The sequence below is a fragment of the Cetorhinus maximus genome, chromosome 4 (genome assembly GCF_964194155.1).
Source record: "Cetorhinus maximus chromosome 4, sCetMax3.hap1.1, whole genome shotgun sequence".
NCBI lineage: Eukaryota > Metazoa > Chordata > Chondrichthyes > Lamniformes > Cetorhinidae > Cetorhinus > Cetorhinus maximus.
The window spans coordinates 137,178,548-137,452,060 of NC_135882.1; the positions used below are offsets into that span (position 1 = coordinate 137,178,548).

The 273,513-nt window shown below is 43.5% G+C and overlaps 2 protein-coding genes across 2 annotated transcripts; both read right to left on the minus strand.

Moving 5' to 3' along the window:
* Positions 1–23,465: 23,465 nt before the first annotated feature.
* Positions 23,466–133,148, minus strand: ptpn23a (protein tyrosine phosphatase, non-receptor type 23, a). The gene is made up of 25 exons (XM_078540910.1): positions 133,039–133,148; positions 101,267–101,341; positions 98,529–98,656; positions 89,628–89,704; positions 88,277–88,326; positions 88,029–88,160; positions 85,447–85,527; positions 84,481–84,612; positions 83,527–83,574; positions 83,331–83,387; positions 77,011–77,069; positions 66,727–66,806; positions 66,198–66,312; positions 63,064–63,129; positions 60,618–60,763; positions 59,934–60,230; positions 56,217–56,371; positions 55,546–55,697; positions 49,666–49,845; positions 44,250–46,797; positions 40,089–40,273; positions 39,446–39,550; positions 35,630–35,768; positions 32,241–32,354; positions 23,466–29,898 (listed from the first exon to the last, which is right to left on the minus strand). The coding sequence occupies exons 1-25, from the start codon at positions 133,120–133,122 to the stop codon at positions 29,272–29,274; spliced, it is 5,832 nt and encodes a 1,943-aa protein (XP_078397036.1). The 5' UTR covers positions 133,123–133,148; the 3' UTR covers positions 23,466–29,271.
* A 21,305-nt stretch (positions 133,149–154,453) lies between these two features.
* LOC144680097 (chymotrypsin-like elastase family member 2A) lies at positions 154,454–200,568 on the minus strand. Its single transcript, XM_078541243.1, has 8 exons — positions 200,556–200,568; positions 196,817–196,893; positions 191,073–191,182; positions 182,046–182,171; positions 170,782–170,918; positions 159,182–159,327; positions 157,683–157,832; positions 154,454–154,585 (listed from the first exon to the last, which is right to left on the minus strand). The coding sequence occupies exons 1-8, from the start codon at positions 200,566–200,568 to the stop codon at positions 154,559–154,561; spliced, it is 786 nt and encodes a 261-aa protein (XP_078397369.1). The 3' UTR covers positions 154,454–154,558.
* Between the last annotated feature and the right edge of the window lie 72,945 nt (positions 200,569–273,513).

Consider the following 273,513-nt stretch of genomic DNA (forward strand, 5'->3'; position numbering starts at 1 on the left):
TAAAGAAAAATAGATAAATTAGTTGAAGGGTAGTGGTTAAATTTTGTCCTGATGAGAACTTAAAACAGCACTCTTTAGTCACCTACTGTGAGCTTAATTTAAAAATAAATCTATTTATTGCGCATTTTTTTGAAGGATATACTGTAATACAGGGTGTTGTACAGTCGAGTTAATGTCACTTATTTATGGGAATAACTATAAAAGGTGATGCTCAGTAATGGAAATTTGGTCCCATGTCACACTACTGATTGGATGTTGGTCAATGTCTTTTTCAGGGGTGGGGGGTACAAATATTATTTTCCTCCACAGTTTGTCTGGGTTGCTGCAGCGACCTGTGGCCATGAGCTCGAGGAGACCTACTCCTAGCTGGCCATTGGGACATCTTGCTTTCTAGTTATTCCTATCTGACTGACTCTTATGTTTCCCCTTAGCCTCCATCATTTCTTTTCCCCTCCTGTTTTTGCAATCTCCCTCTGTTTGCTCTCCAGTGTTTGTGTATTTCTCTTTATATATTACATATATACTTACTCATTTCTCTCATCTGTCTCTGTATCAGTTTCCTCTCTGCTTCTTTATCTCCATCTCTCTCTCCCATTTCCCCCCTCTCTGGTATTTTTCTCTCTTTATATCTACCTGTTTCTCTCCCCACTAATATATCTCCATATTTTCCTGCCTTTCTACCTTTGGCCCTCTAGCCTCTGCTTTGCACCTCACCACAGCAGTGCCAGTGAGATCAGAAACTCGGACCTAAATTGGGAAATTAAATCTGTGACCCCAAAATATTGCTGCGTTGAGCACATGCTTTTTCTAAATACAGACTCTTTTTATTCAAAGCAGAGATTGTTTAATATTTAAAAACAAAGTAATTGTGTGTAGAGTTTTTTTAAAATATGAAATGTACTTGTTTATTGTAATTAAGTTCTGGCTGAATTCTGTGCACACTGCCAGTGTTTGAAAACTTATATCTGAGAGGGATCTCAACAAGCCCTGGTCTCCCTTTGATTACGGACGAGATTTTTTTTAGGTTTCCATCATGATAGCTCTTTTGAACATAAATAAAATATCTCCTGACTTTTTTTGTAAATTTTTTTTAAAGTGTGAGAGGATATTAGAAAAACAAAATTAGAGAAATGTACAGAACCAAAGAACATTTCTTAATCTATCATTTTTTGCAACAAGCTTTAATAAAAAGAAATGCAAATATTATTATATTTTGTATTGCTGAAAAAAGATGTTGAAGCTTTTCGTCTTGCACTCATCAGGATACTTTGCAAGAATACCAATATATGGGGAAACAACAATTTATACTGTATGTGAATAGACAGTGTTGAATGGTTGGCAAGTGGATTCTTATTGATAAAGGCATTGCCATGGAGAATGCACCAGTGATGGTGACTGACCGTTAACTGCCAAAGCATTGTTTGAAATTTAAACCAGGCAGCTTGACTCTGATTGATTAAGGCATTGCCCTGAGGAATGAACCAGCGAATAGATGTCACTTATTTTGTTTAGCTGAAACAGGCGCAATGTGTGTACATGTTCTTTTTGTCTGCAAAGAACAGGGCCCTGTGTCTTAATAAATGTAGCTTCCAGTACACGTAAATGCACCACATTGCGAGCCTGACTGACAATCTTAAATTGGTTGTCAGTGTAATTCTTAGCACACGGAGGATTATTTAGCAAACATTGTCCAATCTTGGAATCACATCTAATGTGGGACACTGTGTTTAGAATTTAGCAAGCACAGGCTGGTTAGATACAGTCAGTACCTTGCCCGTTGCGAACAGTGGCCAAGATATGCTGTTTGATACAATCCGCCAGTCTTTGAGAGGTACGGCCTACATACCTAGCATCACACTGGCACTGAAATTCATATACCACATTTCTTATTTGTGTGGCAGGCAGAAAGTTTTTTTGGCTTGACGGTAACATCCTGTTAGTGGCAAATACCACTCGTATTGCTACTGCATAGAAGCAGCGTGAAACAGCTAGCTTCACCTCAAATTGCTCCAGTTTTTGAGATACCTTTTATTTCCAGGATAATCTGAGGTAGACTGGGCACTTTTCAGGGCCAAAAGTGATGGCCTTAGGCCCGTTCATGAGTTTGCGTGATATATAGCATGAAATGATCTGATCAGGGTAGCCATTATCCTGCAGGATGCCTTTGATGTGCCTTACTTCAGCATCAAACCTGCATGGTGAGCAAATGGCTCGGGCCCTATTTACAAAGTTGCCAACAAGTTTTATTTTGTTTTGATGCTAATATATATTGTTACGATCCAAGACCAGACCCTCAAACTTTGTTACGATCCTAGGCAAAACCCCAAAATTTGTTATGATCTGGTTAGGGATCAGTAACTTTTTTTTGGTAAAGTAGATGGAATTTGAAATCCAGGTTACATACTAAGAGCAAAGAGCCATAAGATTCCATGGTTTTAAACAAAAAGAGAAGAACTTTTACTACACTGAAATCAACAAAGCAAACAGTCAACACTATGGGGTGAAAAGCCATAAGTTTAGCAAGACTGGAGCCGGAAAATAGCTGAGAGTTCAACAAGAGCAGGGCCAGTGAAAAACTGGGAATTCAGCGAGAGCAGGGCCAGTGAAAAGCGTTAGTGTTCAGTGAGAGTGGAGCTGGTGAACAGCTGAGAGTTCAGCGAAAGCTGAATTGGTGGAAAACCCAGAGTTCAACGGGAGCAGAGCCAGTGAAGAGCTGAATTCAACGAGAGTGGGGCTATCTCCGTTACACAGTCTTTGGGTTCAGAGCCGTATGTGGAAGAAAATTTGAAGTGTGACCTCACAGGAAAGTCGTAAGTTCATTGAGTAGTGAGTATTGCTGCTTAGGGTCTGATTTTAAACAACTGAGAAATTAAAAATGATAACAATATTAAGTACTAATAATTAACAAGTGAGTAGCTGGTATCTTTTGTTTTTAAGATTTATTAATACTTGTAAGGTGTGTAAGGGCTTAGTAGGAATTGTCAGTATCAGTAAGGTTTATTAATAGTAATAAGGTTTATTAATAGCAGTAAGGTACATTAGTGCTGACAAGGTTTATTAGCAGTAGCAAGGCTAACTAATAAATAAGAAAATAGCAAGGCTGCTCCAAACTCTGGAATGCATATCCTGTGCTATGTGGGGACTCGAGTGCAGGGGTCCCCTACGTGCATCCCATTCTCCAACCAGCATTCAGTTCTGAATACTGATAAGAGTGATGGTTCATCAGCGGAGTGCATCTAGAGCCAGGTCCTTGGTACTACAGGTGACTCAGCGGTACAAGTGGATATAAGCAAGACCGGAAGAGCAATAGTGATGGGTGATTCGACACTTAGGAGAATAGGTAGGCATCTCTGCAGCCACAGGTGTGAAACCAGGATGGTGTGTTGCCTCCTTGTGCCAGGGTCAAGGATACCACTGAGTGGTGGCAGAGCACCTGAGAGGGGGTGCAGGTGGGGTAGGTGTACAGCCAGCATTCGTTGCCCATATTGGTACGAACAACATAGGCCAAAAAAGGGATGTAGTTCTGCAATCGGGATTTAGAGAGCTAGGTGGGAAATTAGCAAGCAGAACCTCAAAAGTAGTAATCTCCAGATTACTCCCAGTACCATGAGCAAGTGAGTATAGAAATAGAAGGATAAAGCAGATGAATGCATGGCTGGAAGGAGGGAGGGCTTTGGATTCTTATGACATTGAGACTTGCTCTGGAGGAGATGGGACAGGTACAGGCCAGATGGGTTGCACCTAAATAGAGCTGGAACTAAGTCCCTTGGGGAGGTCTAAACTAAATTGGCAGGGGTATGGGAACCAGGTGATAATATCAGAGAGGAATACCAAGATGCATAGAATACTGGGAGAGAAAGGTAGCATTAGAATAAGGAATAGGAAGTTAATAGGTGGGGTCAGAGTAAGGGAGAAAGTAATAAAGTCTAAATCAGGGTTCCAGTGCATGTATGTAAATGCACAGTGTGGTAAATAAGATTGGTGAGTTACATGCACAGAATGCCATGTGGAAATACAATGTTGTGGCTATAACAGAGACCTGGCTCAAAGAAGGACAGGACTGAGTGTTAAATATTCCTGGATACAAAGTTTTCAGGAAAGATAGGTAAGGAAGAAGCGTTAGTAACGCCTCATCTGGAGTACTGCGTCCAGTTCCAGGAAGGATGTGAAGGCATTGGGGATAGAACAGAGGAGATTCACAAGAATGATTCCAGGGATAAAGAACTGGATGTATGAGGATAGATTGGAGAGGTTGGGACAGTTTTTCTTGGAGGAAAGAAGGCTGAGAGGAGACTTGATAGAGGTATTCAAGATCCTGAGGGGTATGGACAGGGTAAATAGTGAGAAATTGTTCCCACTCAAGAGAGCGTCAAGAACTAGAGGGCACAGATTCAAAATAATTGGCAAAAGGGGTAAAAGTGATGTGAGGAAAACTTTTTCATCCAGATGGTGTTTGGAGTCTGGAACGAACTTCCTGAAAGGATGGTGGAGGCAGGTTCAATCGAGGTATTCAAAACGGAATTGGATTGCTATCTGAAAAGAATGAATGTGCAAGGTTACGGGGATAAGGCTGGAGAGTGGGACTAGGTAAAATGTTCTTTCAGAGAGCCAGTGCAGACTTGATGGACTGAATGGCCTCCTGCACTGTCAAGATTCTGGGAGAGGAGGCAGTATTGATTAAGGAGAGCATTGCAGTGCGGAGAGAGAGGATTCCCAGAGGGGTCAAGGACAGAATATTTGACTAGAGCTAAGGTACAGAAATTGTGCAATTACATTGCTCTGTGTTGTTAATAGGCCACCAACTAGTTGGAAGGATGTAGAGGAACAAGTTTGCAAGGAAATTACAGAGAGGTGCACAAATTATAAGGTAGTGATAATGGGGGACTTTAATTATCCAAATATAGACTGGGATAGTAGCAATGTAAAGGGCAGCAAAGGGCAAGGGTTCCTAGAGTATGTTCAAGAAAATTTTCAACGGCAGAATGTGTCCAGTCCAATGAGAAAGGTGGCACCTCTTGACCTGGTTCTTGGGAATGAGGTGGCCAAGTGGATCAAGTGTCAGTAGGAGAAGATTTGGGGACAGTGATCATGGTATCATAAGGTTTAGGCTGACTATGGAAATGGACAAGGAACAATCCAAAGTACGAATCATTAACTGGGAGAAAACCAACTTCAATGAGGTAAGAACAGATATGGAATAATGCAGGACAAAATTAATTTTCACATGGACAAATGTAGGTTAATTAAAGCAAGCCAGCATGGATTTCATAAGAGAAAATCACCTTTAACTAACTTGCTGGGATTTTTTGAGGAGGTAACAGAGAGGGCAATGCAGTTGACGTGGTGGACTTTCAAAAGGCGTTTGACACAGTGCCGCACAACAGTCTTGTGAGCAAAGTTCACAAAACTATATAGTTCATGGAATAAAAGGAACAGTGGCAACATGGATACAAAATTGACAGGAAACAGAAAGTAGTGGTTAATGGATGTTTTACAGACTGGAGGAAAGTTTGTAGTGAAATTCCCCTAGGGTCAGTGTTGGGACCCCTGCTCTTCCTGATATATGTTAATGACCCAGACCTTGGTGTACAGGGCACGATCTCAAAGTTTGTGGATGATACAAAACCTGAAAGCATTGTGAACCATGAGGAGGATAGTGTAGAACTTTAAAAGTACATAGACAAGTTCATGGAATGGGTGGACAAGTGGCAGATGAAGTTCAATGCAGAAAAGAGTGAGGTAGAAAGAACATGGAGAGACAAGTAAAGCGCACAATTCTAAAGTGGGTCCAGGAGCAGATGGACATAGGAAATAGGAGCAAGAGTAGGTCATTCGGCCCTTCGAGCCTGCTCCGCCATTCCATATGATCATGGCTGATCCTCTATCTCAACACCATACTCCCGCGTTCTCCCCATACCCCTTGATGCTTTGAGTCCATAAATCTATCTATTTCCTCCTTAAATATATTCAGTGATTTGGCCTCCATAGCCCTCTGTGGTAGAGAATTCCACAGGTTCACCATCCCGAGTGAAGAAGTTTCTCCTCATCTCAATCCTAAACGGTCTACCCTGTATCCTGAGACTGACCCCTTGTTCTAGACCCCCAGCCAGAGGAAACATCCCTGCATCCAGTATGTCCATCCAATCTGTCCATCCCTGTCAGAATTTTATACATGCGCACAAGTCAATGAAGGTGGCAGGACAGGTTGAAAGAGCAGTTAATGACACATACAACATTCTTGGCTTTATTAATAGGGACATGAGTACAAGGTTATATTGAACTCGTATAGGATGCTAGTTCAGCCACAGCTGGAGTATTGTGTCCAGTTCATTGTGCCACACTTCAGGAAGAGTGCGAAGGCATTGGAGAGAGTGCAAAAAAGATTCACAAGAATGACTCCAGGGATGATGAACATCATTATGAAGATAGATTGAAAAGGTTAGGATTGTTTTCCTCGAAAAAAAGAAGGCTGAGAAGAGATTTGATAGAGGCATTCCAAATCATGAGAGGTCTGGACGGAGTAGATAGGGAGAAACTGTTCCCACTCATGAAAGGATTGAGAATGAGAGGGCACTGGTTTAAAGTAATTGGTAAAAGAAGCAAAAGTGATGTGAGGAAAAACTGGAAAGCAAAATACTGCGGATGCTGGAAATCTGAAATAACAAAAAATGCTGGAAAACTCAGCAGGTCTGGCAGCATCTGTGGAGATAACAATAGAGTTAACATTTTGAGTCCACATGACTCTGCGGAGCTAAAGAGAAGTAGAAATGTGATGGATTTTATACTGCTTAAGAGGGGGTGGGGCAGGTGGAGCAAGATAGAAAGTCAGGGATAGGTGGGAGCTAAGGAGAGATTGACAAAGGTGTCATGGACATGACAAAGGGTATGTCAATGGTAGTGGTAAAGAGTAAAGAAGATGTTGATATTGGCATAAAGGTAAGAGCCAAGTGTTGGCGCTCTGTGAAAGCACGACATAGAAACCAATAACAGATGGCCCTGTTTGTGGGGTGCAAGGGGTTTGGGGAAAAGGGATTTTAAAAATGAATGAATAAATAATGAAAATAAAAATTGAAATAAAAAAAACCAATTGGATTAAAAAGGGGTAAAGAGGGAGGAGATAGTTAATGGTCTGAAGTTGTTGAACTCTAAGTTAAGTCCTGAAGACTGTAAAGTGCCTCCCTCCCTCCCAGAACCATGATAGGGTCCCCAATGTCCTCACTTTTCACCCCACCAGCCTTCGCATTCAAAGGCTCATCCTCCACCAACTCTAGCATGATGCCATCACCAAACACATAGCCCGCAACCAACCGCCACCCCCCCCCCCCCACCCCCCACCACCACCCCACCCCCATTTACCCTGGACCACTCCTCTATCACCCCCAACTCCTCATCCCCTTCCCACCTCACCTTCCAATGCAATCGCAGAAGGTGCTACACCTGCCCCTTTACCTCCTCCCTCCTCACCATCCAAGGCCTCAAAAACTCCTTTCAGGTGAAGCAGAGCTTCACTTGCATTTCCTTCAATTTGATTTACTGCATTCACTGCTCCCAATGCGATCTCCTCTACATTGGAGAGACTAAATGCAGACTGGGTGACAGCTTTGCGGAACACCTTCGCTCAGTCCGCCACCATGACCCAGACCTTCCTGTCGCTTGCCATTTCAACACACCATCTTGCTCTTAAGCCCACATGTCCATCCTTGGCCTGCTGCAGTGTTCCAATGAAGCCCAATGCAAACTGGAGGAACAGCACCTCATCTTCTGATTAGGCACTTTACAGCCTTCCGGACATAACATTAAGTGCAGTAACTTCAGACCATGAACTCTGTCCTCCATCTTTCCCCCTTTTCAGTCCTATTGTTTTTATGCCAATTTTCATTTATTTGTTTTTATCCTTCTTCCCTAGTGCAGAACGCCCACCATCACCACATGGCCATCTATCACTGTTCTCTACATTGTGTTCTTACAGAGCACTGGCCCTTGTTCTGCTATTAACACATTCTGCTATCCTACCTTTATGCCACTATCAGCACCTTCTTTAGTCTTCACCACTACCATTAACACTCCGTTTGACTGTGTCCATGACATCTTTGTCAATCTCTCCTTAGCTCCCACCTATCTTTGACCTTCTACCTTCCTCCACCTGCTCCACCCCCTCTTAAACAGTATAAAATCCATCACATTCCTACTTCTCTTTAGCTCTGAAGAAGAGTCATAAGGAGTCAAAATGTTAACTGCTTCTCTCTCCACAGATACTGCCAGACCTGCTGAGATTTTCCAGCATTTTTTGTTTTTAAGTGAGGAAAACTTTTCCACACAGGAAGTGGTTAGATCAGGAATGCACTGCCTGAGAGTGTGGTGGAGACAGGTTCAACTAAAGCATTCAAAAGGGAACTGGATCTGAAAAGAAAGAATGTGCAGAGTTACGGAGAGAAGGCAGGAGAATGGCAATAAATGAATTGCTCATTTGGGGAGCCGGTGCGGACACGATGGGCTGAATGGTCTCCTTCTGCATTGTAACATTTCTGTGATTCTATCTGAGTATACTCCTGTGAAGCATCTTGGCACATTTTCATACATTAAAGATGCTGTATAAATTCTATTCTTGTTCTTGTTATAGCCCCTTAGGGTATTGGCCAAGCAGGCTTAGAGCTGAATGGGAAGAATTCAGGTCCTCAGTGTAGAGCATTATCTCCCATGGCTGACTGGCTGAGCAGTAAAATCCAGATATGCTGCAGTCCTTACTGACCACTTTTGGATGACTGCAGATAGCTCTTATTCCCAATCAACTTTCTTGAGGGAAAACCATAGTATTATTAAATGCCCCAACAATTCTCAATCCTGCTTAACAATGGATTTTGAATTGATTCTTTTACTAAAGTAAAATACTGCAGGTTCTGGAAGACTGAAATAAACCAGAAAATATTGGGAATACACAGCAGTTCAGGTAGCATCTCTGGAGTGAGAAACAAATTTGACAGTTCGGATCAATAACCCTTTATCTTGGGGTTCCTTTACAGCCAATTACCCCAACTGAAACCAGTTTTATTTAATCTACAAAGGAGTCAGGCAGGATAATGGAGTCAAGACCAGAATCAGATCAGCCATGATCTTACTGAATGGCTGAGCAGGCTTGAGAGGCCATATGGTCTAAACCTCTGATATCTTATGTTCTGAACAATGTTCTTGGGAATTTATTCCTGTATCCCATGACAGGGAAGGAAAATCTAGGCTGCAAAATTAGGTCACGTTGCGCCCATGTTTCTAGCATTACGGGTGATTTTTGTATCCAAGGTGGAGTCCACAATATGCAAACACACTGGCTGTTCCAGACACATTTTAAGCAAGTCATCAGGGCACTGGAAGTATCCAGAGCAGGCAGATTGTGACATCAGTCTGATGTGATGAAAGCTCATTTGGCTCTGGCAGTGCCATTTTCAATCTCAACACTCCATCCAGCATCCTCCTGTAACCGTGCAGAGCTGAACATTAACTCAGCAGCAGGAAGGAACCCCCACCCACCTGTTGAAACTGGGATCATCAACTACTTTCAGATTAATTGCTAATAGAATTCCGCTGGCTATTGTTGAGTTACAAGTGTTTGGTGGTTTATGCTGCTACTTAAAGTTGATGAAGATTACAGGGATTGACACATGATTCTCACTTCTATGGTCCTGCTCACAACATTTGCTCTCAGCCATGGGTGCTGTAGTCTGTATCTTCCTTGGCTTACAGCATGACTGGGAAAATGAGGACGGACAACCTTGAGGAGGACAAGCTGCTCAAAGATGGAAGAGGAAGGAATGGGCTCTCAGCAGGAGGCCATTTCCACCCAGGGTCTTCAGAAAGCATTTCTCCTATTTTAACCTTTGCAAAGAACATTGCCGCTTCAGAGCAGGATGAGGACAGCATTACCATTGGCTGTTAGTGACTGTGCCCTTCGACTTATTCGTTTCTATTTCTATCATAGAAAGGGGGCATTCAGCCCATCATGCTTGTGCCAGCTCTTTGAAAGAGCAATGCAATTCAATTCAGAACAATTTCCCTACTCTATCCCTATAACCGTGAAGATTATTTCCTTCAAGTGCCCATCCAATTGATGTTTGAAATTATTGACCATCATGCCCACTTAGGTGTAGAGAGAGAGTTCCAGGTGATTCCCACTCGCTGCAAAAAAAATGCAGCATCACATCCCTCTACAACTTTTGCCCAAAACCTTATATCAGTGTTCCCTAATCCTTGTACAACCAACTAATGGGAAGAGCCTTTCTCTGTCTACCTTGACGAGCTTTGAGACCAAAGCAGTACAGTAAGGGAAATTTGTAATTTCATTAAAATGTCAGGGAGTCGGTAATTGATTTTAAGAGTGGCTGAAAAGGACCTTTAAGAGTGTGCATCAATTGTAAAGGGGCCTATTGTAATTTTCTTGAATAAAAAGAAATACATGTGACCTGGCAACCCTGTAAAAGTGGTACCAACAGAAAGGAATTCTGGGATTTCCAGATTTTAAATCGGATTTAGATCCAAATCTTGAGGAAGGAAACATCTGGGTATTTGTGCCAAAATTGGGAGCACTGTCCCACAGATTAGTCCAGCAACAACCTGACATAGCTATAGTCACCAAATCATACCTCACAGACAATGTACTAGACACCACCATCAGCATCCCTGGGCATGTCCTATCCCACTGGCAGGACAGACCCACCAGAGGTGGCGGCACTATAGTATACAGTCAAGAGGGGGGTCGCCCTGGGAGTCCTGAACATTGACTCCGACTCCATGAGGACTCATGGCATCAGGTCAAGCATGCAAACCTGGGCAAGGGAACCTCCTGCTGATTACCACCTACCCCGCTCCACCCACCCCCCCCCCCCCCCCCGCCCACCGCCCCCCCCCCCCCCCCCACCCGCTGCTGATGAATCAGTACTCCTCCACGTTGAACACCAATTAGAAGAAACACAGAGGATGGTAAGGGCACAGAATGCATTCTGAGTGGGGACTTCAATATCCATCACCAAGAATAGCTCGGTAGCACCACTACTGACCGGGCCCGCCGAGTCCTAAAGGACATAGCTGCTAGACTGGGTTGCGGCAGGTGGTGAGGGAACCAATGAGAGAAACAAAAACCTACTTGACCTTTTCCTCACCAATCTACCTGTCTCAGATGCATCTGTTGATGACAGTATTGGTAGGATTGACCACCGCACAGTCTTTTGGATAGATTTTGAATCAGCAGCAGCAGAATTGTATTCAATCACAATCTGTAACCTCATGGCCCAGCATATCCCTCATGCTACCATTGCCATCAAGCGGGGGGATCAATGCTAGTTCAAGGAAGAGTGAAGGAGGAGCATGCCAGCAGAAGTTCCAATGTCAGGAAGATATACTAATTCTCATAATGTTATTGGAATTTATTGTAAAATAGTGGTATCTGTGAACATATGTGATTAAAGGCAGCTGGTTTGAAGGCTTTGATGTAAAAATGGGGGGAAGTTTAGAATGTAAGGTGTAAAAGGACATTTGTTTTCAAAGGAGGGGTGAAACGTGTCAGCTAGCCAGGTAAAGTTTAGAAACAGTGTTTTTTTTTCCCAAAGAGTACTGGTGAAACTTAGTGCTATGAGAGATTTTTGTTTTCAAAAAAATAAAGTCCAAAGACATAGTGAAACAATGGGAATTTACATTCAAAGGGGAACATATGTATAAAGGCTATGTGTAAGAGTAGGTATTTTAAGATCTTACAAGTGTGAAAAGCCTTCAGCATCTATGCCTCAAGCTGCTGTCTTCAAAGAACTGAAGTTAAGAAAACTCACTTTGAATTCGACTGGTTCAGGTAATTGTGTCTCACTTTGCCTGGGTTTTTTAAAATGTGTCTTACTGTTGCCTTAACAAAAGTGTAACTGGGAGTCAGATTAAGTAGGGGATTTAGAAGTTATTACAGTAGCAATTTATAGATTTATGTATGAGCTTAAAATAATTTCTCTTATTAAATGTTTAATCTAGTTTTGTAAAAACCTATAAGACTCGGTGGTCTTATTACTATTGAATTCAAGGCACGCATCTCAAAATTTATACAAATTGAAAAACAAGTTGTTTAAAGTTTCACTTTGGAATTTGAACACTCAGCATTTACTATCAGCTATGCCATAACACCAGGCATACCTAAAACTAGGTATCAACCTGGTGAAGCTACAACACAGGACTACTTGCATTCCAAACAGCGGAAGCAGCATGCAATAGACAGAACTAAACAATCCCAAAACCAATGGATCAGCTCTGCAGTCCTGCTATGTCCATTCGTGAATGGTGGTGAGCAATTAAACAACTCACTGGAGGAGAAGGCTCCATGAATATCCCCATCCTCAATGATGGGGGAGCCCAGCACATCAGTGCAAATGACAAGACTGAAGCATTTGCAACAATCTTCAGCCAGAAATTTTGAGTGAATGATCCATCTTGGCTTCCTACTGACATCTCCAGCACCACAGATGCCAGTTTTCAGTCAATTTGATTCAATCCACATGATGTTAAGAAACAGCTGAAGGCACTGGATACTGCAAAGGCTATTGACTGACAACATTCAGTACTAGTACTGAAGACTTGTACTCCACAGCTTGTCCCGCCCCTAGCCAAGCTGTTGCAGTACAGCTACAACACCGGCATCTACCTGGCAATGTGGAAAATTGCCCAAGTATGTCCTGTCTACAAAAAAGAAAAATCTAACCAGGCCACTTACTGCCCCAAGTGCCAGGCAATGAACATCTCCAGCACAAGAGAACCTAACCATCTCCATTTGACATTCAACAGCATTATCGTCATTGAAATGCCCAACATAAAATACCATTGACCAGAAACTGAACTAGGCCAGCCACATAAATATAGCAGCAACAATAGCAGGTCAGAAGCTAGGAATTCTGTGGCGAGTAACTCACCTCCTGACTCCCCAAAGCCTGTCCACCATCTACAAGGCACAAATCACAAATGTGATGTAATATTTTTCATTTGCCTGATGAGCGCAGCTCCAATAACACCAAAGAAGCTCAACATCATTCAGGATAAAGCAGCCAGCTTGACTGGTACCCGATCCTATCTTCAACATTCACTCTCTCCACCACCGACGCACAGTAGCGGCAGTGTGTACCAACTATAAGATGCACTGCAGCAACTCACCAAGGCTCCTTCGACAGCAGCTTCCAAACCTGCAACTTCTACCACCTAGAAGGACAAGGACAGCAGGTGCATGGAAACACCACCACCTGCAAGTTTCCCTCCAAACCACACACCACACCGCCTTGGAATTATATCACCGTTCTTTCGTTGTTGTTGGGTCAAAAACCTGGAATCACATCTCCTACATTACAACAGGGGCTGCAACTGCTTCTGACACACCCTGTGGTCATAATAAGTGCTATATAAATGCAAGTCTTTCTTTTTATTTCTAACAGCACCGCAGCTGTACCTACTCCTCCTGGACTGCAGCAGTTCAAGAAGGAGGCTCACCATGACTTTCTCGAGGGCAATTTGGGATGAGCAAAAAATGCTGATCTTGCCAACAATGCTCATATCCCACAAACAATATATTTATAAATTGATAATGCACAGCATAACAGGCTTTTGAGTAAAATTAGATTTCATGGAATAAAAGGCGCAGTTAGCAACATGGATACAAATTAGCTGAGTGACAAACAGATTAGTGGTAAATGGTTGTTTTTCAGACTGGAGGAAGGGACACTAGGGTTCACCAGGAGCTGGCTTTAGGACCCTTGCTTTTCTGGAAATATATTAATGACCTAGGCTTGGGTGTACAGGGCACAATTTCAAAATTGATGAATGACACAAAACTTGGAAGTGTGAGGAACTGTGTTAAACTTCAAAAGGACATAGTCAGACTGGTGGAAAGGGCAGAAAAAGTGGCAGCAGAAATTTAATGAAGAAAAGCACGAAGTGATTAATTTTGTTGGAAGAGTGAGGAGAGGCAATATAAAATAAAAGGTACAATTCTAAAGGGGGTGCAGAACCTGAGGAACCTGGGGTTATTGAACATAAAGCATTGAAGGTGGCAGGGCAAGTTGAAAGTGTCGTTAAAAAAACATATAGGAAGCTGGGGAATTTACAGAAGTCGGGACTGCTCTCCTTGGAGTCGAGAAGGTTGAAAGGAGATTTAATAGAGGTGTTCAAAATTATGAGGGGTCGGACAGAGTAATTGGGGGGAAGGATCGAGAATCAGAGGACATCAAGGACATCAAGTTAAGGTGATTGGGAAAAGAAGCAACAGCGACATGAGGGAAAGCTATTTTTACACAGTGAGTGGTTAGGATCTTTAGGCAGATTAAATCGTGGCTTTCAAAAGAGAATTGAATAATTATCTTAAGAGAAAAATTTGTCGACCTGCAGGGAAAAGGCTGGGCAATGGGAGTAGGTGAGTTACTTTTGCAGAGAACTGGCACAGACACAATGGGCCGAATGGCCTCCTGTGCTGTAACCATTCTATGATTCAGGTCCATAATACTATATTTAACTTGCAGGTTAAAGATAGGAAGGTTAAAGATAAAGGCCTCTGTCTGGGAGTGTCATGTTGATCTGTTGCAGTGTTAATTTATGGGTAGCAACAGGGAGTATAACTTTATTTTCTACCTGTGATACCTCTGTCTATTACTCTTACTTTCTGGGCTGCTATGTTTCCAGTCACTTCCTTTGCCTTATTGAAAATTACTTATAAAACTGAAGCAAAGGGTAACATTTTTCATCTGCTGAGATAAGCACCCTCTTTTCCTATATGGGTAGATTTTTTGTTGGAAATTCCGAGGTAATTGTATAGGAGATCAGAAACTTTGAGATGCATAACTGCATGTGCTACAGCCAATAATTCGGCTTCTTGAGCAGACGTAGGTGCTAATTTTGTTTATCAGGATCATACATTTCACACCATTTTTCTTCATCTTTCATTTTACAGACCTGTCTACATGTATATCCATGTGTTACATAACACTCCTGACTTAGTTGGTCTCTCTGGGTGGGTTTGATTTTCCACCATACACTGATGTCTTTCACCTTGGTGCATCAAATTCTCCACTAAACTCAATGGATCAAGTTTATAGTGTATGTGGATATCCATTCTTGCAGTAATAGGGTCCACTGGTTCAATCAGACATTAAGGGTTGGATTTTCAGTATTGAGGCAGGTAGCTCCAGTTGGGAAATTTCCCGATTTGGCACACCCACTTCGGTTTAAAGCTCCCAGTAACTTGCAGTGTTTGCTCTGGGAGGATGGGGGCCTGTGTGGGACAGAGTCGGGCCTGCCCACCCTGCAAGCAGATCCTAGGCAACTCCAGGAACAGGTGAGTACTGAGGCTGGTTAGAAGGCTCTCCTTGGTTGTCTTCAATCATGACAGTTAAACAGACTTTATCCACCCTTCAAGAGTGTTTACGTACTCCATTAATTCATGATTCCTACACTGCAGATAAAGGCCCTTTCAAATATCAAAATAGGGTCTGTTTGTTTTCGAATAGACCTGCTCAGTTTGGGTTTCTCTCATTAGTGAATCATGCCCCATCCTCTTTCTCCCACCAGCAAAAATGGGGGCGGATTTTCTGTATCCAGGTCCCGCCTTCCATTTTTAAAGGTTTGCGGAGTCTTCCTGACTCTGCAAAAATCTGGCCCATAGCATTGAACCATCTTTTAGCTTTCCATCTATTGGTCAACAAACGTAGTGATGCCAATTCCACTATGTAGGTAAAGTGTTTAATGGCTCAAAGGTTGTTAATAGATGCTTTTCAGCCTGTGAAGCAATTGATCTCTAACGATGTGAGAATCCATGGCACATAGACAATTGATTTTCGCGTGGCCCTTTGTGTTAGGGCAGTTGGTTTTGTGCTTGCTGATTACTGTTTCTACGTAGAAAGGATTTTTAGGGGCAACTGGAAATAGGACGGATACTTTCTGTAAAACACATCCCAAAACATATCATATTGCTTTACCAAACATTGATAAAGGCAAATCCTGCACAGTCTTTACTTCTATTTCATCAATGCTCCTCCCTCACTTGTTAATATTTACTCTGAGAACGAATACCTGATCTTGTGCATTCATTTTTGGATTAACCTTTAAGCCTTCTCTGGTTAGCACTGCAATAGCTCTCTTAACAATCTCACATGATTTTCCACATCCAGTGTATGCAACAACAAGTTTTCTATATACTGTATAAAACATTCGGGCTGGCTAAATTGAATTATTACTTTAGCCATTTGTTGGTGGAAATTGGATGGATAATTATGGAATCCTGTGATAAGCAAATCCAAGTATGGAGGTGGTCTTGGAATTATAGAATCATACAAATTTACAGCACAAAAGGAGGCCATTTGGCCCATCGTGTCTGCACCAACTAACATGTAGCCATCTAGCCTAATCCCACTTTCCAGCTTTTGGTCTATAGCCTTTTAGGTTTGGCATTTCAAGAGCATGTCTAGCTACTTTTTAAATGTTATGAGGGTTTCTGCCTGTCCCACCTTTTCAGTGTGAACCCCAGATGCCCATCACCTTCTCCTCAAATACACTCTAAACCTCCTACCTAAATCTATGCCCCCTGGTTATGGACCCCTTAATGATGGGGAATAGGGCCTTCCTATTCACTCTATCTAGACCCCTCAATTTTATATATTTAAATTAGGTTGCCCCTCAGCCTCCTTGTTCCAAAGAAAACAGCCCTAGCCTATCCAATTTTTCCTCATAACTAAACAGCTCCAGGACAGGCACATCCTTGTAAATCTCCTCAGCATCCTCTCTAGTGCAATCACATCCTTCCTATAGTGTGGTGACCAGAATTGCATGCAGTACTCAAACTGTGGCCTCATTTGTGTTTTATACTGTTCCAACATAATCTCCCAGCTTTTATATCCTATGCCTTGGCTAATAAAGGCAAGTATCCCATATGCCTTCTTCTCCACTTTCAGGGATCTGTGAACATGCACTTCAAGGTCCATGTGTTCCTCTCCACTTTTCAGTATCCTACCATTTATTATGTATTCTGTTGCCTCATTAGCCTTCCCCAAATATATTACCTCACACATTTCCGGATTGAAATCCATTTGCCACTGTTCCACCTACCTGCCTAGCTTTTTTTTAATTCATTCATGGGATGGCATGGGCTAGGCCAGCATTTATTGCCCATCCCTAATTGCCCTTGTTCAGAGGGAACCACATTTCTGTGGGTCTGGAGTCACATGTCGGCCAGACCAGGTGAGAACAGCAGATTTCCTTCCCTAGGGGGTTAGTGAACCAGATGGGTTTTTATGACGATCGACAATGGGCTTCATGGTCATCATTAGACTTTTAATTCCAGATATTTATTGAATTCAAATTCCACCATCTGCTGTGGTGGGATTCGAAACCCAGGTCCCCAGAGCATTACCAGTCCAGTGATAATACCACTATGCCACTGCCTCCCTGTAGTCCTTCAGTCTACAGCTTTCTTCTTCATTAACAATCATACAGCCAATTTTTGTATCATCTGCAAACATCTTAATCATGCCCTCTACAATCATATTCAAATCCTTGATATATACCACAAAAAGCAAGGAACCTAGTACTGAGCACTGCAGATTCGCACTGGAAACAGCCTTCCAGTCTCGCAAACACCCATCAAACATGACTTCTTGCTTTCTATCTGGGCCAATTTTGGATTCACTTGCCACTTTCCCTTAGATCTCAAACTTTCAATTTTCTAACCAGTCTGCCATGAGACTTTATCAAAAGCCTTATGTTAATCCATATGTCATATCATCTGTACTCTGCCTGACAGCACATGCTAGGCTCATTGTCTGCTGATGGTTCATCCTGAGCCATTTTTATTGGCAGTTTTAATTCCCCCAATGGTGGTTTACCATTGCCTGCCAACCTCGGGGGCAGGACGAGGAGGCAAGTCCTAAGTCTATCTCAGCCAGGACAGGAATTGAATCTACGCTGTTGATGTTATGCTGAATTGCATGATAGCTATCTAGCCAACTGAGTTAACAGGCCCTAAAAAATCCATATGGATAGCATCAAATACACCACCTTCATGGAACCTCCTTGTTACCTCCTCAAAAAAATTCAATCATTTTAGTTAGACATGACCTTCCCTTAACAAATCCATGCTGTCTTTGATTACTCTGCCTTTCTAAATGAAGTTTTATCCAGTCCCCTGGAATTGTTTCTAATAATTTTTCCACCATTGGCCTAATGATCTAACCCTTTCTGCCTTGGTAAAAATGAGTACAATGTTAGCTGCCCTTCAATCTTCTAGAACCACATCCGTAGTCAGAGATGATTGGAAAATGATGGTCAGAGCCTCTGCTATTTATTTATTCTTTCATGGGATGTGGGTGTCGCTGGCAAAGCCTGCATTTGTTGCCCATCACTAATTGCCCTTGACCTAAACATTTCAGAGGGCAGTTAAGAGTCAACCTCATTGCTGTGGGTCTGGTTTCATATGGAGGCCAAACCAGGAAATGACAGCAGATTTCCTTCCCTAAAGATCATTAGTGAACCAGATGGGTCTTTATGACAATCGATGATAGTTTCATGGTCACCATTACTGAAACTAGCTTATATTTCAACTTTATTAACCGAATTTAAATTCCACCGGCTGCCATGGCAGGATTTGAACGCATGTCCCTAGGGTATTGGCCTGGGACTCTAGTCCAGTGATATTACCACAATTACACCATCTCCCCCTAAACTCGTCTTGCTTCCCTTAAACAGTTTTGTTTGGAATGTAAGGGCAATCTTATATTGGTGTTTCAGTTTAAAATGGAATGGACCAAAATCCATATGATATATTAAATACCGTGAGCACCATAGATTTGAGGTTTGGTTTTATGAACACCTCTGGTGCAGATGTCACCATTGAAACACATCAGGACATTATCTAGCTGTTGATAATAATGGTTAGTTGCCAGCAGCATCTAATTTTCTGACAGGCCAAATAGGTGAGTTTGTTGCTGATGGGCACAAAACACCTTGCTGGAGGAGAGAGTCAATAGCCTTTGTAATATTCATCATTTGCTTGTCGTGGGGAGAACTTTAATGGTTAGGATAGGGCGAGTCCTTTCATGTCAATGATTCTCTTCATTCTACTACAATTGTATTTCTGTTTAGCCGCCTCATTTTCTTTCACCACCTTTTGTATCTAATGGGGTAGATTGCAATATCCGGTCTAATCAAACCCTGTAACTTGGTGATCACTAATATTTCACAATCCTTATATTATTATGGGGTCCTCCATCTTTTGTCTCCTCAGATTGCCAAATAACACAATCTGTCACCTACTCACCAGTATATCTGCTCCTAACACTTGTTTATTTGATAGATTCGTACGTAGACACATCTACATACTCTCACTAAATCCTATCTTTAGATTCAACTCGTGTTTGGGTAAAACAATTCAATCTCAAGGGCTGTGTCCATGATGTAGGCTCTAGGACAGGGGTCCTACATGAAGAGCCTTTTTTAAAAAAATTGCATAAAAGAAAAACTACTGGGAGCCTCAAGATGAAAAAAATTAAAGGATGGAGTAAAGGCAAAAGCATACCTTAAGAGGAAAAAAATGTTTATCGTGAATCTAAAGGAACATTATACATTTATTTGATTGTGTAAAAAGTCATTAATTACTCTGACTTTCATTAGAATAATCACAGTTACTACTGAGTTTCATGTAATTTCAATCTTGTATATAGGTCTGGCAAAAATCCACTTTCTGCACCCCAGGATTAGGTAAAAATCATTATTTTTGTCTTTAAAGTTAAGTCTTGATGCTACTCAAATCTAAAATTGATCAGTGATCGGTAGGGGGTCACTGAATTCCCCACTATCAACATCCTGGGTGGGGGGGGTACCATTGATCAGAAACTGAACTGGACTAGCCATATAAATACTGTGGCTGCAAGAGCAGGTCAGAGGCTAGAAATAGTGTGATGAATAACTCGCCTTCTGACTCCCCAAAGCCTGTCCACCATCTGCAAGGTACAAGTCAGGACTGTGATGGAATACTCCCCACTTGCCTGGATGAGGGCAGCTCCCACAACACTCAAGAAGCTTGACACCACCCAGGACAAAGCAGCCCACTTGATTGGCACCACATCCACAAACATTCACTCCCTCCACCACCGATACACAGTAGCAGCAGTGTGTACCATGTACAAGGTACACTGCAGGAATTCACCAAGGCTCCTTTGACAGCACCTTCCAAGCCCATGACCATTACCATCTGGAAGGACAAGGGCAGCAGATAGATGGGAACACCACCACCTGGAAGTTCCCCTCCAAGTCAGTCACCATCCTGACTTGGAAATATATCGCCGTTCCTTCACTGTCGCTGGGTCAAAATCCTGGAACTCCCTAACAGCACTGTGGGTATACCTACACCGTATGGATTGCAGTGGTTTGAGAAGGCAGTTCACCACCCACCTTCTCAAGGGCAATTAGGGATGGGCAATAAATGCTGGCCCAGCCAGTGAAGCCCACATCCCATGAATGAATAATAGAAAAAAACATTCCCTTTCGGATTTATGAGCTTTTTTCCCCCCTGAAGAATCATAACAGCACATTTTCTTTAATTTCTAGGTGAGTATTTTGGCAAAGATTTTGAGCTTTGCTAACAATTGTAGGGCAGAATTTGATTTTTTGTTAACATGAAAGATTTCATCCCATTTCAGAGACACATGCAAGTTTTCGATTTGGTGGCAGAACAAAATTTAATCATTTCTGAGCTAAAGCTACTGTTTTCATCTTTGATAGTTCTCTGGGTCAATGTCCTTCAATCCTTTCTGTGATTGAATTCAATTTTTTAACAAACATGATACTTATAACCCTTTTTATCCCTGAAAATCCTGTTGTAACCAAACATTTTTTGACACTTTTTCAAAAATCAGAGGTATGTGTACATTAAAACATATCGAATACGTTTGTATTTTTGTTGCACCATGAGATATTGATTATTAAGGCTATCCAAGTGAAGCCTGAGTGTAGAAACTACATTTTTATTAAGCAAATGAATAACTTAATAAGGAAATTGTCTTGCCATCTGGTTCTTTGATTTATCATTTTCTTGACTTAATTTTTTTAAAGCTTTTTCTTGATAATGTGATCCAACTGGAAAAGGTTAGGAACTGGAATTGAGATGCTAGAGACCCACATACGGCTCCAGAACCTTGAATTGCCGGCCCCTGTTCTAAGGAATGGTGCACCTGGCTATGGTTCCCCTTAACCCCTGTGTTGAGATTGACATTTTACATTATCTGTTCCTTTCAGGACAGGAGTGTGAGACTACGAGTGAGGCAGGTGTGGGGATCCAGAAGGTAGCACAGGATAAGGCACAGCCCTTGTACTTGTCCAAGAAGTTTGAGGCTCATACAGTGTGTGGAAAGAACAGGGACTGCAGGGAGAATGAGCAAACTGACCACAGCACGTGGTACAGGGGGCTATTCAAGCGGGAGGAGTAAAAAGGAATGTGGGTGACATTATAGGTAGGGGGTCAGATACTATTCTCTGCAGCTGAGAGCAATGAGTCCTGAAGGCTATGTTGCCTGCCTGGTGCCAGGGTTAAGGACATCTCCTCAGGGCTGGATCCAGTTGTTGTGGTCCACGTGGGTACCAATGACATAGGTAGCACTAAGAGAGTATGAGCAGCTACAGACTAAATAAACAGAACCACAATCCTGAGCCACAAATTGGTGTAGGGTACGTTAGAGCAGAGGCACAAATGCATGGTTCGGTGATTGATGTGGGAGAAATGAGTTTCGATTCATGGGGAACTGTCCCCAGTACTGGGAAAAGAGAGCTGCTCACCAGTCAGTGCGATGGTGTGCTCCTCAAAGTGAGTGAGGGACTTAATGTGGTCCACTTGACCCCTGGTCTGGGACCTCTCCCTGCTGTTGTTAGCCAGCTTATCCAGCATGGAAACAGATGGAGAGAGTATGAGTAGGATACATGGCACTGCATGGAATGCAATGTGGTGAGCAGAGCCATGGATGGGATGAGGACAAATACTTGAGAGGATGTGAGCCTGATGCAGATGTGAGGGTGTGAGAGAGTTAGTGGTGTTATCCCTTGAGGTATGAGATCCCTATGGATGTGTGATGGGTTTGAGAGTGAGAGAGTTGAGAGTGACGAGAAGAGTGACTTACCCTGGTGGAACGGATGAGACCATTCATCCTCTTGCAGCACTGGGTGGCTGTCCTCTATTGCAGGGCATTGGCACTGACCACCGCTGCCAATGCCTCCCATGCTGGATTGGTGATCTTCCTTGTTGGCCTTTGCCCAGAGCAGGGATAGAGAACATCACTGCGAACTTTTAAATCTCTTAAACCAATTAAGAATGTGCAGTGCTACCCACATTCCAAGACTAGAAAACAGGCACCAGGAAACTGCCCAAAGCTATTCACCTGCACTCCGTTTTGGGTCAGAATACAAAAGAGGTCTGTTTAAAATAAATTTCACTGATGTTAAGATATTATGTTAGAACAACTGCCAGTTTATAACAAAATAACATTTGGCCATTTAGTTCATGAACTCTGCTATATCTAAACTTTGATCTTTTTATGTACTATGCCACCAGTGAAAGACTGAGGGAATGCTGCACTGCCAGGAGTACCATCTTTTAGATGAAACATTACACCTTCAGCTGGATGTAAAGATTACAAGGCACTATTTTGAAGCATCTTCACCCAACATTATTAAAACAGATTTCATTGCCGTCTGTGGGATCTTGCTGTGTACAAATTGGCTGCCTCATTTCCAATCTAATAGCGACTAGACTTAGCACTTCACTGGTTCTAAAGCACTTTGGTATGTCCTGAGATCATGAAAGGCATGATATAAAGCAAAGTTTTTCCCTCAACTCTGGTCATTTCTGCCACCTTTTGAAATTTTCCATTTGGGATAGACTGCAGGTTTTGTCTGGGACCCTTATTGGTCCATATGGCTCAGATTTACTCTTGTTAATAATTTGGTACAATGCTTAATGATTACTGCAGACCAACCTCTTAGACTTTTTTTGAATATCAGGGTAAAGGCATGAGATGACCACTACAAAGACAATAGGTGCCATATCAATTTAAACCTAAGAAATACATTCTTATAGCCGAATACATGGGCTAAGCAACTTTTTAAACCTTTTCCAGTTTGATCCCTGACCTATACTGAGTTAACTGCTCTCAGTAAGGCAATTATGAATGACAGCATTGAATTACCAGTATATATAAACCCAAACAATAACAGTTGGAAATGCCAATAATTTAGATATTAAGATGGCAGTTAGGCTGCAGTGCTCTCCAAGATTGCTAATTTTCAAATATGAAGAAACACCAGTTGGATAAATTACCAGAGTACCCAGTGTTCATTGCTGCGGGTCAGCAATCGTCAGAGACTTCTGTTTTGTGTGTGTTTGTGTGTGAGAGCGCATGTGCGTGTGGTTGAAATAACCAGACACAAGGTAATCAAATAATTATTTATAGCATTATTATATTACAGTGGAATGTACCATTGAAATTTAGTGTTTGTTATTGGATATTGTACACATGCAAAAGGTTGATCAGTCTCATTAAAGACCCAACAACCCCACCCACCCCCCAATCACAATATGCTAAACTAAGACAGTGAATCTCAAACTGCCATTCATCACTGTGCTGATAGCACAGAATTCCAGATTTTAAAAGGTAATGAGCAGGATTACTGTGTACAAAAGAACAAGGATTAAAGGAAAATGGTTAAGAACTGTAAACAAAGGAATGGAAACTCTCATTTTCAGAATAGCAGAACAATATTTTCAACAAACTAAAATTAAACCAATTAATAAAGACTCCTCATATAACTCGTTAGTAATTCTACGTGTAATGATACTGGACTTTCTTTGCGCAGAACTGAGGTGCATGGCTCATATGATACAAAGTTAACCAGGTCTAAAGGGCAATTTAAAAATAAGAGAGCTGACAGCTTGCAGTGCAGGTGCCACTTCAGATTCAGGGTTAGGGTGTGAGCTTACTTCGTCACACAACATTCATTCCAACCCAGAGACATGGAGTCCAAGCATTTGAGACTTTGCACCCAGAAACGACTTAAAAATTCACTGACGTCTAGCCAGACCAGACTAGCCAAGTCTCCCTGAACGTGGATCCAAGCCATTGAAATGAGGTCAGCAGTTAGCTCAAATTCACTCATCCAAGTTTGCCCCATTTTCTCCTGTTCCAACCTTGGGAATCAGCTCAAATTCCAATTGCTTGCCAACAAAATAATAGCATGTTTCAAGAAATATAAGCTCACAACAGATTTGCAAGTTTCTGTGGGTAAAGAGGGCGATATGTCAGGGACCTCCTATTATTGTGTCCTACATGCAGAGGCTAATTGAGGGCTAACAGGGGAAAGGAGGAGAGTAAACAGTCAGAATCAATTTCGGTCAGTCTGCAGTCTGGCAATCTTGGGACACAGATGGTTCCAGGATAGGTTCTAAACACAGTTGCAGGCAGCAGTGCAGGTTTCTTCTCCACATTCCTCCCAGTCTATTTTAGACAGCTGGAATTAGCATTTGTCTTTTGGCACAAACTGAGTTGGAAGAATTGTTATAGTCATATTGTAAAATCAGTTAGCACATATCAATTGTATCCAATATTTTCATATTCAATGTCATTGTAACACAGACTTGCTGATTAAAGAAGTGACAAATATACTCTCCCAATTGAAACCATCGGCAACATAGTGAAAGACCTTTATCTGGTGTGTGCCTTGAAATGAGGTGTTGCTGTTCCCATACAAATTCCCTATTTGAAAAATTTGACTTGAGCTATTAAATGCTGCACTAAAACACTTCTTGTGTGATACATCAAATTGTTCCTGCTCTACCATCAACAACTGACCTGTGTCCATTCTACAGTTACACAGTTGAAAATATTCTCTCCAGGTGCATCTCAAGTTTAGAAGGGCAAAATCTCTAATTGTCCTAAGGGCTTTTTCAGTTTAAGTGGACCCAGTGAGAACATCTTCACTCATCTCCACACACCCCCCTCCACCACTATCAGACTTTATTACAACACAACCGTGTATTCCAGATTGAACATATAAGGAATCTTGAGACATAACAGAAATTTTAGTTTGTAATTACTCACTTGCAGTTATCAAGTAAGTTCACCCATAGGATTACAATGTCTCTCAGCTCCCTTTACTGACTGAAACAAGGCAACAATGAAAACACATCAAAAACTGACTCATCGAGATTTTAGTGTCTACTGCGTCCCATTTGAGATCCAAATGTAGGCAATCTAATAAGGTAACTTTTCCATCTTCCTTGACTTCATATATAATATAAACTATTATTCAATCTGTTCCGTGATATATACTTTGTACCATCCTAGAATGGTTAATTCAGTTGTAAAGTTGGAAAAGCCAATTTAAGACACCATGGTCCTTTGCAGTCTGAGTAGTTTGACAGTTCTTTTAAAAAAACATGTCATAAGGCACTTCTGGAAATAAAAGTGCCATTTTACTGAAAATCTGGGCAAACTTGGTGCCTGAAACTTTTGACTTTTGTTTTTTTAATTACATAGGAAGGCTAGTTTATAAAAATCAAAAGTTCAAAGGGAGGGTAGGGGAGGGCAATGCACTATTGACTGAAGAGATAACTGAGGCCTGGGAATCTGGTCCTTCAATTCTAGGTCAATCAATCCTTTTGCCCTGACTCATGAGCTGGTCTTGGCCAGGAGGTTTAGAACAAGCCATTCTTGGCACAGGCTTACTGGTGGAAAAATATCAGGAATCAGAAAATCAATGATAATACCAGCAAGTTGAAATGGATACAAATCACTGGCATGGATCTAAACTTTCTGTAGCCCTGAGGCTCTTAGTATGGGCCAATGTGAGCAGAGGACAAAAAGCTCAGGCAGCCTTGATTTATAAAGAATTGCACCTTGTTGATGTACTGATTTAAATCTTTACAATTATATTTTCAATAGAAATAGGTCAAAAGATTAGTTGAAATTTATTGTACCTGCCTCATGCTCGAATTCTCTGCAGTTAGGGGTTGCTTATATTAAGGTTAAATGACTTCACATTATGTGCAACATGGCTAGTTTATCCACAGAAACTGCAGAAATAAAAATCAAAAACTTGCATATTCATGAAATCTGAAACAACAGAACCACTGCCAGTCAGCATCTGTACAGAGATCAGGGAATTTAATATTTCAGATGTGGATGCTTCTCTCTACATATGCTGGCAGACCTGCGAAAAGTTTCTAGCATTTTCTGTTATTGTTTCAGTATGTGTTGCATATAATTCATTGTAGATCAAACTCTTCAGGTCATTTTTGAGAGAGAGATGGTACAGAAATATGTTTTTCATTTCTAAATCAAATTCTACACAGATCTGGAGATGCGTGTACACCACTTGGTTATCAAGATTTTATTTCTGTAATGTTTTCTCCAAATCAAAAAGTATGCTATCTACATTTAAACGGGACAACGGCCAAAGATAAAAGTACTCAAATTATTACTCACTCCTCTTACACTTTTCACCTTTTATGAAACATTATTAACACACATCTAGTTTCTGTTTCAACGTGTGCACTGCAATTGCGAGGAAGTCTGGAGTACTGCTGTGTCTCTATTGGGAACAGTGACCACAAACAGAAACCCACCAATAAAGCAAAATGATAATCATCAAGGTAAAGCAATGTTATATGCAGCCAACATGTTCCTTCACTGGGACAGGATTCCTACAATTCCGACAGGGAAGTACAAGTTGGGATGGGGTGATGGATATTTCAGGAACAGAATGAGTGCTACACACAAACCTATGACAGAGGTTGAATTGAGACCCCAAAGGCTGCTCTCACTGTATTAAGTTTGGGATCGTGGGATCATGCGCAATAGCCCGAGGAAAAAAAAAATCAAGCTGTTGTAAACTTATTTGTTTTAAAGTCTATCAAAAAAGGAGAGTGAAAGCGGTGCTCACATACTAATATCTGCTGGACGGTTGAAGAAATAGCAAGAGGACTGAAAGTTAACTTGAAATACCAGAAAGGTCAAACAATTCTAATGTGTTTTATGGTCACTTGGTCAGAATAAAGATTTGGAGCCATTATTACTAGTCTGGTTTAATGTAATTGACATTGGTTTTAGTTTTGTATAAACCTCTAAATTCATTGATTGGGACAGGGAAAGCAGTTATGTACTAGCTCCAATGTCATCTGTTTCATAGCAATCAAATGCTAAGCAACTTAAGTCACATTTCCCCATCTCCTACAGGCCTCTTCCTCCCACCTTCCCAGCTGACATCCAACTTACAGTTCTAGTTATGTACGGAGCAACATACCAAGTTTCTAGCGAAATAACTCGGAAGTGTAAACCATTCAAGTGAATTACTGCAGACTTCCTAATGACACTCGATAGCGCATTTTAAAACGCCGACCACTGATCGCACTTTAAATTCATCAAGTTTGGTAGTTCAATACGCTGGAGGTTGTTTATTTTTCTAACAATAGAAATAAATGTGTTTCCAATGAGCAAGAAATTGCACTACATTTTAGCAGCATTCCATACCAACTACCAAACTTGGCATTGTAATGCATCTATCATATACTGCTGGGCTGAAAAAGAACAGAAGAGCAACAGGAGATGTTCATCAGTCAGTGAGCCTCTTTGCATGGGTGGAAGGGTTGATAAATGCTCAGCAACCCTTGGACCAGTGCTGTGCGCAAGTTTAGCAGTAGCACCATGGTGGGCCTCAGCCAGGCTCTGACATTGTTTAGTTTGCGTCCTGAGGTGCTTGAGTGAACTGTTGACAGAAGTGGAAAATTAAATTGGAAGTCAATCCAAGGCAATGGGAGTTGGTGCTGAAGCCACAAGAGATTCTTGGCAGCAACAAATATTGCTACTAAACAAAGATTATCTGAGGGCAGACTTCGTATCGACCTGGGTTTTGGAACAAGGCTGCACTTTCCAATGGTGTTGGAACAGATATATCACTGATCTAAGGAAAGGTAAGACAGTCCACTCATCTGGAAGAGCTGATCTCTTAGACTATCTACACAAAGTGAGCTGCTCAGCATGGATCATTCCCTAATATCGGAGGAAGTCCCCGATAGGCTTTCTCAAAACAACTCTGACTTATCACTAGTGGTGCACATGGAACTAAGCTAAAATCATTTCTGCCTTTGATCAGTTTCCCACTCTTGAAAAATGCCTTGACCTAGGGCAGACCTGATGACAGTAGGAAGCAGCAAAATTACTGAGCCAGTAACACGAGAGGTATGAAACTGCATGCCAAACTAGGAAACACCACTCCAGCAGAAACTGTCATACCCGACTGCCTCAGTTAAGTAGGCTGCAGACACTTGGTCTAGATTCAACACAGGAAAGATACAGATTGGGTGAGGTACTGTAGAATGGCCAGTAGCCATGGAACGTCAGCAGAGTATGGGGCAGTGCTTCAGGAAGAGTATTTGAGAAAACAAGAGGAAAATAAATGAAGTTGTGCCATTTAACAAAGCCCCTAAATAAAACCACTGAAAATCTACTGGGGAGCAGAGTCAACTTGTATTGCTGCCAAAACAACCTTTACAAGTAATGGGGAGGACATGAAGCATGAAAACTCAACATTTAAGATGCTCGAGGAGAAAAATTCTGCATCAACCAGGGCCAGTTCCAGGGGTAATGGGCAAAAATGTCAAAGTGTGCCTGGATTAGGATTAGAGGTTAAACACAGACCACACAAACTACAGGAATAAACACAGAATGGAACAACCTCCCAAGGTCAAAAAGGAGGACATGCGAGCTTTCCAGGCTATTACATTTTGATGTTTTTTTTTAATTCCTGTGTGGGATATCTGAAGCACATCCTGAGCAAGAGTCAGTCTCAACATACCAAAACTCCTCCTGTGTCAACAGGTAAACAAATGTTGACAGTTGGAAATAATATTTTGGCCCCGATCAGTGGGGGAAGGGATGGTTTAAATATACTCAAGCAAAGTAAGCATTAATTTACTACCATCTGCACCAATCCTAGGTTTGAAAGGAACTGGTAATTCTTAATCTTTGCACATTCCGGATTTGGTTATGATTCAAGACTGGGCACTGTTCTTTCCAGTTCACATGCAACTAGCTTGCAATTTTACTCTGTCGCTATCAGGCAGAATTCCAAATGAAGGCTGATCAGGCTTTATTATCGTGCCCTTCTTCAAAACAATGCATCCTCCAAATCCCAAAGATTCTGGTCCATTATCCTGGGAGAAGTTTATTTCAGATCAATTGATCATGTTTTGTTTAAAGTCCACAGTGGGTCCAGAAGGCTCAGGGGGTCTTCGCCGGTGTGAGTAGCCTGAAGGCCCTGGCCATCCTGGGGCTGCAAGAAGTTGTGTTTGCTGATTTTCTGCCTGTTCCGAGGGTTGGTGTCTAGGGTGAAGGCCTCTGCAGTCAAGGATGCCAAAAGATCCAGTGAGGTGGTCTTGCTGTCTATGCCCATAATGTGGTTGGTGGTGGCTGGCTGAGAAGTAGCTGGATGATTCCCTAGGCTCACTTTCATTTTATCCTCCTCTTGGGTTGAATCACAAATCTCTGAGCTCACGTTGTTTATTTCTGCGGCCAATGGTCGATTTGATGGTGTCATTTGTGATGGCGTAGTCAGTTCTGTCGCTGCACTGGTAACCTCAACCATGAGGTCCTGCTGTAGAAGATTATCTATAGGCAGTGGTAAGGTAGCAGTCTGAGAATCAGACCATAAAGCAAAACTGGGGTCAACTGAAGGCAAGGAGTTCAGTTTGCCATCTCCAATGGTCCCAGCAGATGTCTTAATGCTGAGCTTTGCAATGGTAGCCTGGATGGAGCTAATTGGCAAATCGCCTCCAAGTACTAAGTCCTGGGATTCCTGGCGGGTATAAACCTGCAGAACAGAAAAGAAACTTGAATGAACTCAAGTGAAAAGACTTAAAGAAAAATACTGTGGATGCTAGAAATCTGAAATAAAAACAAAGTTCTAGAGAAACTCAGGTCTGACAGCATCTGTGATGAGTGACAGAGAGTTAACGTTGAGTCCAATATGACTCTACTAAGCAGTTCCAAAGAAGAGTCATTTTGGACTTGAAACGTTAACTGTTTCTCTCTCCACACATGCTGCTAGACCTGCTGGAAAATTTCAGCACTTTCTGGATTTATTATATGAGAGAGAAAACAGCTCCCTTTCTAACCAAACAAATGCACTCTTCACGTAACATTGTGATTGTAAGATCTTTTCCCTATAGAAGCCCTGATGATCTACAGTGCCGGCCACGAAGTTAAGAATAGAGGGTAGGCAAATCAGGGAACAGTGATTCAGTGATACCAAATTTAGGTTTTAGAAACCTGCGGACATGGGGAGGAGAAGAGAGAAAGTAAGAAGTTTAACAGTTTTGAGGTTCAAGAAATGAATCAAAGTGCAGAAGGTAGTCCAACTTCAAGGAAGGAGAGTAGCATGTGTGTGAGGGAGATACTTTGGGGCGGGTGTGTTAGGGTGGTCACTCCTACTCACCCGCCCCAACCAAGTCGCTGTATAATAGCACTTCACTCAAAGCAGTAACATTCGCGCCACACAAGTGCCGGGCAATGACCATCTCCAACAAGAGAGAATCCAACCATCGCACCTTGATGTTCAATGGCATTACCATCACTAAATCCCCCACTATCAACATCTTCGGGATTACCATTGACCAGAAACTGAACTGGACTAGCCATATAAACACTGTGGCTACAAGAGCTGGTCAGAGGCTACGAATCTTGCAACGAGTAACTCACCTCCTGACTCCCAAAGCCTGTCCACCATCGACAAGGCACAAGTCAGGAGTGTGACAGAATACTCTCCACTTGCCTGGATGAGTGGAGCTCCCACAACACTCAAGAAGCTTGACACCATCCAGGACAAAGCAGCCAGATTGGTTGGCACACCATCCACAAACATTCACTCCCTCCACCACCAACGCACAGTAGCAGCAGTGTGTACCGTCTACAAGATGCACTGCAGGAATTCACCAAGGCTCCTTCGACAGCACCTTTCAAACCCACAACCACTACCATCTAGAAGGACAAGGGAAGCAGATAGATGGGAACACCACCACCTGGAAGTTCCCCTCCAAGTCACTCACCATCCTGACTTGGAAATATATCGCCGTTCCTTCACTGTTGCTGGGTCAAAATTCTGGAACTCCCTTCCTAACAGCACTGTGGGTGTACCTACACCACATGGACTGCAGCGGTTCAAGAAGGCAGCTCACCACCCCCTTCTCAAGGGCAACTAGGGATGGGCAATAAATGCTGGCCCAGCCAGCGAAGCCCAGATCCTGTGAATGAATAAAAAAGTCTTCACCACCCTTTAGCTGCTAGATTTCTGAGGCCTGAGAAATCCAGCCGGTCTCTATTAAATCTTCAATGCAAGTTAAATCAGAGGCTGCGAAGGTCATTAAAATACTTAAAAACAACCAACTCACCTGCTGGAAGCAGGTTGTTGCCTGCCCCTTGACTCACCTCCTTTATTCCTGAAGTGGATGGGGGTTGGAGAAAGGTTGGGATCAGGTTTCTGATTTTCAAAATGCTATCATTGATCTCACCCAAACTCATTTATTTTTAGGTGTTAAAATTTACTCCTCCACCATCTTGGTAACCTCCTTTAGTCCTAAACTGAGAACTCTGAACTCCTCCGATCCTGGGCTCTTGCACATCTCTGATTTTCATCGCTCCATATGGCCAGCCATGCCTGGTCCTATGCTCTGAAATCTCCTCACTAAACCTCTCTGCCAATATCTCCTTTCGACATTCCTTCAAACCTAGTTATCAAGCTTTCGGTCCCCTATCTCGATACCTTATGTAGTTTGGTGACAAAATATTTTTGATAACACTCCTGTGAAGCACCTGGGGATGTTTTACTACATTACCATTGGTGGCCAAGCTTTCAGTTATCTAGGCCCTGAGCTCTAGAATTCCCTTCCCTACATACTTTGTTAGCTACCTTTCATCCTTTAAGAGGCTCCTTAAAACCTACCTCTTTGGTCAAGCTTTTGGACATTTGACCTAACATCTATGTGACTCAATGTCATTCTTTAATTTATAATGTTTCTGGGAAGTGTCTTGGGATGTTTTATTACATTAAAGGCGCTAAGTAAATATGTTAAAGAGTGTTAATATGTAAATGCAAGTTGTTACTACAGTAGTTTCAATAATATCATGAAGCATTATAAATACATGTATGCTGTGTACCTTTTGAGATGAACTGCTGGGTGCTTTGCTGGAAAAGCTAGTGATAACTCCATGCCTCAGTAGAACCAGCTCCGCATGACTGAGGATGGCTTCATAGCAGAACTTCAAGTGTAACTAAAATGATAAACCACAATGTAGGTCATAAAAGCAGCTGTCTCCAAGGGTAGCGTTTCTTGTACATTTATACATTGACATCTCTCTCGCAAACCACACAAACCTACTGGAAAGTGTACTTCAACAAACCATACTGCATACAGTAAATTATCTAAGTACACAAGGTTTCTATGGAGCATAATATTTCCCTGCATGGTTGAGAGGCATAGTCAGCTTCCAAAGAGGACAATGAGCCTAATATTCCATTCCAGCAAAATGAATGTAGAAAACTAGTATAAAATGGCTTTAATGGGTAGAATTCAAGTGACCGTGGTGAGCTGGCACAGTGAACGTATGCAGACAATTTGATGGCATTGGGGCCGTAGCCAAAACCAATCCTGTCGTTGCCCAATATCTAATCATGCTTACATTCTAAAAGTATCTATTAGTTGGGGCATTGTTTAATTAAGTACTTTGATCACATGTAAATTGGGGACAGCTCAGACACTGGGGGGGCAGGGCAGGGTATGAGGGGTATGAGACTGAACAAAATCAAGAAATATTCTCAGTAAAGAAAAGCTGTGTGTCTTGGTTTTGACTTCACCAACCACCTTGGGTTCTATAAACAAGGGGCTTAGGAGGGAATAAAAGGGAAACATCAACACCTAACTTAGCCCACACTAGGGATCACCTGCCATGAACAGTGGTTTTCAGAAATAAAGAGTGTGAATCATCACTCTGTAAAAACAAGCTTAATTTCAGATTGTATAACACAACAGATAGAAATAAAGTTTCCTGATCAAAGGGCAATTTGGATGAGAAATTAATGATGTCATTTGCAGATGGGACATACACGAGGCAATATTTTTGACAAATAAACAATGCCTACACACATTCTACAAATTATCAAGTCAGATAAAAAAGAAAAAACAAATATAGTAGAATAAGATATTTTATCATGTTTGGTGTCACACTCTCAAATGAAACCCCTTAAAAAAAAATGACTGAGGCCTCAAGCTGATTTCTAGGAGATTGAGGTTGTAACAGCGTTTTAGTCATGATGTGACAGTGATATGTAGACGCCACAAGGTGGTGGGAGTGTTGGAAAATCAGAAAGAATCTTCACACTGGAGAAGTTTTGGGGCCTCCAGAGTTTGTAGTTACAGTATACTGTTAGGGCTACACCGGATTGGAAAATTCTTAATAGTGACATTTGCTGAAGTGGCCACATGTACATTTTCCCAAACAAGAACAAAAAGTGCTGAAAAAACTCAGTAGGTCCAACAGCATCTGTGGAGAAAAAAAAAGAGTTAACGTTTTGAATCCTTCTGACTTCTTCAGAGCTAAAGGGAAGTAAAATGTAATGAAATTTATACTGTTCAAAGGGGGGTGCAGCAGGTGAAGCTGGATAGAGGGCCAGTGATAGGTGGAGGCAAAGGAGAGATTGCCAGAGATGTCATGGACAAAAGGACAAAGGGGTGTTAATGATAGTGATACTGGCTAATGGAAGTGCTAGTGGTGGCATTAAGGTTGGAGAGCAGAATGTGCTAATGGCAGGACAAGGGTAAGCACTCTGGAAAGAACAACATGAACAAGTGACAAATGGCCCTGGTGGGGGGAGGGGATGGTGGTGGGAAAAAAGATGGATAATAGGGTAAAACAATGAATAAAAATGAATTTAAATAAAAAATAGAAATAAAAATAAGTGGATAAAAATAAAAATTAAAAAATAAGAAATGAGAATGAATATTGAAAAAAGGGGATATAAAGGGGTTGAGGATGGAGGAGAGAGTTCGTGGTCTGAAGTTGTTGAACTCAGATTTCCAGCATCCGTAATATTTTGCTTTTACATTTTCCCAAAGCTGGTTTACACATCGGAAATTCACCCAATTGGAGACTATTTTCTAACAAAATGGAGATCGGACACACTGCCTTTGAAACAAAATACAGCCGAGAGGTCAGGTGATCTTTCTCCTTTGCTGTCAATATACATGGAACTACACAAGGCCCTGGGAGATAGCCAGCATGTCCGGACTGGGAGATAGCCAGCATGTCCAGACAGGGCATTAAAATGCAAATAACCTTTCAGGATAGTTCACTGAGAGGGTATTAAAATGCAACAAGCCTTTCCTGTGGATTGATAGCTGCCATTATCCAAATAGTTACCGAAATTCATTCACTTCATGGACTTGCAGACTTCTTGGCTTCAGAGTGGAATGACAAAGAATGGGTGTGAAAAGAATTCCATACACAAGGATGTGTAAATGGGTGAAACCCGAACACCGTTGTAAGTCAATGGCCAAGGTGTCAGAGACCATTTAGGAGGACAATGAAAAACCGATACAATGGTCACCTGGCAGAAACCAGGCTGCTGATAAAGGACATTTAATAAGACATATTTTGGGAGCAGCAGGGAGAAGGAAAGAAAGAAGAGTTCCAGACCAACAAAGGAACAGGATCCTGCCTAAAATCCATCTGGAGGCAGAGAATCCAGACTGACCTTTACCTACCTATTTGTGGAACCAAACCAGGGGTTTTTGCTGCAGGGATCTGACCGCACCTTGACTGGAGTGAAACTGGAGAGAAATCTGCTACTGCAACAAGCAAGCAACTGTAAATCCGTCTTCATAAACCTCTAACCTGGATTTTGTCAGTAGACAAAAGCAGATCACAGGCCTGCAATGTTTCAAGTTTTCATTTCAAAAGGAGCAAGGGGTGCCAGTGAATATTTGGACTTTTATGACCTAAGTGCATGCTACCTCTTTTGTAATTGCCTTTTCTTATGTGTTTGTGTACATGTATGCCTGCTTCTGGGTGAGTGGGTGCTGTTGCGAATATACCAGGTGTTGAATAATAAATATGTATCCTTTTTTTCCCTACGAGAAAACCTGTTATTAGTTTGTTCTTAAGAATTACAGAACTCAGGGTCACACTTCCCTTTTAAAACACATGTGTCTTCGGTCAGTCAAGAGGTGGGAAAAGAGAGAACCATCCTACTGTCTCTCCTGTGTCCGTAACACTCAAAGAGCCAACTCCTTCAGAAAAGGAATGGGGAAACAAAAGAGAAATGAAGACGAAAGGTGTGGAGGCAAAATAAATAAATAGAGGAAGAGGACTTTATAAAAGGTCACAATCTAGACGTAGGTGTTTCACACTCTCCAATATGTAGCATTTTTTTAAAATTTGGATAATTAAGATGTTTTGGCATCTTATTGTTAGAAGCAACAGGGTGAAAGAATTTTGTATTCTCCCCTCAGGAAGTTTAAGTCACAGGAAAATGCTCCTCACTGTCTCACCTTGTCTTGAAGCATGTGCTTCCTCTGCTGCCTCATTTTCCGCACAATCTGAGACAGGTCAGGGATCCCGTTACCAGCCTCTACTTCCTGTACAGCTGCGTAGACAAGACAGAAAGCACCAGTTCTTCTAACTCCGGAGCTGGAAGAATCAGTATCAGACAACACTTATTTTTGGTGAGTCAGGTGTTCATAGACATGGAAAGTCAGCACTACATTTAAGGGTCTAAGAAAGCTTCGTCGAACTATAGGATCTTATTTGCCTCATGTGGAATACATTCAGTCTGTGGAGGGGGCCCAGACACAGGTCAAGCCAAGGTTGAGAGATCCTCCCATCCATTTCCAAAGTTGATATAAGGCCATAATCAAAAATGCATCAGAGTAACTTCAGCTAGGGCTATTATAGCTGTCGAGGCATTAGTTTGTCAGGTTAATTGGAGCCAAGTGGGAAGAATTCCAGCTATCAGGACAGGTCTAACTATCCAAGTTGTTTTGATTTTTATTTGTTCCTGGGGTGTGACCTGGAGTACGGTGGACCTCCAAATTTCAGGCAACGCCTCAAAACCTGTGCCACCATTTAATTATATCATGACTGACCTTCTTCCACATTTATTTTCCTTTGTTCCAAATTCCTTGATAACCCATACCAACAAAATAAAATGATCTTAGTCTTCAAAATTTCAATTGCTCAAGCATCCACAGCCTTTTGGCGAAGAGGTTTCCACTATTCTTTCGGTGAAAAAGTACTACCACATTTTACTTCTAAATGGCCCAGCTCTAACTTTAAGATTATGCCCTCATATTCTGGATTCCTCCACCATATGTAGATATGGAGCTACAACATTTGCCTGATCATGCATCCGTAAAGCCCTGGCTATTTACAGCAGTTTCATACAAATAAGTGACTTCCTAGGCTGCTTCAGAGAGTTAAGGGTCATTCATGTTGGTGTAGGGCTGGAGTAAGAATGGCAGTTTCCTGCCTTGAAGGACATTGACAAACCGATTGACCTTTTGATGAAAGCGTTGTCTTTTTGTTTTCAGATCTTTTAAAAAAATAAATTCAAATTCTGAGACTGTCACACGGAATTTTTAAGATCAAAATTATTAGCCCAGACCCTTGGAATGCTAGGTTTTGTAACATAGCCATTATACTGCTGCACACATTGACAGTGACATCGCCTTAACATAGTATCTATTATTGCTCTAGCAAACAGCCAACAAAGGCATTACAGTGTTGTAAATTCATTCGTAATATTCTTTCTTAAAAAACCTTTTTACTACAGCCCAATAAAAGTGTCAATCATCCACACTCTTTAAAATATCAATAGCTGAAACTGCAAGTACTTGAAATCTTTATCTTGTGTAAACAAACATTTTGCAATTGACAGAACAGATCAGAGAGCAAGACCTGTCAATCAGGCAATGTTTCCCCCAGGGCACAGCTGTTTCAACAGTCTAATGGATGGCTGGGCTCGCAACTAAACCTCGTTATGCATTCTTGGCCAACTACTTGATTGACAGCTCTTGCTCGCTGGTTTATTTGAAAGATTTTTCACACTTCCTATTGTCACGATAGGTTTCATTGGTTCTATATCTATACAGTGTATAGTAGGTGAATGGGCATCGAAGTGCCATTGCTTAGCATGGGGGGTTTGGAAGCCATGGGAGTGGAAAGGGGGGCATAGCTTGGCAAGGAGGGCATGGGTAAGACATTTTGAACTTACCTTTCAAAAAGGTTCCCTCATCCTGACTATGGTTCATGACACCTCTGAGGTGCCGTGAACAATTAGTCCTTTCAAAGCTGGCCTGACTCCTGAAAAATTGCCGAGGGCTAGAACGTGCCTATCCCCACAATGGCACCGGAGTGCAGGATGCGGACTTGTAATCTGCACCAGCCCACACCCTTAACCCACACTGGTGGAAACTGAAGGCACCAGGATCCTGGAATCGGGTCCCAGCTGCGATTTTTACACCTCCACGGAGTCTCCCCCGACTTCATGAAAATCCAGCCCATCAGTACGGTACTGAGGGAGTGTTCCACAGTCGGAGATTCTGTCTTTTGATTGAGATGTTAAACTGAGGCCCTCTGTCCTCTCAGACTGATGCAAAAGATCCCACAACACTAAGAAGCGGAGCAGGGGAGTTCTCCCCACTGCCCTGGCCAATATTTATCTGACCACCAAAATTCACGAATAGGTTATCTGATCATTATCTTGTTGGTATTTAGGACCTTGCTGTGCACAAATTCTTTTGTCGTTATATAGGAAACGTGGCAGTGGCTACAGTTCAAAAGTACTAAATTGTTTGTGAAGTGCCTTGGAACATTTTGAGGCCATGAAAGAACCTGCATAAATGGAAATTCTTTACTCTTCTTCCTTTATTGTTCTTCTGAATTCTTCACAATATTTTAACTCTAAATACACCATCCTCCATAATCTTGCTTCGCCTACATCCCAGCATGTTATAGAGTTATACAGCACAGAAACAGGCCCTCTGGCCCATCGTGTCCGTCCCGGCCATCAAGCACCTATCTATTCTAATCCCATTTTCCAACTCAAAAACTCATCATAATCTATCTCACTGAGCTTTTTCGTACTTGCACATGGGATCTAGGCATCATCATCAAGGCCTGGCTTGTTGCCCATTTCTAACTCTCCTTTAGAAGAAAGTTGATGGTCCATCTTCTTGAAGTGCTGCAGCCCATGTTTATGAACACCCACAATGCTAATAGGAGGAAGTTCTAGGGTTCTGACCCAGTGACTGAGGTAATTAGCCATGGTCCACATAGGACCATAGGCATCTCTCTCCATTATAAAGACAATTGGTTATATTTTGCTTGAGGGGCAATGGTCTGCAAGCGTGGGGCAAGGTGAGGTGCAGGCCTCCATGAACTACCACAGCCGGTAAAGGCATTGAATCTATCCTGATGATATTTTGTATCACACTTTAGCCACCTAGCCAATTGAGTTAACTGTCCCCCAGTGAAAGTGAAGGAATGGCAATAAACTTCCAAATTAGGACGGAGAGATATTTGGAAAGGAACTTGCAGGCGGTGGTGTTCCCATGCACCTGTTGCCCTTGTTCTTCTAGGTGGTAGGGGTCACAGTTTTGGAAGGTAGCTGTCAAAGGAGCCTTACCAAGTTGCTGGAGTATAAGTTGAAAGTTATACATACTGATGCCACAATGGTGGTGGTGTCTGGGGTGCCAATCAAGCTGGCTGCTTTGTCCTAGATGGTGTTAAGCTTCTCAAGTTGTTGGAGCAGCACTCATCCAGGCAAGTGGAGTGTATTCCATCATACTCCTGACTAGTGCCTTGTAGATGATAGACAGACTTGGGGGAGTCAGGAGTTGAGTTACTCATTGTAGAATTCCCACCCTCTAACCTGCCCTTACAGTCACAGCATTTATGTGGCTGATCCAGTTAAATTTCTGCCCAGTAGAGGTACATGTTGATTTTGGGAATTCAGTGACAGTAACATCTCAACATGGTAGAATTTCTTACTTTGCTTCAGACTTTCCTTCCTCTTACAAAAATCCAAGTCAGTCACCTAATCAGTAGTTCTGATTAACTGCATTCACTTCCTTTTTTTAACTTCTTTTGTGTGCCAGTCTATTTTTAAAGGGCAGGGAAATGGGATTAGCGTAATAGTTCTTTCAGAGAACCTGTACAGGACACACAGGCTGTATATGCTCCTTCTGTGCTACGAAACCCTAGGATTCATCTGGGTTTCTCAATTCAAAAAAATTAAGTTGAGGCATTTAAACACAATATTCCACACAATCATTCTCCATCTCTATGGGGTCAGGAAACAGGGTTACCTGCAATGGACAACAATGGGTGTATGAAGTGGACGCTGGTGTAGATAGTGTCCATGTACTTCCTGAATAAAACGCAGCAAGTTACTTTTACTGTCTGGCAAACCCCTATAGAGAAAATAAAAACATCATTTTGACTTACATTTCTACTTTAAATACAGATTTTACACAAAATATGCAGCATAAATGCAAAAAAGCAAGCCCTTAATAAGTTAACAATGCAGTGTAGCATGTTACAGCTCAAATTATTGCATCTCAAGGGGTGCAATGCAGGCGAAGCCTGGTTTCATGGATACAAGCAACCCTCCTGTATATTACCTAAATTCCAAGCCAAGATAGGGAGCATTGATAGTCCATTGACAGACTATACGGGTTTTAGCAGAGCCAAATCTGGCATCCCTAAGTGCACATTTTCAGGATCAAGAGCTGCTTGATTTTTCCAAGCATAGCTCAGGGCAGGAGGGGTGAAATGGACAATTGCAGCATAAAAAAATGCTGCTTCATCTAAGGTCAAGCAACTCATCACAGGCTGAGTGTCAAATTTGGGACTTTTCCAATCTGTATGATTTAGTGGCGTTAGCTCATTCTAGATATTTTAAACATTACATTAATGCATAGAGTACAAACAAACAAATAGCCAACTCACAGCTCAGGCCATGATGTAAACTGCAAGTGAATGATTGTTCGTTTCAGGCTCTGATCTCGATACTGTAGCCCAATCATTCGCTCCACATGAGTCTGTGTTATTTTCTGCGTTGTCAGGGTCAAGGTGATTGGCCCATGTACTATCTGTTGGCCTCGCTCTGTTGGGAAGTAACGGATTACCTTTTGCTGTAACGGGAAGAGATTGAATAATGGACAGTGAGATATGCTGCCCTGCTCAAAATAAATTTCTTTCACAAAATGGATCCTCCAGTAGTATTACTATTTTTCTAGCACTGTTACCCTGCAATTCCTTGTTGAGGGCCACAATCCGAAAAGTTTTGGCCATGGGTTTTTCTGAAAAATATTCCAAGGCATGGTATCTATAGATTGCAGAGATATAGATCTGGATCCAATTACCCACAGTAGGCTCCTGATTTCAATTATCCCATTATGGGTAGTTGCTGAGGAGACAGAAAAAAGGTAAAAGATCCGAAACCCTGATGATGGTGGTTCTTCTTTTGGTCGAACTGAGTGATTGGTGGGCCAATCAAAAGGGCAGTTAAGAGTTTAATCATGGTGTGAGACTAAGTCACATGTGAGTCAGACCAGTTTAAGACAGGTTGCCTTCTTTATTCTTTAGGAATTAACAAACTAATGGGTTTTGTAACCTTCTGGCAGCTTCATGGTCACTTTTACTGAGACAAACTGCTGGCTTTCTTACACTTTTCAACATCCACCTTAAGGGACTCAAACTGTCCTTTCAACTCTACTTCTGGCACTGAACCCCTGCTCAGACTTCAGACCACAACCCTACCCAGCAAAACTGTCTCCTCTGCTCTGCCTAAATGCATTGTTCTGCTGAAGGGTCATGAGGACTCGAAATGTAAACTCTTTTCTTCTCCGCCGATGCTGCCAGACCTGCTGAGTTTTTCCAGGTAATTCTGTTTTTGTTTTGGATTTCCAGCATCCGCAGTAGTTTTTTTTGTTTTTATTGCATTGTTTCCTTGCTGGGTAACAGTTCTGCAGGTTTTGGTTGCTCATGTGGCTATGCTTCATGTGAGCTCAGGACAGTGAAGGTCAAAAGCTATTTAATCACAGCATATCATATAGAAACATAGAAAATAGGATAGTAGTAGGCCATTTGGCCCTTCGAGCCTGCTCCGCCATTCATTATGTTCATGGCTGATCATCCAACTCAATAGTCTGCTCCCACTTTCTCCCCATATCCTTTGATCCCTTTCGCCCCAAGAGCTATATCTAACTCCTTCTTGAAAACATACAATGTTTTGGCCTCAACTACTTTCTGCGGTAGCGAATTCCACAGGCTCACCACTCTCAGTGAAAACATTTCTCCTCATCTCAGTCCTTAATGGTCTACCCTGTATCCTCAAACTGTGACCTCTGGTTCAGGATTCCCCCACCATCAGGAACATCCTTCCTGCATCTACCCTGTCTAGTCCTGTTAGAATTTTATAGTTTTCTATGAGATCCCACCTCATTCTTCTGAACTCCAGCGAATATAATCCTAACCGATTATGTCAGTCCCGCCATCCCAGGAATCAGTCTGATAAACCTTCGCTGCACTCCCTCTATAGCAAGAACATCCTTCCTCAGATAAGACGACCAAAACTGCACACAATATTCCAGGTGTAGTCTCACCAAGGCCCTGTATAATTGCAGCAAGACATCACTGCTCCTGTACTCGAATCCTCTGGCTATGAAGGCCAACATATCATTTGCCTTCTTTACCACCTGCTGCACCTGCATGCGTTCCTTCAGTGACTGGTGTACAAGGACACCCAGGTCTCGTTGCACATTCCCCTCTCTCAATTTATAGCCATTCAGATAATAATCTGCCTTCCTGTTTTTGCTACCAAAGTGGATAACCTCACATTTATCCACATTATACTGCATCTGCCATGCATTTGCCCACTCACTCAGCTTGTCTAAATCATACTGAAGCATCTCTGCATGCTCCTCACAGCTCACCCTCCTACCCAGCTTTGTGTCATCTGCAAATTTGGAGATATTACATTTGGTTCCCTCATGTAAATCATTAATATATATTGTGACTAGCTGGGGTCCCGGCACCGATCCCTGCGGTACCCCACTAGTCACTGCCTGCCATTTGGAAAAAGACCCGCTTATTCCTACTCTTTGATTCCTGTCTGCCAACCAGTTTTCTATCCACCTCAATACACTACCCCCAATCCCATGCGCTAAGCCTGATCCTCAGCCCACTCTGCATTTAGTTTTAGGAAGAGGCCACTACATTACAATCAGGAGTAGGAACTGGGATCTATTTCACCTTCCCTAACCCAAAGACACAACTGCCAATTTTAAAACCCATTAATACTAGCCTAGCTAAGATCAGCTAAGCCTTAGAGTGGGGATCAAACCTCTCAATTTTATTTGGTTCACATGACTTATCTATTCCTTAAACTGTAGAGTTAAAAGGTGAACCATCAATGTGCAGGACTCCACAGCACAACACTGCCCATGAGATACATTATTCAGAGTGGACACAAGGTTGGTTAATTTAAACAATATTACTGTCATACTAAAGCAGTGGAGGATGTTCTTCTGAAAATGCCATTAAGATAAAATCTTCACTAAGAGTGAAAGGAGTTTTGCTGTTCAACTAGCCAATACTGTATTGTTGGCAACAAATCTTGACAGTGTTGGCAAACACAAAGCAAATCAACCTTCTCATCCTGATTTGGCACAGCAGACAGCACTGCTCCCTTTTGTTCTTTCAGCAGAAGATGCAGGGAATGTCTATTGGGAAGCAAGGATCTCGCAGCCCTTCACATTCATAATTAAGCCTTTCATCAATGTAATAATAGTTTGGGAAAACCAGAGATAGCCCCCAATTCCAAGAGAACTTCCTGACAGCAGGGCGAGTATCTCTGATGTATCTTAACAAGCGGAAGGCAAAAACAACTGAATGAGAATGAAGTAACCCATTCCTAGATATGAGAAAAATATCTTTAATATTGGAATGTCAGCCGTGGCATTCTCGTCTCAAGTCACAAGATTCTGGGTTCAAAGTCCCTCTCCACAGCTTAAGCACAAAAATCAGGACAAGCACTCCAATACAGGAGGAGGGCTGTACTGCATGAGGTGCAGCCTTTCAGATGAGACATTAAACAGAGGCCCCATCTGCATGCTAGGGTGAATGTAAAAGATCCCTTGGATTTTGAAGAATAGCAGTGGATCAAGTCTACATCTCAAAAACACGTGATCTAGTCATTATAATATTGCTGCTTGAGAGAGTTTGCTGTGCGCAAATTGGCTGCTACATTTCCTACAGTACAATGATTGGATGTAAGGCACTTTGAGACATCTGGTGGTCATGAAGATGCATTCTTTATCTCTTGTTGATCAATGTTACTAAAAACAAAAATAGATATTTAGAAAAAGGCTAATCTGAACCAAACCTGCCCATAAAATTAGCTAGTTTGAAAGTAGCAGCGCTTAAGGAAGCAATGGATCACAGCCAAATGAAAACCTCACTGTACCTACCAGCTATGTTGTAATGAAGAATTTTGTAGCACAGGTGCATTGTTTATGTATTTACAGATTGTATTTAAAACCTGAGGGATTAAGCTACTTAAAAGATATGAAGAGACACCAAAAGAATTCAGTCATGAAAGCATATGGAAGGGATAATAAAGTGGCACCACAATGGTGTTCCAATTAAACCTTAGGATCTAAATGTGATTGGCTAAGGTACATGAGACTGCATGTCATTAGGTGCTGTTATGACAGGAGGCCAAGTTTAAACCCTGGGATTTCATCAACTAGGGGAAACGTTTAATAATTATTGCTGCAAGTTAAGATAGGTACTCGGGCAAATAAATTTGAGCACTTGCCTCAGGCAAATAACCAGAAAGATTACCTACCCCGGGTTGTCCTCAGTCTTTGAATTAAAGACGTCCTTCACAGGGTTTTGGGGCACAGTAGTATATGCCCACTGCAACAATATGGAGGATGGCTGAGGGTGAAGAAAAGTTAACATTGAGCCTCCGCAGGCTGGTGCTTACACTAGGTGTAAAAATGAAAATTGCTCCTTTCCCCAAACACTGGTGTTTTTCCTGAATGAACACACACTTAGTAATCTTAAGTATTTAATCAAATATTTAATGTCATCATAACATACCTTCTCTACTTCCTGTTCAGAGACAAGCATAACTATGAGTGACACTTTCTGCTCATAAATCATTAGCCAGAAGTCTGCTGCAGTTCCCACCAATGGAGCTTGCGTAGCTATGATTCTCGGACAGTAAGAGGACAAGTCCTCAATCATACTGGCATTGATGTAGTCATCTTTTCCTGACTGGATTATAATCCTATTTTTGTCATAAGGCATGATATCTTGATGACGATTTTTCATGGTGTAGCAGCGGGCAACTGCAATCGACAACTGCCTCACATCTTTTTCTTGGGCATCCTGCAAGTCCTTCCATTTGCAATCCATCTCAGTCAAGGTTCCATATGATGGCCTGTCCATGGAGTCAACAATAGTTTTAAAGCTTTCCAACTCAGTTAGCAACTTTTTCACATGCTCTGGTTTCTCATATGGATCTTTCTCTATGATTTGAATTCCCTTTGGTTTTTGCCCTTCCTTTGAGTCGACTTTGGTAGGCAAAAGAAGGGGCTGAGTCACAGTTGTCTGGGGCCCTCCATGCTGGCTGTCTGGACTGGATGACAGGAGATCAGTTGAAGAGTTTTGTCTCTGAAAAGGTACCTCTGAGACAGATTGGGTTGCTGCAGTTGCTCCAGGTGTGAGAGATGGTGGTGGTCTCTGCTGTAAGATAGTGGATCCAGGTATTGCAGTGGGCAATATTGCAGCAGGAAGAGTACCAACCTGCCCTTGTGAAGGCTGTGGAGAAGGAGCTGGTGGAGGTGGCATTGGAGATCCAGGTACAATAGCACTGGATTGTATTTGGCCAACAGCTGAACTTGGCACAGGCTGGACTGGGTGCACTGCAATATGACCTGTTGAGACAGGCTGAGGTGCTCCAATTTGATTTGGTAAAAGTGCAGGTTGTGGCCCAGCATGCAGATGAGGTGGTGTAGATGTGAATGGAATGGACGACACCCCTTGAGCTGAGGACCCAGGTAGCAATGTCATTGGTTGTGACTCTGTGGCAGATGGTAGTGTATGGCACTGTTGAGATTGTGGAACCATTGCAGCAGGAATGTTCTGTCCTGGCTGTTGAATGTTACTTGGAGTGGCTGGAAAAACAACATTGCCTGAATGAGCTGGAATTCCTGGTGCAGCCACTTTATCTTGAGCAGGATGCTGATACAGATGAGGTCTTAAATGCGGCTGCATCTGAGGCTGAGCCTGAAGCTGAGGCTGTACAGGAAGTGGGGCTGGGGAATGGGGTGGAATCTGTGCTGCATTTTGAGGTCTTGATTGACTCTGTAGCTGTGGTCTTGTCTGGGGAAAAAATTGAGTTTGATAAGGCTGTTGAGTATGCATTTGAGGCCTAATATGAAGTTCATGATTTGGATGCACCTGATTTGGATGCTGGAACATATGTTGTGGTCCCTGGGCAGGACCAGCAAATGATGGCAGCACATTAGTGAACTGGGATTGGGGTGGCTGGTTAAATGGCTGACCACCAGAATGATATGGATATTGACCGATTGCACTCACTGTAGGTCCAGGAGGAACTCCAATTCCACCTGGTAAAGGAACAATGGGCTGCTGTCTCATTCTTGCATCATAGATTGGCTGTCTATTCATCTGCCCACTCACTGATTGCGGATCTGGTGTAAAGCTAGAAATTGGAGTCTGTATACTGTCCACTGTGGTAGTTGAAGTGTTCGGTTGTGGAACAATATTTCCTCCTGGCATCTGACCGCAGAATTGTCCAGGGTAGGCAAGTGTAGGACCAACAGATGGAGGAGGTGTATGCAAACCAGTGTTAACAGGTACAGGCACAGTTGAGGAAACTTGTTGCCCCATTCCATAAGATGCAGCAGGACCAGCAGCACTGGTTGGATGACTCACTGAAGCGGGAATAGGCATGGAATTTGGCATGTGCTGTGGTGAAGTCCCTCTTGGAGGTAAATGACCAGGTGCAAACCGGGGCTGACCTGGAATGGGATCTCTAATCATGGTAACAGCAGGATAGGCAGGAGGAGGTGAAGAAGCAGAGATATGTCGAGGGAGTACTGGGCAGGATACAGATGGACCCAATCTGCGAGTAGGTAAACCAGATGTACCACTAACTGAAGGAGGCCCTGAATGGCTTATTCCCACGTAAGGGCCTTGAGCAATACCACCAGCTGAACCTGGTGGTGGAACTGCTCCCCCATGAAAATATGGATGTATGAGACGAGATGTCGAAGCAGGGTCTGGGAACTGTTGAACGTGAAACGGTGGTTGTAGTGGTGCACTGGTAGTTCGAGCAGCTAAGAAAGCCTCTGGTTCTGAATGCCTCATCCTCGGAAAGCCAGAAGGCTCCATGGGATACGATCCAATGCCATCTACAGACATTCCACATGTGTGCGCAGCTAAAGTGTTTGGTGGTAAGCTTTTCAATTCATTGGGAAGATCGTTAAAGGTAAATGCTGCGTTAAATGTTTGCATATCTGGGTCTTCGATACTTGATAAAGATTCACGGTCTGCATCAGAGGTTTTATGCAGTGGTTTTGGTGCAGTAGGCCTTGGTGGCGGCTTCTTTTTCAATTCCCTGAATAACATAAAGAACATTACATGATGCTTTACACCATTATAGCGAAAATTGTGCTTTTCCTAAGTAGATTATGTACATCCTCGTCATTAATCTGTCTTTCTTCACAGCAACCACAGAAACCACAAATCAAAAAATACTCCAACAAGAAATGTTAGCCTGGCCATACAGTGCAATTCTATGGAGTCACAAAGCCTTGTTTGTATAAGCCTTCCTTGCAACACTGCAGATATACCAAATGCAAAAGCCCATTCCACTTAAGTTGTCTCAGAAATTACAGGACAAGAAATTCCAACACTAGATATTAAAAGGGATGAGGAGAACAACAAATTGTGTATTCAGTAAAAGTAGAAAATATACAAATTTTACCATGGGGTAGAGTACCTGTAGGTATAGATTTTTATGGCCCAATTAAATGAAGCTCATGTACTGTATGGTGGGTGATTGCTACTGAAGTATCTGAATAGCAAATTGTTTGGAGAGACTTGAAGGAACTGTTCAGAGTAGGCTTTATTGAGGCAAGTTTTAAGGTATCTCTAGTCCTATCTGAAGTAATAACATTACAATGCCACTATGTGGTGCTGCAGACTTCAATGAGTGAAGACATTACAAAATCTTTTAATGAGTGGAATTAGTTTTGCTTATAATTTGCAAGACACTGCCTACCCTCATGAAGGAAATATTTTGGCAGTGATTAGGTTTCACAAGACCGGAATCAACCAAATATAGCCCCATTTCAATCCTCCTTTACATGAAATTTAAACAGGCAAATGGGTCCTTGGTTTAAAGTGGGCATTAAAATTAAAGGTGAAATGGTAGGGTTGGTATTCTTGAATATGGTATGAGAGATCAAACTTATGTGATCTATACTGAAAAGATATGACAACATATGACTCAGGAACTGATTGCCCATTTGTCGATCAGCAACAAGCAACAGAAATTGCTCTCATGGGTAGGCTGAAAGCTGATCAGTTAGCATTAGGAGTCAACATAGTATAGAATGAGAGGATTTTGCCCTATAAGCTTCCTTGATGCGTTTGAAGACATGTCAGATAGAGTATGCTACTTAAGACATTCAGGAAGCTTTGACAATGCTCTTCATGGGAAGCTTACAAATTAAGCCTAAGCCACAGCATGGAACAGGATAAAACATTGGTCAAAAATAAGGAAAATAAGTGCTTATGATATATATAATGTTTCATAATGTAGCAAAAAGTACATTTTTAACATTACATTTTAAACCAATTAAAAGAAAACATTTTTATTCAAAGCATGAATTAACATTTGTAAGATCAAAACATTAAGAATATTTAAAACTCAGAGATAGAGTCAGTGCACCAGAGGCATGAGCATTGAGAAGCGGAATGTTCTTTTTTCATCTTTTGTTTGTCTCTCGGTCTTAAAATTATGAGCTTAGTGTTTTAACAAATGGCATAACTAGCTCATTGTTGCACCAAGCCACCAATATCTACAGTAATCATTTAATTCTCAATGGATACTGGGTTACTCAAGTCTAGAGCAACATGGTTAATGCGCATTGAACAGTATGTGAGACTTTGCAACTGTCACAATAGTTTACACACTGTGGTTATGTAATTGTAAATAATTTCATGCTGACTATTATTAGCCTGTCTTTTGGATCTTTTCAGTGTAAGTGCCCGAGTGACATTCTCAAAAGATACCACAGAACTAAGAACACGAAAGGACAAACAAAACATTAACAGATCAGATTGATAAAGGTGAAAGGAGTGAGCCTTATTTAAGTATTTAGGGTAGTAAAGGGTATATAAAAGCTAGACCTGAAATACTACTTCAAATTAAACTGACAATAGAGCAAAGGGTCAAATTAGACACATGTAAATTTAGTTTGATGTCTGGAAGCTCTTCCTTATACAGGGGTTGATTAAAGGAACAACCAAATAGCATAATGGAGACAAAATTTCAAATTTTGTAAGAAACTGCAATGGAAGGATTGCATTGTTTGATAAAATATGAAGCATATTATTTCAAGAACAGAAAGGATGTCAAAAGATTGTTTGGGCTCTCAAAGCTTCTCTCTTTAATAAACTGTATTAACTTATCTGACTGAATTTTAAACATGCACAGTTTGGTGGCTTCTATCTGCAGATAACTCCAAACACTTCTCATTTTGTCATGGGACTAGTGTCTTTCTGGATAAAAAAGCTAAAATTACTCAAATGACCACTCATCTGCATTTATTCTGTGAAAGTGATTCTTTAAAGCTTAATGACATCTGTGGCTCAGTTGCTGGTACTCTCACCTCTGATTCAGAAGGCTGTGGGATCAAGCCCCACTTCAGAGACTTGAGTACATAATCCAGCCTGACACTTCAGTGCAATGTTGGAGTAGTACTATACTGTCAGAGATGCCCTTTATCAAATGAGGTTTTAAACTAAGGCCCCTAAGGAGGTGTACATAAAACGCCTTACAGTATTATTTGAAGAGAAAAGGAGTTCTCCCCAGATATATTATCTGGTTATTGTTTAATTTACTTATGCAAAACCAGCTGCCCTGCCCCTACAACAAAAAAATGGGCAATGTGTGCCTACACCAAAGCTGGCCGCTGTGTGCTGACACCAAAACATGGCTGTAAAGCACTTTAGGATGTGCTCAGGTCACAAAAAGCTGAAGAAAGTATTTCTACTTTAATTCGTTCTTTTCCAGGAACTTAAAAAATTGTGGGGTTTCTTAGTCTGATGGCTTTAAAAACATATGGTAGGCATGACGTAACCTCTTCTTCCTAATTAGCCTAGCCTAACTATGCTTTTCAAATCACCATGATGTCCCTGCAATTATGGGCCTTCACTCCTCAAATCAGTTTCTCAATTAAAAATAAAACAAACTTACTTTTCCATTATTAGTTGTCTTTGGTCTTCCTGAGATTTACAGATGTCTTTCATTTTATCTAACAGCCTTGTCACTTTGTTTTCTAGATCTGCATAGAACTCTTTTCCTTCCTGAGACTTCTTCATCAGGTCTTCATAAGCTTCATAAGATGCTACTAGCATCTGGATGGTAATGTTCCACCTATAGGGAAAGATAAAAGTGTCACTTTTGGGATAGAAGGAAAATCCCATTTCCCCAACTGGCACAGAATCTTAAGTGGAATCATCCAAATGTACAAAGTTCAGGAAACTGATTTTTTAAAAAAAATTAATTCATGGGATGTGGGCGCCGCTATCCAGGCCAACATTTTTATTGCCCATTCCTAACTGCCCTTGAGAAGGTGGTGGTGAGCTGCTTTCTTGAACCACTTCAGAACTTGCAGGAGTTCCTCAGGATAGTGTCCTAGGCTCAACCATCTTCAGTTACTTCATCAATGACATTCGCTGATGATTGCACAACGCTCAGCATCATTCGGAACTCCTCAGATACTGAAGCAGTCCATGTCCAAATGCAGCAAGACCTGGACAATATCCAGACTTGGGCTAAGAAGTGGCAAGTAACATCCACGCCACACAAGTGCCATGTGGTGTGGGTACACCCAGGGTGCTGTTAGGGAGGGAATTCCAGCGACAGTGAAGGGAGAGTGATATATTTCCAAGCCAGGATAGTGAGTGGCTTGGAGTGGGAACTTCCAGCTGGTGGTGCTACCATGTGTCTGCTTCCCTTGTTCTTCTACATGGTAGTGGTCGTGGGTTTGGAAGGTGCTGCCTAAGGAGCCTTCGTGAGCTCCTGCTGTGCATCCTGTAGATGGTACACACTGCATGCCACTGTGCGTTGGTGGTGGAGGGAGTGAATGTTTGTAGATAGGGTGTCAATCAAGCGGACTGCTTTGTCCTGGATGGTGTCAAGCTTCTTGAGTGTTGTGGAAGCTACACTCATCCAGCCAAGTGGAGAGCATTCTATCACACTCCTGACCTGTGCCTTGTAGATGGTGGACATGCTTTGGGAAGTCAGGTGGTGAGTTACTTGTTACACGATTTCAAGCCTCTGGCCTGCTCTTGTAGCCACAGTATTTATATGGCTAGTCCAGTTCAGTTTCTGGTCACTGGTACCCCCAGGAAGTTGATGGTAGGGGATTCAGTGATGGTAATGCCATTGAACCTCAAGGGGCGATGGTTAGATTCTCTCTTGTTGGAGATGGTCATTGCCTGGCACTTGTGTGGCGTGAATGTTACTTGCCACTTCTCAGCCCAAGTCTGGATATTGTTCAGGCCTTGCTGCATTTGGACATGGGCTGCTTCAGTATCTGAGGAGTTCCAAATGATACTGAGCATTATGCAATCATCAGTGAATGCCATTGATGAAGTAGCTGAAGATGGTTCAGCCTAGGACACTATCCTGAGGAACTCCTGCAGTGATACCCTGGAACTGAGATGATTGACCTCCAACAACCACAACCATCTTCCTTTGTGCTAGGTATGACTCTGACCAGCGGAGAGCTTTCCCCGATTCCCATTGGCTCCAGTTTTGCTAGGCCTCTCTGACGCCAAACTCAATCAAATGCTGTCCTGCTGTCAAGGCCAGTCACTCTCACCTCACCCTGGGAGTTCAGCTATTTTGTCCATGTTTGAACCAAAGTAGTAATGAGGTCAGGAGCTGAGTGAACCTGCTGGAGCATCAGTGAGGTCATTGCTGAGCAAGTGCCTCTTGATAGCACTGTTGATGACCTCTTCCATCACTTTACTGGTGATTGAGAGTAGTATGATGGGGTGGTAATTGGCCGGATTTGATTTGTCCTGTTTTGTGTACACAGGACATACCTGGGCAATTTTCCACATTGCCGGGTAGATGCCACTGTTGTAGCTATACTGAAACAGCTTGGCTAGGGGTGTGCCAAGTTCTGGAGCACAAGTCTTCAGTACTATTGCCAGAATATTGTCAGGGTCCATAGCCTTTGCAGTATCCAGTGCCTTCAGCCGTTTTTTGATATCACGTGGAGTGAATCGAATTGGCTGAAGAATGAAACTGAACAACGGATAAAAACAGGAAATGCCTGGAAAAACTCAAGTCAGGCGTCATCTGTGGAGAAACAGAAAGGTAACATTTCAGGTTGTCAACCTTTCAATAGTTCTGCCTGACCGGCTGAGTATTCCCAGCATTATGTTTTTATTTCAGATTACTAGCATCCACAGTATTTTGTTTTATAAGGATAACAGAGCACAACTTCAGGCTCAGTGCCAAAAGTTTTGGCCAAACTTCCAATTTGGGGGTTTATTTCCATAGTGGCTACAGTAGCAAAGTGGTTACGTTACTAGATCAGTAATCTAGAGGCCTGGCCTATTAATCCAGAGACACAAACTCAAATTGCACAATGGTGGCCAGGAAATTTAAATTGAGTTAATTAAATAAACCTTGAATAAAAAGTTAGTTTTCAGTAATGGGGACCATGAAACCACCAGATTGGCATAAAAGCCCATCTGGCTTAATAATATCCTTCAAGGAAGGAAATCTGCAATCTTTACATGGTCTGACTGACCTACATGTGACTGCAGAACCACAGCAACATGGTTGACTCTTAACTGCCCTGGGAAACGGCTGAGCAAGCCATTCGCTCCAGCGTCTCGAGGGCAATTAGGGATATGCAATAAATGCTGACCTTGATAGCAATCTCCACACCCTGTATGTCAATAAACAAAAACTCTGCAAATTACTAATGCTCAGCGAAGACAATGAATCAACCCAGCAGTTAATCAACTAATATCGGGCTTCATTCTTCCACCTTTGCCCTGTCTTTAAGGGAATGGTATACTGACTATTTTGAAATGCTAATTTTGGCTGCGTCCACACATATGCATGATACATTTCATACGGTTATCATTCTCCATTGAAATCAGTATCGAATAAAAACTTTTCAGCAAGTAACATTCAATAATATTTCTCAGAAGTACCACTCTCAGCCTTTGCAATAACAAAAAAAGGGCCTGGCCTTACCTATCCACTACATATGAAGAATTATTTAATGAAGTAATAAAGTAATTTTGTTTCTATGAAGCTATAAATATAAGATAGGTTCTCCATTTCTTTCACTTATCCTTTTATCAGGTTGGGCCTATACCCATTGGAGTTTAGAAGAATGAGAGGTGATTTTATTGAAATCCTGAGGGGACTTGACAGGGTAGATGCTGAAAGGATGTTTCTCCTGCTGGCGGAATTTAGAACTAGGGTACACAGCTTAAAAATTAGGGATCTCCTATTTAAGACTGAGGTAAGAAGATTTTTTTCTCTTGAGGGTCTTTAGTCTGTAGAATTCTCTGCCCCAGAGAGCAGTGGGGGCTGGGTCATTGAATATGTTCAATGCGAAGTTAGACAAGACAGTCAAAGGTTGTAGGGGGTAGACAGGAAAGTAGAGTTGCAGTCACAATCAGGTCATCCATGATCTTATCAAATGGTGGAACAATCTCAAGGGGCTGAATGGCCAACTCCTGGTCCTAATTTATACGTTCGTACGTATGTATGTTAACACAATAAATTCCTCAATTTTCTGCCAATGCCCCTTTATTATGGTTCACTTCTGTGATACTACCCAATCATAGTTCCATTCCTATCTGTCCCAATGGATTGAGTACACTTCCTCCCTTGCAGACCATTAAGGTGCAACAAGCTCAACAGCTCTTTATTTTCTTGCTGCCTAAATGCTGCCATTATAAATTCGGGTCTGCCATTCATATCTACTCTGGATCAGTGGAATCGCTCCCTTCAGTGGTCTGCCTGCCTGACTCCAGAAGTCGACTCCCACTGCCCTACTCATGCTAGTAGGGTAGTGGGACACGAACAGTGTAACAATGAAAGTCTCTTGTGAATTAAACCTGATTGTCAAGTTTTAGCGACAAGAGCATCCTTTAATCTCTCTGGAGGTAGAGCATAGTTTGATTTGGTTCATAAGTTGTTTTATTTCACAGAAACACACAGCTCACTGAGTATGCGAAGGCTATTTGCCAATCAATCAATCAGTTCAATTCCCATTCATATAAATTGTAAAAATAAAGAACATGCAAAAACTAGCTCTATTGGGTTCTTTGCTTTATGTAAGTGCAAGAACTCTCCACGATAAGGTTAGGGGCTCCGCAATTGCAAACAACTGTTAACTTATCTGGGCAGTGGATAAATTAAGGTGAGAGTTTCAATGATGCCGAGTGTTAGATCAGGGCATAGGCAGCTGAATTAGAACAAATCTGATCCTGAACTGAAACATTAATTTTGTTTCTCTCTCCACAGATGCTGTCTGACTTGAGTATTTCCAGCACTACATTATTTTAGATTCCTTGGCACACTGACTTTAAAAATCCTGTTCCATTGTCAGTTTTCTCCACTGATACTTAGCTCTGCAATTTGCCCAGTCCTACATATTGGTATCCACCCTCTACTAGTCTAGTTAGCGTCCTCCCTCCTAACGCAAATTTACCAACAGCAAAGCTTTTAGCAACCATGTGCATGAAGTTCGGAACTTCTTTCTTGAGCTCTACCATTTCTCGCCTCACCTTGAAATGTCTCCTTAAAGCCCATCTCTGACCTCTGTCATGAAGAGGTATTAATGTGTACAATGTTATTGGAAATTATTTTTAAATTGGACTTATAGTTGGGTCTGTGTCTGTGTGTGGCTTAATTGGATTAAAGACAGCTAGTTTGGGTGCTTTGATGTATAGTAATTTGAGATGTTAATTAGATAAACGGAAGGCTAGAAGGTAAAGAGAAAATTTGCATTTGCTGAATAAACCATTCAAAAGAAGGGAGTAAAATATTGCACCTAGCTAGGATTCATCAAAGAAGGGAGTAAAATCTTGCACCTAGCTAGGAGACACCAAGCAACGTGTTTGTTACTAATAAGACTGGTGCTACGAAAGGGGTTTTATTGTTAGAAAAGGTGGAGTTCAAAGACCTAGTGATACAATGAGAATTTACATTCAAAGGGAAGGCTAGGTATAAACAGAAAGGAGTTTTATACGTGCAGGTCAGAGGCATCTAAGATTTAACTAGCCTGTAAGCCAAATTGCAAGGGACCTCATATTGAATTTGTAAGGTTAAATGTGCTTTGCCTGGCGTTTGTTTAAAGTCTATGGGTCATTATTGCCTTGATGATTTACGTGGGAGTGATTAATTTGAGAATTTGCTTAAAAGTTATTCTGGTAGTAATTTGTAGGCATGTATATGGGTTTAATTTCTTGTTAAATTAATAAATGTTTAATTTAGTTTATATGAAAAACCTCTTGAGGCTTGGGTGGTTTCATTTTTGAATTCAGAGCTGCATCTCAAACAAACCAATTGAAAATATAGGTTATGATAGTTGTTCAAGTTTTCCTCTGGGATTTAAATAACTCAGTCTTTACCAACTGCTGTGTCATAACACCTCAATCTTGCACTGCGTCCCCCAGGCCCCATAATTTGCTGCTCAATGTCCTCTGATGTTCTGTAAAGCGCTGAGAGAAATTTCTTTCATGAAAGATGCTAAATGAATGCATTTATTAGCTTTCATATCCTATATGAAATAAACAATTAATGGGCTCAGCCGTTTATAGACAAGTTACAAAAGTTATTTTTGAAATTGTATTACTGTTTTCCTGGTAACTATACAGACTAAACTTCGGTTGGTAATTTACAATCTCTTTGGTTTCTCTTAATTGGTAGCTTTGTTTTCACTGATAAGCTCTCCAACTGTCAGCTGTAGTTCATAATCATTGCACCAACTGAGAATTACACATGGGACTTTCCTGACTTGTGGCATATTTTGCAAAAAAAATGTTTCAGTAAACATCAAACACACCTCTCCCTTGATCAGCTACTCACTTATGTTCTGCTTCAGCGAGAGCTTTCCTAACTGCAGCATACTTGACATTAGCATCTGTCAAGGCCTTCAAGATGTTTTCCTGGGCAGCAAGGTTTTGATCAATGTACACTTTTAGTTGATCGTATTTCTTCAGCTGTTCTTCAAAAAGTTTCTGCAATTACATAGTTTTTTTTTAAGAAAATTGTATAAGTTATACTGACATCATGATTATTATTTATTTGTCTTTCCTGATAACCAAAAGTAAATTATCTTCCAGCCGCAAATCAACTACCCTAAAATCAGTCTTCATACAACTGAAGATTTTAATTAAGCAGCAATCAGCTCTCTTAGGCAAGTCTTTGCTGAACTCGGAGCAAGGGCCAAGAGACTAAATGTGCAAAAGTATATAAACACAATTACAACAATAAGAAACACATGGTTAAACCTGTGGTAATGTTGTTAATATTTAGACTAAGCAGCCACTGTACTGTACAGCAAAACACAATTACAGTCCGTCTGGCTGGTCCTAGTTTTGGATCTGACATAAGCAGTTTGGTCAAAGGTTAGAGTGTAAGCTGCAGGATCCAGTTAGCACCAGCTGGACTTGTGAAGGCTGTTTACAACATTGTTTTTGAACTGTCTTGAACTTCTTTATTCATTACACATCAGTGTGGTGTAGTTGCTTATCAACCTTCATTTCTGAATGGTCTGTTGTCACTAGCGTTGTAGTGATGTCATCCTTCTGAATGGTATCTCTAAGCTGCTGTATGAGTGAGGAGCGCTGGTCTCTCATTTCCTCAACCTTCAACAGAATCCGCTTCATATTCTGGAGAATGCCTTTTTCCTCTGTAAAACATGGGGCCAAAAGCACTGTGCATTACTGTATAATTAAGATGAGGATACTGAAAACTATGCAAAGCCAGTGGTCAACTGCCAGCACTGCCAACTAACTAACTAACCAACTAACAAACAAACAAACAAACAAACAATGTGGCAAAAATTTAATGCAGGATTGAGAACAGTGCAAGACAAGCCAAAGGAATTCATAAAAACAGAAGATTGGAAACCTCTGATCTGGAGTAGCTTTACTGCTGATTGCTGAGCACTGCAGATGATATAAATAAAGAAGTGGAGAGAGATGAGGGCGAATAGTGTCTACAGGAAATACATTTGTCACAGATTTGCACTGGGGTGTTGATCTGGGCTGCATTAGAGTGCTTAAGTTGGAGTTTGGTGAGTGAGGGAGTTCAGTGAGGAGGAAAGAGCTTCCAGTAGCTGGCTCTTATTTTGCAACAGGGGAAGAAGCTGATTGGAGGCCAGGAGTTAGAAAGCTGCACGAGAGGGGTGACTTTTGGAAACACCCAAGAGTGACATCATCGAGCGGGACCAGGAGCCAGCGCGAGACAAGTGGAGGCCTTGGTAAGTAGGACCTAGTGGGTATTTCTACTGTTCAAACTTTAAAGTGAAAATTGGTCTTTAGTTCAGATTAAGTAGTGTTTAAAGTATAAGTAGTAAAGTAAGGTCCCTAGCATATATTTAATATTCTTCAAATGAGAGGAAGAAAAGCAAAGGGACTAATTTAAGCGTAAGTCATGGCTGGGCAGCTCAGCCACATAGAATGCTTTTCCTGTACGACGTGGGAAGTCAAGGCTACTTCCGGTGTCCAAGGCAACCACATGTATCGGAAGTGTCTCTATCTGCAGCTACTCGAAATCCGCGTTTTGGATCTGGAGCTGTGGCTGGAGTCACTGTGGGGCATCTGCAAGGCTGGGATCTTCGGGGATGTGTGTATAGTGAGATGGTAACATTGCAGGTAAAGAGTGCACAGGCAGAAGGGGAATGGGTGACTGCTAGTCAGAGCAAAAGCACTAGTGCAGGCAGATGGTGCAGGAGTCTCCTGGGTCTATTTCCCTGTCTAACAGATAACCCGTGCTGGATACTGCTGGGAGAGATGGTTTCACAGGGGAAAGCAACAAGGCTCTTCTGAAGATGAGTCATACAGACTCTAAACGTTGACTTTGTTTCTCTCTCCACGGATGCTGTCAGACCTGCTGAGTTTTTCCAGCATTTTCTGTTTTGATTTCAGATTTCCAGCATCCATAGCATTTTGCTTTTATCTTAGTCTAATATTTCCAAGTTTGCTGATGACACAAAACTAGGTAGGAATGTGAATGGTGAGGAGGGTGTAAAGAGGCTTGTAGGCGATTTAGACAAGTTGAATGTGTTTTTTTTATTAATTCACGGGATGTGGGCTTCGCTGGCTGGGCCAGCATTTATTGCCCATCTCTAGTTGCCCTTGAGGAAATGATGGTGAGCTGCCTTCTTGAACTGCTGCAGTCCACATGGTGTAGGTAAACCCACAGTGCTGTTAGGGAGTTCCAGGATTCTGACCCAGCGACAGTGAAGGAATGGCGGTATAGTTACAAGTCAGGATGGTGAGTGACTTGGAGGGGAATTTCCAGGTGGTGGTGTTCCCATCTATCTGCTGCCCTTGTCCTTCTAGGTGTTAGTGGTTGTGGGTTTGGAACATGCTGTCTAAGGAGCCTTGGTGAATTCCTGCAATGCATCTTGTAGATGGTACACACTGCTGCTACTGTGCGTCAGTGGTAGAGGGAGTGAATGTTTGTGGATGTGGTGCCAATCAAGCACACTGCTTTGTCCTGGACGGTGTCAAACTTCTTCAGTGTTGTAGGAGCTGCACAAATCCAGGCAAGTGAGGAGTATTCCATCACACTGCTGACTTGTGCCTTGTAGATGGTGGACAGGATTTAGGGAGTCAGGAGGTGAATTACTCGTTGCACGATTCCTAGCCTCTGACCTGCTCTGCTAGTCCAGTTCAGTTGCTGGTCAATGTTGATAGTGGGCGATTCAGTGATGGTAATGCCATTGAACTTCAAGGGGCGATGGTTTGATTCTCTCTTGTTGGAGATGGTCATTGCCTGACACTTGTGTGGCGGGAATATTACTTGACACTTGTCAGCCCAAGCCTGGATATTGTCCAGGTCTTGCTGCATTTGGAAATGGACTGCTTCATTATCTGAGGAGTCGCGAATGGTGCTGAACATTGTGCAATCATCAGCGAACATCCCCACTTCTGACCTTAGGATGGAAGGTCATGGATGAAGCAGCTGAAGATGGTTGGGCTGAGGAATGAGCGGGCAAATACATGGTAGATGCAGTATAACGTGGATAAGTCTGAAGTTGCCCACTTTGGTGGGAAAAACAGAATGGCAGAGTATTATTTAAGTGGTGATAGATTGGGAAATGTTAATGTACAAAGGGACCTCGGTATTGTTGCACACCAGTCACTGAAAGCAAGCATGTAGGTGCAGCAAACAATTAGGAAAGCAAATGGTATGTTAGCCTTCATTGCAAGAGGGTTTGAGTAGAGGAGCAAGGTTGTCTCACTGAAGCTATACAGGGCCTTGGTGAGACCACACCAGGAGTAGTGTGTGCTGTTTTTGTCTCCTTACCTAAAAGGATATACTTGCCATAGAGGGAGTGCAGCGAAGGTTCACCAGGCTGATTCCTAGGATGGCAGGATTGTCGTAAAAGGAGAGATTGGGTCGCCGAGGCCTGTATTCACGCGACTTTAGAAGAATGAGAAGGGATCTCATTGAAATGTATAAAATTCTGATAGGGCTGGACAGACAGGATGCTGGGATGATGCTCCCCCTGGCTGAATGGGTGTAGAACAAGAGGTCACAGTCTCAGGATACGGGGTAGGCCATTTAGGACTGAGATGAAGAGAAATTTCTTCACTCATAGGGTGGAGAACCTGTGGAATTCTCTACCACAGAAGGCTGTGCAGACCAAGTTACTGAATATATTTAGGAAGGAAATAGATAGATTCCTAGATACTAAAGGCGTCAAGGGGTATGGGGAGAGCGTGGGAATATGGCGTTGAGATAGAAGATCAGCCATGATCATATTGAATGGCAGAGCAGGCTCACGGGGCCAAATGGCCTGCTCCTATTTTCTACGTTTCTTTTGAGATTAGGTTGATAGGGAAGCACGTTTTCAAATTGTCTGGAAGCTACTTTACCTAAAAGTAAGCAAAGCTGGGTGAAATGTGTAGAATATCCCAATATATATATATCTTTCCCAGGGTTGAGAAGGGGGTTAGGGCATATGACATAGAAGGGATTCTATGTCCCTTGATACAGGAAGCAGACAAGGTCAAACATGTCTATGAAGTCCTGCAGTTGACTAGCCGACTAACACCCCAGTGAAAATGAGCACATAACGACTCTATGACTATAAGGTGAAGGGCAATTATGAACTATAAGGTGAAGGGCAAGTAAAACAATAACTCAGCAGGGTGACAGTGACTTCAAGGCACAGAATTGGCAAAAAAATATTTTACACAAAATATATACCCAAATAGATAGAAAATACACTTCAATACCATCAGAGACAGTGGGAGTTGGCAAAGCAGCACGAAGATCTTCCAAGGGTCCACTTAGCAGCCGTAAGTTACTGATGTGCAAATTCATTGCTTTGTGCAGCTCAGTATTGGTGAAGCTGGCTTTCTCATGTACTTCCATGTACTTAGACCATTCCTTGCTGAGTTCAGACGTTCCACTTGGTGCTGTCCTTTTTCCAGTGGCCTCTTGAAATTTCTGCTCTGTTAATTCATCCTGGTCTATAAGATCTTTAAACTCTCTCAGTGATGCTTCAACATCAGTGTATACTCCAGACAGAACTGGGGGGAATCAACCAGTTAATACAATGTCATCTTTTCCATCAATATGCACAGCACACTGAACTGCAGAGACCAGATAGCGTCCCTGGTAAAATTAACAATTTGGCTGAGTTGGCCATTCTCAGCTAGACAAAGTTGTCCAATAGAAATCGCTGACTAGCTATATATATGGCTGCAGTGACACTGTTTTAGTCACATGCACTCATTTTTTCAATAAAACTACACCATATATGCATATACACAAAATAGGTTACACCACAGAGTATTATATCATAGGAAATGCAAAATAAATCATGTGAACTTTGAGAAAATAGAAATTTCAACATCACTGAGATCCACTTAACATAGCATATCAGTGGAAGGGTTTACATTTGCATAGGAACATACCTTGCATAGATTGAACCAAACTTTTCACAGTATCTGGGCGGACACTCAGTGCTGCACACTTTTCCATTAGGACTGGCGGGATATGATTATATATGTCTAAGTTATCTATCGATTCTGGGTCAATCCTCAAAGAATCCATGAACTGCCTGTTATAAAAGGAAATAAAACAAATCAGATTTCAGATCAGTCAAAATTCTCTTCTGCCCATTAGACAATCTACTCAATTCATAATATTAAGATACGTACTATCAAAATATGTATGGAAGTGTTTGATAAGTGCAGTGAAATACAACGTAAGTAGACTGCAAACTCTTTACACAATGACTCATTTTAAGTAATGGAATTCACTTAGCTCCAAAAGGGATGAGTTAAAAGCATTTTGTAATTTTTTTAAATAAACTGCAAAACTGTAAGGCAAGCGACATCATCACTGCCTTAGACATTGATTCATCAAGGCCCATCAAGCCTGCATTGGCTCTTTTGAAGAGCAATCCTGTTAGTCCCACGCCCCCACTCTTTCCCTATATTCCTATAATTTTTTTCTCCTTCAACTATTTATCGAATCCCTTTACTTCCAATTCAAAGGTGATGGGAAATGCCTTAAAAATCACAAGATGGATTGGACGAAACCCTACTGATCTCTTTCTTCCAGAATACTAACTTGGACATTTTACCACTGCAGCTTTAACATCCTTCTAAATCAGCAGGCAGGGACACAGTTTAATATCTCACCTGTAAAAAGGCACCACAATGCACTTCACTGTTAGCCTAGATACCAGGACATGCCAAAGACTTGGTGTGGGGCTTCTCTGCAAGATATCTGTTCAACATCTGCTCAATGCCTTTCCAGAACTTCGAATGCAATTTATTAATTCACAGGGTATGGGCGTTGATGGCAAGGCCAGCATTTATTGCCCATCCCCAATTGCCTTTGAGAAGGCAGTGGTGAGCTGCATTTGTGGATACAGCTGAGTGGCTTGTTAGGCCATCTCAGACAGCAGTTAAATGCTAATCACATTGCCGTGGGTTTGTAGTTACACACAGGCCAGAATGGATAAGGACAGCAGAATTCCTTCCCTAAAAAACATTAGTGAAACAGATAGGTTTTTATGACAAGCCAGTAGTTACATGTCCGCCTCAGTGATGCTAGATTTTTATTCCAGATTATTTAATTGAATTTAAATTCCCAGCTACCATGCTGGGATTTTAATATCCCTGGATCATTAGTCTATGCTTCTGGATTACTAGCCCTGTAACGTAACCATTATGCTACCATACCCAATGCAAGCTTAGGGCAGGATTTTTCAGTTGACAGGGTTTCCTGCCCTGCCACCTGAATAGTTGGTGGGAATACATCCCCACTGAAAGAAGCAGCCCCACAGTCATTTAATACCCTGAGGAGTGTGTCACTTGGGCAGAAGTCCCGCCGCAGAGAGCAGCCGGCTAATCTGATTAGGCAGTGGCTCTGTAGTCCCAGAACCACCAGTGACCAGGACTGGACTACAAGCAGTCCCCAGGTTCTAAATCCAGGACTAAGTCAGTGTGGGGGCTCTCACAGCAAAGAGGGGAGTTGGGGGGCTGGCTGGGTGGGGTGGTGGTGGAAGGGGCGAGCGGCCGGGGGGGGGGGGGGTGTGGAGTTGGGGGGTGTCGCAGGATTTGGGTGTCTTGACGGAGAGCCAGGGCTGTGGGGGGGGCACCATGGTGCTTGATGTGGAAAAGGGCCCTTGGTAAATGACCACTTTCCAGCTGAGACCCAGCCAGGCTTCCCCTGAACTCCTCCCAACAGCCTCAAAATTGAGCCCAGGCAGGTAGCGACCTTTTAAGGCCTCAACTGGGGCGAGGGAATGCAGGTCACCCAAGGCCATGCCCGTCCCACGTAAAATTGCAGACAAGCCAGGGGCAAGTGCGAGAGCAGCAGGAAAATCCCTAACTGTAAACCGGCCTGTGGGGCACTGCAAAAAATTTTGCCTTACGTGTTTGAAGGCTCACAGGTACCAATCCTGTACCTTGTCACAATAAAGCAAATCACAGTATGCTGTGGCTCCAATTTGTCTCCCTCACCTTTAGTTGCTCCCACTTCCCCCCTTTCTCTTTAGTGTTCCAAAATTCCTCAATAGGCCAAAGGACAATGCCCATGTTTCTCTGCACTTGAAGCTAATGAACAAGGCTACTTTTGAACATTATTTATCAGTGAAAAACACAAACATTCTCCTGATTCCCAATGAAAATTTCATCCCTCCCCTTTCAGTGCATTCAGTGATGCATTTTCCGATGAGAAAGTGCTGGCCTTTTATCAGCGTTTAGCTTTAAAAACAGTTATAACTATGTTGCTTTTAGTGACATATTACAACTTCCCAAAACCCTCGGCACATTGAATTATGTTTTGAACTATACCAGCAATTATGTAAGTAAACACAATAGTTATCCATTTTGTCATAATACTTACTCTAATACTTCATTTTTACCATCTATGTTAGTCATCACTTCTCGTAATAATTTTGCCTTTTCTTCACTAGAAAAACAGAATGAAAAAAAGTGAGACATGACACAGGATGCAGCTTCAAAGATATAATGTTTGAAATATTAAATGGGCAACCCCTTATTTTGAAACAGCGACCCCGAGTTCTAGATTCTCCCACAAAAGGAAATATCCTTTCCACATTCACCCTGTCAAGTCCCCTTAGGATCTTGTATGTTTCAATCAAGTTGCCTCTTACTCTTCTAAACACCAGTGAACACAAGCCTAACCTGTCCAACCTTTCCTCATAAAATAGTCCCCCCTGTCCCCACTCCTTTCCAGGTATTAATCTAGTAAACCTTCACTGAACTGCTTCTAATGCATTTACACCTTTGCTTAAATAAGGAGACCAATACTGCACATAGTATTCCAGATGTGGTCTCACCAGTGCCCTGTATAACTGAAGCATAACCTCCTTACTCTTGTATTCAATTCCCCTCACAATAAACAATAACATTCTATTAGCTTTGCTAATTATTTGCTGCACCTGCATATTAACCTTTTGTGATTCATGCACTAGATCCCTCTGCATCTCAGACCTTTGAAATCTCTCACCGTTTACATTCAAATATATTTGTTCACAAAATTTCGGTTATACAATGATTTTAATTTGTAATTTAAAGAGAATAGGACATAAAGCATTTTTTTGGCACAATTTCAAGTCAAGTAACAGAATAAAGAGCAGACTGCATTGAAAACTTGAATTAATAAAAAGTAAACCACTGCAGAGCACTGCAGGTTAATCAGTATTGTGAAAGAGGACATAGAAAAAAAGGTTAACACCTCAGAGACCATTGCCAGACAAAACTTGAAACTCTGACTTGTCCTTTTCATGCCTAAATATACAAATGCTGATAAAAATGTGTTGATCGTTCTTTATCTTTCCATGAGGTAGAGGTTTATGTAGGGTGTCAGCCTCTCTTTGTTCTCCAATTACAAGATAACTGAATCTTGAATATATTTATATAAAATTTGTCATCAATTCCCTGGCAACTTATTCAACAGCTCTCGCTACATAAAATAGTTTTGCCAGGTTCCCCATCTATCTCAGATTCAATCTTCAACCTCTAGTATTTGATCCCTGTGTATCAGCTTTGTCAACTTCCTTCAACCTGCAAGCCTGTGATTTCCACCACCTAGAAGGAGCAGGGAAGTGGCTGCATGAGAACACTATCCCACCCAGAAGACAGGAAAGAAAATATATATCTACATCAGCCTGGCTACTCTATAAAATTATTATTTTGTTTAATTAGACAAAGGCTTTTCCCTGACTAACCATGACTCATCCCAGAGGAACTTCTAACCTTCAGAAACCAGCAGGGACCTAGTTATCTTTAAAGAGGCACTAATGCCCCTGTGACTGCAGAAAATCAAATTCCAAAGAGACCTTTCTGTTTTCTAAGCCAGAGCTGGCCAACAGAGGTGTTGTGTCTGTAAGGACAAAGGGACCCTGACTCCTCTATTAAACATTAAGATTCTAGACCTATGAAAATAGATCCTTCGTCCAACACCCAGGAGAACAAGTGGGAAGTATGTCACATGGCTTCCCTCACCTACTAGAGCCTGTAATATTGCCGTGTGGAACTGAACCCTGGCAGTCTACCATTTTACCATCCAACAGGTAGCAGCAGGAAGACCTCTGTTCAGATAAGTTGCCTGGCCCTCATCTACACGGTGAACTACTGGAACATTGGAACTTCTGTATCTGTACCTTCAAGACTAATTCACCTCTACATGCCTTCTCCCATCGTGGAAGTCCTCGCTTCTGGAAAGACAGATCACCCTGCAACAGTCAGCCTCCCATTGGACTTTTCATTCTGAGCTCTGGACTCTCAGATGGGGAGAAGGCAGGAGAATGGGGTTGAGAAACTTATCAGCCATGATTGAATGGCTGAGCAGACTCGATGGGCCGAATGGCCTAATTTCTGCTCCTATGTCTTATGGTCTCACATGAAACTCTAGCTTTTATTTTTATCATGGTCTTGCCCTATATCCCTTCCTTCTCCTTAGCCCTCTTTTATTGTATGAGTGCAAAAAGGGGCATGCGTTGTGAAACCCCTTCCCGCATTTTGTATGCGCGCGTGTGTATAAATTTTACCTTATCTTTAATGTGGGGTTATTAATAGACGGTTGGATCACTCCAAACTGAAGGGTTGGAGAAAACACACCACCGCTTATAAAGGGGGAAATCAGGAATCAAAAACACTTTTTTTAAAATCAGGGCTGGTTAAATTAATTCCCCCCTCCCGTCTATAACAACACAATCACCGCCAAGTCACATACTGTCCTGAGTTGGACATATACTGTTATTTCCTCACTGGCACTGGGTCAAAATCAAGGAATTCTCTAACAGCATGAAGGGAGCACCTTCACTGTATGGTCTTCAGCACTTCAAAGCGGTGGCTCGCCACCACCTTCTCATGAGCAACTGGGGATAGATAATAAACCGCTGCCTTGCCAGCAGCACTTGAATAAAACAAGTATTAAAAACTTCAATTTGGTCATCTCAAAGTCTTCTCTTCTCGAAAAAGAACAAGATCAAATTCGAGTATTGCTGAAAAAAAGAGACATGTCTAAGCTTTACGTCTTGCACTCATCAGGACACTCAAGAATACCAATATAAGGGAGAAAACAACAGCTTATATTGTATGTGAAGAGGGGGGTCAAGCTGCCTGGTTTAAATTTCAAACAAAGCTTGGCAGTTAACTGTCAGTCATCATCAGTGGTGCATTCTCCTTGGCAACGCCACTTGCCAACCAATCAGCACTCTCTTCACATACAGTATAAATTCTTGTTTCCCTCTCATATTGGTATTCTTGAGTGTCCTGATGAGTGCAATACACAAGTTCTGTACTACCAAAAGATCAAATTCCTAGAACTTCCATCATGACTTACCTACTGCATTTGCAAAGAAGTGCCTGTAACTAGCAAAATGGCCCTTTTTGAAAACAAGCAAAGAAATCCCTTGAGGTGGTGCGCTAACATTTAAAAAGGACTCATTTCAACGATTCTGTTTAATTTTCAGCAGTATAGCTCTAAGAAACTGCAATCCTCAGGCTCACCTGTACAGGGATGAGGCCTCATGAGCTTCCATAGGTACCAATTTTGCAAAAATGTCAGGACCAGTCACATTTGGATCAGTTGGGTTGACAGGAAGGGCTTTTACCAGAGATGCTCCTATTAAAATAGGTTAGCACAAGAGTTAAAATATCTGCACTTCCTTTCAGAAATAAAATTGTACTTAATGAACTTGAACATGCACAAAAATGCTCTACATTTTATTGTCCTTCTTTTAAATTAAGCAGCCTAGTTGAAGGGCCAAATCTCAGTGCTGGATGCCGTAAACTTGTATTGAGCAGGGGAGATGAGATTAGGAAATAGTGGACGGCAGGAAAAAGACTGAATGAAACAAGGGTTCCAGAGTTTTGAATTCTGCAAAGAATGAGTTAGGTTATGAATCAGTATTAGTTGTAGGATACATCTTGCATAGAGACTAACAATAAAGAATACAGTATTAGATTATCAAAAATTTGCTCAAAAAAATATTTTATTTGAATGCTAGTCAATGGAGCATAATCTTAGAAAACCTGCCTTTTACTGATGAGAGCGAATCTAGGGGCGGTACAGCTTCATGGTAGATGAAGTCATTGTCCTTCTTAGCAGCATTATACCTAAATGTAAGAAAGAAGGTCAGGTCTGTAGAATAATCATGACTTTTTTTTATTATGTTCTCCCATCTTTTTTCTCAACCAAACTCTAAAATTTGAGAAAGTTGCTCATAGTAATCTCCACAAGGATTGTTATACTTTTAATCTGGAACTGAACTATTGCCACCAGGAAATCTTCCACTGGCACAATAGGTAAACTCTGACATCACTTACAGGGCTTCTCATTGTGGCCCTGTCTGAACTGTTTCAGCTGATCTAAAACGAAACACAAAGGGGGTAAAATGATGCATCAGTTGTACAGAACACCTTGGTTGGACGCCATCTGAAGTACAGCTTTTAGTTTTCAGCACCACAGATAAATATTTATTGGCCTTGGAGGGGGTGTAATGCAGATTCACAAGAATGGTATCAAGGCTTAAAGAGTTAAAGTGTAAGGATAGGTTGCATTAGGCTTGTACTTGCTTCAAGCTTAGTTGGTTGAGGGCTGATCTAGTAGGGCTAATTATGGTGTGTGATGTTATTCTTCATTTATCGAGCGAAAACTATTGTGTGTGTGGTTCTCCTGGATGGCCAGAAACTACATTAGATCTCTGGAAGGATGTCTTCGCTGATGGTGGCGGTTCAAGGCTATTAATATGTGAGAATCTTCCCCATTGTGGACAGAAGGGATATGCCATTATGGTTCTCGCAAATTGATTTATAACACTTCTTGAAGAGTGAAACAATGATGAAATTGCTGGAATCGGGAGGTAGTACCTCTTTTCTCAGATTTTTGTAAAAAGATGTGAGAATTTGAGTGAGAGTTCATGACTACCAGCTTTTTAGGAAATGCTTTTTTGCAGGAGATATTGGTTGGACCACATTTTATTGCCCTTCGCCTGTTGGATAGCCTTTTGTAATTCAGCAAGTGCTGGCAACGTGCCCAAATTGATCTCTGGAAGTGTTGAGGGATTGTTTTGATGATTTTGCCCAATACTGTTGATCCCTGATTGAAAAGGTTCCAGTAGTGCTCCTTCCAACGGTTTCAGATGGTTGCATCATCTTTGAGAACAGCATTGCAGCCTTCAGCTCAGAGATGGGAGGGATCATTTGTTTTTGGTCCATAAATGGTCTTGGTGGCCTGGAAGAAGCTGTACACGTCGTGCCAGTCTGCATAGTGTTGGATTTCATTGGCCTTCTCTGCCCACCAACTATTTTTGATGATGTATCAGTTTCTGAGCTTCAGGTTTGAGTAGTATCCTTCACATGTGATGTAAGGTGATTTTGACATGTAATGAAGGCTTGGCATTTCCGAGTGAGAACTTTGCACATTTCTTTATCATTCTTACCAACCAGTTTAAAGGTTCAAACCCGATGATCTGGGTGATTGTCTAACAGCATCTGGAACAATGCAAAGAGCTCTACATGGCCTTCAGTGATCTGTCAAAGGCCTTTGACTAATTCAACTGTGAAGCAAGAACAGGAAGCACTCTGAAATCACCCAGGCTACCTTTGCCAACTGATTTGTCCCATCTGTGTGTAGATTACAATCACCCATGATTATCGCCATACCTTTCTCATCAGGCCCCATTATTTCTTCCTGTATATCCCATCCAACAGTGTAGTTAGTTTGGGGGCCTTTAATCCACTCCCACAAGTGACTTCTTACCTTTAGTATTTCTCATCTCTACCCAAACTGATTCTGCATCTCGATCTCCAGAACCAAGGTCATTTCCCTCTCTATTGTACCAATGTCATGATAATTAACAGAGTTTCCCTTCCACCGTTTCCTCGCTTCCTGTCTTTTCTAAATGTCAAGTACCCTTGAATATTCAGGTCCCAGTCTTTGTCATCCTGCAGCCATGTCTCAGTAATGGCTATCAGATCATACATATTTATTTCTATTTGCACGGTCAATTCATCCATTTTGTTACAACCGGTACGTGCATTCAGATACAGAGCCTTTAGTTCTGTCTTTTTATTACTTTTGTAACCTCTTGCCTTATCTGCTGATGCACTCTTGTTGTTTGTACAATCTGCCCCTTCCTGCCATGCCCTGATTATCATTTCCCTTGTTCTTACCTTGCTCTCTTGCCTCGTCTTCTCTGTTTAATTTATCACATGTTCCCAAACTTGATCTGTCATTAGAACACTTGTCCCAGCATGATTGAAGTGAAGACCGTCCCAACGGTACAGCTCCCACTTCCCCAATACTGGTGCCAGCTCCCATGAATCAAAACCTATTTCTCCCACACCATCTTTAAGACGTATTTAATTCTCTAAATTGATTTACCCTATGTCAATTTGCTCATGGCTCAGGTAACAATCCAGAGATTATTACCTTTGAGGTTCTGCTTTTAAAATTTAGCCCCTGGCTCCTCATACACCCTCAGTAGAACCTCTTTCCTAGTTCTACCTATGTCGTTGGTACCTATGTGAATCACGACCACTGGGTCTCCGCTTCCTCTCCAGCCCAGAAGAGATGTCCCAAACCCTGGCACCAGGCAGCCAACACAGCCGTCTGGACTCCTACTCTCGGCTGCGGTGAACTATGTCTATCCCCCTGACTATACTGTTCCCTACTACCACTACACTCCTATTAACTCCCCTCACTTGAATGGCTTCCTGTACCATGGTTAGTTTGCTCATCTAGTCTGCAGCCACCGCTTTCATCCAGACAGGTTGCAAGAACCTCAAACCTACTGGACAACTGCAAAGGCTGAGGCTCCTCCACTTCTACCTTCTGGGTCCTCATGCCTGCCTCACTTGCTCTCACACCTTCCTGTCCTTGTCCAAATCAGGAGACCCTAGCCTAAGGTATGTGACTGTCTCCTGGTATAAAGTGTCTAGGTAACTTTCCTCTTCCCTGATGTAACGCAGTGTCTGCAGCTCAGCCTCCAGCTCAATGACTCTGAACCGAAGCTCCTCAAGCCACAGATACTTACGGCAGAAATGTTTGCCTGGGTCACACCATCATCCAAAAAACTCCCACATTCTGCAGTCTCAACACATCACTTGCCCTGTCATCTTTGTGTGCTAATTAATTTTTATTAATTTATTAGTAAACATTGCAACTTCCAATAACCTTTACTACTGCTAGTAAACCTTACTACAACTAATAAAACCTTACAATTATTAATTAATTACACAATTTGAAAATAAATGAGCAAAATATTCACCAACCGATTACTTATCCATTTTCCTATGATGTCACACTTTGATTTCTCTCAGAACGCAACCAGTTCGCTCTGGAGCCACAGACTGGACTGGGTTAGATAGCTCTTCTAGGTGTTGCCAACTGCTTCTGGGTTCTCTTTTCACACACTCTTCTAGGTGCTGCCGACTGCCTCCTGGTCCTCTTTTTGCCTGCTTTTCTAGGTGCTGCTGACTGCCTCCAGTCCTCTTTTTGCCCAGTATTGTGGGCTTTAGATATTGCTGAACATTTCCCATATCTTGGCAGCTGCCTTTCTCAAAAGGTAACCATCGAAGAGGAGATTCAGTATAGAATCGGCTGTGCCAGCACAGCCTTCCAAAATTTGCGCAAACAAGTACTCGAAAAAATAAATCCCCATAACAGGACAAAGGCTTTAGGTCTACAGCACTGTTATCGCCACCAACCTTCTATGTGGCAGTGAGACTTGGGTCACCTACCAAAGACACCTCTAGTGTTGGGGAATTTCCACCAGAGGTATTTCCACAGGTTACTTAAAATCAAATGGGAATACAGGTGAACAAACGCCAGCATCCTCACTGAAGTCAATTCCTCTATCTCCGCAACCACAATCATGTGAAATCAGCTCCATGGAACTGGATCACGCAAGCCAATTAATCGGCTTTCACAGCAGGTCCTCTTGTCACAACTTGTATAGCACCCAATCTCAAGGAAGACAGGCAAAACATTTTAAGGGCACTTTGAAGGTCTCACTGAAAAGGGGACAAACTGACATGGGTACATGGGAGGAACTTACCACAAACTGTACCATGTGGCAGCACCTCATCCAGCAAACCACAACATAGTTGGAAACTGACCGCATAAACTCTGCTGCAGCGAAGCAACAAAAGCTGAAGGAGAGAACTCTAACTTGAGAATCCCACCTTCCTCAAGGCAACTCTTGCCCTCTCTGCCCAAAGACCTATGGTGTCAGGATTGACCTGACTCACCCAAGGTCACAGAAATCATGAAGCCTGGTAGACATCACCCTTGTTTCGAGGGACTGATGACAGCGACGTGATGGTATTGGAGTAGATATATTCAAAGGAGCTTTCAGCAGTTATTTCCAACCTGGAGTGATGCAAGGACTTTGATTTAAACTATCAGTGGCCACTTGTGACGAGACATAGACTCAAACCCCCTGCCTACTGAGATCGCGATCTTGGATATGATACTATGGGCAGCCAACCTGCAGATGCAAGGCTCTTCCTCATTAGGGGCAGGAGTGAGTCGTAGGGAACAGGATAAGAAGACTCCACTGGGCTGTTGCAGCATGCCCTCCATAGTCAAATAAATGGTAGAGAGACAGATAGACTGTAACCTGGGATCAGGGTCCCTACACTGTTCCCTTGGATTCACGAGATGCATTGTTCAGGTAAGTGCTTACTGACAAGGGAAAAATACAGGAGATGGGGAATGGAATCTATGCCATTTACAGAGTACATACCTTCAAAGTATGCTAAACAGAAAGCAGTGTGTGATAGGGTGTGTTTCTGAGCTCCTAACTGTGATCTTCAGCCTTCCATCTGAAGGCACATGCTAAAAGGAGGGTGCATCAGGAGGGGCACACAGAACATAATCACATGTCATCCTAGGGCAGTTCTGCACACCTCCTAGAAACCTGTTACAAATTTACTGGATGTCTTAAAAGGAGACAGACTAGGGTTGTGTATGAGCTATTGCAAGAATTAGGTTAAAAGTCATTCAAATAGATACACAAATTTTTTAAAAATAGGGCGGAGGGTTGGTAGCTGCAATGTGTTAGCACACTGCCCTTTCATTTTTGCGACCTGGATTCCAGTACCAGCTGCTGATGCCTGTAGGCGCAGCACAAAAGCTGTCTCTTAAGTTGGCGCTAATTGATTTTAAATTAGCAATTGCTTTCAGAAGCCATGTGAATGGCTGATACCCCAAATGAGAATGTCAGGCTAAAATGAAACAAAAACAGAAAATGCTGGAAAAACTCAGCAGGTCTGGCAGCATCTGTGGAGAGAGAAAAACAAAGTTAACATTTCGAGTCCGCATGACCCTTCTTCAGGCTAAAATGAATACTATTCTGAGATTGGAGTTAAGGCACATTGTTGGGTCAGAATAGCAGGGCCTACAGTCTGTAATCAACCATGGTATAACTGACCTAGGAGTGCACAAAACTGGGTGCTGGTTACTAAGAGAATGGGTATCTTGCTACCACTTGGAGAGCATGAGGCAATTAACATAAATGAATTAAGGGGAAATTAAACACAAGTGAGAAAGGAATAGAATGATATGGTTATAAGGCAAGATGAAGGATGGTCGGAAATAGCTTACATGGAGCATGGACACCAGCACAGACTTGGCGGGGCCTAACAGTTTGCTTCTGGGCCAAACTCTATGCAATTATGCTTAAAATGACAAAAATATTTGACATGGTAGATACAGCGAAACTGTTCGCCCTGGCAGAGAAGCTCTGAAAATTAAAAATTAGAGTTAGGTCATTCAGGAGTGGAATCACAAAGTACTCCGTATAAAGTCGTGGAAATTTCACCTCCAAAATGCTGCAGATGCTGCAGCAAGTGTAATTTTCAATACTAAAATCGATATTTTTATTAGGCAAGGATATGGGGTTAAGGTATAGATCAGCAATTATCAAATTGAATGGTAAAATAATTAAGAGGAGTTGAATGTCTACCCTTGTTCCTTTATAAGCTATGTTTGCAGAAGGGACACAATTGGCTTCCGTGTTTCTTGTTTATGGGAGAACGGGGACAGCTTGAGGAGGACAAAGAGGAAGAAAAAGGAGGAGGAACAGAAATAGGGGAGAGAAAAAAACACTCATCCAGGGGTCCCAGATGATTAACGGTCTTCTAAGAAAACAGAAAAAAAGCCAATTGGGCAAAATCATGAGAGTCATTTAAGGCACAGGAGGTGGTCATTTGACCCATCTAATTTATGCCAGCTCGCTGAAGAGCAATCCAGTTAATCCAATTCCCTTACTTGATCCCCTTAGCCCTGCAAGTAAATTGCCTTTTCTTTTGAAATCAATTTTCTTTTGAAATCATTGATTGTTTCTGTTTCCGCCACCATCGTGGACAGGGAGTTCCAAGTCATTACCATTTGCTGCGTTAAAACGTTCTTAATCAAATTCCACCTGCATCTCTTGCCCAAAGCCTTAAATCTGTGTCCCTCTAGTCCTTGCGTCATCAGCTAATGGGAACAATTTTCCCTTGTCTACCTTACCTAAGCTTGTCATAATTTTTCATACTTCTATCAAATCTCCCCTCAACATCAGGTCTGGCAGTGGACCCTTCTTCAGAGCTCTGCAGAGTTATACGGCCTCGAAGCGTTAACTCTGTTTCTTTCTCCACAGTTGCTGCCAGACCTGCTGAGTTTTTCCAGCATTTTCTGTTTTTATTTTGGGTTTCCAGCATCCATGGTATTTTACTTTCACCTCCCCTCAATATCCTTTGCTCCAAGGACAACCACCCTAGTTTTTCCAACCTAACCTTGTAACTAAAATCCCCAATCCTTGGAACCATTCTGGTAAATCTCCTCTGCACCCTCTCAAGGGCCCTCACATCCTTCCTAATGTATGGTGACCAGAAATGGATGCAAAACTCTAGTTGGGGCTTAACTAGAGTTCACATAGGTTCAGCGTAACTTCCCTGAATTTGTACTCAATGTCTCAATTTACGAAGCCCAAGATTCCATCCTTTGCTAGCCATTCTCTTAGTAGGTCCTGCCAACTTCAAAGAGTGATGCACATGCACCCCCAAGTCCAGCTGTTCCTGCACACCCTTTAGAACTGTGCCAATAAAGTCTATTCTGCCTTCCACTATGCCTTCCTCTGGCACCTCCCCCATATCTTGGGAACACTGGAAGTTTATGGCAACCCCTTCTGCTTTCTCCACCCCTACTTCCTTTAGCAACCCGAGATGCAAGCTATCCAGACGAGGTGACTTACCTACTCTTAAAGTATAGCCTACTTTTCCAGTACCTCCTCCCTCTCAATTTTCACCCTATCCATTGCCTCTACTAGCTCCGCTTCTACCAATATTTTATCAGATACCTCTTCCCTAGTAAACATTGATGCAAAGTACTCATGAAGTATTTTAACCTTGCCCTGCGCCACTAAGCAGATATCACCCTCTTTGCCCCTAATAGGATCCATTCCCCCTCTCATTACCTGCTTACTATTTACATGCTGGTACTAGAGGCTGACAGGTACCAATGGAACTGCACATATAGCAGGAGGTTGCACGGAATGCAACAGAAGTTTATAAAGAAAATCACTTTTGATCAAGACCCTTATTCTTTAGTTTGAAGTGCAATCCAAGATAATAGATGAGCATGGTCTTTTGGCTCATTCATCCAGAAAGAACTTACAGCCACCCAGTCTGCTTCTTAAATCATTTCAACACCTCCACCACTCTGCCCACTGGAGAACTCCCTGACAACAGTAATAGAACTGCAAGAATATCATGTTCCCAGATGAAATTAGAACGTTTTACATCAGACATTTATTACAAACTGATACGTTCCTTCAGGACACTGAAGTAAATCCCTTCCCAAGTTGTTAACAGAAAACACTTTAAAATTTGACAAAAAGGTGCAGTGGTCCACATTCCCACACCCAGACCTTTGTCTGGTTGTACCACACTTGTTGGATGACATCTGCTGTTCCAATTATCTGAAGAATTATCTTGCCTACTTCAACTAAAACATGTTATCTTATAAGCAGCAATGTAACACTCAACAACTACTATTTATAGCAACTTTAACGTAATAAAACAACCCAAAGTGCTTAATAGGGGCACTATAAAACAAAATATGACACCATAACAACTATGACAAAAGATGATATTAGGCCAAATGCCCAACAGCTTGGTTGAAGAGGTTGGCTTTAAGGAGCATCTTAAAGGAGGGCAGCAAGGTAGAGAGGCAGAGGGGTATAGGGAGGGAATTCCAGAGCTGAAAGCCCAGGCAGGTAAAGGCACAGCCACCAAAGGTGGAGCAATTGCACCTTTGTAATTGCTGTATAAAAGGGGAAGAACATTATGATAGAAACATTCAAGAAAATAGACAACAACCAGATCAAGCAGTGGTTTATAACACTGACCTTATACGTCTAAGGCCCAGAAGCAATTGTAGTCCAAATGATGAAATCAAAGATTTCTTTCTCTTTACCAACTGCAAGGATTCAATGCATAGTGTCTACCTCAACTCACAGCAAATACACGCCAAGATTGCCAATTTAGTCTTAAACTGTAAAGTAGCCTTGTTCAGCAAGGCATGAGAAAATGGGATTATAGGACTGTTATAGCTGCATGCAATTCTGAAGTTGGACTCTTTTGGGGCAGTGCAAAGAGTTAAAACTCTGTATCTGACCCATGACATGGAGGTCCACGATGCTGAAGCCACAAAAAGGAAAAAAAAACTTGCCACTCCCTTGCTGGTGTCTGCCACATTGTATAAAATTGATCCAAATATCTGTACATCTCATTTCAAAAGGAACTTACTTTCACAAAACGCAACTAAAAACCAACAACACGTTGAGTAAACAAAGCAATTTCATAAATCATGGTGAAACGGACAGACAAGGGCAGATGAAATTTAATGTAACGTAGTGTAAAGTGATTCTAAAGAAGCACAGGAACAAAGGGACCTGGGGGTATAACTGCACTAATCATTGAAGGTGGCAGGGCAGGTTGACAAAGCAGTTAATAATGCATATGACATCCTAGGCTTTATAAATAAGGACACAGAATTCAAAAAAAAGATATGATAACCCCAAATGAAATAAAGGTTAGCATCAACTAGAGTATTATGTCCAGTCTGGGCACCACACTTTAGCAAGGTTATGAAGAGACATTAAAGAGGGCACAGAAAAATTTCATGAGAATAGTTCCAGGGTTGAGGAACTTCAGTTACCTGGATAGATTGGAGAAGCTAGGGCTGTTCTCCGTGGGAGAGAGAAAATTAGGAGGAGGCCTGATAGAGGTGTTCAAAATCATGTGTCTGGACAGAATAGATAGGGGTAAACCGTTCCTGTTGGCAGAAGGATCGAGAACCAGAGGACACTGAATTAAGGTGATTGGCAAAAGAAGCAACAGCAAATGAAAAATTTTTTTTTTTTAAACACTGAGTGGTTAGGATCTGGAATACACTATGGTGGGAGTGTGGCAGAGGCAGGTTCAATCGCGATTTTCAAAAGGGAATTGGACGAGTATCAGAAAAGAAAAAAATTTGCAGGGCAAAAAACAAAGGCAGGAGGGGTGTGGCTAGGCGAGTTACTCTTGCAGGGAGCTCGCCAAATAGCCCCCTTCTGTGCTGTAACTATTCTATGATTCTATGGGCAGGATTTTTAGTTCGGCAGGCGCCTGCGATCAGCTGGCCCGGGAGCAGCTGGGGAACCGACCCGGGAACGCGAACAACTCCTGACCGTGATTTCACGTGATTGGCCAATTAACAGCAAGCCTGCTTGAACTGTGCACTTGAAAAGCTCAGCGCTGCTGGGGCGGGGGCAGGAGGAGGATGAGCGCCGAAGTAGGCACGGGCATGAGGGAGCATGGAATGAAAGCTCCCTGAAGGCAGGGAGCTGCCTTTGGAAACTGAAGGATTTAAATGCAATAAAAGCAGATTTTAAAATCTGGAAAAAATGCCCAAGCATCAGCATGAGTCACATGAACATATACAAGATGAAAATTCTGTCCATACATTTTTATTTTTTTTTTAAATTTAATAGCGGAAACCTCATCCCACTTGTGGATGAGGTTTCCTGAGAAATGCAAAGGCCACCTGGCCGATTAGTCCGCCTGCCAACGTAATGTTGGACGGGCAACAGAAAATCTTCAATAATTGCGCCGTTAATGGGCTTAATAGCCCTCTTAATTGTCGGTAGGTGCGCTTCCAAGTTTAGTGTGCGATGATGTCGGGACGCTTGCCTGCCACCATCACGCGCTATTTCATGCTTGAGCGGGTCAAAAGTGTGCCCACACACTGAGTGAAAAATTCTGCCCTCCATCTCTTTCAGTTACTTACTTTCCTCCAATTACATCCATAGTAAATCGCAGAGCTTCTTGAACAGTCTCAGGCTGACCCTAAAATACAAAATGGTGAGTCTACAATCTGCTTTGTACTGCATACTTTACACACAGGTAAAACAATTGGCAACTCCTTCCCCCTCTCATGATAGCTTAAGTGTACTTTCAGAGTTTTCACATTTACCCAAGTCTTTCTTCCTATTACCTCACACCAAGCAACATCCTAGTGAATCAATTCTCGCTAAATGCCTCAACATCCTCTATGACGCCTAATACTGTAACTGTGGTTTTAACATTTTCCACAGATTCACCATTACTTCTCAACTTTTACATTCCAGACATCTTGCCACAAGATCGATTAGTATTTTTTTAAATGGCCTTAAAGTGCTAATTTTGTCAGAAACTAGAAGCGAAAACTGCTCTGCTCTTCCACATCACCCAACCTCCTGTAAAGTATAATTATAGTATAACCTCTCTAGTCTGGAAATTCAAAGTCTGGAACATCAGCTGTCCAGAAATCTTTTGAGCAGGTTCGGGAAGCTCACGGACTATTTTAGTACAGTACATTGGAAGCAGAATCATATAAGATACAGTATTTGGATAAGTAAAACATTTTTTTTTACTGCCTTACAATGTTTTATCACTGTTTTGTGTTTCAGGTAAACAGTTATTTAATACAGAGAAGTGTTAAGTGAAACAGGAAATGTTGTTTGACAAATTTATTAGAGTTTTTTGAGGATGTAACAATAGGGTAGATAAAGGGGAACCGGGATTTCCAAAAGACATTCAATAAGGTGCCATACGAAAGGTTAATAGGCAAGATAAGGGCTCATACATTTGGAGGTAATATATTAACATGGATAGAAGATCAGTTAATGGACAGGAAGCAGAGAGTGGACATAAACAGGACATTTTGAAGTTGGTAGGCTGTGAATAGTGGAGTCCCGCAAGGATCGGAGCTGGGACCTCATTAATGACTTAGATGAAGAGGCAGACAGCATTGTAGCTAAGATTGCTGATGTTACAAAGCTAGGTGGAAAGGTAAGATGTTGGGAGGACACAGAAGTTGCAAAGAGATATAGACAGAATGCATTTAAGGCTGGGTAAACAGGTTTTTGGTGTCTCAAGGAATCAAGAGATATCAGATTCTTGATAAGCAAGGGAGAGGCTGGCAGCAGGGCCGGCAGAGACAGGAAGAGCTGGGTGCCCTGGTGCATGGATCACTAAAGGCTAATATGCAGGTATGACAAGCAATTAGGAAAGCTAATATAATTTTATCATTTATTGTGAGGGGAATTGAATACACAAGTGGGGAGGTTATGCTTCAGTTGAACACCACATTTGGACTACAGTGTACAGTATTGGTCTCCTTGGTTAAGGAAAGGTGTAACTGCGTTAGCAATTCAGAGAGGGCTTACTAGACTAATATCAGGAATGGGCAGGTTGTCTGACGAGGAAAGGTTGAACAGATTAGGTTTGTATCCACTGGAGTTTAGAAAAGTAAGAGGTAACTTGATCAAAACCTTTAAGATCCTGAGGGGTCTTGACAGAGTGGATGTGGAGAGGATGTTTTCTCTTGTGGAAGAACCTAGAACTAAGGGTCACAGTTAAAAAAATAAGGGGCCGCTCATTTAAGAAAGAGATGAGGAGAATTTTTTTCTCTCAGAGGGTTGTAAGTCTTTGGAACTCTCTCAAAAGGTGGTGGAAGCTGGGTCTTTGAATGTTTTTAAGGCAGAGGTAGACAGATTCATGATTAGCAAGGGAGTGAAATGTTATCAGGTGTAGGCGGGAGGTTACAATCAGATCAGCCATGATCTTATTGAATGGCAGAGCATGTTTGAAGGGTCGAGTAGCCTGCTGTATGTCCGTATGTTCATGCAACAGAGCGTGAGAGAGAGAGCGCGCTCTGAGCTGAAGAGGACCAAAACACCACTCTCGGACAAATTTTAACAGAGTTGAGCAGTGAGGCAAATTGCCATCTAAACCAATAATCACCCCCAGGTATCTGTTGCCATTTATAAAATTTTAAAACCGTCCTTAATCCCCTTGAAGAATACAGCTTTCTTAGATGCTATATGTTAAGTGTCAGATGGACCACCAGCTCAGTACAACAAAAAGTACCACTGGAACTAAAGAAACTGCCATCCCCTATCTCCACACACCTGAATATACAATCTGCAAAAAATTTAGGGACACTGAACATCAGTGAGTTTACAATTTCTTTTAAAAAGAAGAATTTTGATTAATCTACTCTACTCCCTCTTCTTTTTCATTTGCATCCTGATTGGTTACAATCACATTGAAGCTCAACAGGAGAAGGGGAGGGAGGGAAGACAATTACTAAACCTTAGTGCAAGGGAGATAAATTAACTTTTGTGTGTGTAATGTACTTCAGACTTATAATATTAATACAGCTTTATCACACCAGTGAGCTCATCCCCTAAGCAAATTCCTGCAATATTAATCATCTCATGAGCTAAACAAAAATATTCAGGGAAGCTATAAACCAAAGAGGAAGAACATAAGAACTAGGAGCAGGAGTAGGCAATTCAGCCCCTCGAGCGTGCCCCACCATTCAATACGATCATGGCTGATCTCATTTCGGCCTCAACGCCAATTTCCCGCCCTCTCCCCATAACCTTTCAACCCGTTACTAATTAAAAACCTGTCTATCTCCTCAAATTTATTCAGCATCCCGGCAACCACTGCAGTCTGAGGTAGTGAATTCCACAGATTCACAACCCTTTGAGAAAAGTAATTCCTCCTCACCTCTGATTTAAATCTACCATCCCTTAGCCTAAAACTATGGCCGCTCGTTCTAGAATGCCCCACTAGGTGAAACATCCGCTCCACGTCTACTTTGTCTATCCCCTTCAGCATCTTATATACCTCAATTGATGTAGGTATTGATATACCTCAAGATGCTGCCAGACCTGCTGAGTTTTTCCAGGTATTTTTGTTTTTGTTTTGGATTTCCAGCATCTGCAGTTTTTTGCTTTTATTTTAGAACTTTAGAGTTGATCAATGTTGAATGAGAGGAAGGTGTGACTGTGATTAAGGAAGGTATGGGGATCCAGGATGTGCTACATATGAACATACAAATTAGGAGCTGGAGTAGGCTATTCGGCCCCTCGAGCCTACTCTGCCATTCAATAAGATCACGGCTGATCTGACTGTGGCTTCAACTTCACATTCTGCCTATACCCGATAACCTTTGACTCCCTTGCTAGTCAAGAATCTATCTACCCCTGCCTTAAAAATATTTACTGACCCTACCTCCACCGCTCTCCAGGGATGAGAGTTCCAAAGATTCACAATCCTCAGAACAAATTTCTTCTCATCTCCACCTTAAATGAGACACGCTTATTTTTAAAATTGTGTCCCATGGTTCTAGTTGTGGTGATGAAGGAGCCTCAGGGGGCAGCAAAATCAGGGGATGGATACTGTTCACTGCAGCAGTGGCCAGGAGATCTGAAGGTTGTCTCATCTAAGGCCGAGAGTTAGCGACATCTTGTCCTGGCTGGAAATGAACTTGGAGTGGGAGGGGGAGGATCCAGTTGTCCCGGATAATAAATGACAACATAAGGACAGTATTGAAAAAGATCTTGGCTCAGAAGAACATTAAGTAACATCAGTATGAGTGGAGGTTAGGAATAACAAGGGTCAGAAAACACTGGTAATGGTAAGCTTATTGAGCCCCAGTACTAGTTATCCCATTTGATAGAGCATTAAGCAAAAACTATTTGGAGACTGTTTCAGGGGCAATGTAATAATCAGAAGGGGCTTTAGTCCTCATATAGACTGGCCAAATGAAATTGGCAAAGTTAGTCTAGAAGATAAGTTTGCAGAAAGCTTTTGTGATATTTTCCTAGAACAATACATCGTGGGAACTAACTAGGGATAAAGCTACTTTAGATCTAGTATTGTGCGATGAAGCAGGTTTAATTAGTAATCTCATAGTAAAGATCCTCTGGGGAAAAAGTGATTATAATACAATTGAATTACATATCAATTTAAAAGCGACATGCTCCAGTTTCAAAAAAGAATCTCAAACTTAAAGCATTTACATAGCTATGAGGGGAGAGAGGGTCAAGGTTGATTGGAAAAATAGGCTGAAAGGAATAGTGGTAAATAAACAGGGGAAACATTTGAAGAAAGAATACAAAGTGTTCAACAAAAACACATTCCAGTAAAAATTAAAATTCCACAAGAAAGATCCATCCATTGCTTATTTGTGAAGTTAAGGATAGCATTAGTTAAAAAAAGGTTTATAATGCTGCAATAAACAATAAACCTGACGACTGGCAGCACTTTAGAAACCAGTGAAGGGTGATTAAAAAATTTTTTAAAAGGGGAAAAATAGAATAAGCATAACCCAGTTAGAAATATGTATAAGTAGTAGAATAGGTGAAGGTAAAGGCAGAAGAAATCATGGGGAATGAAGAAATGGCAGCAATATTGAACAAATGTGCGCCTGTCTTCACAGTTGAAGACACAAATTACATATCAGAAATACAGGGTAGCCAAGGGGCTAACAACAATGAGGAACTTGAAGTAATTAGTATCAGCAGAGAAAAAGTATTGGAGAAATTTAAGGGACTGAAGCTGACAAATCCTCAGAGCCTGATGGCCTCCAACCTAGTGTTCTAAGAGAGCTGGCTGTAGAGATCATGGATGTACTGGTTATTATTTTCCAACATTCTCTAGATTCTAGAATGGTCCAAGCTGGTTGGAAGTTAGCAAATGTAATTCCGCTGTTCAAGAAAGAAGGGAGAGAGAAAACAGAACTACAGACCAGTTAGCCTGACATCAGTTGTGGGGAAAAGGCTGGAATCTATTATTAAGGAAGACTTAACAATACACTTAGAAAATCATAGTATGATCAGACAAAGTTAACATGGTTTTAGGAAAGGGAAATTGTTTGATAAATTTATCAGAGTTTTTTTTGAGGATGTAACCAGTAGGGTAGATAAAGGAGAATCAATAAATGTGGTATACCTGGATTTCCAAAAGGTATTCAATAAGGTGCCACACAAAAGATTAACAAGAAAAGATTTTATAGAATTGGGGGATAACACATTTGTATGGACAGGGGTTTGGTTGTTGTACAGGAGGCAGAGTGTTGAGATAAACAGGACATTTTCAAGTTGGCAGGTTGCCACTAGTGGAGTGCCACAAGATCAGTGCTGGAGCCTCAGCTATTTAAAATCTATATATCGATGGCTTAAGATGACGAGGCCAAGAGTAACACATCTGTTTGCTGATAATACAAAGCTACGTGAGAAAGTAGCCTGTGACGGGGTGCAAAGAGGCTGCAGAGAGATATAGGCACATTAAGTGAATGGGCAACAAGGTGGCAGATAGAATACAATGTGGGGAAGTGTGAGGTTATTCATTTGGTTCTAAGAACAGAAAAGCTGAATTTCTTTTTAAAAGGCATGAAACTTTAAATGATGTTCATAGAAATTTGAGTGCTCATGCAAGGAATACAGAAAATTAGCATGCAGGTACAGTAAGCAATTAAGAAGGCAAGTGGCATGTTGGCCCAAGGGGATTGGAGTTCAAAAACTAGGAAGAGTTGCTATAATTGTACAGGGCTTTAGTTAGACCACACCTGGAATATGTGCGCTGTTTTGGTCTCCACATATAAGGAAAGGTATACTTGCATTGGATGCAGTACAGCAAAGGTTTACTATATTGTTTCCTAGGATGAGAGGGCTGTCTTACTATGAGAGGCTAAGTAAATTGGGCCTATACTCTTGAGTTTAAAAGAATGTGAGGTACTGAAAGATACAAGATTCTTAAGAGGATTGACAGGGAGACACAGGTTGTTTCCCCTAGCTAGGGAATCCACAGACAGAGTCTCAGGATCAATCATTTGGGGTCAATCATTTAGGACTGAGATGGGGAGAAATATCTTCACTATTGTAAATCTTTGGAATTGTCTACCTCAAAGGGTTCTGGATGACAGATTATTGAGTACATTTAAGGCTGAGATGGACAGATTTCTGTTGTCTCAGGGAATCAAGGGATTTGGGGAGCAGGAGGGAAAGTGGGGTTGAGGTCAACGGTCAGCCCTGATAATACTGAAAGGCAGAGCAGCTCAACAGGCTTTATGGTCTACTCCTGCTCCAATTTCTTATGTTCTTATGAAAGCTTAATATTTGAGGTATGACCCTTCATTAGCACTTAAAAAGCATGCTAAATCATACTTATTGATAGTCAGTACATGTACTTTTCAAACATTCTTCAATAGCAAAATGTTATACTAAAGTGTTAGTCGCCTGACAAAAAGAAAATGAAGAAATCAAAACTTACCTTTGCATACTTGACTGCTTCGTTCAACTTGTCCAATGAGCTTTGAAAGTAAGCAAGCTGCAGTGATAGAAAATCCACATGTTTTCAACATCATACTACAGACCAGACAGAACAAATACATTCATTTCACTCCAACTACAGACTCACTTCACAAACTTCAAGGCAAAAAGAATGATGAAGAATATTTTCTACTTACTCTTTCCCCATACTTCTGTTGTTCTTCCGATTGCTTACCCATATGAAGCTGCAATAAAGTACAAAGAAAAGTCTTGAGACTGTCAAATGGCAGGAGGAGCTAGAAAACTCCAGCAACTAGGGAGAGGGAAGAATTGTCAGAACTGCTGTGAACCATAAAAAATTGAAATGCTAGTCACTGAAGTTGATGGCTTTTTAAAAAAACCAGGTACATTTTCAGATTCAGTGCCAAAGTGCATAGTGAATTTTTGCTAGAAGAAACTTTCACCTGTCCAACATCTAAGTTACTGTAGCCAGCATGGGAGTTCAACAGAAACCTGTGTCATTAAATTTTGGCACACTGGATATGCCACGTGCAAACTCCATGACTTCAGAAACAAACAAACACAGGTTCGGCTAGCGTTACAAAGGACAGAAAAATTCAGTAAGTAAGAGAACGGCACCAAAAATACCAATTCGTTCCTCTTCAAAGCACGATATCTTCTGGCCCCAAGTTAAGCTTGACCAGCTGAGTAGGCATGCAGAGACGAGTCTCGCATTTGTATATGTCACTTAAAAGAATCTATTTTCTCTTCACTTTCAACATACATTCTGCAGGAATTTGAAGGCACTCATTCAAAACAGTGCTTTGAGTTCAGCCAATTGCCTGGTGGTTAAAGCACTAATTGTTGTACTAATCCATTAAGATCAAAAAAAGATTCCAGTATGTAGATCTAAAAGTTGGCCAGGAACAAGATAGCCTTCATGACAGAATAGCTCAATATTGATTGCTCAGGCTCATTTTTCAAGCTGGTATTTCTGCAAAGTGCAGGGCAGTAGCCCTGTCTAAGAGGCAGGTCTTGCAAGAAAAAAAAAAGGAGAAAACCCAGGAGGTGAGGGTTGAACAGAAGAAAAGCTCATTGTTGGAGAATACCAGGAATTCAGAGTTTTACATTTTCCACATGATGCCACTTACATGTGCGACTGCAGCATAGTAATAAATCTTCATTTGTACCAGCTTCTTCCAGTCTTTCTGAAATTTCCCAATAAGTGAAGCAGTCTCTGAATTTTCCAGGGCACGACAAGCTTCCTTATAATAGTCAACCACCTGGCAACAATGCAAAACATAAATCTCTCAGCCCACATTGTCAAGAGGCAATTTTTTTCCTAACTTGTTAAATTTAAAACCAGTGAAATTTCATAAGAATAAAAACAAAAAAATTAGCAGAAAATGCAGCCAAGACTGTTATTTTTTCCCCTTCCTCCCTGAAGTCTGCACCAAAAGGTACTGAAGGTAGTTTGCAACCCAATAACTAAAAGCAAGCTGTGGACCTATGAAACTGGGAAAGGCGACAAGTTGAAAGATGAGTCAAAGGCATTTCCTCTTCATGTCTTTATTAAATCTCAAAATTAAAATAAAGTTACTCGCTCCACATATTATCAAGACATTATTATGAAGTAGTTGTTAAAAAGGTAAATCAGGAAACATAGTACATCCGGGGTGCATCAGTCAGAACAAGATATAACATATAGGTCACACGTGTAGGTTTGGTCATGTTTCCATAAAAATGATTGAAGTTTAGAAGGGGTCATCCCTTTGGCATCATGCCAAAGGTTGCAGGTGTCTTCATTATAAGGACTCAGTCTACTGAACTCAATTTGACTGGAGAAAAGACCAAGGTGACATGATATGGTCATTACAATAACAACTATAAGGTAGAAGCAGGCAATTTACTTGAGAAAGAATTACAAAAATTAACAAGTCTCAAACTGAATGTGGCAGAGACAGTTTTCACCACAACAGTTAAAAGAAAGGGTTTTGTGTTCTCCCCACTCTTGGAATAACGTAGAGTTTTACATTTTTCCTCATCTCAAATCTTTCATGAGAATACACACACCCTGTCTAATAAACCATACAATATTAATGCACATTGTTACATACCTGGGCACTGATTCTTGCTACTAGGAAACTTTTTCTATTGTCCAGCATAGATTTTTCCAGCAGACACTCCTGAGCTTGTCCCTAAAATAATGAGACAGCAGACAAGTGATATCAATGAAAAATATAGTATCTATTTTGACATAACCATTATGTGAGCCATTAATGACTAACCCATTTATTCAACTAAAAACAGTAATTTTACAGTTTGTCAATTGGGAATGCAGTTGATGAGGTGATTTATTTAATTAATGTTATGTCTCTTAAATAAGAATATGTACTGCATCAACGCAAGAGGTGCATTTTCAACTACACTTTTTTTTGCTTTGAACAGGGAAAGTCCTCTTGCCAAACTTACTGGTTGCCCGAGTTTCAGCATTAACACCTTCGAAGAAAACAAACCTCCATATCATTGTTTCAATAGGAAACCTCCAACTGAGGACCAACTATGTATGGTTTCCATCACTAAGGCTGCTTATTTTCATCTCCATAACAAATTACTCACCTTTGCCCCTCAATGCTTTCTACTTACAATTCTGGTGTTTTCATCACTCCAAATGTTGCAGTTTTCCCCAGCGGTATTACCTTACTCCCCTCTCCTCAGACACTGCCCACTTGTGCATTACTAGCTCCTTCACCAGACCACAGGTGGTCCCACATTCTTAAATTCCCTCTCTAGCTCTCCATGTACCTTCCTCCATTATAAACCACCTCTGTGATCCAAGCTTTTGGTCACCTTACACAATACCTCTTCCTTCGGCTCAGTGTATTTTTTTTGTTTGTACCCATGTGCTTTGGGACATGGTTAGGCACTGAAGACATTGTTTAAACACAAGTTATTTTTACCACCCACACACACTTTACTCTCCGTAATATGATCCACTGTCTCTTCTCCCTCTCACTAACACCACTGCTGGTATAGCCTTCAGACTACCATACCAGTACATTCTAGAATTCTTTTTCAATTCCTGTATCGACATTCTGAAAGTTTACCATTTTGATTGTTTTTGATCACATCAACTAATCCCTCTCTCCTTGCTGCTTAGTGGCCAGCAGTCTCTCTGTAAATAACTTTTTGAGGCATTTGACTGTGTGAAAGACACTTAAAACTGTGTTGATTTAAATGACAGCTGAGACAAATTTAAAATAAGACAGTTGTAGCTTTATTCCATTTAAAGGACTAAATTATTTTCAAATCCTGGCCAGACGTCCATCTAGAAATTGAAAAAAAATCCACTTCCTTAATCCGAAAGGAGGTATTTTTGCCAGTCCCCCAGCTAAAGCACTGTCCAGGGTTGCACTTGGAGAACTTACTCATCCTCATAAATAAAACCTAAATGGTCAAAGTGCAAAACCCTCTTAAACCTATGCCCCATTGCTGCAGGAACACCTCAATGAAAGTCAACTAATGGGATTAGTTAGTTTATTAACTCCTTCTCAGTGCTGACATTTGCAATAACAAATTCTCCTTTTTAATTTCAACAGCCACAGGTGTACACCATCCTAGTTCAATAGCTTAGCCACCTTCAGCTCCACTAATTTTTCCAGAATAAATTATTTTCTTCTGGTAATCTCTTCATAATTGAACATGGGCTGTTCAACGAAGATAAAGGAAGTTCATGATGAGGCAAGCCTACAGATGTAGGCATTACACAGGCTGTGATTTTACTGTACAAACACTTCATACCTTTGTGAGACAATTCTCTCCATATTGTCAAATATTTATTCTAAACATGTTGACACCTATTAAAATAGTAAACAGTGGAATGTCCAACACAATCAGCATTTTTGTGGTAATATTGCAGTTACTGGTTTGCTTATATTTATTGTTAAGTCCCAAACTTATACAATTGAGATACATACTTTATGTACAGCCTCATTACAATAATATATCAAACCCTATTTACACAACCATTATGGCTAGCTGCGTACTTAGCTCCTTTCCATCAACACATCTTGCCCTGGCACAAAATCTCTGCTTTTCTGCTGTGGCAAGGAGAATACAGGGTCAACAGACAGACAAAACATGATAACAACAGCTGCAAAATGCATAATCATCCAAGACCCTCTATGCATTGTATGAGACAAAAATCATCAAGTGTCATGTAACAGCACAATCGTGTGACACAAATTCACCAAAAATATTTACTTTTTAATGGTAATTCAATTTTCATCTCTCCGCAAAAGGCGATGATTCATTTGAGTTTCAACTACACCAGTTGCCCTCTGATACCTCCCATGAATAGCCATTCATTACAGGTCAGTACAAGCAGCAAAATTCAGCAGGTGATCTGCAACGGTGATCACAAACAAGGCAAAACTTCTGCCCTCACATGATGTCCACACACACACACACACACACACACATTCTAATACTGGGTAGCAATCGAGATCAGGAAATTGATCTCACTTTCTCTCTAACAGGGGTCAACTAAGATGAGCTAATGCAATGCAGACTAAGAAACAAACCTCCAACATCTGGAATGCATGGCTCAGTTACACATTGCATTACCTGTTGAGCAAAGGGGAGGTGGCAGAATGCACGTTTGCAAAACTTTGAACCTCATCTTGAGTTTTGTCCTTACCAGCATGAGGTTAATGTTAAGGTTGAGGATTTGGTGGCTCATGTCTACACTGTAAGAGTGGCTGAAATGATCCCGTAGGTAGGAGAAAGCTCCCGCTGAGCACTGAAAGTGTGTACAGGAAACCTTCATGCCCTGTAAGGAGGCAGAAATTCAGTTACGGGGCATATCTTCAAACAAAAAAAAACACCAAACGGCAAAATCAGTAAGAATAGCTCACTTTGCAGTTACTTGAATATATTATTACCTACCTCCTCAGTCACTCTGTTATCCACAGCTCCGAGCATTGAGTGAAGGGCCCCTGAGAGAATAACAAATCACCAATTCAATAATCTACTGATGCAAAGAAATGGCTTTGCAAGTACAATATGAAATGAATCCAGTTCGTCTCAATCCAGTTCTTAGTGCATATATGTGACCAAAGCATAAAACTCTTCTAATTCAGCATTATATAACAATCCCAGTCAGCACTCTCAAAATGACTTATGTTGGCATTTGAAAAGGGATGCATTAAGCCAAATGACAAAATGCAGTTAACTTTTCCCCAAAATGAAAGGTTTGAAATATAATTATGGAAATTAGCCCAAATCACTTGTATATACTTTGTAAGGTCCTAATTTCTTTTTAATTTTTAAAAAATCAGCATTAGTCATTTTTGGGTGTTCAACAAGGGTAAAGTATATAGAATTACTCAGGACATATGACCCAACCAGTCCATGCTAGCGTTTACATGTCACTCGAGCCTCCTCCCATCTTTTCTCATCTAGTAGATTACTAAGATTGGACATGATAACCTAATGTTTATGATACGAGATTACCAACCCACTGCTCATTTAGTATTCGGCTATAGCAGCAAAGTTACTGGACTAGTAATGAAAGGCCTGGACCAGTAATTTAACAATTGTCATTTCAAGTTCCCCATGACAATTGGTTTTAAAAGTAGTCCAATTTTTTTTTTGAAAAAGCTAGGACTAGTATTGACTATAAAGCTGTTTGATTGTCGTAAAACCCAAACAGCTTCATTAATGTCCCATAGGTCTAGCCTGTATGAGATTCTAGTCACATACATGATTGATTCTTAGCTACCCTTAAAAGTGGCCTTGTACAAGGGAAGGCGGTGGCATAGTGGTACTGTCACTGGACCCAGGGTGATGCTCTGAGGACCCGGGTTCAAATCCCACCATGACAAATATGGTGATACTTGAATTCAATGAACATCTGGAATTAAAAAGTCTAATGATGACCATGAAACCATTGCCAATTGTCCTGTAATCTGCCATCCTTGCCTGGCCTACATGTGACTCCAGATGCCCTCTGAACAAGGGCAATTAGGGATGGGCAATAAATGCTGGCCTAGCCAGTGACGCCCATGAATGAATGAATGTCCCACTCTCTGAAAGGCAACTGGGGATGGACAAGAAATCCCAGGCTTGCAGGTAATGTTAACATTCTAGAAATGAATTTATAAATACACACTCATTTAACAAGTGAAAATAGAGGTGAGAAAGTTACTGTTGTAAATGTTATTTAACACACTTTTTTCAGGAGAATAAAAGAGAATTTGCTGTACAAGCCTATAACTGAATAATTATAATTACTTACCCAGATTATATAGAATGCAGGCCTGTTCATAGCAGATCTCATCAACAGTTACTGTCTTGCCAGAAAAGATCTCCGTCCTGTAATTTTAGCAGACACATCAGGTTGTCACTTTACACATCTCATTAATGAAACCGAACAGATCACTCAGCATCGACTTAGGCACCGGAAATGACAATGACAAACTCAGCCCTGTTAACCTTGCAAAGTCCACCTTACGGACCTCTGAGGGCTTGAGCCAAAATTGAGAGAGCTGTCCCACAAGCTAGTCAGGCTAAAGCCTGACAAAAGTCAAACTTACAGAATCATAGTGCTCAGATAATGTTCCAGACACCATCATCACCATCTCTGGGTATGTCCTGTCCCATTGGCAGGACAGACCCAGCAGAGGGAGTGGCAGTGAAACACAGGCGGGAGGTAGTTGCCCTGGGAGTCCTCAACATTAACTCCAGACCCCAAGAAGTCTCATGGCATCAGGTCAAAAATGGGCAAGGAAACCTCCTGCTGTTTACCATGTACTATCGCCACTTAGCTCATGAATCAGTACTCAACTATGTTGAACACCACTTGGAGAAAGCACTGAGGGTAGCAAGTGCATAGAATGTACTTTGGGTGGGGGTCTTCAATGTCCATCACCAAGAGTGGCTCAGTAGCACCACTACTGGCCAAGCTGGCCGAGTACTAAAAGGCATAGCTGCTAGACTGAGTCTGCGGTGAGGGAACTAACAAGAGGGAAAAACATACTTGACTTCATCCTCACAAACCTTGCCTGCTGCAACTGCATCTGTCCATGACAATTAATAGGAGTGACCACCTCACAGCCATTATGGAGACGAAGTCCTGTCTTCACATTGAGCACAGCCTCCATCATGCTGTGTGACACTATCACTGTGCTAAATGGGATATATTTCGAACAGATCTCGCAACTCATGACTGAGCACCCATGAGGCGCTGTGGACCATTATCAGCAGCAGAATTGTACTCAACAACAATCTGTAACCTCATGGCCCGGCATATCCCCCACTCTACCATTACCACCAAGCTAGGGGATCAACCCTGGTTCAATGAAGAGTGCAGGAGGGCATGTGAGGAGCAGCACCAGGTATACCTAAAAACGAGGTGTCAACCTGGTGAAGCTACAACTCAGGGCTACCTGCTTACTAGGCCATTTAAGAGTCAACCACATTGCACCCCATCCACAAGCATTCACTCCCTCCACCACTGACACGCAATAGTAGTAGTGTGTAACATCTACAACATGCACTGCAGGAGCTCACCAAGGATTCTTAGCACCTTCCAACTCCATGACAGCTACCACCTAGAAGGACAAGGGCAGCAGATGCATGGGAACACTACCGCCTGGAAGTTCCCCAAGCCAAACACCATCCTGACTTGGAAATATATCGCCGTTCCTTCACTGTTGCTGTGTCAAAATCCTGGAACTCCCTCCATAACAGCACCTTGGGTGTACCTACACACATGGACTGCAGCGTTTAACGAAGGCAGCTCACCACCACCTTCTCAAGGGCAATTAGGGATGGGCAATAAATGCTGGCCTAGCCAGCAATGCCCACATCCCATGAGTGAATTTTTAAAATTTCATTGGGTTAATGCTGCACATCAGACTGAAGCTCAACATGAACTGAGCAGGCTTGAACAGGTCATGCTCAAGTTAATTAGTGTCCAATAAAATAGATTCGTCCAAACACTTCCACATATAATTATACAGTACTTCAACATCCATCATTAATGGCAATGTGGCATCTTACATGAGCATGTATGTAAGCTCGTCTCCAGATATTTCTTGCTTTGCTTTTGACTACACACCACCTGGTGTCTGACAGGGAAGCCTTAACCTAGGCCAGCTGGCAAGACCCATGAAAGCACCTCACCATATGTGCTTCCCTCTCCCATAAAGGGAGACGACTGGCCCTTGTTCAGGATCTCCCTCACTAGTACAGCACATACAGGTTAAGAGTTTTAAGCCTGATCAGCAAAATAAGGCAACTCTTAGAATGATCATACAAACTACTTAGAATGAATGATTATACAAACTACATGGAGACCAAAAGGATTCCAAAGTGGATCAATTTTGTGTGCCGTGTTAACTGATCCCAACAGAGCAGCAGTAGGTGCAAAAAGGAGAATCAGCACCTCAAGGCTAAGACTAATCAACCAGTGCTCCCTTTTATGAAGGCTACAGAAATAAGTGATCCTACAACCAACAGATCAGATTAAAACTCTGGAATCTTACCACATCCAGTTGTGAATGGTGGTGAACAATTAAACTAAAAAGAGGAGAGTCCAAGAACATTCCCATCCATAATGATGGTGGAGCCCAGCATATCAGTTCCAAAGACAAGGGTGAAGCATCTGCAACCATTTTCAGCCAGAAGTGGCAAGTGGATGATCCATCTAGCCTACCCCTGAAGTTCCCAGTTTTCAGCCAATTTGATTCGTTGCATGTGATATCAAGAAGTGACCGAGCACATGGATAAATAAAGCCTTTGCGCTCAGACAACATCCCAGCTGTAGTGCTGAACATATGCTTTACAGCTAGCTGCATTCTTAGCCAAGCTGTTCCAGAACAGCAAGAATACTGGCATCTGCTCAATTAAATGAATGGAAAATGGCCTGTCCAACAATAGGCAAACAAATTCAATCCAGCTAATTATCACCCCAATCTTCTCTCAATTATCAGAAAAGTAATGGAAGATATCATTCACGGTACTATCAAGCAGCACTAACTCATCAATGACCTGCTCATCAATGTTCAGGTTGGGTTCTGCCAGGACTATTCAACTCAAGGGGCGGAATTTTCCAAGCCCGCAGGCGGCGGGTGTGATAGGTGGCATGACCTACTTCATGACGGCGTGAAGGCAGGTTGTGATCATCCGCTCAGCCCGCCAATGGCAGGCCACGTTTCCCACCATCGGTCGGCGGGGAGCTAATTGTAATACATCAGTATATAATTAGAAGACCATTTGGCCAGGCTCTTGGAACCCTGTCGTGTCGCCCATCCACGTTGGCGGGAAAGCACGCCGACGTGTTTCACAACAGCACACAGGCAACGTGCACTTGGTGGCCTTCATTTTGAGGGAACTGGGGTGAGTGAGCAGCAGCGTTCTCCACAGCTCGCCTGTTGTTTACGAGCCTCAGGGACGCTGGTTGGGGGGTTTGGGGGTGCGTGCGGGACAGGGGGCAAATGATGCCTGGCTCCAGAGGCAACTGCTGACGAGAGCATGGTGTCCGGGGTTAAGTGCTGGCCAGCCTCAGAGGCGACTGTTGTTGGTGGTCAAGTGCTGCCCTGGCGCTGCATCCCACACACAGGTAATCGAGGTGGGGGGGGGCAGGGTAAGCGAGGGAAGTGGCCACACATTAGGGATAACTGTACAAACTGACAATACTTCTGCAACTGAGACAGATCAGGCACAGCCACAATGATATGATTGGGGTTAGGCTCCTGGCCAGCCCGCCCATGCAAGCAACTCGGAGGCACCAAAGGGCCACCAAGCACTCCATACCTTATTTCCCACCACCCCCCAAACCACACCCCCATCCCCCTGGCACAGGCTTCGAGTCTGCCACCACTTTATTGGGTCGTGGAGCAGCTGGACTGCACACGTTGTACAATCTCCTTGCCAACACTGGCCATGTAGCAGTCACCCCATCAGGATGCTGAAGGTGCGGTTCCAGTGCCTAGACTGGTCTGATGGAGCCTTCAACACAGTCTGCAGAGGATGTCACGCCTCGTCATCGTCTACTGTGTCCTTTACAGCCTGGCGCTGCAACGGGGAGAGGAACTGGCTGAGGAGGAGATGGAGGAGCTGCACGTCTCCTCCGATGAGGACGACGCTGACGGGGATGAGGGTGAGGGGGTCCTCGGTGGCGACGATGATGGGTGAGGCTCTCGCACTGGATAGACGAGGCAGGCACGCTCGGGAGGCCCTCATAGCTGCCAAATTTGTGGAGGATGAAGATGACATGAGGTGGTGTCCCCATAGGTCCTCATATCGCAGGTGTGAACGTTTGACTCCAGTCTGGCTTATGGCAGCTCCAATACCTGCTGTGAGAACGCTCCTGTCATGGAGATGCAGTGGAGGTCCTAACAGTCGCTCGATCGCAGGAGGATGATGACAACATGCAGTGAGAACATTCCATAGACCTTCACATAACCTCCGAGAATGTCTGACTCCTGTCTGGCCGAGGGCAGCTCGCTTGTGCTCCATGATCAGGGACATCTCAGAGACGCAGCCATGAAACTTTAGATGCATCTGATGCTGTGTCCACCTTCAGCACCGCAGCCCTTCAGGAGCTGGTGCACAGCATCACTGGTCACAGATGCCAGCCCCACCTTAAAGATGCCGAGAGCACACAGAGAATGAGAGAACTCTGTGGCACCTGCCCACTACAGTTTGGCAGCAATGACCAGTGCTGCTGCGGTGCAGGCATCAGTAATGTTTACAGGCAGTGAGAGGCTGGACCATCACTGTGGTCTGACAGCTGCATAGAGAACAGGGAAGAGGCCCTGGACTGAGACACCTGTCTTTTATCATGTGCAGAAAGGTTTCACGTTTCAGTGACAAGAACATTGCTCATCAGAACAAGTAGCCACAGGCAGGGTAACATTCTTAGGAATTTATTGACAATAATGAACAGTATGTACACACGATCAACACCCGTGCCCAATGTGTGCAACTACTTTTAACCAATTTTCCTAACCCTGCTGACTGTGATGCCCTGTCTGTGATAACTTTGGCGGGCATCCACTGGACGGCCCCAGCCTGCTTTCGAGATCCTGCTATGTGGCAGTGGCACCCTCCTCGGCCTGGGAAGCTGGAGGTCACAGGAAGGTGGGATTCAGATGGGCCTGTCACCCCCAGTCACCTCGGTGGATGGCCCCGGAATGTGCACCTGCTGATCCTCCTCCCTATGGATGCCCAGGACCACTGGCTGACTTTATGAGTGGAAGGGGTAGCTGGAGTGAGATCGAGCTGCCCAGCACCCCTCTCACGTACACACTGTTGCAGACCAACTATGGCATCAGCAATGGAGTTAAGCCCAATTAGCAGTGCAGGAATGACGTTCTGGACCAAGGTCTCCATGGCGGCCGCCATCCTGCCAGTGTTGACCTCGTTGTATTGCAATGCCAGCGCTATCACATCAGCCTGAAGATGGAAGGACTCCTCCATCGTGCTTTGGAATCTGAGAAGCGCAGCGGACATCTCTTCCTGATGCTCCCTAGCATGCCTTTGCAGCTGCAGCAAGTGTGACATGACCGAGTTCAGAGGCTCGTCATCTGATTTGGACTCAGCAAAGTTCTGGCCTCCAGCAGTCCCCCGAGTGTCAGAGGCCTTGGGAAGTCCCTGCCTCCACCTGTGGAATAGAAAGTGCGATGTGCTCACTAGGTTGTGATCCCAAGGCAACTCTGAAGCTAGTCCCACCGAGGTATGTCTCTCTGCGATGGTGGAAGGTGTGGGTGAGCACTATGATGGGGCTTCTGGGAGGGTGCCTTCAGATTCCTCTTCAGAGCTTGATTGGAGGCCCTGGGTGAGATGTGCCTGCAAAAGCAAGGGGAAATAATTAGTGCATAGCAGCGGCCTGTGAAAGACTCACGGCATGGTTTCTGATGGATGTTGCACTGCTAAATCCCTACTTGGTACAGCAGTGCCAACCTCGCCGTCAGCACATAACTGGTCCTGGTCATCGCTGGCCAGCTGGATGGCTTCATTTTCGAATTCTGTCAGAACTTTGATCTCCGGCATCCCTCCACCTGTCTGCGGCCTTTCCTTCCTGTTGTTGTCCTGCATGGATAGAGATGGGAAGTGTGTATCAGGATGCCTGTCAGGGCAGATGATAAGTATGCCAGGCCTGTAAGGGTGGTGAGTGATCCCATGGACAGGATGAGGACAATGACGGTGTGTGTAAAAGAGTGAATGATGATGTCCCTTGCACTGGCAGTGAGTGAGGGCCATGTGGATGTGTTATGGGTTTGTGAGTTGGGAGTGATGAAAAGAGTGACTTACCCCGGCGGAACGGAGGAGCTCATTCATCCTTTTGCAGCGCTGGGTGGTGTCCTCCTCTGCAGGGCACTTGCACAGACCGCTGCTGCCACTGCCTCCCAAGCTGGGTTGGTGGCTTTGCTGCCCATCCTGTGGCCAGGGCGGGTGTAGAGCACATCCCAACGGGCTTCCACGGCATCCAGCAGTCGCTCGAGGGACCCATCGTTCAAGCCGGGGGCTGCAGTCTTTTTGACTTTGCAGGCCGTGTCTCCCGGGCAGCAGTGGTGAGCTGGTGGCGTTGAGCGCTTTGCTGATGGCTGCCTTTTAAAGATAGCGGCCGACATAATGCAACAGCTGGGTGATGGCGGGTGGGTGAATGAGAGCCTGCTCGCCATGGAAACGGCGTGTTTCACGGGAGTGCATAAATAATGAAGTGGGCTAGGGAGAAACGGCGTGAAAACCCGCCATTTTCGCCGGTGGGTAGGATTCCATTTCACCCGCCCGCTACTGTACTTAGTACAATTCTGAGAAAATTCCATACAAGATCTTTTAACATGGACAAAAGATCTGAATTTCAGAGGCGAGATAAGAGTAACTGTCATTGACATCAAGGCAGCATTTGACTAGGTGTGGCATCAAGGAGCCCTTGCAAAATTAAAATCAATGGTAATAAGGAGTAAATTCACCACTGGTTAGAGTCATACATAGCACAAAAGAATCAAATCAACTCATCCCCAGAATATCACTGCAGGAATTCCTCAGCATAGTGTCCTAGGCCCAAGCAGTTTTAGCTGCTTCAACAACGATCTGCCGTCAATCATAAGGTCAGAAATGCTGAGGTTCGCTGACGATCACAGAATTCAGTTGCATTTGCAACTCCTCAGATAATGAAGCAGACCCTGCCTGCCTGTACCAAGACTTGGACATCAGGCTTGGATTACCTGGCACACAAAATTTGTGTCACACAAATGCCAGGCAAAGACCAGTTTCAACAAGAGAACTTAACCATCTTCCCTTGACTAAATTTCCCAGCAACAACACCTTAGGGTTACCATTGATCAGAAACTTAACTGGACAAGCCATACAAATACTGTGGCTACAAGATTAGGCCGGAGGCTGGGAATTCTGTGGCAAGTAACTCATCTCCCGACTCCCCAACACCTGTCTACCATCTAAAAGGTAAATTTCAGAAGTGTGATGGAATAATCCCCCATTTTCCTAAATGAGTGCAGCTCCAACAACACTCAAGAAGCTCGACACCGTCAAGGATAAAGCAGCCTGCACAATCAGCACTCCATCCACCACCTTAAACATTCATTCCCTCCACACCAGCACACAGTGACATCATTAATATCAACTACAAGCTGCACTGCAGCAACTCGGCAAGGCTCCTTCGACAGCACCTTTCAATAACGTGACCTCTATCACCTAGAAGGACAAGGGCAGATGATGCATGGACACATCAACACCTTCAAGTTCTCCTCCAAGCCACGCAGAATCCTGATTTGGAACTATATCATCGTTTCTTCACTGTTACTGGGTGAAAAACCTCAAACTCGCTCCCTAACAGCATTGCGGGGTGCAGCTACATCAGAGGAGCTTCAGCAGTACAAGACGGCAGCTCACCATCACCTTCTCTAGGGCAATTAAGAATGGGCAATACAAGTGTTGGCCTTGCCAGTGTACTCCACATCTAACAAAAATCAAACGAATAAAAAAAAAGTCTGTGCTGATAACTAATCTAAGGGCAGGGCAGTAAAAGTGCTAAAATTGGCTAAAGCATATTTGGGCTACAGAATTTTTAAAAAGTGAGCCCTTGCTGAAAAGTGGAAGTAGAGGACTGGACATGGCTATGAGAGTCTCCAGTCAACAAGCCTTGTGATAACCACTGCCTGACATTACAGAAGAAAATTGGCCTCTTAGATGATTTATAGTGGGCAGCTGACACTTAGGGAACTGTATCCCAGCATACAAAAACAAAAATTGCTGGAAAAATTCAGCAGGTCTGAAAGCATCTGTGGAGAGAAAGACAGAGTTAACGTTTCGAGTCTGTATGACTTCTTCAGAACTAAAAAGTAGAAATGTGGCGAAATACATACTGTTTAAGGGGGGGTGGGACAGGTGAAGCTGGATAGTGATAGGTGGAGGCAAAGGAGAGATTGCAAAAGGTGTCATAAACAAAAATTTGAACGGGCATTGATGGTGATGATATTGGCTAAAGGAGGTGCTAATGATGACATTAAGAGTAGAAAGCAGGATGAGCAAGTGACAGATGGCCCTACTGGGGGTGGGGTCAGGGGAGGGGACGGTGTGGGATAAAACAACGAATGGAAATAAATTTTAAAAATAATAAAAATAGGTGGGGAAAAATATATATATATGAAAATTTAAAAATAAATATTTGAGAAAGGGGGATCAAAAAGGGGTGAGGATGGAGGAGAGAGATCATGATCTGAAGTTGTTGAACTCAATGTTAAGTCTGGAAGGCTGTAAAGTGCCTAATCAAAAGATGAGGTGCTGTTCCTCCAGTTTGCTGGAGCTTCACTGGAACATTGCAGCAGGCCAAGGATGGACATGTGGGCATGACAGCAGGGTGGTGTGTTGAAATGGCAAGCGACAGGAAGGTCTGGGTTATATTTGCAGACAGACCGAAGGTGTTCCGCAAAGCGGTCACCCAGTCTGCGTTTGGTCTCTCCAATGTAGAGACCACCGCATTGGGAGCAGTGAATGCAGTAGACCAAATTGAGGGAAGTGTAAGTGAAGCGCTGCTGAATTTTTCTAGCAATTTTTGTTTTTGTTTCAGATTTCCAGCATCTGCAGTATTTTGCTTGTAGCCCAGCATAAGTCAGGAGAGGAGAAAACAGCAAGAAACAAAAATCCCGGGAGGAAATACTGTTCTTACCACGTGACCGGGACAGCTGCCTCTTCTCCTAACCCCATGGGAATGCGACTCTGCAAATAGTGAAGCTGTCCAAAATACTTCCTCAACGTGCTGCATCCTTCAAAGTCTCTTGTAACATTCACAGCGCTCTGCAACAGAATAACATTGTTTCGAATACAACCTGATTATTTTAAACAGAAATAAAACTTTGCTTTTACACAACATTTGTATTTCTTTTAACTCAAGTGGTACCAGAAACATTTCATCTTATTTCATATGTAAGGTTAAAATTACAATTTAACCTTTATTATTAAAATTAAAGGAGGTCAAGGGCCTGATTTTAATTCTATGGGTAAGTTTTGATGAATTAAAATCAAACCCAATTAATTCCTGGCCTCTTGCAGTTGTTCTTTCCTCATACAATGTTTTAAGAGCGAAGCCTGTCACCTATGCTTTACCCCGGCTTCCTTTGGTGCTGTCCTGTACTATGACATCTCACCTAGGATTCTCAGTCTCAGTGAAAAAAAAAAAGTACTTCAATTATAATTTGGGTTGTTCAAATTGATGAAGACATCACCACTGCTGATCCTCTCCCTATGATCTAACAAGAATAGAAGCTCGTGAAATCTCAACTGTACCAGCAAGCCATTCAAATTTTTAACAAATGAAGCTGAACTCAGACAACAGGTCTAGAAATTTATTTTACCCTGAACTTTATAACCTTAGAAAAGGAACAGAATACATGGTGAATTTTACTGTACATAATACTGGAAATCAGAAATTAGCACAAAGGATCTGTTCCACCACTTAAAGCTGCATATATAGCAAACACATGGAATTTAAATTTGCAGTATATTTGAGCTCTCCTGTCCTTAATGGTTTAAATTGGCTCTTGGTTTCTCAACAGCATAAATTTAAAATTCCATTCCTGTGCTTAAATACCTATATAAAACCTTGCTCTATCTCATTTCCAGCATCCTCTGGCTCAAGAGCCCCCACCAAACTCTCAGAACTCTGTTTCTCTGACTACCAACTCTTGTGCATCTCTCCTCCCTTTACTCCACCATTGGTCTTCAGTTGCTTAGGTCCCATGCTTTGCAACTCTCTGCCTAAATCCACAACCACTACCATCTACCAAGCTTTTAGTCAACCCTCCAAAATAGTTCCTTCTTTGCCACAGTAACCACTTTTATTTTAAACTGTGTCTCTCGAAATGTCCTGGGATTATTTTAATGTTATGAGCTGCTATAAAAATGCAAGTTATTTCATTTGACATCAAAAATTTCCTTAACTTATGATATACACTGACAACACCAAAAGAATGCAACTATTTCCAGTTCCCTGAAGTACTTAATAAAGAATGTGATTAATACAGCATCATATTACCTTGTTCTTAGTTAGCTGCACTGAAAAATGATAGCAACTATATTAAGTCTGAATACAGCTTGAGGAATGAAGTTAAGATTCAAGTGGACTGGAGTACATAACTACAGTCTGGTTTTACATAACTAAATACTTGCTGTTCCATTTTCATAATTTAATAGTTTTGGTGCCAGAATTACAATGCAAGTAATTTTGCCGCGAATTCAATATGGAACAGTCACCATATGTGGGGATTTTGTTACATTTTTGAAATTTCAAGTAATTGCTGGCTGTCACATAGCAGCCCAGAAAAGAAACACGACGTAAAATTAAAAATTCTGTGCTGCCTGGGAAATATATAACTGTCAGATTGGAAGCAATGATGGATTGAGTTTGGAGAAAATATACAAAACCGGAGGGTGTGAATTATCCCACAGTGGTCCTAAATTTGGTGCTGTCAAGAAAAGCCAAACAGCCTATGTCTGTGCTAAAATGTCTTAGTTTCCAGAGCAGTCACTAACTCTCTCAAGTGCTTCCAAGCACACCGCTTCACACAAGTTTAAAAATAATAAAGAAACTGAAATAATGTTACAATGCAGTTAAACAACAGATTCATATCAAGAAGTAGTGCTCTGATGATGACAGTATTCTGCTGATCTGGAACACAATCCGTATTGTGTAGCACTGCAGCTGAAAAACGCCACAGTATTTTCTACACTGTGATTCATGGTTTTGTTTCTGCCAGATTGATTGGGAAAGTAAATATGCGGTCAGTGTGTATAATATCCACTTCAGTGGCTTTTAACAGATGAATTCCATCAGAACTGCCTTTGAAACTCTTTCGAGTTATCAACAGTCACAGATTGCAACTCTTCGAGTACAATCACAGTTCTTGGTTTCCGGGAGTGGGACATGAACCCACAAACCTCTGATTCAAAGGCGAGGGTGCTATGAACTGAGCAACAGCTGACACCTCAGAACTGCCTTTGAAGGTGCTCTGGAAAAAAAAACTCTTTTAGGATGGGCTGCACCTGATGGAGGCAGTATTGCCACCTTGTTTACTGATTGGCAAAGATGTCTGGCAGCGTAACAGCGAATGAAAAATTGCAGTATACACACAAGCAGAATTTATTTTAATCTAATTGATTGCAGGTTACTAATATAGTTGAAAATATGATCACAGCATTCCACTTTTTCTACCTTTGGCAAGAAGGCCAAAGAAGTGCATTTGAGTTTCTACTGTACCATTAATGTGGATTAAACTAAAAGTATAGTCACATGGGCAGGAATGCAGAACGCAGAAACTGTATTGAGTAAACAAACATGGGGTTTTTGAGCTCCAACAGTCAAAAGCAGTACTCTAAAGCTCCAGCAGCAATCTGCTATTAGGCACCTACCTGTCTGAGCTGATCGAGTTTCTTCAGTTCCTCACTGTAGTTGTCAGGATTTTCACCATAATGCTTCAAAATGTACTAAGAAATAAGTGATAACATTTTTAGGGCACAACAAAATATTTCTTAATAACAATAATATCTTTGCTTCTTAATTCCAGCATAATGTTAGCTGTGGCACATAGAATTCCCCACTGCTCAGTATCTTAATTTTCTGAACCTCTTGTGTCATATCCGATAAGAATATAATTTACTACGCACATTACATTTAGAGCATATGTAAATAGGGTTATGAAAGATTGAGAATCTGGTTTCCAGGTCCATAAAACTGATTTTGTATGTTTCCTTTCCTATCTATTTGAATGCAGCAAAAAACATCTGTCATAGTTTCTCTTTGCTTCCCACACTACTAGTTCCATAATCCCGCCCCCCCCCCTCAAGAATCTACCTCTGGTCACACCTCTCCAGGTGTTAAGAAGCCAATAAAGTATTTTTTTTCAATGCAGTCACTTTTTCAAAATAGTGAAACACAACAGCCAGTTTCTGCTCAGCAGGATCCCACAAATAGCAATGAGGTAAATGACCAGGCAATCTATTTTAGGTATGGGCTTACTTGCTTTGGAACTCCCTAAGTCTTTCAATCTCTCTCCACCTTTGAAACCTCAACTCAAAGCTGATCAAATTATTGGTCAGTCCTAATATTTGCCTTCTAGCTCACTATTTATTTTTCACCCCTCCACTTGTGAAATGATGTTTCTTACATTGAAGACATCATATAAAATGGAAGCTGTTACTGCAATGCTGTGGACCAGTGTGCTGAAGAATCAGTGCACATGCCACAAAATGCTAGGTTGGTTGCCAGTTTCCATCCATGATCCAGACCACATTGTGAGGATCTGATCTCAGTTTTACCAGAATTCTAATGGAAGGCGAAAAGACTTGTAGCTTCTAAAAGTTATAGTGCAATTAACAAGCATATGGCCCATTCATTGCTTGCAATGGCGCCTCTATGCTATTTTAACAGGTAGACATTGGAAGACTGACATGCTAGATACTCAATATGCAATTGCTACAGCTTCTATAATTATGAAGCAAGGTTCCCTACTCCCATTACCTATTCCAAATTGGGTTTAACATGACAACGATGAACTTGAAGGACAACCATGTTTGTATTTTTCAAACCTTAGGATAAAGTGCATGAGTACTGGAAACCTGAAAAAAATGCTAACAATACTAGCAGGCCAGCTTACATCCAAAAGAAAATAATAATAATTTCAGCTTTATTCAACATTTTCTTTTATTTTTCCTCTTTAAGGTGAAGTAACTAACATTGTACTCCTAGAATGTTGTCTTTTTGCTAGTTACCAGTCTGTTTGAATCAGCAGGTCTCAGCCAATGCAACTAGCTTCAGCAATCTGTTGTCTCCAACTATTCTTGTTGAATATAGGTCGGAGGCTGAGAATTCTGAGGCAAATAACTCACTTCCTGACTCCCCAAAGGATGTTTACCATCTACAAAGCACAAGTCAGGAATGTCATGGAATACTCTTGACTTGTCTGGATGAGTGCAGCTCCAACAACACAAGTATCTCAACCCCATCCAGGTCAAAGCGGTCGGTTTGCCCAGCATTCCATCCACCAACTTAAACATTCACTCCCTCCACCACTGACGCACAGTGGCAGCAGTTTGTACCATCTACAAGATGCACTGCAGCAACTCACCAAGGCTCCTTCAACATCATCTTCCAAAGCCGCAACCTTTACCACCTAGAAGGACAAGGGCAGATGAATGGGAACACCACCACCTGCAAGTTCCCTTCCAAGCCACACCCCTATATCTATAACACCACTGGATCAAAACCCTGGAACTTCCTTTCTGACAGTGCTGTGGGTATACTTGTACCAGATGGGCTGCAACAGTTCAAGAAGGCTGCTCACTGTCACCTTCTCAAGGGCAATTAGAGATAAATTACAATTGCCAGCTTTCCCAAAGGTGTCCATATTCCACGAAAGAATTAAAAAAATACAAACAATGGGCTGGTCAATCTAACCAGCATTTTTGTGTGTATGGATAATTTGCCTGCATGTGGGCTATTTTCTGATTATTTTAAACTAGAAGTAATGGTAATCAAGCAGCATGACTTTGAGTCATATTATTAGCATTTCTAGCTGAGCCACACTGACAGATGCAGAATATCTTTTACATTAGGAAATGTTTAGCACATTTGTCCAACAGATCTCCTGAAGGTCCCCAACAGTAGTTTTAAATGGCAACCTAAGTTTCAGATACTTTGAAAGAAAACAGCAAAATATATAGCTAGTGACATTAGGCCATTAGTAAGTGAAACAAAATTTCGGGCTCCAGTAATCAAAGATGGTATACATTTGAAAAATAACCTGAAGAGAGAGCGAGAGAGTGTGTGTGTGTGTGTGTGGGCGCGCGCACACACGTGTGCATGCACACACACGTTGGTACGAGCATCTGTAAGTGCTTTTGCAATTAAATAGATTACAAACATTAATTATACTGAGAAATCTGCATTAAAATATCACATAAAAGGCAGCCTGATAACTATACACTTACAACACATCTGGGCTTTTGCCAAAAGGGTGGGGTGGTTTGTCAATCTCAGAATGACTTTGGAGGGGACAACTGAAAAAGATATAGGGAAAAAATGAAAATGAATTGAAGTGGAAACCTCTGCTTACAACACTCCAAACTACCTGTGTGTTGGTGTTGATTTAGCAGCATAATTAAGTGCGACAAATGGAAAGGCTCTCTCATGCCTGTAGAGAATTTGATTTGACCATCAGCATCAGGATGACAAATGTCATGGTCCAGGATGTTGCCAGACTACCATCTATCAGCATTGACAATGAGACGCTAGAGGTTGATAACTTCAAATATGTAGGTTCCACAATCACCAATCTGTCATTTGATGCTGAAATCATCAAGCTCATCACAAAAGCTGCAGCTGTTGTATCCAAGCTGAGTGAGAGAATGTGGAACAACAGCCTAAGAACACCAAACTATGAGTCCACCAAGCCTGCGTCTTCAGCAAACTCTTCTACAGTGGAGAGTCATGAAATATCTCCTTAAATGTGGGCCACTGTTTCTCTACTGTCTTACTTTGTAACCTATTTTCCCAGTCCACTTTAGCCAGCTCCCTCTTCATACCTTGTGATTTTCTTTGAGACACTAGTTTCAGACACAAATTTCTCAAACTGAATTCTATCATGTTATGATCACTCCTACCCAGAGGATTGTTTGCTATGAGGTCAATTATTAATCCTACCTCATTCTACATTATCAGGTCTAAAATAGCCTGTTCCCTGGTTGGTTCTAGAATGTTTAACAATACAGTCTCAAATACACTATGAACTAATCTTCCAGGCTACCTTTGCCAATTTGATTTGTCCTATCTGTATGAAGATTAAAACCCCCCATGATTATTGCAGTACATTTCTTAAAAAACCCCATTATTTCTTGATTTATACCTTGTCCTACAGTATAGCTATTGGGGGCCTATAACCGCTCTTACTAGTGTCTTCTTTCTTTTGCTATTTCTTATCTCCATCCAAGCTGATTCTACATTTTGATCCTCTGAACCAAGGTCATTTCTCAATACTATACTGATCTCATCAATGATTAACAGAACCACCCCACCTCCTCCTTTTATCCTGTCCTTCAAAATGCCAATTAGCCTTGAATATTCAGGTTCCAGCTATGGTCATTTTGCAACAATGCCTCTGTAATGACTATCATATCATACTCATTTATTTCTATTTGTGCTATCAATTTATTGATCTTGTTACAAATGCTGCGTGCATTCAGATAAAGAGTCTTTAATCCTGTCTTTTTACCATTTTCGCTCGTCTGATCTTATTCTTTGGTGCACTCTTATGATTGTATGCTCTGTTCCTGCCTATCACACCTTGGTGATCATTATTCACATCTCTAACCTGCACTACTGCCTAGTCCTTTCTCTTTAACTTTCTAAATCCCCCCTCACATGAACCATCACCTCACTATTTAGTTTAAAGCCATCCCTACGGCTCTAGTTATACAATTTGCCAGTACACTGGTCCCAATGTGGTTCAGGTGAAGGCCATCCCAATGGTACACAAAACTACGTTGACTCTGCCTGTTTACCTTGAACTCACCTAAGTGCCCTGCTATAGTTTCTTTAATAATAGCTTCTAAAATTTTCCCTATGACAGATGTTAAACTAACTGGCCTGTAGTTTCCCACTTTCTGTCTCCCTCCCTTTTTGAATAATGGAGTTACATTTGTTATCTTCCAATCTAATGGGACCTTCCCTGAACCTTGGGAGTTTCGGAAAATTAAAACCAAAGCACCAACTATCTCACTAGTCAGTTCTTTCAAGGCCCAAGGATGAAGTCCATCTGAACCCAGGCACTTGTCAGCCCGCAGCTCCAACAATTTACTCAGCACCACTTCTCTGGTGATTGTAATTTTTCTGAGTTCCTCCCTCCTTCCATTTCCTGATTTATAGCTGCTTCCAGGATGTTACTTGTATCCTCTATAGTGAAGACAGATGCAAAATACTTATTCAATTCATCTGCCATTTCCTTGTTTTCCATTATCAATTCTCCAGACTTTCTATAGGACCAACACTCACTTTGTTAACTTGTTTCTTTGTTAAATATTTACAGAAAATCTTACTATCTGCTTATATATATATGGCTAGCTTTCTCTCATACTCTAATTTTTCCCTCCTTATTAATCTTTTAGTCATCCTTTGCTGCTCCTTATATTCTGTCCAATCTCCTGACCTTCCACAATTATATGCTTTTTCTTTAAGTATGATACTATCTTTAACCTTTATAGTTAATCACAGATAGTGTGTCCATCCTTTGGACTTTTTCTTACTCGTTGGGATATATCTATTCAGTGTATTCTGAAATATCCCCTTAAATGTTTGCCATTGCATGTCTATTGACCTATCCCTTAACCTAATTTGCCAATTCACTTTAGCCAGCTCTGTTTTCATGCTCTCATAATCGCCCTTATTTAAGTTTAAAAACATAGTCTCGGACCTACTCCCCTCTCCCTCAAACTGAATGCAAAATTCAATCATATTAAATGGTGGCTACTACCTAAGGGCGCCTTCACTATAAGATCATTAATTAATCTCATCCCTTTGCACAATAACAGGCTCTAGTATAGCCTGGCTCCAGAACATGCTGTTCTCAGAAACGATCCCGGAAACATTCTATAAACTCATCTAGGCTACATTGCCCATCTGACTTTTCTAGTCCATATGTAGATTAAAATGTCCCATGATTATTGCTGTGTCCTTCTGACAAGCTCTCATTATTTCTCTTTATGCTCCACCCTACCATGTGCTTACTATTAGGGACCCTGTACATGACTCCCACAAGTCGTGCCTTTACCATTTCTCATCTCTACCCAAACCGTTTTCACATCCTGGTTTCCTGACTTAGGTCATCACTCTATTGTGCTAATACCATCATTAAATAACAGAGGCACCCCTCCACCTTTTCCTCACTTCCTGTCCTTCCTAAATGTTCTATACCCTTTAACATTCAGGTCCCAATCCATGTCCTCCTGCAACCATGTCTCTGTAATGGCTATCAAATCGTACTTATTTATTTCTTTGTGGCTTATTGGAAATGAGTCCCCAGATTGTAGACACTTATAAAAATTAACTGCAAGCAATTCGCCAGGATTCTTTATTTTTGTTCTGTCAATTGTAAGTTTCTTTCCCCTAAATACTTCTGTTTAAAGTGTGTGCTGACAAATATGTCAGGATACTGGCTTCCAAAGGTCCAACTGTGCAACACGGAGAACGACTTTGAACAGAGTGCTGGGAGTTGGGCGATTAAGGGAGTTCAGTGAGAAGGGGAAGCAGGTGCTCCTTTGCTTTTGCCTTTTCTAACTTTTTCACCCTGTAGGAATTGGTTCTTGCTCAACCACACAGGTAGAAGCTAGCTGTTTGGTATCTGCTAAACCATTAAGGTTGATTCTATTCCTAAGGTTTAAAAAGAATACAGTGGTGGCAAGGTTAATAATATATGAAAAAAATTAATTGAATAAAATAATTTCAATAGTTAATAAAGACACATTAAGGACGGCAGGACAGGCGATGTGTCACGGCTGCAGTACATGGGAGCTCCTGGATGCCAGTGTGATCCAAGGCAAACACATATATAGTAAGTGTTTGCGGCTCGAGTAGCTTCAGCTCAGAGTAATTCAGCTGGAGGCTGAGCTGCAGACACTGCAACACATCAGGGAGGGGGAAAGTTACCTGCATACTTTGTACCAGGAGACAGTCACAGCTGTTAGGACAGGGTCTCCTGATTTTGTCAGTGGTCAGGGACAGGAGTGTGAGACTGCGAATGAGGCAGGTAAGGGGACCCAAAGGACAGGAGCCTCAGCCTTTGCTTTTGTCCAACAGGTCTGGGATTCTTTCAGCTTGTTTGAATGCGAATGGGGGCGGCAGGATAAATGAGCTGACCGACCACGGCACCATTGTACAGGAAGCCATTCAAGTTGGAGGGGGTGGGGGCGAAGCAAAAAAAGAATGTTGTGATAATAGGGGACAGTATAGTGAGGGAGATTGACACTCTCCTCTACAGCAAAGAGCAAGAATCCAGAAAGCTGTGTTGCCTGCCCAGTGCCAGGATTCGGCACACGATCTGGGTTCAAAAGGAACTTACAGTGGGAAGGGGAGGATCAAGTGGTTGTGGACCAAGTACCAACAACATAGGTAGAACTAGAAAAGAAGTTCTGCATAGTCAGTATGAGGAGCTAGGCATCAAATTAAGCGGAACTCCACAGGTAATCTCTGGATTATTACCTGAGCCACGTGCAGCTAAGATTAGAGAAATTAATGCGTGGATCATTGACCGGTGTGGGAGGTGGTTTGTAGGACACCCTCAAAGTATTGGGGAAAATGAGATCTGTCTCATTGGGACGGTCTACACCTGAATTGTGCTGGTACTGATGTTCTATCGAGCCGCATAACTAGGGAAGCAGACAGCATTTTAAATTAAACAGTGGTGGCAAGGGATCAAATTTGGGAAGATGTAGTAAATCAAAGAGTAGAGGCAAGGTAAGAGAGAAAGATATTAATATGGAAAATGATAAACAGACTGTGACAGGAAGGGATAGAGGGTACAAAGCTAAGAGTACATAAGCAGGCAAGGCTAGAGGTTACAAAAACAATAAAAGGGCAGAACTAAAGGCTCTGTATCTGAATGCACGCAGCATTCATAACAAAACAGATGAACTGAGAGCGCGAATAGAAATAAATAAGTACGATCAGATAGCCATTACAAAGACATGGCTGTAGGATGACATTGAATGGGACCCGAAAATTGAAGTGTAGACGACATTTTTGAAGGGCAGGTGGCTCTATTAATTAATGATGGTATTAACACAATTAGAGAGGGATGACCTAAGTTCAGGAAACCAGGAGGTAGAAACGGTTTGGGCAGAGATGAGAAATGATAACGGCAAGATGTCACTTGTGGGAGTGGTGTACAGGTCTCCTGACAGTAACCACATGGTAAAGCAGAGTATAAAGGAAGAAATAATGGGACAGGTTCGGCGATAATCATGGGGGATTTTAATCTACCTATAGACTGCATAAATGGGATGGGAAAAGGTAGCCTAGATGAAATGTTCGTAGTGTGTTTTAGGGATGTTTCTTAGAACAGGTCGTTCTGGGGCCAACCAGAGAACAAGCTATACTAGACTTGGTATTGTGCAATGAGACAGGATTAATTAATGATCTCATAGTAAAGGCGCCCCTAAAGGCAATCATAATAATGACTGAATTTTACATTCAGTTTGAGGGAAAAGTGGATCCAAGACTAGTATTTTGAACTTAAATAGGAGCAATTATGAGGGCATGAAAGCAGAACTAGCTAAAGTGAACTGGCAAATGAGGCTAAGTGATAGTTCAATAGAGATACAATGGCAGACATTTAAAAGTATATTTCAGAATACTGAAAATAGATACATTCCAATGAAAGGGAATCCCAAGGTCTCCTATAAGCATATAAATAATAAAGTGTGGTTAAAAAAAATAGTAGGGCCGATTAGGGATAAAAAAGCAGACTTGCATGTGGAGGAAGGAGAAATAACGAAGGTATTAAACGAATAGTTTGCACCTTTCTTTACAAAGGAAGGAGATGCTACCTAGGCCAAGGTGAGAGAGGAGGTAACTGGTACACTGGAAGAATTTGCAATTGAGAAGCAGGTGGTGTTAGAAAGGCCATCTTTACTTAAAATAGATAGGGTACCAGGATCAGGTGAGATGAGGGAAGTGAGAGTGGAAATTGCAGAGGCACTATTGATAATCTTCCAGTCTTCTTTAGACACAGGGGTGGTGCCAGAGGACTGGAGAATTGCGAATTCTCTTACACTCTTGTTCAAAAAGGGGTGCAAGGATAAAGCCAGAAACTACAGATGAGTGAGTCTGACTTCGGTGGTAGGTAAACTTCTGGAAATTATACAAAAACCAAAATACCTGAAAAAACTTAGCAGGTCTGACAGCATCTGCGGAGAGGAACACAGTTAACGTTTCGAGTCCGTATGACTCTTCAACAGAACAGTTCTGTTGAAGAGTCATACGGACTCGAAACGTTAACCGTGTTCCTCTCCGCAGATGCTGTCAGACCTGCTGAGTTTTCCCAGGTATTTTGGTTTTTTTTTTGGATTTCCAGCATCCGCAGTTTTTTGCTTTTATCTTATTCTGGAAATTATAGTTCGGGACAAAATCAATAGTCACTTAGACAATTGCAGGATAATTAAGGAAAGCCAGCATGGATTCATTAAGGAAGAATCAAGTTTCACTAACTTGCTGGAGTTTTTGGAGTGGTAACAGAGGAGGTTGATAAGGGAAACGCTGTTGATGCAGTGTATATGGGTTTTAAAAAGGCATTTGATACCAATGCCACACAACAAACTTGAGGAAAATTCTAGCTCATGGAATAAAAGGGAAATTAGGCACTTGGATAAGAAATTGGCTGAGTGACCGAAAGAGAGTAGTGATAAATGGTTGTTTTTCAGATTGGAGGAAGATTTGTAGGCGTTCCCCAGGGATCATCAGTTTTCTTATGAATACTACGTGCATGCAGATACAGAGCCTTTAGTTCTGTCCTTTTATTGTTTTTGTAATCTCTAGCCTTGCCTGCTTATGTACTCTTAGCTTTGTACTCTCTATCCCTTCCTGTCATGGTCTGTTTATCATTTCCCATATTAATACCTTTCTCTCTTGCAGTTCCTGATATATATTAATGACTTAGACTATAGCGTTCAGGGCATGATTTCAAAATTTTCAGATGATACGAAGATTGGAAGCATTGTCAACTGATATGAGGACAGTCCTGAACTTCAAAAGGACATAGACATGTTGGTGGATTAAGCTGAAAAGTGGCAGATGAAGTTCAATGCAGAGGTGTGAAGTGATTCATTTTGGCAGGAAGTATATGGAGAGACAGTGTAAAATAAAGGAAGAAACTCTAAAGGAGGTGCAAGAACAGAGGGGCCTCGGTGTATGTGCACATGAGTCATTGAGGGTGGCAGGGCATGTTGAGAGAACAGTTAATAAAACATATAGTATCTTAGGCTTTATTGATAGCGGCATACAGTACAGAGTAAGGAGGTCATGGTCATGTTGAACTTGTATAAGACATTAGTTAGGCCTCATTTGGAGTACTGTGTCCAAATCTGGATGCCATACTTGAGGAAGGATGTGAAGGCATTGGAGAGAATACATAGGAGGTTCACAAGAATGATTCCAAGGCTAAAGAACTGTAGCTATGAGTATAGATTGGAGAGGTTGGTACTGTTTGCCTTGGAGAAAAGGCAGCTGAGAGGAGACTTGATACAGGTATTCAAGATGCTGAGGGGTATGCACAGGATAAATAGGGAGAAACTGTTCCCACAGAAGAGATAAAGAGCTAGAGGGCTTAATTAATTAATTCAAATTAATTGGCAAAAGCGATGTGAGAAAAAAAAATTTCACCCAGAGGACGGTTGGAGTCTGGTACAAACTTCCTGAAAGGCAGGTTCGATTGAGGTATTCAAAAGGGAATTGGATTGCTATTTGGAAAGGCAGAGGAGTGGGACTAGGTAGAATGGTCTTTCAGAGAGCCAGTGCAGACTTGATGTGCCGAATGGCCTCCTTCTGCACTGTAAAGATTGTGATTCTGTGAATTCCAAGGGGCAGATCCTCCATCCATGGTTAACCAAGAAAGTTAAAGATAGCATCAAACGTAAAGAAAAAACATATAATTTCACAAGGATGAGTGGCAGGTCAGAAGGCTGGATAGAATATAAAGAACAGCAAAGAAAGACTACAAGATTAATAAAGAGGGAAAATTTAGAGTATGAGAGAAAGCTAGCTAAAATATAACAGACAGTAGGAGTTTGTATAACTATTTAAATAAGGAAAGAGTTATTAAAGTGAGCATATGTCGTATAGAAAGTGAGTCTGGGGACTTAATAATGGAAATTAAGGAGATGGCAGATGAATTGAACAGGTATTTTGCATTGGTCTTCACCATAGAGAATACATGTAACATCCCAGGAATAGTTGTAAGTCAAGAATGGGAAGGGAGGGAGGAACTCAGGAAAACTACAACCACCAGAGGTGATACTGAGTAAATTGCTGGAGCTGCAGGCTGACAAATCCCTGGATCCTGATGGATTTCATCCTAGGGTCTCAAAATAAGTGGTTAATGAGATAGTTGTTGCACTGGTTTTAATTTTCCAAAATTCCCTAGATTCGGGGAAGGTTCCATTCGATTGGAAACAGCAAATGTAACTTCTTTATTCAAAAAAGGACACAGAAAGCAGAAGACTAGGGGTCAGTTACCTTAACATCTTTAATTGGTAAACTATAAGAAACTATTATTAAAGATGTTATGAGAGGGCACTTAGAAAAATAGAAAAATTCAAGGCAATTGGACAGAGTTAACATGGTTTTGTGAAAGGGAAATCATGTTTAACCAATTTATTGGAGTTCTTTGAAGGAGTCACGTGTGCTTTGGGTAAAGGGGAACCAGTGGATGTATTGTTCTTAGATTTCCAGAAGGCATTCTAAGGTGCCACATCAAAGGTTATTGCCAAAAATAAAGGCTCATGGTGTAGGGGGTAACATATTGGTATGGATAGAAGATTGGCTAGCTAACCGGAAACAGAGAGTAGGCTTAAATGGGTCCTCTTCTGGTTATCAGGACGTAATGAGTGGTTTACCACAATGATAGAAACATAGAAAAATAGCAGTAGGTCATTCGGCCCTTTGAGCCTGCTCTGCCATTCAATATCATCATGACTGATCCTCTATCTCAATGCCATATTCCCGCTCTCTCTCCGTGCCCCTTGATGCCTTCAGAGTCAAGAAATCTATTTCCTTCTTAAATATATTCAGTGACTTGACCTCTACAGCCTTCTGTGGTAGAGGATTCCACAGGTTTACTATCCTGAGTGAAGAAGTTTCTCCTCATCTCAGTCCTAAATGTTCTACCCCGTATCCTGTGATTGTGACCACTTGTTCTAGATCCCCCCCCCCACCCCCCGATTACTGCTGGGGCCTCAACTTTTTACAATTTATATAAAATGACTGGATGAAGGACTGAAAGTATGGATCCTAAATTTGCTGACGACAGAAAGATAGGTAGGAAAGTAAGCTGTGAAGAGGACATAAGGAGCCTACAAAGGGACATAGGTTAAGTGAGTGGGTAAAGATCTGGCAAATGGAGTATAATGTGGGAAAATGTAAAATTATCTAAGTGGTGAAAGATTATAGAGTTCTGAGATTCAAAGGGATTTGTGTGTCCTAGTGCATGAATCACAAAAGGCAAGTATGCAAGTACAGCAAGTAATTAGGAAAGCAAATAGAATATTATCATTTGTTGCATGGGGAATTGAATACAAAAGTAGGGAGGTTATGCTTCAGTTATACAGAGTGCTAGTGGGACCACATTTGGAGTATTATGCACAGTATTGGTCACCTTCCAATACTGGAAGGATGTAAATGCATTGGAAGTAGTTCAGAGAAGGTTTACGAGACTAGACAAGGAATGGACGGGTTGTCTTTTGAGGAAAGGCTGGACAGACTAGTCTTGTATCTGCTGGAGTTTAGAAGAGTAAGAGGCGATTTGATTGAAACAAAAGATCCTGAAGGGCTTTGACAGGATGGATGTGGAGAGGATATTTCCTAGAAATAAGGGAAATTTAGGGCCAATATAATAAAGTAACATAAATAATTCAAAGTAGAATAAAGTTAACGTAAGGGAAGTAGAGTTAAGACATGGCAGGGCAGCTCAGTCGAGTGGAATGCGTGTCCTGTAATATGTGCGAAGTCATGGACGCTACCAGTGTCCTAGACAACCACATGTGCAGGAAATGCTGCCAGCTGCAGAAACTTGAGCTCCAGGTTTCAGGGCTTGAGCAACGGCCAGAGTCATTGCGTCGCATCCGTGAGGCTGAGAGCTATGTGGACAGCACGTTCAGAGAGGTGGTCACACCACAGCTTAAGGGCCTGGAGACAGAGAGGGAATGGATGACCACCAGGCAGTCCAAGAGAAGTAGGCAGGTAGTGCAGGAATCCCCTGGGGTCCTGCTCACAAATCGGTTTTCCGTTTTGGAAGCTGGTGAGGGCGCTGGTTCTTCAAAGGAGTGCAGTCAGAGCCAAGTTTGTGGCACCACGAGTGGCTCGGCTGTACAGGTGGGGAAGAAGAAGAAAGAGCGAGCAATAGTGATAGGGGGTTCATTGGTTAGGGGAACAAGCAGGTACTTCTGTGGCCATAGATGTGACTCAAGGATGGTACATTGCCTCCCTGGTGCCAGGGTCAAGGATGTCACAGAGCAGCTGCAGAGCATTCTTCTGGGGAAGGATGAACTGCCAGAGGTCGTGGTCCACATTGGTAACAATGACTTAGGTAAAAGGAGGATGTGGTCCTGCAGTCAGAATTTAGGGAGCTAAGTAAAAAATTAGCAAGCAGGACCTCAAATGCAGTAATCTCCAGATTACTCCCAGTACCACGTGCCAGCAAGTACAGAAATAGGAGGATAAGGAATATGAGTGCTTGGCTGGAAAGATGGTGCAGGAGGGAGGGCTTTAGATTTCTGGGACACTGGAACTGGCTCTGGGGGAAGTGGCACCTGTACAGGGCTGATGGATTGCATCTGAATGGAGCTGGGACTGAGTTCCAGCATGGGGTGGGAACCAAGGGAAAATGAGGAATACCGGGGTGCACAAAATACAGGGAGGGACAGATAGCACTAGTATAGAGAATAGTAAGTTAATAGGTGAAGTTTGGATGAGGAAGAAAGTAACAAAATCTAAATCAGGGCTACTATGCATATATGTGAATGCACAGAGTACAGTAAATAAGATTGTAGAGTTACAGGCACAGATTGCCATGTGGAAATATGATGTTGTGGCGATAACAGAGACCTGGCTCAAGGAAGGACAGAACTGGGTGTTAAATATTCCTGGGTACAAGGTGTTCAAAAAAGATAGCATTAGTAAATTAGTAATTAGTATTAGTAACAAAATGGTGCTAGAGAAATTAAAGGCTGAAAAATCCCCAGGGCCTGATAATCTACATCCCAGAGTACTAAAGGAAGTGGCCTTGGAAATATTGGATGTATTGGTGGTCATCTTCCAAAATCCTATAGACTCTGAAGCAGTTCCTACAGATTGGAAGGTAGTAAATGTAGCCCCACTATTTAAAAAAGGAGGGAGAGAAAAAACAGAGAATTACAGACCAGTTAGCCTAATATCAGTAGTGGGGAAAATGCTAGAGTCTATTATAAAAGACGTGGTAACAGAACACTTGGAAAGCATTAACGGGATTAGACAAAATCAGCATGGATTTAAGAAAGGGAATTCATGCTTAAAACTGGAGTTTTTTGAGGATGTAACTAGTAGAATAGATAAGGGAGAGCCTGTGGATGTGGTGCATTTGCATTTCAAGGAGGCTTTTGATAAGGTCCCACATAAGACGCTATTGGGCAAAATTAAAGCACATGCGATTGGGGGTAATATACTGGCATGGATTGAGAATTTGTTGACAGACCAGGAACAGGGTGGGAATAAATGGGTCTTTTTCTGGATGGCAGGCGGTGACTAGTCCGCAAAGATCAGTGCTTGAGCCCTAGCTATTCGCTATGACTTGGATTAGGAAACCAAATGCAATATTTCCAAGTTTGCTGATGACACAAAACTGGGCAGGGTTGAGAATTGTGAGGAGGATGCAAGGAGGCTTCAGGGCAATTTAGACAAGTTGTGTCTGGGGGCAAACACATGGCAGATGTAGTATAACGTGGATAAATGAGGTTATATGTTTCGGTGTGAAAAACAGAAAGGCAGAGTATATGGGGAAATGCGGATGTACAAAGGGACCTGGGTGTCCTTGTACACCAGACAATGAAAGTAAACAGGCAGGTACAGCAAGGAATTAGGAAGGCAAATGGTATGTTGGCCTTCGTTGCAAGGGGATTTACGGTCAGAAGTAGGGATGTCTTACTACAGTTATACAAGGCCTTGGTGAGACCACATCTGGGGTATTGCGTGCAGTTTTGGTTTCCCTACCTAAGAAAGGATATACTTGCCATAGAGGGAGTGCAGCGAAGGTTCACTAGGCTGATACCGGGGATGGCCGGATTGTCGTATGAGGAGAGATTGGGTCGACTGGGCCTGTATTCACTAGAGTTTAGAAGAATGAGAGGGGATCTGATTGAAATGTATAAAATTCTAACAGTGCTAGACAGACTAGATGCAGGGAGGATGTTTTCCCTGGTTGGGGAGTCTAGAACCAGGGGCCACAATCTCAAGATATGGGGCAGGCCATTTAGGACTGAGATGAGGAAAATTTCTTCACTCAAGAGGGTGGTCAACTTGTGGAATTCTGTGCCACAGAAGGTTGTGGAGGCTGGGTCACTGAGTATATTCAAGAAAGAAATTGATATTTTTGGATAATAGGGGCATCAAGGGGTATGGAGAGAAAGTGGGAATATGGCATTGAGATAGAGGATCAACCATGATCATACTGAATTGCAGAGCAGGCTCGAAGGGCCGAATGGCCTACTCCTGCTCCTAGTTTCTATAGGAAAGGAAGGAAAGGAGGAGGGATGGTGGTATTGGTTAAGGAGAGCATTGCAGTGCTGGAGAAAGGGAATATCCTAGAGGGTTCAAGGACAGTATCAATTTGGCGAGAGCTAAGGAACAAAAAGGGTGCAATTACATTGCTCGGTGTAGTCTATAGACTGCCAACTAATGAGAAGGACTTAGAAGAACAAATCTGCAGGGAAATTACAGAAAGATGCAAGCATTATAGAGTAGTTATAATGGGTAACTTTAATTACCCGAATGTAGACTGGGACAGTGGTAGTGTAAAGGGTGGAGAGGGGCAAAAGTCCCTAGATAGTGTTCAGGAAAATTTTCTACAACAGCATGTATCCAATTCAACAAGAAAAGATGCACTGTTGGACCTGGTTCTTGGAAATGAGGTGAGCCAAGCAGATTCTGTGTCAGTGGGAGAACATTTAGGAGACAGTGATCATTGTATTGTACGTTTTAGGATAATGATAGAAAAGGATGATAGGCAATCCAAAGTAAGAATAATTGACTGGACGAGAGCCAACTTCGATGGGGCAAGAATAAAGCTGGGCCAGCTAGACTGGAGCGGAAGATTGGTGGGAAAAACTGTAGCTGAAAATTGGCTACCTTCAAAAAAAGAATTGGTTCAGGCACAGTCAAGGTATATTCCATCGAAAGGGAAAGGTAGGACAAACAAATCCTGGATGCAAAAGGAGATAGCTATTAAGACAAAAAAGAAAAAATGTGCTTATGACAGGTCTGAGGTAGAAAATATAATTGAGAACCAAGAAGAAGACAGAAGGTTCAGAGGGGAGGTGAAAAAGCATATTAGAGAAGCAAAAAGTGGTTATGAGAAGAGACTGGCAGCTAACATAAAGTGCTTTATAGGCATATAAATAGTAAAAAGTCAGTAAAAGGCAGAGTAGGGCTGATTAGGGACCTAAAAGGGAATTTTACACATGGGCGAAGGGGCCATGGCTGAGGTATTAAAAGAATACTTTGCCTCAGTGTTTACCAAGGAGGTAGATGCTACCTAGGCCATGGTGACAGACAAGGAAATTCTGTCACTAGAAGGGTTCAAAATTGATGAGGAGGAAGTGTTGAATAGACTGTCAGTACTTAAAGTTGACAAGGCACTGGGGCCGGATGAGATGCAACCAAGGATACTGAAGGAAGCGAGAGTAGAAATTGCAGGGGCCTTAATTTTTCAGTCTTCCCTAGACTGAAGGGGAGGTGCCAGCAGACTGGAGAATTGCAAACATTATGCCCTTGTTCAAAAAAAGGTTGTAAGGATAAGCCCAGCAATTACAGGCCAGTCAGTTTAACTTCAGCGGTGGGCAGGATTCTAGAAACAATTATTCGGGATAGAATTAGTAATCACGTGGAAAAATATGGGTTGGTAAGGAAGAGCCAGCATGGATTTCTAAAGGGAAATCATGTTTAACTAACTTGCTGACTTGCTGGAGTTTTTTTGGAAGAGGTGACAGAAAAGGTCGATGAGGGTAATGCTGTTGATGTGGTGTACATGGACTTTCAAAAGGCATTTGATACAGTGTCACACAACAGACTAATGAAAAAACTTATTGCTCATGGAATAAAATGGACAATAGCAACGTGGATACAAAATTGGCTGAAAAATAGGAAGCAGAGAGCAATGGTCAATGGATATTTTTCGGGCTGGAGGAAGGTTTGTAGTGGAGTTCTCCAGGGGTTGATATTGAGACCCTTGCTTTTCCTGATATATATTAACGATCTAGGTCTTAGTGTGCAGGTGACAATTTCAAAGTTTGCGGACGATACGAAGCTTTGGGAGTGTAGTAAACTGTGAGGAGGATAGTGTAGAACTTCAAAAGGACATAGAAAGTTGGTGGAGTGGGCAGATAGGCAGCAGATAAAGTTCAATGTGGAGAGGCGATGCATTTTAGTAGGGAGAACATGGACAGACAGTATAAAATAAGGGGCAAAATTTTGAAGGAGGTGCAGGAGCATAAAGGCCTGGGTGTTTATGTGCATAGATCATTGAAGGCGGCAGGACAGGTGGAGAGAGCAGTTAATAAAGCATATAGAATCTTGGGCTTTATTCATAGGGGCATAGAGTACAAAAGCAAGGAGGTTATGCTGAATTTATATAAGACACTCGTTAGGCTTCAACCGGAGTATTATATACAGTTCTGGGTGCCACATTATAGGAAGGATGTGAACACACTGGAGACAGTGAAGAACAGGTTTACAAGAATGGTCCCAGGGTTGAGAAACTTCAGTTATGAAGATAGATTGGAGGGGTTGGGATTGTTCTCCTTGGAGAGAAGGTGGTTAAGAGGAGATTTGATAGAGATGTTCAACATCATGAAGGGGCTGGACAGAGTAGATAGGGAGAAATTGTTCCTGCTCGTAAAAGGATCAAGAATGAGAGGTCACAGATTTAAAGTGATTGGCAAAAGAAGCAAATGTGACATTACAAAAAACTTTTTCACAGAACAAGTGGTTCGGGTCTGGAATGCACTGCCTGGAAGTGTGGTGGAGGCAGGTTCAATCGAGGCATTCAAGGGGGCATTAGATGATTATCTGAATAGAAACAACGTGCAGGGGTACAGGGAAAAGGCAGGTCAATGGCACTAGGTCATAGCGCTTAACTGGAGAGCCGGTGCAGACATGATGGGCCAAATGGCCTCCGCCTGTGCCATTAAAATTGAGATCTTTTCTTGTTTAATAAATGTTTTATGCTTTTGTTAAAAGTTCATTAGCTTGTTGTAATAGACCAATTCATTTCTTCCTTTATTTGGGATAAGAAAACACCCAGAATTCATAACGTTTTTCTACAAAGTCCCAAGTAAAGTGGTTTGGCGTTGCCAAATTTTTAGTTTTATCATTGGTCTGCTAATATCCGTAATATTTCTTTTTGGCTTCATTTGGACTCAGCTAGTTTAACATGGGTGCAATTGGAGGCAGCCTCCTGTCAAATTTCCAAGTTATATTCTCTATTTTTTTCACTACACTGCCCTTCACTTTCTTTTGGAGCAAGGTTTTGACTCAGACTTATCAGAAGATAGCTGAAGTCTATTCTCTCTCGTGTACATTCCTCATCTGTACGTGCAAGACATGGATTGCTACAATTTAAAATCTTACATTGTATCCATCTATCCAAGGTGAAGTTATCCAAGATTCATCCAAATCTTGATCCAACCTGTGATAAATGTCATAATGTACTGGTCATGTCCTAAATTGGCTTTGTTTTGGACAAAATTTTTTAGATCACTCACATATTTTCAGTGGCAACATTGACCCTTCTCCTATTACAGCACTCTTTGGAGTGGAACCAAATGGCACCCCTGTTACAAAAATTCAGACTGATGCACTTGTCTTTTCAACATTATTGGCTAGACGTATTATTCTATTAAATTAGAAAGTCTACGCCTCCTTCTTTTACTAATTGGATACATGATCTTGTGCAGAAACTTGAGAAAATAAAGTACGCTATAAGAGGCTCCACTGTTGGATCTTAGCAACCTTTCTTACGTTACTTGAAACTACAGCCCTCTACTTTCATATAACTGACCTTAATTAGGTTGTATGTATTATAACAGGTGAAACTGTATCAGACCTATGGTTGTTGTTGATTTTATTATTTATTTTTCGGGGGGTTGGGAGGTTTTTTTCTTCTCATTCCATCTTTTTCTTCTTCCTCCTACTTCTCTTTCTCTTCCAAATTTAAGTGTATTGAATTATTGCTGTACTGTAAGTTTTTTTGTACAGTTACTCATTATGGCTTGTTAAAATTAATTTAAAAAGAAAAAAAGTTCATTAGCTGACTCCGGTGACTGTTCAGTAGCCCCTCTCCATGTATACGGATGGAGTGTATACAGGATGGATTTCGGGACCAATACGTTGAGGAACTGACTAGAGAACAGACCATCCTAGATTGGGTGTTGTGTAATGTGAAAGGAATAATTGGCAATCTAGTTGTGCGAGGCTTGGGGATGAGCAACCATAATGAGATAGAATTCTTCATCAAGGTGGAGAGTGACATAGTTGATTCTGAGATAAGACCATAAGACACAGGAGCAGAAATTAGGCCATTCGGCCCATCGAGTCTACTTCGCCATTCAATCATGGCTGATAAGTTTCTCAACCCCATTCTCCCGCCTTCTCCCAATAACCTTTGATCCCCTTACCAATCAAGAACCTATCTATCTCGGTCTTAAATACACTCAATGACCTGGCCTCCACAGCCTTCTGTGGCAATGAATTCCATAGATTCACCACTCTCTGGCTAAAGAAGTTTCTCCTCATCTCTGTTCTAAAATGTCTTCCCTTTATTCTGAGGCTGTGCCCTCGGGCTCTCGTCTCTCCTACTAATGGAAACATCTTCCCCACGTGCACTCTATCCAGGCCTTTCAGTATTCTGCAAGTTTCAATCAGATCCCCCCTCATCCTTCTAAACTCCATCGAGAACAGGCCCAGAGTCCTCAAACGTTCCTCATATGTTAAGCATTTCATTCCTGGGATCGTTCTCGTGAACCTCCTCTGGACCCTCTCCAGGGCCAGAACATCCTTCCTGAGATACGGGGCCTAAAATTGCTCACAATATTCTAAATGTAGTCTGACCAGAGCCTTATAAAGCCTCAGCAGCACATCCCTGCTTTTATATTCTAGTCCTCTTGAAATAAATGCCAACATTGCATTTGCCTTCCTAACTACCGCGTCAACCTGCAAGTTAACCTTCAGAGAATCCTGGACTAGGACTCCCAAGTCCCTTTGCACTCCAGATTTCCAAATTCTCTCCCCATTTAGAAAATAGTCTATGCCTCTATTCTTCCTACCAAAGTGCATGACCTCACACTTCCCCACGTTGTATTCCATCTGCCACTTCTTTGCCCATTCTCCTAACCTGTCCAAATCCTTCTGCAGCCTCCCCGCCTCCTCAATACTAACTGTCCCTCCACCTATCTTTGTATCATCTGCAAACTTAGCCAGGATGCCCTCAGTTCCTTCATCTAGATCATTAATGTATAAAGTGAAAAGTTGTGGTCCCAACACTGACCCCTGCGGAACTCCACTAGTCACCGGCCGCCATCCTGAGAAGGACCCCCTTATCCCCATTCTCTGCCTCCTGCCAGACAGCCAATCTTCTATCCATGCTAGTACCTTGCCTCTAACACCATGGGCTCTTATCTTACTGAGCAGCCTCCTGTGCAGTACCTTGTCAAAGGCCTTCTGGAAGTCCAAGTAGATAACAACCATTGGCTCTCCTTTGTCTAACCTACTCGTCACCTCCTCAAAGAATTCTAACAGGTTTGTCAAGCATGACCTCCCCTTGATGAAACCATGCTGACTTTGCACTATTTTACCATGCACTTCCAAGTATTCTGAAATCTCATCCTTAATAATGGACTCTAAAATCTTACCAAGACCGAGGTCAGGCTAATCAGCCTGTAATTTCCCGCCTCTTGCCTCACTCCCTTCTTAAACAGGGGGGTTACATTAGCGATTTTCCAGTCCTCTGGGACCCTCCCTGACTCCAGTGATTCCTGAAAGATCACCACTAACGCCTCCACTATCTCTTCAGCTATCTCCTTCAGAACTCTGGGGTGTAATCCATCTGGTCCAGGTGATTTATCCACCTTCGGACCTTTCAGTTTTCCTAGCACCTTCTCCTTGGTAATGGCCACCATACTCACCTCTGCCCCCCGACTCTCTTGAACTTTGGGAATGTCACTCGTGTCTTCCACTGTGAAGACTGACGCAAAGTACCTTTTCAGTTCCTCCGCCATTTCTTTGTTCCCCACTACTACTTCTCCAGTGTCATTTTCAGCGGCCCAATGTCCACTTTTGCCTCTCTCTTACCCTTTATATATCTAAAAAAACTCTTGCAATCTTCTTTCATATTACTGGTTAGTTTACCCTCATATTTAATCTTCTCCCTCCTTATTTCTTTTTTATTTGTCCTCTGTTGGTCTTTGTAGGCTTCCCAATCCTCTGGTTTCCCACTGCTCTTCGCCGCATTGTATGCTTTCTCTTTAGCTTTTATGCTGTCCCTGGCTTCCCTTGTCAGCCATGGTTGCCTCGTCCTCCCTTTAGTATGCTTCTTCTTCCTAGGGACGAATTTTTGCTGTGGGGAGATTTGGGTTCTGAATCTTAATAAAGGAAACTACAAAGGTATGAGGCGCGAGTTGGCTATGATGGATTGGGAAACATTACTTAAAGGAATGATGGTGGATAGGCAATGGCAAACGTTCAAAGAACACATGGGTGAACTGCAACAATTGTTTATTCCTGTCTGACGCAAAAGTAAAATAGGAAAGGTGGCCAAACCATGGCTTACAAGGGAAATTAGAGATAGTATTAGATGCAAGGAAGAGGCATACAAATTGGCCAGAAAAAATAACAGACCTGAGGATTGGGAGCAGTTTAGAATTCAGCAGAGGAGGAATAAGGGATTGATTAAGAAGGGGAAAATAGAGTACGAGAGTAAGCTTGCAGGGAACATAAAAACTGACTGTAAAAGTTTCTATAGGTATGTGAAGAGAAAAACATTGGTGAAGACAAATGTAGGTCCCTTACAGTCAGAAACAGGGGAATTTATAATGGGGAACAAAGAAATGGCTGACCAACTAAATACATACTTTGGTTCTGTCTTCACAAAGGAGGACACTAATAACATACAAGAAATGTCGGGGAACACAGGGTTTAGTAAGAGGGAGGAACTGAAAGAAATCAGTATTAGTAGGGAAATGGTGTTGGAGAAATTGATGGGATTGAAGGCCGATAAATCCCCAAGTCCTAATCTACATCCCAGAGTACTTAAGTGGCCCTAGAAATAGTGGATGCATTGGTGGTCATCTTCTGAGATTCTATAAACTTTGCAACAGTTCCTACAGATTGGAGGGTAGCTAATGTAACCCCACTATTTAAAAAGAGAGATAGAGTGAAAACAGGGAATTACAGACCAGTCAGGCTGACGTCGGTAGTGGGGAAAATTCTAGAGTCCATTATAAAAGATTTAATAGCTGAGCACTTGGAAAGCAGTGGCAGAATCGGACAGGGTCAGCATGGATTTATGAAAGGGAAATCATGCTTGACAAATCTACAGGAATTTTTCGAGAATGTAACTAGTAGAGTTGATGAGGGAGAGCCAGTGGATGTAGTTTATTTGGACTTTCAGAAGGCTTTCTACAAAATCCCACATAAGAGATTAGCATGTAAAATTAAAGCGCATGGGATTGGGGGTAGTGTACTGAGACAGATAGAAAACTGGTTGGCAGACAGGAAATAAAGAGTAGGAATAATTGGGTCTTTTTCCGAATGGCAGGCAGTGACTAGTGGGGTAACGCAGGGATCGGTGCTGGGGCCCCAGATATTCACAATATATATTAATGATTTTGATGAGGGAACTAAATGTAATCTCTCCAAATTTGCAGATGACACAAAGCTGGGTGGGAGGGTGAGCTGTGAGGAGGTTGCAGAGATGCTTCAGTGTGATCTGGGCAAGCTGAGTGAGTGGGTAAACGCATGGCAGATGCAGTATAATATGGATAAATGTGAGGTTATCCACTTTGGCAGCAAAAACAGGAAGGCAGATTACCTGAATGGCTTTAAATTGAGAGAGGGGGATGTGCAACGAGACCTGGGTGTCCTTGTACACCAGTCGCTGAAGGTAAGCATGCAGGTGCAGCAGGCGTTAAAGGCAGCAAATGGTATGTTGGCCTTCATAGCGAGAGGATTTGAATACAGGAGCAGGGATGTTTTGCTGCAACTATACAGGGCCTTGGTGAGACCACACTTGGAATATTGTGTGCCGTTTTGGTCTCCTTATCTGAGGAAGGATGTTCTTGTTATAGAGGGAATGCAGCGAAGGTTTACCAGACTGATGCCTGGGATGGCTGGACTGACACTTGAGGAGAGATTGAGTCAGTTAGGATTATATTCGCTGGAGTTCAGAAAAATGAGGGGGGGATCTCTTGAAACCTATAAAATTCTAACAGGACTATACAGGGTAGATGCAGGAAGGATGTTCCCGATGGTGGGGGTGTCCAGTGCCAGAGGTCACACACAGTCTGAGGATACGGGATAGACCATTTAGTACTGAGATGAGGGGAAATTCCTTCATCCAGAATGGTGAGCCTGTGGAATTCGCTACCACAGAAAGTAGTTGAGGCCAAAACATTGTATGTTTTCAAGAAGGTGTTAGATATAGCTCTTGGGACGAAAGGGATCAAAGGATATGGGGAGAAAGCGGGAGCAGGCCATTGAGTTGGATGATCAGCCATGATCATAATGAATGGCGGAGCAGGCTCGAAAGGCCTAATGGCCTACTCTGGCTCCTATTTTCTATGTTTCTAAGTATCTAAACAAAATTAAAAGTTAGGATCCATCAAGCTGGGTTCCACCCTGGGATCAGGCGCGTCCAGTGGTAACCTCAGCTGGGGATCATAATACCATCAAAAAGCCTCCTCTAAGTGTCAGGTGATGGCAGCAGTCGGACCAGCCAAAATAACTACTCCAGATCCTCCAATCACAGGTTCCCTCTCTCCCACCCTTATGCTCCTCCAATCATAGATTCTGTCTTTTGAGGGGCAGCAAGAGTGGGAAAAGAGGGAACCTGTGATTGGAGGAACTGGAGCAGCATGGGACACAGAATTTGCGATTGGAGCAGCAACTCCTCACAGATTCGGTCTCTTCCACGTACAGGAAATTTTTTCTCATTCGTCACCCCCATCATTTATTTTTCATGGGTTTTTTGGGGGCTTTCGAGGGAGAATTCGTCCACTGCCCTGGGTATTTTGAATCCTGCTATGTGCTGAGCAACTGCTTAGTGCAACTGTTGCAAAGGCACAGCAGGAAAAGACCATCATCTGAGGCCTTTTAGCCATTAGTACATTGAGGGGCTGGAAACTGGATAAAACCCCTCAGGCTAGATGTCTGACATGTAACAGAAACATAGAAAATAGGAGTAGGCCATTTGGCCCTTCGAGCCTGCTCCGCCATTCATCAAGATCATGGCTGATCATCCAACTCAATAGCCTGCTCCCGCTTTCTCCCCACATCCTTTGATTCCTTTCGCCCCAAGAGCTATATCTAACTCCTTCTTGAAAACATACAATGTTTTGGCCTCAACTACTTTCAGTGGTAGCAAATTCCACAGGCTCACCACTCCCTGGGTGAAGTAATTTCTCCTCATCTCAGGAGATGAACCTTATAAATATTAATTGTGGTTATAAATGTAGTGAGTAACATACAGTATTGGAAGAAACTGATTTGATTTGCACCTTGACATGACCTGTCAAAGTTGATACTACATAACGGACTATTATAAATGTTATGCATAAAGTATATTTTTGGGAAGAAAAGCTCTTTGGTAAGCCAAAACAATAGCGACAGTGGGCTCAAATTTAACTCTGTGCACTTGATGGCTTTTGAATGAGTTAAAATCTCAGCCTGTATTCTGCATTCATTCTGACAAACTCCTGGGACAAATGACAATTCAGGAGCGAGACACTGGGGAGGGAGTTTGCTGCCTTTAAGGTGTCAAATACCAGTGACAGGAATACTGCACACAGGCCACCAACACCACCTTATTAAACTAAATCTGTTTTAAACCAGTTGGTGAAATAAGTGTACAGATGGAGGCAATTGCATAACAAAGATATGAAGTACCATTAGACTACTCCTCTGTGCTGTGACCATTATATGATTCTAAAGATCAGAAGAGGTTAAATCTGCATAAAATTACATTTTCATTCATGTGTTTAATATATTGTGGAGAAGTCTGTAGTTAGAAAAATCTAGCAGTAAAACACCCAAATCAGTCATTAAATTATTTTTTACGCTTGAATCCCTTATCAAGCATCAGCAGCCTACGATACTTTCATTAAACTCTCACTAGAGGCAGGGCAATAACAGGCAACAGGCTATTGGACTCTAGGGTGCAGGGAGTCACAGGAAGTAGGAAACAACCAAACAAATCCTTTCCTCTTCCAACACTAGCACACGTGCACTTGCGACAGAAATACGGCACAACCATCAGGGGCAAGATTCCTTCCCCTTTTTTTTCCTTTTTACCAACTACTTTCACTTAGATACACTTTTAACATGGTAAAAAGTCCATTATACTTCACAGAAGTGTTAAGCAAAATGTGACATGGGAGTCACACATGAGGATATTAGGACAGATGACCAAAAGCTTGCTCAAGGATGTAGGTTTTAAGTAGCTTCCCTTAAGGAGGAAAGAAAGGTTAAGAGGGAACCCACTGATGAAGAGAATTCCGGAACTTAGGGGCATGGCAGTGAAAACGCAGAGCTATTAAATAGCAGATGTACAAGAGGCCAGAAATGGAGAAGAGCAGAGATCTCAGAATCTCGGAGATTTATAGCAAGTTACAGAGATAGGGAAGGGCAAAACGATGAAGGAATTTGAAAACAAGGGTGGGAATTTTATAACTGAAGCTTTATTGGACTGGAAGCCAGTCAATGAGCACAGAGGTGGTGGGTGAATTTGGTCATGGGCAACAAGTTTTGGATGGCCTCAAGTTTATGAAAGGTAAAAGATGGATGCCCATCAAGGAGAGCATTGGAATTATCAAGTCTAAAGGTAACAAAGGCATGGTTTCAGCAGATGAGCTGAGGTAGGGAAAAGTCAAGTGATGTTATGGGGGTGGAAGTGGACAGTCTTGGTTACGGCACTAAAGTTCATCTCAGTGTCAAAAATGACATGAAGGTTGTAAAATCTGCTTCAGCCTTAGACAGTTCCCAGGGAGAGGGATGGAATCAGTGGTTAGGGAATGGACTTCTTGGTGGTCCTTGGCTCCAGGCTTCCCTCTATTTATGTGGATTAAATTTCTACTCATCCAGTACGGGATGTCATAAAGTCAGATGGACAATTTAGAGACAGTAGTGGGGTCAAGAGAGGTGCTGATGACATAGAGCTAGGGGTTTTCAGTGCACATGTAACCTGACTTTGCGATTTTGGATGATGTCACCAAGAAGCAGCATGTAGGTGAGAAATAGAAGGGAGCTATGGGTAAATCTGTGCAGGACATCAGGTAACAATGATTCAAATGTGACACGCAGTTCTGGGAAAGGTCTGCATGGGTCTGGGAGGCAACATGTTCAAAGGCAACGGAGAGGAAAAGGAGGTTGGAGATGGAATGGTAGTTTACAAGGACAGTAGAGCGAAGGGTGGGTTTTTTGAGAAGAGGAGTGTGACAGGAGGCTTGAATGTAGGGATAGCTGCACCTCAGCAGAGAGAACCATTGACAATATCGGTTAACATGTGGACCAGAAAGAGTGGTCCAAGAAGTTAAAGATAAGTGGCCAGCAGTTTGGTGGGAATAGAATCAAGGAAGCAGAAGGTGGGTCTCAGGGACAAGATGAACTCAGAAAGGTCACAAGGGGAGATCAGAAAGAAGCTACAGAAAGATGAAAGTTTGAGGCTCGAACAGGCCTCGTTGGAAATTTAGCCCAGTGGGCTTGGAAAGGAGGAAAGCAACAAAGCTAGCCGAACAGGTGGTCTTAGTCATAGTGATAAAGAAGCTCATGAGCTCCTCATATGCTGTGGGAGGTGAGACAGAAGAGAGGGGTTGAAGGCAATTTGCAATGAAGAGAAGTCAAGCATTTAAGGATAATCCAGGAATAGTGAGCAATTTTAGCAGCAGGCAAAGACCAATACTGCTTTTTGTGGTCCAGACAGGTCTGGTGATAAATGGATAAAGCAGTTCTCTGCCATAAGCATTCAAGTCTACATTCTTTGGACTTTAGGCAGTAAAGATGAAGGCCATACAGCGGCAGTAAAGGCAATTGGCTCTTTACCACGTTCTAGCCTACGTTAGTCAGGAGAGATTCAGTGTCACTGCTCATTTTCAAGCCCCTGGCCCAATTCTAACTAAAATACAAATCAGGCATACAATGTCTATAGTCTGGTTCCATTGACACAAGGGTATGTGTGTCTGCATGGAGATGGGGGGGAATCATGAAACAATGAAATATTCAGTAATTATCCAAAACCAAGTCTAATCTATAATAAGCTGTTAATTGGCAGTCTTTTAAGTGCCAATGCTTTTTTAACTCCTTAGTAATTGGATATACTGGAAATGCTACAGGACTGGCAACATCCATAAGGAGAGAAGACAGGTTTACACATTAGGTTACAGACCCCCTACCAGACAAGGCAGACCCTAGTTCTGACCAAGTTCTAAATTGTCATCTCAGATAAATTGAGAGAGATTGCAGAGATCTGAGGTTCAGAGGGATCTGGGTGTCCTCACGCAATGATCACAAAAGGCTAGTATGCAGGTACAGCAAGTAATTAGGAAAGCCAATAGAATGTTATCGTTTATTGCAAGAGGGATTGATTACAATTCAAATGTGACACGCAGTTCTGGGAAAGGTAGGCATGGGTCTGGGAGGCAACACGCTCAAAGACAATGAAGAGGAAAGGGGGGGTTGGAGATGGAGTGGTAGTTTACGAGGACAGAAGAGCGAAGGGTGGGTTTTTGAGGAGTATGACAGGAGACTTGAATGTAGTGAGAGCTGTACCTCAGCAGAGAGAACCATTACAATTTGTAATCAAGTAGGAGGTCATGCTTCAGTTATTCAGGCACTGGTGATACCAGTATAGTACAGTATTGGTCTCCTTATTTAAGGAAAAATTGAACTGCTTCTAACGCATTTACGAGAAGGTTTACTTGACTAATACTCAGAATGGGTAGGTTGTCTTATGAGGAAAGGTTGGACAGCTTAAGCTTGTGTCCACTGGAGTTTAGAAGAGTAAGAGGTGACTTGATTGAGATCTTTTAAGATCCTGAGGGGTCTTGACAGTGTAGATGTGGAGGGAATGATTCCTCTTGTGGGAGAATCTAGAACTAGGGGTCACTTTTTAAAAATAAGGGGTCGCTCATTTAAGACAAAATGAGAAGAAATTTTTTCTCTCAGAGGGTCATGAGGCTTTGGAACTCTCTTCCTCAAAAGGCAGTGGAAGCAGTCTTTGAATATTTTTAAGGCAGTGCTGGATAGATTATTGCTTAACAAGGGGGTGAAAGGTTATCAGGGGTAGGCAGGAATGTGGAGTATAGGTTACAATCAGTTCAGCCATGATCTTAATGAATGGCAGAGCAGGCTCAAGGGGCCAAGTGGCCTACTCCTGCTCCTAATTCTTATCTTCATATGTGACTAAATCTGTTATTAAAGTTAGCTTTGGGTATACACATGACCAAATTAATAGCTTAACTTCTCAAAATAGAGTTTATGGGTTGAGAACAAAATCAGCTTTAAATTCAACATTTCCTAACAAATTCACTCCAAATCCAAACCAAAATCTGGAATTTGGCAAGTAGAAAAATTACATTTGAGACTTATTGAAAATAAATAAGAAAACAAAATTAAACTAATTGAAAAGCACATTGTCCAAAATTTAACAACTGGAAAATATATATCTAAAATTATATATACATATAAAGAGAGAGAATATAGAATACAGATGTACAGAGGAGATATATATATATATATATATATATATATACACATTCTATGTATATAGCACCTTTATAAGAGTAAAACATCCCAAAGTACTTCACAGGAGTATTATGAAACCAAATTTGACATCGCTGGGTCAAAATCCTGGAACTCCCTTCCTAACAGCACTGTGGGCGCACCAACACTACATGGGCTGCAGTGGTTCAAGAAGGCAGCACACCACCGCCTTCTCAAGGGCAATTAGGGATGGGCAATAAATGCTGGCCCAGCCAGCGAAGCCCACATCCCATGAATGGATAAAAAACCAACCACATAAGATTATATTAGGGCAGATGAACAAAAGCTTGGTCAAATAGGTTTTGAGAAGCATCTTAAAGGAGGAAAGCAAGCTAGTGAGGCAGAGAGATTTAGGGAAGGAATTCTATAATTTATGGCCTTGTCAGCCGAAGGCATGGCCAATAATGTGAAGCAATTAAAATCAGGGATGCTCAAAGGCCAGAATTTGAAAAATTGCCTTCACAGCGCCTTTCACAGCCAATTCAGTATTTTTGAAGTGTAATCTCTGTTGCGGTGTGGGAAACCTGACAGCCAATTTGCACACAGCAAGCACCCACAACAGTAATGTGATCAAGGAATAAATATTCATCAGGACATCTGGGAGAACATCCCTGCTCTTCTTCAAAATACCATAGATCAAGTTGACTGTTGAAGCTTCGAAAAGTCCTTTCAAAAATAAGAGTCAACTTATACGCCGAGTGTTAAACGTATCAAGCCAAGCAGCAAAAGGAATGTAAATACTTGGACTCGTCTCCTTTGGGAGGCACTAAAAAATTGTGCACCACTCACTTGGAAAGATGGCAACGCCAAACTCAACACTTTTTGGGAGAGGAGGAATATTTTCAATATTTTATTTAATAAATCCAGTTTGTTCTGGCACCTTGCAATAGATATTTGTGCAGAAATAAAATTAAGTACTTTCCGCACGTCTATCTGCACCCAGCAAAGGAAACGAGAGATGAACCGAACATATATATAAAATTCTATGGTAAAATTCCAGCTTTTCCCTCCCTCTCTATTATAATCTGTCAGTAGAAAAACAACATATTGGACCATCAATCTGGAGCTTTGTCCATTGGGTTTTTTTTTTAAAACAGGTCACATAAAACAGTAAGAAAAATGTTAATAACTGGGAGGAAAAATTTAGCATATATTTTATTGTAAATTCACAACATGGCTTCAATAAATGATTACTTTTAAAGTTTTAGATTTTTTTTCATTTAACTATAAAGTTCAGCAATGTTTCCCCATGGTATGACTGAATTCATACAATTTAAGAGCATTTCAACATTTTTAAAACAAGAATGCTTTTGAAATTGGTATAATCCAGGTGGACTGAGGAAATTTCTTACCAGAAAAGGGGAGAAGGCTGAATTATATGCCACGTATAGGCCTAAACAAGCATTTTGGCACAGAGAAAGTGGGGTAGTCTTATACGAGGAGTTGACTTATATGCCATAATCAATGGTAGTGCCATAGTTGGACTCATACCTAGGGCAAAGGAAGAAGGCTGCAGTTGTTGGAAGGCAATCATCTCAGTCCAAGGACATCACTCCAGGAGTTCCTCAGGATAGTGTCCTAGGCCCAACCATCCTCAGCTACTTCATCAATGACCTTCCCTCCATCATAAGGTCAGAAGTGAGGGTGTTCGCCGATGATTGCACAATGTTCGGCACCATTCACAACTCCTCAAATACTGAAGCAGTCAGTGTCCGCATGCAACAAGACCTGGACAACATTCAGGCTTGGGCTATAAATGGCAAGTAACATTTGCACCACACAAGTGCCAGGCAATGACCATCTTCAACAAGAGAGAATCTAACCATCTCCCCATGACATTCACTGGCATTACCATCACGGAATCCACCAGCATTAACATTCCAGGGGTTACCAGTGACCAGAAATTGAACTAGACCAGCACTATAAATATTGTGACTACAAGAGCAGGTAAGACACCAGGAATTTTGAGGTGGGTATCTCACCTCCTGACTCCCCAAAGCCTGGCCACAATCTACAAGGCACGTCAGGAGTGTGATGGCATACTCTTCACTTGCCTGGACAAGTGCGGTGCCAACAACACTTGTGCAGCATGACACCATCCAGAATAAAGCAGTCCGCTTGATTGGTACCCATCCACCAATGCACATTAGCAGCAGTGTGTTCTATATATAAGATGCACTCAGCAACTCAACAAGGCTCCTCTGACAGCACCTTCAAACCCACAACTGCTACAACCTAAGACAAGGGCAGCAGACACATGGTAATACCACTGCTTGCAAGCTCCCCTCCAAGCCACACATCATATCCTGACTTGGAACTATATCACCATTCCTTCACTGCATCCTTCGCTGGATCACAATCCTGGAACTCTCTTCCCAACAGCAATGTGGCTGTACTTACACCACATGGACTGCAGCTGATCAAGAAGGCAGCTCACCACCACCAAATGTTGGCCTTGCCAGTGACACCTACATCCCATAAAAGAATTAAAACAAAAAAGATCCATTGAATCCAGAGAGGGCAGACCAGGCCTCAATTTAATGTCGCATCCAAAAGGCTACACCTCCCTTAGTACTGTACTGCAGCCTTGATTTTTCTGTTCAAGTCCTGGAGTGAGATTTGGACCAACACCCTTCTGACTCGGTGTTGCTACGAACTGAGCCACAGCTGACACACTAGCCATAGTGTGATGGTGTGGATGCGGTCTGAAGCCTATCACGGGTCGAGTATAACACTAAAGTTACAAATGGGCTGGTTCAGCCTCAGACAGCTGCCAGGAAGAGGGATGAAGTCAATGGCTACAGAATGATAGGGCGAAAAAAGGGACAACAAATCAATTTGTAAAACAAAAATTCTAAAACTTTAAAATGTCTGAAAGGTGGAACATACACATAGAAAAATGTGATTGTTTGTAAAATATCAAGAGTTGTGCTGAAGGGCAGCAACAGCGAAACAGGGCCTGAGTCAGGTTGTTGGGAGTCACTGGGATTCAGCAAAAATATTCTTGGAGGCCCGAGTGACACAAGCCTCCTCCCTCCCTGCCGACTTGAACTCCCTGGCCTTACTAGTGTTCAAAACAATGAGACTGAGATGGAGAATACCGAGTATGTTCTCGCCGTTCACCCCATTCTTCGTCGTTGTTATTTACCTGTCGGACGGCGCTGGCGAAAGGAAACTCCCCGGCTTCCTTCAAGTCGAGCCAGATCATCGGCATCCGCGGCACGGCCTCCATGTTGAGAGGGCGACCAGGACCAACCGGAAGTCGGGCTCCTACCAGCGAATGTGACATCATTGGGAAGCCGGCGGGCATTCTGGGACTTGTAGTTCAGCCCGAGGATTGCTGGAAGCTTCTGTCTCCACCACTTAAGGGAAGGGATTGCGACAAGTAACGAAATATTAAAATTGAATTTGAGTCATGCCGCTCGAACCCTCTCATAAATCAAAAGAAAAACTCCTAAAAATCAAGAGAATTGGCATAAAAATCATGAGTTGCAATTTCTCTTCAAATTTTTATTAATGGAATAATGCGGAGGCTGGAAATCTACAACAAATACAGAAAATGCTGGAAATACACAGCAGGTGATGGCAGAATCTGTGGAGAGGGAAACAAGAGTTAACATTTTCAGGTCTGTGACCATTCATGAGAACTGGCAAAAGTTAGAAAACTAATAGATTTAGAGCAAGCTCTCTTTTATTAACATTAGTGGTTTATTTAATCTCTAACAGGCCAGAGCTCTTTACAAAAAAATTATCACTGCATCTGAAAATGCTTACAAAATGCCAAAAAAAACCTACCTGACCTGACATCCCTGCACATGTTGAACTCCACTCTCTGACCACAGTAAAATGATACAGCACAAAAGCAGGCCATTCAACCCGTTGTGCCTGTGCCAGCCCTTTGGTATAGCAACCGAATTAGTCGCAGTCCCTATACTTTCCCCCATACCCCAACATTTTTTTTTATATGCATTCATGGACGTGGCTGGCTAGGACAGCATTTATTGCCCAATCCTAATTGCACTTATGAAGGTGGTGGTGAGCTACCATCTTGAACCGCTGCAGTCCATGTATTGTAGGTACACACACATTGATGTTAGGAAGGGAGTTCCAGGATTTTGACCCAGCGACAGTGAAGGAACAGTGACATAATTCCAAGTCAGGATGGTGAGGAACTTGGAGAGGAACTTGCAGGTGGTGGTTTCCCATGCATCTGCTGCCCTTGTCCTTCTAGGTGATAGGGATCGCAGGTTTCAAAGGTGCTGTCGAAGGAGCCTTGGTTACTTCCTGCAGTGCATCTTGTAGATGGTACACACTGCTGCTGCTGTGGCAGGGAGTGAATTTTTAAGGTGGTGGATGGGGTGCCATTCGAGTGGGTGGGTGCGGGGCAGAGTGGGAGTGGGTGGGGGAGAGAGGGGGTGGGTGGGTGGGGGAGAGAGGGGGTGGGTGGGTGGGGGGAGAGAGGGGGTGGGTGGGGGAGAGAGGGGGTGGGTGGGCGGGTGGGGGAGAGAGGGGGTGGGTGGGTGGGGGAGAGAGGGGATGGGTGGGTGGGGGAGAGAAGGAGTGGGTGGGGGACAGAGGGAGCAGGTGGGTGGGGAAGAAGGAGGGGGAGGGAGAGTGGGTGGGGGGAGAGGGAGTGGGCGGGTGGTGGGGGAGGGGGGAGACAGGGCAGGTGGGGGGGGAGAGGGAGTGGGCGGGTGGGTGGGGGGGAGAGGGTGTGGACGGGCGGTGGGGGAGAGTGGAGGAGCATGGGGGGAGTGTGAGGGAGCGGGCGTGAGAGGGTGGGGAGGGAGAAGGGGTGGGGTGGGGGGAGAGGGAGCGGGGGAGGGAGAAGGGGTGGGGCGGGGGGGAGAGGGAGCGGGCGAGGGAGAAGGGGAGGGAAAGGGGGCGGTCGGGGTGGGAAAGGGGGCGGGTGGGGAGGGAAAGGGGATGGGCGGGGGGGGGGTGGAGGGGGCGGGGGGGAAGAGGGAACAGGCGGTGGGGAGAGGGACCAGGTGGGTGGAGAGGGAGCGGGCTGGCGGGGGGGAGAGGGAGAGGGAGCGGGTGGGAGAGGGGGCAGGTGGGCGAGGGGAGAGTGAGCGAGTGGGTGGGCGGGTTGGGGGGCGAGGGACCCACAAGCTGAGTGGCCCTGGCAGAATCCAAATTAAGCGTCAATGAGCAAGTTATGCTGAGTAAGTGCTGTTTGATAGCACTGTCAATGACATCTTCCATCGCTTTGCTGATGATCAACAATTTGCTAATGGGATTGTAATTGACTGATTGGATTTGTCCTGCTTTTTGTGGACAGAACAAACCTGGGCAATTTTCCACGTTGCTGGGTAGATGTCAGTGTTGGAGCTGTGCTGGAACAGCTTCGCTAGGGGTGCTGCTAGTTCTGGAGTAAAAGTCTTCAGTATTATTGTCAAAATGTTGTCAGGGCCCTTAGCCTTTACAGTATCCAGTACCTTCAGCTGTTTCTTGATATTTATTACATGGAGTGAATCAAATTGGCTGAAACTAGCACCTGTGATGCTGAGGACCTCAGGAGGAGGCCAAGATGGATCATTTAGCTGGCATTTCTGGCTGAAGATGTTTCAACATGCTTCATCCTTTGCACTGAGGGTGTGGATATTTGGGGAGCCTCCTACTCCTGTTAGTTGTTTAATTGTTCACTGCCATTCACGACTGTATATGGTAGGACTGCAGAGCTTAGATCAACCATTGGTTGTGTGATCACTTAGCTCTGTCTATTGCATGCTGCTTCCACTGTTTGGCACCCTACACAACACGATGGAGGGTATCGTCAATGTGAAGGCAGCACTTCATCTCCACAAGGACTGTGCGGAGTTCACTCCTACCAATACTGTCATGGACAGATGCATCTGTGACTGTTAGATTGGTGAGGATGAGGTTAGGTAGGTTTTTCCCTCTTGTTGGTTCCCTCACCACCTGCCGCAGACCCTTTCTAGCAACAATGCCCATTTCGACTCAGCCAACCCGGTCAGTAGTGGCACTAACAAGCTACTCTTGGTGATGGACATTGAAGTACCCCGCCCAGAATTGTCACGACTCACTGGGGATAGTGTTCTGTAATATCAAGCTCCACTGTTCCCCGAGCCGCGAGAAATGTAAAAAAGTTTGATCAACCTACCAGATTGCCCCAATTCTACCTAACTATTTAATTTAGGTTAACAATACGAGCATCAGGTTTGTAAACGTAATAAGTAAATAACTGTTTGTTGAACAAACTGTTGTTAACCAGTGGCAAAAGAAAGAAATATGAACTGCTAATTTCTAACACTATAACTTAAACTCTACCCCCTTAAATTCCTGCAGGACACACAGAAACATGGATTTTAAGGATGAGATAAAAACAGTTCAATTCTGTACTCCAATTCTGGAGTACAGGATTCGATGAGTTGATTTTGATCGATGTCTTCCAAATTCTTTTCAGTTCTTGTTGATAACACGAGGTGGTCTTCCAGCACTTTCAGTATTTAGTTCACTGGTTGAACACTTGTCTTTTGATGTCTCTAACAGTGATTTCCCCCTTTTGCCTCTTGACAGGGGCCTTCAGAGAGAGAGCAGGTTATAGAGATATGAGAAGAAAAAGCCAGCTAGCTATTTTTGTATGATTACTGGAATCTTACACACACAGGAGAGAGAGGTTTTAGATCTTTTTCCTTTCAGGCTAGGAGCTATTCAGCTGCACTGTTCTTTACACAAACCCTGGTCACCTGGTCAGGAGCCAATTAAAATGCTGTTGTCAGGCAGCTTTCATGGTCCTGGACTCCTTTCTGGCACTATCCTGTCTTTCATGGCAGACTCTGTACCAGGGCTGCAACATTGTATATATATCTCATCCTGTTCCAGTGGATCTGTCTTTCGACCTGCAGCCATTGTAATTTTAAAATCCACATTCTAACCGAAAATAAAAAGATATGTTCTTTACAGAGTGCATTCTGTGCCCTTTTCACTCTCAGTGCTTCTTTCAACTGGCGTTCAACATGGAGGAGTACTGATTCATCAGCTGAGGGAGGGCGGGGAGTGGTGCAGTAGGTGGTAATCAGCAGGAGATTTTCTTGCACGTGTTTGACCTGATGCCATGAGAATTCATGGGGTCCGAAGTCAATTTTGAGGACCCCCAGGGCAACACCTTCCTGACTGTGTACCACTGTGCTGCCATCTCTGTTGGGTCTTTCCTGCCAATGGGACAGCACATACCCAGGGATGGTGATGGTGGTGTTTGGGACATTGTAAGGTATAACTATGTCAGGCTGTTGCTTGACTAATCTGTGGGACAGCTCTCCCAATTTTTGGCACAAGCCTCCAGATATTAGTAAGGAGAACTTTGCAGGGTCGACAGGGCTGGGTTTGTTATTCTTGTTTCTAGTGCCTAAGTCAATGCCCAATTTCATTCATTTTCAACATCGCTGTGGTTTGATACAAAGGCTTGCTATGCCTTTCAGAGGGCATTTAAGAGTAAACCACATTGCTGTGCGTGTGAAGTCACGTGTAGGCCAGACCAGGTGAGGACTATATGTGACTCCAGACCCAGAGCAGTGTACATGCTTCTAATGTCCTAAATGACATTAGAAAGTGCATTCAAGATATTATCATAATTCATGGTGGAGAAATGAATAAAAGAACATAACATAAGAAATAGGAACAGGGTAGACCATTTGGCCCCTCGAGCCTGCTGACCTTCTTGTGTTTCGATTTCCACATTGCCATCTAACCCTAATAACCTTTTGATTCCCTTGCCTAACAAGAATCTATTTACCCCTGCTTAAAGATATTCAGTGACCCCGCTTCCACCACCTTCTGAGGCAAAGTCACATAACCCTCTGAGAGAAAAAATTTCTCCTCATCTCTGTCTTAAAAGGGTGACCCTAATTTTAAAACAGTACCCCCTAGTTCTGGACTCCCCACAAGAGGAAAGATCCTTTCGACAACCACCTTGTCAAGGCCGTTCGGTATCTTGTATACTTCAATCAAATCACCCCTCAATCTTCTAAACTCCAGTGGAAACAAGCCCAATCTGTTCAACCTTTCCTCATAAGACAACCCATTCATTGCAGGTATCAATCTTGTGAACCTCCTTTGAACCGCCTCCAATGTAGTTATATCCTTCTTTCAATAAGGAGACCAAAACTGCACACAATATTCGAGGTGTGGTCTCACCAATGCTCTGTGTAACTGAAGCATAACATGCTTACCTTTATGTTCAATCCCTCTTGTAATAAAGGATAGCATTCCGTTAGCCTTCTTAATTACTTGCTGTACCTGCATACTAATTTTTTGTGACTCATGTACTAGAACACCTAGATCCCTCTGCACCTCAGAATTATGCAGCCGTTCTCCATTTAAGTAATACTCTGGTTTTTTGTTCTTCCTGCCAAAGTGAATAACTTCACATTTTCCCACATTAAACTCCATTTACCAGATCTTTGCCCTCTCACTCAACCTATCTATATCCATCTGCAACCTCCTCATGTCCTCTTCACAACATACTTTCCTACCTACCTTTGTGTCATCTGCAAATTTAGCTACCATGTCGTCACTCGCCTCATCTAAGTCATTGATGTAAATCATAAAAAGTTGAGGCCCCAGCACAAACCCCCGTGGGACTCCACTCGTCACATCCTGCCAATCTGAAAAAGACCCATTTATGCATATTTTCTGCTTTCTGCCGGCCACCCAATTTTCTATCCATGCTAATATGTTACCCCCTACACCATGCACTTTTATTTTCTGTAATAACCTTTGATATGGCACCTTATCTGATATAGCGCCTTCTGGAAATCCCCTTTACCCACTGCGCATGTTACTCCTTCAAAACACTCCAATAAATTGGTTAAACATGATTTTCTTTTCATAAAACCACACTGACTCTTTCCAATTGCCTTGAGCGCTTCTAAGTGCCCAACTATAACCACCTTAATGATCAATTCTAACAACTTACCCACAACAGACGTCTAGCTAACTGGCCTATAGTTTCCTGTTTTCTGCCTCTGCAGAAAGGATATGCTTAGATGAAATAAGCTGGGCTGAGGCTTATGTGGAGCATAAATGGTGGCATGGACCAATTGGATCCAGTAGTCTGTTTCTGTGCTGTAAACTCAATATAACTTGATATACTTCACTTCCATCTATCTTGAAGATCTAATGAGACTTGAGCACTTCATCCTGGCGCATGCTTGCACATCAGTGTGGAAAATATCCCCTAGAATTTCCTGCTGAAGGGCAGCAATTTTCTACCCTACCGCTCCTCCCTGGAGCAATTTTCTACCACTCCACACCCCGCCCCAGCTTTCTTCCCCCTTCCTTCCCAATCTCCCCCCTCCCTCTTTCCCATCTCCTCCCCCATCTTCCCCGTCTCCTCCCCCATCTTCCCCATCCCCTCCCCCTCTTTCCCATCCCCTCCCCCTCTTCTGCACTGGAGTGCTGCTTTGGACTGCAGTAGAGTGCTTAAGTTGGAGTTTGGTGACTCAGGGAACTTGAGGGTTAATCTCTATCTAAAGTCTAGTCTTTCTTTAATTTAGTAATTAAATAAAAGTTGCTATTTGGGTTGGAAGAAGGTGAGTTTTAGGCCAGCTTTAAAACAGGGTTTATACAGGCTCTGCTTGCAGCTACATCTAGTTAATTAGATAAGCCAGTTTTCAGAGGCTAGATTCAGAGAGTATAAAAACAGGCCATCTTACAGTGCTGACTTTGTCTGCACTGGGTTGCTGCTTTGGGCTGCAGTTGAGTGCTTAAGTTGGGGTTTGGTGACTGAGGGAGTTTGGTGAGGAGGGAATGAGGTGATCCTTTGAGTATGATAAGTACGTCCAGGTAAGTATTTACTACTTTTATCGCTCATAGTTTTTAAGATCTTATCTTGTTTGTAAGGGCTATATTCTGTAACAGCGAGGAGCAGGGAAGAAGGTCCCTAGAATAATTGATATTATTTGATATTAAGTATCTTCCAAAAGGTTTAATTTAATTTAAAGGGGTAAGTCATAGCAGGAGAGCTCAAAGCTGTGGTGTGCTCCTCCTGCTCTGTGTAGGAAGCCGGGAACGTTTCCAGTGCCCGGGGCCAGCATGTGTGCGGGAAGTGTCTCCAGCTGCAGCTCCTGGAAGCCCGGGTTTTGGAGCTGGAGTGGCTGCTGGGGACACTGTGGAGCATCTGCAAGGTGGAGAGTATTGTGGATAGCACATATAGAGAGGTGGTCACACCACAGGCTAAGAGTCCACAGGCAGGAAAGGAATGGGTGACCACCAGGCAGAGCAAGAGGACTAGGCAGGCAGTGCAGGAATCTCCTGTGGCTATTCCCCTGCAAAACAGATATACTGCTTTGGATACTGTTGAGGGGAATGGCCTCTCAGGGGAAAGCAGCAACAGCCAAATTGGTTGCACCATGGTTGGCTCTGCTGCACGGGGGAGGAGTAAAAAATGTGGAATGCAATAATTATAAGGGATTCAATTGTAAGGGGAATAGATAGACATTTCTATGGCCACAAATGAGACTCCAGGATGGTATGTTGCCTCCCTGGTGCTAAGGTCAAGGATGTCTCAGAGCGGCTCTGAGGACATTCTGAAGGGGGAGGGTGAACAGCCAGTGGTCGTGGTACTCATTGGTACAAATAACATAGGTAAAAAAAGGGATGAGGTCCTAAAAGCAGAATATAGGGAGTTAGGAAGTAAGTTGAAAAGTAGGACCTCAAAGGTAGTGATCTCAGGATTACTACCAGTGCCACGTGCTAGTCAGAGTAGAAATAGCAGGATATATCGAATGTATGTGGCTGAAGAGATGGTGTGAGGGGGAGGGTTTCAGACTCCTGGGACAATGGGACAGGTTCTGGGGGAGGTGGGACCAGTACAAACTGGACGGATTACACCTGGGCAGGACCGGGACTGATGTGCTAGGGGGAATATTTGCGAGAGTGGTTTAAGAGGGTTTAAACTAAAATGGCAGGGGGATGGGAACCTATGCAAGGAATCAGAGGACGGGGAATCAAGGACAAGAACAAAAGACAGAAAGGAGAATAAGAAAAGTGATAGGCAGAGAAATCAAGGGCAAGAATCAAGCAGGGCCTCAGTGAAAAATAGTGGGAACGAGACAAGTAATGTGAAAAAGACAAGCCTTAAGGCTTTCTGCCTTAATGCGAGGAGCATTAAAGTGGATGAATTAACCGCGCAAATAGATGTAAAAAAGTATGATATAGTCGGGATTAGGGAGAATTGGCTGCAGGGTGAGCAGGGATGGGAACTGAACATCCAGGGTATTCAGTATTTCAGAAGGACAGACAAAAAGGAAAAGGCGGTGGAGTTGCATTGCTGGTTAAAGAGGAAATTAACGCAATAGTGAGGAAAGATATTAGCTCCGACGATGTAGAATGTGTATGGGTAGAGCTGAGAAACACTAAGGGGCAAAAAACGTTAGTGGGGGTTGTATATAGTCCCCCAAACTGCAGTGGTGATGTTGGGAATGGTATTAAACAGGAAATTAGAGACGCATGCAATAAAGGAACATCTGTAATTATGAGTGACTTTAATCTGCATATAGATTGGGCAAATCAAGTTAGTAATGATACCGTAGAGGAAGAATTCCTGGATTGTATACGGGGTGGTTTTCTGGACCAATACGTTGAGGAACCAACTGGAGAACAGGCCATCCTAGACTGGATATCGTAACGAGAAAGGAATAATTGGCAATCTGGTTGTGTGAGGCCCCTTGGAGACGAGCGACCATAACATGATAGAATTCTTCATCCAGATGGAGAGTGACATAGTTGAATCTGAGACCAGGGTCCTGAATCTTAATAAAGGAAACTACGACGGTATGAGGCGCGAGTTGGCTATGATGGATTGGGAAACATTACTTAAATGGATGACGGTGGATAGGCAATGGCAAACATTCAAAGAACACATGGGTGACTTGCAACAATTGTTTATTCCTGTGTGGCGCAAAAGTAAAACAGGAAAGTTGGCCAAACCATGGCTTACCAGGGAAATTAGAGATAGTATTATACCCAAGGAAGAGGCATACAAATTGGACAGACAAGACAACAGACCTGAGGATTGGGAGCAGTTTAGAATTCAGCAAAGAAGGACCAAGGGATTGATTAAGAAGGGGAAAATAGAGCACGAGAGTAAACTTGTGGGGAAAATAACAACTGACTGTAAAAGTTTCTATAGGTATGTGAAGAGAAAAAGATTGGTGAAAACAAATGTTGAACCTTTACAGTCAGAAACAGGGGAATTTATAATGGGGAACAAAGAAATGGCTGACCAACTAAATACATACTTTGGTTCTGTCTTCACAAAGGAGGACACAAATAACATACCAGAAATGTTGGGGAACACAGGGTTTAGTGAGAGGGAGGCACTGAAAGAAATCAGTATCAGTAGGGAAATGGTGTTGGAGAAATTGATGGATAGAAAGCCGATAAATCCCCACGTCCTGATAATCTACATCCCAGAGTACTTAAGGAAGTGGCCCTAGAAATAGTGGATGCATTGATGGTCATCTTCCGAGAGTCTATAGACTCTGGAACAGTTCCTACAGATTGGAGGGTAGCTAATGTAACCCCACTATTTAAAAAGGGAGATAGAGTGAAAACAGGGAATTATATACCAGTCAGCCTGACGTCAGTAGTGGGGGAAATTCTAGAGTCCATTATAAAAGATTTAATAGCTGGACACGTGGAAAACAGTGGCAGAATCAGACAGAGTCAGCATGGATTTACAAAAGGGAAATCATGCTTGACAAACCTACTGGAATTATTCGAGGATGTAACTAGTAGAGTTGATGAGGGGGAGCCAGTGGATATGGTTTATTTGGATTTTCAGAAGGCTTTCGACAAAGTCTCACATAAGGGATTAGCATGCAAAAGTAAAGCGCATGGGATTGGGGGTAGTGTATTGAGATTGATAGAAAACTGGTTGGCAGGCAGTAAACAAAGAGTAGGAATAAACAGGTCTTTTTCCAGATGGCAGGCAGTGACTAGTGGGGTAGCACAGGGATTGGTGCTGGGACCCCAGCTATTCACAATATATATTAATGATTTAGACAAGGGAAGTAAATGTAATATCTTCAAATTTGAAGATGATACAAAGCTGGGTGGGAGGGTGAGCTGTGAGGAGGATGCAGAGATGCTTCTGTGTGATTTGGACAAGCTGAGTGAGTGGGCAAATGCATGGCAGATGCAGGATAATGTGGATAAATGTGAAGTTATCCACTTTAGTAGCAAAAACAGGAAGGCAGATTATTACCTGAATGGCTATAAATTGAGAGAGGGGGATGTGCAACGAGACCTGGGTGTCCTTGTACACCAGTCGCTGAAGGTAAGCATGCAAGTGCAGCAGGTGGCAAAGAAGACATGTTATGTTGGCCTTCATAGCGAGAGGATTCGAGTACAGGAGCAGCGATGTCTTGCTGCAATTATACAGGGCCTTGGTGAGACCACACCTGGAATACTGTGTGCAGTTTTGGTCTCCTTATCTGAGGAAGGATGTTCTTGCTATAGAAGGAGTGCAGCGAATGTTTACCAGACTGATTCCTGGGATGGCGGGACTGACATATGAGGCGAGATTGAGTCGGTTAGGATTATATTCACTGGAGTTCAGCAGAATGAGGGGGGGATCTCATAGAAACCTATAAAATTCCAACACAACTAGACAGGGTAGATGCAGAAAAGATGTTCCCGATGATGGGCGAATCCAAAACCAAGGGTCACAGTCTGAGGGTATGGGGTAGACCATTTAGGACTGAGATGAGGAGAAATTTCTTCACCCAGAGAGTGGTGAGCCTGTGGAATTCGCTACCTCAAAAAGTAGTTGAGGCCAAAACATTGTATGTTTTCAAGAAGGAGTTAGATCTAGCTCTTGGGGCAAAAGGAATCAAAGGATATGGGGAGAAAGCGGGAGCAGGGTATTGAGTTGGATGATCAGCCATGATCGTAATGGATGGCGGAGCAGGCTCGAAGGGCCGAATGGCCTACTCCTGCTCCTATTATTTTCTATGTTTCCTCCCCTCCCCTCTCCCTCTTCTCCCTCCTCCCCATTTCTTCACCCTCTCTCTTCATCCTTTCCCCCCCCCTCTCTCCTTCCCCCTTTCCCCCCTCCATTTTTCCATCTCTCTCCTCCCCCTGTCCTCTCCTTCTCTCCCCTCACCCCATCTCCTCCCCTCTTCCCCCAATCTTTCTCCTCTGACCCCTCCTCTCCCCCTTCCCCATCTCTCCCTCTCCTCCCCATCTCTCCCTCTCCTCCTTCTCTGCATCTCCTCCCCCTCCTCCCCTTCTCCCTCGGTTCCCCCTTCCCCTCCTTTCCTCTTCTGCCCCCTCTCCCTCCTGTACCCCACCCCCCTCCACACTGTACCCCCATCCCCTCTGTCCCTAAATTTAAAAAACATAATAATTTCAGATATTATTGAAGTAGTAATTCCCTTGTATTTTTCAGTGCAAGTTGTTGCACATTTGATGCCTTTGAGCACATTTGATGCCTTCCAGCTCCATTGATGCCTTCCAGCTCACGATGCCTTCCAGCTTACTTGATGCCTTCCAGCTTACTTGATGCCTTCCAGCTTACTTGATGCCTTCCAGCTCACTTGATGCCTTGAAGTGCACTTCATGTCTTTGAGCAAAATTAATGCCTTTGGGCGCTTAATTTTGATGCCTCTATGCACCTTTTGTCTTTGAGCACCTTTGATGCCTTTGATCGCATTTGATGTCAAAGATGGTACAGTGCTGCTGACTACATGAAAGACTCATTCCAAATTATAACATTTGATCATTTTTGAGCACGTTTGAATGCAAAAGTAATGCCAAAATGTTCAGGTAGGGAAGTGTGCATTAAAGATTACTTGTTAGATTACTACAGTTTTGATTTGCATTTTGGTCTTTCAAGTATATACAGTTATAATTTCAAAACCAACTTATTTTTCACTTGGGTTTTAATACTCTTTGTGAGAAGTCAAATCAACTCTTCTATAGTTTTTTTTCCCCCAATTTTCTCATTCCTTCACTGAAGGTGCTGATTCTTCTTAAGTCTGGTGCCATGGGTACTGGCAGTTCAGGATTTGCGCCTGGGTTTTTCAGGTGTATATTGGCATAATAATACACTGAAGAGTGCCTTTACCAACTAGAATGATTATAGGTATATAATCTATTTTTAAAATCTTGCCCTTGTGTGTGTATCTGTCAAGTTTTTATATTACAATTTCCTATTTATTTGTTCTCTTCTCAAAGGCAGGTCCTTAGTTGCTGTTCCATCCTGAGCCATTTCCATTTGGCAGTTTTTGTTTTCAGAAGTGGTTTGTCATTGTCTTCTACTCCCAGGGGCAGGGTGAGGAGATAGGTCCTAAATCTATCTGGAATAGGAATTGAACCTATGTTGTTGGCACTTCCTGAGCCACATTTCTAGCCAAATGAGCTAATCATGCCCACATAATTTCCTGTAGCTACACTTATAATGATATGAGGCTTGTAAAACTTTAGTTAAGTGAGGAGTTGAGAAAATCTAGGGTTGTTCATCTTAGAGCAGAGAAAGGTAAGGGTAGATTTAATGGAGGTGTTCAAAATCATTAAGGGTATTTATTATGTAAACAAGGAGGAACTGTTTCTGGTGGGAGAAGGATCGTTAACCAGAAGACAGAGATTTAAAGTAATTGGGAAAAGAACCAGAAGGTAGCAAATTTGTACACCCAGCAAAAACTTGATCTGTAATTCTGTTAGTGGACAGGAAATATCCAAGTATAACAGTAAGTCCCAAGATATGGATATCTGAAGGTCTCCACAAGCAATCTCGGTTTAACATTTTGAGATGGGCATCTCAGTGATTAGTTCTTTATGCACTTATGAAAATTAGAGTTGAAAAAACACCTCTGTTTCTTCCAGAGGTGAAACTAAACTTTAGATTTTTAGAAGAAGGATAATGAATGTAATAAAAAGTGAAGACTATGTGGTTGCAGGTTAGGGTTTTGTGTTTTAAAAAAATTGGAAATTAGGAACATGTTTCCTAACAGCTGTGGAGCAGATTACAGATGCACTTTTGAAATGTGCCATGAGGTTATTAAGTGCCAGCACTAGGAATGAGAGGTGAAGAGAGGTTACAGATCTCTGTGCTCCCCACAAGATGTGGTGTCTGTCTCTGAGATGCCTTTTGGTCTTTCCACAGTTTTTTTTCTTTTTACTGTTTTTCTCTCGGTGGTTCTTGCAATGCTGTATTGTAGATCAGCCTTTATATTGGCAAGACAAAAGTAAAATATTGATAATCTGAAATAAAAACAGAAAACTCTGGAAGTATTCTGCAGGTCAGGTAACATCTGTGGAGAGAGAAAAAGAGTGACACTGGACTTTGATGCCATTGTAAAGAAGAGTGAACAACTGCATTATTCACATTAAGCCGAGAGGGCGTGAAAAAGAGGGTACGTTTAATTGGTTTTGTTATTTTATTTAGTGCATCATTGTGATGGTTTAATGATCATAAAAATAAAGATTTTATGTTTAATTGTACCAAAATTTATCTTTGGTATAATTATTTGTTTCTTGAGAGTTTGTGGTTGGACCCCATACAACTTCTATACGCAGATGTGGCTCTTGGATCAAAATGTTTAACACCCCTGTCATGGCTGATCTCTGCCTCAACTCCATTTGCCCACTTTGAAGCGCTTACCTAGGAAAAAGCCCTCGTCCCAGATGCCTAGGTCCAGACCTTAGTATGGGAATTCCTATTTGACCTTGTAAGGGGTGAAATTTCAGTGTTCCTATTTATCATGGCACTTACGTTGGAGGAGCATTGTGGTGGGGGCCTTCCCTCTGCAATTATCCAATTCACCAGTTCATAACAAACCCATTGGAGGCTGGTAGACTGAGTGCGATGAGGCACATTGACTCCTTACCAAGAGACCAAAAGGCATAGAGTCTCAGAGGTGGTCGAGGGGTCCTCCACTTTGATGGAGATCAGATGCCAGAGTTTGTAGTATGGTGAGAGGGGCAAGATGTGCCCATGGTAACACCGGCACTTAGTCAGCACCTTGCACATGATGTCCCACACCAATAGTCCTGCAAACTCCACAGAGTCATTTGGAGTTGGAGGGCACCTGTGAATGTGATCACAGCATTACCTGAGCTTTCTCTTAAAGTATAAAACTATGGATATCACAGTCAACCAAAACAAATATAAAAATCAGCAAAGGAATACCTAGTTAGGAGCTCTAAAATAGAAAATAAATTTAGGATAGCAAGGAACAATCCCAAAACTCACCCTAATCCAAATCCTAACTTTAATCCTAATGTGAACACAGACCATAACCCAAAACCCTAATTCTCAAATACCCAAAATCAAACATCGGGATGATCCTGGACACCACAGGCCTGTAAGTTTGCTGTGAGTAAATTATTGAAATGAGTCCTGAAAAAAGGGACCATGAAGTAACTAGATTGATAAGGTATGATATAAAAGAGTCAGCTTTGGTCTATACTGGCATTTTTCCTGACACAATTACTGGAGTTCTCTGAAGAAAATTTCACAGATGTGAAATACTTCATTTTTAATAATGTCACGTAGACAATTAAAACACAAGGTAGGAGGGCAGGAAATAGGAGTCAGACTTCGGAGGTGGATTGAAAATCTGCTAAACTAGCCAAATGTGGTTGTGAGTATAAGTGTGTTGACGTGGTAAGGACATCTCTAGTAGAGAAATGATTTGAAAGTTGAAACAGAAATAAATCTGTGTGTAAAGGGATAAGAAATATAATCAGGAGTAGACAATCCAACCACAAATAGTGTGGAAAAAATCTAAGGGAGATTTAGATAGAAATTTGAGTGAGTAGACGATTGAGGGGTATTAGGTTTTGTGACAAGCAAGATTGATAGCTGATTCTTGCCTCATTCTATTCTTTCTTCTATTCCTATTTTGGAAGAAAGTGGCGAAAAATAATAAAAACAACTGTCCCTAAAAATTCTCCAGCTCTTAATGAAGTCTCAGCACTGACTCCCTACTTAATGCAATCCAGTGCTACCCAGATTTTGCCTCAGATATCTCTGCAGTGCAGATTCCAATCAAAGCCTAATCCATTCTGTCATACTTGACACCATTTTTACTGCCGATTGGATCATGACTGCTTTCCACAGTGTTAACTCGTAAGTGAATTCTACCTAAAGAAGAAACCTCTTGGTAAAATAAGCAAAAGCAACATGAGGAAAGACTTTTTCATGCAGCGGGTGGTTAAGGACTGGAATGCACTGCCTGAGTGTGTGGTGGAGGCAGATTCAATTGAAGCATTAAAAGGTAATTAGACTGATACCTGAAAAGGAAGAATGTGCAGGGATACAAGTAGAAAGCAGGAGAATGGCACAAAGTGAGTTTTTCATTCAGAGAGGTGGTGCAGGCACGATGGGCCGAATGGCCTCCTACTGCACTAGAATGATTCTGTGATTCTGTGGTTTTTTTCAATGAAAGAGTGGGGATTCACTACGATGCCATTTTATGCTCTAATGAGCATTGATTGGCATAAGGCGGGACTTCTGCCCTCACTTGGGAGGAAGTCCCGCATTGGAGAACTCTCCAGTCCCTCCAGGCACAGTGCTGCAGTGGCCAGAAAAGGCACTGAAAGGAGCTGCCTGGCACAAAGTCCCAGGACCCAGAGGACAAGGTAGGGGTCTCAGGGTAGGGAGGATAGGATGCCTAGGGGTTCGCCAGGGGAGCGATTGGGGCCTTGGAGGATAGACCAAGGGGAGGGGAGGGAGGTCCAAAGGACACCAGGTCTTAAGGAGAGAGAGCGACCCAGGCAGAAGGGGGCTTCTGATGGAGGCACCCCCTCTTCCCGCCCAAGACCCAACTATCTTTATTTCTGGCCTTCCCCCCCACCCCACCCTTAAGCTGTCATTCTGCCCACCAGCCTAAGAATTGAGGTTGAAGCTGGGTGGGAAACAGCCCTTAAGTGGCCACTTAAGGGCCTTAATTGGGGCAAGGGTGGGCTTCGTGTCTGAGACCTTGCGCACCCCTGTATAAAATCGCTCCAAGATAGGGGAGGGTGGGAACTGGGAGGGAATCCCATCCAGGCAATTTAACTCTCCCCACCTCAGAAACTGTCAGGGGGATGGGTTGCATAAATTCTGGCCTAAGACTTGTATAAATTTAAAATTGTACCATGGAATTTATCAAATCTAATGAACCTTTCTGTGTTTCGGAATGTACCTACATTTGGAGGTCTTGCCCAGTTGTATGTTAACAAAACTTTCTGAAACTGCATATTAGCTTTGTGTGTCATGCCCCAGTATATTATGAACTTTCAGGCAATACTTTTAAAACTGGACACACAAAGACTATTAAAATGGCTGCTTCAAATCATATGACCTTTGAGTTTCAGACAATCCTAAGTCTCAAGTGTCCCTTACAGCCAGAAACAGGGGGATTTATAATGGGGAACAAAGAAATGGCTGACCAACTAAATACATACTTTGGTTCCGTCTTCACAAAGGAGGACACAAATAACATACCAGAAATGTTGGGGAACACAGGGTTTAGTGAGAGGGAGGCACTGAAAAAAATCAGTATCAGTAGGGAAATGGTGTTGGAGAAATTGATGGGATTGAAGGCCGATATATCCCCAGGTCCTGATAATCTACATCCCAGAGTACTTAAGGAAGTGGCCCTAGAAATAGTGGATGCATTAGTGGTCATCTTCTGAGACTCTATAGACTTTGGAACAGTTCCTACAGATTGGAGGGTAGCTAATGTAACCCCACTATTTAAAAAGGGAGGTAGAGAGAAAACAGGGAACAATATACCAGTCAGCCTGACGTCAGTATTGGGGGAAATTCTAGAGTCCATTATGAAAGATTTAATAGCTGAGCACTTGGAAAAGAGTGGCAGAATCGGACAGAGTCAGCATGGATTTACGAAAGGGAAATTATGCTTGACAAATCTACTGGAATTTTTCGAGGATGTAACTAGTAGAGTTGATGATGTGGTTTATTTGGACTTTCAGAAGGCTTTCGACAAAGTCCCACGTAAGAAATTAGCATGTAAAATTAAAGCACATGGGATTGGGGGTAGTGTATTGAGATGGATAGAAAACTGGTTGGCAGGCAGGAAGCAAAGAGTAGGAATAAACGGGTCTTTTTTTGAATGGCAGGCAGGGACTAGTGGGGTACCGCAGGGATCGGTGCTGGGACCCCAGCTATTCACAATATATATTAATGATTTAGATGAGGGAAGTAAATGCAATATCTCCAAATTTGAAGATGACACAAAGCTGGGTGGGAGGGTGAGCTGTGAGGAGGATGCAGAGATGCTTCAGTGTGATCTGGACAAGCGGAGTGATTGGGCAAATGCATGGCAGATACAGGATAATGTGGATAAATATGAGGTTATCCATTTTGGTAGCAAAAACAGGAAGGCAAATTATTATCTGAATGGCTATAAATTGAGAGAGGGGAATGTGCAACGAGACCTGGGTATCCTCGTACACCAATCGTTGAAGGTAAGCATGCAGGTGCAGCAGGCGGTAAAGAAGGTAGATGGTATGTTGGCCTTCATAGCTAGAGGATTCGAGTACAGAAGCAGCGATGTCTTGCTGCAATTATACAGGGCCTTGGTGAGACCACACCTGGAATACTGTGTGCAGTTTTGGTCTCTTTATCTGAGGAAGGATGTTCTTGCTATAGAGGGAGGGCAGCGAAGGTTTACCAGATTGATTCCTGGGATGGCAGGACTAACACATGAGGAGGGATTGAGTCGGTTAGGATTATATTCGCTGGAGTTCAGAAGAATGAGGGGGGATCTCATAGAAACCTATAAAATTCTAACAGGACTAGACCGGGTAGATGCAGGAAGGATGTTCCCGATGTTGGGGGAGTCCAGAACCAGGGGTCACAGTCTGAGGATACGGGGCAGACCATTTAGGACTGAGATGAGGAGAAATTTCTTCACCCAGAGAGTGGTGAGCCTGTGGAATTCGTTACCACAGAAAGTAGTTGAGACCAAAACATTGTATGTTTTCAAGAAGGAGTTAGATATAGCTCTTGGGGCAAAAGGGATCAAAGGATATGGGGAGAAAGCGGGAGCAGGTTACTGAGTTGGATGATCAGCCATGATCGTAAAGAATGGCGGAGCAGGCTCGAAGGGCTGAATGGTTTACTCCTGCTCCTATTTTCTATGTTTCTATACCTAATTAAATATGGTCATTCACAGCCATTCTGAGAATTCACAGATCGCTTTGTTTAAGGATGGATCAAAAAAAAGGAGAAAAGGGTTCCAGCCGACCTGACTCTCTGTTTCGTCCTGGACAAAGGGGACATCGAAACTCAATGTGTGTAAGATGAATGTGAATGGATCCTATCAAACTTTGCATTTTAATAGTTTTCTCCATCCAACTAGCCTGGATGAATTGCCAAGTATCAAACACAGGATGATTGAATTCAACATGCACACCACCCTTTTGCTTGGGAAAAGGACTTCTTAAATGTTACAAGAGTTTCTGACTCAACCACCCTTTCAGGCAGTGAGTTCCAGACTCCCACCACCCTCTGGGTGAAAACATTTCTCCTCAACTCCCATCTTAGCTTTCTAGCTCTTACCTTAAACCTATGCCCCCTGGTTATTGACCTCTCTACTACTGGAAAAAGTGCCTTCCTATCCACCCTATCTATGCTGCTCATAATCTTTTACACCTCTATCAGGTCCCTTCTCAACCTTCACTGCTCCAAGAAAAACAACCCCAGCCTATCCAATCGTTCTTCATAGCTTAGACTCCCTAGCCCAGGAAGCATCCTGGTAAATCTCCTCTGCACCCTCTCCAGTGTAACTATAGATCTGCCATGGAAGAGACTAAGATTCTTATAAACTGTAACTGTATATTACCTTCATCTGTATCTGTTCTTTGTGTGTGTGAGAGTATGTGAGACGAGTTGGCTTAGTTGTAGGAGACAGAGGGTGATGACAGAAGGCTGCTTAAGTGACTGGAAGCCAGTGTCCAGTGGCATACTGCAGGGATCTGTGCTGGGTCCCCTATTATTCGTCATTTATATAAATGACATAGATGACTATGTGGGGGGGTAGGATTAGTAAGATTGCGGATGACACAAAGATTGGCCGGGTGGTTAACAGTTAGGTTGAGTGTCTTGGGCTACAGGAAGATATAGACGGGATGGTCAAATGGGCAGATAAGTGGCAGATGGAATTTAACCCTGAAAAATGTAAGGTGATACACTTTGGAAGGAGTATTTTGACAAGGAAGTATTCAATGAATGGCATGACACTAGGAAGTTCTGAGGAACAAAGGGACCTGGGCATGTGTGTCCATAGATCTCTGAAGGCGGAGGGGCATGTTAGTGGGGTGGTGAAAAAGGCATATGGGACACTTGCCTTTATCAATTGAGGCATAGATTACAAAAGTAGCGAGGTCATGTTGGAGTTGTATAGAACCTTGGTGAGGCTGGAGCACTGTGTGCTGTTTATTATAGGAAGGATGTGATTGCACTGGAGGGGCTGCAGAGGAGATTCACCAGGATATTGCTTGGGATGAAATATTTAAGTTATGAAGAGAGGTTGGATAGTCTTGGGTTGTTTATGTTGGAGCAGAGAAGACTGAGGGGGCGACCTGATCGAGGTGTACAAGATTATGAGGGGCATGGACAGGGTGGATAGGGAGCAGCTGTTCCCCTTAGTTGAAGGGTCAGTCACAAGGGGACACAAGTTCAAGATGAGGAGCAGGAGGTTTATGGGGGACGTGAGGAAAAACCTTTTTACCCAGAGGGTGGTGACGGTCTGGAATGCACTGCCTGGGAGGGTGGTGGAGGCGGGTTGCCTTACATCCTTTAAAAGTACCTGGATGAGCATTTGGCACGTCATAACATTCAAGGCTATGGGCCAAGTGCTGTTAAATGGGATTAGGTTGGTCGGTCAGGTGTTTCTCAAGTGTCGGTGCAGACTCGATGGGCCGAAGGGCCTCTTCTGCACTGTGTGATTCTGTGAGTGAGTGAAACCTGTCAGATTCAGAGTAAGGGTATAATAAATAACCTTCTTTACTTCACAAAAAGCTTGCAGCTGGAATTATTTAATTGGGATGCCTACTCTGAGAGTAAGAAAACAAACATCTCTTACATATTAATATACTGATCATAGGCAGTAACAGGAAACCCATAAATTCGGTCCTTGACTGGTGAAGCAATGCATTGGTGAATAATGGAATCTGTTATGATCCCATTACCCAATGTGTTTCCAATCTTAACCGTATAGCATGTCAGAGGCCAAAAAAAAATCCATGGAGACTGCTTTTGCAGGTATACTGAAAAAACATTATTAAGCTGAATTGGCATGGAAGAAATAGGATAAGAACCAAACACTATTTAGCCCCACCTTGGACTGGCATCAGAGGCAGGCAAAAACTAAAAATAACCCCACTTCAGGTATAGCCAAAACGTCTTATTAACAGCACTTAAGGCCAATTAAAGGAGGCCGTCCTGAATATTCCAATTGGCTTCCAGGTTCCTGATGGTGACAGGGGCTAGTTTAGGTGCCTGGAGATGGCCTCCTAGTGGCATGGAAGTGTGGGCAACGTTCAGCCTAGAGGCCCTCCCTGCCTGCTTGGGTGCTGCAGCAGCTTCAGGGTGCCCTTGTTGGGTAGCCCTGGCTGCAAAACCCATTACTTATTTTAAATTAAAAAAATTTTTACAGCGCACACTTACTTAGCTGCCACCACAGACTGCTGCTTCTTTCAAGCTGGAAGGCCCCTGATTGACCCTCCAGCTTTGAGAGCTCGACCTCTGGCCATTCATTGGCTGATCCGAGGAAAATCATAATAAGTGATTGTTTCCCACACAAAGCAAGCTCTTGACCCACATTTCAGCCTGATGGCAGGGTTCAGAAGTCCACATGGAAAATCCTGCCCTGCAAATGTACTGTTTGTCATTAAACTCAAACTGGTTCATTGTCTAACCTATATGTGACTCCAGTCCCACACCAATGCAATTGACTCTTAACTGCAGCATTGCAGTGGTTCAAGAGGAAGGCCCAGGGCAATTAGGTTTGGCCAAAACCCAAGAATGGATAAAAATAATATCATTGAAACAAGTGAATTTTTTCAGACATGATAATGGTTATTTTTCCATTTGAGAGGGTTTCTCTGATTGTTTAATGCCTGCTTGGGAACTTTGCATTTTGCTGCTTTTTTCAAAATCAAGTTTACTATTGTGACGTCCTGATTAAAACAGGATAGTAGAAAGATATGCATTGCAGAGTTGGGGGCTTTGCTGGTAGCCAGTAGTGTGACCCCCCCCCCGCCCTCTGTTTAAAGGGTAAAGTACTACACAGTGTGATAGTGAGGCACACAAAAGAACCTATGTTTGCCCTGCATTCTGCACTGCATTAGCTTTGTGCAGCTGGTGTCAGTAGGGGATTTATAATTTACCACAGTGACCCATGATTATAATTTAACCTGATATTGGGACACAGATGCCACAGCACTTGTGGGAAACTAGCTTCTCTACACAGCATTACTGGAGAGTTGGAGTAGAATCCTAAATGTTAGAATGTTTAAAATTCTGTTTATTATCATAAAAGATAATCACATGGTGGCAAAGGAAAACTAAAATGTGTGCAGTTTAAATCAGAGAAACCTATTTTTATTGACAGGTTTTGGTTAATACAGCAGGCAAATGTTTCTGCTTGACTTCACTCCATGGATAATACTTAGGAATCGTCTTAATTGCCAGCATTTTGTTCCATGGTCTGAAAAAAGGGAACAAATATAAAATTAATTATTACGACAACCTGTTTGTATTCCTGGTCTATAGAGAGTTAGCTATGTTCTACATCGGGATTGCAATCAGAATGCTACAATTACCAAGGCTGATAGGGAAGGGAAAAGTAAAATTCATTCAGGGCTCCTACTGCCTTTGTCTAGAAAGTGCCTCGATTGATGTTTAGTGAGGACACAATTGACTCAACTGTGATAACAAAACCAACAACATCTTATATTTGCATTTACTTACAGTAAAAGGTCCTAAGGTGCCTTACAGGAGTGCAAACAGGCAAAAATTGACACTGAAGCAAACAAGGAGACATTAGGACAGATTACCAAAAGCTCGGCCAAAGAAGTAGTTTTTAAAGACTATCTTAAGTGGGGAGAGAGGTGATGAGATGGTGAAGTTTAGGTAGAGAATTCCATAGCTTAGGGCCTAGACTATTGAAGACACGGCTGCCAATGGTAGGATAAAGGAAATAATGCAGATGTCAGAGTTGCACGAATGCAGAATTCTCAAAGGGTTTTATGACTGGAGGAGGTTGCAGAGATAAGGGGTTAAGGCCATGGAGAGATTGGAACACAAGGATGAGAATTTTAAAATCATGGGGATCTTGGACCAACAGACAATGTGGATAGCAAGCACTGGATTGCTGATTAGATAGAAATTGATGTGAGTTATGATAGACAAAATAGAGTTTTGGATGTGCTTAGATTTTTGGAGGGTGCAAGAGAGGAGCTTGAGATGATACCATTGATGGTTGAATAGGCTGATGACACTCATTGGCGATATTTTCCAGTTCTCTAGCGGCAGACATTGTCGCGAACGCAACGGGAAAATTTGGAGAACAGTAAGAAGTCAATTTTATGTAAAATGCCATGTAATAGTTTGGTTTGTAAAGGCTGCATGTAGCTGGTTGCACAAGTTTACAACGACTACAGCTGAAGGGCTGGTAGGCTGGGGTGACCATAAAAAGAAAAATAATCTGTGATGACTGTTAGGTAGGACAATGTGGCATCAGAAGTACATAAGGGCCAGATATGGTGAATGAATGTTCCATCACAAGGTCAGAAATGTGATGTTCACCAATGATTGCACAATGTTCAGTACCATTTACAACTCCTCAGTAATGAAGAAGTTCATGTCCATATGCAAGACCTGGACAACGTTCAGGCTTAGGCTGATAACTGGCAAGTAACATTCATACCACACATAGGCCAGGCAATGACCATTACTAAAAAGAGAGAATCTAACCATCTCTGCTTGACATTCAATGGCATTATCATCGTTGAATCTGCCACTATGAAGATCCTAGGGGTTACCATTAACCAAAAACAAAACTGGACTAGCTATATAAATACTATGGCTACAAAAGCATGTCAGAGGCTGGGAATTCTGAGGTAAGTAACTCACCTCCTGACCGCCCCCCCCCCCCCCCCCCCCCCCCCCACCCACCCCCTGCCAACGTCTGTCCATCATCTACAAGGCACAAGTCAAGAGTGTGATGGAATACTCTGCACTTACCTGGATGAGTGTGGCTCCAACACCATGCAAGAAGCTCAACAGCATCCAGGATAAAGCAGCCTGCTTGAACAGCACCCATCCATTAACTTAAACATTCACTCCACCACTGTGGCAGCAGTATGTACTATATGCAAGATGGACTGCAGCAACAAACTGAGGCTCCTTTGGTTTTTAAAACCCATGACCTCTCACACTGAGAAGGACAAAAGCAGCAGACGCATGGGAACACCACACCTGCAAGTTCTCTTCTAAGCCATAGACCATTCTGACCATCGTTCCTTCACTGTTATTGGATGAAAATCCTGGAACCCCCTTCCCAGCAGCACTTTGGATGTACCTGCACCAGAGGACTGCCGTGGTTCAAGAAGTTGGATCACCACCAACCTCCCATTGGCATTTACCCTCACATCCCATGTAAGAATAAAAAAATTGAAAATTTGATGATTGAATGTCATTTGCAGTTGACTAGCATTGCTCATTAATGCTGAATAGTCAAGGGTGACTGTGAGCCATAGTGTAAAGTGGACGATATAGATGCAGCTGCCCATTATGTTTCTCTCCCAATCTTCGTTCCCAGTGAAGGTACCCAGCAGCAAGTTCTGAAGCTGAACAGTGAGCACACTGCCTACCTGAAAATGGCCGCCTAATTTTCAATGGACCCAATTGAGAAGTTGAGGTGTTGGGAATGAGCAGCATAACATTTGAATCAAATATTGACAGTGGGAAGACACATGTGGGTAATGACAAAAAGGATTGAATGATGAGCATGACTTGCAACATCTAAGGCAAGTCTGGTTATGATGACTGATATGAAAACTTTAATAATTTAATATTGAAACTCTTGTGTTTAATAGTCGTGTTTTGTAAAAATTAATTCCTTTCTCCAGATGTCAATAAGATCAATATTTTGCCATAAAAAGAAACTCCAGCCATCTGGATTAGCTTATTATGCATTTGATGCAAAACAATGCTAACATTTATTTAAGTAAAATAAACTTGTAATAGTTCCTGACAGTGTAGATTCTTCAGTTATTCATGAAAAAAAAATCCTTTCCAAAGTTCCTTCAAGGCATCATTCCCTACCTTTCTGAGAGATCTTCAGCATCCCCACATGCTATCCACTCCTATATCACTTAGTTAACATTCTCACCATTTCATTCTGGAGGCAGATCTTTCTGTGATCATGCTCTCGTCCTTTAGAATTCTGTACCACAATTATTTTGCCTTACGATCTCCTTTCCTCTTAAAGTCAACTGATTACCCATCTTTTTGACCTCTTTTCTACTCTGCTCTGTAAAGAGCTCTGGGATATTTTCCTTTACATGAGGAGCCCAATAGGCTTAAATAATGGGGTTCTTGAATCAGAATGTGTTACAGCCTTTAGTCTACAAAGGAACAGGTAGTATAATAAAGAAGCAAAATGGATGCTGAAAATCTGAAATAAAAACAGAAAATGCTGGAAATACCCAGCAGGTCAGTCAGCATCTGTGGGAAGAGAAACAGAGTTAATGTTTTGGTTCAGTGACTTTTCAATGTGTAATATAAAAAAGAAGGCCTACCTGGTAAATCCAGTTGATATATGCTGATACCCGAGTAAAAACTGTAGGGTGCTTCTCCATAACACAGGAGACTGGTCCGAAGCTTACAATACCATGGACAACCCACCTTCCAGCATCGTTCTGACAGTTTAGGGGGCCACCAGAATCTCCCTGTGAACAAGAAAGTGCATCTGAGATAAGGCCACTTGGTTCATTCCTTCAATGAACCATGTAACATTAGTCACATTGTAGACTCTGTCCTACTCTGTAACCATAGAACCATAAAAAAGTTAAGATGTAGGAAGAGGCCATTCAACTTATCATCTCTGCACCGGACAATAAAAGAGAAAAAAGAAACTAGCCGCTTATTTTTAATTCCACTTCCCAGCACCTGGTCCATAGCCTTGCAGGTTACAGTGCTGCAGGTGCAGATCCAAGTACCTTTTAAATGAGTTGATCATTTCAGCCTCAACCACCAATTGAGGCAGTGAATTCCAGACGCCCACCACCCTCTGGGTGAAAAGGTTTTTCCCCATGTCCCCTCTAATCCTTCTACTAACTGCATTAAATTTTTGCCCCCTGATAATTAACCCCTCAGCTGGGAGAAACAGGTCTTTCCTGTCTACCCTATCTAGGTCCCTTATAATTTAGTACACCTCAGTTAGGTCACCCCTCAGCCTCCTCTGGAAAACAAGCCTATCAAACCTTTCCTCATAACTGCAATTTTCCAGCCCTGGCAACATTCTTGTAAATCTCCTCTGTATTCTTTCCAGAGCAATTATATCCTTCCTATAATGTGGTGATCAGAACTGTACACTAAATTCCAGCTGTGGCCTAACCAGCATTTTACACAGTTCCATCATTACATCCCTGCTTTTGTATTCAGTACCTCATCCAAAAAAGGAAAGCATTCCATATGCTTTCTTTATCACCTTATCTACCTGTCCTGCCATATTCAGTGCCATGTGGACATATGCTCCAAGGTCTCTCACTTCCTAACCCCTCTCAATATCTTCCTGTTTATTGAATATTCCCTTGCTATGTTTGTCCTCCCCAATGCATTACCTCACTTTTCTGGATTGAATTCCATTTTCCACTTTTCTGTCCACTCTACCAAACCATTCATATCTTTCTGGAGACAACAGCTATCGTCTTCACTATCAACTACACAGCCAATTTTTGTGCCTCCTTTAGGATTCAGTTGAATTTTCCCTTCCCCTGGACAGCTTCTCCTAGGTGAAATTGGTAAATTGTTGAATGGAGAAATGTGGACACAGATGTACAACCCACTATTGTGTGAAACAAGACCTGTCAATCTGTTGAGCCATTGGACAACGCAGTCCAAATGTAATTGGCTAATCAACCAAATGGGTCATTGTGGACACAGAAATATGTCCTATCAATCTACAATGCAAACTCTTGCCGTACCGACCCAAGGGCCCACTAGGCTGCACCTATTCATGTGGAATAAATGCAGAGTGTACATCATAACAACAATATAGATTAACAGAGATCATTACCTGACATGCAGACATCACACCATCACTCCCAGCACAGACCATGTTTTTGGTGACCAAGCCTGACCACCACTGTGGGGATGAACATGTAGCATAGTCCACCACCGGGAGCAGAGCTTGCTGCAGAGTGGGAGAGGGAAGACCGAAAGCTGAAAGAGCAACAGAACGTATTGGTGTTATTTAATCAATTTTTTGGGTTATTCTTCAAATTTTATGGTCCAGTTGTTCCCATCAGGCTTACACTATCTGTTTTGTGGTCCAGTGGCGCAATTGTGTACTTAATGGATTAAGTTACTTATGCCACGATTTCCTTTTTCTTTTGTGCTATTATGTTGTAGAATGGCGCAAGCTTACAGGTAAACCTGAGTTAATGCTCAGGCATACTTTGAAGATATAATGAAGAATATAGTGGCATCTAGTGGTAAAATGTCCATGCTGCAAATTTATTTTAATTCTACTGATATAGGCTTTCTGGCTACTTAAGGCAGCAAAGCACCTCTGAGGTGGCCAAGCTGGAGTCTTAAGCTGAAATGGCATTTAGCTCATGGTTAATGGAATCTACCATCTTCATAAAGGATCTGAAGCTCCAGCTGCTGTAAGACAAAGTGACAGGAGAAGACAGTGGACTCGTCTGCCCCTGCGAACAAAGGACACCCCTCTTTCACTGGACCTCCTTCATTAGGACCTCCATTGCGCTCTCTCACTCGGTCCCTGAGCCATCCTGAAGCAGGCCATTGCCTGTCAGCCTGCACACATCCATGCATCTTTGGGTGCATGGAGCCAACATATACTATTCCACAAACTTCGGGCTGTATTTTACATGTCCCCACTGGGCATATTTTGGACGGGGGTGGCATGTAAAGTAGGGCAGGTGCCCAACCCACTACCGACTCCCAAGCTCACCCTCATAACACTGGGGAGTGGGCAAGCACCAAAATCGACGGCCTGCCCACCATATTCAAATAAGTAACCAAGGGTCAATTAGGCTTGTTATCAAGCCAATTGACCCTGATAATATGCTGCCCATAAAATGTTCAGCGTGGGCAGCCAGGTAGGAACAGGCAGCCTGATTTTTTGACAAAGTTCCTCAAAGGGCAGGACAGAAGAGGGGTGTGGTTCAATCTTCAGGGGCTTCCCTTTGCCAATTGTGGGCGATCTCCCGTAGGATCCTTCCTACCTGCCTGCAGCCTTCCCAGTTAGGTGGAAGCCCACCCACAGCGCTTTATGGCTGCAGGGCGGGTCAGCGTGGAGCATGTCGGCTCCACGCCAGCTTTGCTTTCAGTAAAGTAAGGACACTGGGCAAAAGAGGCTGATAAAGTAAATTGACCACTTTCTGGAAAATTCTTATGTGGATTATACTGACAGAACTCTCTCCTGAGAGAACATGGAATGTTGCACCTGTCATGGCCTTCTTCAAGCAGAGACACTTGAAAGGGAGGTAGGAAAGATGCAAAAGACTGAAATTTAATCTCCTGTGGTTGTGGAGACAAAGACTGATTACCATGCCTCAGCAGTCATCTAAAATCCTTACTCTGTTGACTTATATCTCAGAATGTGTGAAATGGTTGGAGATGAAAGAAAATAGACTCTGGGTGCAAGACGTGGGGCGGAGTCTTCCGTGCCCGCTGGGGTCGGGTGTGTTTGGTGGCTTGAGCGGACAGTATGGCAAGAAGGGCAAAATTCGGTTTCACAATGTCATTAAACCAGTTTGTGATCGTCCACTCAACCCGTGGATGGTGGGCCCATTTCTCACCATCAGACATTGGGAACGTCTTTGTAATGCATCAGCATATCATTATAAGGCTAGCCTGCCAGATTCATTCCTCCCCCCCCACCCCCCAAAGCTGGATCATCCACTCACACGTGTTTCACAGCAGCATATAAAAGGCGTGCACTTGGTGGGCTGCACTTTGAGTGGAACTCGGAGGTGAGTTTATTTTTTATTCATTCACGGGATGTGGGCTTCGCTGGCTGGGCCAGCATTTGTTGCCCATCCCTAGTTGCCCTTGAGAAGGTGGTGGTGAGCTGCCTTCTTGCACCACTGCAGTCCATGTGATGTAGGTACACCCACAGTGCTGTTCGGAAGGGAGTTGCAAGATTTTGACCCAGCAACAGTGAAGGAATGGCGATATATTTCCATGTCAAGATGGTGAGTGATGTGGAAGGGAACTTCCAGGTAGTGATGTTCCCATGTATCTGCTGCCCTTGTCCTAGATGGTAGTGGTTGTGAGTTTGCAAGGTGCTGTTGAAGGAGCCTTGGTGAATTATTGTAGTGCATCTTGTAGACAGTACACTACTGTGCTTTGATGGTGGAGGGAGTGAATGTTTATGGATGTGGTGCCAGTCAAATGGGCTGTTTTGTTCTGGGCAGTGTCAAGCTTCCTAAGTGTTCTGGGATGAGCTGTACTCATCCAGGCAAGTAGGGAGTATTCCATCACACTCCTGACTTGTGCCTTGTGGACAGGAGATGAGTTACTCATCACACAACTCCTAGCCTCTGACCTGCTCTTGTAGCCACAGCATTTATACGGCTAGTCCTGTTCAGTTTCTGGTCAATGGTAACCCCCCAGGATGTTGATAGTGGGGGATTCAGTGATGGTAATGTCATTGAATGTCAAGAGCGATGGTTAGATTCTCTCTTTGGAGATGGTTATTGCCTGGCACTTGTGTGGCGCGAATGTTATTTGTCACTTGTCAGCCCAAGCCTGGATATTGTACAGGTCTTGCTGCATTTGGACATGGACTATTTCAGTATCTGAGAAGTCATGAATGGTGCTGAACATTGTGTAATCATCAGTGATCATCCCCACTTCTGACCTTATCACAGAATCACAGAGTGCAGAAGAGGCCCTTCGGCCCATCAAGTCTGCACCGACACGTGAGAAACACCTGACCTACCTACCTAATCCCATTTACCAGCACTTGGCCCATAGCTTTGAATGTTATGATGTGCCAAGTGTTCATCCAGGTACTTTTTAAAGGATGTGAGGCAACCCACCTCCACCACCCTCCCAGGCAGCGCATTCCAGACCATCAGCACCGTCTGGGTAAAAAGGTTTTTCCTCACATCCCCCCTAAACTTCCTGCCCCTCACCTTGAACTTGTGTCCCCTCGTGACTGACCCTTCAACTAAGGGGAACAGCTGCTCCCTATCCACCCTGTCCATGCCCCTCATAATCTTGTACACATCGATCAGGTAGCCCCTCAGTCTTCTCTGCTCCAACGAAAACAACCCAAGTCTATCCAACCTCCTTATGATGGAGGGAGGATCATTGATGAAGTATCTGAAGATGGTTGGGCCGAGGACATCGCCCTGTGGAACTCCTGCAGTGATGTCCTGGTGCTGAGATGACTGACCTCCAACAACCACAACCATCTTCCTTTGTGCTAGGTTTCCAGAAGGCATTTGATAAGGTGCCACATCAAAGATTATTACAGAAAATAAAAGCGAACGGTGTGGTGGGTAACATATTAGCATGGATAGAAGATTGGCTGGCTGGCAGAAAGCAGAGAGTATGCATAAATGGGTCTTTTTCTGATTGACAGGATGTGACGAGTGGCGTCCACAGGATTCTGTACTGGGGCTTCAACTTTTTATGATTTACATCAGTGACTTAGATGAGGGGAGTAAAGACATGGTAGCTAAATTTACAGATGACACAATGATAGGTAGGAAAGTATGTTGTGAAGAGGACATGAGGAGGTTGCAGATGGATATAGATAGGTTGAGTGAGAGGGCAAAGATCTGACAAATGGAGCTTAATGTGGAAAAATGTGAAGTCGTTCACTTTGGCAGGAAGAACAAATAAGCAGATTACTACTTAAATGGAGAACGGCTGCATAATTCTGAGGTGAGCAGAGGGATCTAGGTGTTCTAGTACATGAGTCACAAAAAGTTAGTATGCAGGTACAGCAAGTAATTAAGAAGGCTAATGGAACGCTATCCTTTATTACAAGAGGGATTGAACGTAAAAGGAAGGATGTTATGCTTCAGGTATACAGGGCATTGGTGAGACCACACCTCAAATATTCTGTGCAGTTTTGGTCTCCTTATTTAAGGAAGGATGTAAATGCATTGGAGGCAGTTCAAAGGAGGCTTACTAGATTGATGCATGCAATGAGTGGGCTGTCTTATGAGGAAAGGTTGGACAGGCTGGGCTTGGAGTTTAGAAGAGTGAGGGGTGATTTGATTGAAGTATACAAGATCCTGAACAGCCTTCACAAGGTGGATGTTGAAAGGATGTTTCCTCTAGTGGGCGAGTCCAGAACCAGGGGGCACTGTTTTAAAATTAGGGTCGCGTTTTAGAGATGAGGAGAATTTTTTTTCTCTCAAAGTTTTGTGCAACTTTGGAATTCTCTGCCTTAGAAGGTGGTGGGGATGAGGTCATTGAAGATTTTTAAGGCAGAGGTACATAGATTCTTGCTAGGCAAGGGAATCAAAGGTTAGCAGGGTTAGATGGCAATGTGGAAATTGAAACACAAGAAGATCAGCCATGACCTTATTGAATGGTGGAGCAGGCTCACTGGGCCGAATAGTCTACTCTTGTTCCTATTTCTTATGTTCTTATGACTCCAACCAGTGGAGAGTTTTCTCCTGACTCCCATTGACTCTAGTTTTGCTAGGGCTACTTGATGCCACACTCAGTCAAATGCAGCCTTGGTGTCAAGGGCAGTCACTCTCACCTCACCTCTGGAGTTCAGTTCCATTGTCCATGTTTGAACCAAAGCTGTAATGAGGTCAGGTGCCGAGTGGCTGTGGCGGAACCCAAACTGGGTGTCAGTGAGCAGGTTATTGCTAAATAAGTGCCACTTGATAGCACTGTTGATGACCTCTTCCATTACTTTACTGATGATCGAGAGTAGATTAATGGGGCGGTAATTGGCCGGTTTGGATTTGTCCTGCTTTTTGTTTTGTTACTTTTATAGGACATACCTGGGCAATTTTCCACACAGCCGGGTAGATGCCAATGTTGTAGCTGTACTGGGACAGCTTGGCTAGGGGCATGGCAAGTTCTGGAGCACAAGTCTTCAGTACTACTGCCAGAATATTGTCAGGGCTCATAGTCTTTGTACTATCTAGTGCATTCAGCTGTTTCTTGATATCACATGGAGTGAATTGTGTTGGCTGAAGACTGGCATCTGTGAAGCTGGGGAACTCTAGAGGAGGCTGAGATGGATCATCTACTTGACACTTCTGGCTGAAGATTGTAGCAAATGCTTCAGCCTTATCTTTTACACTGGTGTGCTGGGCTCCTCCATCATTGAGGATGGGGATATTTGTGGAGCCTCCTCCTTCAGTGAGTTGTTTAATTACCCATCCCCATTCACGACTCAATGTGGCAGAACTGCAGAGTTTAGATCTGATCCGTTGGTTGTGGAATTGCTTAGCTCTGTCTATCACTTGCTGTGTATGCTGTTTGGCACACAAGTAGTCCTGTGTTGTAGCTTCACCAGGTTGACACCTAATTTTTAGGTATGCCTGCTGCTGCTACTGTGGTGCTACTGAGACTGAGACACTCTTGGTGATGGACATTGAAGTCCCCCACCCAGACTACATTCTGCACCCTTACCAGACTCAGTGCTTTCTTCATGCCCTCCTGCACTCTTCATTGAACAAGGGTTGATCCCCTGCCTTAATGGTAATGGTAGAGTGGGGGATATGCCAGGTCATTAAGTTACAGATTGTGTTCGAGTACAATTCTGCTGCTGCTGATGGCCCACAGCGCGTTAAGGATGCTCAGTCTTGAGCTGTTAGATCTGTTTTAAATCTATCCCATTTAGCACGGTGGTAGTGCCACACAATGCGATGGAGGGTATCCTCAATGTGAAGGTGGGACTTCGTCTCCACAACGACTGTGCAGTGGTCACTCCTACTGATACTGTCATGGACAGATGCATCTATGGCAGGCAGATTGGTGAGGATGAGGTCAAGTATGTGTTTCCCTCTCGCTGGTTCCCTCACCACCTGCTGCAGACCTAGTCTAGCAGCTGCGTCCTTTTGGACTCGGCCAGCTCAGTCAGTAGTGGTGCTACTGAGACACTCTTGGTGATGGACATTGAAGTCCCCCACCCAGAGTACATTCTGCACCCTTACCAGACTCAGTGCTTTCTCCAAGTGGTGTTCAACATGGAGGAACCCCGATTCATCGGCTGAGGGAATGCGGTACATCATAATCTGCAGGAGATTTCCTTGCCCATGTTTGACCTGATGCCATGAGACTTCTGGACGACTGGGCATGTTCTATAATCTCTTTGCTAAAGCTGGCTACGGAGCAGTCACTGGTGGAAGCACTCACATCCCCTTGCAATGTCATCATTCGGGTTTGGACCAATCTCCCCCATGGTTTCGGCTCACAGTGCAGCCTTGCAGCGCGGGTAAGGAGAATCCCTGCACCTGAGCTGAGAGCACAGCATGCAGTCCAATGGGCAAAGCTGCCACCAATCGGTCAGGTGGAGTGGGGTGGACGAAGGTGGGGTTTCGGACAGCCATGCAGTGCATTGGTCTCTGGTCATCCAAATGATGGTCACCACTCTCCAGTGGAGACTTTGTAGGTTAAGGGGCTTTCAGACTTAACCAAGAGAAGTTCTTAGTACACCCATGCTAGCCCACGCATCTCTTTCTTTCATCTTGCAGGAGGAGTACATCAGAATCATGGAGCCTGGTGAACTAGCTGTATGCCTTGTGGCGTACAGAGAACGAAGACGATGAAGAAGAGAGTGACTGAGGCACCTGGCTGCGCAGAGGGAGGAGCAGCACCTTCTGGAAGAAGGGCGGCTGAGGCTCCCATACATGACGCCAAAGGGCCACAGCAAGCCGTCACTCGTCAGCGCCTGGCTAGGCCCAGGGTCTATAGACGCCGCCTTCATTCCTGCAGATGACTGAGAACCAGTGTTGCTGAAGACTGCGTATGTCTGGGCAACTGGTCGGTCACAACTGCCAGTTTCTGCAGGATTTGGCGCTATGTGGACATGGATGTCATCCACTGCCAGCGGCCATGAAAGTCCATAAAAGTGGTAGGGGCACTCAATTTCTACGCCAGTACCTCCTTTCAGGGCTCCACTGGTGACTTCTTTTGATATCACAAGCCTCCACCCACAAATGCATCCATGAGTTCACGAATGCCAACTTCGCGAGGGCACATTATTTTTGTGCATTTCGCCAGGGACCAGGAGAGCCAAGATGCAAGAGCGATTGGATTTGCCCAGATCTCGGATTTCCCACAGGTGCAGGGTGCCATCGACTGCACTCACATGACACTCAGGTCTCCGTCAGAACACATGGTCAACGATGTCAACTGCAAGGGATTTCATTCGCTGAATGTGCAGTTGGTATGCGACCACTGCAAACACATCCTGCAGGCCTGCGTACGGTTTCCAGGGACTGTGCATGACTCCTACTTTCTCAGTCAGTCACAGATCCCTGACGTCTTCAATGGTCCACAGAGGCTGCAGGGTTGGCTCCTCGGGGACAAGGGCTACCTGCAAAGGATGTGGCTGATGACACCCGTGTGGCAGCTTCAGACTGAAGCAGAGCGAAGGTATAACGAGGCTCATGCTGCAATTCGCAACTTGGTGGAGCAAACCATCGGGATGCTGAAAATGAGGTTCTGATGCCTGGACCAGTCTGGTGGAGCCCTGGAATATAGCCCATAGAGGGTGTCAGGCATCGTCGTTGCCTGCTGCACCTTTTACATCCTGGCGCTGCAATGGGGAGACTAGCTGGCTGTGGAGGGGTTGCAGGAGCTGAAGGTGTCCTCTGATGAGGAGGACGTCAATGGTGATGTGGATGAGGAGGTCCTCGAAGGCGATGATGACGGTGATGAGGCCATTGCACTGGCCAGACAAGTTAGGCATGCTTGGGAGGCCCTCATAGCTGATAGAGTTGTGAAGGACGAAGATGACATACATTGAGGAGATACCATTGCACACATTGCATCTATGAACGTTTGACTCCAGTCTGGCTTATGGCAGCGCACATACCCTCTGTGATAATACTCTTGTCATGGTGATGCAATGGAGGCCCAAATAGTTGCTTGATTGCAGAAGGATGATGACAACATGAAGTGAAGACACTCCATAGATCTTCACGTAGCCTCTAAGAATATCTGACTCCTATTTGGCCAAGGGCAGCTCACTTGTGCTCTGTGATCAAGGTCATATGATGGAGACGCAGCCATGAAACTTTAAAAGCATCTGATCTTTCGTCTGCCTTCAGCACCTGAGTCCTTCAGAAGCACAGCGTCACTGGTCACAGATGCTGAAGAGATGGGGGCCAGCCCCACCTTAAAGGTGCTGAGAGCACAGAGAGAATGATGGAACTCTGTGACACCTGCCCACAACATTCTGGCAGCAATGACAAGCAGCGTTGAGGTGCAGGCATCAGTAGTGTGTCCAGGGAGTGTGTGGCCGGACCATCACTTTGGTCTAAAGGCTGCACAGAGCACAGGGAAGAGGCCCTGAACTGAGACACCTGCCTTTATCTTGTGTAGAACAGTTTCACATCTGAGTGACATGAATACTGCTCATCAGAACAAGGAGCCATAGGCAGAGAGATATTCTTGGGACTCTGTTGACAATAGTGAACATTATGTACAAGTGATTAATACTTGTGCCCAGGCTGAGCAACTACATCATCTTAACCTTCCTAACCTTCCTGCTACATCTTGGTTCTCCCCGGACATCCACAGCGGAAGGGGAGGCAGCCTGCTGACTGCTACATCCTGTCTGTGATGACCTTGACGGGCATCCTCTGGGGGGCCAAGACCTGGAGGGCCCCAGCCTGCTTTCAGGGACCTGCTGTGTGGCAGTGACACCCTCCTCGAGCTGTGAAGCTGGAGCTGCTGGAGTCACAGGAAGAGGGGATTCGGATGGACTGGACACTCCCGGAATCACCTGGGTGGATTTCCCTGGGGTGGGCACCTGCTGATCCTCCTCCCTATGGGTGCCCAAGGGCCCCTGGCTGACTCCTTGGGGAGAAGGGGTAGCTGGAGTGAGATCGAGGTGCCCTGCACCCTTCTCACATACAGACAGTTGGACAGCAACTATGGCATCAGCGATGGAGTTCAGCCCGCGCAGCAGAGCAGGAGGGATGTCCTGGACCAATGACTCCATGGCGGCTGCCATCCTGCCAGTATTGACCACGGTGCATTGGCATGCCAGCACTATCACCTCAAGCCTGAAGGCAGATGGACTCCTCCATCATGCCTGGCAATCTGAGGAGCACAGCGGACATCCCTTCCTGAAGCTCCTGAGCTTGCCTTTGGAGCTGCAGCAACTGTGACATGACTGAGCCCAGAGGCTCGACATCTGATTTGGATTCAGCAAATTTCATTCCTCCAGCAATCCTCCTAGTGCCAGACAGCGCTGCCTGCTGTGGATCATAAAGTGCGATGTGCTCACCAGATTGTGAACCCGAGGCTGCTGTAAAGCTAGGTCCCATCGAGGTGTGTGTCTCTGTGCTGGTGGCAGGTGTGGGTGAGCACTGTGATGGGACTTCAAGGAGGATGCATTCAGATTCCTCTTCAGGGCTTGACTGGGGGCCCTTGGTCGTGGACTCTGTCGGCTGTTTGGCAGATGTGCCTGCAAAAGCAAGAAGAGATCATTAGAGCATGGCAGTGGCCTGTGTAACAGGACACATCACTCACAGCATGATTGTCTTATGGATGTTGTGCTGCTGGATCCTCACTTTGTAGAGCACCGCCGACCTCACCGTCAGCACAGGAACAGTCCAGATCCTCGCCAGCCAGCTGGATGGCTTTGTTTTCAAAGTCCATGAGGACCCTGGTTTCAGGCATTCCTCCACCGACCTCTCCCTCTTGTGCCAGCTTGTCCTGCATAAATAGAGATGTAGAGAGTGTAATCAGGACACCTGCCAGGCCAGATGATAAGTGTGCCTGGCATGTGTGGGTGCTAAGTGGTCCACAGATGGGATGAGGACAATGAAGGTGTGTATGAGAGAGTGACTGGTAATGTCCCTTGAACTGGCAGTGAGTGAGAGCCCTGTGGATGTGTGATGGGTTTGTGAGTGTGTGAGTTGAGAGTAATGAGAAGAGTGACTTACCCTGGCAGAATGTAGGAGATCATTCATCCTCTTGCGGCACTGGGTGGCTATCCTCTTTTGCAGGGGATTGGCGCTGACCACCGGTGCCGTTGCCTCCCGAGCCGGATTAGTGAGGTTGCTGCCATCCTGCGGCCAGAGCGGGGGTAGAGGACTTCATGGCGAGCCTCCACTGCATCCAAAAGGTGCTCAAGGGATGTATCATTGAACTTGGGGGCTGCAGTCTTTTTGCCTTTCAGGGCCATGTCTTCTTTGTAGCAGTTGACACTGGAAGCACTGAGAGGTGTGCGAGCAGCTAGACTTTAAATATGGCGCCCGTGATAAAGCGGCAAGTTGATGTTGTGGTGGGTGAACGAGTGCTCACCCACCATGGAAACTTCAGGTTTCCCGGGATTGCAAAATCAATGTGACGGTTTTGGGATGATATGGCATGAAAAGCTGTCATTGCGGCCACTAGGTAAAATGTCATTTCACCCGCCCACTACTGCACTTAGTGAATATCTGGGACGATTCCGCCCATGGTTTTTGTTTCCCCTGCAGGAATATGCAGGGAAAAATGGGTTAAAAAAGCTATCTGCAGAGCAGTGTAGTGTATGTTGGTGTGCTATGAGTGTGACAGCAAGAAGACCAATTAGTCACCCCTGCCATTGCAGGCCAAGTCTCTCTCTCTCTCTCTCTGTTGCTGGAGGCAAGGCTCAGCAGAAGCCACAATCAAAAAGGAAATGGGATAGCTTCTTCAGCCAACCTGCAGAACCAAGTGTCTCCAAACAAACTGCAAAACTGCTAAAGTCAACTCTACCGGAATCACCCAACTTATCAGCCGCAACGTATTGCCATCCATGCCTCATGGGCATACCAAAGACTGATTTGTATTATTTTTAGCTTTTATTTGGACTCTTAACTTTTCATTTCTGACCTGTGTGTATGTGTGTTGCATTTTATTATTTTTCTCAGGTTTTAGTAACTAATAAACTTACTCTTTCTTTGACTCAAGAAAGCCTGGTTAAATTGGATCCTTCTAAAAAATAAACACTTTTGGACTGGGAAAAGGTGTTCGCGGAGGAAGGGATCCATTTTAAATTAACTTTGTTGCGACCAACCGAGGGGGTTGAATAAAGGAGGGGAGCCAGCTCATTTCTCCTCACCCAAGAGCATAACAAAATTAGCGTCCCGTTCGGGAAGTTAACAAATTGGAGGACCTCACCCAGGGACCGGTCATAACATTACATAGAACTCTTTCATGACATTGCATAGAATCTGCAGTACAGGAACAGGGTATTCGGCCCATCTGGTCTATACTGGTGTTTATTCTCTACATAATAACTTCATCTCAGTCCAATTACTTCTGCCTGCCCTGCCTCCCTTATTCACCTATTCTCTTCCCCTTCAAGCCTCCCCTTAAATGCATCAATACTTTCCGTGCAAACATTTCATGTGGCAGAAATTTTCACATTCTCGCTGTTATCTATCTAAAGAAATTCCTCCTACATTCTTTATTTGAACTGCTGGTGGTTGCCTTATTTATGGCTCCATGTTATGGACTTACGTTCAGTTAATCCCCATCCAGTGATGTAACATGGATAGCCATTGGGTAAGATCTGATTGAAGGGTGGTAAGGTTGCTATCTCTATATCAGGTGTAGCATATGCAGGCTGTGCCAGTCGAAGTAGAGCAATGTCATTCCTAAAAGTCACAGGGTAGAAAGGAAATGCAGATTGGTAAAAGATTCCCAATCATTTCTGAGTTAGCTGACCTCAGGAGAAGTTACAATTAACCTCAGCACCGTCTGGCTGATTACAAGGACCACCTTAGTTTCCTTGGACATCAGCCCAGCTCTCCAACATCATTTTTATGACTCTAATGCCCACCCTGGAGCCCCACCCAACTCCCATTGCCCCCTAAATGGCACCTCATATTCCCCATCACCCTTCATGCCCCATCATACCCTTTATCCCCTCATATCCCCCATAGCACCCGTTTGCCACATACCCTCATGCTCCCTCCATTGCCCATCATACTCCCAAGCTTCCTTCATGCCCCCTCATATTCCCTATGCCCCTTCATATCCCCATTCCCCTCTATGCACCTTGATATTCCCCCCATTTATATTTTCTAGCCACTTACCCAGTATCCACTATGTACAGTCCTCAGAAGCCATGTAACAGCAATTGGAGATCTTTGAAATGGACATCACAGAATGGTTACAGCACAAAAGGAGGCCATTTGGCCCATTAATGCCTGTGCTGGCTCTCCAAAGGAGCAATTCATCTAGTGCTGCTCCCTGCCTTCTCCCTGTAGGCCTGGACATTCTTCCTTTTCAGATAGTAGCATAATATGTGGAGGTGGTGGCATAGTGGTATTGTCTAGTGGTGGACTAGTATTCTAAAGACTCAAGGTAATGATCTGGGGACCCAGGTTCAAGTCCCACAATAGCAGATAGTGAAATTTGAATTCAATAAAAATCTGGAATTGAAAGTCTGATAATGACCCTGAAATCATTGTCATAAAAACCCATCTGGTTCACTAATGTCCTACATATGACTCCAGACCTACAGCAATGTGGTTGACTCATAACTGCCCTCTGAACAAATTAGAGATGAGCAATAAGTGCTGGCCTAGCCAGCAACAGCCACATCCCATAAATAAAAAATTAAATACCTCAATTGAATCTGCCTCTACTATACTCTTAGGCAGTGTATTCCAGATCCTAACCACTTGCTGTGTGAAAAAGCTTTTCCTCATGTCACCATTGCTTCTTTTACCAATTACCTTAAATCTGCGCCTTCGTGTTCTCGATCCTCCCACCAGTGGAAACAGTTTTTCCCTATCCAATCTGTTCAGACCCCTCACAATTTTGAATACCTCTATCAAATCTCTTCTCAACCTACTATTCTCCAAGAAAAACAGTCCCAACTTCTCCAATCTATCCACATAGCTGAACTTGTTCATCCATGGGACCATTCTCATGAATCTCTTCTGCACTGTCTTCACATCCTTCCGAAAGTGTGGCGCCCAGAACTGGGCACAATATTCTAGTTGAGGATGAACCAGTGTTCTATATAAATTTAACATAACTTCCTTGCTTTTATACTCTATGCCCCTATTAATGAGCCTGGGATGCTGTATGCTTTATTAACTGCTCTCTCAACCAATCATGTGACCTTCACTGATTTAAGCACATATACACCCAAGTCCCTCTGCTCCTGCACCCCTTTTAGAATTGTACTCTTTATTTTAGGTTGTCTCTATCTGCTATTCCTACCAAAATGACGTGAAAAGAGCACACCTCTTACAATCTAATAGAGCTGTCACTCGTAAACACAACCATTCATAAACAAACTGCAGACCCAATGAAAAAGATTAAATCCCCTCAAGTGGATGCTTAGTTTTAAAAGCAACAAACATCTATTTGGTAACCATATTAGAGTAACTTCATACTTCCCCATATTATACTTTATCTGCCATCTCTTGACCTGTCTATATCACTTTGCAGTGCCTCTGTGTCCTCCCCACAGCTTATCATTTCACCTAGCTTTGTATCATCAACAAACTTAGATACATAACTCTCTGTCTCTTCATCTAAGTCACTAATATAGATTATAAATAGCTGAGGCCCCAGCACTTACCCTTGTGGCACTCAACTAGTCACAGCCTGCCAATTTGAACATGCCCCATTTATGCCCACTCTCTGCCTCCTGTCCGTTAACCAGTCCTCGATCCATGCTAATATATTCCTCCAACTCCATGAACCCTTATCTTGACCATTAACCTTTTGTAGTTGACTTTTTCAATTTTTTCATGGGGTGCGGGCGTCACTGGCTAGGCCATCCCTAATTGCCCTTGAGAAATTGGTGGTGAGCCGTCTTCTTGAACTGCTGCAGTCCATGTGGTGTAGGCACATCCACAGTGCTGTTAGGAAGGGAGTTCCAGGATTTTGACCCAGCAACAGTGAAGGAACTGTTAACACTTCCAGGGCACTTACTGCCTTGCTGGTGTCACTCATTTCCCAAGCACAGATAATAAAATAAAGTTTCAATATAAACAATACAGATTTTAAGATTAACCATTTTACTCCATGACAAATGTTTGGAATAATCTGATAGGTTAACAGTTGTGAGACAAACGCATTAGGGGAATTAAAATACAGCTTGATGCTATATAGAAGTTAGGATACTAGAGGGATAAACACACATCAAGTCAAAATCGCACATAAGGAGGCAAAATTCAGCAGTAGACATAATGGCCCAAAACTTCTGATCAAAGTCGGAAGCACTGGGTCTGACACATCAGACAGAAGACTAACCACTTACCTGCATATGTTGAAAAGTCTCCGACTTCTGATCCACGAAGCAGAAGAACTCCCTCAGAACAGGAATCCACGCGGAGAGCAGCAAAGAGAATCAGTGCAGAAGCCACACCCCCTTTTTATGGCATTAGCTGCCATAAGGTAAGTTTAAGTGTCCAGTTTGAATGTTAGTGAATGGGTGAGTGCATGAATGAATGAATAGGATGGGCGAAGTTAGTGGGTAAATGGGTAGGATGGTAGGTGGGTGAGGTAGTAGGGTGGCAGGTGGGTAGGGTAACAAGTGGTAGGGTGGCTGGTGGCTAGGGTACAGTGGGGTGAGGAACCAGGAATATAGGGTGGCAGGTGGGTAGGGTGGCAGGGTGTCAGGTGGCTGGGTTTTAGGCGGGTGAGGTGGTAGAGTGGTAGGTAGGTAGGGTGCCAGGTGGGTGAGGTGTTAGGGTGGCAGGTGGGTGAGGTGTTATGATGGTAGGCGGGTGAGTTGGCAGGTGGGTAGGGTGGCAGATGGATGAGGTGTTATGATAGGTGCATAGGGTGGCAGGTGGATGAGGTGGGTACGTGGATCAGTGGATAGGTGGTTTTGGGGGCACTCCGGTCATATCGGTGGGGGGTTGAGGGTTCGGGAGGAGTTGGGGTCGGGGCTAGTTGGATGGTAGGAGCTAGTCAGGTCGGGGGTCAGGGGAGTGTCGAGGGAGGTTTTTGGGAGGTGGGGGCTAGCCGGGCCAGCAGAATGGGGGGGTCAGGGGAGTGTCAGGGGATCGGGGGGGTATTCGGGAGGTGGGATCTAGTCAGGTCGTGTCACAGGGGAGTCGGGGGTCAGGGGGATGTCAGGGGATCGGCAAAGGATTTGGGAGGTGAGGGCTAGTCATGTCGGGCTGGTGGGTGGGTCAGTGAGTCATAGGGTGAAGGGAGAGTTGGGGGATGGGTGGTTGGGGTGGATCAGTTGTATTTAGACCAGGGGCAGAATTTTGCCCTTATCGGGCGGGTGCAGTGGACGGGTCCGGGAGCGGTCGTGAAGCCAAACGCTGCCCGCGATTGGGCCCTGACATGGCCAGCAAAACGTGCGCTGTAGCGCTTAGCGCTGTCAGGATGGGGGCAGGAGAAGCACGAGTGCAGAAGTGTGCGCATGCGCGGGGGTGCACACATTAAAAGCTTCCTGAGGCACAGAACTGCCTCAGGGAGCTGAAGAATTTTGAAAATAAAAAATGAAGAATTTAAAAATGTTAATAACATGTCCTCTCATGTGACTCTGTCACATGAACAGGGACATGTTAGAAATTAGTTTGAAAAAAATTTCTTTTTTAATCACTGATCGGAGCCTCATCCCGCCCATGAATGGACAACCAAAAATTTCATTTATTTAGAACCTTAATGGCCTTATTAGGCCTGCTAATTGTTGGCGGACACGCGTGGGAGTCAGCAGCGCACCCGCCGAATGAAATATCGCGTGAATGCATGATGACGTAAAGACACTCGCCCGACGTCATGGCGCATCATTTTACACTCGTTTGGGTCGGACACGCGCCTGCCCAACCAGCGCAATATTCTGCCCCAGGATTTTTCTGTCGAACATTCCCTAGGTAATTATTCAAGTAAGTAAGTTGAAACTGTCTGAAGTCTCCTACTCAGAGTCAGAGACATTCTTGGAGGGTCCTAGGGAGCAGGAGAAGTACCTTTCGGAAGTTCAAACTTCCCGGGAAATTCCCACGGAGACAGCACAGTGGGACTTCCTCGGATGCCATATGTCTGGTCTCTGATGATCCAGAGACAGGAAGATCTGGCCCAATATATGTGGAGTTTCAAAAGGCCTTTGATAGCAGATACATGACTAAGTTCAAAGTATGTCCAATCAGGGGACAAGGTGCAAAGTGGATAGCAAGCTAGCTGCAAAACCAAAAACAGGAAGTAGAGGTTAAAAATAGTTACTCACCCAAGCAAAAGGTGGGAGTGATGATCCACAAGGATCTGTGTTGGGGCCACATTTGTTAAGCATTTACAGAGGTCATGGTACATGTTGGTATCAATGATATAGGTAGAAAGAGGGATGAGGTCTTGCATTAACAATTCAGGGAGTTAGGCAGTAGACTAAAAAGCAGGACCTCTCAGGTTGTAATCTCTGGATTACTCCCAGTGCCACGTGCTAGCGAGCACAGAAATAGGAGAAAAGCACAGATGAATACGTGGCTTAAGAGTTGGTGCAGGAGGGAGGGTTTTAGATTCCTGGATAACTGGGACCGTTTCTGGGGAAGGTGGGACCTGTACAAGCGGGACGGCCTACATCTGAACCAGAGCAGGACTAACATCCTTGCAGGTGGGTTTGCTAGTGCTGTTGGGAGGAGTTTAAACTAATTCAGCAGGGGGAGGGGACACAGAATGTTAGCAGAATAGGGACACATCATAATACAGTAAAACAACCAAGTCAGAGGGAATACAGCTGCATTAAGTATCAAGGGAGTAAGGCAAGGCTGGATAACCTCTACTTTAATGCCAGGAGTATTACAGGTAAAACGGATGAGTTAAGGGTGAGGATTGACACATGGAATTGTGATATAGTAGCCATCACAGAGATGTGGTTGAGGGAGGGGCAGGATTGGCAGCTCAACATTCTGGGATATAGAATTTTCAGGCGAGACAGGGGAGGGGGTAAAAGAGGAGGAGGCATTGCATTATTAGTTAAGGAGTCAGTTACTGCAGTTAGGAGAGATGATATCTTGGAGGTGGCATCGAATAAAGCTTTGTGGGTAGAGCTTAGGAATAAAAATGGGTCAGCCACATTGTTAGGTGTTTATTATAGACTCCCAGACAGTCAGCGGGAAATTGAGGAGCAAATATGTGCACGATTTGCGGAGGTGTGTAAAAACAATAACAATAGGGTAATTATATTAGGTGATTTCAACTTTCCCAACATTAATTGGGATAGACTAGTGTTAAGGGCTTGGATGGAGTGGATTTCTTGAAATGTGTACAGGAGAACTTTTTAGGTCAATATGTAGAGGGTCCAACAGGTGACGGCGTAATGCTGGACCTAATTCTGGGGAATGAAGCCAGACAGGTGGCTGAGGTGGTGGTGGGGGAGCATTTTAGTGATAGTGACCACAACATGGTACAATTTAAGCTTGTTATGGACAAAGAAATAGACAAGTTGCAAAAAAATGCTTTGGATTGGGGGAGAGCGGATTTTAGTAAAATAAGGCAGAATCTGGCCAAGGTAGACTGGGAACAGCTACTTGTGGGGAAATCTGCAGAAGAGCAGTGGGGGGTGTTCAAAAAGGAAATGGGGAGGGTACAGGCTCAACATGTTCCCTCTAGGGTGATAGGAAGGAGTAACAAGCCCAGAGAACCATGGATGACCAGAGATATTCAGGATACAATGAGATATAAAAGAGAGGCTTTTAGCAGGTACGAGGGGAGCAAATCAGCGAAGGCATTAGTGGAGTACAGAAAGTGCAGGGTGGAGCTTAAGAAAGCAATTTGGAGAGCAAAGAGGTGATATGAGAAAGCTCTGGCTGGTAAAAGTAGGGAAAATCCCAAGATATTCTCTAAGTATATCAATGGGAAGAGGATAACCAGGGAAAGAGTAGGGCCCATTAGGGACCAAGGGAGCAATCTATGAGTGGAGCCAGAGGACATCGGTAGAGTGTTGAACAAATACCTCACATCCATCTTCACCCAAGAGAATGAGGGTGAAGGTATGGAACTCGGGGAGAGAGACTGCAAGGTTCTTGAGCAAATTGATATAGGGAGTGACAAGGTATTGGAGGTGTTGGCAGGCTTAAAAGTGGACAAATCTCCAGGTCCGGATGATTGTGTCCCTGATTGCTGAGGGAGGCAAGGGAGGAGATCGCTGGGGCTCTGACCCAAATTTTTAATTCCTCTCTGGCCAAGGGGGAGGTGCCAGAGGACTGGAGAACAGCTAATGTGGTTCTGCTATTTAAGAAAGGTTGTAGAGATAAGCCAGTGAACTACAGGCCAGTGAGTCTCATGTCAGTGGTAGGGAAACTATTGGAGAAAATTCTGAAGGAGAGAATCTATCTCCACTTAGAGGGGCAAGGTTTTATCAGGGATAGTCAGCATGGCTTTGTCAGAGGGAGGTCATGCCTAACAAGTTTGATTTAATTTTTTGAGGACGTGACCAGGTGTGTAGATGAGGGCAGTGCAGTTGATGTAGTTTATATGGATTTCAGCAAAGCCTTTGACAAGGTCCCACATGGGAGACTTATAAAGAAGGCAAATGCACATGGTATACAGGGTAATTTGATAAGGTGGATTCAAAATTAGCTTAATTGTAGAAGACAGAATGTGATGACAGAAGGCTGCTTTAGTGACTGGATGGAAGCCAGTGTCCAGTGGCATACTGCAGGGATCTCTGCTGGGTCCCCTATTGTTTGTCATTTATATAAATGACATAGATGACTATGTGGGGGATAGGATTAGTAAGTTTGCGGATGACACAAAGATTGGTCGGGTGGTTAGGTTGAGTGTCTTGGGCTATAGGAAGATATAGACGGGATGGTCAAATGGGCTGATAAGTGGCAGATGGAATTTAACCCTGAAAAGTGTGAGGTGATACACTTTGGAAGGAGTAATTTGACAAGGAAGTATTCAATGAATGGCATGACACTAGGAAGTTCTGAGGAACAAAGGGACCTTGGCGTGTGTATCCATAGATCTCTGAAGGTGGAGGGGCATGTTAGTGGGTTGGTGAAAAAGGCATATGGAACACTTGCCTTTATCAATCGAGGCATAGATTACAAAAGTAGGGAGGTCATGTTGGAGTTGTATAGAACCTTGGTGAGGCCACAGCTGGAGTACTGTGTGCAGTCCTGGTCGCCACATTATAGGAGGGATGTGATTGCACTGGAGGGGGTGCAGAGGAGATTCACCAGGATGTTGCCTGGCATGAAACATTTAAGTTATGAAGAGAGATTGGATAGGCTTGGGTTGTTTTAATTGGAGCAGAGAAGTTTGAAGGGCGACCTGATCGAGGTGTACAGGATTATGAGGCGCATGGACAAGGTGGATCGGGAGCAGCTGTTCCCCTTAGTTGAAGGGTCAGTCATGAGGGGACACAAGTTCAAGGTGAAGGGCAGGAGGTTTAGGGGGGATGTGAGGAAAAACTTTTTTACCCAGAGGGTGGTGACGGTCTGGAATGCGCTGCCTGGGAGGGTGGTGGAGGCGGGTTGCCTCATATCCTTTAAAAAGTACCTGGATGAGCACTTGGCACGTCATAACATTCAAGGCTATGGGCCAAGTGCTGGTAAATGGGATTAGGTAGGTGGTCAGGTGTTTCTCACGTGTCGGTGCAGACTCGATGGGCCGAAGGGCCTCTTCTGCACTGTGTGATTCTGTGATTCTGTGAAGGGCCTCTTAGTCCAGCTGTGGACTCTTCCCACACTGCCTCAGACCCCTCCCATGTAGATTCTTTTCCAGTTTCAATTTTAAACTGCTCAATAACTTCGGGGTTTCAAGATGGTGGTACTGCATTTTTAATTTGAGACCAGCTTTGACCCTCCCCCTGTCAATGTTCAGGTCACTCCAATCTTCCTGGAATCTTATGATGTCCAAGTAGAGCTCTCTCCGGTTATTCTCCAGACTCCCCCCGTAACCCTGGATCCCATTGTCATTATGGTGGACATTCCAGCGCTTGCCACATGTGGACCTCATCTATCTCCACCTTGAAGCTGTGTGCACAGTCACATACACAGGAGAGCTCCCCCCCCACCCCAGGAGAGCTTCAAATACCTCCCCCCACTTTATTACCCTTTCCCCGTGCTCAGACTGCAGATGCCTCCTCTAACCCTAACCGTTTGCAGCCCTGTACTGAGCCAGATAAACCCATTACCACTGACTGTAAGACAATGAACATGCCCTGCACACCGGGCTGTGCCATATCCCACATATCCCATATCTCCCTACAGCAGGACTACAATGTGCGTGCCATGCTTAGCGCTGTAACATGGCCCGCAAAGCGCCAGGACTGCCTTTAATCTCTCGCCCTGACTGTGAGGTGCATTAAGCCCCAGGACTGCCTTTAATCTCTCACTCCGACCTTTTGGCCCCAGACCAGGGACTGACTGTTTTTCAATGAGCTCTCCCATTACTTCATGACTGATCACAGCCCCCACCCCACCCCCACCCCACAATGAGTCTCTGCAACCCATCCTTCTCGTGCCACCTAACCCAAACCCCTCCTCCTATTCCGGAGCCTCCCATTCATATGGTTCCATTCCCATCCTCCCCCTTCTGTGTCTGTGTTCTGGTCTTCCACATCGGGCTGCAGCTTCTCCACCCTTGGTCTCCCCTCTGCCTGCCATTGTTCCCCCCACCCCCACTCTCCAACCCCACCATACCCCTTCGTCCATCATGTCGCTGCCATCCTTCACCCCCCTCCAACCCCACCATACCCCATTGTCCCCCATGTCTCTCTCATCCTTGCCCCCACCACCCACCCCCCTTCCCAATGCTGGTCCCTCTGCCTGATGCCCACAGTACACAGTAAGTGCGGTCCTCCCGGAGTACCAAGGCAACCAACCGTGAGCAGACCAACCCTACACCCCCATCAGTGTGGCGTCACACTGACATTACTGAGAAACCAGAGCAGTGCTGTTGCAGGTAGACTTTGGATGTTGCATTCACCTCGAAGTCCCAAGCGAAGTGAGGGTGGACAGCTGCACGCCACTTATATCTGATCGTAATTTAGATGGGTCCAATTTCCCACTGGCATGGCACGTAATTGGGAGGGAGAATGGGATTCCGGTAAGTAGCATTTTTAATAAGTATTCATGACATGGTAATGCATGCAAATGCTTTCCAGCCATGGATCGGGGGAAACCTGACCCGCCATCAGCCCACCATGAAAGTGATGAAGGGAAAATTCCAAATTGATTTCCCACCGGCGGAATTCCGACTTATGGCCTCTCTGAATTTTCTGCTCCCTCCCACCATGAAAACCACAGCTCACAGGACCGGAAAATTCTGTCCGATGTTTCCACTCATGGTGGAGATCAGAACTATGATCCATAAATGGCACCAGTAAATCCAGTAAGGAACCCTGGAGAAACTTCTATTGTTGTTCTTATATAGAACAAATTGTAGTCACTGTTGTATTGTAGGAAAAGCAACAGCTAAATTGTGTGCAGCAAGCTTCCACAAACAGGAATTAAATAAATGATCAGACCATCAGTTGAAGCTCCTCTTCAAACTGTGCCATGGGATCATTGACAGACTCCTGAGAGGATAGAACAGAGGGTGGAATCTTGTGCTCTCATTGGTGGCAAGCTTGGAGGTGGGAAGGGCATGTACTTAGGCGGGATGGTGGCATACCAGAACCCTGTTGCCTTCGTACCTCCACCTGAATTAAGTTCTGGGCAGGAAGGCCATGGTCAACCTACCTGCCCCACCGTCAGTTGAGGACCACTTAAGGGCCTCATCCCACTGCTGCTGGGATTAACCCAGCTACAGGTGGGCCTGTGGCCATGCAACATCTATGACAGCTGCAACTGCGGGCAGCTTGTCACCTCCGAGAGGGGAGAGTCCCTTGATCAAAAGCACTCATTGTCTGATCAAGAGACTGGTAACCGGGAAGTGGTGGCGGGGAGGGGTGTGGTTGTCAGTGGTGGGGGGGGATGTGGGGGGTTCTGCTGAGAGCCATGCACTGCTCTTGCTTCCTAACCCCCTGCATACATCTGCCACAACCTTCACCACATGAAACGCCATCTCCCCCACGTCACTTACCTTTGTCCTGGGTCGCTGTGCGATTCTGGGACTCTGGGGACTGTTCTGGCAGCAGCCACAACCTCCTCCATGGTGCTGCCAAGCTCAAGAGTTGCTAAACACTGATTGGCTGGCAGCTCTCGCTAGGCAAGACTTTCACCTTCAGGGACCTCCAGAGGAAGGCCTGCTGCTGGCTTTGCCACTGCCCGATTAGCATTTGGTTCAACGGACCTTATGGGAAAGAGGCAGCGCAGGCCTCTTGCCGGCCCTCCAGCTGACAGGTGAGACCTCTGAAGCCTCAACAAGATTCTGCCCAGAGTCACAGTTTAACATCTCATTCATAAGACAGCATTTCCCAATGACTGCACTGAAGTACCTGCCTGGATTGTGTGCTTAAGTGGGGCTAGTACCACAGTCTTCTGGATCAAAAGCAAGAGTGCTCTCCACTGAGCCAAGATATTACGCACTGATTACATGAATCTAAGCATTGGATGCAAGCCCGGTAGAATTTAAGGAGAAGGAAAGAGGAGGGAGTAAGTGGTCCACATTTTTAAAACCCTGGGAAAGAACAATTTGAACATAGATGAATCTTGGTTTCAACACTATGCAGGGGTGAGGAAGAGCCAATACAATGGTGTATTTGAAAAACTTTAGGAATAAAGGGAAAAAATCATCAGCAATCACCATCTTCATTACACTGGAGATAAATTTGAAAAAAGAAGTTATTTTGGATTGAGTTAATTAAAAATAGTTCAATGCAGACTGGTAAATTTTCAAATGCAGGACTGAGTTACCCATTTTCAAGGAAACTTGGATTCCAGTCAGGATGAGTTATGATCAATTGAACATGTCGCAAATATTCATTGCCTTTCTTCTCCAGATCGTGCTCTCCAAGAATAACAGCAAATCTTCCTGGGATGCTGAAAGAAAAAGAAAGAAAATCTTGCATTTCTTTAGTGCCTTCCATATGAACATATAAATTAAGAGCAGGAGTAAGAGCAGGAGTAGGCCCCTCAAGCCTGCTCTGCCATCCAATAAGATCACGGCTGATCTGATTGTAACCTACAGCCTATCCCCGATAACCTTTCAACCCCTTGTTAATCAAGAACATATCTAGCTCTGCCTTAAAAATATTCAAAGACCCTACTTCCACTGCCTTTTGAGGAAGTAAGTTCCAAAGACTTACGACCCTCTGAGAGAAAAAAATTCTCCTCATCGCTGATTTAAATGAGCAACCCCTTATTTTTAAACTGTGACTCCTAGATCCTCCCACACGAGGAAACATCCTCTCCACATCCACTCTGTCAAAACCCCTCAAGATTTTAAAGATTTTGATTAAGTCACACCTTACTCCAGTGGATACAAGCCTAACCAGTCCAATCTTTCCTCATAAGACAACCCATCCATTCCTAGTATTAGCCTAATAAACCTTTTTTGAACTATTTCTAATGCATTTACACCTTTCCTTAAATAAGGAGACCAGCACATACACAGTACTCCAGACGTGGTCTCACCAGTGCCCTGTAAAACTGAAGCACAACCTCCGTACTTTTGTATTCAATTCCCCTTGCAATAAACGATCACATTTTATTAGCTTTCCTAATTGCTTGCTGTAGCATACTAGCCTTTTGTGACTCATGCAAAAGGACACCCAGATCCCTCTGCAATCTCTCACCATTTAGATAAAATGCTTCTTTTAATTTTTCCTGCCAAAATGGACAATTTAACTTTTGTCAACATTATAATCTAGTCAATGAGAATCAGGGGAAAACTCTCCGCTGATTGGAGTCATACCTAGCATAAAGAGAGATGGTTGTTGTTGTTGGACGTCAGTCATCTCAGCTCCAGGACATCACTGCAGGAGTTCCTCAGGGTAGTGTCCTAGGCCCAACCATCTTCAGCTGCTTCATCAAAGACCTTCCTTCCATCATAAGGTCAGAATTGGGGATGTCCACTGATGACTGCACAATGTTCAACACTATTCACTACTCCTCAGATAGTGAAGCAGTCCATGTCCAAATGCAGCAAGACCTTGACAATATCCAGGCTTGGGCTGACAAGTGGCAAGTAACATGCGTGTCATACAAGTGTCAGGCAATGACCATCTCCAACAAGAGAGAATCGCCCCTTGATGTTCAATGGCATTACCATCATTGCATCCCCACTATCAACATCCTGGGGGTTACTGTTGACCAGAAACTGAACTGGACTAGCCATATAAATACTGTGGCTACAAGAGCAGGTCAGAAGCTAGGAATAGTGCGATGGGTAACTCATCTCCTGACTCCCCAAAGCCTGTCCACCATCTACAAGGTGTAAGTCAGGAGTGTGACGGAATACTCCCCACTTGCCTGGATGAGTGCAGCTCCCACAACACTCAAGAAGCTTGACAGCATCCAAGACAAAGCAGCCCGCTTGATTGGCACCACATCCACAAAAATTCACTCACTCCACCACAGAGACACAGTAGCAGCAGTGTGTATTATCTACAAGATGCACTGCAGGAATTTACCAGGGCTCCTTTGACAGCACCTTCCAAACCTAGGACCACTACCATCTAGAAGGACAAGGGCAGCACCACCTGGAAGTTCCCCTCCAAGCCACTAACCATCCTGACTTGGAAATATATCGCCATTCCTTCACTGTCACTGGGTGAAAATCCTGGAACTCCCTAACAGCACTGTGGGTGCACCTACAGCACATGGACGGCAGCTGTTCAAGAAGGCAGCTCACCACCACCTTCTCAAGGGCAAGTAGGGATGGGCAATAAATGCTGGCCCAGCCAGCAAAGCCCACATCCTATGAATGAATAAAAAAAAAAATGCCAGGTCTTTGCCCACTCACTTCACCTACCTATGTCACTTTGTAGCCTCCTTACATCATCTTCATTACTTACTTTCCTACCTACCTTTGTGTTGTCAGCAAATTTAGCAACCATACCATCTGTCCCTTCATCCAAGTCATTTATATGAATTGTAAAATGCTGAGGCCACTCAGTTCTATCAAACCACTAAAAAGTCAATCAAAAGAAATGAAACCGGACGGACTGCCCGGCATCAACCTAGATACCAGAAATGACAACAGGAAACCCAGCCCTGTCGACCCTGCAAAGTCCTCCTTACTAACATCTGGAGGCTTGTGCCAAAATTGGGAGAGCTGTCTCACAGACTAGTCAAGCAACAGCCTGCCATAGTCAGACTCACTAAATCACACCTTACAGATCATGTCCCAGATACCACCTGTCCCATCAGCAGGACAGACCCAGCAGAGGTGGTATACAGTCGGGGGGTAGTTGCCTTGGGAGTCCTCAACATCGACTCCAGACCTTGAAGTCTCATGGCATCAAGTCAAACATGGACAAGGAAACTTCCTGATTACCACGTACCACTGCCCCCCCCCCACCTCAGCTGTTGAATGTTGAATACTACTCTGAGGAAGCACTGAGGGTGGGAAGAGCGTAGCATGTACTCTGGGTGGGGGACTTCAATGTCCATCATCAAGAGTGGCTCAGTAGCACCACCACAGACCAAGCTGGCCATAGCCGCTAGACTGGGCCTGCGGCAGGTGGTGAGGGAACCAACAAGAAGGAAAAACAAACTTGACCTCATCCTCACCAACCTGCCTGTTGCAGATACATCTGTCCATGCCAGTATGGGTAGGAGTGACCACCGCACAATCCTTGTGGAGATGAAGTCCTGTCTTCACATTGAGGATACCCTCCATTGTCTTACGTAGTACTGCCACCGTATTAAATGGGATTGATTTCGAACAGATCTAGCAACTCAAGCCTGGGCATTCAAGACGCACCGTGGGCTATCAGCAGCAGCGTAATTGTTCTTAACCACAATCTGTAACCTCAAGGCCCGGCATATCCCCCACTCTACCATTACCACCAAGCCAGGAGATCAACCTTGGTTCAATGAAGAGTGCAGGAGGGCATGCCAGGAGCAGCACCAGGCATTACTAAAAATGAGGTGTCAACCTGGTGAAGCTACAACACAGGACTACCTGCATGCCAAACAGTATAAGCAGCTAGTGATAGACAGTGCTAAGCAATTCCACAACCAACAGATCACATATAAGCTCTGCTGTCCTGCCACATCCAGTTTGAATGGTGGTGGACAATTAAACAACTCACTGGAGGAGGAGGCTCCACAAATATCCCCATGCTCAATGATGGAGGAGCCCAGTACATTAGTGCAAAAGATAAGGCTGAACACTTGCAACAATCTTCATCCAGAAGTGCCGAGCAGATGATCCATCTTGGACTCCTCCGGAGGACCCAGCATCACAGATGCCACTCTTCAGCCAATTCGATTCACCCCACATGATATCAAGAAATGGCTGAAGGCACTGGGTACTGCAAGGGCTATGGGCCCTGACAATATTCCAGAAATAGTACTGAAGACGTGTACTCCAGAATTTGCCGTGCCCCTAGCCAAGCTGTTCCAGTACAGCTACAACACTGGCATATATCCGGCAATGTGGAAAACTGCCCAGGTATGTACAAAAAGCAGGACAAATTCAACCTGTCCAATTACCATCTCATCAGTCTACTCTCGCTCATCAGTAAAGTGATGGAAGGGGTCATCAACAGTGCTATCAAACTGCACTTGCTTAGCAATAACCTGCTCACTGACACTCAGTTTGGTTTCCACCAGAGTCACTCAGCTTCTGACCTCATTACAGCCTTGGTTCAAACATAGACTAAAGAACTGAACTCCAGAGATGAAGTGAGAGTGAATGCCCTTGACATCAAGGACTGCATTTGACCAAGTGTGGCATCAAGGAGCCCTAGCAAAACTGGAGTCAATGGGAATCAGTGGGAAAACTCTCCACTGGTTGGAGTCATACCTAGCACAAAGGAAGATGGTTGTGGTTGTTGGAGGTCAGTCATCTCAGCTCCAAGACCTCACTGCAGGAGTTCCTCGGGACAGTGTCTTAGGCCCAAACATCTTCCGCTGCTTCATCAATGACCTTCCTTCCATCATAAGGCCTGGAGTGGGGATGTTTGCTGATGATTGCACAATGTTCAGCACCATTCGCGACTCCTCAGATACCAAAGGAGTCCTTGCCCAAATGCAGCAAGACCTGGACAACACCCAGCCTTGGGCTGACAAGTGGCAAGTAACATTTGCACCATGCAACTTCCAGGCAATGACCATTTCCAACAAGAGAGAATCTAACCATTGTCCCTTGACACTCAATGGCATTACCATCGCTAAATCCCCCACTATCAACACCTTGAGGATTACCATTGACCAGAAACTGAACTAGACCAGCCATATAAATACTGTGGCTACAAGAGCAGGTCAGAGGCTAGGAGTCCTGCAATGAGCAACTCACCTCTTGACTCCCCAAAGCCTGTCCACCATCTACAAGGCACAAGTCAGGAGTGTGATGGAATACTCTCCACTTACCTGGATGAGTGCAGCTCCAACAACACTCAAGAAGCTTGACACCATCCAGAACAAAGCAGCCTGCTTGATTGGCACCCCTTCTACAAACATTCACCCCCTCAACCACTGACGGGCAGCAGCAACAGTGTGTACCATCTACAAGATTCACTGCAGAAACTCACCAAGGTTCCTTAGGCAGCACTTTCAAAACCTACGTCCACTACCATCTAGAAGGACAAAGGCAGCAGATACATTGGAACACCACCACCTGGAAGTTCCCCTCCAAGCCACTCACCATCCTGACTTGGAAACATATTGCCGTTCCTTCACTGTCGCTGGGCCAAAATCCTGGAACTCCTTTCCTAACAGCACTGTAGGTGTACCTACAGCACAGGGCCAGCAGCGGTTCAAGAAGGCAGCTCACCACCACCTTCTCAAGGGCAATAAATGTTGGCCTATCCAGCAATGCCCACAACCTGTAAATGAATTTAAAAAAGGCCCCAGCACTGATCCCTCCCAACCGGAAAAATACCCATTTATGGCTACTCTCTGTTCCCTGTTACCTAGCCAATCTTCTATCCATGCCAATATGTTACCCCCTATACCATAAGCTTTTATTTGCCACTTTTATTTCCCGAAGCAGACCCTCAATGGTGACCTTCCACCTTCCGTGAGCTGCTTTGTGGTGGAACCAAGTCCATGAGAATCTACCCAGCATGTGATGCATGTTCCTCCAGGGTCCCATTGCCGTCGGTGCCCAGCATCTTGTGCCCCTTGGATGTCCACTTTGTGAGCAAGGGCCTGACAGTAAGTCCCGACTTCTGCATGTCACACTTGTCAAGGTGCGTTCTGCACCGGCGTCTTTTCCCACTGATATGGGCGGTATATTTGATGTGGGATAATGATTCTGATGAGCAGGGCTTATAATGATATACAGATGTGTTAAAATGAAGTTCCCGACATGCAGCGGCAGGAAATATGGCCCGCCATTGACGGGCAGAGTGGACGATTGTACGATGTCGTGAAACCAATTTTTGGCCTTCCCGCCATATTGTCTGCTCACACCCAACATGACACCCGGCTCCAACGGGCATGGAAAATTCCGCCCTGTGTATTCTGAAATATCCCATTAAAAGCCTGCCACTGCATCTCTATGGACCTATCCCTTAACCTCATTTTCCAGTTCACTCTAGCTAGCTCTGCTTTCATACCCTCATAATTGCCCTTATTTAAGTTTAAAATGTTAGTCTTGGACCCGCTCTTCTCTCCCTCAAACTGAATGTAAAATTAAATCATATTATGGTCGCTGCTACCTAGAGTTGCCTTCACTATGAGGTTATCAATTAATCCCATTTTGTTGCACAGTACCAGGTCTAGTATAGCCTGTTCTGTAGTTGGCTTCAGAACATGCTATTCCAAGAAACTATCCTACAAACATTCTATGAACTCCTCATCTAGGCAACCTTTGCCCCTCTGGTTTTTCCAATCTACCTGTAGATTAAAATCCACTATGATTATAGCTGTACCTTTCTGACAAGCTCCCAGTATTGCTTCCTTTATGCTCTGTCCCACCATGTACTTTCAATTAGGGGGCCTGTACACTACTCCCACAAGTGACTTTTTGCCTTTATCGTTTCTCACCTCAACCCAAACTGCTTCTACATTTTGTTTTCCTGAACTTAGGTCATCCCCCTCTACTACACTAATACCATCATTAATTAACAGAGCCACCCCTCAACCTTTTCCTAGCTTCCTGTCCTTCCTAAATGTCACATACCCTTCAACATTCAGGGCCCAATCTATGTCATCCTGCAACCATGTCTCTGTAATAGCTATCAGATCATACTTATTTATTTCAGTTTGTGCTATCAGTTCATCTATTTTGTTTCAAATGCTATGTGCATTTAGATATAGAACCTTTAATTTTGTCCTTTTTATTATTTTTGTAATGTCTGGCCTTACCTGCTGACTTACTCCTAGATTTGTACCCTCTGTCCCTTCCTGTCACGTTCTGTTTATCATTTCCCACATTAGTACCTTGCCCTCTTGCCTTGTCTCTACTCTTTGGTTTACCACATCTTCCCAAATTTGATCCCTTGACCACTATTTAGATTAATGCCCTCTCCACTTCCCTAGTTATGCAGCTCGCTAGAAAATCAGTCCCAGTATGGCTCAGGTGTAGACCATCCCAACAGTACAGCCTCCACTTTCCCTTGTACTGGTGCCAGTGTCCCAGAACTTCTCCCACACCAGTTGTTAAGCCACGCATTCATTTCTCTGAGCTTATTTGCCCTATGCCAATTTGTACGTGGCTCAGGTAATAATCCAGAGATTATTACCTTTGAGGTTCTGCTTCTTAATTTGGTGCTGAGCTCCTCATACTGTCTGTGCAGAACTTCCTTCCATGTTCTGCCTATGTCGTTGGTACCTACATGGACCACAACAACTGGATCCTACCCCTCCCACTTTAAGTTCCTCTCCTGTCCTGAGCAAATGACTGAACCTTGGCATCAGGCAGGAAACACAGCTGTCTGCTCTCGATCTTTGCTACAAAAAATAGTGTCAATCCCCTTCACTATACTGTCCCCTATTACCTCTACATCTCTTTTTGCTCCCCCCACTTGAATGGCTACCTGTACCACAGTGCCATGGTCTATCAGCTCATCCATCTGCAGACCCTACTCCCATCCAAACAAGCTAAGAGAACCTCAAACCTGTTGGACAATTGCAGAGGCTGACACTCCTGCACTCATGGTCTCTGGGCCCCCTTACCTGTCTCACACGCAGTCACAGCTTCCTTTCCCTGGCTGCCTTCCAAATCAGAAGACCCTAGGGGTGTGACTGCCTCCTGGTACGAAGCATCCAGGTAACTCTCCCCCACCCTGTTGTGACACAGTATCCGCAGCTCAGCCCCCAGCTCAAAGATTCTGACCGAAGCTCCTCAATGCGCAGACATTTACTGCAGACGCGTTTGCCCTGCATCACACTGGCATCCAGGAGCTCCCACTGCTGCAGCCGTGACACCTCACCTGTCCTGCCATCTTTATGTGCTTTAATTAATTACTCAATTATTTTCTTTTCTGTATTTTATAAATCTTTCCACAAATTTTTGTACTATTTTGAACGTTAGGAATAGAATAGACTTATCCACTTACCAGATACTTACCAAACAGCTAGCTTCTTCCCCTGTAGTGGAACCTTTCACAACCTCAGGACTTCCCAGAGCACTTTATAGCCAATTAAGGACTTTGGATGTATAGTTACAGTTGTAACATAGGAAATGCAGCAAATACGAACAGCAATATGATAGTCACCAGATAAATCTGTTTTAGTGATATTGGTTGGGGGTTAAATATTAGCCAGCACACCAGGGAGAATTTTCTGGCACTTCTTTTAAATAGTACTATAGGATTTTTTACATAGAGAGCAGACAAGGTCTTGGATTAACATCTCACCTGATAAAAGGAAATAAAAATCCAAACTTAATTGCAAAATAATGTAGGGGACACTCACCTCTTTGAGACGGAACAGGGAGGCAGAGTTTCTGCTTACCTCTCAAACAGTACCCTAACCCCAACCCAATTTCCTGAGTCCAGCTTTATTTGGCAAGCAGGATAGGCTCCTGGCGAGTTTGCTACTGTGAAGAGCAATCACACCACTTGCTGCAGTGGGACTGCTGTTTCCAAAATGGAAAGGGACTTTAAAGGGCAAGGAAACCATAAAAACAAAACAGATTGCCAGAATTTGTAGGCTTTGACCAAAATCGTGGTCTAAAAAGCTAACTGCAAGTGTTATAAGTATCTGTATGACATAAGTCAAATTATCCTTAATTTTACAATGATTGTACTAGATAATACAATCCATGACAAGTTATTTCACCTTGATAAGGACAGTAGCACAGCCTGTGCTCAAAGGAAACTAAGTTCAAAACTAACAATATTTCAATGAGTGAGCGGTCAATCTTTTGAACTAACTCACTGGGAAGATAGTGGAAACTGGTAATATTGGTTCAAATGCAAATTGGATAGATTTATTTTAGAAAATAATTTTTTGTGATAAAATTTATAAGTAATTTGAGACATGACATGATGAGTGTAGCGATCTTGGGAGGAAAATACCTTCAGATCAATGGGTCCACCACTGGGCTTTTGGTTGCATCATGTTGGGTCTGCTGTAGAACCAATTGATAGAGATTGATGGCTATAATTAGTCAACTGTTCATCATCATTGTATCATGCGACTGCTAAAGCAATAGAAGGTAATTTTGATGGAGCTTGGTTGATCTTTGTCTAGCAGTTCACATGTTCCTATGTGTGTCTAATATGTCACATAGGTTATAATTCTGTTTTATATCACTATAAAGAAATGCGCTCAGTATCAAAGTGATTGTGCAAAGCGTCTGCTCCTAAACAATATACTTACTCAACGATGCAATGGCCAGCAGTCATGACCCACTTTGCAGAAATTAGGGATCCACCACACATATGTTGAAAGAAATCAGGGTCGTAGGCATAAGCAAACTGCAAAGATGCCTAAAAGCAAAAAAAACACACACTTACTTATTATTTTTACAGGTGCAAAATGGACTCAGAGGCGTGCGCTCTCAATAAGCACCAGAAATGTACCCCATAGTTTGAGGCCAGAGAGTTACAAGGATGGCTGCTGTGAAGTAGGAAATGGCATTCCAATCCAATAGCATTGGCCAACAGAAAAAAGAAAAGCAAAACAAATGTGGATATAGGAAACTGAGTACAGGAAATTCTAAAATAGGAACAGAAAATGTTGGAAATATTCAACAGGTCCTGTAGTAACTGTGGCGGGAGAAAGAGAGTTAATGTTTCAGGTCAATGACCTTTCTAACCAGTTCTGATGAAAGGTCGAGATGAAATGTTAACTCTGTTTCTCTCTCCACCAATACTGTCAGACATGCTGAGTGTTTCTAGCATTTTCTATCTTTACTTCAGATTTCCAGCACTCACAGTATTTTGTCCTTACCCTGACTAATTGGTGGCTTGCCTCCGTGAAGTGTGCAGTCTATCCAGTTCCCAGCCCAGCCCTGGAAAAATCTCCACAAGGGGGTAATGCCTCATGGAGCTGTCCTGATGTGGCTCCCTGCTATTTTCCTGGGGCTGGTAAAATCCAGCTCAATATTTCCAAGGACTGACAAATGGAAATTGAGCCGAATTCAGCTTTAGGCTTCAGTTAAATGTTGCTGGTGAGCTGCAGGTGCAAAACCGGTGCCCTCAATGCAGAACAGGTGAGATGGCTCCTACTCTGAACCAGATGGCATATTGGGCCTGGAAGGAGGGACATGGAGATGGGGGGGTATCAGAAGCTAACTCAAATACATTAGCAGCTTCTAGTGAACTGCAATTTTTTTTTGGTTCTGCTTAATCTAATAAAATAAAAACTGAAAATTTCCGGGACCTTTATTTCATGGCCTTCCTTTAAAGATCTCTGGTTAGGCTGCTTATGCCCTGTACAATTAACGAGAGCATACATGGCATAAGTTCAGTCCATTTGTGCTTGAATTTTGGTTTTGGTGTCCTACAATCAACAAAGACCAGAATATTATAGTGAATAGCAGATAGGGCAGAATTGTCCAGTCCTGTTGGCAGCGGGCGTCAAGGCAGGTGGGGGGGTGGGAGGAACTCGATGTGAGGGGCAGAAATCAGTTTGACGCCGATGTGAAATCACAGCGCATGGCTCCACCCCGAAGCATCTCTTGGAAGGTGAGAGGTCTCTGTTGGTGCTTCAGGTCTTGCTTTGGAACATCACTGTCTTGGCCATGGGCTGCTACAGTTGATCGGTGAAGTTGGGGGGAGAGGAAGGTCTAGCTGTGAGTGGGACAAGAAGGTGACTGGAGGGGTAAAGTTGGGAGGGGGGGAAACGAAAGTTTTGTAGAGGGGAGGGGTGAGGTTGGGAGTGGGGGTGGGCAAAGGTGTCGGTGGGGTGAGGTTTGGAGGGGGGAAGGATAGTGTCTGGGGGCAAGAGGGAGTACAGGGTGGGGGGATGGATGGCGTAAAGAGGATATTGCTGCAAGTGGGGTGGTAGGTGTAAGTGGGGAGGAAGGTGCAAGGGAGGGACTTCGGAGAGGGGAAGGTGTCCAGGAGGTGAAAGGAGTTCAGAGAGGGGAAGGTGTCCAGGAGGTGGAAGGAGTTCAGAGAGGGGAAGATGTCCAAGTGGAGGAGGGAGTTCGGAAGGGCAAAGGTGTCTGGGGGGAGGAGGGAGTTTGGAGAGGGGAAGGTGTCTGGAGGAGGAGGGAGTTATGGTGGAGGAGGGAGTAATGGGTGGATGTCCAGGTGAACGTGCAAGGGAGGGGTCTGTGGAATCAATGACTGCCTCCTGGGGAGGGTGAGCACTGTAGGAGGGAATGGCAAATGTGAGAGGGGGCAGAAGGAGCCGTAGGGTGGGAGGGTAGGGGTGCATTGGTAATGGTAGAAGGGACAGCGAAGATGGTTGGTGGAGACTCAGAGGCAGACACAGACCCTGGAGGTGGGAAGGAGGAGGTCGGGGAGGTCAATGTGGATGGGGGTAGGATTTTTAGGAAGGCAGGGAACATGCACATTCACCTGGACACCCTGAAATGACAAGGGTTTGGGTTGGTAGGTGACAGTGGGGAGGTGGAAGGTGATGTCAGGGGGTTCAACAGTGATAGGGGAAAGGACATGGGTGACTGGGGAAGGGGAAAGGATGGGGAGCTAATAATAATTGCAGAAATTGAAAGTGAGCGGAGCCTCGTGTTGGATGGGCACAGGTACAGCATGGGAGTGCAATCAGTGGGTGGGTGGAGATGCAGATCAGCTCAGATGGTTAACTGAAAGAGAACCCCAGCAGACAGCATTGAAAATGCTCGGGACAGTGAGATTAGTGTGATGGATGAAGGCTCCCCGTGCATGGGAGAGTGCTTGCACGGGCTCCAAAATGCCCTGCCAGGCACACACTTCTCCCTCCAGAATCACTCGTGGTCTGGCTGCGTGCAGCTGAACTCTTAGTGGGTGGGGGGCGCGGTGGAGGCCGAGGGGGTGGGGGGGGATGGGGGAGATGCAGTGGGAGGACTCGCGAAGCCTGTCAATGAAAGCTGAAAGACAACATTACACATTATTCAGTGAAAGTGAATATATTTTCAGATTATAAAGTGACAAAATGCGCTCACCCATGCAACCACTTGTGATCAAAAATTCTTAACGGGTGGAGACAGCCTTTGTAGTGGTTGGTCCTGTTGCCTCTGATGACTTCAGCATGTGTCCTCTGGAGAGCCGAGGACTTGAGGGCCCTGGGTGCTTTGGCTGTCCTCCTGTGGATCAGCTGCTCCCACTGCGGTGACAGAGGATGAGGTTGAGGGGGTCATAGACAAAGTGGGTTCAGAGGGAGCAGATAGCCTCTGAGATTCCTGAGTGGATGACCCAGGGGTGTCCAGCTGCTGCACCTCCTCCCTTTGGGTGTCCGAGGGCCCTGGCCTGATTCCTTGAGGGGAAGGAGCACATGGAGGGATGTTGAGGTGCCCTGTTTCCCTCTTGAGCTGCCACTGCAGGAACTCACCCATGGCTGCCGCAATGGATTGCAGGTCTGCGCGCATCTCCGTGTTCTGCTGTACCAGGGTCGCTATGGCGTCTGCCATCTTTCCCATGGAGACCTCTATGCACGCACATGTGGGCACCACTTCATCAGAGAACAGGTGGATGCACTCCTCCGACTCATGTGCCACTCTGAGGGTTTCCAAAAGCACTGCGTGATGTTTCCCTGCCTTCTGCTGACTCTCCACGATGATTTGGGAGGCCAAATCTAGAGGCTCGACATCTGACTCACACCTCACAGATGCCTCTTTCCCAGCAGTCCTCTGAGTGCTGGGGAGCTCAGCTGAACCTGCCTCCTCCTACTGCAGACATGTGCTCATGCAGTGACCACCAGATTGTGAACCTGAACCTGCTCTAGATCTAGGTCCCACCGAAGTGTGCATCTCTACATTGGTGCAGGGTGTGGGTAAGCACTGTGACTGATCTTCCAGGGTGCTTATTTCCAGCTCTTCAATGGAGGAGGTGCCCTCTTGGCTGGAGGTGAGGACATGGATAGAGCTGAGGGACTGGCTGGCTGAGGGTATCGGTTGCTTGATAGAGCTCCCTGTGAACCAAAGTAGAGATAATTAGTGCATGGCAGCAGAATTGTAAGCAGGTTAGAGAGTGCTCGCATTGAGAGAGGGATGATGTGGTGCAGGATCCTCGTGTGGTTGTTCACCACTGACCTCACTGTCTCTGCATGCACGGTCCACGTCCTCACCAGCCTACGCAATGACACATGCCTCAAAGTGAGTGAGGGGCCTAATATGGGCCCTCCATCCCCAGTCTGGGACCTCTCCCTGCTGTTGTGAGCCAGCTTCTCCTGCTGGATGAGAACAAATGGGGACAAATGGAGAGAGTGTGAGCAGGACACATGGCACTGTGTGGAACGTGTGTGTGGTGACCGGAGCCATGGACGGGATGAGGATGCCAGCCCCAGAGCATATGCACCTGATAGAGAAGTCTGGGGGTGTGAGAGTTAGTGGTGTTGTCCTTTGAGGTGTGAGATCCCTGTGGATGTGTGATGCATTTGTGAGTGTGTGAGTTGAGAGTGATGAGGTGGTTGATTTACCCTGGCGGAATGAATTATAGCATTCATCCTTTTCCTGCACTGGATGGCTGACCTCCTCTGTACTCCGGTGGTGCTGACCGCCACTGCCACCGCCTCCCAGGCTGGATTTTTGATCCTGGTTGATCGCCTGCATCCAAAGAGGAGTAGAGGACATCAGGGCAGCCTTATACTGCGTACAGCAGGCGCTCCAGAGAGGCATCACTGAATTTGGGGGCTGCTGTCTACTTTGCTTTCGGGGCCACCTGTGGCCAGGAGCAGTCCTGGCCTGAAGACATGAAGTAGGCTGTGCTCTGGTGTGCTTTAAATATGGCGCCCAGAGCGAGGAAGCGCTGAGGTCACGCCATGGCAGGCAAATCTGATCCCGCCCGCCAGTGATCTGGAGTGTTTCCCATGAATGCACTATTAATGAGGCTGGGAAGGAGACAATATGGCACAAAGTCCCGTCATTGCAACCAGCGGGTGAAACGTCTCTTTTCATGCCTGCTGCTGCACTTAGCACAAATCTGGAATGATTCTGCTCTATATTTCGTAATGAATAACAAATGCACAGTATAAGGTCATAAGAAATAGGAGCAGGAGTAGGAAATTTGGCCCCCTGAGCTTTCTCTGCCATTCAATAAAATTATGGCTGGCCTGATTGTGGCCTTAATTCTGCTTTCTTGCCTTTCTCCCATAACCCTTGACTCCTATGTCATTCAAAAATATGTCTAACTCAGCCTTGAATATATTCAATCACTGTTCTCTGGGGAAAAAAATTCCAAACTGTAACAACCCTCTGAGAGAAAGAATTCTTCCTCATCTCTGTATTAACTGGGAGACTCCTTACGTTTCAACTGTGTCCCTAGTTCTGGACTCCCCCCACAAGGGGAAGCATCCTCCTTGCATCCACCCTCTCAAGTCCTCTCAAATATTATATGTTTCAATAAGATCAACTCCCATTCTTCTAGACAGATGAGTATAGGCCCAACCTGCTCAACCTCTCTTCATAAGACATCCCTTCAACCCAGGAATCAGTGGTGTGAATCGTTTCTGAACTGCTTCCAATGCACCTATATCCTTCCTTAAGTAAGGGGACCAAAACTGTCCACAGTACTCCAGATGTGATCTTATTAAGGCCCTGTTTAGCTGAAGCAACACTTCCCTACTTTTATACTCCATTCCCCTTGCAATAAAACTGACATTCCATTTGCCTTCCCAATCACTTACTATAACTGCATACTAGCTTTTTTTGATTCATGCACCAAGACACCCAGATCCCTTTATACCACAAAATTCTGCTGTCTCTCTCCATTTAAATAATATACCGCTTTTTTATTCTTCCTGCCAAAGTGGACACACTCACATTTTCCTACATTATACTCCATCTGCCAAATTTTTGCCCACTCACCTAACCAGTCTATGTCCCTAACTTAATCTACCTATAATATATCATAGGGAATAGAAAACCCTGTATACTTTATACTCTTAAACTTCAAAGCTGGAACAGTGTTGCCGTGTTCTGACTGCCCAGTAGTGTGCTGCCAGTGAGGTCTCCTTACCTGCCATGGCCAGCTGTGTGGTTTTGCTTCCTCCCCAGAAATGACGCGTCCTGAGAGTGGGCTCGCAGCAACAGTCCCTACCACATAGAAAGAAAAAGACAAAACAGGGAAGAAACAACAAAAAAAACATTAACATTCAATACATAAATGACTGGCCACTCCTTTTCATTCATTTCAGTCAATGCATTCTAAGCTGACTGATTAGCAGAAGCAAAAAATTTGAAGTCATGGTCCATCCTTACTGAGAGAGAGAATCAAGAGCAGGTACTGGAACATGTTGAAATCTTAAATGAGCTCAGCTGTCAAGCAACTTCTCATAAATATATACACTTTGGCATGCCTCACAAGATAAACTCTGCTCCCATAAACATGATAACAACTATTCAAAGGGCAATATTTTATTAGGATACCGTGCCAAAATGTCTATGAAACTGACCAGGCCAATTGGAAATCATCAACTAAGTAAATGATTTGCCTGTCATGGCCCACAATATTGCCAATCATTCACCCGCACACTGCCAACAACCCCCACCGCACCATGCTATTGCATGAGACAGACAAATACCAACTCAACCCTTCTCACAATGCTAGCCTCCAGAGATGCAAAGGGCATCAGCAACACTGAAAAAAAGGCAGCTAAAGAAGTAGAAATCAATGCAAGTAATGGACAGTCCTTAAAATAATAATTTAATGCTCACTCCCCAGCACTTGCTATCACTAATATACATTCACCTGGATATTATCCTAAGTTATATATCGGACAAGTGATTTGTCATGACAAAAAATTATAGACATTTTGGGCATCTTGGGTGATAGCACAAATTGGCAACTTGCTTTACACCCCGGAATCACCTGTTTTGTGCCACCAGTCAAGACCAAATTCATTCCCTTTTTATAAAAACAAAGAATTGCGGATGCTGGAAATCCAAAACATAAACAAAAACAAAAATACCTGGAAAGACTCAGCAGGTCTGGCAGCATCGGCGGAGAGGAACACAGTTGACGTTTTGAGTCCTCATGACCCTTCAGCAGAACTAAGTAAAAATAGAAAAGGGGTGAAATATAAGCTGATTTAAGGGGGTGGGGGGGGGGCGGGGGGTGTTGGGACAAGAAGAGCTAGGTAGAGGGCCAGTGATAAGTGAAGATAACCAAAAAATATCACAGACAAAAGGACAAAGGTGTTGAAGGTGGTGATATTATCTAAAGGAGTGTGCTAATTAAGGGTAGAAAGCCGGACAAGCAAGGTACAGATAGCCCTAGTGGGGGTGGGGTGGGGTGAAGGAATCTAAAAAGGCTAAAAGGTAGAGATAAAACAATGGATGGAAATACATTTAAAAATAATAATGGAAATAGGTGGGAAAAGAAAAATCTATATAAATTATTAGAAAAAACAAAAAGGAGGGGGAAAAAAACAGAAAGGGGGTGGGGATGGAGGAGAGAGATCATGGTCTAAAATTGTTGAACTCAATATTCAGTCCGGAAGGCTGTAAAGTGCCTAGTCGGAAGATGAGGTGCTATTCCTGCAGTTTGCATTGAGCTTCACTGGAACAATGCAGCAAGCCAAGGACGGACATGTGGCCATGAGAGCAGGGTGGAGTGTTGAAATGGCAAGCGACAGGGATGTCTGGGTAATGCTTGCGGACAGACCGAAGGTGTTCTGCAAAGCGGTCACCCAGTCTGCGTTTGGTCTCTCCAATGTAGAGGAAACCGCATTGGGAGTAACGAATGCAGTAGATTAAGTTGAGGGAAGTGCAAGTGAAATGCTGCTTCACTTGAAAAGAGTGTTTGGGCCCTTGGACGGTGAGGAGAGGGGAAGTGAAGGGGCAGGTGTTGCATCTTCTGCGGTTGCATGGGAAGGTGCCGTGGGAGGGGTTTGAGGAGTAGGGGGTGATGGAGGAGTGGACCAGGGTGCTACGGAGGGAACGATCCCTACGGAATGCTGCCGGGGGGGTGAAGGGAAGATGTGTTTGGTGGTGGCATCATGCTGCAGTTGGCGGAAATGGCGGAGGATGATCCTTTGAATGCGGAGGCTGGTGGGGTGATAAATGAGGACAAGGGGGACCCTATCATGTTTCTGGGAGGGAGAGGAAGGTGTGAGGGCGGATGCACGGGAGATGGGCCAGAGATGGTTGAGGGCCCTGTCAACCACCATGGGTGGAAAACCTCGGTTAAGGAAGAAGCAGGACATGTCAGAGGAACTGCTTTTGAAAGTGGCATCATCAGAACAGATGCGACGGAGGCGAAGGAACTGAGAGAATGGGATGGAGCGGGGTGTGAGGAGCTGTAGTCGAGGTAGCTGTGGGAGTCGGTAGGCTTGTAATGGATATTGGTGGACAGTCTATCACCAGAAATTGAGATAGAGAGGTCAAGGAAGGGAAGGGAAGTATCAGAGATGGACCATGTGAAAATGATGGAGGGGTGGAAATTGGAAGCAAAATTAATAAATTTTTCCAGGTCCCGACGAGAGCATGAAGCAGAACCGAAGTAATCATCGAAGTACCGGAGAAAGAGTTGTGGGAGGGGGCCGGAGTAGGACTGAAGCAAGGAATGTTCCACATACCCGATAAAGAGACAGGCATAACTGGGGCCCATGCGGGTACCCATAGCCACACCTTTTATTTGGAGGAAGTGAGAGGAGTTTAAGGAGAAATTGTTCAGTGAGAGAACAAGTTCAGCCAGACGGAGGAGAGTAGCACTGGATGGGGATTGTTCAGGCCTCTGTTTGAGGAAGAAGTGGAGAGCCCTCAGACTATTCCAGTGGGGGATGGAGGTGTAGAGGGATTGGACGCCCATGGTGAAGAGGAGGCAGTTGGGGTCAGGGAACTGGAAATTGATGTAGGGTGTCAGAGGAATCACGGATGTAGGTAGGAAGGGACTGGACAAGGGGAGAGAGAAGGGAGTCAAGATAGCAAGAAATGAGTTCCGTGGGGCAGGAACAGGCTGACACGATTGGTCTGCCGGGACAGTCCTGTTTGTGGATTTTGGGTAGGAGGTAGAAGCGGGCGGTCCAAGGTTGGGCGACTATCAGGTTGGAAGCTGTGGAAGGAGGATCTCCAGAGGAGATGAGGTCAGTGACAGTCCTGGAAACAATGGCTTGATGTTTGATGGTGGGGTCATGGTCCAGGGGGAGTTGGAGCAAGAGTCTGCGAGTTGACGCTCAGCCTCTGCGAGGTAGAGGTCAGTGCGCCAGACAACAATAGCACCACCCTTGTCAGCAGGTTTGATGACAATGTCAGGGTTGAACCTGTATCTCATTGCTGTGGCAGAAAATTTAGCGGACAAATGCCTTAAATCAAGGTATTCATGAACTCAATGCCTAACACTAATACTGCAGTGTAGTGGCTATTTTACTGGCCAAGCTGTCCAAGGTCTGAACTAATAAGACAGAGCACATAAGGGTAATTTTGACATGAGACTGATGTGCTGAATGCATGATGTCAGTTCATCCACCTGTTAAATGCCTCTCCTGATTTTGGTTTCTATTGGCATTAGTGCAATTGATATCAGAAGAGGTGCTTAATGCATGGCTGAGCCAATACCACATATTTTACACTGTTACCTACAGACAAAGTTAACTCCACTATGAGTTCAGATCTCACTGTGGCAACTGAGAATTTGAATTCAGTTTTTAAAAAATCTAGAAATAAAAAACTGGCATCAGTAAGAGTGACCACAAGGCTGTTGGATTATTCTGAGTACACAATTGCTTTACAAATGTCCTTTAGGGAAGAAAACCTACCACCCTTACTCATTGTGGCCTTTATGTGGCTCCAGAATTGACACAATAATATGGTTGACCCTTACTTGCCCTTTGAAGTGGTCTAGCAAGATATTTAGTTGTATTAGATCACAACCAATGCTTCATGAAGAACCACTACCACCTTCACCGAGCAATTAGGAATGTCGGCCTCATCAGCAACAACAATTTCCTGAGAATAAATTAATGAACAAGCAGATGCTATCAGGGTAAACAGACATAAGTGACCGGACTTACGCCCCTGAGGCAGGTAGCTCAAGTCGGGAAATTTTCCAACTTGGCTGACCTGCCTCAATTTATGCTGATTTTCGCTCAGAGGAGGCTCTGTTGGGATAAACTCAGATCCGTCAACTTTGGAAGCAGATCATGGGCGACTACGGGGATGGGTGAATGCCAAGGCAGCCTGCCTCAGGTTCTCTTGGACTTTGTTCTAATTGTTATAGAAGCTGTTAGGCACTTACTCATCCCTCACACCCCCTCAGCTCCCACCCACTCCCCATGCCCCCTTCATGCCCAATGCCACCTCCATGCTGCCTTAAAACTTTCAAGGTCCCCTGCATGCCCTACATGTCCCCTCCATGCCAACTGATGCCCCCCACCTACTCCCATGCTCCCTCATACCCCATGCCACCTCCAAAGCCACTCACCCAGTATCCACTATGGCCACACCTCAGGAGCCATGTGGACATGAAAAAAAAACAATGAACTCTTGGGGCAGAATTTAGCCCTTATAGGGCAGGGGCAGGCAGGAGCAGTTATGAAGCTGATGCCATCCGTGATTGAGGCTGGAACGTGATTTCATGCTAGCGGGCCCAGCATGAAACACGAACAGCAGCGCTCAGCGCTGCCTGTGCGAAAGGGGGGAGGAGGGCGAGTATGAACTTCATGCATGCACGCGAATGCGTGCTTTAGAATCTCCCTGAAGCACAGAGCTGCCTCAGGGAGATGAAGAGTTTGCAAAAAACAATAAAGATGTGAAAAATGTTAAGAAACATGTCCCTTTATGTGACTCATTCACATGAGTAGGGACACGTTATAAATGTAATTTAAAAAAAATGTACTTTATTTTTATTTGATGTTGGAAACCACTTGGCCTTTTTGCTTGCCCGCCAACCATAAGGTTGCCGCGGGCAGCGAAAAATTTAACTTAATTGATACTGCAATGGTCTTCACAGGCCTTTTAATTGCTGGTGGGCATGCTGCCGATTCCCATGCTTGGCCACCGACCGAACAATCACACAACTGCGCGTTGACGTCGGGACACTCACCCAACGTCAACACGCGTCATTTCACACTCGAGTGGGTCGGGCATATATGATATATCTCTAATATGAGTTAATCAATAAATAGTTATTTTAGTTCCATTTGCAAATTTTCCCTCTGTGCTGCAGGCTCAGGGTGAACTATGGCTTCAATTAGTGCCACCTATGTATTTCACAGCATCAGTTTGGATGAACCAGGCCCTTCAGCTCATTTGTTCTCATTCTTCCTGGATACCGTCTATACTAACTCCCCAGCTTTTACATCTTATCAGACACATGGAACCTCAGGCTAACCTCTCATCCAAGGTCACAATCTCTGACAATGCAACAGTCCATTATTTATCCAGTAATATCCTGATGGGGCCTTGAAAACCAAAGTGCCTGACCAGGACTAAGCATTTGCTCAATGGTAGCAATTTCACCTCTGATTGTTAGCACTGAAAGATGTAAATTATCTCATGGTATTATCTGAAACACAGGGAAGATTCCCCTACTGTCCTGTCCAATGTTTATTCTTCAACCTGCATCACTAAAAGATTATCCAGTCAAATGTCATTGATAATTATGAGATTTCTTTGTGTACAAATTGGCTGTTGCATTTCCTACACCAGAGCAGTGAATAACTTCTCTGGCTGTAAAATACTTGGGGACATTCTGTGATTGTGAAAGGAGCATATGAATGCTTTCAAAGGCAGAAGTTTTACATATAGGCAAGCCATGGCTCAGTTGGTAGCGCTCTTGCCCCAAGTCAATTGGGTTCAGTTCCCATTCCAAGACTTGAGCACTGTCATGTTAATGAAGGAAAAAAAGCACTGAATTGTGTCCGGAAATATCAGACTTTAAAAATAAGACCTAAGTTTTTGAAAATGCACACAAGCTACTGGTTGGAATGATGCCAGGTGATTCTCTAAGAGGTAATGGAACCCCACTCTGTTGCCAGACAAGGTACTTCTAAGGACATCCAGAAATGAATTGTTCCCTCCGGTAGAGACAATGGGACATAATGGGAGATAAGTATCATCTCATCAAGAAATCCTGTGAGCAATGCCCAGACAGGTTTGTGAATTCGCTTCCCACTTGGAATATACAAAGAAGGGGTTAAAAGTGAGCTGAAGAGCTGCCTTGGTGTCTGTCTGTTGGTGGATGTTCTGAGAGAGCAAATGCTAGGAGTTTGACTCAGAAGTAACAGCCACACACAGTACCCCCGCAAATCGTCATTTTGCAGGTATCCCAATCTCTCTCTCTCTCTACTGGAGTCAACTCTACTGAAACCTCGAAACCGACAATTTATCTACTGAAGTCAGCACTACTGGAACCTCGAAAATGACCATTTGCCTATCGAATTCAATACTACTGGAATCCCAAATTGCAACGCTCAATCACCTACTACCCACGAGTCAAGGACTCTTCCATATACCTTTATTTCATATATTCACTTACTTCAAGCTATGTTCTTAAGTTTAACCTATATGACCGCATGTGTTTTATCCTTTCTTGCCTTTAGTAGTTAAAAAACTTACTCTTACCTTTAACTCAAGAAAGTCTAATCAAATTGGCTCCTTCAAAACCAGAAAAATGGGTCTGGGGAAAAGGTATTGCAGAAAGGGATCCTTTTTAGATTAAATATTGTTGTTAATATTGGGGGGTGGGGTGGCAGTGGCTGAATAAAGACAGGGAGCCAATTCATCCCTCCTCACCCGGGGTTGCCTCAGCCAGACTATGACAAATTGAGGGGTGTTGCCTGGATCAACAACCTTGGGGAATCTCATCTGGGGGTGGATTGTAACAGCACAAAAATTTAGGCTGACGCTCCAGTGCAGTACTGAGAAAGTTAGAGGGGCTGTTAGAGGGGCTATCTTTTGGATGAGATGCTAAACCAAGACCCAGTCTGCTCTCAGGCAGACATAAATAATCCTATATGCCATTGTTCTGAAGAAGAGCTGGAGAGTTATTGCCGGTGTCCTGGTCAATCCCTCAATTAATATAATAAAAACAGATTATCTGGCCATTATGACATTGCTGTGTGCAAATTCACTGCTACGTAACCCACATTATGGGCGGAATTGTCCCAGATTTGCACTAAGTGTGGTAACAGGCGGGGAAAGCAATGTTTCACCACCGACCACAATGGTGGCTTTTCACGCTGTATCGTCCCAACCCACCACATTAATTATGCATTCCCAGGATACATGCCATTTCGATGGCGGGCATGCTCCGATTCACCTGCCATGCTGTCACCTCACTGCTTCATCACACCAAGCACCACTTTTAAAGTACAGCTGCGCTGAGTGCTTCCAGTCAGGACTGCTGCAAAGAAGACATGACCCCAAAAGGCAAGAAGACTGCAGCCCTCGAGTGCCTTTTGGGCACCGTTGAGGCCTGCTGTGATACCCTCTACCCCCGTTTTGGCTGCAGGAGGGGCAGCAACATTACCACTCCGCCTTGGCAGTCGATGGCATTGGTGATCAGTGCCAATGCTGCACAGAAGAGGTTAGCCATTCAATGCAGATAAAGGATGAATGATCTTATTTGTGCTGCCAGGGTATGGCAACCATCTCATCATTATAAACTCACACACTCAAGCCCATCACACATTCACTGGCATCTCACTCACTGCCAGCTCAAGGGTCATCACCACCCATTCTCACACACATACCCTCACATGTCCATCTGGCCTCATTTCCTCTGGAGGCTGCCTTCTCAGCCCTCACCATCTTGAGGCCACTTGCACAGATCAACATGTGCCCCTACACACACCCTGGGATACCCCAACCACCTTCAGCTGCTTCACCTCCATCATAACGTTAGAAGTGTGGATATTTACTAATGATTGCACGGTGATCAGTATTTGCGACTCCTTATATAATAAAGCTGTCTGTGCAAGCATGCAACAAGGCCTGGACGACATTCAGGCTTGGGCTGATAAGTGGCAAGTAAAATTCATGCCACGCAAGTACCAGGTAATGACTATTTCCAAGAAGACAGAATCTAATTATCTCTCCATGAAGTTCAATAGCATTACCATCACTGAATCCCCCACTATCAACATCCTGAGGATACCATTGACCAGAAATTTAACTGGACCAACCATATAAATACTGTGGCTACAAGAGCAGGTCAGAGACTGGGAATTTTGCAGTGAGTAACTCATGTCCTGACTACCCAAAGTCTGTCCACCATCTAATGGCACTAGTCCGGAGTGTGATGGAATACTCTTCACTTGCCTTGATGAGTGCAGCTCCAACAACAGTCAAGAAGCTCAACACCATCCAGAACAAGGTTTGGCACCCCATCCAACATCAAACATTCACGCCCTTCACTGATGCACCGATACCATCTATGAGATGCACTGCAGAAACTCACCAAAACTCCTTCAAACACACAACGTTCATCACCTTCAGGGGCAAGAGTACAGATGCATAGGAATACCATCGTCTTCAATTTTCCCTCCAAATTACACACTATCCTGACTTGGAACTATGTAGCTGTTCCTCCATTGTCATTGAATCAAAACCCTGAAACTCCCTCCCTAATAGCACTGTGGCTGAACATAATGTCCAGAATAAAACAAAAACAGAATTACCTGGAAAAACTCAGCAAGTCTGGCAGCATCGGCGGATGCTGCCAGACTTGCTGAGTTTTTCCAGGTAATTCTGTTTTTGTTTTGTTTTGGATTTCCAGCATCTGCAGTAGCTTTTAGCTTTTTGTTTTTATTATTATAATGTCCAGAACTCTGTCCATGCTGAGATCTGCTATTATAGTACTAAGGAGGGATTGAACTTGTGACTTTCATGATCCATATGGCTTGGTAATACACCATTTACCCACCAAGTCATTACAGGAGGGGTAGGGTAAGTATTTGCTTACCTAGTTTATAACAAATTAATTTTAAAAAACAATTGAGTATGTAGCTCCTGTTCAAAATTAAAAATGCAAACTTCTTTGGTTGTGAGTAAGCTTTCAGAGTTCATTATATGGTGAGAGCTGAGAAAGGCTAGGTTTGCAAAGGGAACACGATTTTGGAAAGTATTAAAAATCCATATAAAATTGACTTTCCACCCAATTACGCTCTGAAGGAATAATGTTTTCTTTATGTGATAGTGTAAAACAAGTGATAGAGAATTAGCAGCCAGTTTTACATCTCTTGTGATTTTTATTTGCATTGATTTCCCAAACTCAGGATTTTCTAAAGCACTTTACATGAAGTACCTTTGAAATCTAGTTTCTGCTATAATGTAGAAAACACAGCAGCTTATTTTCACAGAAGATCCCACAAAAAGCAATGAAATAAGTGACAAGACCCATATATTTTACGTTTTGGTTGAGGCATAACTATTGACCATGACAGCAGGAGCACCCACCACTCTTCTTAAATAGTGCATGTGATCTTTTAAGCCACCTGAGGAAGCAGACAGGCCCCCTGTTTAATATACCTTCTGAAAGACGACACCTCAGACACTGTAGCACTCCCTCAGTATCACACAGGACTGCCGGTCTAAATTATGTACTCAACTCTAAAGTCAAGCATGACCACATGACCATCTGACTTAGAGATTATAGTGCTGCCACTAAGCCAAGACTCATAATTGGGTAAAGCTTCAGCAGATACCAGCAAATTCTGTTTAAAATGCATAGTAGGTAATTTGTGCAAGTGCACAACAGCATCCTAAACATGTTGAAAAACTCCCACGCTGTTGTTTACTTTTTATAATCTCATTCTTTTTAAAGTACATTGGTAATGACCACATCTTATCATTTTGACCACACAGCTGTAATAACAACAAAATATTTCTCACAACTATAATTTTTCATTCTTCGAACCAGTTATCAGATCACGTAAAAATTAACTCTATATAATCTGAAGATTTCTGTATTATTATCACCTCAAATTCAACAATGTAGCACATGGTGAGACTAGCCCTTCATGGTAAGTATGATGTATTGTGACTTTGTTTTTTAGGATTCTGAGAAAGCTGACTTTTTCTTAATTTGCCCTTGAGATGTGAGTGTCGCTGGAAAGGCCAGTATTTGTTTCCCAAGATGAATTTGATATGAGGACATCAGTTTCTCAAAGGTCATATTGCTTCTCCCTAATTCTTTCCCTAGTGATGATGGAGAACCCTACAGTGTGATTCTTGGTGAACACAGCCTAGATTAAGTTGATAGACATCGTGGTCACATCATCATGTATGAGGGCTGGAAAAAGAACATTCTTGCTGATGGATAATTTAACTCTCAGATTAAAGGATTATATTATCTATAATTTAAGCTTTCAAACACTTGTTCTTCTTTACAAGAGAGGGACATGTTTCCAGATAGCTGTATTACCTTGGTCTTTCCCAAGACATCTAAACCATGGAACTCGTTGGATGGAATATTATCAGCCATGCAATGGTAGCTTTGAAGATGTGAAGGAGATGAATTTGTGAGAGTTGGGTTGTCTACCTAAATTGTTCCTGCCTCTGAGTGAACTTTCCAGTGGCAGATTCAGAACTGCAATGGCTACCTGCTCAGCAGGCTGTGGTAGCCAATTATTGGCAATTAATTGCCAAATTGGGCTCAGAATGGTCATAGCACTGTTAGTTCCCAATGGTGGATGGGCACCCTGCTGAGGCTGAAGCCTGGAAGATGGCTTCAGACAGCCTACAAGTGGCAGGTTGGGGAGGGAGGGATGCCAGTGAGGCATTCATTAATCTGGTCCCCTCCCCCAATTTTCAAAAGGATGGCTTTGCAGCTATGACCACATTTATTTTTTTTACCGATTTTTAAAAAATTCTTCAGATGGTGCCTCCATCTTGCAATGCCCTCGCTATCTTGCTTCAGTTGTACAGGGCACTAGTGAGTCCACATTTGGAGTACTGTGTACAGTATTTGTCACCTTATTTAAGGAAGGATGTAAAGGTGTTGGAAGCAGTTTAGAGAAGGTTTACCAGATTAATACCTGGAATGGGTGGGTTGTCTTATGAGGAAAGATTGGACAGACTAGGCTTGTATCCGCTGGAGTTTAGAAGAGTAAGAGGCATCTTGATTGAAACATATGAGATCCTGAGGAGTCTTGACAGGGTGGATGAGGAGAGGATGTTTCCTCTTCTGCAAGAATCTAGAACTAGGGGTCACTGTTTAAAAATAAGGGGCCGCCCATTTAAAGCAGAGATGAGTAGAAATTCTTTCACTCAGAGGGTCATAGGTCTTTGGAACTCTCTTCCTGAAAAGTCGGTGGAAGCAGAGTCTTTGAATATTTTTAAGGCAGTGGTGGATAGATTCTTGGTAAGTAAGGGGGTGATAGGTTATCAGGGGCAGGTGGGATGCAGATTTCAGATTACTATTTCAGGTTTCAGCACCTTCCAAATCCACAACCACTACCACCTAGAAGGACAAGGGTAGCAGATAGATGGGAACACCATTAGCTGGAAGTTCCTCTCAAAGTCACTCACTGTCCTGACTTGGAAATATATCGCATTCCTTCACTGTCATTGGGTCAAAATCCTGGAACTCCCAAACAGCACTGTGGGCATACCTACACCACAAGGACTGCAGTGGTTCAAGAGGCAGCTCACCACCACCTTCTCAAGGGCAACTAGGGATGGGCATTAAATGTTGGCCCAGCCAGTGAAGCCCACACCCCGTGAACGAATGAAAAAAGGACCCGGAGACTTGTCAGCCCCCAGCTCCATCAGTTTGCTCAGTACTGCTTCCCTAGTGATTGTAATTTCACCAAGTTCCTCTCTCCCTTCCACCTCCTAATTTACAGCTATTACTGGAATGTTTTTTGTATCCTCTATAATGAAGACAGAAGCAAAATATTTGTTCATTTCATCCACCATTGCCTTATTATCTACTATTAATTCTCCATTGTCAGTCTCTAGAGGATAAACACTCACTTTACTTATGCTTTTCCTTTTTAAATACCTGTAGAAACTCTTGCTCTCTGGCTTTATATTTCTAGCTAGCTTCCTCTCATACTCTAATTTCTTTCTCCTGATTAACCTTTCAGTCGTTCTCTGCTGGTTTTTATATTCTGACCAATCATCTGACCTGCCACTCATCATTGCGCAGTTATATGTGTGATGCTGGATTTTAAAAAAAATGTTTTTTGGAAATATGGTGATATTCTGTAAAGTGTGTGTGTGTGTGTGTGTGTGTGTAAGACCATAAGACGTAGGAGCGGAAGCCGCCAATCGGCCCATCGAGTCTGCTCCGCCATTCAATGAGATCATGGCTGATCTGATAATCCTCAACTCCACTTTCCTGCCCTTTCCCCATAACCCTTGATTCCCTTACTGATTAAAAATCTGTCTATCCCAACCTTGAATATACTTAACGACACAGCCTCTACAGACCTCTGCGGTAAAGAATTCCACAGATTGACTACCTTTGAGAGAAGAAATTCCTCCACATTTCTATTTCAGATGGGCGTCCCCTTACTCTGAGATCATGCCCTCTAGTCCTAGACCACAGGGGGAAACAGCCTCTCAGTATTCACCCTGTCGAGCCCCCTAAGAATCTTATATGTTTCAATAAGGTTGCCTCTCATTCTTCTAAATTCCAATGAGTACAGACTCAACCTACTCAACCTCCCCTCATAAGAAAATCCCTCCATCCCCAGGATCAACCTTCTCTGGACTGCTTCCAATGCCAGTATATCTTTCCTTAGGTAGGGGGACCAAAACTGTTCAAAGTATTCCAGGTGTGGTCTAACTAGTGCCTTGTATAGTTTTAGCAAGACTTCCCTATTTTTATACTCCCATTCCCTTTGAAATAAAGGCCAAAATTCCATTGGTCTTCCCTATTACCTGTTGAACTTGTATGTTAGCTTTTTGGGATTCATGCACAAGAACTCCCAAATCCCTCTGTGCTGCAATCTTCTGCAGTCTTTCTCCATTTAAATAATATTCAGCTCCTCTATTCTTCCTGCCAAAGTGCATAACCTCACATTTTACCACTTTATATTCCATCTGCCAAGTTTTCGCCCACTTACTTAACCTGTCTATATCCCTCTGTAGACTCTTTGTGTCACCCTCATCACTTGCCTTCCCACCTATTTTTGTGTATCCACAAATTTGGTGATAGTACATTCACTTCCCTCACCTAAGTCATTAATATATATTGTAAATAATTGAGGCCCCAGCACTGATCCCTATGGCGCTTCACTAGTTGCAGGCTGCCATCCCGAAAATGCCTCTTTATCCCAACTCTCTGTCTTCTATTAGTTAGCCAATCCTCTATCCCTGCTAATATACTACCCCAACACTATGGGTTCTTATTATTAAGTAGCTTTATGTGTGGTACTTTATCGAAAGCCTTTTGGAAATCCAAATATATTACATCTACTGGTTCCCCTTTATCTATCCTGCTTGTTACCTCCTCAAAGAATTCTAATAAATTTTTTAGGCTTGATTTCCCCTTCATGAAGCCATGCTGACTCTACTTGATTAGATTATGTATTTCTAAATGCTTTGCTATTACATCCTATATGATGGACTCCAACATTTTCTCAATGACAGATGTTAAGCTAACTGGCCTTTAGTTACCTGTTTTTTGTCTCCCTTTTTGAATAAGGGTATTACATTGGCCATTCTCCAATCCTGTGGGACTTTTCCAGAATCTAATGATTCTTGGAAGATTACTACCAGTGTATCCACTATCTCTGTAGCTACTTCCTTTAATATCATAGGATGCAACCCATCAGGTCCAGGGGACTTATTGGGCTTTAGCCCCATTAGTTTCTCTAGCACTTTTTCCAGTGATAGTTATTGTATTTATTTCCTCCCCCCAGTTTTGCCCCTTGATTATTTAGTATTTTTGAAATGCTCTTAGTATCTTCTACCGTGAAGACTGAAGCAAAATATTCAACTCCTCTCCCATTTCCTAGCTCCCCATTATTGTTTCTCTAGCCTCATTCTCAAAGGGGCCTATGTTCACTTTGGTCTCTCTCTTCCTTTTTATATATTTAAAGAAGCTCTTACTGTCCATTTTTAAATTACTTGCTAGTTTACGCTCAAAGTTTATTTTCTCCCTCATTTTTTTGGTCATCTTTTGTTGGTTTTTAAAACTTTCCCAGTCCTCTGGCTTACCACTAACCTTTGCCACATCATATGTTTTTTTCTTTCAAGTTGATACTATCCTTAACTTCCTTGGTTAACCATGGCTGGTTTATCCCCTTCCTTGAATCCTCCTTTCTCACTGGAATGTATCTTTGCTGAGAGTCATGAACTATTTTCTTAAATGTCTGCCATTGTTCATCAACCATCTTTTCTGCTAAACTCCTTTCCCAGCCCACTCCAGCCAACTCTGCCCTCATTCCATTGTAATTACCCTTAAGTAAGTCTAGCATAGTTATTTCCAACCCAAGTTTCTTACTCTCAAACTGAATGCTAAATTCTACCATATTATGATCACTGTTTCTTGGGGACCCTTTACTCTGAGATCATTTATTAAACCTGCCTCATTACACATTACCAGATCCAAAATAGCCTGATCCCTGGTTGGATTCACAACATATAGTTCTAAGAAACTACTGAAAACACTCTATGAATTCTTGCTCGTGTCTATATCTGCCAATTTGATTTTCCCAATTTATATGAAGATTAGTCACCCATGATTAATGTGCAGCCTTGTTTACATGACCTTATTACCTCCTGATTTATTCTCTGTCCTACAGGATAGCTCCTGTCAGGGGACCTATAGAGTTCTTCCACCAGTGTCTTCTTTCCCTTGTTATTTCTTACCTCCCCCCATACGGATTCTACATCTTCCAACCCAAGATCCTTTCTTGCTATCGTACCTATTCCATCTCGTACTAACAAAGCTATCCCACCACCCTTTCCTTCCTGCCTGTCCTTTCGAAAAGTCACATACCCCTGAATATGTAGTTTCCAGCTTTGATCTCCTTGTAACCACATCTCCGTAATGGCTATAAGATCATACCCATTAACCTCTATTTGTGTCATTAATTCATTCATTTTGTTCTGAATACTACATGTATTTAAGTAAAGGACCATTAATTTTGCCTTTTTACCATTTTTTCCCCTTTTGACCCTATTTGCTTTTTTTTTTATGTTTGTACACTCTGTCCCTTCCTGTCACACTCTGGGTATCATTACCTAAATAGCTGCCCTGCCCTTTTGCTTTGTAAGCCTACGTATCCCCTTTCCAGAACCCTCCCCCACTTCTTTTTAGTTTAAAGCCCTCTCTACAGCCCTAGATATTTGGTTCGCCAGGACACTGGTCCCAGCACGGTTCAAGTAAAGCCCATCCCACTGGAACATTTCCCTTCTACCCCAGTACTGGTGCTAGTGTCCCATGAACTGAAACCCATTCCTCCCACACCAATCTCTGAACCATGCATTTAACTCCTTGACTTTATTTACCCTATGCCAGTTTGCCCGTGGCCGAGGTAGCAATCCCGAGATTATTACCTTGGAGGTTCTGCTTTTTAATTTAGCTCCTAACTGTTCAAATTCTTTCAGCAGAACCTCCTTTCTAGTCCTATCAATGTCATTGATGTACCAACATGGACGACAACAGCTGGATCCCTCCCCTCCCACTCCAAGTTCATCTCTAGCCCTGAGGAGATGTCCTTAACCCTGGCACTGGGCAGGCAACGCCGCCTTAGGGACTCATGCCCATGGCTGCGGAGAACAGTATCTATCCGCCTAATTATACTGTCCCCTACCACTACTACGCTCCCATTTGCTCCCCCCACTTGAATGGCTCCCTATACAATGTTGCCATGGTTAGTTCGCACATCCTCCCTGCAGTCCCCGGTCTCATCTACACAGCTTGCAAGAACCTTGTAATTAGACAGGTGCAGGAGCCGAGACTCCTCAAACACTCTCCCCAGGGTCCCCAAACCTGCTTCTCCTGCAGTCACACCCTCCTGTCCCTGATCACAGACCAAATTTGAATTACCTAATCTGAGGGGTGTGATCGCCTCCTGGAGCAAAGTGTCCAGGTAGCTTTCCCCCTCCCTGATGTGGCACAATGTCTGCAGTTCGGATTCCAGCTCCTTAACTCGGATCCAAAGTTCCTCGAGCTGCAAACACTTGGTACAGATGTGTTCGCTCTGGATCACCTTGGTGTCCAGCAGCTCCCACATGCAGCAGCAGCAGCGCATCACCCATCCTGCCATCGCTATCATATTTTATTCAATTTATTAATTAATTACTCTAGTATCCCCACTCTCCACACTTTATTATAATTATTTTTTTTATGCATGCCAGTATCGATCTTATTCTAAACAAGCTATCTTTAAGAAAAAGAGAGAAAAAAGACCTAAGAGATCTAAATGCAAACAAAGACCTTACTTTTACTTTAAAGACTAGAAATACTCACCAATCCTACTCACCAATCAGCTTCTCTCCACGCTCTTTTCCCTTTTGCTCTCTTTAAAAGTCTCATACTATTCTCTCGCTTGCTCACTGTTGAAGGCCCTGCTCCTCTTGCAATCGCTCCCTGTAAGTGATCACCATAAGACCATAAGACAGAGGAGCAGAAATTAGGCCAATCGGCCCATCGAGTCTGCTCCGCCATTCAATCATGGCTGATAGGTTTCTCAACTCCATTCTCCCGCCTTCTCCCCGTAACCTTTGATCCCCTTACCAATCAAGAACAAACCACACTGCTTCTCTCACACTCTCTCTGTTAATGACCCCGCTGTTTCTCTCACACTGTCTCACTATAAATGACCACACTGTTTCTCTCACTGTAAATAATCACACTGTTTCTTTCACACTATCTTGCTGTAAATGGCCATGCTGGTTCACTCACACCCTCTCACTGTAAATGACCAAGCTGTTTCTCTCACACTCTCGCCCTCTAAATGACCAAGCTGTTTCTCTCAAACTCTCTCCCTGTAAATAACCATGCTGTTTCTCTCACACTCTCTCCCTGTCAGTGACCCCACTGTTTCTCTCACACTCTCTCATCTGTGTGTGTGTCCATGATTGATTAAACTGGGGGGAGGTTATTAAAGACAGCTTGTCTGTGGGAACTGAGAGATGAAAGATAAAGGATCTAGATGCATGCATTTGTAATGAGAGGCTATGGTGAAGTTAGAATTACAAGTAAATAAGTTGGGTTTTAACATTTGCATTATGAGGTAAGTAGGGTCTTGACTTTTCAGCTGTTAAAGTTCAAAGTGGAGTTTAGAAATGACAAGGGACTTTTACAACTTATAAATGTTTCATAAGTAAACAACGGAAAGTTATTATATTTTATTTGACCTGAAAGTGGAGGTAATAGGAAAACATGAAAGATTTTTATATTTTGGGAAAGTTGAGTTCAGAGAGGTGCTTAGGACAATGGAATCTAAGATGAAAGAAGAAAATGATATTTAAGGAAAGATGTTGAGCTAAGCTGTATGGCTGTGTGGGGGAGATGTCCTGAGACCAGATCTGTGCTGGAAAAAGTTGTAAAAGTTGTGAATTTGAAGCAGCCATTGAGTTTTCAGGCCAGAGAAGTCATTCTTTTCAGAAAGCAATCTGTTTCTGAACCTTTCTGTTGGATTTCCACAGCAGAGTGGAAGAGAGTTAGAAGTCTTGTGGTATATCTTTTACTAAAGTGACAGCAGGTTTTGCCTTGGATAATATTACTGGATTAGTATAGTTAAAAATCTATAATGGAGCTGTTGCCAAGTAGTTTACTTGCGTGTTCTGACCAAGTAGGTTTTTTTGAGGGGGATGTTTTGTAAAACTGCTTTAATTGTATAACTTTAATCCTGTTTGCTTAATTTTAATTTTCTTCATGTTAATAAATCTTTCAATTTAAAAATCCTACAAGTCTTACCGGGATTCTATGCTTCTGGGATCAGTAGCTTTTCCCTTGTTTTCAAAGTACAAAATAAAAGATTATGATCAGTAAGACAAGTTTCCCTCTGGGATTTGGCTTGATCAGCAAAAAACATTGGCTATGGTCGTAACATATGCTTTTTACTTAATTTTAATGTTTTCCTTAACTTCTTTAATTAACCACAGATAGAAATTTTTCTTTACTGTAGGAATATACTTATTCTGAGTATTCCAAAATATCCCCTTAAATGTCTGCCACTGCTTCTCTATTGATCTATCCTCTAGCCTAGTATTTCAGTTCATCTCAGCTAGCTCAGCTTTCATACCCACATAGATGTTCTTATATAAGTTTAAAATACTAGTCTTAGACCTACTCTTCTCCCTTTCAAACTGGATGTAAAGTTCAATCATGTTGTGGTTGCTGCTACCTAAGAGTGCTTTACTCTGAGGTCATTAATTATTCCTGTCACATTACACAATATCAAGTCTAATATAACCCGCTCTCTGGTTGGTTCCAGAATGTGCTGCTCTAAGGAACTACCTCAAAAACATTCTATGAACTCTTCATCCAGGCTACTACTGCCAATCAGATTTTTCCAGTTTATATGTAGATTAAAATCACCCATGATTATTGCTGACCCTTTATCACAACACTCAATATTTCTTCTTGTATACTATGTCCTACATTGTACTACTAGGGGGCCTTTAGACCACTCCCACTAGTGACTTCTTTCCCCTACTAGTCCTCATCTCCACCCAAAGCGATTCCACATCCTGATCTCCTGAACCAAGTTCATCGCTAACTATTGCATGCCATCCTAGATCAACTGTACTACCCCTCCACCTTTACCTAGCTTGCTATTCTTCTTGAATATCATATACCCCTCAATATTCAGGGCCCAATCCTTGTCATCCTGCAGCCATATATCCGTAATGGCTATCAGATCATATTTATTTACTTCAATGTGCGCTATCAATTTATTTACTTTGTTGTGAATGCTATGCGCATTCAGATACAAAGCCTTTAGTTTTGCCTTTTGTTATCTTTGTAACATCTAGTCTTGACTGTTGGTGTATTCTTAGGTCTTTTTCTCTCTGTCCCTTCCTGCCATTCTTTGACCCTCATTTCCCATATTACTATTTTGATTTCCTGCCTCGACTCTACCCCTTGAGTTGCTAGTTCTACCCAAGCTTGATCCCTCACATCCCTTTGTTTAGCTTAAAGCCCTCCCTACTTTCCTAATTATACGGTTCACTAAAACACTTGTCTCAGCAGAGTTCAGGTGTAGACCGTCCCAACTGTACAGCCTCCACTTTCCCTAGTACTGATGCCAGTGCCCCACGAACTAGAACCTACTTCTCCCACAGCAGTCTTTGAACCACGCATTAATTTCCCTAATTTTGTTTGCCCTATGCTTATTTGCACGCAGCTCATGTAATAATCCAGAAGTTACCTTTGAGGTTCTACTTCTTAATTTGGTGCCTAGCTCTTCATACTGACTATGCAGAACCTCTTTCATTGTCCTGCCTATGTCTTTGGTACCTACATGGACCATGACAACTGGATCCTTCCCTTCCCACTGCAACTTCCTCTCCAGCCCTGAGCAGATGTCCTGAACCCTGGCACCAGGCTGGCAACACAGCCTTCTGGACTCTAACTCTTTGCTGCAGAGAACAATGTCAATCCCCCTCACTATACTCTCTACTACTACTACATTCCTGTTTGCTCCCCCTGCTTGAGTGGCTTCCTGTACCATGGTGCCATGGCCAGCCTGCTCATCCACCTTGCAGACCTCATTTTCGTCCACAGGTAGTAAACACCTCAAACCTGTTTGACAATTGCAAAGTCTGAAGCTCCTCCATTACTGTCTGCTTGGTCCCTTTACCTGCCTCACTCACCATCACATCTTCCTGTCTCTAACTGCTGACCAAAACAGATGACTCTATTCTAAGAAGTGTGACTGTCTTCTGGAACAAAGGGGAGAATTTTCTCCCCTTGGGGGAGGTTGTGCGGGCACAGGCAGGCACGTAGCTGATCGGCGCCTCCGATCGGCTGGGCGCTGCCAATTTACATGGGCAGGCCAATTAAGACGCTCCCAGCATGACAGTTACCTGGAAGCGCTGAGCGCTCCCTGTGCGGGCAGGGGGCAGGGGGGTTGCCTGAGTCAGGGAGTGTGCTCTTTCACGCATGCGCGCGAAAAAACGCAGAAATCTCCCTGAAGCAAAGAGCTGCCTCAGGGAGATTAGTTGAAGTTCTGAAAATTTTAGTAAAGAAAAGAAAAATTAAGACATGTCCCCTCATGTGAAAGTGAACGTTTTTAAAAACTTTCATAAAACTTTAAATACCTTCATGAAACCTCATCCCAATGATGGATGAGGTTCCATGATAAATACAAAGGCCGCCTGGGTTCTTCGCCTGCCCGCCAACCTTCAGGTTGGACGGGCAGCTCCGTTAAGTGTTTTAGTTGATATCTAACTGGCCTTAATAGGCCTTTGACAGTTCGGCGGGCACACAGCCGACTCGGGTGCGCACCCACCAAACTAAAGATCTGAATGACGCACGGTGGCATCGGGATGCATGCCCGATGTCACCATGCGTCACTTTACGCATCGGCGAGTGGGCCCCGCCGCCGCTCACTGACTCTAAAATTCTGGCCAAAGTGTCCAGGTATTTCTCCACCTCCCTTAGGTTGTACAGTGTCTGCAGTTTGGCTTCCAGGTCAATAATCCTGATCCAGAATTCCTCTACCAGCTTACACTTCCTGCAAATGTGTTTGTCATGGATCACTTTGGTGTTCAAAAGCATCCACATTCTACAGCTGCAACATAACATCTGTCCTGCCATTGTTACTTATATTATTTAGTTAACTTAATTTAATTACTTTTTTAATTAACTTATGATAACTCCTATGTATACTACACCTCTTTTCCCCCGTGCACTGAATTCCCACGTGAACCTAATTTGCTACTCACTTGGTCTCCATCTCACTCAGGCATAGTCTCCTGTCTCCACGCGTGCCCCTTTCTGATCTGAAAAATCCTGGCCGATGTATTTACATATTCAACATTAACCCTTTATACTACATCTCCCCCCAAGTCTCTGACTAAATGAATACTATTTACATTATTCTTCATCTCCCCCCAATGTCTCTTACTTTATCCCTGGTCCACAGAGATAAACATTATGATGATTTCACCAATCTCCCCGACCTTGTTCGATCTCTCTCATAGGATTTAGATTCTCCCTATTCTCTCTTGGGCTCTGTTGAATCTTCAGAGACTATTGGTTTTCTGTTCGGGTTATCTTCCTGATCATATGGATAGTTAGTCCATTCAATTGATGGTCTACTTGTTGACATGAGCACGCTTCTATTTCATCTTATATCCCATTCTGTCTCCACAAGATAAGATCTTGGACTTTGTGTCTTTTCCAGTACTTGGCCCTCTCTATTCTGATCTCTAATCCAGGCTGAGTCACTTGGTTGGAGTTCTGGTGACTCCTGCACTCTATGGTAGTAGTTGTAATTCTTTGTCTGCTTTGCACGATACTCATCCTCCTTCTCCCTTACCCTCTCGATGTCAGAGACTTTCAGACATGGTGGGCAGAATCTTCTGGCTGGCATGCGAGTGGCGGAGTCCGCACGCCAGCGCTTAAAATGTTGCGCGCGCGTCCCGATGTCAGCACGCGGCATCGCGATATTTTGGTCGGCAGGCGCGCTATGCACTGGGACGCGCACCCGCCATTAATTAAAGGCCTTGTTAAGGCCATTAACTCTCCAATCGACCAGGATTTTGAGGGGCCCGTGTGAACTTTGGGTTGGCGCACGGGCCCAACGGGCAGGCGGGTAAGTGATTTTTTTGCAAACCTTATCCAGTGGCAGGATGAGGTTTGATATTGGGTTTAAAACCTTTTAATAAAGTGTTTGTGTTCTTCACTAACATGTTCCATCTCGTGTGACATTTTCACATGAGGGGAACATGTTAATGATTTTTTAATTTTGTTATTTTTAGAGTTTCACAGAGTTTCAGTGATCTCCCTGAGGCAGCACTTTGCCTCAGGGAGGTGTGCGCACTTTTGCATGCATGTATGAAAGAGCACACTCTGGCAGTTGGGGAATCCTCCCCTGCCCGCACAGGAAGCGCATAGCGCTTCCCGTCGAGCAACACGCCAATTAAGGCCTGCCCACTTAAAATGGCGGCGGGGCCCGTTTCGGCGGGAGCGATTGGCTGCCCACCTGCCGCCGAGTCGGTTGGGCCCGCCTGCCCATCAAGGGCAAAATTCTGCCCGATATAAATGTATGTAGAAGATCAGGAAGTTGTGTGCATAATCTTCTTCCCATCAGTAGATCTGATTGAGCTAATCATCATTCTTTTTCAACAAAGCTTGACCATTCTTACTCCTCTCTCAGCCTCATTATTTGCTTGTGGGTACCTGGGCAAACTAGTTGCGTGAACAAGTCCATAGTCTTCTGTAAATTTCTTGAAACCTTCATTCGCAAACTGTGGACCGTTGTCTGATATGACAAGATTTGGAATGCTATGTATAGCAACAATTCTTGTAGTGAATTAATGATTGCTTTTGATGATTCCATGAAAATATTTAACCTCAATCCATCTGGAATAATAGTCAACAGCTATGAGGAATGCCTTCCCCTTAAGCTCGAAATGGTCCATTACAAGATGTTCTCAGGGTCTGGATGGAAATGATGAAACCATCAAAGATTCCTCCTGCTCTTGGCAATGGAATGCACAGGTGATGCCACTTGAAACATGTCACAGAATCACAGAATCACACAGTGCAGAAGAGGCCCTTCGGACCATTGAGTCTGCACCGACACGTGAGAAACACCTGACCTACCTACCTAATCCCATTTACCAGCACTTGGCCCATAGTCTTGAATGTTATGACGTGCCAAGTGCTCATCCAGGTACTTTTTAAAGGATGTCCTCTAGTGAGTTTGAAATTCCTGGCCACCAAACTGAATTTCTTGCCCTAGCACAAAACTTTGTAATGCCTAGGTGTCCATGGTGCATTTCTTAAAGAATTTTGAGTCTGAAGACTCTTGGTATGACCAACGTCTCATTGTATATTAATATGTTGTCCACAATACTGCTCAAAGTACTGTTTTAGGATGATATTGTTTAGAGCATATTCTGGCCATCCATTTTTGCAGTATTCTCGGATGTTAGCACATTCTTCATCTGTTTTCTGCACCTGGTGAATTTTGTTTAGCTTATGTGAGGTTGCTGGCAAGAATTTTGTTATGAGTGAGCTGTACGACTCTACCTCCTCAACAAGATTTATGTCCTCCTGTTCTGTCTTCCCAACAGGACTGCGTGACAATGCATCTGCTGTGATTTGCTGGTTGCCTTGTACATATTTGAATGGTACCAGGGAAATCTTTTGTCTGGTTTATTCTTGGTTTTCCAATTCATCTCCTTTAAAGAGAAGTTGTAAATCCATGTAAGCTTTCTGGCTTAACAGTGAGCATATTGATTATGAATCACATACAAGGTTTCTGTGATTCCTCTTCCTTTTTGCTGGAGTTTTGCAGTCAACTGTCACTTGACTTTCAGCTGAATGCCTCCTGGAGTGTGGAGTCTTATGGTTGATGTCAGGAGTTTTAACCACTTCTCTGTATCTGCCAGAATTGGAGCTCCTGCTCCACAGTTTAACTTGAAGTTTGTTTTATGTCTGTTGACTGTGATATCTGCACACCAAAAGTTTGCATTTTCTCCCGTGCCTTCTCCCAAGAATGGTATTTTTGGTTCTTTTTCTTCTTTAATTTCTTGGATGTCTTAAATTTCCTGAATGGTACATGATCTTGGCTGTTTTTCTTTTAATTGTTTGGTTAAAAGATGTTTGCTGTGACAAACTGTTTTAAAATGGCCTCTTTTCTTGCAGGAATGGCACTCCGCATTTTTGGAAGGGCAATCTTCACGCCAATGCAGCCTTTTCCAACCGCAACGAGAACACTGAATAATGGTGGCTACTGTGACCTCCTTTTTTTTTTCTCTGTTTGGGGTTAGGTGCACTGCAATTTTTTTCATGCTATGAACTGGACTGTATCGGCTGGCTTTCTCTACTAGATTTCTTTTTTGCCTCAAATAAAACATTTGTTTTGCTCTCTTTCTTCTGCCTGCCTTGCTATCTATACTACCTTCGATAGGGTCAAGTCTCCCCATGACAGCAAAAAATCAGAGACACCCACAACAATGCAATCCCTAGTTAATTCATCCTTTGGGGCTCTGTATTCACAATTTTTTGCTAATTGATATAGCTCATTAATAAAGGAATCTATGTTCTCTCCCGGTCTTTGCTCGTTCTACATTTGTGTTTTTCTGAAGATTAAAGTAAGTATCGAAGGCTTTAATAACTTCTACATATGATACAGTGTCTTTGTTTACTCCCTGTCTGATCATTATGTCAGCTGCACTGCTGCCTACAGTGTATAGTAAGGCACTGACTTACTCCTTGCTAGCCTTTTCTGTCAGTCCTTATACTGCTCTGTACCTGGTAAACCTGCGACACCAGTTCTGCCAGATCTCGGCTTGATTTGGGCCTTCCAAGTGGTTGAAGCACTCTTTTAAAGACTTTTTCGATCTCTTCCTTTTACTGTTGCTTCATTTGGAGTATGGTTGAAGATTTTTCCACTCTGTCCTTGTTCTTCAGTTGTTCCCCTCGCTGCTTCTTCCAGTTGCTGGGCTCTTCACTGGTTGCTCCTTTCATTGTTTTTAACTATTGCCACCACCTGGTATTGTTGGTTTTGGTCTGGTATATGGTAGTTGTGGTCCTGGACTTAGAGATAAGACTGGAGGCAATACTGTTAGCAAACTCTATTTTTTATTGGACATTATGCCAACTATTTACATGGTAGACTCTACACAAGGCTCTACAGAGAATTATCTCTCTTTATGCTTTGTTATCATGTGATCTTACATCTCTGATGATGTAGACTAAACATTTACATATTCAATATTAACCTTTTATACTACAAGTACATCAAAATGGAGGCACCCTCTCTCCAACTTTTTCAAAGTTTAAATAAAAAATGGCCTTTGTAGCTGGACTAGCACAGTTGAGCGGGGCCCCTATACAGAGTGGCCTGTGGTTGCTGCCATACCCAGGTAAGCAGAAAGAGCCTCTAATGCTGTCTAGACTGTTGGCAATCCAAACCCACCCCCACCCCCCCAAAACCTCCTGTCTGCTACTGGGAAATTACATCCAGGTGGCTAAACCATCCTTGGGCCTCCTTCAATTGCCTTTAAGTGACCCATAACAAACTGAATTGGTTACCCACTGCACCCTCATCCTGTCTCCAGGAAATTGACCTAGTGGTGGGATTGAGCCAGGAAACTGACATGCCAGCCAGGGGTGCTGTTTTTAGCCTATAGGGGCTAGAATCCTATCCATCCTGTCTTTTCTCCTACTCTTTTTAACTCAATGTACTGCCATTGGCCCGTTACCTAGTGTCCTGACTTCATTTTAATGAATATTCTCTCTATCAGGCCAGAGCTCCCCACATTCATTTTTTCCATTCATAAGGAATGCTGGATATGGTAAGAGAAAGGAAATGCAATGACAACAACTTGTATTTATATAGCACCTTTCGTGTTATAAAATGACCCAAAGTGCTTCACAAGAGCGTTATAAAGCAGAATTTGATACCATAGTTTTAGGGCAGATGACCGAAAGCTTGGCCAAAGAGGTAGGTTTTAAAGGGTGTCTTCAAGGAGGAAAAGGAAGGTGGAGAGGTGGAAAGGTTTAGGGCAAGAATTCCAGAGCTTCAGGCCTGGCCAGCTGGAGATACAGCCACCAATGGTGGGTCAATTAAAATCGGGGATGTTCAAGATGCAAGACTAGAAGAGCGTAGATATCTCAAAGTGTTGTGGGGCTGGAGGAGATTACAGAGTTAGGGAGGGGAAAGACCGTGGAAGAATTTAAAAATAAGGATGAAAATTTTAAAATGGAGGCGTTGCTTAAGCGGGGAGTTGATGTAGGTCAGAGCATGGAAGTGATGGGTGAATGGGACTTGATGCGAGTAAGGAAAAGGGCAGTAGCATTTTGGATGGCCTCAGGAGTGTATTGTAATAGTAAAATCTGCAGATAACAGAGGGATGAGGGTTTGAACAGAAAATGAGCTGAGGCAGGAATGGAGTCTGGCGATGTTAAGGGCGTGGAAATAGTGATGGCATGGATATGCAGTTGGAAGCTAATCTTGGGGTCAAGTATGAGGTTGTGAACAGTCTTGTTTAGCCTCAAACAGTTGTCAGGAAGAGAGAAAGAGTCAGTGGCTAGGGTGTTTGTAATGGTGACCGAAGACAATTGTTTCCATCTTCCAAATATTTAATAGGAGGAAATCTCTGCTCATCCAGTATGGCGTGTTGGACAAGCAGTCTGACAATTTAGAGACAGTGGAGTAGAGAGAATAGTATCAATTCAGCTGAGTTCTTCCTATTCTTCCAGAATACCAGCCTACTGTTCTCCCATTACAGCACACAGTTGTGTTTTAAATGAGTTCAGTGTTCTGGACTAAACTACCCACCCTCACTAGCAATTTGAGCCATTGTTCGCTCTCTCTATATAAAAAAGTACGTTCTGACATTATTACAAACATCCATGGATAATGAAACACAACATGATGGGACTAATTATAATTTTATGCAATGGTGTAATACAAACAATATTGAATTAGTTGGCCACTGCACATCATCCCTGACTCTCCTTTTCATAATGAAATCAATGCAAGGAAATTTGGAACTGGCATAACACAAGCAGCCGACCCAATTTCACCCAATTTCCATGATCACGAATAGTTAAAATTACTCTCAGTAATGCTGTTTTGCATCCTACTAATGCAACTGGGGTCACTCTGTGCAAATAAAATATTAGAGTTGCATTATAGTACAGGCAAGTACAACTTTTTTTTTACTCGTTCATGTGATGTGGGTGTCGCTGGCTAGGCCAGCATTTATTGCCTATCCCTAATTGCCTTTGTTCAGAGGGCATTTTAAGAATCAACCACATTGCTGTGGGTCTGGAGTCACATGTAGGTAAGACCTGGTAAGGACGGCACATTTCCTTCCCTAAGTCATATCATATATTCTCTCACTACCGTACAGTTACCTTTGCCAAAGCTCTATCAGTCCTAAAGGAAAGGGTGACATAAGGAAACTCAATCGTGAAAGATGAAGGGCTAAGGGGAAAAGCAGAGAGGCCGAGGCCGTTTACAAAAATATCCTTAATAGTTATCCATCAAATCAGATTTTTTTTTTTTGGTCGGGCAGTTGGTCAGAAGAGTGCAGGAGGGCATGCCAGGAGCAGCATCAGGCATACCTAAAAATGAGGTGTCAACCTGGTGAAGCTATAACACAAGACTACTTACATGCAAAACAGCAGAAACAGCATGCAATAGTGCAATAGACAGAGCTAAGCGATCCTACAATCGCCAGATCATACCTAAGCTCTGCAGTCCTGCCACATCAGTCATGAATGGTGTTAGGCAATTAAACAACTAACCAGAGGAGGATGTTCCACAAATATAACCATCCTCAATGATGGGAGAGCCAAGCACATCAGTGCAAAAGACAAGGTTGAAACATTTCTAATCATCTTCAACCAGAAATACCAAATAGATGCTCCATCTCAGCCTCTTCCTGAGGTCCCCAGCATCATAGCTGCCAGTCTTTAGCCAATTCGACTCACTCCACATGATATCAAGAAATAGCTGAAGGCAGTGGATACTGCAAAGGCTATGGGCCCTGACAATATGCCAGCAATAGTACTGAAGACTTGTTCTCCAGAACTAGCCCTGCCCTAGTCAAGCTCTCCCAGTGCAGCTACAAAACTGGCATCTACCCAACAATGTGAAAAATTGCCCAGGTAAGTCCTATCCAGAAAAATCAGGAAAATAAAACCTGGCTAATCACTGCCCCATCAGTCTACTCTCAAGCATCGGCAAACTGATGAAATGTGTCATCACCATAACTAATTAAGTGGCACTTTCACAGTAATAACCTTGACAAAAGAGCTGTACTCAAGAGGTGAGGTGAGAGGGACTGCTCTTGAGATGTGGGACTGCTCACTGAACGTGGCATCAAGGAACCCTAGCAAAACTGAAGTCAGAATTAGTGAGGGCGGAGGGACAGTTCACTGGTTTGAATCATACTTAGCACAAAGGAAGATGGTTATGGTTGTTGGAAGCCAATCATCTCAGCGCCAGGACGTGAGTTCCTCAGGGCGGTGTCCTTGGCCAAACAATCTTCAGCTGCTTCATCAATGACCTTCACTCCATCACAAGGTCAGAAGTGGGGATGTTCGCTGATGATTGTGCCATGTTTAGTACCATTTGCGACTCCTCAGATACTAAAGCAACCTGTTTCCATATGCAGCAAGGCCCGGTCAACATTTAGGCTTGGGCTGATAAATGCCAAGCAACATTCGCACCACACAATTGCCAGGCATCCAGCAAGAGAGAATTTAACCATCTTCCCTTAACATTCACTGGCATTACCATCGCTGAATCCCCTGCTATCAACATCCTGGGGGATTACCATTGGCCAGAAACTGGACTGGACTAGACATATAAATACTGTGGCTACAACAGTAGGTCAGAGGTTGGGAATTCGGTGAAGTGTAGCTCACTTCCTGACTCCCCAAAGCCTGTTTACCATCTGCAAGACAGAAGTGTGATGGAATACTCTCCACTTGCTTGGATGAGTGCAGCTCCAACAACACTCAAAAAGCTTGACACCATCCAGAAAAAAAACAACCCCCTTGATTGGTACCCCACCCGCCACCTTAGACATTCACTCCCTCTACCACACACTCTCTCTACCACGCACAGTGGCAACAGTGGGTCTACAAGATGCACTACAGCAACTCGCCAAGGCTCCTTTGATAGCACCTTCCAAACTTGTGATTTTTACAACCTAGGACAAGGGCAACAGATGCATGGGAATACCACCACTTGCAAGTTCCCCTCCAAGCCATACACCATCCTAAATTGGAACTATATTACCGTTCCTCCGCTGTGGCTGTGTCAAAATCCTGGAACACCCTCGCTAACAGCACTGTGGGTGTTCCTACACCACATGGATTGCAGTGGTTCAAAAAAGCAGCTCACTACCATGTTCTCAAGGGCAATTAGGGATGGGAAACAAATGGAGGCCTAGCCAGTGATGCCCACGTCTTGTAAAAGAACACAAAAAGTCATTGATTTGTATAGTTTTTCAGCTCTTAACGTTGCTAAGTAGCCCTTCCCTAGTTTCAAGTGTCAATGTGGGTCTTCCATAACCAAAGTAGTTTTTATTTTGTGGAATTTCCCAATAATATTTAGGTTATGTCCATTATAGTGATATATTGCACTACCTTTTACCGTGTTAATCAAAGTAGTTCTTGGTTTTCAATTGTTCTAATGTCGTTCAAGTTATATCTGAAAATCCCCAGTTGCTTTATCTGCAGAAGGAGCAACATATATCCTCCAAGTAACCCAAAATAGGGGCCAGGATTTTTCAGTCAGCATGCGGGGGCAGGCCCAACACTCCGGTGCGTAAAATGACGAGCGATAATGTTGGGTGTGCGTGCCGACGTCATCGTGCTGTCTTGCGATGTTTTGCTCGGCAGGCGCGCCTAACTGTTGGCGGGCAGGCGAAAAGGCCAAACGGCTTTTACGTTTTTTAGGAAACCTCATCCATGAGTGGGATGAGGTTTCCTAAAGCTTTAACAAATTGAATTAAAAAAGTTTCTGAAAACTCAAAACATGTCCCATCTCATATGACACAGTCACATGACGGGACATGTTTCATTAAATTTTAATTCCGTTTATTTATTTATTTCAAAAGCGCTTCAATCTCCCTGAGGTAGCTCCGTGCCTGTGCGCATGTGCGAAAGAGCGCTGGCCCCGACGCTCCCTCCTCCCCCCACCCGCACAGGTAGTGCTGAGTGTTACCACTCACGTACTAGGCTGGGTGGGCCTTAATTGTTGCACCCACGTAAAATGGCGGTGTGGAGCTGATCACGGGCGGCAGTCAGCTCTGTGACCGCCCCCACCCGCTCCTGCCGAGCCCGCCCAACGAGGGAAAAATTCAGGCCAAGGTATTTTGAAAATTAGGCTGGGATTTTCCGTCCCCATTCACAGCGGATGTCATGGTGGGTGGGAGTGGAAAATATTGCTAAAAGGTAAAAAATTGGTTTTACCTTAACGTGAAACCAGTTTGTGATCGTCTGCTCCACCCATCATTGGCAGGCTGCATTTCACACTGTGGCACATTGGGAATGTCATTTAATATATTTCCATTTCATTATAAGCCTTGCTTGCTGGAATCATCCCCCAATGCTGGATCATCAGACCGCGTCGGCATGTAATTCAAACGCCTTATTTCACATCGGTACATGAGCTACGTGAACCTGCCGACCTGTACTTCGCTCATCACTTCGAGCTTGGTTCACCTGCCTTGCATTGCGCAGTGCTTGTAGGAATTAGTACCAGGCTTTGCAGGCAGCACCACATTGCTTTCAGGGAATAGTCACAGGGAAGTCTCTACCTACCAGAGCTGTGGTAAAGCTGGGGTGGCTTTTAATGGGCTGCAGAGCTAGGGCTCCTCTGGGGGAGGGGGCAGCTGGCCTCAGGTAGGAGAAGCGGTTGCAGAGCCAGGCCTATACTGCGGGTTATGAGTGGAGAAGGTTACACTCAGACACCTGACTGGGGGGAGGGTGCGGGGAGCGGTATATGTTGAACAGTGTAAGTGGCTTCAAGGTGGGGATGGGTGAGGTCCACACGGGCCATAGACACACCCACTTCAAAATGTTCAGGGGCGAACAAACAGACATGCACCAGAAGCACAACGGGATCAAGAAATACAGGGGGTGGGTGAGAGATCTGTGAGGCCAAAGGGTGTTTGCTGAAGTTGGGTTTGTGACTATTTGTTGGGACAGAAGGGAATGAGAACTCATTGATAATTTTAACACATTTGCCACTTGGTACAAGAAGTAGAACAGTAATCCAGTCAACATTGACATTCTTCACAGTGATGAGCACAAAAGGCTAACATACCAAAAAAAGACAATAAGATACAAATACAGGGCAATAGGCAAGAGTTAGTCTACAGTACATTTCAGTTGGTATGCAAGACATGGTTGGCCGTGCAATCAGATTTGTCATATCCATTTGAATAGCCTATTACCTTATTGCATGTAACTTATGTAATTACACATTCACTACTGATAACCTGGTGATTTTACATCTTTGTGCCATACGCTAGAATATAAGTTAATGGTAGGCCTCTCAAAGTTTTATTTTGGGTAGGACAGAAGTCATTGATTATAAATCAACATTTATCTTCCTATGGACCTAATGCTTGATTAAATTTCACCTGCACTCTGGAGGTGAGATATTGCAGCTGTTATCAGCCGTAGATATGGTCTGTTGGAAACTGAGTTAAAACATCCAAACTCATTTCAATTGCACACAATCACAATGCAAAGAGTGAAGATTTGTATTTCCATTATTCTGGACTGTTTACAAACTACCAAAGGTGAAGGAAACAGTGCTAGCCACACCCTATTTTGCCAACTATTTATTTACAATTAATTGAAAACTAATTTTGGAACATTATCTAAATTTGGATTTGATTAGCATTCAATTCTACTTTCATTTGCAACTCCTCAGATAATGAAACCAGCATGCAGCAAGATCTGGACAACATTCAGATTTGGGCTTACTTGGACAAGTAACATTCATGCCACACTAATGCTGGGCAATGACCATTCCAACAAGAGAAAACCTAACCATCTCCATTTGACATTTAACAAACCACCAGCGATCCGGTGTGTTTCCCTTGAATGCATAAGTAATGAGACGGGAAGCGGATGATACGGCATGAAAACCCACCATTGTGGCCAGTGGGAAAAATGCTGGTTTTCTCTCCCGCTCCCACACTTAGTGCAATGCGAGGAAAGTCTCATCCACAATCTTGGCAGGCTATCTTAATCTTGGCAGTGATAGTGGATGCACCGGTAGTAATCTTCCAAGAATCCTTAGATTCCAGGAAAGTCCCAGAGGATTGGAAAACTCCCTTACTCATAAAGGGAGGGAGACAAAAAACAGGTAACTATAGGCCAGTTAGCTTAACATCTGTCATTGGGAAAATGTTGGAGTCTGTTACACTGTCACATGAGGGGACATGTCTTAAAAAATTTTTTTTTCTTTATTAAAATTTTTAAAAATCAAACTAACCTCCCTGAGGCAGCTCTGTGCCTTAATTGACCCGCCCACACAAAATGGCGGCGCCCAGCCGAACACGGGCAGAGATCGGCTGTGCATCCGCCCGCACCCGCACCTACCCAACCCCCCCGACAGGGAGAAAATTCTCCCCTCGGTGTTGGGGGTAGTATATTAACATGGATAGAGGACTGTCTAACTAATAGAAGACAGAGAGTTGGGATACAGGGGGCATTTTCAGGATGGCAACCTATAACTAGTGGAGCGCCACAGGGATCAGTGCTGGGGCCTCAATTATTTACAATATATATTAATGACTTAGATGATTGAAGTGAATATAGTATCACCAAATTTGTGGATGACACAAAAATAGGTGGGAAGGCAAGTGGTGAGGATGACACAAAGAGTCCACAGAGGGAGAAAGACAGGTTAAGTGAGTGGGCAAAATCATGGCAGACGGAATACAATGTGGGGAAGTGTGAGGTTATGCATTTTGGCAGGAAGAATAGAGGAGCTGAATATTATTTAAATGGAGAAAGACTGAAGTAAGCTGCAGCACAAAGGGGTTTGGGGGCCCTCGTGCATGAATCCCAAAAAGCTGGCATACAAGTTCAGCAGGTAATAGGTAAGGTAAGTGGAATGTTGGCCTTTATTTCAAAGGGAATGGAGTATAAAAATAGGGAAGTCTTGCTAAAACTATACCAGACCACACCTAGAATACTGTTAACAGTTTTGGTCCCCTTATCTAAGGAAAGATATACTGGCATTGGAGGCAGTCCAGAGAAGGTTCACTAGGTTGATCCCAGAGATAGAGGGATTTTCTTATGAGGAGAGGTTGAGTAGGTTGGGCCTGTACTCATTGGAGTTTAAGAATGAGAGGCAACCTCATTGAAACATATAAGATTCTTAGGGGGCTTGACAGGGTAGATGCTAAGAGGTTGTTTCCTTTTGTGGGAGAGTCCAGGACCAGAGGGCATAACCTCAGAGTAAAGGGCACCTATTTAAAACAGAGATGAGGAGGAATTTCTTCTCTCAGAGGGTAGATAACCTGTGGAATTCTTTACCGCAGAGGGCTGTAGAGGTTGGGTTGTTAAGTATATTCAAGACTAAGATAGATAGATTTTTAATCAGTAAGGGAATCATGGGTTATGGGGAAAAGGCAAGAAAGTGGAGTTGAGGATTATCAGATCAGCCATGATCTCATTGAATGGTGGAGCAGACTCGATGGGCCAAATGTCCTACTTCTGCTCTTACCTCTTATGGTCTATAGGGAAGTTCAGAGATTATGCAGAGAACAATAATGTCCCTTATCCATCACAACTTATTTTTGATCTGAAGATATTTAAGACATTCTCCTAGGTGTTTGCATTTCAGAGGAAGTCTAGATACATTTCTCTTGCTCCTTAAAGATAGGTTGTATGTGGATATCAGGAGCATCTGAACCATAATGTGAAAAGCATGGAATTAGAAAGGGCCTTCAGTTCACCCAGACATGGTGCACAATATGCTCCGCTTTTTTTTTTAATCATTCACAGGATGTGGACTTCGCTGGCTGGGCCAGCATTTAGTGACCATCCCTAGTTGACACTAAATCTGTTCTATCACCGCCCGTGTGGAGGCATGACTCCTATTATAAAGCTACTCTGCCTCTGTTCTTGGGTGGCAGAGAGGCGTCATAAGCCACCTTTTCAATGGATCATCCTTGTCACCCAGTAGCCATCCATCAGCTGAGCTGGAGCAGTGAAGAGCCTTGGCACCTGGGAGTGTCTGAGGATGCACTCTGGATGCGGGGGAACCCAGCAATCACTGCAAATCCTCTGGCTTGCTCAGCCTGGCTGGCCTCGTCTGTATGTAAATGAATAAATGCCATTACCTGCATGAACAGAGCATCAGTCACCAGCTTGACGTAACTATGGGCAGCTAATTGGGACACTCCTCAAAGATCCCCCAATAACCCTTGGAAAGAGCCACAAGCATAGAAGTTGAGGGCCACTGTAACCTTCAAAGCCACTGGCATGGAGTGTCCACCCACATCGGTGGAGGTGATCTCAGGCCCAATCATCTTACAAATGGAGGCCACAGTCTTCCTGGAGAGGCAGATCCTCCTTCAGCATTGCACCTCTGACATGTTGAGGAAGCTGCATCGCTGCCTGTAAACCCTGGCAGCAGCATAGTGGCGTCTTCTGTGGCCCCTTCTGCCTTGGACTACCTGCTGGCCCTGTGCCCCTTATACCTGCGCCTTTCCTACCACAGGTCGTTCCCCTGGAAACTGCATAGGGACACATGGGGAAACATTTTACCCCGTCAGGGGGGAAGTGCGGAAGCGGCTGTGGGCATACGGCCTTACGATTGGCACCCCCGCTCGGGGTGGGGGCCGGGCCACCATTTTGCGTGGGCCAATTAAAGCCCGCCCAGCGTGATGTCTGCCAGGAAGCGCTATGCGCTCCCTGTGCGGGCAGGGGGGGATTCCCTCAGCCGGGAGTGCGCTGTTTCGCACATGCGCACGAAAGAGCACACAGATCTCCCTGAGGCGAGGTGCTGCCTCAGGGAGATCATCTCTGATTTGAAACTTTAAATAAAGGTATGTAAAAAATTTCCCTGCCATATCACTGCATGTGACACTGTCACATAAGTTGGGACATGTCCATAACTTTTATTCAAACTTTTAATGAAAATTTAAATACACTCATGAAACCTCATCCCACCCGTAAATGAGGTTTCATGCTTTTGCTGAGGCCCGTCTGGGCTCCTGGTCTGCCCATCAACCTTAAGGTTGGACGGGCAGGTCCATCAATCAGGTTAATTACTTTTTTAATGGCCTTAATAGGCCGTTGACAGTTCGGCGGACGAGCAGCCGTTTTGGCTGCGCGCCCGCCGAACTGAAACTCTAAATGACTCAGGGTGACGTCAGGACGCACACCCAACATATCCCTGCCCCCGCTCGCTGACCAGAGGATGTTGCCCATGGTCTCCTCTCCCTTCTGCTCCTCTCTTCCTCCTGAGAGGAGGTGCCACCGGTGGAGAGCACAGTCCCCATTACTAGGGTTACAGAAGGCTGTCTGGTGCCTGAAAAGGTCCACACAGTCAAAATCCTCCAAGGGCCTTGGAGACATCAATGAGTCATGAAATTAAGCCTAGAAATGCTAAGACTGAAGCTCAGATCAGAGCTGAATGTGTCAAGTTCAAATAAGCAACCAGCAGCAAACTATCTTCTAAACTCAAAAACAAAAAACTGTGGATGCTGGAAATCCAAAACAAAAACAGAAATACCTGGAAAAACTCAGCAGGTCTGGCAGCATCGGCGGAGAAGAACAAAGTTGACGTTTCGAGTCCTCATGACCCTTCAACAGAACTAAGTAAAAATAGGAGAGGGGTGAAATATAAGCTGGTTTAAGGTGGGGGGGGGGTGGGTGGGGGGAGAGAAGTGGGGAGGGGGGGTGGTTGTAGGGACAAGCAAGCAGTGATAGGAGCAGATAATCAAAAGATGTCACAGACAAAGAACAAAGGTGTTGAAGGTGGTGATATTATCTAAAAGAATGTGCTAATTAAGAATGGATGGCAGGACACGCAAGGTACAGATAGCTCTAGTGAGGGTGGGGTGAAATAAGACTAAAAGGGCATAAAAGGTATAGATTTAAAGATAATGGAAATAGGTGGGAAAAGAAAAATCTATATAAATTATTGGAAAAAACAAAAGGGAGGGGGAAGAAATGGAAAAGGGGTGGGGATGGAGGAGGGAGTTCAAGATCTAAAGTTGTTATATAGATTTTTCTTTTCCCACCTATTTCCATTATCTTTAAATCTATACCTTTTATGCCCTTTTAGTCTTATTTCACCCCACCCCCACTAGAGCTATCTGTACCTTGCGTGTCCTGCCATCCATTCTTAATTAGCACATTTTTTTAGATAATATCACCACCTTCAACACCTTTGTTCTTTTGTCTGTGACATCTTTTGATTATTTGCTCCTATCACTGCTTGCTTGTCCCTACAACCACCCCCCCTTCTCTCCCCTCACCCCCCCCCCACCTTAAACCCCTCTCCTATTTTTACTTAGTTCTGTTGAAGGGTCGTGAGGACTCGAAACGTCAACTTTGTTCTTCTCCGCCGATGCTGTCAGACCTGCTGAGTTTTTCCAGGTATTTCTGTTTTTGTTTTTATCTTCTAAACTCCTCACTACTCACAATGCTAATACTGCAGACCCTTTTTATCCCACCCTTGGATGAGATTTCGGTAAAAGTGGGCTGCCTGCCTGCCTATTTTGCCCATGCGGCTAGCGGGAAATTGCACGGGCAACATAAAATCAGGATCAATTGCCTTTTTAATGGCCTTAAGTGGCCCTTTAGTTGTTAGCGGGCGCAGCTCTGACACTTGCACGCTCCCACCGATCTGAAGATTGCTCATGTGCGGGATGACGTCGGGACACTTGCCTGACGTCATCTTGTGCTATTTGACGTCTGTTCGCATGCCCGCCCATGACGTGTACAATTCTGGCCCAGGAATACTACACCTATTGGTTCCCCTCTATCTACCCAACTAGTTACATCCTTAAAAAACTCTAATACATTTGACAAACAGAATTTCCCTTTACAGAATCACAGAATTTTAGCAGCACAGACGGAGGCCGCTTGACTCATTGTGTCTGCACTGGCTCTCCAAAGAGCATTATGACCTAGTACAGTGTTGACTGGTTATAATCATACTATGCTTCCCTAAGTGCATTGTCAAGACTTCCTTAATAATAGATTCCAGCATTTTCCCAACAACTGATGTTAGACTAACTGGCCTGTGGTTCCCTGTTTTCCCCCTCCCTTCTTTCTTGAAAAGTGGTGTAACATTTCCCAACTTTCAATCTAGTGGAACCATTCCAGAATCTAAGGAATTTTAGAAAATCATAGCTAGCACATCCACTCTCTCTATCTATACCAAAGGTCGTTCTGCAGTCTTTAAGGACAGCTGGCATGTTTACATTTAAATTCACTTCATTCGCCCCAACTGGAGACTCAGTTCTATTCTCAGGCCTTTCTAACTGAAATATTAGGCCTTTGTGTGCAACTTTGGAACATACAGACCTAAGAAATGTTGATGTGCGCTGGCAACAAAAGTGGGTAAAGCATTATGCATGGAAAGTTTATGGGTCAGAACAGCTTAGAGATAGTGTAAAAGAAATGAGATCATGATTACAAAGGGTAAATAGATCAGAAGGAGTAAAGCTGAGCTCAGTTGGCGGTAATGCATTATGCTTAAAAGATAGCACTTTATGTAACCCCAGATGTTGGTCATGAGTATGTTCAGGAATTTAACCCTTAATAAACCTTCAAGTGTTTGACTTCATGTGAATTTATTCTTGGCATACGGGCACAAGACTGCTATCTTTGTCTGTAATAGTATAAAAAAAATCATATTCCTAACAAAGACTCACATAGCAATGGTCACTACACCTCAAAATAATTCACTGCACATGAACTTCTTTGAAAAGTCTGAGCGATACAGGGTAGTTTTTCTCGTTTACCATCTCAGCTTTTGGCACTGCCTGGAAGGAGCATAAATAGGAAATTCTTGTGAAGGGGGATTTCACACATACCTGGATTTTCCCTTCACTTAAATCAATGGAAAGAAAATCCAGTGGGGTCAATAAGGAACACACAATCCTTCCCATAAGATTTTCCTTTCTGTATTTCATTTTGCATTTCTGTGGTAAATACTAAAATCAACCCAATATTAATGCAAAACTTATCTTGTCTGAATACTCCATAAATCGTTAACTGTATAAAATTCAAAATATCCATCAATTAATTTATCACTACTCAACCACCACTATTTAACCTCCAGGCAAACATCCCTTAACTCAGCAGCAAGTAGTGGCTAGTATATTATGGATCATCTTAATGGTTATGGAACTATGCCTAGTCTAAGAGGGCAAGTCTAAGGAGGACCTCCTTGTCTATCCAGTGCTAATTATTCTGTGTCCTTTCTCTCATTGCAGGAACAATATTACTTTGCTTTTATCTGCTAGAGTGAGTTAGTGGAAACCAATAAATGCAGATTGCTAATCTTACATCAGCTGATTGAATCCTTCCTGATAATTTTCCCTATTATATCCCTTTCCCTGAAGGAGACACAAGAAAATGAGCCCTTATCCCCATTTGGTAGCAACTCTTCTGGGAGATTGATGCCTTACCATAAAACCTCACAGAGTCAGAGAAATTGGCCAATCATCTGACCATGCCATGTATTATATAAACTCTACTCTGGGGAGTATCCACTCTGAGCCAATTTCATTGCTCTTTCCCTGTAACCACTTTTATTCCTCACTTTATTACTCATATTATGAAGTTTCCATCTCTTCCTGGCAGGTTACATCTTTCAGACCCACTGTGTAGATGTGCAGGTGATAAAATGTCACAGCCCAGAGCTTGTTGTTTAGAGGATAATACTACATATTGAGCTAGCACCAGTGCTTTGAAATGTTTTCCTTGCACCTATCGTGTAGGTTTCAGGGAGATTCTAGTGGGTCTCTGAAATGCAACATCAATGGTGTTCAGCAAGTCTATGGCGTTGTTAGATATAGCCCATTGACATGCAACATGTACCACAAATCCAGTTTTTACACATATCTCACCCTTCATTGACTGGATTAATCAGGTATGTTTCCTTGTATTTTCATATTCATACTCAAAGAGTACGTAAGAGTGAATAATATTGTATCTCATAGTAGGTGTGGTAATCTGAGGTGCAATACACCTTTAAGAGAATGTGAGCAGATTTACCACGTGACTGTATTACCCAATTGCTGTGTAGCGCAGGCTAAATGTTAATCAGTAGTTTAGAATAGGGTCTGGTTGGGGAAGCACACATTGTGTTAGTGCTCTGTTACTTGTGTAACTAAACAGCATGTGCTTCATCTTATATTGGTCTCTGCGTCTGCAGTACATTGTTTGCCAACTCACTAGATCGGCAACCGTGTTAGCGAGCAAAGCGACCCGACAGAAGGAACATAACAACTGACGATGAGGCAAAACACGACCAGCCGACGACGCCAAGGAAAGCCACAAAAATTCCAAAAAAAAGAGAATCAGCTGTGCCTTGCAGGCCAATTGTATGTACAGCCCTCATCATAGTCGTCAAAGTTATCCCCCTCCAGTATGCCACAGTTTGGCTGTATCAAACCGTTTGATCAGACCACTGATGACTGGTCACATTATACCGAATGCCTCGCATTCTTTTTGATCAATGACATATTGCAGGAGGAGAAGAGGTGGGCAACCTTCTAACCGATATGTGGCAGTAAAACATACAGACTAATTCGTAGTCTAACGGCACCCAACGTCCCAGATTCCAAGAGCTTTGATGAGTTGGTAAATCTTGTGAAAGGCCACTTTCAGCCGAAATCCTCAGTAGCAACGCAGCATTTTAAATTTAATTCGAGATGTCGCGCCCCTGGAGATACAGTCGCTTGCTATGTAGCAGCCTTGAAACAACTGACAGAGCACTGTGAGTTCGGGACATCAATTAACGACATGTTAAGAGACCAGTTAGTATGTGGGATTAACGAAGACGCCATTCAAAAAGGTTGTTGTCGGAAATTTAGACTTCAGCAAGGCTCTGGAGTTGACGCTCGTAATGGAAAGCACAGTCAGGGATTCAGAAGCAATCAAGGGAGCACAAAATAGTGCCGTCCATCACATTGGGAGGGAAGCACCAGTTAGAAATGGTGGGGAAGCACAGGGCTCTGTGGAAAGACAGGAAACAACCACCATTAACAGACCAGCAAAAAGCAATGGTTTAACAGAGGAAACCCACATTAGTAATGGCAGAAATGAAACCAGGCAGCCTGCAAATGAATGACAATTTAAAAGAATCAAGTGTTTCTATTGCTATCATAATTGGGCACATTATGCGATATTGTAAAGACGGATTGAGACAAAATTTTAAACGATAAAGGTAGAAATCGTGAAATCCACATAATGGAGGAACCAGAAGAAACAGAGTCAGATATTTACTCACTACACAACTTAAAAATGGGTAAAACAGCCAATCTATGTGACAAATGAAGTCAACAGAAAACCCATTCGAATGGAGGTGGATACAGGGGCATCCACGACAGTTATAGGGGAACATACGTTCAAATATCTGAATGGAGGGCGCCACTCACTAAACCTGGAAAATTCAGATGCAAAATTAAAGGCGTATGCTGGTGAAGACATACAAGTAAGAGGTATATGCAAGGTTCCAGTACAATATGGAAGCCAGTCTGTTAATTCACCCCTGATAGTAAGCTAAAATCCACATGGTTCCCCAGGTAACCCTCAAATACTTGAAGGTGAGGCCAGTCCTCTGTGCATCACAAGTTAAAGTTGATGTTGAATTAGACAGGCTGGAAAGGTTGGGAGTCTTACAACCTGTACAATTTTCCGAATGGGCAGCATCCATAGTTCCAGGACTAAAGCCTGATAAGGCAATACCCCCAATTGCCTCGGCACACATCCAAAGGTGAGCACTGATTCTAGCTGCTTACGAATATACTTTTATCCACTGGCCAAGGATCCAGATTGCAAATGCCGATGCACTGAGCTGATTACCTCTAAAAGGCAGCAATGTTTACATCCCCATTCCTCAAGAACTTGTCTTGTTATTAAACTTTCTGGATTCATCACCAGTATATGCCAAACAAATCAGAGAATGGACAGACCACGATCCAGTTTTGTTTTATGTCAGGGAACAAGTCTTGCAGGGATGGCCTAACAAGCCAAAGTCGGACGAAATGAAGCCCTATTTTAATAGGAGATACGAGCTCACCTGCCAGGATGGCATCTTGCTGTAGGGAGCGAGAGTCATTGTGCCTCTGAGAGGAAGACAACCATTATTGACCGAATTGCATAGTGCTCACCCCAGCATCTCAAGAATGAAAATGTTGGTGCACAGCTACTTATGGTGGCAGGGATGGACACAGAAATCAAAAACTTGGACAAGAACTGCATGCAATGTCAACACATGCAGAAATTGCCCTCTTCTGCTGCGCTGCATCCTTGGGAATGCCCAGGAAGGCCATGGGTCTGCCTCCATGTTGACTATGTGGGGCTTTTTTTGGGCACAATGTTCCTCTTGATTATAGATGCTCAATTGAAGTGGATGGATGTATACGAGGTGAGATCACCCACATCTGCCGCCACTATAGACAAGTTGCGTCAGAGTTTTACGATACATGGGTTACCAGAGATAATAGTGTCTGATAATGAAACAGCATTCACCAGCGGGGAATTCCAAAGATTTACAATTCTTAATGGCATAACACATGTTAAGGTCTTGCCGTACTACCCTGGTTTGGCTGAGAGGGCCCAAATGACTATCAGGTGAAGTTAGTGCAGTGACAGGACCTCTTTCCTATCACATATCGGTCGAAGGTTGGATAATTAGGAGACACCAATTAAGGCCCGCCCAGAGTGAAACTAACAACCAAGAATTGAAATGAAAAATAACAATATGCGCGATGGCAGCTCGTTTTATATTATTTCATGATGCTTGGGTCTTTATCAAGAATGAAATGCTAATAGGTACGGCTAAGAGTACATTTTCTTCTGTCCTGTTCTCGATCGCTGGTGATTGTAGATCTGTCACTAGTGGTTACTGACCTGTCCTAGTACAAGTGCAAAGGGTAAACTGGGAGATCAATTGTGTTTGATGCTGCATTTGCTGTATTTTTCAGCAAGCGGATATTTTGCAATTGCTGCAGGACTGTGGCTTGACAGCAATTCTGGGACTGCTATTTCTTAAAGCACCATTCCAAGGGTGGTTTATCTGCTACCTTGACACACAGGAAGAATAAAGTACATCCAGACCCACCAGATGGTTAATGTTAATGAGAAATATGAACAGAAATGCTTCAATGGAAAAAATAATAATTTGGGGTGTATTATGGGCTGCCGATTCATTATCACCTATTTCACAATACAGCCAAAAACCAATTTTATCCCTTTTTTGTCAATTTACTTACTTCTTAAACAACAGCCTGACATTAACTAACCATGACCTGATTTACTGCATTTTCTCTCCATGTCCATCTTTAGTGATGTCCTGCACTGTGTATCGTGATTCCTTTTCCTGGTTTCACAATTTCAAAAAATTGTATCCCTCATGACAACTAAAATACTTACGAATTTCTAATCTATCAATTTCATTTCAATTTTGCTTTTCTGCTCTTACAGCTCCAGTCTGAGTTCAGTCCCAGTTATGTTATTTGAATTACCTTATCAAGTCATGACTTCATTACAGGAGTAAGTGGGTCTTTTCCTAGAATTTCTTATGTTCTTACCTAAATTAGTTGGTTGTAAATCTGCCTTGGAGCTCACCTCTGTGAAGCCATGAAAGCCATTTTTCATTGTACATCTTTGTTGTATAACTGGCACATTAATGGCTCTCAGAGCAACACTGCAAGTCCTAATGTAATGTATTCTCTTCCTTTTTCAGACTATTGATGGTCCCAACTAAACTAACCATTGGCGATTGTACCTCCTGGCTACTATCAGTAAAATTAATAAACCATTCCAGAACATTCTTTGCTCTCTTGCAGCAGAAAAAAAATCATTCAACAGGATATTGTTTGGTTTAACAAAAGTTCAGTATTTGCTGATTACATAAAGCACATGAATTGATTATTGGAATACTAAGATCAGCTTTGTCTTTTTATTGAATAGCCTTCTGAATTTTAATTAATTTCTTTTTTTTCTTATTCACTACTATTTTGCCACTGAAAGATTTTCATATATGTGGTGCTCAGTACATTTCAGAAACACCTCAAGACATTTCACATCAAATGGATTATTTTTAAGTTCAGTGACTGCAATTATGTTACATAGAAAACCGTGGCAGCCATATGTTGCACACATTAGACAGCACAGAATTAACTAATTGGTTCATCTTTATAGTGGTATTGATTGAATTTTGGCTAGGACATTCTCTTCTTCACAGTCCCTTCATTAAAGTAACATTCCCATCCTTGTTTCTCTACTCTGCTTCTGAAGAGACTGACTCATCTAGAGTAATGGTTCCATGGACAAAGGAGTTCTCTGGTATCTCTGCTATATAATGACTAATCATGGGCAAGTCTATGCAGCAACTCAAGGCAGAATATTGAATCACCCATCATTCGGATTTTCCAACAGGGATCACAGGACACCAATAACAAGCAGCAAACTAAAATCAGTGTAAAAAATCCAAGGAAAGAGCTGAACTTACACCCTGGGCTGGATTTTACATTCCCCTGCCAGCAGGTTTGGAGGAAGGGTTGTACATAAAACCCAGTGGATGGTCTTCCCATCACCTGCCCACAGCAGAGGGAGGCATGCCAATGGGAAGCCCAGAAGCTTTAGCTGTGCAGTCTGGTGTTGGGCCAGGAGAGGTGGACATCCTTAGGGATCTCTGGGCCCATCAGAAGCACCTCACCAAGGTCATGCCCTCATTTTAAACCTGACCTTGGCCTCTTGAACCCAGCCTCACACCACCCCCCCCTCCCCCCCCCCTCCCCCCACCCCGCCCCCCCCCCCCCCCCCCCTCACTCCATCACCTGGACCCCCAACCCCACACTTACCTAGACTCTTCAGCATGGTGGAACTGCCTATAGTCCCAGCACTGGCCACTGCTCCTGGGGGACACTGCTGGGACTACAGAACTGCCTGCTAATCGGATTAACCCACAGCTCACTAAAGCAGGACTTCCTCCCAAGACAGGGGAGAATGTTTGCCTTCAAGCAATTAATGCCGCTCCCAGTGTTAAATTGCTCTGGGGCAGCTGTTGGGATCATGGTGGTTTCTCCCCCACCAATTTTTTAGCCGGAGAGGGAGGGGGAATGGACGGGGCGGGTCTGTGATACACTGTAAAATTCAGACCCATAGGCTTCTCTCCTGTAAGTATGATGATTAAAGTTTCTATTCATTCAATCATCATTTATGCCCATCAGGCATAGTGTGTTTAAGATACAACTGGAAACACTTACCCTTTATTTACTCTAACAAAACCACTCATGGTTTTGAACACCTCTATCAAACTTCTTCCTAATGAGTTTTAATTGAATGAATATCTGATAAAGAGTTCTTTACAACAAGCCAAAGTTTAAAGTATCACAAGGGCAAAGAACTGCAGATGCTGGAAATCTGAAATAAAAACCAGAATGTGCTGGAAATAGTCTGCAGGTCTGGCAGCATCAGTGAAGAGGGAAACAAAGTTAACACTTCAGGTCGGTGATGAAGAGGCTCCATTCAAAAAGCAAATAATTCTCTATTGTTTAATTCTGCCACAAAAGAGCTGAATATCCACCAAGGAGTTCTCAGATTTATACACCCAGTGTGGAGCCTCGCTCAATGGAAGCTTGGATCAGAAGATTCATGTTGCAATGTTACCATCATACCTCAAACCAGCACTTGAGTCAAGCGAAGCTGCCTACTGGCCTTGTGGGATATATGAATTAACTTTAAGGGACTAGAAGTTATAAGGATAAAGATAAGTAAAAGTGAATAAATATTCCATGGAGCATAACCACAAGAGAAAAATAGGTGAGCATGAACCATTTGGCTTATCTTTAGTTCATCCATCCAAATGTTCAAAATTTACAATTCTCCAATAATAACACTAAATTATTTCTAAACAATTGCATGGTTTTCAACTCCACTGCCTTACCCAGAGGTCAATTTCACATGTAGATCACTTTTGTACAAAGAAGTTCTTAATAGCTGTCATAAATTTCCTGTTTACTGGTTTTAGCCTATACCCCCTTGCCCTACTCTGCTAGTTCACTTTGAAGTAGTGCTCTGTTTTTACCATTCACAATTTCAGATACGTTTAGGAGCTCCTTTTAGGTTGCCTCCCATTAAATGTTCCATCCCATGGTCTGATCATTTTAGCATGCTTTGTCCTACAATGGTTTGGACTGTCGTGTGGGGTGAATTCAGGTTAGAATCAGCATAGAATTTATCATGGTTGTGTTGTTAGGGGGTTAGAGAATTCCTGTTCTCTTTTATATTATCAGTCTATTGAAAATACATATTTCTGGATAATAAAGATATCAAGGGTTTTGGGGATAGTGCTGGAAAATGACATTGAGTTGGAAGATTGGACATGATCTAGTTAAATGGCAAAGCAGGCTCAAAGGACTGAATGGTTTGCTCTTGCTCCTATTTCTTATGTTCCTAAGCAGACACAGGTGGAATTATTATAATGATAACAGAATTGAACCAAAAAAAGCTGTACATGTAACAATGAGAAAAAATGTAGCATTTTAGCAGCGGACATCTCATAATTATAACTTGATAGAATTGGATGAAACATAATATCAAATAAAAAGTTAATATTTCTCCACTTCTGGTTAACAGGAAAGAAGAAAATTATACTGTAACGATCCAGTTAGGACTGTTAACATTTAAAAAGAAAACCAACTACCTGATTTTAACCAATAGAGCTCCACCACGTAATTTCACTTTTTTTTAACAAAACAAACTTTATTGTATAAAAAGGAATTAAATAAACAAGCACCATTAACTTAACAACACTGTATGCCACAGGCCTTTGGAGAATTTTCCTCAGCTCCAGCTATTCTCGGAGGTAAAACTTTCATCTACTCTCTCTTGACTGTGGGTGCTCAGTCCCTTGTTCTGGTTACTTTTCAATGCTTCCAAGCTACTCTGCTGGTTACTTTCTTTTGCAATAAGACGTGTGAGGCCCACTGTAGGTTCTTCCACTAGCTTCAAACTGGGGAATCTTCCAACAGCTGAGTTAAGCCTCACCTGCCTTCCACGTGGTCAATAATGAAGTTAGTGTTTTACTCTGCTAACAGTGCAAGTCTGCATAACTGTCATTTATTTTGGCTAGCCTCTCTCAATGAGCTGCAAACAACATTAGGTCCAAATTGCAACTAAATTTTCTAGCAAACACCCAGATAAATTTAAAGCAGAGACCCTTCCTAAACTCCACCATGCTCCATGATGAAGAATTCTGCTCATACTCCTGCTCCTATTTCTTGTGTTCTACGCTTTCACCAAACTGGTAGGGGGGTGGTGGTGTAGTTGTAATGTCACTGAGCTAGTAATCCATGAGGCACAGGCTAATACTCTGTGGACATGGGTTCAAATCACATCATGACAGCTGGGGGGATTCAAATCCAATTAATAAATCTGGAATATAAAGCTAGTTTTAGTGATGGTGACCATGAAGCTTTCATCGATTGTTGTAAAAACCTTAGTTTGCTAGTGTCCTTTAGGAAAGGAAATTTGGCATTCTTACCTGCTCTGGCCTACATGTCATGATGCTATTAATGTATATAATATTATTGGAAAATATTTTTCTTTTAAAATAGAGGTTTAGCCTGTGGGTGTGTCTTAATTAGATTAAAGCCAGCCAGTCTGGGTGCTTTAATGTGTACTAGTTTTGAAAAGTAAGAGAGGTAGAGTGCATTTGCATTTTTTGAATAGTGCATTCAAGAAGTGGGGTGAAATCTGGCACCTAGTGAGCAGAGACCAAGCAATATGTTTATATTACTAATAAAATTGGTACTATGAAAGGGGTTTTATTGTTAGAAGAGGTTGGTGATACAATGAGAATTTATATTCAATGAGATGTGCTAGGTATAACTTCAGCAGTTTTGTGTGTGCAGAACAGAGGCAATGTAAGATCAAAGTAGCTGTAAGCCTACAGGAACCAAAGTGAAAGGAACCTCATTTTGAATTTGTAAGGTGAAAATACTTTGCCTGGTGTCTGATTAAGTCTATGGGTTGCTGTTGCCTTAATGGAGGTTAGTCTGGGAATTTGTTAAAAGTTATGGTAGTAGTAATTTGTAGCCATTTGTAGTGTATTTTTTTAATGTGTTGTAACTTAATAAAATGTTTCATTTAGTTTAATATAAACTGATAGTCTGATTCCTGAACTTAGAGTTACATCTCAAACATGCCACTTAAAAATATAGGTTATGACAGTTGTTTAAAGTTTCCCTTTGGGATTTTTAAATAACTCAGCTTTACCAAAAGGCTGTCTCATAATATTACATGTGACTCCAGATCCACAGCAATGTGGTTGACTCTGAAATGGCCTAGAAAGCCAGTTCACTTCAGCTGCTTCATCAATGATCTTCCTCCCATCATAAAGTCAGAAGTGGGGATGTTCACTGATCATTGCACAATATTCAGCATTATTTGCGACTCCTCAGATACTAAAGCAGTCCATGTGCAAATGCAGCAAGACCTGGACAATAACCAGGGTTGGGTTGACAACTGGCAAGTAACATTTGCACCACACAAGTGCCAAGCAATGACCATGTCCAACAAAAGAGAATCTAACCATCGCCCCTTGACATTCAATGGCATTACCATCACTGAATCCCCCACTATCAACATCCTGAGGGATGTTTATTATATACCCTGCCCATACCTCTCAGGATCTTGAATACCTCTATCAAATGGGGAGGCAATGGCGTAGTGGTATTATCGCTGACCTAGTGATCCAAAGACCCAAGGTAATGCTCTGGGGATCTGGGTTTGAATCCTGCCATGGCAGATGGTGGCATTTGAGTTCAATAAAAAAAAACCTGGAATTAAAAGTCTAATAAATAATTTATATAGATTTTTCTTTTCCCACCTACTTCCATTATTTTTTAATGTATTTCCATCCATTGTTTTATCTCTACCTTTTAGCCTTTTTTGATTCCTTCACCCCACCCCACCCCCACTAGGGCTATCTGTACCTTGCTTGTCCTGCTTTCTACCCTTAATTAGCACATTCCTTAGATAATATCACCACCTTCAACACCTCTTTGTCCTTTTGTCTGTGACATCTTTTGGTTATCTCCACCTATCACTGGCCCTCTATCCAGCTCTACTTGTCCCACCCCCCCTTAAACGAGCTTATATTTCACCTCTCTTCTAATTTTACTTAGTTCTGTTGAAGGGTCATTCGGACTTGAAATGTTAACTGTGCTCCTCTCCGCAGATGCTGCCAGACCTGCTGAGTTTTTCCAGGTATTTTTGTGTTTGTTTTGTATCTGATTCACTAATGCCCTTAGGAAGTCTGCTGTCCTTACCTGGTCTGGCCTACATATGACTCCAGACCCACAGCAAAATGGTTTACACTTAAATGCCCTCTGAACAAGGGCAATTAGGGATGGGCAATAAATGCTTGTCTAGCCAGCAACACCCACATCCCATGAAAGAATTTTTAAAAAATCTCCTCTCAATCTTCTGCTCTTCAATGGTCCCAACCTCTCCAATCTACCCTCCTAGCTACAGTTCTTTATCCTTGGAATCTCCTCTGTACTCTCTCCAATGCCTTCACATCCTTCCTCAAGTATGGCACCCAGAACTGGATACAGTACTCCAGATAAGGCCTAAGGTCTTATACAAGTTCAGCATGACTTCCTTACTCTGGTACTCAATGCCCCTATTAATAAAGCCTAAGATACTATATGCTTTATTAATTGCTCTCTCAACATGCCCTGCCATCCTCAGGTCCCTCTGTTCCTGCACCTCATTTAGAGTTTCTCCCTTTATTTTATACTGTCTCACCATATTCTACCTGCCAAAATGAATCACCTCACACTTCTCTGCATTGAACTTCATCTGCCACTTGTCTACCCAATCCACAAACATGTCTATGTCCTTTTGAAGTTCAAAACTATCCTCATCACAATTGAGAATGTTTCCAATCTTCGCTTTATCTGTAAATTTTGAAATGATGCCCTGCACACCATAGTCTTGATCATTAATATATATCAGGAAGAGCAAGAGCCCCAACACTGACCCAAATCCACTACAAACTTCCACCAATCTAAAAAACAACTATTTATCACTACTCTCTGTTTCCTGTCACTCAGCTAATTACTTATCCAAGTGCTTACCTCCCCTTTTATTCCGAGCTAGAATTTTGCTCACAAGTCTATTGTGTGGCACTGTATCAAAATGCCTTTTGAAAATCCATTTATACCACAGCATTGCCTTTACCAACCTTTTCTGCTACCTCCTCAAAAAACTCCAACAAGTTAGTTAAACATGATTTTCCCTTAATGAATCCATGCTGGCTTTCCTTAATTAGCCTGCACTTGTCTAAGTGATTATTGATTTTGCCCCGAACTATAGTTTCCAGAAGTCTCTCTACCACTGAAGTCAAACAGACTGGTCTGTAGTTCCTTGATATACCTTGACAATGCCTGCAACACTGTTTCTTTGAGGGTGGCCCATTGCTCAGCCACTGTCTTCCCTGCCAACATTTGATTCCAACTTACTCAACTCAGATGTATTCTCATCCCATCTGGATTGTCCTTGTCCTTTTCCGTGGCCAACCTAAACCTTATGATACAATGGTCACTGTCCCCTAAATGCTCACCCACTGATATTTGATCAACTTGGGCCAATTCATTCCTGGAACCAGGACCAACAGTACTTGCCCTCTCATTGGACTGGAAACATACTGCTGCAGAAAATTATCTTGAGCACATTCCAGGAATTAATGGCCCTCTTGTCCCCTTGCACTATTCAAATCCCATTCTATATTTGGATAATTGAGGTCCCTCATTATAATTACCCTATAAATCTTGCACCTCTCTGTAATTTCTTCACAAATTTGTTTCTCTATATCCCTTCCACTGTTTGGTGGTCTGTATACTACACCGATTAATGTTACTGCACCTTTTTCATTCCTTACCTCTAACCAGAGAGATTCCATCCTTGACCCTTCTGGAACATCCTCTCTCTCCGGTGCTATAATGCCATCTTTAATCAATACTGCCACTCCCCCTACCCTACCCCCCAACCTTTTCTTCCTTTACTGTCTCCCCTAAACACCTTGTACCCAAGAATATTTAACACCCAGTCCTGTCCTTCTTTGAGCCAGGTCCCTGTTATAGCAATAATATCATAATTCCATTTGTCAATCTGTGCCTGTAGTTCACCAATCTTATTAACCACACTCCATACATTCACATAAATGCACATTAAGCCTGATTTAGGCTTTTTTTACTTTCCACCTTATTCTGTCCCCATCTAATGACTTACTATTGCCTTCTCAAATTCTATCAAATTTTCCAAGCATTCTATTAACCTTGATCCTACTCTCTGATATATCCTCCTTATCAGTTAATATTTCTCAACTTCCACTGCCAATTTTTCTCCTCTCCACTCTGAATTTTCCCTCAGATTCCCATCCTCCTGCCAATCTAGTTTAAACTCTCCCCAACATCACTAGTAAACCTCCCCATGAGGGCATTAGTCCCAATCCTAGTAAGCTGTAACCTGTCCTTCTTGTACAGATCCCACCTGCCTCAGAACTGGTCCCAATTCCTCAGAAATCTAAAGCCCTCCCTCCTAATCCATTTCTCCAGCCGTGCATTGAACTGCTCAATCTTCCTATTCTTATGCCCACTAGCACGTGCAACAGGAAATAATCCTGAGATTACTGCTCTTGAGGTCCTGCTTTTTAATTCCCTTTCTGACTTTGTAAAATCTGCTTTCAGACCTGACCCCTTTTCCTACCTATGTCATTGGTCCCAATGTGGACCGTGACCACTGGCTGCTCTCCCTTCCCCAAAAGAATGTCTGTGATATCCTGACCCTGGCACCAGGGAGGCAATTAACCATCCTGGAGTCACATCTATGGCTGCAGAAACACCTCTGCTCCCCTATCTATGGAATACTTATCTCTATAGCACTCCCGCTCTTCCTCCTCCCCTCGTGTGCAGCTGAGCCACCCGTGCTGCCACGAATTTGGCTCTTGCTACAGCCCTCTGAGGAACCATCTCGCTCACCGGTATCCCAAATGGAAAAGAGGTTAGAGAGCAAGATAGCCTCCAGGGATCCCTGCACTACCTGCCTGTTCATCTTAGATGCTCTGACGGTCATCCATTCCCTCTCTGTCTGTGCACTTCTTAACTGCGGCATGACCACCTCTCTAAATGTGCTAGCCATGCAATCCTCAGCCTTGTGGATGCACCACAAGTTCCGCAACCTGGAGCTCACCACCACCTTTTCAAGGGCAGCTAGAGATGGGCAATAAATGCTGGCCCAGCCTGCGAAGCTGACATCCCATGAATGAATAAAAAAAAGTTTCTGCAGCTGGTGACACTTCCTGCAGATGTAGCCATTGAAGGCACTTTATGCTTGCATGAGTTCCCATATTCCACAGGATGCATATTCCAAACAGCCAAGCCACACTGACATAGCTCAAATTTTATATGAAGTGTTTACTACAGAATAGTGTAATATAAAACTCACTTGTCGCTCACCAATCATTGTGTCTGTGCCGAGTCCAAAAAGGCCTATACTTACCAACCAATCAATTAACGGGACTGCTGTGATGTCACTTTTAGATTTAATCTGTTACCTCCCAGCTCTCTCTCTCTCCTATACTTTATGGGCTCTCTCTCTCCGAACTTCTGCTGCTTTATGGGCTTCCCCAATAGCAAAGTAACAGCTAACTACTGAAGGCTGAGGAAAGGCTCATCAAACTCCTTCATTCACCAAACTCCAACTTAAGCACTCTAATGCACCCAGAGTAGAAATCCAGTGCAGACAATCTGTGAGTATGTATCTATAAGATGAGACATTGTAGGGGCTGGTGAGTAGCAAACTTATAGCTGTCATTAAAAAACATTACTTGAAGCAAACCTTAACATTCTCCCGGAACATATAATAAACCTAAGTGAGTTACAGCTTTGGTCATGTTTTAAAAACAGTTTTGTGGTATTGATTGTAATACATGTCAAATCTTGGATAGCCAGGCAGAGAAGGATAGAACATTGAAGTCAAGTCCTTATTCACTTATAAGCTTCTATTTGCAGAGATTCACATTATATACTGAACATCAGCCCAACACCTCTTTCAGCCTGCTCCTATATATATATATATGAGCATGAATGAGTCACCAATTAATACACTGAACCTGAGTACAATTAACAGCCAAGAAATTGGCTGAGTGACAGGAAACAGAGAGTAATGATAAATGGTTGTTTTTCATATTGTAGGAAGATTTGTAGTGGAGTTCCTCAGGGGTCAGTTTGGGACCCTTGCCCTTCCTGATATACATTAATGACCTAGACCATGGTGTGCAGGGCATGATTTCAAAATTTGCAGATGATGCAAAATTGGAAATGTCATCAGCTGTGATGAGGATAGTCTTGAAATTCTAAAGGGCATAGACATGTTGGTGGATTGGACGGACAAGTGGCAGATGAAGTTCAATGCAGAGAAGTGTGAGGTGATTCATTTTGGCAGGAAGAATTTGGTGAGACAATATAAAATAAAGGGGGAGACTCTAAAGGAGGTGCAGGTGTATAGGTCATTGAAGATGGCAGGGCATGTTAAGAGAGCCGTTAATAAAGTATATGGTATCTTAGATTTTATGAATAGGGGTATTGAGTACAAGAGTAAGCAGGGCATGTTGAACTTGTATAAGACAATAGTTAGGCCTCATCTTGGGCACTGCATCCAGTTTTGGGCGCCATACTTAAGGAAGGATGTGCAGGCATTGGCGAGAAGACAGAGGAGATTCACAAGAATGATTCCAAGGATAAAGAACTGTAGCTATGAGAATAGATGGAGAGTTTGGGACTGTTCACCTTGGAGAAAAGGCAGCCGAGAGGAGACTTTATTAAGCAATTCAAGATCCTGAGGGGTATGGACAGGGTAAATAGTGAGAAACTGTTCCCACTCAAGAGAGCATCAAGAACTAAAGGGCACAGATTCAAAATAATTGGCAAAATGAGTAAAAGTGATGTGAGGAAATTTTTTTTCATTAAGGGGATGGTTGGAGTCTGGAAATGTGTCATGAAAATATAATAATTTTCATAATGTTATTGGGATTTATTGTCAAGTAGGAATAGTAGGGTCTGGATAGTCTGTTTGTGTGTGTGTGTTTGACTTAATTGAATTAAAGACAACGGTCTGAAGGCTTTGATGTATCACAAGACAAGATAGGTTTGAAATGCTAAACCTGGCTGAAGTTTTAGAATGTGAGGTGTAAAGGGAACTTTGCATTTTTAGATAAGCCAGAGTAGTTTGAATTTCAAAAAAGAGGGTGAAATGTTACACTTAGCCAGAAGAAGCTGAACAGTGTGTTTATTATTCCCAAAGCTTACTGGTAAAATTGGTACTATGAAAGATTTTTATTAATAGAAAGTTAAAGTTGCAAAGACATATGGCGACAATGGGATTTACATTAAAAAGGAAGAAACATGTATAACGGAGATGAGGTTACGTGTAAGAAGAAAGCATTCTAAGATCTAATAAGTGTGAAAAGCCTCCAGCTTCTATGTACCAAGCTGCTGCCTATAGGAACCAAAGTTAAGACAATTTACTGTGGATATCCCTGTCCAGAGTATTGTGTGCTTTGCCTGGATCTGTTAAAATTTATTTTGTTTTTACTGTTGCCTTAATGGTGGTGTAACTGGGAGTCAGATTATCATAGTAGTAATTTGTAGACCTATGTATGTGCTTAAAATTATTTATTTTATTAATAAATGTTTAATTTAGTTTTGCGAAAAAAGCCGTCAGACTCAGTGGATGTATTACGACTGAATTCAAGGCGCACATCTCGAAATAAAATGCAAATTGCAAAACAGTTGTGGCAGTTGTTTCATGTTTTCTTTTGGAATTTGAGCAGCTTAGCATTTACCATCCGTTGTGCCATAACAAATGAAATTCCTGAAAGGGTGGTGGAGACAGGTTCACTCGAGGTATTCAAAAGGGAATTGGATTGCTACCTGAAAGAAATAATGTGCAAGGTTACAGGGATAAAGCAGGGGAGTGGGACTAGGTGGAATGCTCTTTCAGAGAGCCAGTGCAGGCTCGGTGGGCTGAATGGCCTCCTTCTGCACTGTAAAGATTCTGTGAAATGGTGGTGTTTGGACCTTTAAAACTGAGACTGATAGATTTTTGTTTGTTAAGGGTATCAAGGTATGGCCCATAGATGGTAAAATGCAATTGAAGTGTTGCCATCATATGATTGAATGGCACAACAGGCCCAAGGAGCTAACTGACCTCCTCCAGTTGCTAATGTTTGTGTGAGGTTCAATTTGACATGGTCTAGAAAAATAAAAGGGAATAAAAGTGACCATAATTTCTAAATTCATCATGCCCAAAACTGAATGCAATATTCCAGATGTGGTCTGACAAAGGATCTATGCAATTGAAGGCCCTTTTTATTTCAATGCTTTTTGAGGTAAATGACTCAAGCATTTATCATCAGAACATAGAAACATAGAAACTAGGAGCAGGAGTAGGCCATTCGGCCCTTCGAGCCTGTTCCGCCATTCATAATGATCATGGCTGACCATCCAACTCAATACCCTGCTCCCGCTTACTCCCCATACCCTTTGATCCCTTTCACCCCAAGAGCTATATCTAACTCCTTCTTGAAAACATACAATGTTTTGGTCTCAACTAATTTCTGTAGTAACGAATTCCATAGGCTCACCACTTTCTGGGTAAAGAAATTTCTCCTTATCTCAGTCCTAAATGGCCTATCCCATATCCTCAGACTCAGATGGTTCTGGACTCCCCCACCATCAGGAACATCCTTCCTGCATCCACCCTGTCTAGTCCTGTTAGAATTTTATAGGTTTCCATGAGATCCCCCTCATTCTTCTGAACTCCAGCGAATATAACCCTAATCCACTCAATCTCTCCTCATATGTCAGTCCCGCCATCCCAGGAATCAGTCAGGTAAACCTTCGATGCACTCCCTCTATAGCAAGTACATCCTTCCTTAGATAAGGAGACCAAAACCGCACAGAATATTCCAGGTGTGGTCTCACCAAGGCCCTGTACAATTGCAGCAAGACATCCCTGTTCCTGTACTTGAATCCTCTCGCTGTGAAGGCCAACATACCATTTGCCTTCTTTACCACCTGCTGCACCTACATACTTACCTTCAGCGACTGGTGTACAAGGTCACCCAGGTCTCGTTGCACATTCCCCTCTCTCAATTTATAGCAATTCAGATACTAATCTGCCTTCTTGTTTTTGCTACCAAAATGGATAACCTCACATTTATCCACATTATCCTGCACCTGCCATGCATTTGCCCACTCACTCAGCTTGTCCAAATCACACTGAAGCATCTCTGCATCCTCCTCACAGCTCACCCTCCCACCCAGCTTTGTGGCATATGCAAATTTGGAGATATTATATTTAATTCCCTCATCTAAATCATTAATATATATTGTGAATAACTGGGGTCCCAGCACCAATCCCTGCGGCACCCCACTAGTCACTGCCTGCCATTTGGTAAAAGACCCGTTTATTCCTCCTCTTTGTTTCCTGTCTGCTAACCAATTTTCTATCCATCTCAATACACTACCTTCAATCCCATGCGCTTTAATTTTACACACCAATCTCTTATGTGGGACTTTGTCGAAAGCCTTCTGAAAGTCCAAATAAACCACATCCACTGGTTACATCCTCAAAAAGTTCCAGTAGATTTGTCAAGCATGATTTCCATTTCATAAATCCAAGCTGACTCTGTCTGATTCTGCCACTGTTTTCCACATGCTCAGCTATTAAATCTTTTATAATGGACTCTAGAATTTTCCCCACTACCGACGTCAGGCTGACTGGTCTATAATTCCCTGTTTTCTCTCTGCCTCCCTTTTTAAATAGTGGGGTTACATTAGCTACCCTTCAATCTGTAGGAACTGTTGCAGAGTCTATAGAATCTCGGAAGATGACCACCAATGCATCCACTATTTCTAGGGCCACTTCCTTAAGTACTCTGGGATGTAGACTATCAGGCCCCGGGGATTTATTAGCTTCCAATCCCATCAATTTCCCCTAACACCATTTCCCTACTAATGCTGATTTCTTTCAGTTCCTCCCTCTTACTAAACCCTGTGTTCCCCGACATTTCTTGTATGTTATTAGTGTCCTCCTTTGTGAAGACAGAACCAAAGTATGTATTTAGTTGGTCAGCCATTTCTTTGTTCCCCATTATAAATTCCCCTGTTTCTGACTGTAAGGACTTACATTTGTCTTCACCAATCTTTTTCTTTTCACATACCTATAGAAACTTTTACAGTCAATTTTTATGTTCCCTGCAAGCTTACTCTCGTACTCTATTTTCCCCTTCTTAATCAATCCCTTACTCCTCCTTTGCTGAATTCTTAACTGCTCCCAATCCTCAGGTCTGTTGTTTTTTCTGGCCAATTTGTATGCCTCTTCCTTGCATCTAATACTATCTCTAATTTCCCTTGTAAGCCATGGTTTGACCACCTTTCCTGTTTTACTTTTGCGCCAAACAGGAATAAACAATTGTTGCAGTTCACCCATGCGCTCTTTGAATGTTTGCCATTGCCTATCCACCATCATCCCTTTAAGTAATGTTTCCCAATCCATCATAACCAGGAGGCAAGAAAAGTGGAAAGGAGAATAAAAACTTATTGACCTCTCATACAGACATACCTGGCTTTGTCTGGCCTTCCTTAAATTTAGTGTGCAACTTTGAGCAGCCTTCAAATACATGCAGGTGCAGTTTTTTTCCCCATTACACAGGAGAGGGAGGTATTGTGAGCATTGCGCCGATAAACAAATGGAAAAGTACCAAGTAGGGTGCTGGATTCTTATAGACAAAATAGGTGGGTAATACAGTGTTTTGGAACCATTTGTGGGCTTGGGAAATCTCCTAATTTCAATATTCTAGCCTCTTTTTTTCTTCTTAATGTTGAGGTGCCCTCTGCTAAAATCTCTGCTTTGGCCCAGAAATTTAAATTGCTATAGTGAGGGGGAAAAATTATTGATGCTAAACCAATGAAATGTTGAATTCTACAAAATAATTATTTGGGGGTGCACACCTCTAAACTTTGTGCATTTTTTTTCTGTTCCTACAGTTAACAGAAGAAGCATAACAAGAAATGCTAAATTTCTCTTTACAATTATGAAATAATCTAATAGAAGTGGGTGGGTTGCCTCTGCACGTATGGTATTTACAATGCATGAAAGTTCAATGGTTGAAGGATGCCTCCATGGGCTTATTGTGCTCAGGCTAACAGATACCCATGCTTTTGTCGCCTTTGGAAGTGAATCAGTGAGTAAAGGTTATCTGGGATAAAAAACAGAAAATGGGCAGGTCAGGCAGCATATGTGGAGAGAGAAAAACATAATTAATTCTTCAGATCAATTTTTATCAGAACTGGGAGATGATCTGATAAAATATGTAAAACAAAAACAAAATTACCTGGAAAAACTCAGCAGGTCTGGCAGCATCGGCGGAGAAGAAAAGAGTTGACGTTTTGAGTCCTCATGACCCTTCAGCAGAACTGAGTGAAGTTAGGAGAGGGGTGAAATATAAGCTGGTTTAAGGTGGGGGGAGGTGGGGGGGTGGGGGGAGAGAAGTTGCGGTGGGGGTGTTGTAGGGACAAGCAAGCAGTGATACAGATGATCAAAAGATGTTACAGACAAAGGAACAGGGAGGTGTTAAATGTGGTGATATTATTTAAGAGAATGTGCTAATTAAGGATGGATGGCAGGACACTCAAAGTACAGCTCTAGTGGGGGTGGGGTGGAAAGACTGACAGGGTATTATAGTTATAGATTTAAAAATAATGGAAATAGGTGGGAAAAGAAAAATCTATATAAATTATTGGAAAAAACAAAAGGGAGGGGGAAGCAACGGAAATGGGGGTGGGGATGGGGGATGGAGTTTAAGATCTAAAGTTGTTGAATTCAATATTCAGCCCGGAAGACTGTAAAGTGCCTAGTCGGAAGATGAGGTGCTGTTCCTCCAGTTTGCGTTGAGCTTCACTGGAACAATGCAGCAAGCCAAGGACAGACATGTGGGCAAGAGAGCAGGGTGGAGTGTTAAAATGGCAAGCGACAGGGAGGTTTGGGTCTTTCTTGCGGACAGACCGCAGGTGTTCTGCAAAGCGGTCGCCCTGTTTGCGTTTGGTCTCTCCAATGTAGAGGAGACCGCATTGGGAGCAACGAATGCAGTAGACTAAGTTAGGGGAAATGCAAATGAAATGCTGCTTCACTTGAAAGGAGTGTTTGGGCCCTTGGACGGTGAGGAGAGAGGAAGTGAAGGGGCAGGTGTTGCATCTTCTGCGTGGGCATGGGGAGGTGCCATAGGTGGGGGTTGAGGAGTAGGGGGTGATGGAGGAGTGGACCAGGGTGTCCCGGAGGGAACGATCCCTACGGAATGCCGCCAGGGGGGGTGAAGGGAAGATGTGTTTGGTGGTGGCATCATGCTGGAGCTGGCGGAAATGGCGGAGGATGATCCTTTGAATGCGGAGGCTGGTGGGGTGATAAGTGAGGACAAGGGGGACTCTATCATGTTTCTGGGAGGGAGGAGAAGGCGTGAGGGTGGATGCGCGGGAGATGGGCCGGACACGGTTGAGGGCCCTGTCAACGACCATGGTGGAAAACCTCGGTTAAGGAAGAGGGAGGACATGTCAGAGGAACTGTTTTTGAAGGTAATATCATCAGAACAGAAGCGACGGAGGCAAAGGAACTGAGAGAATGAGATGGAGTCCTTACAGGAAGCGGGGTGTGAGGAGCTGTAGTCGAGGTAGCTGTGGGAGTCGGTAGGCTTGTAATGGATATTGGTGGACAGTCTATCATCAGAAATTGAGACAGAGAGGTCAAGGAAGGGAAGGGAAGTGTCAGAGATGGACCATGTGAAAATGATGGAGGGGTGGAGATTGGAAGCAAAATTAATAAATTTTTCCAGGTCCCGACGAGAGCATGAAGCCGCACCGAAGTAATCATCAATGTACCGGAGAAAGAGTTGTGGGAGGGGGCCGGAGTAGGACTGGAACAAGGAATGTTCCACATACCAGCTTATATTTCACCCCTCTCCTAACTTCACTCAGTTCTGCTGAAGGGTCATGAGGACTCGAAACGTCAACTCTTTTCTTCTCCGCCGATGCTGCCAGACCTGCTGAGTTTTTCCAGGTAATTTTGTTTTTGTTTTGGATTTCCAGCATCCGTAGTAGTTTTTTGTTTTTATCTCTGTGATAAAATATGTAGGTAGATTATGTCAGTGTATATTTGCTTCTGGAGAAAGTAGAGCTGGTGCTACAGATGGTGTTGGTCAGTGCTGGTTGCCATTAATTTGGTTGCTTTCCATTGACCTCTAAGAGAGAAGCAGGGAAATTGGAGGCAAAATTTGAGGAATGCAAAAAGAGTTGCAATTTTATTGTCTACCAGCTGATGGCACTACTGGACTTGAAGAATCCACATTTTTCAAAATGTTTCTTTGAATTGTGTGCAGTGTACAATCACTATGTTGTATGCACAGAATGAAAGTTTAAGTGCAGTTGAGGGAGGCTGTTTGTCCCACCTAACTCATTCTTTTGAAGTACATAGGAATTGCTAGATGAATGAAGATAAAGGTCCATCTAGTTTGTTTTCTACTATTTTGGTACTCACATGATACAACTGTAAGAGAGTTGTTGACTAATCATAGCAATCAATCTGTATCAATTACTCTACAACAGACACAGATATGACATGAGGTAAACAAACACCACTGGTGGAGAGCTTTGAGAATCATAGGTTCAAATTTATCTGTCCCTCCCAAGGATGTTCCACTTACCACACGTCATGCCTTAAATTACTCATAGTGTATTGCAAAATATTATTTTCAAAACCAAATCCATCTAATTTGCATTTGCGTGCATCAATATTAATTGCTTCCACTAGATGTCTCATTTGTTTCCCATTTCAGTGTCAGCTGTGGTTTAAATGGTAGCACTCTTGCCTTAGAGTTACAAAGTTTTAATCCCACTTCAGGGCTTGAGCATGAAAATCAAGGCTGAGACTCCAGTGCAATGTTTGAGGTGACATCTTTGGGAAGAGATGTTAAAGGAAGGCCCCATCTGTCTCTCTGGGGGGCAGTTAAAGATCCCACAGCACTAGTTTAAAGAGCATGGGAGTTACCTGTAAAGCCCTTGGTAAGAAAGACTCAAAGGGCTGCACATGCTGTTAAAACAAGGCTGTTTATTTTCTGACTCTCTCTGCTGGCACCTTGAACATGCTCCTTCAGACAAATACTGAGGCCTCAAATGAACAATAGAGACAATACACTATATTATCTCTACATATTCCTACCATACAATTGTAACTATACATCAAAAGTACTTCATTGGCTGTAAAAAGTGCTTTATCTCAAAGTCTGGTGGTCATGAAAATTGCTATATAAATGCAAGTCTTTATAGATTTATATGTTCCCCGAACTCATGTTTCCATAGTGCAGAATTTTACCCTTGGCGGGGGCACTCGGTGGGGGCGGGCACGAAGATGACTGCCACCCTCTATCGCCAGTGCATCGTAATTTTACGCGGGCGGGGCAATTAAGGCCCGCCCAGCATGAGACGTGGCCTGTGAATGAGCGCAAAGAGGCAGGCGGGAGTGGGGGCTTAATGTCTGCTGGGAGGCCGATTCAAATGTGACCTCGGCAGCCCCTGGAAGGCTGCCACTGAAGGATGCGGAAATCCTGTGAATGGAGACCATAGTGGGGGACACGGCAGGCGGGAGGGCAGATCGGCGGGGTAGTCGGCCCCACGTTTCTCAGATGAGTGCCTCGATAGCCTCCCGGAGGAGGAGGCCCTCCACCGCACCAAAAAGGCCTGGGAGGAGATGGCATCCCAGGGCCAGCAGCCACAACGTGGTGAGGTGCACATGGGTGCAGTGCCAGAAGTGCTTTAAAGATCTGCTGTGATTGGGAAGGGTGAGTACCGTGTTGGCATGGGTCACTTTGCAGAACAGTTAAGAGCTGCCCATCCCCCTGTGGGCCTCAGAGGTGTTACAGTGTGAGTGGCAAATGTCAGTGAGGCAGGATCTGGGAAAGTGGGTGAGCCCTGGCTGCTTGGACTGAGTGTCTTGCGGCTCCAGGGTCACGAATCGGCTGAATCCTTCGAGGTGTTCCTCAGGTGGGGTTGGCCAGGCTGCAATGGTGCTGCAGGTAGAGGGTACACTAATCAATGCTCCTCTATCCTTTCAGAATAAAACATTCCATAACAATGCTGAGAGGTCGTGGACTTGTGGGGAACCCCCACACTTCCTAATCCTCAGTCGATATGAGCAGGAGGCCCTGGAGCTGGAGAGGCACAAGCACCTTGGTCAAGCAGCCCCAGTGAGGTTGGGGTGCTGGAGGGAAATAGGAGTGCAATGCACTGAGGTCAGAATGTTGGTTTTTTCAAACATTCCAGTACAGTCTTCATATTGATGTGAACCTCGAACCTGGAATCCCCATTGATAATGGAAAGACGAGGGCACCATGATGCAGATTTTTGTCTCATTAGGATGCTAGGCATGCACACCGACACTCTAACGTGTTAAACTAATGACATGTCCTTCTTCTCCCCTTTAGGCTCACCAGCTTCATTAGAACCATAGAACCATAGAACACTACAGCACAGAAAAATAGGCCATTCAGACCTTCTAGTCTGTGCCGAAATATTATTCCGCTAGTCCCATTGACCGGCACCTAGTCCATAACCCTCCACACCTCTCCCATCCATGTATCTATTCAATTTAAAACTTAAGAGTGAGTCCGCAATTACCACGTCAGATGGCAGCTCGTTCCACACTCCCACCACTCTCTGAGTGAAGAAATTCCCCCTAATGTTCACCCTAAACCTTTCCCCTTTCACCCTAAAGCCATGTCCTCTTGTGTATACCTCTCCTAATCTAAGTGGAAAGAGCCTACTCGCTTTTACTCTGTCTATACCCCTCATAATTTTGTAAACTTCTATCAAATCTCCCCTCATTCTTCTACGCTCCAAGGAACAAAGTCCTAACCTGTTTAATCTTTCCCTGTAACTCAACTCCTGAAGACCCGGCAACATCCTAGTAAATCTTCTCTGCACTCTTTCAATCTTACTGATATCTTTCCTGTAGTTAGGCGACCAGAACTGCACACAATACTCCAAAGTTGGCCTCACCAATGTCTTATACAACCTCACCATAACATCCCAACTCCTATACTCAATACTTTGATTTATGAAGGCCAGTATGCCAAAAGCTTTCTTTACAACCCTGTCTACCTGTGACGCCACTTTCAGGGAATTATGTATCTGAACTCCCAGATCCCTTTGTTCCTCCGCACTCCTCAGTGCCCTACCACTTACTGTGTATGCCCTACCTTGGTTTGTCCTTCCAAAATGCAACACCTCACACTTTTCTGCATTAAATTCCATCTGCCATTTTCTGGCCCATTTTTCCAGTTGGTCCAGATCCCTCTGCAAGCTTTGAAAGCCTTCCTCGCTGTCCACAACGCCTCCAATCTTAGTGTCATCAGCAAACTTGCTGATCCAATTTACCACATTATCATCCAAATCATTGATATAGACAACAAACAACAATGGTCCCAGCACAGATCCCTGAGGCACACCACTAGTCACAGGCCTCCAGTCTGAGAAGCAATCATCCACTACCACTCTCTGTCTTCTCCCACACAGCCAATTTTGAATCCAGTTTACAACCACTCCATGGATACCAAGTGTTTGAACCTTCTGAACTAACCTCCCATGTGGGACCTTGTCAAAGGCCTTACTAAAGTTCATATAGACAACATCCACAGCCTTTCCTTCATCTACTTTCTTGGTAACCTCCTCGAAAAACTCTACAAGGTTTGTTAAACGCGACCAACCACGCACAAAGCCATGCTGACTATCCTTAATCAGCCCTTGGCTGTCCAAATAATTGTATATCTGATCTCTCAGAACACCTTCCAATAATTTACCTGCTACTGACGTCAGGCTCACTGGCCTGTAATTACCTGGTTTACTTTTGGAGCCTTTTTTAAACAATGGAACAACATGAGCTACCCTCCAATCCTCCGGCACCTCACCCGTGTCTAAGGACATTTTAAATATTTCTGCCAGGGCCCCTGCAATTTCTACACTAGTCTCCCTCAAGGTCCGAGGGCATATCATGTCAGGCCCGGGGGATTTATCTACCTTTATTCGCTGTAAGGCAGCAAGCACCTCCTCCTTTTTAATCTCTATATGTTCCATGACACTACTGCTTGTTTCCCTTCCTTCCTTATACACTATGCCAGTTTCCTGAGTAAATACTGATGCAAAAAAACTGTTTAAGATCTCCCCCATCTCGTGAGGCTCCACACATAGGCGACCACTCTGATCTTCAAGGGGACCAATTGTGTCCCTTACTATCCATTTACTCTTAATATACTTGTAGAAACCCTTCAGGTTTACCTTCACATTGTCTGCCAAAGCAACCTCATGTCTTCTTTTTGCCTTCCTGATTTCCTTCTTTAGTATTTTCTTACATTTTCTATACTCTACAAGTACCTTATTTGCTCCTTGTTGCCTATACCTGCTATACACCTCTCCCTTCTTAACCAGATTGGCAATATCCCTTGAAAACCAAGGTTCTCTATGCCTGTTAACTTTGCCTTTAATCCTGACAGGAACATGCAAACTCTGCACTCTCAAAATTTCGCCTTTGAATGCCTTCCACTTACTGAACACATCCTTGCCAGAAAACAACTTATCCCAATCCACTCATCCTAGGTCCTTTCTCATTTCCACAAAATTGGCCTTTCTCCAATTTAGAATCTCAACTTGAGGACCAGACCTATCCTTATCCATAATTAGCTTAAAACTAATGACATTGTGGTCACTGGACCCAAAATGTTCACCTACACATACTTCTGTCACCTGACCTGTCTGGTTCCCTAATAGGAGATCAAATATTGCATCCTCTCTCGTTGGTACCTCTATATATTGATTTAGAAAACTTTCCTGAACACATTTGACAAACTCCAAGCCATCCAGTCCTTTTACAGTATGGGAGTCCCAGTCAATAGGTGGAAAGTTAAAATCTCCTACTATCACAACTTTCTGTTTCTTACATCGGTCTGCTATCTCTCTACAGATTTGCTCCTCCAATTCTCTTTGACTATTGGGCGATCTATAATACAATCCTATTAGTGTGGTCACACCTTTCCTGTTCCTCAGCTCCACCCATATGGCCTCTGTAGATGAGTCCTCCGGGCTGTCCTGTCTATGCACAGCTGTGATATTTTCCCTGACTAGTAATGCCACTCCTCCCCCTTTCATCCCTCCCCCTCTATCACGTCTGAAGCAACGGAACCCCGGAACATTGAGCTGCCAGTCCTGCCCCTCCTGCAACCAAGTCTCACTAATAGCAATAATGTCATAATCCCACGTGCCAATACACTCCCTAAACTCATCTGCCTTTCCGACAATACTCCTTGCATTGAAATAGATGCACCTGAGAACATTTCTATTACGTACAGACCTTTGATTTCTGTCTATACATGCATTCCTCGCTTGACCTTTATCCTCCTCCACCTCACTATCTGCTCTAACACTCTGGTTCCCCTCCCCCCTGCAAATCTAATTTAAACACCCCGGAGCAGCACTAGCAAACCTACCCGCAAGGATGTTAGTTCCCCTCCAGTTCAGGTGCAAACCGTCCCGTCGGAACAGGTCCCACCTTCCCTGGAACAGAGCCCAATTGTCCAGAAACATGAAGCCCTCCCTCCTGCACCATCTCCTTAGCCACGTATTTAGCTGCATTATCTTTCTATTTCTAGCCTCACTAGCACGTGGCACGGGTAGCACTCCTGAGTTCGCAACCCTGGAGGTCCTGTCCTTCAACTTTGCACCTAACTCTCTTTGCAGGACCTCCTCCTCCTTCCTATCCACATCTTTGGTACCTACATGGACCACGACATCTGGCTTCTCACCCTCCCTCCTGAGAATACTGAGAACTCGATCCGAGATATTGCGGACCCTGGCACCAGGGAGGCAACAGACCATCCGGGATTCTCGATCTCTCCCACAGAACCTCTTATCTCTCCCCTAACTATCGAATCCCCTATCACTACTGCTCTCCTCTTTTCCCTCCCTCCTTTCTGAGCTGAGGGTCCAGTCTCGGTGCCAGAGACGCGACCACTACAACTTGTCCCTGGTAGGTCGTCCCCACCAACAGTATCCAAAACAGTATACCTATTGTTGATGGGAACGGCCACAGGAGTGCTCTGCTCTTTCTGTCTATTCCCCTTCCCTCTTCTGACATACACCCAGCTACTTGCCTCCTGACTTTTAGGGGTGACTGTCTCCCTGAAACTCCTGTCTATTACTGCCTCTGCCTCCCGTATGATCTGAAGTCCATCCAGCTCCAGCTCCAGTTCCCTAACTCGGTTTGTCAGGAGCTGCAGCTGGATGCACCTTTTGCAGGTGTAGTCATCAGGGACAATTGTGCTGTCCCAGACTTCCCACATGCTGCATTCGGAGCACTCGACTGCCCCAACTGCTGCCTCCATTACCTACTCCTAATTTACTTAAAGGAACTTACTTGGCCTTACCTCACTGGAAGCAAACTCGTCCTCAGCCTCTGCTCGCCGAAGCGTCTCGAGCCAAAGCCTCAAAGCTCCACTCCTTCACTGGGCCGCTCACACGCTGGCCGCTCCTCTTCAGCTTCCCCTCCTTTTATTTTCAATCTCCCAATCACCTCTCCTCTCGCGCTGTTTTCAATCTCTCGACTGCCTCTCCTCTCGCGCTGTTTTCAATCTCCTGACTGCCTCTCCTCTCGCACTGTTTTCAATTTCCCGACTGCCTCTCCTCTCGCGCTGTTTTCAATCTCCCGACTGTCTCTCCTCTCGCGCTGTTTTCAATCTCCCGACTGCCTCTCCTCTCGTGCTGTTTTCAATCTCCCGACTGCCTCTCCTCTCACGCTGTTTTCAATCTCCCGACTGCCTCTCCTCTCGCGCTGTTTTCAATCTCCCGACTGACTCTCCTCTCGCCCTGTTTTCAATCTCCCGACTGTCTCTCCTCTCACGCTGTTTTCAATCTGAGGATCCTGAAGGCTCACCCCTGACCCCTGAGGACCACCATGCTCAGCACGCACCTGCGTCACACCCTCTCTGTCAAGCAGGCACCAGCGCAGATACCAGCACCTCAGTGGGCATAAGAGCACCGTCTAGTATCTCGGTGCACATTGGGGAGGGTACTTCACACTCGCTTGAGGCGCAGGTGGAGTCAGAGAGTGCCCAGGGTGCCGGCAGTCAGAGGACTGCTGGGGACCAGGACAATGCTTAGTTGATGGCTGATGATGGGCCTCTAGAGTCATCCCTGAGGCAGCAGCTGCTAGATGTCCAGCAGGGTGTGCGGGAGGGTCTAGTGGAGGTACATGGGGGAATGCGTGCCATAGTGTCTATTGTGGAGGAGTCCCTGCGGAGCATAAGCACTGCGTTGACTCTCATGGCCAAGCTCAATACCTCCTCCATGGAGAGAGTGGCGACTCTCATGGAGAGGCTCCTCCAGGGACTCCAATCAGGGATGCGCTCGGACCTGCAAGCCCTCAAACCGGCAATGACCTCAGCTGGTCAGTGTCAGTGTGGGAGATGGATTGGGCACCCAGTATCTCAGCTAGGTGCCCATCCATCAATCATGAGCAGGGAGGTCCAAAGCGACCTCACATTGGCGCATGAGCTGCCTGTCATCTCTGCAGACTCCTCTCAGGGCGGTCTGGATGATGGCAGCAGCTCCTCCGCCCCTCTGCCAGTGACCATGGCATCTGATGAGGCTGCGGCAACTGGGGAGACGCCAGCTGTGACACTGGCCACTCCCTCCCAGGCGGGACGAGCACAGGCTCCACGAGCCAGAGGACGCCCGCCAAGGTCCTCAAGGCCAACAAGACAGCAGTGTGAGCAGGCTGTCTCCAATGCCGGTGCCAGTGAGGAGGGAGCACCTAGACGTAGTACCTGTAAATGAAAACTTAAAGCACCTCAAGCACAACATGGCCTTATCATGGGTGATATTTGTTTCCTCCATTTTTCTCTTCTTTTTTTAATGGTGTGATGTAAAACACCTGTCAATGTTAATTTCTGCAATGTTTGACAGTCAGCAGTAAATAAGATGTTTTTTTTTGCAACTGGCCTCTGGATGCTTCATTTGCTGTGTAGGTGCAGGGTAGACCATGATGTTATGATGGACGTGGGACTCCTTAAACTTTATTGCAATGGCACAGTGTATGTTGTTGACCAAGGAACTGGTCCTGTCAGGGATTGAGTATGGAATCTGCAGCCCTGGCATGTGGTGGTGGCTCTTCTTTGTTAGGTTAGCTGAAGGAGCGTTAGATCAAAGCATCCCAGGCGTCCCTGCCTCCCTGGAGGTTGCCCAAGTCAGCATCTGTGCCCTCAGCATTCTCCTGAGTGTGCTCATCCTCACTACTGGACTCATCGTCTGTTGCCTGTGCAGCTGCATCAAGATCTTCTTCCTCCACTGCGTCCCTCCCTTTCCAGTGCCAGATTGTGTAGAGCACAGCATGCAACCACTATCAGTGACACATGGGGGGTATTGCAGTACGCCCCCTGAACGGTCCAGGTATCAGAAGTGTATCTTGAGAAGACTGATGGTTCTCTCTACCACTGCCCTGGTGGAGGCAAGGCTCCTGTTGTACCACTGCTCAGCCTCTGTTTTTGGGTGGCAGAGAGGTGTCATAAGCCACCTTTTGAGCGGATAGCCATTGTCACCCAGCAGCCATCCATCCAGCCAGGCTGGAGCACTGAAGAGTCTCGGGACCTGGGAGTATCTCAGGATGTAGGAGTCATGGGAGCTGCCTGGGTACCTTGCACAGACTTGCAGAATCTGCATCCTATGATCACACACTATCTGCACGTTCATGGAGTGGAATCCCTTCCTGTTGACAAAGGCACCCGGCTCGCCTTGATGGCTAAATGTGTGCAGTCGATTGCACCCTGGACGTGGGGGAACCCAGCAATGACTGCGAAGCCTCTGGCTCGCTCAGCCTGGCTGGCCTTGTCCATGTGGTATTGAATGAAAGTCAATGCTGCCTGAACAGAACATTTGTCACCAGTTTGACGCAACTGTGGACAGCTGATTGAGGGAATCTACACAGACCCCCTACTGACCCCTGGAAAGAGCCAGAGGCATAGAAGTTTAGGGTCACTGTGACCTTCAGCACCACTGGCATGGGGTGCCCACCCACACAGTCAGAGCTAATCTCAGGGCCGGTCTGCTGACAGATGGAGGTCACTGCCTCGCTTGAGAGACGGAGCCTCCTTCAACATTGCACCTCAGCAATATTGAGGTAGCTGCATCGCCACCTGTAAACCCTGACAGCAGGATATTTGTGTCTTCTGCGGCCCTTTCCACCTTGGCCTCCCTGTTGGCCCTGCACCCCTTGTGCCTGTGCCTCTCCTCCCTCAGGTCACTCCCCTGGAAGCTGAAGAGAGATACCTGGCCTCCGCCCCCTTATAGCCCTCACTTCCTCCTCAGAGGAGGTGCCTCCACCAGAGACCACAATTGCCATTACTAGGGTCTGATATCTGGAAGGTCCCATGTGGTGTGAATCATCCGGGGGCCTGGAAGACAACACTGAGTCCTAAACTGAAGCCTCTAAATGCTCTGAATGCAGCCCCGAAGCTAAATGAAGCTGCCCTGTTCACAGAAGCAAGCAGCAGCAAGTGATATCCAAAACTACTCACCATTTGCTTTGTCAAGGCCCCTGACCCCTCTTATCCTGCGGATGAGGTTTTGCAAATTGTGGCCTGCCCACTTGCCCGTTTTGCCCATCCGATAACCTGAAAATCGCGGGGGCTTTGTAAAGTTGGTCTCTCAAGGGCTTTAACTTGCCACTTAATCAATGGTGGGTACGCCTCTGTCTTCATCGCACGCCCATCTAGCAAAATATCATGAGAGTGTGCGCTGATGTTGGCACGCTCAGCCAACGTCAATGTGCTTTATTTCACGCCTGGGCGTGTCAGGCATGCCCGCACGCCAAGGGTAAAACTTTGCCCATAGATTAGTTTTAAACTTCTCTCTTCAGAATCAAGTTATTTCCTATGGTTCTACTGTTCTGGACAAGATGAAAGAGTTTCTCATGCCTTTTTACCTAGTCCCTTTAGAATCCTAAAAATGGCAACCATATCATTCTCAACCTCCTCTTTACCAATTAGAACATGCAAATTTACGTATCCATCCCCTCAATCATACTGGTTCCCCTTTTCTGTATTCTACTGTAATCTTTTTGTACAGTAACAACCAGAACTATGCACAGTATTATAAGTGTGGTTGCAGAAATGACTTATAAAGTGTACATATACATTATATTTATAAAGGATTAGCTCACTATTTCAGCTCCGTATTGACCATTTAATATATCCCAACATCTGATTTGCTTTACTCACTGCCACCGAGCATTGCTGTAATAGCTTCAATTTATTGTTGATCAGGACCACCAGAGCTCTCTCATTTTCCATGCACATTGCTTCCATTTAAATAATAGTTCCTTCATGGAGACTTTTTGTTCGCTTGCAAAGCACTTTACATTTCTCTACATTTAACTTCAAGTCTATCCGCCCATTCCCAAATATATTGAAACTTACGATTATCCCAGTTTGCTGTCTCTTGAATGTTTCAGGAGCCCTTGCCTGCACCTCCCTATGCTTTTGTTTCTTTCAGTTAAAGAGTGGAGGCAAAGACTCCATTTGTTTCCTACCCATGATTGCCATGAGAAGATGATGATTGACCTTCTCCTTAAACCACTGCAGTCCTTGCACAAAGGTGCTCCCACCATGATGTTACCATTTCAGGATAATGTCCAGACAATGTCCAGAACTCTATCATCTTGTAATCATAATGCATTTAGTGAGGGTTTTAGTATTGGTTGAGTAGTTGCACTTTTACTTAAAAGTCGGAGAATGTGGGTGTCAGTCTCACACTGCAGACTTGAGCAAGTAATCTAGACTGACACTCCAATGGAGTACTGAGGGAACTGATATCTTTCTAATGACAATAAACTGAGACCCAGGTATATGTAAAATATCCCATGTTACAGAATCACAGAACTGTTATGGTGTAGAAGGAGGCCATTTGGCCCATCATGTCTGTATCAATTCTCTGAGCATTTTAACTTAGTGTCAATCTCCTGCCCTTTTCCTGTAACCCTACACATTGTTTCTATTTAAATAATTATCCAGTGCTCTCTTGGATGCTTCAGTTGAACCTGCCTCCATCACACTTCCAAACCCTAACTGCTCACTGTGAGAAAAAGGTTTTTCTCACCTCACATTTGCTTCTTTTGCAAAACACTTTAAAACTATGCCCCCTGGTTCTCGATCCATTTACGAGCAGGAACAGTTTCTCCCTACCTACTCTGTCCAGACCCCTCATGATTTTAAAAACTTCTATCAAGTCTCCTCTTAGCCTTCTCCTCTACAAGGAAAACAGACCCAACTTCTCCAATCTTGCCTCATAACTGAAGTGTCTCAGCCCTGGAACCATTCTCGCAAACCTCTTCTGCACTCTCTCCAATGCGTTCACATCATTCCCAAAGTGTGGTGCCCAGAACTGTACGCAATACTCCAACTGTGGTCTAACTAGTGCCTTACATAAGTTCATCATAACGTCCCTGCTCTTGTACTCTATGCCGCTATTAATGAAGCCTAGAATACTGTATGTTTTAGAAACAGCTGTCTCTACCTGTCCTGCCATCTTTAATGACTTATGTACATATACGCCCAGGTTTCTCTGCTTCTGCAATTTAAGAAGAGCAGAGGAGTTCTCTCAATGTCCTGATTAATATTTATCCCTCAACAAACTTAATTAGAATATATTAAACAATTATTATCTTTTTGCTATTGGTGGGACCTTGCGGTGCACAACTTGACTACCACATTTCCTTATGTTGAAAGTATTTAAGGGCTATGAAGCATTTTGGAAGGTTCTGAGATTATGAAAAGTTCTATATACATACAAATTCTTTCTTACATGTGTGCAATTAGGCAGCACTATTCATTACCTTTTTATGACTTATTGGAGGTCAAGTGTCAGTGTTGACAGAATCGTTAACTCCATTAATTTATTGCCTTCAAGAAATGTGAAAGTGTAACTGCAAATGGATTTTACTATGGTGTACTACACTTGCAAGTCACTAAAAATGCATTCACTTGGAAGGATTCAGAGCGCAGATAGAAAGCCTTGCCTTATCCTAGTCTTTAACAACAGTAATGCATCTGAACAAAACTGTAAAGACAAAAAACTGCAAATACATAGTGCCTTAGGATGCCCCAAAAGTAGTTTACAGCTAATGAAATAGTTTAAAGTGTAGTCATGGTTGTAATGTATTCAACACAGCAGCCAATTTGCGCACAGCAGCCCACAAAAGTACGAGGTGATGACCAGATAATCTGTTTTCATAATGTTGGTTGAAGGATAAATGTTGCTCAGTACATTGAGGGAACTCCACTGCTTGTCTTCCAATTGAGTCATGAAATCTTTTACACTCTCGTATGTCAACGTAGATTTTGTTAACCGATACACACATACACAGCTAAACACACATTTGCAAAAAGTATATTTCCAGCATTTTCTGTTTTAATTTTGGATTTCCAGCATCCACTGTATTTTGCTCTTGTCTTTGCAAAAGTGAATGCAGATATACATAGGTACACATACATGTAGATGTGCACACGGATGCACTCAGTCTTCATCCATTTATAGAATCTAATATTGAATATTGGTATTGGTTCAACTTCAACTAATCTTGAGTGTGTGTGCATGTGTGTATCCCCTGGCTAAACATCCTCTCAGCTACCTTCCTTAATTCACATCTTTTTTCTAGTTGCTCTCCCATCTCCCTTCATGTTCATTGATATTGTTAATAGTTCCCTCTCCTCAGGTACTGCCCCTCTCCTTGAAATCTGCCATCATCACCCCTCTTCAAAAAAGAAAATTGACTCCTATGTCCTTGCAAACTACTTCTCCATCTCTCATCTCCCTTTCCTCTCCAAAGATCTTAAACATGATATTGCCTCCCAAACCCATGCTTATCTTTCCTGGAACTCCATGATTGAATCCCTGCAATTAGGTTTATTCTCTGCCATAGTACTGAAATGGCTCTTATGAAGACTGGTACACAAAGGTATATAGGTACAGGCACATAAACACGAATTCAAATACATATAGGCATATGCATGGGCCTACAGCCACAGACATGCACATGAAGAGAGATGTGGAAATACACAACAGAAACAGAAACATATACATAGAGACAACAATGATTAAGACAGCTTTGGATAAGGCAGACAAGGAAAAACTGTTTCCATTAGCTGATAGTGCAAAACTAGAGGACACACATTTATGGTTTTGTGCTAGAGATGCAGGGGGCATGTGAGGAAGAGCTTTTTTATGGATTGAGTGATAATGATCTGGAACTCGCTGCCCACAAGGGTGGTGGAAGTGGAAGCGATCAATGATTTCAAAAAAATATTGGGTGGGCACTTGAAGGAAATAAAGCTGCAAGGCTATGAGATTGAGCGGGGGACTAGAACTGACTGGATTACTCCGCGGGGAGTTGGCATGGACACAATGTGCTGAATGCCCTCCTTCTGTGCTGTCTCTATGACTCTATAACAACAAGAACTTGCATGCATATGGTGCCTTTAACATAGTGGAACATTTCAAGCTGCTTCAGAGGAATTTTATCAAACAAAATTTGACACTAAATCATGTAAGGAGATATTAGGGCAGAAGACAAGTAGCTTGGTCAGAGATAGATTCTAAGGAGTGCCTTAAAGGTGGAAAGAGAGGAAAAAAAATGGAGAGGTTTGGTAGTGTAAGGGTGCTGGGTAGAGCAAGGGTTAATGTGGGACTGGAGTACTGTACCGCACACGATATGATATAGAGATTCACATGATGGCAGACCGTGTGTACTAAAGTCTGGAAGGAACCAACATGGATACAACACCCATGCAGGGCTGTACCTTGGAGATGTGTTTAGTTATGGGTTACCAATAAGTGGTTTATATTCAGCCATACAAACCTCCAGACCTCTTAGTGAGAGACCAAATAACTTTACAACATGGTGGCAGTGAAAGATGAACCCCGAAATCCTGAAAGCATGACAAAGTAAAAAAACTGAAGCCTGACCTGAATGAAGTGCACCTAAATCAAAGACACAGCTGGAGATTGCCTTAAAAAACTCCATTGCCAGATCTAAATGGATGCAGAGTCAAGAGACCTAGCCAGATAACAAGAGGCTCATCAAAATTCAAAAAAGAAAAAAGGCTAAAGTCAGAAGAATAATCCACTGTGCAGATGAAAAGAAGAGCCTGAAAGAATGCAGAGTCAAGGGACCTGACCAGATCACAAAAATGGTGAGCAGAATACAATAAAAAGGCAGAAATTACCTTTTAAAATAGGCAGCAATCAGGATTAGTACAAGAATTCCAGAGCGCAGCTGGAAGAACGCTGCAGCAACGGGTCCACAGCCAAGACCAAAACACATGGTGGCTGAGCTCAACTGAATTTAAAAAATAGTTTTTGAACGAGCAGGCAGAGCTGAAAACCACCTTCCGTTTGATTCTCAGGCTTAAAAAAGCAAGTACCTGGCCCAAACATCTTGTTTTACAGATCTTCCTGCAAAGTTAATAAGTTGAAAAAAAAACGGCCCTGTCAGCACAACCGGAGCCTGTCAAAACCTGACCAGCCACCGAAGAACAAAGAGAAGAAGAAAAAACAGTAGCTGCGGAGCCACCTTGAAGAAAAAAAGATTAAAATGGTACTCCCTTGTTATGAAAAATGGCCATTGATAATAAATAAAAGCTACCAGACCAATTTGAGCTGATGCAAGGGTCAACCAGATGTAAAATTGGATGTCTTCGAGAAGAAATGTTTTAAATTATAGAAGAACATCAGGATTAAGTCAAAAATCAGAAGATGTACATGTTAATACATTTTTATACTCATTTGTTGTATTTGTGGATGAAGTAATCCTAAAGCACGTCACTGGTGAATCCTCAGTCAGCTTTGATGAGGTATTAAACATTTTTGACAAGCGTTTTAGTCCTCAAGTTGTGGGGGGTGTAGAGCTTTAAAGGAGGAATAGAAAACCCCCAGTGAAGCTACGATAGGGCACAGACAATATCCAAGCAAACCACACGATAGCAGCGGAAAGGCAGGGAACCATCCAGGAGTGTTAAAAATATACCTTTTTGAAAAACCCGAAACATTACCTGAACTGCAACAGCAGGTGGCAGTGTGGAGAGGGCAGCTGGCTGGAAAAGAAGGAAAATTATCTGATGTAACCCAAAAGAAAGAAACCTGGTTGAGTCTGGAAGAAGCCAGCATGGAGACAGCACCCATGCAGGGCTGTACCTTGGAGATGTATAAATTTATGGGTTGTTAATAAATGGTTTTTCATCAACCATACAAGCCTCTAGAACTCTTAGTGAGACACCTTACAACATTTTAGGGATGGAATTTCAGAGCTTAAGGCCTTAGCAACTGAAGTCACAGCTGGCAATGGTGGAACAATTAAAATCAGGAAATCTCAAGAGGCCAGGATTGGAGGAGCACAGAGGTTTCCTATGGTCATGGGTCTGAAGGAGGTTACAGTGATAGGGAGGGCAAGGCCATTGGGGAATTTGAAAACAAGAACAAATTTTTAAAAATTGAGATCTCGTGGTATTAGGGGTAACATATTTGTATGGATAGAGGATTGGTTAGCTAACAGGAAGCAGAGATTAGGTATAAATTGATCTTTTTCAGGCTGGTAAACTGTAACTAGTGGAGTGCCACAGGGATCAGTGCTGGGGCCTCAACTATTTATAATCTATGTAATGACTTGGATGATGAGACTGATGTATGGTAGCTAAATTTGCCGATGTCACCAAGATAGGCAAGTTTTCAAGAGGAGGTAAAGAATCTACAAAGGGATATAGATAGGTTAAGTGAGTGGACAAAAAATTGGCAAATGGAGTATAGTGTGGGCAAATATGAACTTGTCCACTTTGGCAGCAAGAGACTGCAGAACTCTGAGATATAGAGGGGTCTGGGTGTCCTGGTACATAAATGACAAAATAATAGTAAGCAGGTACAACAAGTGAGTAGGAAGGCAAATAGAATGTTGGTGCTTATTGCAAGTGGAATGCAATATAAAAGTGGGGAAAAAAACAAAAAACTACTGCAGATGATGGAAATCCAAAACAAAAACAGAATTACCTGGAAAAACTCAGCAGGTTTGGCAGCATCGGCGGAGAAGAAAAGAGTTGACGTTTCGAGTCCTCATGACCCTTCAGCAGAACTGAGTATAGTTAGGAGAGGGGTGAAATATAAGCTGGTTTAAGGTGGGGGGGGTGGCGTGGAGAGAAGTTGAGGTGGGGGGTGGTTGTAGGGACAAGCAAGCAGTGATAGGAGCAGATAATCAAAAGATGTCACAGACAAAAGGATCAAAGAGGTGTTGAAGGTGGTGATAAAAGTGGGGAAGTTTTACGGCAGCTGTAGAGGGCCTTGGTGAGATCATGTCTGGGGTACTGTGTACAGTTTTGGCCTCCTTATTTGAAAAAGGATATAATTGTTTTAGAAGCAGTTCAGAGAAGGTTCACTTGATTGATTTCTGGGATGAAAGGCTTATTTTATGAAGAAAGGTTAAACAGGTTAGGCCTATACCCATTGGAATTTCAAAGAATGAGAGGTGATCTTATTGAAACACACAAGAGGGCTTGATAGGGTGAATACTGGGTGTGTATTTCCTCTTGTGGGGGAGACTAGAACTATAACAATTTAAAAATAAGAGGAGAATTATTTTTTTCTCAGAAGGACATTAGTCTGTGGAATTCTCTTCCCCAGAAAGCAGTGGAGGCTGTGCCATTGAATTTATTCAAGGCTGAATTAGATAGATTTTTGATAGACAAGGGAGTCAAGCGTCAGGGGGGAGTGGGCAGACAGGAAAGTGGAGTTGAGACTACAGTCAGATCAGTCATGATCTTATCAAGTGACAGAGCAGGTTCGAAGGGCCGAATGGCCTATTCCTGCTCCTAAGTCCGATATTCCCTATTTTCTGATGACATTGTTTAACTCTGAGACAATGTAGGTCAGCGAGCACACAGGTGGTGGGTGAACAGCATATATTTATAAAGATTGGGTCATGTCTGACAAATCTGATTGAATCTTTAAGTAGTGGATAGGGAAATGTCTATGGATGTTATTTATATGGTCTGCCAGAATGCAAACAAATGCAGCTGAGGAAATTGAGTGCAAACCTGAAATTTTGGTGAGTGGGGGAGTTTAAAGTGTTAATTTTGTTCTTGAAATCTAATCTAGTCTGTAATTAGCAGTAACTGGAGAATACTGTGTAAATAGACTAAATTTCTTTCTTTCTTGCAGCTGAAGCAGGATAAATATACTCTGCTGTGAGAGCTGAGTAGTTAATTAGCTAACTGGCTGAATCTGGTTTCTCTAGCCCCAGCTCAGTTGGCTATAAGTTCAGGGTTCTTTAGTACAGCCAAGGTAAACAAGTGCAGCTGAGGAAATTGAGTGCAAAGCTGGGAGTTTGGTGATTGGGGGGCAGTGGGGAAGAAGATGTTCATTTCTTTTGCTTTTTCTACCTTTCTCGCTTGGTAGGAATTGGTTCTTATTCTACTAAAGGGAAAGGTGGTTAGTGAGTTTCTGTCAAGTGGCTAAGGTCTATTCCAGTCCTGAGGTTTAAAGTAGTATAAAAATTGGTGGTAAAGTTAATCAAATATTTTTTAAAAACATAAATAAGTGAATAATATAATTAAGTAAAACACATTAAGGACAGGTGATGTGTCAAGACTGGAGCATGTGGGAGCTCCTGGATAACATTGTGATTCAGGGCAAACATGTCTGCAGTTTGTGACTTGAGGGAACTTTGGCTCAAAGCCATTGAGC

Excerpts from the sequence above, each read along its gene's own strand:
- LOC144680097 (XM_078541243.1), bottom strand. Across the intron at positions 191,183-196,816 it reads CACACAGCTGGCCATGGCAG|GCATCTTTGCAGTTTGCTTA; the intron begins GTAAGGAGACCT and ends TTTTGCTTTTAG. Across the intron at positions 159,328-170,781 it reads TGGATGGGGATTAACTGAAC|CTTTCGGTCTTCCCTCTCCC; the intron begins GTAAGTCCATAA and ends TTGCTCTTTCAG.
- ptpn23a (XM_078540910.1), bottom strand. The coding sequence starts at position 133,122 with ATGGAGGCCGTGCCGCGGATGCCGATGATCTGGCTCGACTTGAAGGAA. Across the intron at positions 60,231-60,617 it reads TTTGGTTCAATCTATGCAAG|TTCTGTCTGGAGTATACACT; the intron begins GTATGTTCCTAT and ends GATTCCCCCCAG. Across the intron at positions 40,274-44,249 it reads CTGAACAGGAAGTAGAGAAG|CAAAAGGTAATCCGTTACTT; the intron begins GTATGTTATGAT and ends TTCCCGTTACAG.